The sequence below is a fragment of the Dendropsophus ebraccatus genome, chromosome 2, assembly GCF_027789765.1.
Source record: "Dendropsophus ebraccatus isolate aDenEbr1 chromosome 2, aDenEbr1.pat, whole genome shotgun sequence".
Classification (NCBI taxonomy): domain Eukaryota; kingdom Metazoa; phylum Chordata; class Amphibia; order Anura; family Hylidae; genus Dendropsophus; species Dendropsophus ebraccatus.
This window is the reverse complement of record NC_091455.1, coordinates 16021661-16255409: the sequence shown is the minus strand read 5'-3', so window position 1 is coordinate 16255409 and position 233749 is coordinate 16021661. Positions and strand designations below refer to the sequence as shown.

Here is a 233749-nt window from a genome sequence, read left to right as displayed (position 1 = left end):
ACTGCGCCTTTGTACTAGGGACATCAGCATTAAATATACTAACTGTGATAACTGTGCGTAAGATATAGAGCACCTTTGCAAAGTAAGGTTTTTCAAAAAGTTAAGTAAAAGTAGAAAAAAAAGCTAAAGCAACCCATTAGCCTTATTTAATTGCAAAGGTTATGGGCAGAAGAAATCCCTGCTTATAATAGACTTTTCTGATCACCTGGTAGATCTTATATGAAAAAGGTTTGACCATACCTACTGTGGTTTTGTATGTCCAAAAATAGCCTTGGTCCGTGGTCCTCAAATTCTAGTCTTGTTAGGTCTACCACTTGGCCATAGCCTATAGGGGGATTGAAGAACTGTTAAATTCCCCTATAGGCTAAAAAAATTGTATATGTGGCTGGTGGTAGTGTAAAAATAAAGAAAGAGATGATACTCACCTACTCTGATCTCTCCTGTTCCCCGGTACTCTTGGATACCTCCGTAATGACACATCGTCCCCACGGAAACCTACCTTCTTAGCCAATCACAAGCCATAGCAGTGCCCCGCCTCAGTCAGTGATTGGCTGATCAGGGCAGTTCCTGTAGTGATGGTCAGTAACCAGGAAGTAACCTAGAGAGTTGGCATCACAGCTGCAGGGGATCAGGGCAGGTGAGTATCACTTATTTTTTACTTTACCCCCATCGATGTATATTTTTTATATCCAGATTAGCTGTTTAACGACCAACAATAACTGTGACTCTTTGATAGCAATACACATATTTACAAAATATATATATATATTTACACAATTATTGTGCATTGTTACACCTCTACAGCATTTTTTAGAATGTCATAAAAGCAAAAAGAAATATATTGCTTTCACTCCATTCTGTTTTGGGTTATTCACATTTCACAGAATCTCACTGTAATAGAGAGGTGATGGCCCCCTTACAACCTGTTATCCGGTACTATGGGGAGACCAGTGGAACAACCAGATGGATCCACATTATGATCTACTGGTCCCTGATCTGAAGTCTACTGGTAAACTGCAATCCCGAGGAGATATCCTGCAGTCTGACGGTAACTATTACATATCAGGCACTTGTGAGGCATAATGGAGTCAACCAACCATGGACGGGAAATGGAAGCCAGTTCATTAGTGGAGTTAGTGTAGCGTGCGGGGAGAGGTGTTTTACATCCGGATAATTCTGATACTGTATGAACTTTGTAACACTGAGCTAAAGGGATGTTATATAAAACCTCTGGTGTAATGAAGTGGACTGTGTACGTGGAGACCAGAGGATGACAGATCAGCACAATAACATAAGGGCAAGATCCTGTGATCCCACCGTACAGCGGAATATATTATATTATATTCTCATTCATTTATAGGAGATGAAATTAAATTTGCTGATTATCTATCTATCTCCTATCTATCTCCTACCTATCTATCTATCTATCTATCTATCTATCTATCTATCTATCTCCTATCTATCTATCTATCTATCTATCTATCTATCTCCTATCTATCTATCTATCTATCTCCTATCTATCTATCTATCTATCTATCTATCTATCTATCTATGTATCTATCTATCTATCTATCTCCTATCTATCTATCTATCTCCTATCTATCTATCTCCTATCTATCTATCTATCTATCTATCTATCTCCTATCTATCTATCTATCTATCTATCTCCTATCTATCTATCTATCTATCTCCTATCTATCTATCTATCTATCTATCTATCTATCTATCTATCTACTTTCTTTCTATTATCTATCTATCTATCTATCTATCTCCTATCTATCTATCTATCTATCTATCTATCTATCTATCTCCTATCTATCTATCTATCTATCTATCTATCTATCTATCTATCTATCTATCTATCTCCTATCTATCTATCTATCTCCTATCTATCTATCTCCTATCTATCTATCTATCTATCTATCTCCTATCTATCTATCTATCTATCTATCTATCTATCTATCTATCTCCTATCTATCTATCTATCTATCTCCTATCTATCTATCTATCTATCTATCTATCTATCTCCTATCTATCTATCTATCTATCTATCTATCTATCTATCTATCTATCTATCTCCTATCTATCTATCTATCTATCTCCTATCTATCTATCTATCTATCTATCTATCTATCTACTTTCTTTCTATTATCTATCTATCTATCTATCATCTATCTATCTACTTTCTTTCTATTATCTATCTATCTATCTATCTATCTATCTATCTATCTATCTATCTCCTATCTATCTATCTCCTATCTATCTATCTATCTATCTATCTATCTATCTATCTATCTATCTCCTATCTATCTATCTATCAATCTATCTATCTATCTATCTATCTATCTATCTCCTATCTATCTATCTATCTATCTATCTATCTATCTATCTATCATCTATCTATCTACTTTCTTTCTTTCTTTCTATTATCTATCTATCTATCTCCTATCTATCTATCTATCTATCTATCTATTATCTATCTATCTCTTCATCTATCTATCCATTTATTGTTCAGTTATTGAGTGTTGATCGATTTCACTTATTGGCTATGAGGTCATTAGATATAAAAAATAAATACTCACTGTGTCTATTTGGCTTTCGTTGTAGTTTTTCGCAGATGTAAGTGGCATTTTTCAGGTACCAGGAATAGAACTGTATACATTGCCTGGAGATTCAGTAAATAGGATTATAAGATTTCTGTATTGAGTAGCATTTTAGCATTTAGTAATATTCAGTTAAGATTATTGGGGGAAAAAACTTAAAAAATATTCCTCTGTTTGGATTAATAAAGTTAGGAATTTTTTTTATAATTGATAATAAATTTCTTTTTATGAGATTTATGTTGTTTTAGTTAACTTTTTCAGTGTTATGGTAATTAGTATATATATATATATATATATATATATATATATATATATATATATATTAGTAATCTACACTGTATACGGCTATGGCCTCTACCGTGGTTTCTGTTTAAAATAGAATCTATAGCACATTGTCGAATCCATCATATGGCGGATACCAATTAATCCCAGTGACCCCACTGACCTATGGTTTCTGCTGTTTTGCCAGAAAAATAGGGATGCACTTACTTTTCTGTTACAGTGACTGACAATTCTACATGCACATAACCCTAGAGATCCATAAGGATGACATGTCAAACGAGGGGCCAACCAATTACACTGGTGACATGACACTGCAGTGTCCCATTGGGATCCCTGCAAGACTTGTTGGTTGGGTGTTGTCCTGTTGGTCTTATTTTCTTTGTGTTTTATACTGATGTGTCCTATGTGTTGCCTTTTCATGTTTTATACTGCACTCATCTGGGAATGCGACGTTGCAGCTAGAAGAGCTGCAGGACACTTTGTTTTTCATTCGCAGGACCCTATGATCCAGCTCCCATGTAAAACCCAGTTCTGGTAATTATTTTATTCTGGTCCCCAATGGAGCTAAATAGTGAGAAAGAGAGGAAGGAAGAAGATACACATCCTGTAGGGAGAAGTAGTACAAGAGCCCTATAGCTTGACTCTCTCTAGGACCTTACAGGGCTTCAAACCAGGCCTAGGACCTTATGGGGCTTCAAATCAGGCCTAGGACTAAGTGGCTGCAGGACATCAGATGCCTGCATCCTGCAGTTGGGAATTTTAGATCCAGTTGTGAGTAGAGACTTTTAGAACTTATGTTTTAGAACTTATTTCTTATGCAGATTGTGACATGGGAAATATCATTAGTTTTTTTTTCTTTTCATTTTAATATTTTTTTATATATATATATTTGATTGATTATTTCTTTCAAAGAAACTCTCTCAGTCTATCTCAGGGTAGCATAAACTAGTGACAGAGAAGCTGAACAGAATGATGTATCACTTACATTGTTCTCTGCAGCTGAACCAGAGATATCCTCCTGAATAACATGGACAATTAGTAGTCCTCTCCATAATGTGCATGAGCTCATTAGTCCTGGATATTCATGAGAAGCAGAAAACTCTGCCCACTCTGCCCACATTGGTAGTTATCTATCCATGCTGTGTATAGTCAGTTACCTGTCAATCAGCAGCTGGAGGGCAGGGGAAGGGGTGTGGCAAGAATCCTATTCTCCTGCATATTAGGAGAACGGCTGAACAGAATGATGTCAGTAATACACCGATCTGTTCAGCATTTCTGTCACTAGTTTATACTGCCCTCATTTAAGGCACCATACACCTAGTGACAGATTCCTTTTAAATTACATGGGGAAGAAAATGGCATTGTGGCAGACTCAAGACTGTATTGCCCCAGCTAGGTAGTCGAATAAGTAGCCTAACTGGCTAAATAGGGGAGTATTGTCCATATAGAACCCTCGGACCCAGACACAGCAGTATAGCAGAATGTAAGACGCAGCTTCTATACCTCTGCTTCTTGTATCTTGAATACAGTTCCTGATTAGTACACAGACAATGCTGGTAAAATCTACAGAGTTCCATGATGCAAGAGGATACTTTAGGAACCACAGATGTAATGGATGGAAGAGTCACCTCTAGTTTTGTTTGCCGACATCCTAAAAAAGACACAGCTCACCAATAGGGGGCGGATTAATAAAACAAGGATATGCATTCGCTCACATTCAGTCTCTATCGTCTATCATAGCACATGTCCCCCAAAAGGAGAGATCATTTCTTATTTATGTTCCTTGTGGCGCCAACATAGTCCACAGTGCTGTACAAAAATCGTCACTATTTGCTTAAAGCTAACCTAATGATATGTCTATGGGGTGTGGGAGGAAGGTGGAGATCCCAGAGGAGAACACATAGGGGAGATTTATGAAAGGGTGTAAATATACACCTGGTGTAAACTGCCCAAAGCAACCAATCACAGCTCCTCTTATATTTTACCAGAGCTGGAAGCTGAGCTGTGATTGGTTGCTGTGGGCACTATACACCAGGTGTATATTTACACCCTCTCATAAATCTCCCCCATACACTTCAGTTAGATGCCGTTCTTAGTTGGGTTTGAGCCCAAAAAACAAACAATGCAAAAACATTAAACTGTCATATAAATAGACTGAAATGTGTGGTAGAGATCACTGATGCTTGGGGTGCAGGATAGTGACACTTGGGGTACAGGATAGTGATACTTGGGGTACAGGATAGTGACACTTGGGGTACAGGATAGTGACACTTGGGGTGCAGGATAGTGACACTTGGGGTACAGGATAGTGACACTTGGGGTGCAGGATAGTAATACTTGGGGTACAGGATAGTGACACTTGGGGTGCAGGATAGTGATACTTGGGGTACAGGATAGTGACACTTGGGGTACAGGATAGTGACACTTGGGGTGCAGGATAGTGACACTTGGGGTGCAGGATAGTGACACATGCGGTACAGGATAGTGACACATGCGGTACAGGATAGTGACACTTGGGGTGCAGCATAGTGACACTTGGGGTGCAGGATAGTGACACATGCGGTACAGGATAGTGACACATGCGGTACAGGATAGTGACACATGCGGTACAGGATAGTGACACTTGGGGTGCAGCATAGTTACATGCTGACACGGGGTACAGGATAATAACACGCTGATACTTTGGGTACAGGATAGTGACACTTGGGGTGCAGGATAGTGACACTTGGGGTACAGGATAATGACACTTGGGGTACAGGATAGTGACACTTGGGGTGCAGCATAGTTACATGCTGACACTGGGGTACAGGATAATAACACGCTGATACTTTGGGTACAGGATAGTGACACTTGGGGTGCAGGATAGTGACACTTGGGGTACAGGATAGTGACACTTGGGTGCAGGATAGTGACACTTGGGGTGCAGGATAGTTACATGTTGATACTTTGGGTGCAGGATAGTGACACTTGGGGTACAGGATAATTACATGCTGACACTTGGGGTGCAGGATAGTGACACTTGGGGTACAGGATAATGACAGGCTGACACTTGGGGTACAGGATAATAACACGCTAATACTTGGGGTACAGGATAGTGACACTTGGGGTACAGGATAATGACACTAACACTTGAGGTATAGGATAAGACCACGCTGACACTTGGGGTACAGGATAGTGACACTTGGGGTACAAGATAATGACACTTGGGGTACAGGATAGTGATACTTGGGGTACAGGATAAGGACACTTGGGGTAGAGGATAATGACACTTGTGGTACAGGATAGTGACACGCTTACACTTGGGGTACAGGGTAGTGACATTTGGGGAGCAGGATAATGACACTTAGGGTAGAGGATAGTAACACTTGGGGTACAGGATAGTAACACTTGGGGTACAGGATAGTAACACTTGGGGTACAGGATAGTGACACTTGGGGTACAGGATAATGACACGCTTACACTTGGGGTACAGGGTAGTGACACTTGGGGAGCAGGATAATGACACTTGGGGTAGAGGATAGTAACACTTGGGGTACAGGATAGTAACACTTGGGGTACAGGATAATGACACTTGGGGTACAGGATAGTAACACTTGGGGTACAGGATAGTAACACTTGGGGTACAGGATAGTAACACTTGGGGTACAGGATAATGACACTTGGGGTACAGGATAGTGACACTTGGGGTACAGGATAGTAACACTTGGGGTGCAGGGTAATGACACTTGGGGTACAGGATAGTGACACTTGGGGTACAGGATAGTGACACTTGGGGTACAGGATAATGACACTGTGTTGTAGTATTTTACAAAGCGTTACATAGTTGCCAGAATTACAATAAACACATTTCCTCTTCTTTTCCTTGGATTCTGTGTGTAAAAATCCCATAAAAATAACCCTAAAAGGTAAACAATAATAAATCTCTGCCCTATCACTATGTCCTTTGTCTGGTCGGCCTTCCTGAGCCTCCGTGTCATGTGATACGGGGGGCCGTAAGGATCTCGGTGGGCTTAATTATAACGTGTTGAAATCCATCTTAAATGTTTGATTTTGACAACTTAATATCGACTGACAATCCTATGGTGGAATTATACATCGGGCCGCTCCGCTGACAGACCACGCTTTGTCTCTTTTTCTGCTTCGAGTAAAAATAAAAGTCGTCTTTGTGAGGCTGAACACGGGCGAGATGCTGCAAAAAAAAAAAGAAAAAAAAAAAAAAGAAACCCTCCCCACCCCCAATCATTTGTTCTACGAGCTTAAAGGGAAATTACATATATTAGAATTCCCTATCTCTAGAATATCGGAATGTCTGTAACATTTCCCCTCCGCACCCAAGACCATCGGCAGGTATTTGTAAGACGGGATATGAAAGGTCACCGATAGCAGTATCACATTGCCGGGACGCCTCCGCAAAGAGCAGTCAAAGGCCAGGTCCTAGCAATCAGCCCATTACTGCGCAGGAAAGGACACGCTTCCTCTTATCTTCTGTAAGCGCCAGACGTTTAGTCGGATCACAAAAAAACACGACGCAAACACATCATTGTGGAAATCGTTTTTTGCTTCTTTACGTTTATTGTGGTAAGTATTCAATTTCTGTAAGTCTTGTATCAGGATACAGCGCCTGCTACTGGTGAAGTGTGGTATTACATAAAGATACAGGGGGCTACCTGGACATGAGATGAGATGCAACACCACACACAACCTATGAGACCGCCACAGTATTTCCCATCTAATAAGGTGTAAAAGCTGCTGGTTGATAGAGATGCGAAATTATGGAAGTGTGTTAGCCATAAGTCTTTCTTAAAGCAATACTCCGGGGAAAAAAAGATTGTTTTGAAGGGAGCTGGTGTCAGAAATGTATACAGATTGTAAATTAATTCTATAAAAAAAAAAAAAAAAACGAAAGTATTCCAGTACTTATCAGCTGCTGTATGTCCTGCAGGAAGCGGTGTATTCTTTCCAGTCTAACACCTCTGTCCATGTCTGGAACTGTCCAGAGCAGGAGAGGTTTTCTATGGGGATTTGCTGCTGCTCTGAACAGTTCCTGACATGGACAGAGGTGGCAGCAAGGAGCACTGTGTCAGACTGGAAAGGATACATCGCTTCCTGCAGGACATACAGCAGCTGATAAGTACGTAAGACTGGAAATTTTTAATAGACGTAAATTACACATCTGCATAACTTCCTGCTACCAGAAAGTTAAAAAAAAAAAAAAGAAAAAAAAAAAATCTTCAGAGATCCCCTTTAATTTTCAGCTTTACCTTTATGAAAATGCTATTAGCAAACATATAAAGATACAGTAGGCAGAGGTGTAAGTTTAACTTACTTGACTTAGTGTAAGCAATGAGAGATATTCTGGGACTTTCGACAGTCGGCCTAATTTGCGGAATAAGAACTTCTGTGGGGGGAAGAAAAGAAGAAGACAGGAATTATTTTAATAACAGTTGGGAGATATATATATACTGGGGTGTGTAATATGATATATATATAGTATTAAAGGGGTTGTCCGGCGCTAAAAAATTATTCACAGAATAACACACATTACAAAGTTATACAACTTTGTAATGTATGTTATGTCTGTGAATGGCCCCCTTCCCCGTGTCCCACCACCCCCACCCGTGTACCCGGAAGTGTGGTGCGCTATACTCACTTGTCACGTGCCGACCACGGTCTCCGATCCTCAGCAGTGACGTCTTCTTCGGGAGGCCGGCCGATCTTCCCGAGTGCCGGCCGCCCTCTGCAGCGTCATCCGAAGCTCAGCCGCGATTGGCTGAGCATAACTGTGCTCAGCCAATCGCGGCTGAGCGGCTGATGACGTGGGCGCGTGGACGACACGATATGCGGTGAGTATAATGCACCACACTTCCGGGCCTAGCGTGGGTGGGGGGAAACACGGGGAAGGGGGCCATTCACAGACATAACATACATTACAAAGTTGTATAACTTTGTAATGTGTGTTATTCTGTGAATAATTTTTTAGCGCCGGACAACCCCTTTAAAGACCCCAGTATCAGACCCCCAGCATATTATAGATCCCAGTATCAGGACCCCGGCATATTATAGATCCCAGTATCAGGCCCCCAGTATATTACACACCCCAGTATCAGGCTCCCAGCATATTATAGATCACAGTATCAGGCACCCAGCCCATTCAGACCCCAGTATCAGGCCCCCGGTGTATTACAGACCCCAGTATCAGAACCCCAGCATATTATAGACCCCAGTATCAGGCCTCCAGCATATTACAGACCCCAGTATCAGGCCCCCAGCATATTACACACCCCAGTATCAGGTCCCCAGCATATTACACACCCCAGTATCAGGCCTCCAGCATATTACACACCCCAGTGTCAGGCCCCCCTCCCCCCAGCATATTAAAGACCCCAGTATCAGGCCCCCAGCGTATTACAGACCTCAGTATCAGGCCCCCAGCATATTACACACCCCAGTATCAGGCCCCCAGCATATTACACACCCCAGTATCAGGCCCCTAGCATATTACACACCCCAGTATCAGGCCTCCAGAATATTACAGACCCCAGTATGAGGCTCCAGCATATTACAGACCCCATTGTCAAGCCAAAGCCTATTACACACCCCAGTATAAGGCCCCCAGCATATTACAGACCCCAGTATCAGACCCCCAGCATATTACACACCCCAGTATCAGGCCCACAGCATATTACAGATATTAGGAAGAGCCCGGCACTCACCAAGTAAATTATGCTTCTTTATTGTAGTGTAGCAAACATATGGTACAAGGACGCGTTTCGGCCAAGCATGGCCTTCATCAGCTTAGGGGTGTACCCCTAGGGGTGGTACACCCCTAAGCTGATGAAGGCCATGCTTGGCCGAAACGCATCCTTGTACCATATGTTTGCTACACTACAATAAAGAAGCATAATTTACTTGGTGAGTGTCGGGCTCTTCCTAATATCTGAACATTGTGCTCACCTCGAGCACCACCGCTACGGAAGTGCCGTCTTCTACATATTTCCACAGCATATTACAGACCCCAGTATCAGGCCCCCAGCATATTACAGACCCCAGTATCAGGCCCCCAGCATATTACACACCCCAGTATCAGGCCCCCAGCATATTGCAGACCCCAATATCAGGCTCCTAGCATATAACGGACCCCAGTATCAGAACCCCAGCATATTACACATCCCAGAATAAGACCCTCAGCACAGTACTGACCCCAGTATCAGGCCCCCAGCACTTTAAAGATCCCACTATCAGGCCATCAGCACATTACAGACCCCAGTGTCAGAACCCCAGAATACCACAGATCCCAGTATTAGAGTCCCAGCATATTACAGACCCTAGTACCAGACCCTCAGCATATTATAGAACCCAGTAGCGGGCCCCCAGCACATTACAAATCCCAGTATCAGAACCCCAGCACATAACAGACTCCAGTATCAGGCCCTCAGCATATTATAGACCCCAGTATAAGACCGCTAGCATATTATACACCACAGTATTAGCCCCGGCATATTACTCACCCCACTATCAGCACCTTCCTAACTTCTATACAAACTCCCCATCTGTATTGATCCACAGACTGCCATGTATCAGGTCCCATGTATTTTGTACTCCCATGAAGTATTTTAGCTCAATTTGTGTCCTCAAATAGTACTGAGGCTCCCTCTGTGCCCTCACATAATAATAGGCCCCCCTCCATTGTGTATTAGCCCTCTGTGTGTCACCATACAGAAGACAGCCCCCCTCTGTGCCACCATACAGAAGACAGACCCCCTCTGTGCCACCATACAGAAGACAGACCCCCTCTGTGCACTGTGGTGCCCACAGTGGTACGTGGTCGACTGGTCACTTGCTAGGTGGTAACGTGTGACTGCTGTGGTGGTTGGTCGAGATATAGCTCAGCCAGATGGTGAAATGTTGTGACGCACACAGGTATGGAGGCAAACCTGCTTTTATTTTGGAGTGGCGAGCTATACTCTTTTTCTTGGGGTCGGTGACCTGCTGGGCTAGGAGGGGGTCCCTTGGGTATCACGGGGGTCCGGAGTGGCGTTGTGATCCACCTGGCCTATCGGTACTGCCACCCATAGAAAGGGGAGATGACCCAAATACTTTGTACAATAGCGGACAGCAGACTGTAGACTTGACAAGGCAGGAGCTGTACTGAGGACCCTTAGAGTAGTAGAGCTGAGAGTAGTTCAGAGGAGTTTGTGCTGAGAGTCCAGAATAGTGGAGAAGAGTCTGCACTGCAGGTTCACAGTAGTAGAGAGAAGTGTGTCGTGAGAGTCCCAGCCCAGGGTGTGCTCTGCCGGAACTTTTAGAAGAAGAAGTAGAATACTGAAGACTTGAAAGTAGACATTAACTTGTGCCCGTGTTTCGCCCTTTGTCGTTATAACACCTTTTGCCCACCAGTGTCGGGTGACCCATCCTAGAGTTGAGCGGAGGGGCCAAAATGTTGGTAACACCCACGTTGCGAGATAGAAGAAGCAGGCTTCTATCAACTTTGCTCTATCCGGATCAGTTCCTTGTGTTATCAGGATACTGTCCTGCGCTTTTAGACTTGTTCTCGGCATGGGTTGGGGTTTCTCTGACTTATCCTCTCCCTTGATAACACTTTATAGTGTGTGGAAGTGCTGCTTTCAAGAAACTGGTGTCTGAGTCTCCCATGTGCATCTGCTCTACACAGGAACCTGACTAAGACTGAGACTAGTTCTGAAGTTAGGACCTGGCTAAGCCAGGGCCCAGTTGGACCACAGCAGGGACCAACTTGTTTTGCGTCCTCTCTGCTTAATGACCAGACTAAGACTACCGACTAAGTGTGGGTGTATACTTCCTCTCCCCATGTGACAACTTCCTACAGGTGGTGTAATATCCCCTGTGAGTGGTAAAGAAGAAAGCAAGGAAAGAAAGGAGTTCAAAGATAGGTAGAGAGAAGAGAATGTCCTTATTGGTGTACAGATCACAATAAACAATAACCCTTTGGTTACCTGCAGCTGTGCAAAACATAAGTATAGTTACATACAATAGTGACATCTTGTGGCAAAACTTAGGTACTACTTCATTACCACAGTTACTTTAAGTACAGACGTTTGCGAGGGGTGTAATATACTGGTAACACTCATGGTGGGACACCACACCACCACACAGAAGGCAGCCCCAGTCTGTGTTCCAATATAGTTCTTAGGTCTTTATCCCCCTCTCCCCCTAGTCCAGTGATCGGCTAAGCGGCCTTTCAGCTCAGACAGGCCACACTTAAGCTGCAACTGCGGCACAGAGGAGGTAGCAGAGGACAGGAGAAGACCGGGAACGTGGACAGAGGCAGAACACTGCATGCAGCCACAGGAGAGAGGGGACGGGAGCCAATGGTGATCTCTGGTGATGAATATGATGGAACAAACGCCTGAAACAACATGGCAGCAAATGGTGGGCATTAAACAAGGACTTCTAATACATGCATGGACTCCATGGTGTCGCTGTTTGTCCTTTATTTAGCCTTCTATCTCATGTATGGCTCAGTTTTTAGTTGTAGATAATAAGTTTTTGGATAACCTGTGAGCCCGACTGTCACATGGCTGTACGCTCATGATAGTTCACACCTCGGCAGGGAAAGGTAATTCATATACCGATCACACATCTGCTGGTGTGAAGAAAAAAAGAAAAGCGTCATGGACAGAAGAGTTCAAAGCTGCTAGACTGTAGGAACGATAGTAAAGGCCAATGTGTCAGAATTGTTGTGAGAAAGCTGTATCTCACAGGGATGCTGGGAGTGTGCAGTGTCCCACTGTGTGTATATCCAGCCACATCATGGTTGTCGGGCCAGTAACTCCCATATTGCGTTTATTATGTTTGCACTTTGCGGTCTGTCTCCCATTTGCATAGTGGGTATATTTATTACTTTGTATACTGCTGCCACCTAGTGGCCATTTTGTATCATGGTCAGAGCAAGTGATAATATCCACCAGTTAAAGGGAATGTGTCATCAGACAATGACTTATTGTTTAAATAATGTTTTTATGTTAAACATTTATAAAGACAAATAGAGAGAGCAGTCGCCACTGCATTCATTCCCTCCAGGGATACCACGGCCACAGCGGCACACAGCGGTGCTCAGTCTATATATCAGCTTCATCTATCAATAGAAAATGAAAAATATGAGACGACACTTCCCAAATCTTTGTGCTCCTTAAGTTTTAGCGGAAGACATATTCGCTCTCTATATTATAAAATAATCCTGAGATCTTGAAGTTTTCATTCTCACCACTAGGGGCTTAAACTAAGCTGAGACTTCCTTTTGTGTCTGTGGTGAGAAGAGGAAGCTGCTGTAAAGTGATCTGTACAGCATTGCAGCGTCATGTGACACCAGTAGATAGAGGAGACGATAGCAGCTCCCTGTGGAATCACCTCTTTACAGGTCACAGAGCGCGCTCAGTAATGTTTCACATTCATCTCAAGGGGACAGAGTCTGTCTATTGTCGTCTATGTCCATGAGGCTTGCTGTAAGGCATGCCACCAAATGCTGTTAAAAATAGCTTAGGCAAGATGGCCGCCCCCATAACAATGTACAAAAAGTGAAATAAAAAATAGAAAATAGAAACAGATTGGAATAAAAAAAACAATTTCTAGTGTCTGACTCAGTAAAAGAAAACCTACAGTATGTGATACATTCCCTTTAGATGTCAGGAAAAATATATCTTAATTTCTTATTAGGAAATTCACATAGGTTTCCGCACCCGTAGGGTTCTATTGGGCACAAACACCCTGCAGGACTTTTCCAGCATGGATGCCCCATAGAATCGTATAGAGGATAACCAGAATCCAGCACAGCTCCAGATGTGAATCCAGAAACTGCCCAGAATTCAGGATGCACTTCCCTGCCCCTGGGCAAATGTCACTGGGTGCTGACGCTCGCCCTTTACCTGTAAGCAATGTGGCACTATATTTGACAGGGCCAGAAACCACTGGCTCCCAGCCCTGTCAATTACTCTTTTGGCCAGAGGCAACAATATGCCTCTCCACTGGGGATTTGCTGCTGCTCTGGACAGTTCCTGACATGGACAGAGGTGGCAGCAGAGAAAACTGGGTCAGAATGGAAAGAATACACCACTTCCTGCAGGACGTACAGCAGCTAAGTACTGGAAAATTTGAGTTTTTTTTAATTAGAAGTACTTTACAAATCTGTATAACTTTTCAACACCAGTTGATTCATAAACATTTTGTTTGCCTGGATTACCCCTTTAATGTAGTAGAACGGATCATTTTTTTTGGTGCAACCATTTAGCATGCATAGGGGGACATTTATTAAGGCTGGAATACTCATACTCGCCAGTCTTAGATAAAGCCCCGCCCCTTTCCCCCCATACAGATTTACTAACAGGTGCCAGCCGGCCAGCCCTGTGCCTGGTGCAGGCATTGAACAAAAATCTACATCTGAGCTGGAGCAAGTGTAGATTTTTGCCTGGTTTACGCCGGTTTAAACCTTGATAAATTCGGAGGTCATGTCTCCTCCCCGCTGTGCCGCACCCAACTGCCCACCCATCAGGTGACTGGGGGCTACGGCAAAAGTGTGCCAGGGAGAAGAGCACAATCTGGGAGGAGAGCTGACTTGGTGTTTGAGAAGCTGGACCCATCACTATCAGCCAATCTGTAAAGGTGGATGACTTAGGGCCCTATTCCACCGGACGATTATCGTTCGCATTATCGTTAACGATTAACGATCTCAAACGACCGCTATTGCGAAAGACCTGAAAACGTTCACTTATTTCCATGGAACGATAATCGTTACTTATGATCGTATTTGCGTTTTTTCTTCGCTATTGCGTTCGTATCTACTGCAAACAATGTCTTATTGAATGCGAACGATTTGCGAACGTTTTGCGAACGAGTAACAATAAAAATAGGTCCAGATCTTATAAAGCCATCAACGATTTCTCGTTCGGTCGTTAATCGTTAACTGCATTGCAACCGAACGATTATCGTTTAGATTCAAACAATTTAACGATAATCTGAACGATAATCGTCCGGTGGAATAGGGCCCATAGTAATAATCACACACAATACTTACGCATGAGTGGAAGAGTCACTGGACGAATCGGATGTTTCTTCCCGTTGGTTATTTGTGTCGGCTTTCTTGTAGTGACAACTTTGTGTTTATCAGAGAAATCACTATCTGCCCGCAGGGGCGTCATCTCCACAGAGATTCCTCGATGTGATGGAGAAGTCATCCAAGTGGACCCCACTGTATGCCTGGCATCAATACTCCCAGTAGGCACATCCATTGATGATGCTCTTCTTGAAGGACCTGTTTGGGTCTGAGGGTCCTGTCCACTAGGCACAGTCATCCTTGTGGTGGCCGACATGTTCTCATGTTGTAGGCCACTGCCCGTCCATAAAGGCATCATGGTGAATGGTCTTTGCAACATTTCTAAGGCAGCAATGGTTGTCCACCCCGGCACCTTCAACGAAGACCCATTTTGAGCTTTGTGACTCAAGAACAAGACACTGTGATCCTTTAAAGTGTTGTGAGGACGCAAAGAAAGTTTGTCTGAAGGTTGCGGATCTGCTTTGTGCGCTATGGTGTCTACCGAGGAAGGCGATTTGGTGGGGGAAATTTTATCCTCTTTCGAAGCAACTCCGGGGATGACTGGTGGGAGCTTGGTGGGGGGGACAGTCTGAAATCTCAAAAGTTCTTCAGTGGTAAAAACTGAGTAGTTTTGTTTTCCCAACAAAGTTTCTGATTCTTCCAAAGGTTTTTTCCTTGTCGACCCAAGGTCAAAAGGTCCTTGACTGGTATGATGGCCGGTGACTGTTCGGACACCAGGAAGTCCTTCATCTATGGAGGAACTTGTAGAGGCTGGAAGATGGAAAGTACATGTTAGTTACATCCAGGACTAAAATACAGACCATTATAATCCATTGTGCCTGTTGCATCAGCTGGCAAACCCTTCTTTGCCCTATTACCCCATTAACCCTTAAAAGACCCGGTCAATTATTATTTTTGCTCTTTCGTTTTTAACTCCTCATGCTTAAAAGGCCATAGCACTTGCCTTTATTCACCTAGAGACCAACATGGGCCCTTATTTTTTGCGACACTAAATGTACTTTGAAATGAAAGGCTTAATTTTTGCATAAAGTATGCTGCGAAAGCATGTGTGGTGAAATTGAAAATAAAATGGAATTTTTTTTCGTTTGGGGGTGTTTTGTGTTTACGTCGTTTGTCCTATGGTAAAACTGACTTGTTATATATGTTCCCCAAGTCAGTACGATTACAATGATATGTAACTTGTGTAACTTTTATTTTATTTGATGGCTTTTAAAAAATTACAACTTAAAAAAAAAAAAGTTCCTTAAAATTGCTATATGACCAGGCTTATAACGCTTTTATCCTTTGGTCTATGGGGGTTTGTGAGGTGTCATTTTTTGCGCCATGATGTGTACTTTTTATCGGTACCTTGTTTGTTTATATGTGACTTTATGATCGCATTTATTACAATTTTTCTGGATTTGATGCAACCAAAAATGCTTAATATTGCACTTTGGAATTTTTTTGTGCTTACGACGTTTACCATGCGACATCAAGAATGTGATAATTTAATGGCTCGGGCGATTACGCATGCGGTGATACAAAATGTGTATTTTTTTTAATTTATTAATCTTTATTTATAAAATTAGAAAAGGGGGGTGATTCAAACTTTGATTAGGGGAGGGGATTTTTTTTTTTTACACATACTAGAAGTCCTCCTGGGGTTAGGGTTATTCCCCCTGGGGTTAGGGTTATTCCCTGGGGGACTTCTAGTATAACTTCACTGATCTTTCATTAAGATCTTTGCTGTATAGATATATAGATATAGTACAGATATACTGCATAGATCCATGAGATCAGTGTTCTATTGCTCTCGGCTGCTGCAGCCAAGAACAATAGATTGCCAAGCCAGGATCAGCTCCATTACGGCGTAGACCCCCGGCTGGACAAGATGGAGGAATCACTCCACCGCTATCTCCCCACTAGACCACCAGGTATATGTTAAAGCAGCCATTTAAATGCAGCTGTCAGCTTTAACAGCTGTATTTAAATGGCTAATTAGCGGGCATGGCAGATAGCAGCCAGGATCGTGGCGTTTCAGAGCAAGGTCACCGTGTGGTCCCCCTCTGAACTCCCTTAGCGGCACCAGGACGTACATTTACGTCCTGGGTCGTTTAGGGGTTAAAGAAAAGAACCCCCTTCTTTTCTTTAACCCCTAGACGACCCAGGACGTAATTGTCCCCATTCAAATCAACTGTTGTCAGAAAGTTATACAAATTGTAAATTGCATCTATTTAAAAATCTCCAGTCTTCCAGTACTTGTCAGCTGCTGTATGTCCTGCAGGAAGTGGTGTATTCTTTCCAGTCTGACACAGTGCTCTCTGCTGCCACCTCTGTCCATGTCAGGAAATGTTTAGAGCAGGAGGGGATTTCTATCAATTTTTTCCTCCCACCAGAATACCCTTTTAACTGTGCCCCACTCTTATCATGAACACCATATCAGTTTTCTGGTCTGAAATGATGATGGATATTTTCCATAGAGAAAAAAGTACTTTGCTGATGTAAGCACCTCCCTGATATGGAAAGCCCCACCCTTAATATACATGAGCCCCACCCACCATGGAATTAAGCTGCTATGAACTCCATCGCGGTAGAGAATATGCCGGCCCCTATCTTCATCACCCAACCAGCTTGTTTATTACAACCGTGATTTGACCAAATGATTGTTATTCCCATCTCAACTAATTTACTTGTAGGGTTTGTCAAGTGGATCTGCAAAAGTATTTAATTTGACTAGTCCTACAAGAATAACTATATTAGTCGAGATGACAAAACCCCTTTAACTACAAAATTCAGAGTAAGAACTAAAAAAAAAGTGTTCCCGTGTATGTCTGCAACGAATGGAATCAAGTAAACAATCAGAAACTTTCTGAAATGCATGCATTCGGGGTGCACTTACTTTTTGCCGTCCATAGTTCTACTGGAACATTCTTAATAATTTCTGTATTTTCAGCAGATGTGATCAAGTTTGGCAGAATGGATTCTAAATCTGATGTAAAAACAGAAAACAAAAATTGAAGAGGTAGTCCGGCTATTTTTTTATTTTATTTTATTTTATTTATTTATTTTCAAATCAAATGGTACCTGCAAGTTATATAGATTTGTAAATTACTTCCATTTAAAAATCTCCAGTCTTTTAGTATTTATCAGCTGCTGTATGTCCTGCAGGAAGTGGTGTATTCTTTCCAGTCTGACACAGTGCTCTCTGCTGCCATCTCTGTCCATGTCAGGAACTGTCTAGGGCAGCAGCAAATCCTCATAGAAAACCTCTCCTGCTCTGGACAGTTCCTGACTAGAGTTGATCGAACCTCGGAAAATCCTAAGTTCAATCGGACTCAAACATAACCAAACCTTCCGCATTAGATTGCTGATGTCTTCACGGTCCATGCGGAAGTAGGAGAGTGCCCAGGGGGGGGACCTATTACCTTGGCTTAGTCCCGGAATTCCAGGCGGTCCCCGGGATGTCTCCAGCATCGGGGAGGCATTAGGAATCAAATGCGGAAGGTTCAACAAGGTTCAAGTTCTATAGAACCTAAGATTTTCCGCTGTTCAATCATTTCTACTTGTAAAACCATGAGTTTCAGAGTAAATCATAGTTGCCGTACTCTGTTTTATGCGTCTTGTGGTTCCGGCAGCATGAAACAGCTGTCCCTTTAAGAGTTGAGCGGTAGTTTGGTATACAAGTCTAATTATAATGGGAGTCAATACAATAGATATATAGCTGGTTTGGCAGCACTCTTACTCTTGGTCGGCGACAGGTAAGAGTTAATCGGCATCTGAAAATTAGCAGGAACCGTAATTCTCTGTTTTCTGCTGCATTGATGCAATGAAGTGATTGACAAATAGAAGGAAACAAAGACGAGGAACTTATTGAGATGAACGACCAATTACGGGCAGAGAATCAGCGAGGTCCGCCGTGTTTATCACAGCGCCATTTAATTATAAGGATTTATGAGATTGATATGTTTCACGTTTATTTGCCGCTTCCCCCCCCCCTCCCCCTCCCGGATATAATCACATTCATTATTTATTCACGCTACGTATGACTTACCCAGCGCAGAGGAAATATTCGGGGGGAAGGTAAGATTTACGACCGGAGGCTTCCGTGTCAAATCCCACAAGTCTGATAAATTTCTCCCTAATAAAAATGTAAAAAAAAAAATTTTGATAAAGGATCTTAAAAAAAACAAAACTATTTGGGGTTCTGGGTTCTTGTTTCTCTAATGACATTTCATTTACCTGTTCTGCCTGTCATCACACAGAAATATATGCAGTCTGATTCATTGCTTTGGCTTACTGAAAGAAAAAGACATTCCTTAGTCATCGGGAGAAACGACCTTGACTCTGCCATCGCCTAGGTCAGATTTCCAAACTCAATTACGTTTCCTAAAAATAATAAATAAGTTCCACGCATGAAAAAGTTTTACTACAAAATACACAAGCGAGAGCAGCCTTACTGATAGCGCTATGTTATAGAGCCGGGAGAGCTGAGCGGATTGATATATGGGTTTATAGGAAAAGATTCAGTATGACTTGGCATTTATTGATTTCTATATCTGTTCATTCTTGGCTTAAGAGCCAAGTGGGAGGAGTCATCAATGATTGACAGCTTGGGTACACATGTCCATACTAAGTAACTCCGCCTTTCAGGCTCATAAACCAAGTATAGGCAGGGATTAAAATCTATATGTGACAAGTTTAGACACAAGTAGTGATGAGCGAGTACTAAATTGCTCAGGTGCTCATTACTCGAGACAAATATCTCCTGATACTCGAGTGCTCTTTTCGAGTAACAAACCCCATTGAAGTCAATGGGAGACTCGAGCATTTTTGCAGGGGACCCAAGTTCGGTAGAGGGAACGTCGTGTGAAAACCTGTCAACCTCAGAAAATGATGGAAACACCAAGGAAATGGACAGAAAACAGCAGGGGCAGCATGTATGCATGCCTCTGAGGCTGCCTAATGGCACCATTATGCCTAATTCTGGGCAACAGCCTGGTTAAAACAGAGGTAGGCATATGGACCACCCAAAAACTCAGCCTGACACAGCATGGCATTGAGAACACAGGGAACCATTAAAACAGAGGTAGCTTATCATGAACCAGCCAAAAATTTCAGCCTGACACAGCATGGCGGTGAGAACAGAGCGAACAAGGTAGAAGCGGTAGCCAGTCAGCCTTCCAAAAATTATAACAGACCAAGCATGGCAGTGAGCACACAGAGAACCATTAAAAGTGAGTGAGGAAGCAAGTGAGCCTCCCCAAAATTAGGCCAGACACTGCATGGCATTAAGCCCACATAGAAACAATAAAAGTGAGTGACTAAGCAAGTGAGCCCACCCAAAAATTGGAGTGAGTCCAGGGGCTGGGATATTTAGTGGAAAAGAACCCGGGTGCTGACAGCTAACTGGCTAGGTCAGCTGTCAGTCACCATCAAGGGTACACCTGATGCCTCTCGACCGGGGGTTGTGAGGCCCCAGGCACAGCTAGACCAAAAAAATAAAAAATAAAACAGCTGGCTGGTTGGCGGGGGCGCGATCAGCAGACCCCTGGCAACCAGTCCCGCTCCTTGGCAGACGTAATGTGACTTTAGAGCATGGCAGTGAGGACACACAAAACAATAAAGTCTTCTTAAGAGGCCCCGGAATTTGAACGAATACACTTTCAATCCTTTAAAGAATCTCTAAGACAGCGTTTCCCAACCGGGGTGCCGCGGCACACTGGTGTGCCGGGAGAACCCGCCAGGGGTGCCGCGGGATCCTGGTGGGAAATAAGCGCTGTCTCTTTAACATCCCGAGAAGCTGCGGCCGCACAGCTTCTCGGGATGCACTGATCACTTTCATGTTCCGCCCGCACTATGAGCGGGCGGAACATTAAAGTAAGCAGAATATAGGAGCAGGAAGTGTCGGCATCCTGCTCCTATATTCACTCCCATAGGCCGCCGGCACTTCATGCCAGCAGCCTATGGGGGCATTATTAGTATATGGGGGCACCTCTGGGGGCATTATTAGCTCATGGGGGCACCTCTGGGGGCATTATTAGTATATGGGGGCACCTCTGGGGGCATTATTAGTATATGGAGCCCACCCCTGGGACATTATTAGTATATGGGGGCACCTCTGGGGGCATTATTAGTTCATGGGGGCACCTCTGGGGGCATTATTAGTTCATGGGGGCATTATTAGTTCATGGGGGAACCTCTAGGGGCATTATTAGTTCATGGGGGAACTCTGGGGGAATTATTAGTTCATGGGGGGACAGCAGGGTATCCTACATACAGGGGGCATCCCACATTCCTACTCGCTTAACTGCACATAACACCAAACAGCGCAGTTACTATGGGAGCCGACAGGAGGGAGAAAGGGAAGGAAGTTGCTAGAAATGTGCGGAGCCTAAATTGTTTGTCTCGCAGGTTCTGAAGATATGAAAAGTAGCTGGAAGAAATCATCATGGAGGTCTGGGCCGGATGGAGAGGAAAAGGGAAAGTGACTCCTCAGATCAAAGAAGACGTCACCTGTGAGTCACTGTATGACATTTTTTTTATTTTGTAGAACATTATTTAGTAGGGATGCCTGAGGTAATTTTTTTTTCCAAGGGGTGCCCCAAGGTGGAAAAGGTTGGGAAGCACTGCTCTAAGAGACGGCAAGTGCGGTAGCCTGTGTATTAAAAAGACCTGGTCAATCCTGCCTTCAAAAAGGCTACTGCAACATCCAAGGAAGGAAAGAAGCTACTGGTAAAAGGCCTGGCCAATCCTGCCTTCAAAACGGCTAAAAGATCCAAGGAAGGTAGAAGATGCTGTTCAGCAGTTTGAGCACCGCCTGTTGGTGCTTACCCACGGCAGTGCTGCTGCGCCTAAATCTAGCCGGCTAGATTTAGCCTCACACCCTCATGCAGTTGTGCATGATAGGCATCTCTTTGGAGGTAGGGACGAAGAATAACAATACAGTCTTCTTAAGAGGCCCCGAGCTAAAAAATGAAAGGACATCCGGAAGTTGACATCCACAAATTGTCTGGTACAAAATGGACAACACAAGGATGCTAAATTAGGATCCACCATTATCACTGTCTGTTCCTTTGAACAGTGGCGTGTATCTTGGAGATACAATAGATGACCAGACAGCCCTGCAAAATTGCACTTGAATTGAAGTCGATATGATTTTAAAATTTAAATTGAAGGTTAGAAAAAAAAAAACATAAAGTGGCAATTACTGGCCTTTCGATGAGGCAGGCATGAAACCTCACAAAAATTAGGCCTGACACAGAGTAAGAATAAAAAAATAATAAAATAAAACTGCTGGCTGGTTGGCGGTGGCGCGATCGGCGGGCAACCAGTCCCGCTCCTCCGCAGACGTAGTGTGACGTCAGAGCATGGCAGTGAGGACACAGAGAACCATAAAAAGTGAGTGAGGAAGCAATTGAGCCTCCCAATAATTAGGCCAGACACTGCATGGTGGAATAAGACTTGGCTGTTGGCTGAGAATTGAAGGAAGAGGGGGAAGAGGAGGAGGAGGAAAGGAGATAACCAGAATCTTCATGTTGAGCTGCTTTCCCCGGGTGGACAGCCAACAAGGAGGCAAGGGCAGGCACACCAGTAGTCAACATGGATGCCAGTTAAGGCCCAGCAACAAAACTTTTCAAAAGTTCGGTTTGGCAGATTTGCCCAACTTTAATGTAAAGTTTAAGTTTGTTCGAAACAAACCTTAAACGAACCGCACAAAAACAGCTAAACGATTGCAGGCTCTTAATGGTTTGAGTGCTGTTAGAAAAATGTGTTCATCTATGCTTACATGTCCTGTCCAAAAATGGATGCCTTTGTGTGCATCCGTTTTTGTGTACGTATACTCAAAACATTTTTTACATTTTATACATTTTTTTAACGGACACAGAAATGAGGTTGACTACGTTTTTGTGTATGCTAAAAAATAACAGATACAGGTTTTTTCAGCCGTTTTTCATCCGTTTTTTGCAAAAAATGGATTGCAAAAACGTAGTGTCAACCCAACCTTATTCTTATAATACCTGGCGGCGAGAGTGGCAGACTGACCTGAAACAATGGACGTGGATTTAAAGAGTTCTTTTAGAGAGCTGGTGTAATTTCCAATGATATCTAGTAGCAGAAGAGTGTAATCTAGAAGTAAATGAAGACATAGTAGAGATGTTAAAGTTGAATAAAAAAAAATATATATTGTCAAGTTTCAGAAGAATTTCAATGTACGATGACTTTGCGCTTTACAAGGTTTCATTTCTTGTACTAATATTCTCAGTTTCTCATGTCCAAAGACACCATTGAACATTGACCCACTGGCCGCGCATCTTCTAGACTTTCCCTGATCTTATGGTTCAAAAACTTACAAAAATATCCTCCGGAAAGTGATTGAAAGCTCACCTGCCAAGTCATTGGTCCTGTTGTTCAGACAGTAGCAATACCTCATGGGGAACTTGTGGTAGTCGACATATTTTAGGTTGGAAACTGCAAATAAGGGAAGAAGGTACATGAACCATTTGTTAAAGACGTCTCCTTTTGGTTCAGGTTTGGAAACTAATCGTTCGGTGAAACATACTATTGTAAATAAGGATCGAAACCTTATGGAAGGCGAACGAGCTGTAGGACGTCACGCTCAGGAAGGAGAAGAACTTTTTGGTACCTGTAAAACAGATATTGGTCATGAATTATATTATAGAAGTCATCATACAATGATATCTTTGGTGGTCAGATCAGAAACCCTATGTGATCTTAGATTACACTGCAGCAAGAGATACCCTGCTATTTACATAGCTGTCCAAAACCTTATGGAAGGTCAGAGGTTAGAGGGAACTCTTGATTTACCTTTGAGAAGCAGTACCGGTAATCTTCAGCAGAAAGACTTGCTCACAGTTTACAGGCCTGGATTTCCCATGTTTTCTGCTTCTCTGCTGCACATAGCACATGGTAAACCCCGCCCCCCACTTCCTGCAATTTGTCTTGCTATAGCTGTTACTGGAGACAGATTTTCCCTGACAACAGGCATTGAACAGCAGATTAAAACCTAGTAGCCAAGACTCTTTTCCTGTGCAAAGGCGTCAGTTGATTTTATATATATATATATATATATATATATATAGTGATTTACAAATAAGAAATGAATCACATAGGTTCTAACATTTTTTAACAACAGTGACCATTTACTTCATGTAGTATAAATAGTATATAGTCCCCCTGTAATACCCTCGCTCATAGAGGTGAGCACAACTGGAGCATGCTCGAGTCCTATTGTTCAGCATTTGATTACCGGTGGGTGAAGAAGTTGGATGCAGCCCTAGGGAGTCCTGGAAAACATGGCTGCGCTCCTGTCTACTCACTCAGTTTCCGGGCTCACTATTTTCTCTATCAGTCAGTGATGGTTTCCTCCATGTGCAATGTTATATCGCTGAGCAGACATGCTGCAGATTACATCCTCTCAGTGGGTGACGGAGCGTTTGACAGAAGTGACTACTGTAATGTAGGTTTATCTGTCCTCGGGTCTCATCCAGATTAAGCTCCTCAATGATATCTTCATTTCTGCAGTAAATACGACGAGCTCGGAAGCTACACGTCCTGGTGAATACTCAGGAGATATCCTGGGAGGCATCAGAGACCGCGCTAACCAATCCTCTGTTACTTATAGGAAAATGCTGGCTGTATATAAATCTGTCGGCACTCAGATTAAGGCCAGGTTCACACTGCGTTTTTGCAGTCTGTTTTTTCATTCTTTTTTTTATGCAAAAAAACGGATAAAAAATGGATGTATTTGTGTGCATCCGATTTGATCTGTTTTTCGATTGACTTCATTATAAAAATTAAAAAATTATCAAAATGCTTTGGATGCCGTTTGGTCAGTTTTTTTATGCTTTTTTTTTTTTTTAAATGGAATTTAATAGAAAAAGATCAAAACAGATGCACACAAATAAATGCGTTTTTTTTAATCCGTTTTTTCTTCTTTTTTTTTTAAAAACAGAGTGCAAAAAACACAGCAGTGTGAACCTAGCCTAAGGTTTTTACAGAATTTCCCATGTATTGCAATATAAAGCAATGTCAGATCAAAGGGAAATCTTTTTTCCAGATCAGCAGAGAGATCTTCTGCTAATGCGGAAGGTCAGCTCTCCATGGATACAGAGACACAATCAGATGTTTTCGTGGAGACCCAACCTTCCAGATTAGCGGAGGATATCTTGGCTAATCCAGAAGGACTGATAGGTACACTTAAAACCATATTGGGGGGGGGGGGGGGGAGCAGGGAAAGTATACTTACCGAAGTGGTCTTCTAGCTGTCTTCACTATTGCAGATCAGCAGCCAATCAGCAGCTGAGGCAAGACTGCAGATGCTGATTGGCTGAGCAGCAATAGTGAAGACAGATGGAAGACTGGAATGGTAAGTATAATTTCCCCGCTCCCCTCCCTACCAACAGAGCACAGTCCCTGGGGGCAAGACCTTCACTTTCAGATTAACCAGGTACTTACAGCTCAGCCAGGCAGGGGGGCACCAGGTTAAATAGTGGAGTCTCTTATTGATTTCAATGGGACTCGTTACTCAAATCAAGCACTCGAGTAAAGAACGTTTTAGTATTTTGGTGCTCTCTCATCTCTAGTTGCTATTGTTTTTTGTTTTGTTTTTTAATCTGTAGTGTCCCACTACGTGTTTTTGTTCTTCTTCTTATACCTTGGTAAAAGTGTATCTCTCTAGTGTCACAGGTTAGGACACGAGGCCGCTGTTCCTTACTCCAACCACTAGATGTCCCTCTCACACAGCACAGCTATGGCTAACACTAGGTTCAGCTACACACACCTTTCCCTCTCTAGTAACAACTTCCTTTAGGGTGCCTTCACACCTACCGGATCCGCAGCGGATCTCACTTCTGCGGATTCACAGCGAGATCAGCTGCGGATCCAGTATTATTCACCCCTATGATAGCACATACTTGCAGCGGGATTGACATCCTGCTGTGAGTATGTGCTTTAACTTCCTGGTGCCCGCATCCCCGCCGCCCGCATCCCCGGCATCCTCCATCCCCCGCATCCTGCAGCCTGTCACCGAGAGCATACGTTACCTGCTCGGCGGCGCGGCTGCAGTGAGGCTCCCGGCTCTGGTCCCGCTCAGCCGATCAGTGCACCGCAGCGGCGGGGCTGATGGGACGGGGATGTGGGCGGCGGGGCTGCGGGCACCAGGGAGTTAAAGCGCATACTCACAGCAGGATGTCAATCCCACTGCGAGTATGTGCTATCATAGGGGTGAATGATACTGGATCCGCAGCTGATCTAGCTGCGAATCTGCAGAAGTGAGATCCGCTGCGGATCCGGTAGGTGTGAAGGCACGCTGAGTCAGTTAGTTAGCATCTGGCTACAGGTCAGGCAGGACATGTATATAGTAGCTACCCAGCCTTCATGAGTTGCTAGACAAGACTCTTAGGGAAACAGGAGAAAAGGGTGTCTTCATCCTCCCTACGCCGAGGATTATTACTGCTAAAACAGGACAGTCATCCACCATAGAGAAAAGGGAAAGATAACGCATGACTGGACCTGCAGTAGAGCACAGTGCCAGAAAGCCGCTCTCTACTGAGCGATGCTCAGCTTTGTAGGAAGGAAACTACAAGCCAGCTCCACCCAGAGCAGAGACCTGGGACTTGTACTACCCTAATAGGACGGAAACCCCACACTGTGGGGCAGAAGGCGGTTAGGTGAGATAACTGGGACATATGTGAACACTCTCAAGATACTTCACCACATCGTGGCAGAGTACTTAGTACACTAGGCAAGGACCCTCCTATCCAGTTCCTGACACCTGTTACAGTTTCTTCTATCAACTCACCTATCTATCTATTGGAGTATTAGAGTATTAGTACTGATTATTTTTGCTCTAAGTTCCTGGTCACTGTTTGTCACTATTTTTGACCTTTCCTAAGTAAAGCTGTTTGAAAGCTGTTTAAAGTGGCACTCTGTCTTCCCTACCACCCCACTTGTACCTTAGTTTTAACCAAGGTCCGGTTGCCGTGTGTCCGGGGGTGGGTGTTACCACTCCTGGCCACCGTGACAAGTAGCCTTCAAAACACCAGAACCCACCAGCCGGCCCAACATCACTTCCAGGAACCCAGGCCACGGCATATCAACTATTAAAGGTACCCATGCCTATGCAGTAGCGGGTGGCTAAATCTCTCAATGATCTCCTCAGCTGAGTGTAAGCAGCTGTCAGACTCCTTTGGCAGAGGCTTACCTCTTAGAGAACTAAAGGGTTGGACATTAAATCCAACGTGTCCACTCCTTCTGTCCCCCGACATCGCCTGAGAGAGACAGGAAGCCCCCATACACATTAGACAGTTGGCCGATCCCATCAAAATTAGCAGGTTAAGCTGACTTTATGGGACCCTTAAAGAAGGGAACTAGATATTCTCCTTCCTGGTTCCGACTGTTACATCATGTGGTCCCCCATCTGCTCAGCCAATAACTGGCCACAATGCTGTCCTGACTCAGTCAGTGATTGGCTGAGCGGGTTGTCACTGCAGAGGAAGCAAGCGTAGAACAGGATGATGTCAGAGTTCGATAGCAGCCTTATTGGCTAATTCCCAATAGAATCAGGTTACACTGTATCCAAAATGTTTTAAGGTGGCACTCCCTCATCCCATGACATTCACAGTGACTTGGGTAGGATTCCACTTACTTCTGAGAGCCATGCTGAGCATTCCATTCACTAAATCGGTGAAATTAAATTGAGAAAGATCAACAGAGGCCGCAGGGATTTCTAAGGAAAAAAGTAAATAATAAAAAATAATTTAGAGGGTGTTTCCAGATTTAAGCGCCATTGTCGATTAATAATTAATAAACATTGGGAGAATTTATAAAACTTTATAGAATTTATAAGACAACTGGTGTAGGCCCGGTTCACCTAATGGGTGGGCAAGGGGGAGGGCAGCACCTGATTTATCCTGAATTATGCCTGGCAGCAGGCTTACCTCATGACAGAAATCTATGGCTGCTCCAAGATTTCTGTGCCTGCCATGTGGCAGCAAAATGTCAGCTGGATGTACTAATAGTCGTACTCCTCTTAGTAAATCCAGCATGGAGGGAGGATTTTTGTAAGACCTGCGTATAGGTACACTGATCCTGATAAATTCCCCCCATATGTATCTTCTACTGATTCTGATTAACACTCAGAGCTGCATTCACAATTCTGCTAGTTGTTACAGTCATGAAGCCTGTTGTCAAACAATCAGAAGGGGCTCATCAGATGGCCGTACACTGCAGATCACTTGTTCAGTTATTTGGGTAATGGGGGATATTGATCAATCCTTGTTCAGTAGGAGCTGTTACCATAACAACCAATCAGGTTTCCATGTTCAGAGGCCTTTTTAAAAATGAAAGCTTGAATCTGATTGGTTGCTACGGGCAACTGTTCCTCGGCACAAGGTTTGATCAATCTCCCCCCTTTATATATATAGGGGATTTTATTTTGGGGCCTTTTCAATTTGAAGGGAACCCATCACCTTCTAGTAGCAGGTCATAGAGCTGTAGGAACTGAGTAGACTGTCTCTATACACAGTCATACAGGGTAGGACCGCCCACTGGACTCCTAAAGCCAGAATGAGCAGAGGTTTAGACTAAAAAATTGGCAGGTTCTACAATCGTCCCCCCTCCCCAAAAACTATAAATCAACCCGCTCAGCTCCCCCTGCTCTATAACATGGTGCTGGCGGGTAGGACTGCATTTTTAATATGACAAGGTCCCTTTAAGAACACTGAATAATTCCAGTTATGTTTCCAAGGGGTGGATCTAGTTTTATGTAAACACCCTCTAAGAGAAGGCTGAGCTAATAGTGGTGGGTTCCCACATTACACCTAAAGGTGCCCATACACCTTATAATAAAGATGTCCGCCTTAAGCTCCTCACTCTCCACCAACAGATGATGTCATGATGTCGGTGTACTGAAGGGTCCAGTGTGTTTGCATTTTTCTGGCCAACCCTATTGTCCTGGGAGGGACAAGCTGGCTCCAGAGAAGTCTGGCTGCGGCTTACCCCTCTCCTCTCCATACAGAACACATACACAGTTTCCCATGCTGCACGTTCATGTGTATGAAGGGGTCAAGAGGGATAATTGTCAACAAAAAAACAAACAAACCTTATTATGGCCCAAAAATGTTATTGGAAACTGTAATACTGCATTTCCCCTGTGGGGGCACTGCAGGGAAATAAAGGACCTGCTCCTGCTGATTAATGGTCATCTTAGCAGCAGGACAACCTATGGTTTTCTTATCGGGAGACCCATAACATGGACTTAGGGGGTAAAAATAGGGTAAAATGGGTTAAAGAAAAGAGGGAGGACCATAAATATATGAAGTTAAGGAAAGACGTCACCTGTTGTGTCCAGGATAGCTAATCTCTGCTTCTCTTCTGTTAGGCTTGGGCCTAAAAGACATAAACAGCATCATAACAAAAGCTTAAAGGGGTACTCCAGCCAAAAGCTTTTCCCCAGTAATTGAAACACATTACAAAGTTATATAACACTGTAATATGCTTAAATCACCTATCTGCACCCCCCCCCTCAACCCCTCACCAGGAAGTGAAGTAAACTCATTCTTACCTAATGACTGTTGACCCCAGGAAGCCATTTTGTGACAATGACATCATCAAGAGGGAGGCGGGTCTAAGCCCTGTTAAACCAGCCTCCCTTTGTCAGATGACACAGGTTGCTCAGCTCTGATTGGCTGAACAAGATGGAAGCTATCTAACAGTTTTACAGAGGCAGTCGGAACGGAGGGCGCGGACTCAGAGTCCGCGCAATTCACCATCCGTTCCGCCAAAAGATACGCAGAAAACCAGTCCTCAGCTGGCGTAGGTTTTCAGCGGTGCGCAGTCCGCCTCTACATAAATCCCCGTAGCGCTGGAGATGCGGGGACATTTTTAAGTCCGGCGATATTTGTCATTTACTTCTATTTAAAAAAAATCTCCAGTCTTCCAGTACTTATCAGCTGCTGTATGTCCTGCAGGAAGTGGTGTATTCTTCCCAGTCTGACACAGTGCTCTCTGCTGCCACCTTTGTCCATGTCAGGAACTGTCCAGAGCAGCAGCAAATCCCCATAGAAAACCTCTCCTGCTCTGGACAGTTCCTGACATGGACAGAGGTGGCAACAGAGAGCACTGTGTCAGACTGGAAAGAATACACTCTTTCCTGCAGGACATACAGCAGCTGATAAGTAGGGAAAGACTTGAGATTTAATAGATGGAAATTGCAAATCACTGGCACTTTCTGGCAATAGTTGATTTGGAAAAAACTTTTTTTTTTTTCCACCAAGGCACCCCTTGAAAGAAAAAACATTTGGTAAAAAAGGTGGTAGATAGTGCCCTCATCCTCTGGAGCCTGGACGGCCTCTCTGTTTAAAGCAGGAACTTTTTATATATCACAAAATAATGTAAAAACAAATGTCATAAAATACTATTCTTGAGACATAACATTTACTCACCAATATAGTGAAAAAGCAGAAAAACCATCACAGGGAAAACCATAGAAATATGCTCCGGCCATGGCATATTGGATCATGGGTTACTCGCCGGTCACTGTGGATAAAATGATCAGCAAACATGTAGCTTATCCCAAATAGGCTAAAATTTAGTGGCGTCTGACGCTTCCAGTCTTCATGGCATTGTTATATATAACTCTTAAAGGGGCACTCCAGCAAAAAAAAATAATCTCTAAAATCAGCTGGTGTCAGAAAGTTATAAAGATTTGTGATTTACTTCTATTAAGAAATCTCCAGTCTTCCAGTACTTATCAGCTGCTGTATGTCCTGCAGGAAGTGGTGTATTCTCTCCAGTCTGACACAGTGCTCTCTGCTGCCACCTCTGTCCATGTCAGGGACTGTCCAGAGCAGCAGAAAATCCCCATAGAAAACATCTCCTGCTCTGGACAGTTCCTGAGATGGACAGAGGTGGCAGCAGAGAGCACTGTGTCAGACTGGAAAGAATACACCACTTCCTGGAGGACATACAGCAGCTGATAAGTACTGAAAGACTCAAGATTTTTTAATAGAAGTAAAATACAAATCTCTATAACTTTCTGGCACCAGTTGGGGGGGGGGGGGGCAGGACCACCAGAGACAGAGGCCTTAATTCCACCTAAAATGGGCACTGTCACTTAAAAAAAAACTAAAAACTTTTGACATGTTGGGCAGGGGTCTGGGTAGTCAGACTATAACTGCTGCTATAACGGCTGTGCCAGGATCAGCACCCGCTAAACACATGCCCCGTGCCAAGATGGACACCTCACATTTATCAGATCATCTCAATCATGCAAATTCTATTATTTATATCCCTTACCCCTCACAGGAGCCGCATAACTAGAACTAACTAGAACTAGAACTATGAAGCCAAAGCCAGGAAAACTCTATAAACAGGAAAAGATTCTGATTTTTCCACTTTTCAAATTAATTCCTGGCTTTGGCTTCAAGAATCTGTCAGATAATCTGTCTGTGTAAACGCACCATTAGTCCTGCCCCTGAGGGTGGGTGTGAATTTATCCAACTGTTGTAACCATGGATCAAAAAAGAGTGCCACTCCGAACCAGGGAAGTCAGAGTAAAAGCCTCACATTCCCTCCTGCCCCAGTCTGCTAGGCCAACAGAGAAACTGGCATTTACCCCTCCATTACACCAGACCACCAGGGAAACTGACATTTACCCCTCCATTACACCAGACCACCGGGGAAACTGACATTTACCCCTCCATTACACCAGACCACCAGGGAAACTGACATTTACCCCTCCATTACACCAGACCACCAGGGAAACCGACATTTACCCCTCCATTACACCAGACCACCAGGGAAACTGACATTTACCCCTCCATTACACCAGACCACCAGGGAAACTGACATTTACCCCTCCATTACACCAGACCACAAGGAAACCGGCATTTACCCCTCCATTACACCAGACCACCAGGGAAACTGACATTTACCCCTCCATTACACCAGACCACCAGGGAAACTGACATTTACCCCTCCATTACACCAGACCAACAGGGAAACTGACATTTACCCCTCCATTACACCAGACCACCAGGGAAACTGACATTTACCCCTCCATTACACCAGACCACCAGGGAAACTGATATTTACCCCTCCATTACACCAGACCACCAGGGAAACCGACATTTACCCCTCCATTACACCAGACCACAAGGAAACCGGCATTTACCCCTCCATTACACCAGACCACAAGGGAAACTGACATTTACCCCTCCATTACACCAGACCACAAGGAAACCGGCATTTACCCCTCCATTACACCAGACCACCAGGGAAACCAACATTTACCCCTCCATTACACCAGACCACCAGGGAAACTGACATTTACCCCTCCATTACACCAGACCACAAAGGAAAGCAACATTTTCCCCTCCACCACCAGGGAAGCTGAGTTTAAAACTCTTATCCCTCCATTAAACTAGTGCACCAGGGGACCAAGAATTAACCCTTCCACTATCCCAGGGGAACAGGATGCAACGATTAACCCATTACACAAGATCACCAGAAAATAGAAGACATTAACCTGCCCACTATCCTAGCCAACCAAGAAAGCAAACATTAACCCTTTCATCGCCATAGAACACAAAGGGAGTTTTAACACTTTCATAATCTTAGGACACAAGGAAATCAGACAATACACCCACCATCCCAATAAAGTAACCATTAACCCTTCTACTATCCTAGACCACCAGGGACAGAGGCGTCCATCCCCTCACTACTCCAAGCATTGCCCTGTCCACTGCTCTACAGCACCAGGGAAACAGCCATTAACCCCTTACTACCCTAGACCACCAGGGAAAGTCTGAAATGAGCTTAATTTTGTTTCTCAATTTGTGTTGTATCGTTTGTTTGATTTATCTATAGCTACACAAACTTATTGTTAGAGTAAAAGAATACTACTACTATATACTACTACTACTACTACTACTACTACTACTACTACTACTACTACTATATCACATTTACTAGATAGATAGATAGATCGATAGATAGATAGGAGATAGATAGATAGATAGATAGATAGATAGATAGGAGATAGATAGATAGGAGATAGATAGATAGATAGATAGATAGGAGATAGATAGATAGGAGATAGATAGATAGGAGATAGATAGATAGATAGATAGATAGATAGATAGATAGATAGATAGATAGAAGATAGATAGATAGATAGATAGGAGATAGATAGGAGATAGATAGATAGATAGATAGATAGATAGATAGATAGATAGATAGGAGATAGATAGGAGATAGATAGATAGGAGATAGATAGATAGATAGATAGATAGATAGATAGATAGGAGATAGATAGGAGATAGATAGATAGATAGATAGATAGATAGATAGATAGATAGATAGGAGATAGATAGATAGATAGATAGATAGATAGATAGATAGATAGATAGATAGATAGGAGATAGATAGGAGATAGATAGATAGATAGATAGATAGATAGATAGATAGATAGATAGGAGATAGATAGGAGATAGATAGATAGATAGATAGATAGATAGGAGATAGATAGGAGATAGATAGATAGATAGATAGATAGGAGATAGATAGATAGATAGATAGATAGATAGATAGATAGATAGATAGATAGATAGATAGATAGATAGGAGATAGATAGATATATAGATAGGAGATAGATAGATAGACTTTATAATAGTTATAGGTGACAATGATAGAATTAGTAGAAGTAGTGAGGGAGCCTTTGGATGATTTGTATAAATTACCTTTTTCTATACATGAAGGATAAAAATAAAACGTTTTTCAATCATTTTTGTTGCCGGTTATAGACAGGTTTAGCAGTGAGATGGACATAGACTCTGATCCTCCTGATAGAGGCAGCTGATGGGGGTGGTTGTCTCCACCAGTGAGGCGTCTCTTACCTGTTCTCCCAGCAGGACTCTGCGCACTATAGAGAGCGGCCAGACAATCTCTAATGGGACGGCGGATAATTGGGCGACACTGAGACCGGCCGATAACCTTCATTTAAATCCTGTGAAAATCCTATTAGGGTCCCCAGGAGAACAAGGGAAAGTGTAACCAGATAAGATTCACACAAAGTGTCCAAGGTGTGTGGTGAACATAATCCCCTGCGCGGGATGAGTGCAGCAGCGCAGGTGAGGGGGCGCAACGCTTCACATCTGATACCCACCTAATGCTTAAAGGGAACCGGCTACATCACTGCACTCGCTGCCTACAGACTACAACACTGCCAGCTTCATTTGGTGGATTTATACTTCTCTTTTTTATCATAGAGATTTGTTTCCCCTTTTTTCAATTTTATAAATAAAATATTAACCATTTCACAAATAGTTGGGATCCCCGACCATCCCCTATGATGATCTATGAGTCTCTGGTACAAATAACCGGGATCATCCTGCTGCCTTGTCTTCTATTAGTTGCTGAGCATGAATAAATGAACAATCTGATTGCTCTGGATCAGCTGATCTTGCTGCTCAGCTCAGGCCTGAATTGGAGCCGGGGTTTGTGAGTGGCTAGGCACCCTTTGAAGTGTTCATATTGGGCTAGACAACAAATTTAATTGTGGTGCCGCCTTACGGTGGTCGACCGGTCACTTGGTAGGTGGTAACGTGTGTCGCCACTGCTGTGGTGGTTGGTTGTGATGTAGCTCAGCCAGATAGTACAATGTCGTGACGCCAATGCCAGATGGGCACACAGGTATAGAGGCACACCTTTTAGTTTAGAATGGCAAGCTATATCCTTTCCCCTGTGCTCGGTGACCTGCCGGGGTATTTGGGGGTCTCTTGGGTACTTATCATGGTGGTCCGGAGTGGAGTTGTGATCCACCTGGAGTATCGGTACCACCACCCACAGAAAGGGGAGATGACCCAAGAATGTGGTATTTACTGTGTTGGTGCATGAGCAATAACCACTGAGTGCCATTAGCATGAATAGATCCTCTTTACTATAGAAATACTGTGTACAATAGCTGATAGCAGACTGTAGACTTGAGAAGACAGGAGCTGTACTGAGGACCTTTACAGTAGTAGAGCTGAGAGGAGTTGAGAGGAGTTTGTACTAAGAGTCCAGAATAGTTGAGAGGAGTTTGTACTGCAGGTTCAGAATAGTAGAGAGGAGTGTGTCATGAGAGTTCCAACCCAGGGTAGAAATGTGCTGTACCGGAACTTTTGATGAAGAAGTAGAATTCTGAAGACTTGAAAGTAGACGTTTACTTGTGCTCGTGTTTTGACCTTTGTCGTTATACCAACTATTGCCCACCAGTGTCAGGTGACCCGTCCTATGAGGGTGACACAAGCCCCAGACCTTGTTACCTGAGTTGAGCGAAGTGGCCAAAGTTTTCTAGTTACACCCGCGTTGCAAAAGTATGTAGGCTTCTAGCAACTTTGCTCTATCTCGATCAACCAGACTAAGACTACTCCTAAATGTGGGTGTATACTTCCTCTCCCCATATGACAACTTCCTACAGGTGATGTAATAACATACAATAGTGCCACCTTGTGACAAAACTTATGTATTCCTTCATTACCACAGTTACTTGAAGTACAGACTTTTGCGAGGGGTGTAACATACTGGTAACACTCATAGTGGGACACCACACAGTTAATGCTAAAATATTCTATAATCCCCACCGCACTGCAAGAGTCAGGGAGATTTAAAGTGTTCCTGTCATTTAGAAACATTCTGACACTGTATAGCATCCCTGTGGCCTACTACAAGGAATAGTCCGCTATAGTTCTACTGCATCTACTTCTAAAGATTGTGTTCACAGTTGTATGCAGCACCAATGGGCTTGGGCAAGAGAAGGTGCATTGTTTTTAATTTATCTCTGTCAAAATTATCCACTCCTTTGACAGAATAAGAAGGATCCTTTAGGACTCAGTAGGGTCCCCATAGAACAAGGAAGGGAAGCTTAGATGGCCGCCATACTTTTAGCCACCCCTTTCCAATGTCTTATGTTGCATCTTCTAACTTCGGGCTATAAGAACATCATGTGAGGTTGGTACTTCTGTTCAGCAAAGGCTTAAAAGGGGTATTTTTAGTTAAAGTAACTTATTTGACCACTTGAACTCCCCGCCATCTCGAGAACAGGACTCCCACTCCTTTACTTTGAACTGAGCAGCTCCAGCACCTGTATGATTGTCTATAGAGGTGGTGGAGCTGCTCAGTGACAGCGTACATGCGCAAGTCAGGGCCCTGTTTTCAAGATCCCAGCCAGTCCCAGAGGTTAGAAAGGTTACTTTAACTCAAATATTGCTTGAAAAGTCCTTTGAAAAATCTAAGACCTTCAGGTGACTGGTGGCGAATATGGTCTTGGCTCAGAGTCTGATCCATTTTGATGACTTGTTTTGTTGGATCCTAAGACAAAGCTAGACCAAATGTCCGCTCTAAAGTTTGACCCATGTTACTGTCTCCCTATGGAGCCTACATGTCTAGTGTAAATGGGCATGATGGAAATGGGACATGGCTCCATGATTGGGTGCCAACCAGCATCTTTGCCTTGACCAAGGTATTTAGCAAAGCTATAAGTGAGAGGGCATGACCATACACCTTGTCCATGTAACTCTTTATTTTATTTTACTATATGGTGCATGTATTTAATACAGACAGCTCTGCTATGCTCCATCTGTCTATTGTTTTAGGTATTGGTATCAATAATTGCTCCTCCTGTCAGCAGAACATTTAGCGGAGATAACCTGATCTCTGGGAATTCACCTCTGAAGTTCACAATGATAACCTGTGTTCCAGTTCCTTCCTCTTTGTGGTGGTAACTTTTAGGAACGTGGGACTGGCGCCCCCAGCAAAGCCTCCAGAGCCCACCTCCATGAGATTGTGAAACGTTACGTCAGTTTTTGCCAACTTTGACTATGGAAACCAAACTTTTGTGGAGAACATAAAAGTATCTGGACAAAGCGATAACAATGTGGCTAACTTCTGAAGGTATCGGGCATGAAATCCAAGAGGAGACATATCTGACCACATTGTGGAGTCTAAAAATGTGATCAACAATTCATCCAGCAAATAAAGACAACCCAACGTTCTTCGAGAAGTCATGGGCCTCACACCTCTTGGGCAATCTATCCATGTTATTTGGTTAATACCAAAGTCTTAACCAACATTCATCCTACATCTATAGTCACCACTAATCTTCTCTATTCGGAAGGACAGTTGAGAGCCATTGTTTTCGGTGAAGGAAATCTCCTGATGAATCTGCAGATCTTCAGCACAATGTGTCTCTTGTAAAAATGAGGAAGCAAAGTGCACATCAAGGAGCCAAAACTCGGAGTATGATCAGTGAAGCCTGGAGACTGCTGACCCAATGAACGTGTTGACCCTTCAGGGGGCATTTCACGGCACCTGCATAGTCAATGAATATTTGGATGAGGCAGGTGCACAAAATGCTAAATTGTGAAGTTTCTCGAATGGCACCAAAGAAGATTAATGCAAATTCCAAGAAATATAGAGATGGATCCATTTACTGCAGCTTAAAAGATCATGTTAACATGACAGTAGTCTCTTTAAATTATCTTAACTATAAGGTTTAGCTGGAGATTTCCACAAGATGTTACTGTGATAGATACTAAGTATTAAAAATGGATTCCATTTTGGGCTACATTGGGCTTCACCCTTGGACCTTTTATGAATGTATGTATTATAGGGTGTTGGCCATGACACATACTGCTACAGTTGACTTTATTAGTGTCACTACTAGAAATTAGCACAACTGGAGCACTCTCGAGTCTGGTCATTCAGCATTTAACTACCAGTGGCTGAAGAAGTTGGATGTAGCCCAGAGCGCTCTGGGCACGAGATTGGGCCGAAGCTTCACCTTCCAACATGACAATGACCTCCACAGGAGAAGCTTAGGGACAACTCTCTGAATATCTTAAATTGCCCAGTTGAAGACCCAATGCATCTCTGGAGAGACCTAACAATGGCGTCCATCCAACCTGACAGAAGGGAGAAGATCTACGGAGAAGAATGAAGACAGAGATTCCGACAATCACGATGTCGACAGTAGTTAAATTATTCTAGAAAATAAGTTAGGGCTTATTCCCACATTACGTGAAACACGGACAGCAGGGACGGAGAAGCCCTGTAGTTGAGTCTTTCCCGCTCTCTTTGCGGCCTCGATGATACTGATACATCATGCTGAACGGGAAAAGACTCCACTGCAGGGCTTCCCTGTACGTGCTGTCCATGCTTTACAGAAAGTGGGAATAAGACCTTGGGGTGTGGTCACACTGAGGAATAGGTGAGGAATTTCATGCAGAATCTACGCCTAATTTTACGTGTATTCCGCTTGAAATTCCACCCGTACAACATGTACAGAGCAATGTCCTATTGTGTTCAATGGGATTTCCACTCTGTTGTTCACACGGTGGATTTTACTTATGGAGTGTCCCGCCACAGATCATCTTCTAGCCAAAAGAATTGACATGTCAATTCCGCTAGAGAAATCCCATATTAGTCACCGGGGCATTGAATTTCCGCTTTCCACTCGAATTCTGCTCCTATTCCCCCAGAGCTGAAGAAGAGGAAATTTCAAGCAGAAAACTTTCCTCTTCAATTCCTCAGTGTGAACATACCCTTAGAGGTGACAACAGGCAATTTAGAAGAACACGGTTAGAGCGTGGCCATGGTCGTGGTAATGATCTCATGTCGGACTTTCCAATCCAATAAACCAAAAAAACTGAAGCCACAATGTAATAATCAGTGGTGCGGTTTTATTGACTGAACATTAAAAAAATCAGATAAGAATTACCCATTGCATAATATATATTGAAATAAACATATTCATCATTTTTTCATTCTTTTTTTTTTTTTTTCACTTTTTTTCAAATGTCGGACAGTGTCAGAATAGAAATTACACGTACAGTTTAAAAAGTACAATAATCCATAGTTGTAAATAGCACTAAAGGTCACTTGTAGAAAATTGTGTGTTCCCTTATCAACCGAAATTCAGAAAAGCAGATCAGTAACATGAAGTTTATGTAGAGCGAGCAAGGCACAAATACGAGTATTAACCTTATGCCCCCGGTGGAGAGAAAAAAAAAATTCAACAGCATTAAAATCCCGCTAGCTTTTAGGTAAAATTAAAAAAAAAAAAAAAAAAAACTAGTGAACACTAACAGTCTGATTGTAGACCTGACCGACTGGAGGACGTTGGCAGTAAGTGAAAGTCTATTGTTTTCTACAGATTGTAAGATCCATATAACAGGAGAGGGAAGAGGATCGGCTATGTCCTTGCCCAAGGGGGCAGTGTGTAACCAATGGGCCATTAGGACAAGAGGTCAGTATAGTGAGCCAGGTACCTGCCGAGACCGAATTACAAAGCAATGCATTATGTTTACTTCCCCTAAAAAGTAGTTTACATGTTAATTTACTACAATACATCACATTACTTAATTACAGTAATGATTTTCAATCACATCTTGCATTATAATTCAGAGCTGCACTCACTATTATGCATTACATTACTTATCCTGTACTGATCCTGAGTTACATCCTGTATTATACTACAGAGCTGCACTCACTATTCTGCTGGTGGGGTCACTGTGTACATGTTACGTTACTTATGTGCATCTCTGGAGTATAATACAGGATGTAACTGAGGATTAGTAATGTAATGTATATACACAGTGACCCCACCTGCAGGATAGTGATTGCAGCTCTGGAGTATATTACAGAATGTAACTCAGGATCAGTAATGTAATGTATGTACACAGTGACCCCACCAGCAGAATAGTGAGTGCAGCTCTGAAGTATAATACAGGATGTAACTCAGGATCAGTACAGGATAAGTAATGTAATGTATGTACACAGTGACCTCACCAGCACAATAGTGAGTGCAGCTCTGGAGTATAATACAGGATGTAACTCAGGATCAGTAATGTAATGTATGTACACAGTGACCCCACCAGCAGAATAGTGAGTGCAGCTCTGGAGTATAATACAAGATGTAACTCAGGATCAATAATATAATTTACTTTCTGCCACAGTAAAGAGATGGGGTACATGTAATATCTCCCTAATTCTAATGTAGATCCCAAGTCAGGAAATAATCGCTACAGTTATGTCCACACAAAAGTTTATTATTGATTATGGTTCTTTGTATATTTCTGGAATTTTTTAGCCATGGTGAATGCTCGTTCAGGCTGTGGAGGATATACGCTGACATTGTGGCAGTTTCCTAGTATCAGCACAGAGAATCTATGAGCTGCTGTGACCTTTCCCCATATCAAGTAAATGCCCTGAGGTTATCTGGAATTTATCTCGAGTCTCATTTCAAAATCAAAGACATCGCCGAGAAGAAAACCAGCCGCACGGTGACGATGAAGCTGCAGTTAGACGACCTTTGGTTAATGACCTTGAAAAACATGTTTGACCTTCAGCACGCAAAACAACATTCTGAATAAGTTACAAAATAGACAAAATATCAACATAAAACACAAAGTATACTAAACAGTAATAAAGTGTTAAAGGGGGAGGGGGTGGGAGTGTATTTTACTAGATAATAATTCCAATCAGGGTCTGTTCATTTAGGAAAACGTAATGGTAAAAAAAACTTTTTAAAAAAAGGTTGAACATTTTAAATGAATAACAGACGTTTAAAGGGACATCAAGTGAATGAACAGAGAAATACAGATTGTAGCTATAGATGTATAAGAGATTGGATGCTGACACCAGTCTCATAACATCAGCCCCATGATGAATGATGGTGGAGGATGACGAGGTAACGGCTAGAGAAGATGTATCCCAATCATGTATGGATGATCTGGATAGGCTGCCTGATCAGCATATGTCTGTTATATATAGCTGGTGCCACCTGCTATATCAGCATTATTAGGATATCCAATACCAGGTGTGTCTGTGTCTGCACAACTCACCTTTTGAAGGTGTTCAGGTTATGATGTCTAGAAACCAAAACAACAAGCTTTACCAACAATGAGCGAAGAAGAAACTAAAAGCTATTTATGATTAGTGCTGTATCTGCTATGAGGTGAGATGAGTATCTCGCCTCAGACAGCACGTTTCAGAGTCCCTAGCGTTGGCATGTTCAATGGAGTGGCCCTAAGGCTACTGTCTACACATCATCTCTCCTGTTATCTGCACTTGGCTCTATTTCCGGACTGGGAATGCAATAATTACTAGGTACAGTATCACTACTATATAGAAGTATACAGTACACTTTGCTAGTAATGTTATATTATGAAGTTTTTCTGCGTGTAAACCTTTGATTTTAAAATAGGAAGCTGGCATGCGCTATTTCTCCTGTTGACTGCAGTTTGCTACATTCAAGGATTGGGAATGCAGTAATTACTTGGTAATAGTATGACTATCATATAGAAGTATACAGTATGCTTTGCTGGTACTGTTATACTACGCAGTTTTAAAGGTGTTTAGGTTATAATGTCTGGAAACCAAAAGGACAAGCTTTACCAACAATGAGCGAAGAAGAAACTAAAAGCTATTTAGGATTAGTGCTGTATCTGCTATGAGGTGAGATGAGTATCTCGCCTCAGGCAGCAGATTGCTGAGTCCCTAGGGATGGCCTGTTCAGTGGAGTGGCCCTAATCCTACTGTCTACCCATCATCTCTCCTATTAACTGCACTTGGCTTTATTCCAGGACTGGGAATGCAGTAATTACTTGGTAATGGTATCACTATCATATAGAAGTATACAGTACACTTTGCTGGTACTGTTATACTAAGTAGTTTTTCTGCATGCAAACCTTTGTTTGCAAATAAGAATCTATGCATTTCATTTCACCTCCTGCAGTAAAATAGCTACGGTTGGCCCATTCATCACTCATGGGCTCGGACAATAATGCTGCTGTTTTTGGAATCAAACTGTTTTTTATGAAGGGCTTATACAGGATTATAAACAAATGGCTTCTTTCTTTCTAAAACAGCACCCCACCTGTTCAATGGTTGTGAAAGGTACTGCAGTTCTGAAATGAATAAAACTGAACTGCAATACCACACTCAACCTGTGGAGTTGGTTATGTATGATGTTGCTTGTTTTCCTTACAGGTACCCAGCTATCAAATAGAATTTGGCAGGCAATGACTTCTGGGAACAAATTATGCAAATTAGGCCTCCTCCAGAAGGAAGAAAATGGTATCTCTAGTGCCACCTATAGATAGCTTTTTATAGCTAACCCATTGAAGAGCCTAAAATATGACTATGGATTTCCGCCAAAACATGGTGGGTCTCTAGATTGGCCTTTAGATGTGGGTAATGTATCTGCCCTATATGTGTATATGGGATATTCTATATATGTACAATAAGCATGCTGTGTGTTCTGTATATGTATTTGTACTATATAGTATATGTTTGTGTTCTGTATATATTAGGCATGGGTTCTGTATACTGTGTGCACCATATGCCTAGGTGTAGTATAGACAGTATGTAAAGTATGTTTAATATGAACTGTATGTGTGCTATGTCTATACTGTACTGTATATGTATGCATACATGTGTGTGTGTATAGGAACTATATGCCTATATATCCCCTTTATATATACACAGGATATACACTATGTGTACTATATATACCCTTTATGTGTACTATAAGGTTGTGGGTCTAATATCACAATACACAGATTGCTGTAAGGCTAAGGGGCCTTATTTCTGTTGCACACACTGTAATGGGCCATAGGGAATACATTACATATGTTTCCTATGAGATGTATGGATTGGAGACAATTTTATCCATAAAATTTCAATTCGTATCTTTTTATTGTATAGAGACTATGGCATGCAACAAAACACAATGTAATGGAGCACAATGGGGGCAATGTCATATAAAGGCCTCTTATTCCCTGCACACGTCTAAAAATTCTGAATATAAGGGGCTCTTCCAGGCTTTAATATTATATCCTATATAGGTTAGAATAAGATTGGTAGAGGGCCCACCCAGTTCCACCCAGTGCTGGGTCCTGTTCATTATTCCCCCAGACACAGCGCCATAGCTAAGGTTGTGGCTATATTTGGTACTGCAACTTATTCCCACTGTAGTATGGATGGATGGATGAATGGATGGATGGATGGCACGGTGGCTACTTTGAAAATATGATTTCACACATGGAATTCCCAACTCCTTCTACAGGGAGGGGGAGGCTGAGCTGCTATTGTCTTCTCTATCTACTGCTGTCACCTTACTGTGCAGATCACTTTCCAGCAGCCGCCTCCTTATCATCACAGACAGAACAGGAACTCTCGGCTTAGTCTTGGGACTGGCGGTGGTAAAGTTTTAAGATTATTTTATAATATAGATAACAAAATTTGGAAAAAAAAATAAAAGTCATCCAAAGTTTTTATAACATAACATATAACAAAAAAACTATTGTTGAACACTTTAATAGACCCCTTTACCCCATAAAACAAAAGCAACATTGACTTAAATATCACAAATTGCAAGATTCTCATCATATATGAGCATGTTACCCTTTAGGATGCTTAGGAGTCTTTAATGGGGGCAAAAGACCTAGACCACCAATGGTTCAAGTGAACTCTGTCTATAGTGGCCTATAGACAGCTACCTAAGTAAATGCTGCCATCCTTAGTCACTACTGGGACCTGAGGTTTTCAGATGTTTCACAAGTTGCAGCATGGCGCTGTTACTGGTGAGGTAGGATGGAACGTCAGCTATTCCAGGAGTCAATATAAAGATGCTGATTCACCTTGCCAAGATCCAGTATAAGGCTATGTTCACACTACGTAAGTTTCCGGCCATAGCACGCTCCGTGAATAAGCGGCCGGAGATTTACGTAGTTTGCGTACAATGTAAAGTATACGATCTACCGCTGCACAGTTCACACTACGTAAGAACTTATGCCCGGATCGTATGCGGCGCCGTAAAAAATGAACCAGACCATTGTTTCGGGAGAGAAATGCTGTAACTTACGCCCGTAGTGTAACATGCGGTCCCGTACGGAGTGGTGATTTCTTCATTTTTACACTTTGATTTGCCGATCCAAAAGGTTCTGTGGGGTGTCCGGGGCTAGCCGAAAGACTGCTGTCAGATCGCTACGTACGCTGCTCGGGAAGCGTACGTAGATTACGGGCGTAAGTTCGCGGACCGTACGTAGCCGGCCGCAACTTGCGTAAATCCCGGCCGGAGTTTTACACGTATATGTATATGTTTTCGCGGCCGGACATAAACGTAGTGTGAACATAGCCTAAATTAGGGAGACTTTAATGCAATGCTCTATAAGACAAATATGCAAAATAGCTCTTACCCGGAGGCAAAAAGACTGTTTCTCCAGTGCTTTTCCTGATAATGTCCGATTGATTATCAACAAAATGAAATTCGGCTGAGTGTGTTTGTTTTCTATTTTAATTTTTTTTTTAAATTGCAGTTTTTGCACTTGCCACTAGAGGCTAATAAGTCTATAGCTTTTCTGTGTAGACTATGACAGAATGAGTCATCTCATCAACATTAGAGATCAGTGAGTTAATAAAGGATCTTATTATAATGTTGTAGTCTTAGATTAGGCAGGATAGTAATATTACATACTAAACACAGAAATGGAGCTCTGTACGCAACTCTCCAGTCACATCCTGGTCTCTGTGGGAGGGGCTTAGCTTCATCACTTCCTGCAATCATTTAAGACATTTCTTGTGTCAATTAACCACCATTCATTGCAGCTGCCATAAAGCATACACACCGTGCTGTACTGTCTCTACAGGACATACAGAAAGAATGGATCCAAAATGGCTGCCACCTGGAAAGTTTTTAAAAGTAGAAAATAAATTGGGAAACCTTAAAAAAATATTTCACTACAGATTCAGATCTAATAAATGATGCTAAAATGACATATATGAGACATTCCCTTTAATGGTAACTCTCCAAAGCAGTGATGTCTACACAGAGGTGACTCTTAAAGGGAAAGAACATTAATATATAGGGTAACCCCCTTTAGGTGGCACTAGAGAGACAGTTATTTCTGTCCTTCAGTAGAGCTGTATTGCATGCTATATTGGGTACAATACATTAAAAAACATAGTATCACATGATTTCATATAATTAAATTTTCTAAATTGCAGTACCAGTTACAACCTGCAGATGGTGCTTTATTTGTTATTTATGGGGTTTGTTATCATCAGTTCAAGTATTCAACACGACCTATACTTTTAAAAATGGTATAGCCCATCATACCAAGTCACCAGAACACAATGATGCATATGGATGTAACAAGAAGCCAGTCGATGGCATCTTCCAAATATATATATATATATATATATATATATATATATATATTTGCCTTGCTGTAGTTCATGGTTCTGCCAGTAGATGGCACTGCAAAAATTCTATGCACAAAGTTTCTAGGCATCAGCTGTTATAGTGATCTGGCGCCCCCTGTCCCTATGCTGAAACAATGACATCCGATCGACCATTCAGATAACATACAAAATGAAGAGTCCCCCTTTAACACGACTTTTGTAAACTTCAGACCTCAATGAAAATATTTTTCTTTTTTTTTTTTTCAGAATATAAATTATAAATTTCCTAAATTGGCATATTATACATCATTTTAAAATAAATGTCAATGGGTTTTAATATTCCATTATAAGTTAAATAAAATAAATATATATCTATGTGTGGTTTAGTGCTTCTTTTTTTTTCTTTCTTTTTTTGGTATATTGGAATGGTGATGAAAAATCTATAAAGTAGTAAAGGAGTACTCTTACTGCTATTGGCCTATACATAGCGCCCCCTAGCTGAAGTGAAGCTCTGCCACTAATCTGAACAAACCACTAAAGGACACGCCCTTATTTTTGAATAACCACGCCTCTTTTGGTGCACAAGGCCAAGGGTCGGGAGAGGTCCAAAGAAGGTGGGGTGGTTAGAAGATATGGCTTACACAATATTTCCTGTGGTTGTTTCCAGTGATATACTGACTCGTTTTTCAGCTTTGTCCATCGTACACACTGCTGTAGATATTCTTTTATTCTGCACTTTTTTTTGTTTGTTTCTTACATCTTTTAGGCAAATAATTGATTTATTGCTCATAAAAAATTCCAAGTAACAGAAATTGTCAGGACTAAAAAAAAAATCTAGAGTACTACAGGTGAGAAAACTTCAAAAACACTCTGTTTTTAAGGACTCCCTAAGGCGGCATCTAACTTCTGCAGCCACAGGTAATCAAGTGCTGCACACTCAGGTTCAGATGAACCCGAGTGTTTTCAAAGTTCCCTCAACTCCTGGAGCTGTTACTCCAGTTTTTTTGCTATTTTGTAGCCTAAGCTGAAGGTAGAGGGACTGAAATAACACTCTGCTGCAGGATCAGACTACACATGCGTTTGTAGTCTGTTACCATGGAGACACAAGGCCTGCACAGAAGCTGCACACAAAAATAAAATTCAAAATTTTTATTGTCTTTGTTCAAAAATGTACAGCTTTTTTTATACCAGTTTTCTAGTGTAAAGGTTGATAAATTTCCATCCCCCACTTATGGATCTAAAATAAAATTAAATTCCATTTTTAGGCTATGTTCACACACTGTAAAAATAATAGACGTCTTTATATGGATAACAGCCATTACTTGTGGTTAAATGTTGGTCGTCCAATAAAAAAAGGGCCGTCATTTTGATGGTGTGTGAACACAGCCTTAAAACCTGTCTAGTTCTTAATTTAGTTTAACTTAGACTAGACTAAGTCTAAGACTAAGTCTAAGAGCCCTATTACATGGGACGATTATCGGGAAATTGTTATATTGTTCGACTTTAAACAATAATCCTCCTGTGTAACTGCAGGCAATGGTCTTAAAATGATTTAAGTGTCGTTGATCATTGACCCTAAAATCATCGTTAGTCGTTCGTTAACTATTCACTGTAATTCCGCATTTGGTTATCGTTTGTTTTCCTGGGATCAGTGGCGATACCAAATATGTTTATTTTTTGATTTTTATTCATGAAAAGGGGGTGATTTAAACTTTTATTAGGGGAGGTTTTTTTAAATTAATGAAAAAACTTAATTTTTTTTTTAAACAGTAAGTAGAAGCCGTCTGGGGGACTTCTATATACACAGTATTGATCTCCCATTGAGATCAATGCTGCGTATATGATAGAGCACTGATCCAATAGATCGGTACTCTGTTGGTCTGTTCTGCTGAAGACCAGATCAGTAGAATACCAAGCCAGGATCAGCATCATTCTGACGCTGAGGCCCAGACGGGTAAGTTAAACGGTTCGCCCCTCTGCGATCGCATCGCAGGGGGCCATCTGCCTACTAGACACCAGGGATGGGGGATAGCTGTTTAGATGCAGCTGTCAGCCATGACAGCTGCGCCTAAACGGCCTATTAGCGGGTGCGGCGTTCTTGGGCTGTTAATAACACCCGGGATTGCAGCGGTTCATGGCGGGGTTGCCGCGCGGCCCAGCTCTGAACTCTGCTACCCGACCGAGGACGCACAGTTGCGTCCTTGGTTATGAAGGGGTTAAAGTGAATTGAACTTGATTGTAATACCACACAGAACCTGAGGACAGGGAAGGGCGCTGTTTTTACAAGAAAGAGGCTGCGCTTTTTTCTAATCCTGGATAACCCAGGCTAATAAATATGGGGAATATTCGGCACAGAATTTCTGCTCCATGTGTCCCTACCCTAAAACCATCTCTATCGATAGGAAATCTTCCAATAGAAAAATCCCCCCAAAAATCCAAAAGATCACCAAATTGCTTGCTTGATCTCCATATTGAAGGAGACATCAGGAAAAAAAAAATCATACAGCAGTGTGTTCGATCAAGGTTGCAAGAGGGCGCATGAAGCCAATAAGTTAAAGATGACTATTACAAGTATTACAAACGAAAAGGTAAAATAGCTATAATTCGAGTTAGAAGGAACACTGCAGCTCAATGAAAAGAAAAAAGAATCTCATATTAGTGAAGGAAAATGGACGTTCACATCTTAGTTTCCTTCTGCATAGATCCCCCCATGGGTTAGGTATGTGCCATATCATTACAAAATATAAAATAGAATTTTTTTTTTGTTTTTTTTTACACTTATATCATGTAAACACATGCAATTCATGCTGGAATCTAAATGCTGTTTCATTTTCGTGAAGAGCAACTCAATAAAAGTGATAGAGCTCATGTGGGATGATGCCATGACTACAAAGTTAAACATGCATCATATTTAGCCGTTGGTGGTATTTACCGCTTTTCAGCTATTCAACTTTGGAAAGTGTATAGTGACTTCTACAAAGATTTAGTACATTGTACGAAAAAAAAGGTCATTTCCCCCCCATGGGGAATCCCGGATTCAAACAGGTTTGGAAGGTGTCCATGCCGAATCTGAAATAGCATCTCCCGTTGACGACAAGGTCATTGGGCCGCTGGGTGTGAATGGGTCCGTGTCTGTATCCGTCTCCCCTTCCGCTAAGTAACGTTTCTCTCTCATCCACGTTGAGCCATTGGGGCCAAAATTAAAGTCTTCTTTTTCTTGAGAAATACTGAAACCGCTCGGAGATCTCTGAAGTTCATCGTGGTTGACGGAGAGGAGAGATAGGGGCGTGTCGCTATCTCTTGTAAAACTTCTTCTGTGTATCGGGGAGGCTCTTTCGCCATACGGACTTGAGATCTCTCTTTTGTGTCGAAAGTCGACCCGGGTATCTATCAAAGTGTGAATGGGCAAATCTGTTGGCCTTTCTGTATAGTTGGGTGAGGAGGTCATGCTCCTCCTAGAACAGTTTTCACCATTAAAAGGCATGGGTGCGGTAAATTCCACAGGGTAGTTCTCGAAGAACCCATACTGATTCACGTTATTAAAAGAAACTTGGTGCATGTCGTAGGGATTTCCATGAGTGCAGGACTCCGTATAGTTATAAACCACCCTACCGACTTCAGAATACCTGCTCTCTTCTCCTTCCTCTTCCACTTGGGACTCTCTAAGTGGATAGTACTCCGTTACCTGGACCTGAAGTTGGTCCATATGCTGCATATGCATATCAACCAAAAAGTCTAATTTCTTTTCCATATCTTGGACCTGGAAAAAAAATGAATTATAAGCCAGACAGGGTCATCAAATAAGGAAGTAGGGTTAGATAAAGTTCTATAAAAAAAATATGGAAGTTTGCTCTAATAATGATCCTACAGGATAAGATTGTGCCCGACACGTCAAAAATTACCATTACATTACTTATTCTATTAGAAGCAAAGCTTCTGTTTTATGTTACATGGTTGCCCCATTTATCTATTCACATTGTTACTGGAAATAGGCAAAAACTCATCAGTAGAGGAGGGACAAAATTTGTTTTGGGTCCAATTCACTTCAATTTATCGATTCAGATTTTATTATGTGGTTACAAGAGCAGGGACCCCAGTTGAAGACGAGAGTCCCTGCTCCTGTACCATACACATGTACTAGGCAAGGTGCCCTTAATAGACCTAAAAAGTTTTGGGTTCTAGCAAATCAAAATTTTTTGGGGAGGAAATTCTGGGAGTCAGTTATGTGTGAAAAATTTTCCTTACATCAGGGCTGTAATCATAAAACTATGCCGGACACCGAAGCCACTAGTGGAAGAAGATGCATGGTGCACCTTGCCCCTCTGCCATTTTGTCTCGCACCCCCTCCTGATAGTCTGTCAGCTCATGCATGCGAGCAGGGACCTCACTCCTCATGTATGGATAATTATATGTAGATCTCTATAATGTCTATTTTTGTCTATGTATGTACCCCAGAATTGTAAAGTGCTGCGGAATCTGTTGGCGCTATATAAATAAAAATTATTATTAATTATTATTATGGAGCCCAAGTATAAGCACATGTGTCTCTGCACAGACCAGGCAGAGAAGCTTGCTAAAACCTACCACAACTACACAACATGTATTTGAGTAATATAAAAAAAAAAATCTAAAAGTTTCGGAATACCATACCTGTCTCTCTACTTTGACAAATTTTCCCATCATACTTTGGTCTTCAAAATCTGAAGGTTTGGACCCATAGGGTTCATGTCTAGGGAGAAAAAAATAAGGTAGAAAGAGTAGAGTACACGTAGTGATGTTTTTTTTCCCCGTACACATCTGGTTGACCGAGCCCGTTGGGATTCATTTGCCTGACCCTATTGACCTAAGAGTCTGACAGCGGCTACCCCTCTTCTCTCTCTATTCTTCATGGCTGAACATTGAAGCCTATTGAGGGGTCCCTAGTTAACCAACTTTCAGCCAACATCTATTAAAGGAGTATATTCATTTTCCATTACCCTGGGGCCATTTTCCCAATTTTGTTCTTTTGCCAACAATGTAGATCCCCGGAGAGGATAATTCGGTACCAGGACTAACAAGCTGATTGAAAATGGAATGCAGTCAACCAGACCCTCTGAATTCTGTGTCCTAAAAGGGATCTGATAGGTGGTGATGTCATCCTATAGGAAGTCAGTTGACCAATGCAGGACACACCACTTCCTCTGACACTGTTAATCACATGACCCATTTATAGTGTTGGATGCAGCTGAGCTGGAATGGAATAGATGGCACTGTAGGAACAGTGATGGTGAATGGGCATTATATGGGCAAATAAAATCTGGAATTAATCTTCAAAGCAACTTTGAATATTTGGTTAACAGGTTTGCATAAACAAAAAACAACAACAACAACAACAAAACCACAGCTTTTACCTAGGAGACTGTTGGGATGGAAACCCATATCCACCAAGACCACCTGTTCCTTTCTGAGACTTCTTATGTTTGGGTGTAGAAAGGGGACCTGGAGCAAAGATCATGTCTACTCTGAGAACGAAGAGAAACAATCTGTATCAAGCCTCCGCACCTTTATGCACATTTTGACAAATTTTACTAAAACATCTAAGTATAAAAAAAAAATATCCATAGACTTTTCATGTACAAAATGGAAAAGCTACAATGTAGAGGAATGTAATAAAAGTATAAAATATACAATAAGAAAGCAAATACCTGGACTGGAGGTATTTAATCCTGGCGAGCATATCCAAATGGCCGGCAGAATATTGCTCTATAACGTCCTTCACATCATAAGGCCTTAACGTCTCCTTAAATTTTTTTTTACGTAAAAGGAATTGTAGTATTCTGCACGGGAGACAAAGTGACATGTAAGTTTTGTCATAATGGCTTATCAGGACCACATGATTCCCCCCCACACACACACACACATACACACTCCCCTAACAACAGTATTATAGTAGTTATATTCTTGTATATAGGAGCAGTATAATAGTAGTTATATTCTTGTATATAGGAGGCAGTATTATTGTAGTTATATTCTTGTATATAGGAACAGTATAATAGTAGTTATATTCCTGTATATAGGAGCAGTATTATAGTAGTTATATTCCTGTATATAGGAGCAGTATTATAGTAGTTATGCACAAGCCAAAAAGACAGAAATGGCTGCACATGGCTGCAATGGTCCTGTGGCATGGGGGTTGCAGGGCCGTTCCATGGCCTCCCTTCCCTGACTGTGCATGCCTGCGGGGGTGGTGGTCGCTGACTGGCACAGTGTGGACTTAGTGTAGGGACCCATGTGTATCAGATACCGGCACGCGGTACATGGGGCAGTGTGGCTTGATCAATTTACATACAGAATTCTGATGTTTTTTATGCAGCCGAGAGGTACTAGTATCAGCCATAGGTGTGAGGTGCAGCACTCTTTTTCTTCCCTGAACCGTATTATAGTAGTTATATTCCTGTATATAGGAGCAGTATTATAGTAGTTATATTCCTGTATATAGGAGCAGTATTATAGTAGTTATATTCTTGTATATAGGAGCAGTATTATAGTAGTTATATTCCTGTATATAGGAGCAGTATTATAGTAGTTATATTCTTGTATATAGGAGCAGTATTATAGTAGTTATATTCTTGTATATAGGGGCAGTATTATATTAGTTACATTCTTGTATATAGGGGGCAGTATTATAATAGTTATATTCTTGTATATAGGAGCAGTATTATAGTAGTTATATTCTTGTATATAGGAGCAGTATTATAGTAGTTATATTCTCTCCAGTTCGTGTTTCACAGTTCTCCCTCTCTGAACAGCTCGCACTCCTTCATAAGACCCACATGACCAAAATTAGCAGGATATGCCTGTGCTCACATGTCTGGACCTTATGTCTTCCCCATTCTGTGAGAGCAGCAATGGTAAGTGTAATACCATATCCATACTTGTGTCGTTTGGGGGCAGCCTTCCCCGCCGGTGGTGCTGGCTGGGTTTTGGTGGGGCTTTTTGGGTCTGGTCCTGTGACATTGGGGTTGCAGGGCCGTTCCATGGCCTCCCTTCCCTGCATGTGCACGCTTTGCGGGGTTGGCGGTCGCTGACCGACACGGTGTGGAGTTAGCGTAGGGACCCGTGTGGACCAGAGGACCTGCGCAGTGGTACACGGGGCAATATGGCTTGATCAATTCATATACAGACACTCTGGTGTTGATTTTTAATATAGGCCTAGCGGCATTAGTATCAGCCATAGATGGGATGTGCAGCCGTTCCATTCTCTCCAGTTCGTATTATAGTAGTTATATTCCTGTATATAGGAGCAGTATTATAGTAGTTATATTCTTGTATATAGGGAGCAGCATTATAGTAGTTATATTCTTGTATATAGGAGCAGTATTATAGTAGTTATATTCCTGTATATAGGAGCAGTATTATAGTAGTTATATTATTGTATATAGGAGCATTATTATAGTAGCTATATTATTGTATATAGGAGCAGTATTATAGTAGTTATATTATTGTATAAAGTAGGTATCATTAGGACAGTACATTAATAGATGGTTTTCGAGCTCTGTTCACACATAAATCTATCACACCTTGATTGGATGATAAGGAAAATAAAAATTGTAAGTGGTTTCCATGAAGCAGATTTATAGTCTTTATTATACACTCAGCGTGGACCTCCTGCTGCTCAACAAACTGCATATTCATACAAGATAATAGAAGGGATTACTCTGGAATACCTAGAAGCATGGATAGCCACTTTTATCGTGGGGATTAAATCTTCTACCATGAACTCATTACTATAACCGGCATCAGCCATGGGGTCTCCAGCTGTTCCAGCATCTAGAGAGCAGATAAGAGAATTATCAAGTAGAATGTATGGAAGGAAGAGATGAGCCTCACTACATGGGGAATTGTCTTTCGGAGGCTGAATATGTTTTCACATTTTTATTCTGTAATCATTCTCAAGCAGTCAGCACATTTCTCTCTACAGACTTCACAATATATTACTATCATCTATGTATGGAGCCTGTATGAAATGGCCTGTCTATTACAGCCCACAGCCCTTTTACAATTGGAGTTTCCTCTTGGATATTAGACCCCGTGACCCCGGAGCGCAGCATAAAATCAGGTCAGGATATCAGGAATTGTTCTGTTGAGAAAAACCTGCTGCTCCATAGCAAGGCTGGGATATAACAGCAGGTGACCAGTCCCAAAGACATAGGGGAAGAGCAAGAGTCCAGGGGACAAAAGAGCAAAAATATTGTCACTTAATATCCTGGTCAGATGGATCCAGATCTCTGTGGAGAAACATGGCCGGTCAGATGGATCAAGATCTCTGTGGAGAAACATGGCCGGTCAGATGGATCAAGATCTCTGTGGAGAAACATGGCCGGTCAGATGGATCCAGATCTCTGTGGGGAAGCATGGCCGGTCAGATGGATCCAGATCTCTGTGGAGAAACATGGCCGGTCAGATGGATCCAGGTCTCTGTGGAGAAACATGGTCGGTCAGATGGATCCAGATCTCTGTGGAGAAACATGGTCGGTCAGATGGATCCAGATCTCTGTACAGAAACATGGCCGGTCAGATGGATCCAGATCTCTATGGAGAAACATGGCCGGTCAGATGGATCCAGATCTCTGTGGAGAAACATGGCAGGTCAGATGGATCCAGATCTCTGTGGAGAAACATGGCCGGTCAGATGGATCCAGATCTCTGTGGAGAAACATGGCCGGTCAGATGGATCCAGATCTCTGTGGAGAAACATGGACGGTAAGATGGGTCCAGATCTCTGTGGAGAAACATGGCCGGTCAGATGGATCCAGATCTCTGTGGGGAAACATGGCCGGTCAGATGGATCCAGATCTCTGTGGGGAAACATGGCCGGTCAGATGGATCCAGATCTCTGTGGGGAAACATGGCCGGTCAGATGGATGCAGATCTCTGTGGAGAAACATGGCTGGTCAGATGGATCCAGATCTCTGTGGAAAACCTGGTCAGTCAGATGGATCCAGATCTCTGTGGGGAAACATGGCCGGTCAGATGGATCCAGATCTCTGTGGACAAACATGGCCGGTCAGATGGATCCAGATCTCTGTGAAGAAACATGGTCGGTAAGATTGATCCATGAAACATGGCTGGTCAGATGGATCCAGATCTCTGTGGAGAAACATGGCTGGTCAGATGGATCCAGATCTCTATTGAGAAACATGGACAGTCAGGTGGATCCAGATCTCTGTATACAATTTCATCCTTCCATGGCAGCTGTTCCCTCTATGAGAGAAGGCAACGGTCGGCAGGGCGAATTCATCATGCACAAAGGTCATATATTTATGGATGAACTCCAGGAACATGACAGTGATTTGAGTTCTCAGATCTTAATCCTACAGTCATCTTCGGATGAGGTAGAATGGGCTGTTCAAATGTGCAGGGACTGTAATAAGGGACTCTGTCCACATGGGGCAATATTCCTGTAGAACAATCTTATGACCTGGTGGGATCTATACCAGGATAAACTGCACGAGTTCTAAAAGGACAAAGAGGATCCAATGCCATATTAGATGCAGGGCCCTGGTAGAGAGGACATTCAGTGTATGTATAAATGTGCAGTGGAAATGTATCAGTTACAATGCACAATTGCTACTTGTTAGAGTGGTTCCTTAAACTAGGATTTTACCTTCTGAGCTTTGCCAAAAAGCATAGGCCTTCATCCTCAGGGCCGTACGGAACCGTTCCTTATTACTCAGGGCAATGTTTTTTGGCTCTTTCGAGGGACTATCTTCCACACCTTCAATGTTCAATGGGGAAAATGTTTTGGCTTTTGGGCTGTTCCCGCGTGGGTTGGATAGCCGCACCCGATCTAACAGACTCCACCTTTGACTGAAAACAATTAAAATATGTATATTAGACAAAAAAAAAATAAAAACGAGGAAAGGGAAAAATTTAAACTTCCCCTCACTGCAATACATCAGTGCCCAAAGCTTAAAGACTATGAAGAGAGTCAATACCATTTCCTTTTTTATGGCATCATTTCCCCAAAGATTTCTCCTTCTCATTTAGTATCTTTCCTGCCTATTTTATTTCAAAGTGATCTCCCACTAGCCACCACGAGTTGATACAATAGGCAAATGCTTTCAGTTTTCAGCAGGTCACGTGTAAGCTTTACTGTATAGACTAGGACAGAATGAGCAGAGCCATCTCAATATAATATTAATATGGCAGAATTTTTTTTTTAATACCACAAGACTGCATAAGACAGGCTAATAATAATAATAACACTACTACAATACATATAGGGCTCTCCTGTTAGTCCCGTCCTGTTAGTCTCTGTGCATAAGTCACTTTTCTGCTTGTTACCTTCCATTTCACCTGCCATAAAAAATCCATACCCTGCTGGACTGGACCAGAGGTGTCAAACTCATGGCCCTTCAGTTATCGTAAAACTAGAATTCCCATCATGCTTGGACAGCCAAAGCTAAGCTATACAGAAAGGAAAAGTGTGTCTCCAATATGGCTGCCACTAAAAAAGAATAAAAGTAAAGCAGTAAAAAATAATTTATTAACATCAACTAAAGAAATGGTTCAACTGTTTTCTTTTTGATGTTTTCCCTAATCAACAAAAATAAAAATAAGTAAAAAGAAAATAAAAATTATAATAAATATAACAACCCTATGTACAATTTTTCGAAGTGACCTGTGCGCCTTCTACCCAGTCATTTCTAAGTTGTTCCTTGAGGTAAATTCTCTGTCCCCCGACCCCTCATTTACAGTTGTTTTGTGTGATAATGGTTCGGCGGCGGCGCACGATAATAACACTCTGCGCGCGGCTATTCACATGAAGTAAACAGTTCTATTATTGACGGTGTAATCGCCGCTTTTTATCCATTTAATAATCCATTCTGCAGAAATTAAGCGATATTTTCATTTCCTTCAATTTAATTACACGCCGCATCTCAAAGAAATTCTGCACAAAAATAAAAGCAACAAAAGAAGAAAAAACGGCATGTGCAACTGCTTATTCTACATTATTATATACAAGGCAGGAGCTACTGCAGACCACAGTGCCACCACAGATCTGTATATATATATATATATATATATATATATATATATATATATACTGCTATAGGGACAAATCTCCTCTCGTGCTGCGTTCTGGAAAGCACTGCCCCAGACCATCAGACTTGTGATATATCACATGATCACAGACCATGAGAATCGATGTCATGGACAGCCCCATCGGCTGCCTAACAGATATTCCTAATTTAAAGGGAATCTGTCAGCACCTATGGAGGGGGAGTGGCGATGGCTTCGTCCCGCACTTAGTGTCGCACTTTGGCCCGCCTCACCTCTACCTCCTCCCAGCTTGTATTGAATATTCATGGCGCCCGTTCCCCGGCCTCCTGGCGACGGCATCTGTAGCTTCCTGGTTCAGTGTAGTGTGCGCACGTTCCTGGCGTGATTCGTGCATGCGCTGTAGTGCGTCGGAGCGGCACTGAGCGAAGCCATTGAGGGCACAGGCTTTGGCTCTCAGTGCACCTGCGCCGCTCTGACACACTATGGCGCATGCACGAACCACACCACGGGAGCGTGCGCGCACTACACTGAACCAGGAAGCTACAGATGCAGTCACTAGGAGGCCGGGGGATGGGCGCCAAGAATATTCAATATAAGCTAGGAGGAGGTAGTGGTGAGGCGGGCCAAAGTGCGGCACGAAGTGGGCACGAAGCCAACCCCACTCCTCCTCCATAGGTGCTGACAGATTCCCTTTAACCATGTCATCAGGAAGGTCAGCCACAGCACACAAGTCCTCTGTCCTGTCACACAATTGGCAATCGCAATCCTGAGCAGCCCTGTGCATTGCTCTACCACACTCCTTTGTGTGGTTTAAATATGCTGCTGGAATGAAGGACTCACTTCTGACAATCTGGGCGGCCCACCGGGAATCTGCCTGGGCGGCAGATTGTCAGTGCAGGCTTGCAGGCACCTAGAGTCTTCAAGAACCATAAACGTAGAAAAATTATGTGAACAGACCCTGTACCAGAGTCGATCTAGTTGTATAATCCCTTTTTTGCATTGGGGTGCTACTGTAGAAGCAATAGACTACAATACTCTTGTAATACAACATGCAATGGAAAAGGCCCTAGAGTGAAACTAGATGTACAGCCTGAGCCCAAAGCGCAGTCTATAGATGCCATTTTACATATGTAGTACAGCCACATGAACTGGCCATAAGAACAATATAGCAGAGACTCCTGGTCTTCTGAATTATTGGAAGTTCTAGCAGTGTACACACGCATGTGTAGTACTTCAGGTATTCGGTCAGTGCTAAGACACATGCACTGGTCAGAAGATTGTTACCAGGTACATGCAAACTAGAGACAAGATACATCATGTGACCAAGCACCCATCAAGTAACGTCATGCATGGTTATTGCTTTGCCTCAATATACAGACCCCAGATTTATAAATACTCACCTCTCCCCATTCTTCATTGTCTATGCTGAGCACCCCATAGTAAAAAAAAAAAAAAAAAAAAGGAGTGCAGAAAGAGAGGGGGAGGTGTTAGGAAAAATATTCTTACTTACATTTTAATTTATTTGTCTTTATTGTTTATTTAAATTTTTTTTTCTATTTTTCTGCATCTGGAGGAACTTAGGATCACATGATGTGTGTTATCCCAGCATTTCTCTGTGTGCAACTTACAAATAATAACTCTAGATAGTTAGGAGCTTCATGATGATCATGATGCCGTCATAGATTAGACCTCCCCTTTCTGCAAACCACACACAAGACCAGCCCCTAATACAAATACTCGCCTCCCCCCATTTCCCATTGTCTGCCTCAGAGTAAAGAGCAATGCAGGAACAGGGAGAAGTGAGTATAATGTAGACTGAGCACCCAGGAGATTTGCATGCTTTTCTAGGGGTTCATAAAATCTTGAAATGTAGTCAGTGGGATCTCTCAGTAATGCAGTCTGTTAGCATAGAAGTAGGAAGTTTAAAGAAGTCCGGCGAAAATTTTTATTAAAGTATTGTATTGCCCGCAAAAAGTTATACAAATCAACAATATAGAATTATTACAGAATATGCTTATAAAGTGCTTTTTTCCCTGCACTTACTACTGCATCAAGGCTTCACTTCCTGGATAACATGGTGATGTCACTTCCTGGATAACATGGTGATGTCACTTCCTGGATAAAATGGTAATGTCACTTCCTGGATAAAGTGGTGATGTCACTTCCTGGATAACATGGTGATGTCACTTCCTGGATAACATGGTGATGTCCCTTCCTGGATAACATAGTGATGTCACTTCCTGGATAACATGGTGATGTCACGACCCGACTCCCAGAGCTGTGCGGGCTGTGGCTGCTGGAGAGTATGATGGAAGGGGGATGCTCAATGTCCCTCCAGTGCTCTGTGTCCCTCAGTGTCCCCCTGCCATCATCCTCTCCAGTAGCCACAGCCCGCACAGCTCTAGGAGTCGGGTCATGACATCACCATGTTATCCAGGAAGTGACATCACCATGTTATCCAGGAAGTGACATCATGTTATCCAGGAAGAGACATCACCATGTTATCCAGGAAGTGACATCACCATGTTATCCAGGAAGTGACATCATGTTATCCAGGAAGTGACATCACCATGTTATCCAAGAAGTGACATCACCATTTTCATCCAGGAAGTGACATCACTATTTTTATTCAGGAAGTGACATCACCATTTTATCCACGAAGTGACATCACTATTTTATCCAGAAAGTGACATCACCATGTTATCCAGGAAGTGACATCACCAGGTCAGGGACATCACCATGTTATCCAGGAAGTGACATCACCATTTTATCTAGGAAGTGACGTCACCATGTTATCCAGGAAGTGACGTCACCATGTTATCCAGGAAGTGACATCACCATTTTATCCAGGAAGTGACGTCACCATGTTATCCAGGAAGAAGTGACGTCACCATGTTATCCAGGAAGTGACATCACCATGTTATCCAGGAAGTGACATCACCATTTTATCCAGGAAGTGACGTCACCATGTTATCCAGGAAGTGACATCACCATGTTATCCAGGAAGTAAAGCCTTGATTGCGCAGTAAGTGCAGGGAAAAAAAACACTTTATATGCATTTCCCGTAATAAGTCTATATTGGGGATTTGTATAACTTTTGGGGAGCAATACAATCTATATCATAAAAATAAAAGTCTGTCTGTCTGTCTGTCCCATATAGACTTCCAAACGCCTGAACCGTTTGACCCCAAATTTGGCACACAGATACATTGGGTGCCTGGGAAGGTTTTAGTGAAGGTCCTGTCCCCGCCAGATGTACAGGAGAGGAGGGGGAGGGGGAAGATCGGCGCCCCATAGAGATGAATTGGAAAATCTCCACACTGCACACAGGAGATATAATTAGCTGCAGCTGCCCAGAGAAAACGGCAGATGGGAGCCTTAGCAACCAATAGGATTACTGCTTTCATTTTCACAGGGAGTTGTGGTTGCTAGGGAGGCTGCCTCACAACATCCACAGAAATAAGTGGTAGACCCCCTACTCCATCTATACAGTACATGTATACAGGACCTCCTACTCCATCTATACAGTACATGTATACAGGACCTCCTACTCCATCTATACAGTATATGTATACAGGACCCCCTACTCCATCTATACAGTACATGTATACAGGACCTACTACTCCATCTATACAGTACATGTATACAGGACATCCTACTCCATCTATACAGTACATGTATAAAGGACTCCCTACTCCATATATACAGTACATGTATACAGGACCTCCTACTCCATCTATACAGGTATACAGGGCCCCCTACTCCATCTATACAGTACATATATACAGGAGCCCCTACTCCATCTATACAGGTATACAGGAAAGTATTACCAGCTGCTGCTGCCCTAAGCACTAAACCTGAAGATGCCCCATCCTCACTCACCAATTAGCATCAGGACTGGTAGGTAATAGCTCCACACGTCACATTTAACACCGCCACACCAGACCTGACCAATACCGCCATACTGTTACTGGATAACAACTCCATACCAGTCCTGACCAATACCGCCATACTGTGAATGGATAACACTGCCACACCAGACCTGACCAATACTGCCATACTGTGACTGGATAACACCGCCATACCAGACCTGACCAATACCGCCATACTATGACTGGATAACAACTCCATACCAGACCTGACCAATACCGCCATACTGTGAATGGATAACACTGTCATACCATACCAAATAAGACCGCCACACCAGACCTGACCAATACCGCCACATTGTGACTGTGACCAGACCTTACCAATACCGCCATACTGTGAATGGATGACACTGCCATACCACACCTGACCAATACAGCCACACTGTGACTGGATAACACTGCTATACCAGACCTGACCAATACCGCCATACTGTGCTGGATAACAGTGCCATACCAGACCTGACTAATACCGCCATACTGTGACTGGATAACACCACCACACCAGACCTGACCAATACCGCCATACTGTGACTGGATAACACCTCCATACCAGACCTGACCAATACCGACACACTGTGACTGGATAACACCGCCATACCAGACCTGACCAATACCGCCATACAGTGACTGGATAACACCCCTATACCAGACTTTACCAATACCGCCATACTGTGACTGTATGAATCTGCCATACCAGACCTTACCAATACCGCCATACTGTGACTGGATAAATCTGCCATACCAGACCTGACCAATACTGCCATACTGTGACTGGATAACAACGCTATACCAGACCTGACCAATACCACCATACTGTGACTGGATAACACTGCCATACCAGACCTAACCAATACCACCATACTGTGACTGGATAACACTGCTAGAGCACCTCTACCAACTCTGTACTACAGGTATACAGAACCCCAAACTATACACTACAGGTATACAGGACCCCCGAGTTATATACTTCAGGTATACAAGACCTCCACCAACTCTATACTACAGGTATACAGCACCTCCACCAACTCTATACTACAGGTATACAGGACCCTCTATACACACTGACACTTTATACCAGGGCAGTGCCGGGTACATTTTCTAGTACTTTAATAAAAATATTTGCCGTACTTCTCCTTTAAGCCTCGACCCCAACAACGGTTAGAATACATTCACACAAATAGGATCTGCTTCAGACTTGATTCTGTGTTTGATCATTTAGTTACACTGATCTCTTCTGCATCGTATCCTGTACGTGTGAATGAAAACTTAATCCCTGTTCAAACCTTATGACCGATAATATGCTTTATGGCATTTAGTGGATAATTCGCTTATTGACTTCAATTATGAAAAACAAAAACACTTGTATCACACAGAATAGTTTACAGGTTTACCTTCTAGTCTAGTATGCTGTTAAACTGTTAAAAAAAAAAAAAACTTTACAGACACAGATTTTTGCCCAAAGGACAACAACACTGACAAAGTCCAGTGGCCACTGTAGATGTATAGGATGCATACAGGAAGGTCTGCAATCTCCGATGCAGGCAATACTCACAGCACCCCATAGCGGTATCCAAAACAGCATTTTCTTCCTATAAATCTTTGTACTGTACGCGCTATACAATACATTCGCTGTTTTGGACACCACTACTGGATGCTGTTGGACTTTCCCTAATGATGAAATGACTCTTTTGCCATATGTCAGGATAAATGGGGTCCTATGGACATGTCTGGTCTATAGGTGCACACTGTAAAAGTGCTTCCCATTCTGCCCTATGAAAAAAAAAGGACTCTCAGATGCTACTTTTGGGTAGTGTAACTCCTGGTGGTCATTTAAACAAATTTTATTTAGGCTGTTCTGACTTGTTAAGTTGTTAAGAGATGATAATTGGTTCTTTGAGGGCACACACCATCCAGACACAGGCGGCTCCTACGTTATATCCCCTGTCTCTGTCCGGACCATATCCAGGCACTCAGCTGTGGGACATTTGGTGTCATGGCCTGGATAGGGAATAACTTCTCAAGATGGGTATAAAATGAATCTCCACCTTTTATCTGCAACATTTTGCATTAATTTATTTCCTGATTAAGAGCTCCAAATTCCCTGCATAAACATAGAGGTAAATTACACATTCCTGGCTGCCAGGAGTCACCACTAGGTGGAGCTGAGGAGCTTAGTGCTCAAAGGGTGGCACTAGGAAGCCAGAAACACGGTATTACTATTGAGTTAACTTTATAAACAGTATGCAGAATGCTCATCAGCTCCCCCTAGTGGTGGCTGCAGATAGACAGAATGTTTTTATATAACTCTGAGTCTCTGCAGGAAGTTCTGGGGGAAAATGAGCTCCAGCAGCTGTCAAGGTAATATGGCAAATGACATGAGAATACATGAAAAAAATGAGTGACGTACCTCGGTATAAGGCTGGGTGTCCAGATGATGATGTGATAGGAACTATATGCTACACGTAAGAACTAATAACTACACTATATCTACAGCCACAGAGTGGAAATACACCAGAAAACATGAACACAATCTACATATATATCTACATGCTCTGTTATAAGGGGTCCACTGACTTTAGAAGATGTGTTTGTTATAGGAGAGCTCCTAATATACCTTATGTGTACACAGCACCCATTATAGTCACAGTATTAAAGGGGTATTCCAGCTTTAGCAAATCGAGATTGTTCTTTATAGAATTTTCCAATATACTTTGTGTCAACTCAGGGTCTTGTATGTTCTTTATTTGCATAGAGCCAGGAACTCCATTGAGTGACGCAGCAATACTGAGTCTCAGCACAGGGGGGCGCTAGTGTAACATGAAATATATTAGTATGTGGCTTATTTTTTATTTTATTTTTTTGCAAACACATTTTCTGAAATCTTCGGACTGCTTTAACGAGTACTTCTCCCAAAAATGAATAGTCAGCAGTTGCAGATGTAGCAGAGCTCAGTTTGCTTCTGAAATTCTCTTTTGTGCGCCTTTATTTCTATGGGGATGTAATATAAAATATGGAAAATATGTACACAGACAAACTCAGCTCTGCTACCTCTGCATGATCATTTCTTCTATTCAGCCTTTATTTTCCAGCATTTTACATTGATGGACTACTCTAAGGGGCTTCTTAGGGGGGTTTCACTGATTGTAAGGGCGCCGCTACTCCGTCACTGCAGTACCTGACCCAGTGATGTCCTCACATGTGTGGCTGGTACTGCAGAACTCAGGCCATCAATATAAAATTCTGAAAAACCCTTTTAATTAGATCTATTTCTAAGCACTTATTAAAGGGGTACTCCGGTAAATAATGTTGTTTTTTTCAATCAACTGGTGTTAAAAAGTTATACAGATTTGTAATTTACTTCTATTGTAAAATCTCCAGTATTCCAGTACTTACCAGCTGCTGTATGTCCTGCAGGAAGTGGTGTATTCTCTCCAGTCTGACACAGAGAGCACTGTCAGACTGGAAATAATACACCACTTCCTGCAGGATATAAAGTAGCTTATAAGTATGGGAGAACTAGCACCAGTTGATTTGAAAAGAATTTTTTTTTACTGTAGTACCCCTTTAAATTATACAATATATTATATTTTATATATTATATTTGTTCCTTTCTCTCTGGAATACTTTCCTTCAGTTTGGTCCTGTGATCTCATGGCGACCCCCCTGGAAATTACATGTGTTTCTGTGCTCTAGTGTCACCCTCTCAGCCAGCAGCAGAACCTCCTGTATGATGAAACTGCATGGACTGTTCCAAACAAGCTCTTCACAGGGGGGTAGACAGTTACTGATGATGATTATACAACTCTTGTCATGGATCTGATGACAGTTCAGCCTCCCCGACTTTTTTAAGGGTGTCTATATATATATTTACACTGTCCTTACAGCAGGCAGATGGTGATGCATCATGGAGTTGATTGAGAGTCAGAATGATGGCTGATCAGAGGTCATGTGACCTAGATGCGGTAATACAATGTATGGATGCAGCAGAGCTGGGATGAAACAGATGGCACTGCAGGAATAGTGATGGTAAGTGACTCTCTGGCAGCTCTCTAGATATATCTATAGGTCTATAGGAAATGACTGAATAGAATTGTCCAGGACTGTGGTTTTTAGGGAGAAGAGCTCTTTAAATGCCCCAAGCTGAACGATGAGACCCCCCTGCCCCAACCATACCACAGACAGCAGCACGATGCAAGCATGCAACAGATGCAGATGTGCAACGATGAGCGTTCTGATACCTAAGTTTTCGTTTGATGCTTGATCCAAAGTATGAGTCCCTAATAACAATGACATTACTGTGAATTGAAGGAGACATTATTAGGATGTGACTGGTGAGCAGACATGCACTGGCAGTATGACATGGAAATGACACGAGTAGCATTGTCACTTTAAGGAAAAGTCCACTTAAAGTGGTCGGCAATGGTCTTTAAGGAAAAAGCACTGATCTTGTCTATGGTCTATGCGTGGTATTTCAAATCAAATTTCAATCAAAGTTTTTACCTGCAATACCACACGCAGCCTGCGAACAAGGGTGGCGCTGTTTCTTTAGGAAAGCAACCATGTTGTGTTTTGTTTTTACAATAAGTGGAGATTCTTGAGACTTACCTATAGTATCCAAAGGTGGGCAGACCGTATAAGATTTTATTGCGTTCTATAGTCCAATAGTGAGATCTGCGAGCATGTGGTTGTTAATGCCCCTCCCCATGGTCCTATACAGGTGGAGTCATAAAGTTTTCCCTTCATATAGCAGGGGTAGAGAGGGGTTCCCTACCGCTGCCATATGAAGTGAAAACTTTCCAATGATGATGATTTCTAAGTCCCAGATGGGCTGGTGTTCAAGCCCAATGGCGGGAACTTATAAAGCCCCTTTAAGAAATGTGAGATAGACCCTGCTCAGTGGTAAGGAACTCATTTATGAAACTCTTTATGAAACTGGCTCAGTTGCCCCTAGCAACCAATCAGATTCCACCTTTCATTTTCCAAAGAGTCTGTGAGGAATGAAAGGTGGAATCTGATTGGTTGCTAGGGGCAACTGAGCCAGTTTCACTTTACAGCATGTTGGATAAACCTCCCCCATAGTGTATGACTGACATACAGTCATATATATGAAGAATGACATTCATCACCATGCTGTACAGATTAAACTGTGTTCAGGTGTGGACAACATAACTTTCCTATTGTTCCATAGCTACAGCGCCACCTATCTCTGACTTTTAATAAACGTAAAGTGCCCACTGTTAGCTTTTCAGCAGAACGTTCCCCCAGAGCAAACTGAGTTGGGGAAGTTTAATTTTATTGCATTATAGGAACAAAATTCCTTACATGCTGCAATTCACCTCATAACCACCGGAGGGCGACCTAGAGAAACATATAGCAGACACATCTCCCGATAGAGTTTTGTGAAATCAGAATAGCTATTTAACATCATTTATCTTAGGAAATGTCAAGCCAAGAGGAAAGGAAGAATCCTGGGTGGATGTAGATGTTGATGTGTATGGTGATCTGTATTTATTATGGACTTAAAGGAGAAGTCCGGCGAAAATTTTTGTTAAAGTATTGTATTGCCCCCCAAAAGTTATACAGATCACCAATATACATTTATTATGGGAAATGCTTATAAAGTGCTTTTTTCCCTGCACTTACTACTGCATCAAGGCCTCACTTCCTGGATAACATGGTGATGTTTCTTCCTGCATAACACGGTGATGTCACTTCCTGGATAACATGGTGATGTCACTTCCTGGATAACATGGTGATGTCACTTCCTGGATAACATGGTGATGTCACTTCCTGGATAACATGGTGATGTCACTTCCTGGATAACATGGTAATGTCACTTCCTGGATAACATGGTGATGTCACTTCCTGGATAACATGGTGATGTCACTTCCTGGATAACATGGTGATGTCACTTCCTGGATAACATGGTGATGTCACTTCCTGGATAACATGGTGAGGTCACTTCCTGGATAACATGGTAATGTCACTTCCTGGATAACATGGTGATGTCACTTCCTGGATAAAATGGTGATATCACGACCCGACTCCCAGAGCTGTGCGGGCTGTGGCTGCTGGAGAGGATGATGGCAGAGGGACACTGAGGGACACAGGGCAGTGGGGGGACACTGAGGGACACAGGGCAGTGGGGGGACACTGAGCATCCCTCTGCCATCATCCTCTCCAGCAGCCACAGCCCGCAAAACTCTGGGAGTCGGGTTGTGACATCACCATGTTATCCAGGAAGTGATATCACCATGTTATCCAGAAAGTGATGTCACCGTGCTATCCGGTAAGTGACATCACCATGTTATCCGGGAAGTGACATCACCATGTTATCCAGGAAGTGACATCACCATGTTATCCAGGAAGTGACATCACCATGTTATCCAGAAAGTGATATCACCATGTTATCCAGGAAAGTGACATCACCGTGCTATCCGGTAAGTGACATCACCATGTTATCCGGGAAGTGACATCACAATGTTATCCGGTAAGTGACATCACTATGTTATCCAGGAAGTGACATCACCATGTTATCCAGGAAGTGACATCACAATGTTATCCAGGAAGTGACATCACCATGTTATCCAGAAAGTGATATCACCATGTTATCCAGGAAGTGACATCACCGTGCTATCCGGTAAGTGACATCACCGTGTTATCATGGAAGTGACATCACTATGTTATCCGGGAAGTGACATCACCGTGTTATCCAGAAAGTGACATCACCATGTTATCCAGGAAGTGACATCCCCATATTATCCAGGAAGTGACATCACCATGTTATCCAGGAAGTGACATCACCATGTTATCCAGGAAGTGACATCCCCATATTATCCAGGAAGTGACATCACCATGTTATCCAGGAAGTGACATCACCATGTTATCCGGGAAGTGAAGCCTTGATGCAGTAGTAAGTGCAGGGAAAAAAGCACTTTATAAGCATTTCCCGTAATAAGTGTATATTGGGGATTTGTACAACTTTTAGGGGGCAATACACTACTTTCATAAAAATTTTCACTGGACTTCTCCTTTAAAAATGACCCTGATTAGACAGTAACCTAGGGAAAGGCCATGGGAATCTCTTACTAGTTGAGGCCGCCCTATATAAGGATAGAAGTAATGCAGTGTTATTTCCTCCTGGTAGAATGAACCAGAACTCAGTCACTGACTACGGACTATGAATTGTCATGGAAATCTCTTCCTAGCAGAAACAGCGAGGACTCAATTAGACGGCAGAATGACTTTTCCCAGTGCTTTTACTTAGACTCCGGAGTAAATGTCAGGACGTATCTCCTTAATTATATTTCAATCACTAATCAATTCGATAGCGATCAGACCTATCACAGCGGATAAGACCTGACCTACAGAGACTAACCTCATCCTGCAAAATCTGCCACCGCCGCGTTAAGTAGGGCGCAATTTCATAATTAAGATAAAACTGTAGAAGTAATTATCTGTTTTATATCAGAATGAATAAATAAAATCATCATTATAATAATAGGAGCTCTGCAAAACCAGATGAAAAGCTGCAGAAGGCTGAGCCTGACCTGCAGTACCACAGTGACACCTAGTGGTCGTCAGCTATATGACAGCAGCAAGGTCAAATCCAGCAGTGGTGCAGGAAACTGTGCCCCTACCCAGTGCACAACCACAGCAGTAAGGACTACAGGTTAATAGATAGATAGATAGATAGATAGATAGATAGATAGATAGATAGATAGATAGATAGATAGGAATTGGATGCAAGTGACACTACAAGTCCAAGAGAAGCGGGTGCCAGCAGACTTGGTTCCGACCATGAACCTCAATAAGTAGAAAGGACGATGATCCGCAGCACACCAGTCGAGTGAAAAAGCTTAGTGTTTTATTTTGAAAATTTCAAACACAGCAACACAGCATAGCACTATAGTTCTATGCTGTGTTGCTGTGTTTGAAATTTTCAAAATAAAACACTAAGCTTTTTCACTCGACTGGTGTGCTGCGGATCATCGTCCTTTCTAGATAGATAGATAGATAGATAGGAGATAGATAGGAGATAGATAGATAATAGATAGGAGATAGATAGATAGATAGATAGATAGGAGATAGATAGGAAATAAATAGACAGATAGATAGATAGATAGATAGATAGAAGATAGATAGATAGATAGATAGATAGATAGATAGATAGATAGATAGATAGATAGATAGATAGGAGATAGATAGATAGGAGATAGATAGGAGATAGATAGATAGATAGATAGATAGATAGATAGGAGATAGATAGGAAATAAATAGACAGATAGATAGATAGATAGACAGACAGACAGACAGACAGATAGATAGGAGATAGATAGATAGATAGATAGATAGGAGATAGATAGATAATAGATAGGAGATAGATAGATAGGAGATAGATAGGAAATAAATAGACAGATAGATAGACAGACAGACAGACAGACAGACAGATAGATAGATAGATAGATAGATAGATAGATAGATAGGAGATAGATAGATAGGAGATAGATAGATAGATAGACAGCTGTTACACATACCTAGCAGCGCCATCCATTGGTTCTTTCCTTTAAAGGAAATTGGCAAGCAAGAGAAAGGAAGAAAGAAACACAGTAAGCGCGGAGCAGCTCAGGTGTGGATGTTGGATTATCAGTGTTATTTCCCCTAGGAGTTCCTCCATGTTTTCATGGGTTTTACAGTCGCTGTAGTTGGGGGTCACACACCTGTTATAGATAGCACAGAGGTGTGTGCATTTGTAGCTGCCATGTGGATGTGCTCATATACAGTATAATACCATCTATTTATGTTATTATTCACTGTGTGTGATTGTGCAAGGAGGTAGCTCTTGTCCCTTTCCTCACCTCTACCCTTCTGCCCTTTCTTATTTCTTTATCCTTTCTTCCTTCCCTTCCTTCCTTCCTTCCCTTCCTCCTTTCTTTCCTCCCTCCCTTCCCTCCTTCCTTCCTTACCTTCCTTCCCTTCCTTCCTTCCCTTCTTTCCTTCCTCCCTTCCCTTCCTTCCCTCTCCCTCCCTTTCTTCCTTCCCTTCTTTCTTCCCTCCCTCCCCCTCCCTCCCTTCCTCCCCCCCTTCCCTTCCTCCCCCCCTTCCCTTCCTTCCCTCTCCCTCCCTTTCTTCCTTCCCTTCTTTCTTCCCTCCCTCCCCCTCCCTCCCTTCCTCCCCCCCTTCCCTTCCTCCCCCCCTTCCCTTCCTTCCTTCCCTTCCTTCCTTCCCTTGCTTCCTTCCCTTCCTTCCCTCCCTCCCTTCCTTCCCTCCCTCCTTCCTTTCCTACCTCCTTCCTTCCTTTCCTCCTTCCCTTCCTTCCTTCCTTCCTTCCTTCCTTTCCTCCCTCCCTTCCTTCCTTTCCTTCCTTCCTCCCTTCCCTTCCCTTCCTTCCCTCCCTCCCTCCCTCCTTCCTTCCTTACCTTCCTTCCTTCCTTCCCTTCCTTCCTTCCCTTCCTTCCTTCCTTCCTTCCTTCCTTCCTTCCTTCCTTCCTTCCTTCCCTTCCTTCCTTCCCTTCCTTCCTTCCTTCCCTTCCTTCCTTCCTTCCCTCCTTTCCTTCCTCCCTTCCCTTCCTTCCTTCCCTTCTTTCTTTCTTTCCTCCCTCTCCCTCCCTTCCTTCCTTCCCTTCTTTCTTCCCTCCCTCCCCCTCCCTCCCTCCGTCCCCCTCCCTCCCTCCGTCCCCCTCCCTCCCTTCCTCCCCCCCTTCCCTTCCTTCCTTCCCTTCCTTCCTTCCCTTCCCTCCCTCCCTTCTTTTCTTCCCTCCCTTCCTTCCTTCCTTTCTTCCCTACCTCCTTCCTTCCTTTCCTCCTTCCCTTCCTTCCTTTCCTCCCTCCCTCCTTCCTTCCTTCCTTCCCTTTCTTCCTTCTTCCCTCCCTCTCCCTCCCTTCCTTCCCTTCTTTCTTCCCTCCCTCCCCCTCCCTCCCTTCCTCCCCTTCCCTTCCTTCCTTCCCTTGCTTCCTTCACTCCCTCCCTTCTTTTCTTCCCTCCCTCCTTCCCTACCTCCTTCCTTCCTTTCCTCCTTCCCTTCCTTCCTTCCTTCCTTCCTTCCTTCCTTCCCTCCCTCCCTCCCTCCTTCCTTCCTTCCTTTCCTTCCCTTCTTTCTTCCTTCCCTCCCTCCCTCCCTCCTTCCCTCCCTTCCTTCCTTCCTCCCTCCTTCCCTTCCTTCCCTCCCTCCCTCCCTTCCTTCCTTCCCTGCCTTCCTTCCTTCCTTCCACCTTTTTGCTTTCTTCCTTCCTCCTCTTCTTCTTTCTTCCATTTCTTCTCTTCTTTGCCATCCCACATTCTCTCTCTCTCCTTCCTTCCTCTCTCCTTCCTTTTTTAGTCTCTTTCCTCACCTCTCCGCTTCTTCCTCCTTCCTGATTCCCTGTATTTGCTCTTCCTTTCCTCCTTTCTCTCCCCCTTTTCTTCCCTCCCTTTGTTACTTCCTTCCCTTTCCCCATTTCTTCCTTCTTTCCTTCCTTAGGCTATGTTCACACAACATAAGTTCCATGGGAATCACGGCCATTGTTACAACAGCCGTGATTCCCGCAGAATTTAGGTAGTGCTGCTTTCTGAGGGAATTCCGGTTGGAGCGTATACACATAGTATACACTCCAGCCGGGATCCCCAGCGACACCGTAGAAAACTGACATGTCCGTGAATAGCGGCCGCAAAAAGCCCTGTCAGTGCACACAGTGGAGCGAGCACCTGTGGCCGCACGCTCCATAGTGTGCGGTGGGAAGTTCTGATGCAGGCGTACATGGATGCGCCTGCATCAGGACTCTGCGGCATAAAAGATGATCTTTTCAGAGACCGTCCGTCTCTTACATAGTGTGAACATAGCCTTAAGAGTTATTCACATGGTTTTTAACAATCTACCTTCCATTGATTTCACCGAGGTTTTTCTGTCATGTGAACAGAGCCCTGAGCCCAGCAGCAGATGATAAAGCAATCTGTATGTGGGGTTCCATGGCTGACGCATTGTGGGCCGGCGCAGGCATCAGACTAGACACCTCCATTGTGGCATCTCTTTATTCTTCTGTACTTACCTAAAATACGGAAACTGGACCACAGTCTCGTAGTACTTCCAGGTGGCGGTCAGATCGATTCTGCTCAGGTTAGTGGCATAAAATCTCCAAGCAGACTACAGAAAAAGAGAGAAACAAAGCCGGAAGTGACCACATCGTAATCCTGCAAAACATAGCGAGCTAGCGAGGGGGGAGGGACACCGACCTAGCGAGGGGGGAGGGACACCGACCTAGCGAGGGAGGAGGGACACCGACCTAGCGAGGGGGGAGGGACTCCGACCTAGCGAGGGGGGAGGGACACCGACCTAGCGAGGGGGGAGGGACACCGACCTGGGGAGGGACACCGACCTAGCGAGGGGGGAGGGACACCGACCTAGCGAGGGGGGAGGGACACCGGCCTAGCGAGGGGGGAGGGACACCGGCCTAGCGAGGGGGGAGGGACACCGACCTGGGGAGGGACACCGACCTAGCGAGGGGGGAGGGACACCGACCTAGTAAGGGGGGAGGGACACCGACCTAGCAAGGGGGAGGGACACCGACCTAGCAAGGGGGAGGGACACCGACCTAGAGAGGGGGGAGGGACACCGACCTAGCGAGGGGGGAGGGACACCGACCTAGCGAGGGGGGAGGGACACCGACCTAAAGAGGGGGAGAGACACCGACCTAGAGAGGGGGAGAGACACCGACCTAGAGAGGGGGAGAGACACCGACCTAGAGAGGGGGAGAGACACCGACCTAGAGAGGGGGAGAGACACCGACCTAGAGAGGGGGAGAGACACCGACCTAGAGAGGGGGAGAGACACCGACCTAGCGAGGGGGGAGGGACACCGACCTAGTGAGGGGGAGGGACACCGACCTAGCAAGGGGGAGGGACACCGACCTAGAGAGGGGGAGGGACACCGACCTAGCAAGGGGGAGGGACACCGACCTAGAGAGGGGGAGGGACACCGACCTAGAGAGGGGGAGGGACACCGACCTAGAGAGGGGGAGGGACACCGACCTAGCGAGGGGGGAGGGACACCGACCTAGAGAGGGGGAGGGACACCGACCTAGAGAGGGGGAGGGACACCGACCTAGCGAGGGGGGAGGGACACCGACCTAGCGAGGGGGGAGGGACACCGACCTAGCGAGGGGGGAGGGACACCGACCTTATGGAGGGGATCACTGGGCAGGGTTACTTACTAGGGGCCCCTAGGTAATAATGGGCAAAATAGAGACCTACTGGGGACACCTACTAACTGGCAAACGGACACTATCTATCTACTTAAAGGACACCTGTCACCCCCCGTGCCGGGGTGACAGGCTCCCGACCCCCTGTTAGATCCCCCTATACTCACGTGATCCCGCTGGGTCCCGCTTCCTGAGCCGGTCGGGTCACGGAGATTTCAGCGCCCGAAGCCCGGCGCGCGCTGACAGCAGAGTCAGATGCTCATAGAGAATGAATGGGGAGTCCTATGGGCATCGGACTCATCTCTCAGCGTGCGCGCCTGGCTTCGGGCGCTGAAATCTCCGTGACCCGACCGGCTCAGGAAGCGGGACCCGGCGGGATCACGTGAGTATAGGGGGATCTAACAGGGGGTCGGGAGCCTGTCACCCCGGCATGGGGGGTGACAGGTCCTCTTTAAAGGGAACACATCCTCAGAAAATGAAGTATTGTACAAATTATGTTTTTATGTTAAACTGATTTTTTAAGAATTTTGGGGCTAAATCTAAGCTGAGACTTCCTGTTGTGTCTGTGGTGATAAGAGAAGGCTGCTGTAAAGTGATCCGTACAGCATTGCAACGTCATGTGACACCTGTAAAGGAGTTAATAGCAGCTCTCTGTGGAATGACCTCCTCACAGGTCACAGAGCGCGCTCAGTAACATTTCACATTCATCTCAAGGGGACAGAGTCTATTGTTGTCTATGTCCATAAGTCTTTCCATAAAGCATATCACTAAATGCTGATAACATAAACCAAGGCAATATGGCCGCCCCCATAACAATGTGCAAAAAAATCTAATTAAAAAAATTACATACATATCATCATACATATAGGTATCACACACCATACATATAAGTATAACACATCGTCATACATATAGGTATCACACATCATCATACATATAGGTATCACACACCATACATATAGGTATCACACATCATCATACATATAGGTATCACACATCATACATATAGGTTTCACACATCATCGCACATATAGGTATCACACATCATCATTAATAAAGGTATCACACATCATCATACATATAGGTATCACACATCATACATAGGTATCACACATCATACATATAGGTATCACACATCATCATACATATAGGTATCATACATCATAATACATATAGGTATCACACATGATCATACATACAGGTATCCAGGGGTGGATTAACTTTACCATAGGCCCCGGGCTGTTCACCAAGCCTGGGCCCCCCCCACCGCACTGTAGCTATGGCAGCACTAGCGTGGTGTTCATAGTACAGGACAGATAATGTCATGATGTCCTGATTTGTGCAAAATTGCCATAAAAAACTGTGATTTTTTGCAAATCATGGCGGAAGTGTAGACAGGAGACAGTACACCACTGAAAGTATAAGTACTTTTGGGTGGTCATGGGCCCCCCAGGAGCTCAGGGCCCCGGGCTGCCGCCCAAAACGCCCCTGTTATAATCCACTACTGCAGGTATCACATGATCATTAATACAGGTATCACACATCATACATATATGTATCATCATACATATAGGTATCACACATCACACATATGGGTATCACACATCATCATACATATAAGTATCACACATCATACATATAGGTATCATACATCATCATACATATAGGTATCACACATCATACATATGGGTATCACACATCATATACATAGGTATCATACATCATCATACATATAGGTATCACACATGATCATACATATGGGTATCACACATCATCATACATATAGGTATCACACATCATATATATGTATCACACATCAAACATATAGGTATCACACATCATATATATAGGTATCATACATAATCATACATATAGGTATCACACATCATCAAACATATAGGTATCACACATCATATATATAGGTATCAAACATGATCATACATAAAGGTATCACACATCATCATACAAATAGGTATCACACATAATCATACATATAGCTATCACACATTTTCATACATATAGGTATCACACATCATACATATAGGTATCACACATCATCATACATATAGGTATCACACATTATACATATAGGTATCACACATCATACATATAGGTATCATACATCATCATACATATAAGTATCACACATCATACATATAAGTATCACACACCATACATATAGGTATCACACATCATCATACATATAGGTATCACACATGATCATACATATGGGTATCACACACCATACACATAGGTATCACACACCATACATATAGGTATCATACATCATCATACATATAGGTATCACACATCATCATACATATAGGTATCACACACCATACATATAGGTATCACACATCATCATACATATAGGTATCACACATCATCATACATATAGGTATCACACACCATACATATAGGTATCACACATCATCATCACTGTGTTACCTGGATGAGCTCTGCTGCTGGTTTTCTTCTCTTCTCAAAATGTTTCTGGCGATGTTGTTCCTGAACTTTCAGAGCGAGACCCGATCCGAGGATACCCTGAAACACAGAGAGGAGCACCCCGTAAGCTCCACCCCAATATCCGCTGTCATGTGACATCACAAGAGCCGCTGTACAGTCCTCCCTTTTATTTATTTAGTTTTTTCTGTATTCTGTACCTGATTAGAGGGGGAAGGGAGGAGGAGGCAGACATCTTGTCTGAGCTGCTTTTAACAGCATTTAGGGATATGCCTTATGGCAGCCACTTATATATTGGTAACACTTTGTCTGTGATAATAAGGAGGAGACTGCTGGATGTCTATAGGCCAGCTTATTATTATTAGATGAGCACCATTCATTGTGTAGTGGTGGAGCCGGGTTACTGCAGCTCTGCTGCCGCTGATGTAATTCATATTCTGCTGCACTCACTTGTAAGATCTGTAGCAATGGTGGAAGGAACAACAACTCCCAGCATACCCTTACCATTATTCACGTCATACTAGGAACTATAATCTTTGCATGGTAAAAAAAATTCTACAGCACAATAAAGAGGTTGTCCAGGATTACAAAAATAGCCCCATTCTTGCAACAACAGCGCCATCCCTGTCCTCAGGTTGTGTGTGGTATTACAACTCTCTGCCATTTACTTCAAAGGAACTGAGCTGCAATATCACACCCAAACTGAGGACAAGAGTGGCGCTGTTTCTAAAAGAAAGCTACTTTTTTTTTTTTCTTTTTTAATCCTGGATAACCTGTTTAATTTTACTTAGTAAATGTTATAATTGATTACGAGAGTAGAAATACATTTCTGTGTTGTACAACACGATGGCATCTGGCAGACAGTATATCATGAAAATGGTGGAAGAAGAGCGACAAACATATCCCGCCCTGAGGCCTCCATCACACCTCAGCTTACCTGGGCAAGTGCCGGGGCCCACAGCATCCCTAGGGGCCCAGTCCCACCAGGGCTGCCTTCTTTCCTCATTGAGACTTGTTGGAGGTATGGAACATTCACCCCCCTGCCCAGCCAGCCAGCGTCTCCTCCTCAGCCTGATCTGCACTCCCTGCACCTTTCTGCCCTGGCCCAGACCTGATTAGAGGAGGCCAGAGCAGCAGCTCAGCTCCCGGGCCAGGAGATGTTGAGTGTACTAAGGGGAGTGGGGCAGTGTTTTGTGGGGTGTTTAGAGACCATGTGACTCTCCAATTGCTGCAAAACTCCAATCATGCACTGCTAGCAGGACATGATGAGAGTTGTGGTTTGACAACAACTGAAGAGTCACTTGTTGGGAAACAGTGACTTGTGGGACAGTTTATTAGTGCAGTCTTCTCCAGTTACTGAAAAACTACAACTCCCACGCCCGATCGCCGGGGATTTATGGGGACGATGGCACAATTTATCTAGGGGAGCAGAGACACAATTTATTGGAGAAGGGGCAGTGGCACAGATTATTGGGGGGCAGGGGGAGTTTATTGGGGGACAGTGGCACAGATTATTGGGGGCAGTGAGAGTTTATTGTGGGGAGGGGGGGAGCAGTGGCACAGATTATTGGGGGGAGCAGTGGCACAGATTATTGTGGGGAGGGGGAGCAGTGGCACAGATTATTGGGGGGAGCAGTGGCACAGATTATTGTGGGGAGGGGGAGCAGTGGCACAGATTATTGGGGGAGCAGTGGCACAGATTATTGGGGGAGCAGTGGCACAGATTATTGGGGGAGGGGGAGCAGTGGCACAGATTATTGGGGGGAGCAGTGGCACAGAATATTGGGGGGAGGGGGAGCAGTGGCACAGATTATTGGGGGAGCAGTGGCACAGATTATTGGGGGGAGGGGGAGCAGTGGCACAGATTATTGGGGGGAGGGGGAGCAGTGGAACGGAATATTGTGGGGAGGGGGAGCAGTGGCACAGATTATTGGGGGGAGGGGGAGCAGTGGCACAGATTATTGGGGGGCAGTGAGAGTTTATTGTGGGGAGGGGGAGCAGTGGCACAGATTATTGGGGGGCAGTGAGAGTTTATTGTGGGGAGGGGGAGCAGTGGCACAGATTATTGGGGGGCAGTGAGAGTTTATTGTGGGGAGTCTGACATAGTGCTCTCTGCTGCCACCTCTGTCCATGTCAGGAACTGTCCAGAGCAGCAGAAAATCCCCATAGAAAACCTCTCCTGCTCTGGACACTTCCTGATATGAACAGAGGTGGCAGCAGAGAGCACTGTGTCAGACTGGAGAGAATACACCACTTCCTGCAGGACATACAGCAGCTGATATGTACTGGAAGTACAGAGATTTTTAAATAGAAGTACAGTGCGAGCAGTTCGAGAACCGAGCCATAGGGAACAATGTAAATCTGATTAATTGGTTCTTACACTCCATGAGTCAGGTGCAGAGTGTCCGACCCACAGAGCGTAAAAACGCTCCACGCTCAGTGAGAGGCAGGAGCGGGCGGCTATTTAAACTTGCCGCTGTTCTCCTGCTCCTCTCAGCTGCGGGGGACACCCTGTAAAGAAGTGGGGGTTCCCCTCATTATGATGGGATTCCCTTCTTTAAAGAAGCTGGCCGCACTGCTCCCTGCACTGACCTGTCTCCACATCCCCCCGCCGGCCCGCAGCACTTCCTATACGCTTTCACACTTCTATAGCTGACAGTTATCCCCCTGATTTTGTTCGGATACCGAGCAAAACATCAGGGGGAAATTTAGGTATTACTGTAAATTACAAATCTCTATAACTTTCTGAAACCAGCTGATTTGAAAGAAAACATTTTTTGGATGGAGTACCCCTTTAAAGTGACCAAAACCAGGACTTCTCCTTAACCATAGAGATTTCCTGCCACCATACCAGACAACAGAGCTCAGACATATATGAGACAGCTCCCTCTAGTGGGACCCAACAGTTATGACGACTCACAGCAGGAAGCGCAAAAAACGAGACACCGATCAAGGAGAAGGTGGCTGCGATCAGCCGGCCCTCCCAGGTCTTTGGGGTCTTGTCTCCATAGCCAATAGTCGCAAGTGTGATCTATAGGGAGAGATTCATGATTAATAGCAGACTGTGATCCCAGAAGGTGCTGCCCCCCTGATGGCCTATACTCACCAGTCCCCACCAGAGGGCGTCAGCGTACGTCTCAAAGTCTTCGATCTTCTCCCCCTTTGCATTCAGCTCATGGTCATCTTTTTCCACCAAGTAGACAAGGAATGATGAGAGGATTAGTGTCAGGAAGCCGATATACCAGGCAGTGATGAGCTCCTGGATGGGAAAGGGGAAAGGAACAAGGGGAAAGGTATTTTCTGGGACACTGATAGTAATGGCTTCCGCTTCAGCTGATGGAGAGAGATGGAGCGCTGCATCCCTTTCATTGGTTACTAGGTGCAGCGCCATACATTTGGTAGTGGCTATACCGGGTATTGCAGGAGCTGCAGTACCAGAGACAACCACTACAGCGCTGTCCCTTGTAAATTTATGGGAGTGCCAGACAGTCCCCATCATACTGACAGCTTATCCTATGAATAGGCCTTTTGATGTTAGACAAATGACAGCTACACATTGATAAATCCCCCAGAATGGCTGCCTTGTACCAGGGATGGGACTCTGTGGAGGGGTTAACTACACAAAGATGAACAAAGACAGGACAAAGATAGCTAAGGAAAGCACAAAGAGAATCAAGAGTGAATGGGATATGCCTGACCTGGTGTAACCTGCTGTAATATTAATCCTGACCAGCAGATGGCAGCGAGTAACTGTATAATGGCTATAATACTAAATACTTATCAAGGACATATCAAGTGTTACACAAGGATAGAGAGATAGATAGATAGATAGATAGATAGATAGATAGATAGATAGATAGATAGATAGATGGATAGATAGATAGATAGATAGATAGATAGATAGATAGATAGATAGATAGATAGGAGATAGATAGATAGATAGATAGATAGGAGATAGATAGATAGATAGATAGATAGATAGATAGATAGATAGATAGGAGATAGATAGATAGATAGATAGATAGATAGATAGATAGATAGATAGGAGATAGATAGATAGATAGATAGATAGATAGATAGGAGATAGATAGATAGATAGATAGATAGATAGATAGATAGATAGATAGGAGATAGATAGATAGATAGATAGATAGATAGATAGATAGATAGATCATAGATAGATAGATAGATAGATAGATAGATAGATAGATAGATAGGAGATAGATAGGAGATAGATAGATAGGAGATAGGAGATAGATAGATAGATAGATAGATAGATAGATCATAGATAGATAGATAGATAGATAGATAATAGATAGATAGATAGACAGACAGGAGATAGATAGATAGATAGATAGATAGATAGATAGGAGATAGATAGATAGATAGATAGATAGATAGATAGATAGGAGATAGATAGATAGATAGATAGATAGATAGATAGATAGATAGATAGGAGATATATAGATAGGAGATAGATAGATAGATAGATCATAGATAGATAGATAGATAGATAGATAGATAGATAGGAGATAGATAGATAGATAGATAGATAGATAGATAGATAGATAGGAGATAGATAGATAGATAGATAGATAGATAGATAGATCATAGATAGATAGATAGATAGATAGATAGATAGATAGATAGATAGATAGGAGATAGATAGATAGATAGATAGATAGATAATAGATAGATAGATAGATAGACAGACAGACAGGAGATAGATAGATAGATAGATAGATAGATAGATAGATAGATAGATAGATAGGAGATAGATAGATAGATAGATAGATAGATAGATAGATAGGAGATAGATAGATAGATAGATAGATAGATAGATAGATAGATAGGAGATAGATAGATAGATAGATAGATAGATAGATAGGAGATAGATAGATAGATAGATAGATAGATAGATAGATAGATAGGAGATAGATAGATAGATAGATAGATAGATAGGAGATAGATAGATAGATAGGAGATAGATAGATAGATAGATAGATAGATAGGAGATAGATAGATAGATAGATAGATAGATAGATAGATAGATAGATAGATAGATAGATAGATAGCAATTTCAGGCAATATGTACAATACATCTGTTCTCAGCACTGACCTTACTGTGAGAACAGATGGCAGACCCCAGGAGCTTCCATGTCCCTCCTCTTCTGTCCATCCGCAGCATCCGCAGAATCTGAAGGAAACGCAAGCTCCGAAGAGACGTGGCCAACACATTTCCCTGATTTTTCCCAACAGCGACCACAGGAATAGAAGCGACCAGGACAAAGATATCTAAGAACATGACAAAGTATACGAAATAAATGGGGTTTATATGACTTGTTACCAAGTGTACTACTAATTGTGACCAGCAGATGGCAGTGAGTAACCATCATTTATATGGCTTGTTACCTAGTGTAATACTAATCCTGACCAGCAGATGGCAGCGAGTAATCATCTCATAAAAAAACAGAACTTGTTTGCGTTATTGTCACTGAGTTTTGTATGCGGTGATGTCTCCCATTAAAGTCTATGGGGCTTAAGTGTAGACCAGCTATTAGTTGGTCTATTTGTACCGCCTGCAGTCTGGCATAACCCAAGCCCCCATATAATGCAGAATGCTGCGTCCTTATTCTATCAGCTCGGCTATTTCTCAGGTGCGGCACTCACCCAGCATACAGAGAGGTTTCCTTGCAAACTTCAGCCTTCCCCTCCAGCCCTTGTAGCGACAGCAGCAACCGGCGGCCCAAATCCTTAAGGCGAATTCTGCTCCGAAGATGACGAGGGCGAATCGTTCCTAGAAGAAGAACGAGACACATTGTTACATTAGGTTCCCCAACATACATCCCTGTCCTATTGTATTTGGTGCCCTTCCCCCTCCTATAGACCTGTATAGGAGCCATTGGCTTGTATGGATGTTACTGCCCCCGTATTCCCCCCGTTAGTAGTTATTACAGAGGAGTCCGTGCTAAGATTTATTGTCGTAACGGACAGTGTCACCAGTAATTCCTCATAGCTGCCACTAGCGGGCTTACAGGATAAACAGTATCCATTCACATTAATGAGAACTGAATAAACTGGATAGCTCCACCTAGTGGTGGCTACAGGCAGGTAGAATATTATCATGTAACATATAACCCTCTGTCTGTATGTATGGAACACTCAGCCCAACCTGTTCATATGCGGTATTCTGTTCACACCCCTATAAGCAGCACCGGTTCAGTAATCCAATGTATTCTGATGAAACTATTAGATATGGGGTACCCTGCTGATGCTGCTTATGGGGACGCTCTGCTGACACTATTATATAAAGGGTGCTCAGTTTGTACTGTTTATAGGGGCACTCTACTGACACTATTACATAGGGGGCACAGTTGGTACTATGTATAGGGGCACTCTACTGACATTACTACATGGGGGCACAGTTGGTACTATGTATAGGAGCACTCTACTGACATTATTACATGGGGGCACAGCTGGTACTATGTATAGGAGCACTCTACTGACACTATTACATAGGGGGCACAGTTGGTACTATGTATAGGGGCACTCTACTGACACTATTACATAGGGGGCACAGCTGGTACTATGTATAGGAGCACTCTACTGACACTATTACATAGGGGGCGTAGTTGGTACTATGTATAGGGGCACTCTACTGACACTATTACATAGGGGGCACAGCTGGTACTATGTATAGGGGCACTCTACTGACACTATTACATAGGGGGCACAGTTGGTAATATGTATAGGAGCACTCTACTGACATTATTACATGGGGGCACAGCTGGTACTATGTATAGGAGCACTCTACTGACACTATTACATAGGGGGCACAGTTTGTACTATGTATAGGGGCACTCTACTGACACTATTACATAGGGGGCACAGCTGGTACTATGTATAGGAGCACTCTACTGACATTATTACATGGGGGCACAGCTGGTACTATGTTTAGGGGCACTCTACTGACATTATTACATGGGGGAACAGCTGGCACTGTGTATAGGAGCACTCTACTGACACTATTACATAGGGGGCACAGTTGGTACTATGTATAGGATCACACTACTGACACTTACATAGGGGGCACAGTTGGTACTATGTATAGGAGCACTCTACTGACATTATTACATGGGGGCACAGCTGGTACTATGTATAGGGGCACTCTACGGACATTATTACATGGGGGGACAGCTGGTACTATGTATAGGGGCACTCTACTGACATTATTACATGGGGCACAGTTGGTACTATGTATAGGGGGCACTCTACTGACATTATTACATGGAGGGCACAGCTTGTACCGTTTATGGGGACACTCTACTTACACTATAACATGTGGGGTATAGCTCGTACTATTTATAGTGGCACTCTACTGACACTATAACATAGGTGGCACAGCTGGTACTGTTTAGAGGGGCACTCTACTGACACTATTACATGGAGGGTACAGCTGGTAATGTTTATAGGGGCACTCTACTGATTCTATTACATGAGGGTACAGCTCATACTGTTTATAGGGGCACTCTACTGACAGGGCACAGCTGGTACTGTTTATAGGGGCACTCTACTGATTCTATTACATGAGGGTACAGCTCATACTGTTTATAGGGGCACTCTACTGACAGGGCACAGCTGGTACTGTTTTTAGGGGCACTCTTCTGACACTATAACATGTGGGGTATAGATCGTACTATTTATATGGCACTCTACTGACACTATAGCATAGGTGGCACTGTTCATACTGTTTATAGGGTCACTCTACTGACAGGGCACAGCTGGTACTGTTTATAGGAGGCATTCTTCTTATTCTATTACATGTGTAATACCGCACATACTGTTTATAGGGGCACTCTACTAATACTATTACAGGGGTCATCCAACTTTCCTAACTTTCTTTCTTATTCAGGGGTAACAGAAGCTGGTCCAGGCATTTAGTAGTACAAAGGGTACACACAGCAGTACCCAATTATCACCACTAGATGGCAGCATAACACCTGCTATGACACTACAGGTCCCTGTGTGTCTGGAGGATGACAGCCCACATGTTGAGTGGCCCATCCCCTGATGAATCTCCTTATAGTGAAGCAGCTGGACATAAATAAGAGTCTGGTGACAGGTTCCCTTTATCTGGTGCTGCGCTCGGCATCCATAATGCCTGGATATTGCAGGAGGTGCCCTGGTTATTCCAGCTCTGCACATACAATATTTATAGGAACAGGCCTAATGCATCAGGCATTGTGGGTAATCCAGCCGTGATGGCGGGTGCTGTATACTCAACAGGGGGGAAGATGAGATTAGCAACACGAGCAGGTGGAGCGTGCGGCGGCGGCGGCGGCTTTCACTTAGGTTGTTGCTGGGTGTGTTCAGGCCTCAGGGGGATTGCTACAATTTCTGGAATATAATGGTCTATTGTTTCATTATATATATATATATATATATATATATATATATATATATATATATATCCCAGGCACAGGTGCCAGGACCCAGCAAACAGCAGCTTATATCTCAGCTACCTATGTAAATTAGAGTGTACCATTTGTTTACAAAGATTTTCTAAACACCTGCCTGCTTTTGTTAGATTAACCCTTCAGAGTGGTGACAGGTGATGTCGGCGTCCTCGCTGATGCACTGGGGATCATTTACCGCACACTATTATACATAGCGTATGGGGGGGGGGGAAGAGATTACTGATGCAGTGGGGATCATTTACCGCACACTATTATACATAGCGTATGGGGGGAAAAGAGATTACTGATGCACTGGGGATCATTTACCGCACACTATTATACATAGCGTATGGGGGGGGGGAAGAGATTACTGATGCACTGGGGATCATTTACCGCACACTATTATACATAGCGTATGGGGGGGGGAAAGAGATTACTGATGCACTGGGGATCATTTACCGCACACTATTATACATAGCGTATGGGGGGGGGAAAGAGATTACTGATGCACTGGGGATCATTTACCGCACACTATTATACATAGCGTATGGGGGGGAAAGAGATTACTGATGCACTGGGGATGATATACCGCACACTATTATACATAGCGTATGGGGGGGAAAGAGATTACTTATGCACTAGGGATCATTTGCCGCACACTATTATACATAGCGTATGGGGGGGGGAGATTACTGATACACTGGGGATAATTTACCACACACTATTATACATAGCGTATGGGGGGAGAGATTACTGATGCACTAGGGATCATTTGCCGCACACTATTATACACAGCGTATGGGGGGGAGGAGATTACTGATGCACTAGGGATCATTTGCCGCACACTATTATACATAGCGTATGGGGGGGGGAGATTACTGATGCACTAGGGATCATTTGCCGCACACTATTATACACAGCGTATGGGGGGGAGGAGATTACTTATGCACTAGGGATCATTTGCCGCACGCTATTATACATAGCGTATGGGGGGAGAGATTACTGATGCACTAGGGATCATTTGCCGCACGCTATTATACATAGCTTATGGGGGGAAGGGATTACTGATGCACTGGGGATAATTTACCACACACTATTATACATAACGTATGGGGGGGAGGAGATTACTGATACACTGGGGATAATTTACCGCACACTATTATACATAGCGTATGGGGGGGAGGAGATTACTGATGCACTGGGGATAATTTACCACACACTATTATACATAGCGTATGGGGGGGGAGGAGATTACTGATGCACTGGGGATCATTTACCGCACACTATTATACATAGCGTATGGGGGGGAAGGGATTACTGATGCACTGGGGATCATTTATTCCAAGACAGAATTCCCCTAACACTTACTATAAGGAGGAGCCAGTCTCCCGAAATATCTTCATATTCCTTAAACGTTGTAAGAATCGCTAACACCAGACATCCCAGGACAATAAGGAACCTGAAATACAACAAAATATCACATTTATAAGAAAGAAAGAAAGAAAGAAAGAAAGAAAGAAAGAAAGAAAGAAAGAAAGAAAGAAAGAAAGTAGGAGAAAGCCGCACTTCCAAATACAGATGGCGGGTGCTGTACTGAGTAAGTCCATAGGCTCGGGATCCCAACGAATACAAAAGGAAAATCTGCAGCACACCAGCTTCAGGTGAAAAAAGAGTGGTATTTATTGCATGTAGCAAAAAACAAAAAGAGATGCAACGTTAGAAAGAAAGAAAGAAAGATGATAGATAGATAGATAGATAGATAGATAGATAGATAGATAGATAGATAGATAGATAGGAAATAGATAGATAGATAGATAGATAGATAGATAGATAGATAGATAGGAGATGGATAGAAGATAGATAGATAGATAGATAGATAGATAGATAGATAGATAGATAGATAGGAGATAGATAGATAGATAGATAGATAGATAGATAGATAGAGAATAGATAGATAGATAGATAGATAGATAGATAGATAGGAGATAGATAGGAGATAGATAGATAGATAGATAGATAGATAGATAGATAGATAATAGATAGATAGATAGATAATAGATAGATAGATAATAGATAGATAGATAATAGATAGATAGATAGATAGATAGATAATAGATAGATAGATAGATGGATAGATAGATAGATAGATAGATAGATAGATAGATAGATAGATAGATAATAGATAGATAGATAGATAGATAGATAGATAGATAGATAGATAGATAGATAATGAAAGAGGAGAAATACAAAAGGGAGAAGTTATTCATTTTACTAAAAGTTTTCCGGCAGGTTCCGGTTCATTAGTTCAGCCACTTTTGGAGTTAATGCCGCCTGGCGGTGAATCAGCGCTCACTCACGACAATGTGTCACTCCGCAGTCTTTTGGGATTCCTGTCAAGGTCTGTTAGTTATTTCTCCAATTAAGCCAGTAGTGCATAAGAGAACATGGAGACAATCACCTCCTCCTATTCAACTGCTAAATCACAGGGGTGAAAAGGAAATTACAATTTTACCCCTACACAAAATGTTATCGAAGTGTAAAAGACATGATGTGATGCAGAACTGTACACAATAATATAACCGTAAGACCTGTATGCGAGAGGCAGAAATTACTATACTTACTATTATCACTGGGTACATCACTATAGTTTTTCACATTAACAGACTGGTGCCGGCACAGGGATGCTGATGGCGCAGTCTTTTTTCTGAAACACCACCTGGTTCCCTACACTATATTCTTGTATATAGGAGCAGTATTATAGTAGTTATATTCTTGTATATAGGAGCAGTATTATAGTAGTTATATTCCTGTATATAGGAGCAGTATTATAGTAGTTATATTCTTGTATATAGAAGCAATATTATAGTAGTTATATTCCTGTATATAGGGGGCAGTATTATAGTAGTTATATTCTTGTATACGGGAGGCAGTATTATAGTTGTTATACTCTTGTGGGGAGAGTGACTGAGCATACATATCCATCTGCACTCAGCTCAGTAGGTGGAGATGTACATTGCTACAGTATGTATTTTGAGCAACAGATGGTGGCTGATCAGAAGTCACATGATCCGGATACAATAAGGAAATGTATAGATGGAGCAGAGTTGGGATGAAACTGATTACACTGCCGGAATAGTGATAGTGAATTCGCAATATGGGGGGAGGCATCCAAAAGTACCTCTTCGGAATAAACTTTTTATATAGTTATAAATATTCACTTCTTATGTGCAGGAGAGAAGAGTGCAGGAGACATATATAGATCAGATTCTAAAGAACAGTGAGCCGGTGACGTAATAAAGGACGATTTTACGGTAATGCAGGCCGGGACGGCACAGCTGAGGACTTGCGATATCTGTCTTGATGAGTTTAGATGTTTATGTAGAAGTTATCCATTATTCGGCTGTGACACAGTAAAACTTATCAGTGCTTTGCAGGTTGTGCGCCCACCCACTCACTATTACACTGATGATAAAGCCGCTCGGCTGCACAGGTCGGGTTTACATAGCAGCAACACAAACTTTCCGGAAGTTTGAAACTTTGGATTGAATGGTTCAACAGTACAACTCTTCACAAAAAAAAGTAAATGATGGGTTATATATAGCAGATTCTAAGGCTCTTGGATTCGAACCACAGTCAAAGCCAATATCCAAGTGGACTAAGAGAGGTTGGCCACAGGTAATAGGCTGTATCCCTGTTTTCCAGGAGGTACTTGGGCTGTCTCCATCTTCCCCACGGACCGGGAAGGCATCGGGAATAAAATGCTGAAGGTTCGAGAAGGTTTGAGTTCGATCAAACCTAACATTTCCCGATATTCGATCATCTCTATTTATCGGCTGTGGCTCACATTCTAATTTCCCGATCTGTGCCAAACACTGAGATCACTTTTTATAGGAATCCATTTGGTATGTGTGTTTGGAGTCTGAGAGGAGAACACAGGCATCATGGATATATCTCTAGACTCAAACCCAAGACCGCAGTGCTGCAACTGGACCTTAAGTGGAACTGATGTGAGGTGCAGAGTGTAGATGACACTAGACACTAAGATAGAGTCCCACTTTAAACATTATTCAACTTTACTGGAATTAATATTCAGTGTAACACAAAATAATAGTACTTAAGTACTAAGTGCGAGTACAAGTGGTAGCTTTTGGTTATCTCACCGCCTTCTGCCTCTCAGTGTCAGGTTCCTGTCCTAAATGGTAGTACAAGTCCCAGGTCTCTTTCTCTGGGGGTAGCTAGCTAGTAGTTTCCTTCCTACTCAGCTGAGCAAAGTTCAGTAGAGAGTGGCTATCTTGCATTGTGCTCTACTGGGGACCAGTCTGACATTTCTCTCCTTCTTTAGGGGGTGACTGTCCTGAGAAAGGGATCCATGGCTTAAGGCAAGGAGGGTTGCTCCCTTATCTCCGGCTACCCTGGGGATAGATCTTGTAACGCATAACTGAGTGTGTATCTAGCTCTGGAAACAGGTGTTCTCTCCTCTCTGTCTGTAACTAGACTTTCTGCATCATGTCTGGCCTAAAGCAAGGCTCCAGCTGACTAACCACAGGAAGAAAGTGTAGAAGAGAATGAGAGTGTAGCTAAACCTTCCATGCTGACTGCAGCTGTGCCCTGGGGGAGTGGGACACCTAGTGGTTGGACTAGGGCATGGCAGTTAACTGCACTAACAAAAGAAAACAAGAAAAGTCGTAGTGGGACACTACAGGTGCACATTTTTGGAATAACTGGTAAACTTTTTTGGAGAGTTATCTGCCTTGGCTTATATTCCCAGTCATGCCCTATAACATCTTAACGGAAGGGAAAGCTACGTCCAAAAGGTGGCATCAGAGAGTTTCTTTCCTTATACTTCTTCCCAGAATTCCCAGTGGTGCATTAATAACCTACATACGTCTATGACACTCTCCTCAAGGAGAAACATTATTCCTTTGGACAGGTCCCAACATTCCGCTGTAAGAACATCCTATGATAGTCACATGGCGGTGTGATGTTGTGGGCGTGGTTTCCAGCCTCAAAATTGTGACCTTTCGTCATCATATAAGGACTTATCCAGCATTAGAAAAACATGGCCACCTTCTCCCAACATGACTCAGGTTTCACAACTCAGTTCCATTGAAGTGACTGGAGCTTATTTCAAACCGCACCTGAACTAGAGACAAGAGTCGTGTTTTCTCTGGAGAAAAGTGGCCATGTTTTTCTAACACTGGATAACCCCATTCAAAAGGTGTTATCCAGGAAAAATTGATAATTAGCGATTCTTCCGGGGACATGACAGTGATGTATACTTACTTGTGCCTCTCCAGCAGTTCCTGGGATGCCTGCTCCACGCATTGTCAGTGTTTCAGCAACGTTCACTGATGTTCTGCTTCCACCAGAAATGGCCACTCAGCTTAGATTCTATACTGTGTATTCAGCGGATGTTGATAAAACGCTGAAATCAGCAGAGAGCAGGTGGCCTGGGACCAGGCAGCTGCAGCAGAGGGGGACAGGTAAGTATACACCACTGCCATATTCCCCTCAGTCCCAATAGGATACCTTTAAGAGGACTATGAATTCTGCTGTGTACCAGAAAATGGGAAAGTCATCTATCCATCTAGTTTAGTCTTCATCCAAGGCTGGATCATAAAGAGTCCACACATGGCACATGTCCCCCAAGGTGGGACACCAACACCATTTAGGATGTCCACCACTATCCACATTTCATGTTCACCTGGTTCTGGGGTCCTCACTGGGACCCCAAAGAGAAGTCGGGACAGGACCTGAAACTGGAAATTGTTTAATAGTCTTGACTGACATCATCTTATAGGAAGGGAACGTGTACGATTATTGCTATAAAAGTCAGTACAACATTATTTAGCCAAAAACAATAGTATTCTGCACAAAACGATAACAAAAGTGGCTGAATCCTGACCAATCTCTTTCCTGGGTAGGTTTCGTTCACTAAATTATCGAATTTCTCAAAAAAAAAAAAACGTTCTGACTTCCGAACTTCTTCTTGTGCATTATTTGTCAGATCAATTGAGCCAATATCCGTACACTGTGTGCAGAGAGCTGCCATCTTGGGACTGGCTTTATATAGCGCATTGCGGTTTATATATTTATTTTTATTACGTAGATGACATTCAACCGAGGATTGTAAGACAGAGATGCGCTCAGAGCAACAACCAATGTGTCCTTTCTAGAAGGTCATCATATTCTGATGCTGCAGGAGATATAAACTTCAATTCCGTCAAGTTATGCAACCATAGGTCATACGTACAGACACGTGATATTTGTATGTTTCTACAAATAACAGTGTAGGAGAAACAATTACAGGCACTCACCACCAAAACTCTTCCTTTATAGCAAAAGTCGCTGTCAATCGTGGACCTAAGCTGGCCGACCTATCCATGTCATGGTGGTAGGACATCAGGAACACTTCAATAGCTATCTATACATTGGCTATCTGTACTATCATTTTAGGATGCGCTATATTGATGACATTTTTTTTTAAATGTGACAAATTGAATATCAAGGTTTACAATCTAAACAAAAATGAAAATAATCTTAGCTTTACATTTTCTTTACGTTTCTGTTTTGGAAATTACACTCTGTGTTGACCAAGAGACAGAGGTAACGGGAAACCAATGTTGGGCTATAGTATAATGCATGCAGGCCACCACCCACCATATATCATCAAGAATCTGCCAAATGGAGGACAAACCAGAGTAAGGAGATTGTTCTCTTGGAATCATGTTCTGCATTAGAAATGCAAAATAACTGATTATAGATTGCACCAGTCTTGTATACGGAGAGAGTCCTACAAAATAAATCAGTCACGTGATCTAAAACCAGATTTAAAGTGGACTCATTACCACTCCTGACCTGTCTGTTTTGGCAAATACATGCAACGCCAATAAAATAACAATTCTGGATCACCTACTCACCTACGGTACAGACAGAGGTCAGGAAGAAAGCATAATCCAGGGAAAAAGCATTGGTCTGGATACACGGAAAATCAGCAGGATCACAGAAATGCACCTTCGCTTAGAATTCACAAATGCAACAATGCTCAGGCAGGGAAGAGCAGATGGAGCCAGTTTAAATAGGTGCAGGTGGCTCTGGATTGGCAGAAGCCACCAGCAGGTAGAGACAAGCTGCCTCTATAAATCCAGAGCATGTGGCCAGAGATGTTATTGCAACAGAGAAAAGGGGGGGGATGTCGGAAGACACGAGAGTGAGGAGGCCCAGGATCAGCATGAAGCACAGCAGAGGAGCAGACAGGAGCGGGACCGGGACAGCGCAACCAAGGGTAAGTAATAAGATGGCCGCAGTCACAATACTATGTGACTCAGCTAATGATATTTGGATCTGTAGCAAGTTTTGCCAGTTTATAAAAGAAATACTTATCCTATCAAGAGTCATATGAACTGTGGAGTTTATGGAATATGAATCCAAGTATACACAGATGTGTCCAGCTTCACCTTTCTCTTAGATAAGTTAAGGAAAGACGACAACAGAGGCGTCACTTGTAGGGTACACCACTCAGAAACTGAAAGACCATATTACAGCACATGCATCAGATACATTAGAAGCCATTCAGGAGCATCCACGTGTTTTAAAAATGTCCACAATTCTTAATGTTATAGCTATGGAAAGGGTTAACAAACCAGGAAAAGGTGGCGAAAGAAGGAGATTGTTTTTTCCCTTATGCAAACTACTTCACTAAATGGGCATTTCTAGTCATTTATCATCATTTTCATTGTGCTCCCAGGTCGTCTGTCATGCACATGTTAATTATACAACACCCATGGCAGAGGACTCGGTGATCCCTACAGTCAGGTGTTGGCAGCATTAATTAGCTATGAATATGCAAATTTGTTCTTGTCCAGAAGGATGAAAGCTGGCTCTCTAGTGCTCCCTATTGGAAGTAGATAGAGAGACAGCTCTCTTCCCTCTGGAAAGGTGCTAATTTGCATATATTTTTCCCAGGGATCATTGCCTGGCCCAATCTTACTGTGCCAGATGGTCATTATGACAAGAAGAAACACTACCCCCTGAGATCTTTGCTATGCATATCTTTAACTTGCAGTAGCCCATAGCAACCAATCAGATTCCAGCTTTCATTTTTAAAGAGGCTTCTGAAGACTGAAAGGTGGAATCTGATTGGTCGTTATAGAGAACTGCTCCTCTGAAAAAGTTTGATAAATCTCCCCCATTGTTTATAAAGGGTACAACCTTCCTGGGTGGCGGCGCATACATACTTGCCATCACTACCGCCTGTGCTGCTTACAGATGGTTGGCATACCTAGACTGGTGGGTGACCATAATGCAACCATGAAAATAGAGGACTGGAAGATGAACTTAGGGGCCTATTCCACATAGAGTTAATTGGCCCGATTCGGCAGATTATCGCTCCGTGGAATAGAGACAACGATCAGTCGATGATCATGTCATCGGCTTATTGTCAGGACTGTATCTTTGCGGAGCATTATGCGCCCCTCGGCTCATGCTGTGCGGCCGAGAAGGCGCTGATTTTCTTGCCATTCTGTTTCTGTGTTTTGTTTTGTAGTGTGTGAACACTGGTTTTGCTCACCTTGAGAGACACACCCGACTTCACCTGCTGAGTTCTGTCTGGCCATGTCTGGGTTAATCTGTGTTTTGGTTCTGCTGTGACTGACAGGTCTTCCTGCCAGTGATCTGGTTTGTTCTCAGGTGTCTGTGCTTGGAGATCAGGGGGATGGTCCAATGATGTTCTGGATCAGAACCCTGGCCTCCTATATAACTTCCTCAGTCTGGGATATCATTGCTGGTTATTGACTTAGTCTCTGCCTGCTTGAGTTCTGCTATTATCTGTCTTTTCTCTGACCCTTCTGCCTTGTGTTCTGACCATCCTTGCTAGCCGCCTGCCCCGACCATATTGCTTGTTTTTTGACTCTGCTTATTGGATTGTGATTTTGTACTTTTGCTGCCCAATTGTTGTGACCCGGACTGTCGACTATTCTTCATTGTGTTTTGTCTGTCTGTCTTGTCTTTGTGTCCCACCTAGCCAGTGCAGGGACTGCCGCCCAGTTGCTCGCCGCCATCTTAGGGCGGATTGTGGCAAGTAGGTAGAGGACAGTGGGCGGGGCTGAGCGTAGGGCTCACTGTCTTGTCTTGTCCTGCTGTCCGGTTCCTAACAGAATAACCAGCCTTACTTTTTTTTTTTTTTTCTCTTCTCTCTCTCACCTTGCTATGGACCCCATGAAAGCTCTGGTTGAGCAAATGCAAAGTCTCAACCAGCTTGTTCTGGACCTTACGCAACGGGTGCAGCAGGTAGAGTCTTTCCTGGGCCAAAATGCCATGCTATCTGCTGCTGTTCCCCCAGAACCTCCTGTGCAGCTTCCTGATAGGTTCAAGGGCGAGAGAAGGGCCTTTCGGATCTTCAGAGAGGGATGTAAGTTGTTTTTCAGACTTTGTCCCCGGTCCGCTGGGGATCAGAGCCAGAGAGTGGGCATTATTATGTCACTCTTACAAGGACCTCCGCAGGAGTGGGCCTTTTCTTTGCCTCCAGATGCCACTGAGTTATCTTCTGTGGATCAGTTTTTCTCTGCATTGGAGTTACTCTATGATGACCCTGACAGGGCAGCAGCAGCTGAGAGGCAGTTGACAGTTTTGAGACAGGGCAAGCGACCGGTGGAGGAGTATTGTGCTGAGTTCCGCCAGTGGTGCGTTCCATCCGGATGGAATGATCCTGCGCTTAGGTGCAAGTTTAAGCAGGGGTTATCTGATGGCATTAAGGATGCCTGGACAGGACACCCAGATCCCTCCACCCTTAAGCAGGCCATGAATTTAGCTATTCGCATAGACCGTAGGCTCCGTGACAGACATAGGGAGAGAGTAGGCTCTGACCCTTCTAAGACCTCTGTTCCCTGCTCTGTCAAAAACTCTGTTGCTATCCCTGATATTCATGAGGACGAGCCCATGCAGCTGGGACAATTGGACGCCAGGACCAGGCGAGAACACCGGAGACACAACGGTCTATGTTACTACTGCGGTGACAGCGGCCATTACATCAGTTTCTGCCACAAGCGTCCCAAGCGGCAAGAAAACCTGCACCCAGATCATCAGCGTTCAGGTGACTCCCAGGAAAGTCACTTGGGCGCACAGGTACCCTCCGGCGAAATAAATGTTTCTAGTTCTGCTGTACCTTATTTGCCTGTATCTGATGTAAATTTATCATGTTCTTCTGCTCGTCCTGTCAGTAAGCCTGTTCTCCATGCCATGGACTCGTCTTCTGATGAATGGGAGTCAGATGGCAATTTTCTAAGTGAGGTTGAGTCCTGTGAGGGTCCTGAGGCCCCTCATAAAAGGGGGGGTACTGTCAGGACTGTATCTTTGCGGAGCATTATGCGCCCCTCGGCTCATGCTGTGCGGCCGAGAAGGCGCTGATTTTCTTGCCATTCTGTTTCTGTGTTTTGTTTTGTAGTGTGTGAACACTGGTTTTGCTCACCTTGAGAGACACACCCGACTTCACCTGCTGAGTTCTGTCTGGCCATGTCTGGGTTAATCTGTGTTTTGGTTCTGCTGTGACTGACAGGTCTTCCTGCCAGTGATCTGGTTTGTTCTCAGGTGTCTGTGCTTGGAGATCAGGGGGATGGTCCAATGATGTTCTGGATCAGAACCCTGGCCTCCTATATAACTTCCTCAGTCTGGGATATCATTGCTGGTTATTGACTTAGTCTCTGCCTGCTTGAGTTCTGCTATTATCTGTCTTTTCTCTGACCCTTCTGCCTTGTGTTCTGACCATCCTTGCTAGCCGCCTGCCCCGACCATATTGCTTGTTTTTTGACTCTGCTTATTGGATTGTGATTTTGTACTTTTGCTGCCCAATTGTTGTGACCCGGACTGTCGACTATTCTTCATTGTGTTTTGTCTGTCTGTCTTGTCTTTGTGTCCCACCTAGCCAGTGCAGGGACTGCCGCCCAGTTGCTCGCCGCCATCTTAGGGCGGATTGTGGCAAGTAGGTAGAGGACAGTGGGCGGGGCTGAGCGTAGGGCTCACTGTCTTGTCTTGTCCTGCTGTCCGGTTCCTAACACTTATCGTTTATTTAGGTTCAAACCTTAAATCATCGGGCACCGACCGCGCATCACTGCGTGGAATAGCGATGCGCGGACGGCGACCAACGATTTTACCCGCACCATACATTACCTAAGCATGTTGCAGGTCTTCTCCTGAGCTCCTTTTTCCTCCCGGCCCCGCGTGCAGAAGCGACAGTGCTGCCTGTCTTAGCTGACAGACCGCTCAGCCAATCACTGGCCTGGACCGCCGTGGCCAGTGATTGGCTGAGCGGTCTGTCAGATCGGCACTCTTTTACATTATTGTTCGGGCCCCATCATCCCGTGGAATAGGACCCTTACTCCCATCCTCTACCTCTTGTGTTGCTCTTCGCCCCTCCCTCTCCTGCTGGTTCCTAACTCGGACTTCTCTGGCTTTGTCTTATCTCTCTGAGAACAAAAGCATCAGGAAGTTGAAATTCAACATGCCCAATGGTTCTCAGAAAGTTAGGAGGCCCCCATACGTATTAGACTATCAGTCAGCCCTGCAGAAATAGCGGGTTTGGACAACCTATTTATAAAGTAGTTTGACGTCTATTGGACTGATGAAAATGATCTAGTACTGTGGACTAAACAAACAAAAAAAACATTACCTTAGTGTAAGAATGTTCTGGGAGGATAGTCCCAGGGGCAAATATGAGGCCCCGAACTGCCTATATAAAGTCATCTTCCCCAGCAGCCTAAGAGAGCAGCCAATAGGGAAGAAGAGCCGGAGCCAACTGGGGCCACATGGGCATTTCACTCCCACCAAGACCACTCAAAGTCCATATATACATAAACACTAAAAGCTCATAAGGTATATACGAGTCATAGAGTGTGGGGGGGGAAACTATAGAAAGGACCACAGACTCCTACATTTCACCGGGTGATATATCAGGATCACTCCGGCAGCATTACAGAACAATTATCCGCCATATCACAATCAATTATTTTAGAGGAACATAAAACTCGCAGTGGGTTTTGTAATGTCATCATTATATTACCAAATATGATACATAATTTATTTGACGGCGGATGGCGGTGTTTATAACCGAGATTAGAAACTGGCAAATAACACTACAAGTGTTCTCAGGGGTCAATAGTCGATGTAGAAAAAAAGGACACAAAGAACAAAAGAGATTTAAAAAAAAACACAAAAAAAAACTATCTGGCTATGAACGTGAGATCTACGTAGCGGCAAGAATAGAAGTTTGTAGAAGAATGTTACGTTTTTACTACTGCTATGTTGTCTGATAAAATGTCAGACACCAAGCTGGAAACCCAGCTGGTTTGTTGACTAATCAATCAGAGAGTATGTGCTTCATTTGATGTCTACAGCTATTAAGCTGACCTATGTGTCTCCATTGTGTAACACAACAAACCTTGTGTAGTCTGATCAAGCCTTTATGTGGTACTCCATTCCCTTTTCCCTCTTTGGTTATCCAAAAAACACATAGGCCCAGACTACACAGGGAGTGTGTGTAGTCTGTTACCATGGAGACACACAAATTTCTAGAAAAGCTGCAAACACAATAGTATGATATTTTACTAAAAGGAGTTGTTTCACCTAGTTAAGTTGGTAAAATCTGACTTGTACCACATAGGTGTCTAGTATCTTACATTCTTGTACAGCTGTTCTCCTCCATGGGTCTGCTAATTTTCTGATTTCCTCTCTATAATGTGGTGTTGCAATGCACACACTTTCCCACAAGCCCCCTTGCTTATGTGTGCAGTGCAGACTAAAGGCCCTATTCCACCAACAGATCTGACGACAGATTATCTGCCAAAGATTTGAAGCCAAACCCAGGAACAGACCATAAACAGAGAACAGGTCATAAAGGAAAGACTGGATTCTCCTCTTTTCAAATCCACTCCTGAGTTTGGCTTCTAATCTTTGGCAGATAATCTGTCATCAGATCTGTTGGTGGAATAGGGCCTTTAGGGCCCTATTACATGGGATGATTACTGTGCGGAAAATCGTCCTGTGTAACTGCAGGCGACGATCAAAAAATCGTTCGTGTGTCTTTGATCATTGATTGTTGACCCTAAAATTATCGTTAATCGTTCACTGTAATCCCACATTTGTTCACTATACGTGTAATTCCACATCGTTCCTTCTTTTGCTTGGATCAAATGGAGTAAACACTGGTAGTTACTAACGACTATTGTTTTGTGTATAATAGTGAATGATTTTAGGTTACTGATAATCTAGTTTGCAATCGTTTATCGTTAAAACGGTTATTTATTAAAAATTTATGTGCGACTACAGTTGAGGAGTTTTTGGCATATCATGACATATGAGAATAAGCTTGTTTGACGGCAAAGTAACATAGAAACATAGAAGATTGTTGGCAGAATAAGGCAGCTTGCTCCATCTAGTCGGCCCTTTTAGTATTCCCCTTCTTATTATCTTAGGATAGATATACATCCAGGCAGGTTACATTCAGTTATTGTGGATTTACCTACCACATCTGCTGGAAGTTTGTTCCAAGCATCTACTACTCTTTCAGTAAAGTAATATTTTCTCCCGTTGCTTCTGATCTTTCTGTTTGGCTGATTGCACAGGACAATAATCTCCTCATGTAATAGGGCTCTAAACCAGTACTTCCAGATTGCAGCTAAACTGAGCATGTGTGACCACCATAGTGGGTCGTAACCAAGGGCAACAGGATATCAACAATGAAGTCCCCTAGGGGGTTGGTTAACCAATAGCTCCCATTTTCAGGAATACTTATACATTTCAAACCGGTTTTGTATTACATAAGGCATCACTTTAGATCTGCGTAGCTTCATAGGAAACATAGAAGGTTGTCGGCAGAAAAAGACCATCTAGTTCGAAGTCTAATATTTTTCTTTAAACCCCTTTAAGAAAATTAGCATACTCTCTCAAATTTGAAGATGCCTTTGATCAGCAAATAAATCAGTTGCCATAGTTACCAAAGACTCGTGACGGTGAAGTATCTGCCACACCCCAAGCCAAGAAAGTTCTAAGATGAGAAGTTGATATCTATACAACATGAATGACTTCTGTTTCTATGACTCTTTGACACCATAAAACTTTATTGAGAGTCATTGAGGGAGATTGATCAAACATGGTGTAAAGTGAAACTGGCCCAGTTGCCCTTAGCAACCAATCAGATTCCACCTTTCATTCCTCACAGACTCTTTGGAAAATGAAAAGTGGAATCTGATTGGTTGCTAGGGGCAACTGCGCCAGTTTCACTTTACTCCATGTTTGATAAATCTCCCCCATTATCTCCAAATGGAGAAGACTTGGAAGAGTGGTGAATGCTCCCAGGAGCGGCCTATATTACTCCTAGGGCACGGAGACAACTCATCCGGAAAGTCCCAAGACATCTCACAGGAACATCCAAAGTGCTGACAAATCCCTCTAGCAGGGCTGATCACAGATCACAGTGCTCTCTGCTGCCACCTCTGTCCATGTCAGGAACTGTCCAGAGCAGTAACAAATCCCCATAGAAAATATCACCTGCTCCTGACATGGACAGAGGTGGCAGCAGAGAGCACTGTGTCAGACTGGAGAGAATACACCACTTCCTGCAAGACATACAGCAGCTGATAAGTACTGGAAGTTGATCTAGAAAAACAACAACTGGGTCAGGAATGGTCATTTCTTCTAAAAGGGGTCACCAGAGAGCAGGCTAATTTGCATATTGTATACCAGTGAGGCATTGCATGGCCATAAGATTGCGCACGCTAGTTTGGCGTTTAGCTGCAAATGAAAACAATCCAAAATAGAAAAAAAATGTAGTGCTTCTTGCCAGGCATAAGACGGGCCCTTCTCGTTGTTTACCATCCAAGTCTAAGGCGGCAGATGACCCAGCGCTCTCTCGCCCCCGTCTGTCTGGTTGTATCGCGCTCACATATGGCTGAGTGCACTGATGTGATGGAAGTAATTTCTCCACCCAGGGAATCACCCTAAATTATTTACTCCACCTCGCCTCTCCAGCCTCTACATGTGCTTCCTGCTTATGGGCTAAATATAGAGCCGCCCAGGGGAGTACCCCATAACATATAGGTAGGAATCCAGAAATATCCAGAAGGAACCAACGGCCAGAGGTCATTCTCTAAGTCTGGATAGAAAGTGGGAGGGATTACGTTTGTAGTCTAAATGTTCAATTAAATTGCATTTAAAAAAAAATTTACGTAATCACTAAAATATTTATGAAGAGCATCTATAATAGAGTACACCGCGCACCAGAGCACCACCTGACATAGTACAAGTACAGGGAAGATAGCCTGCTGGATAGAGACTGAAGGAGACACAGATAGATAGATAGATAGATAGATAGATAGATAGATAGATAGATAGATAGATAGATAATTCATATGGAGTGTCCAGCAGGGGGTGCAGTATATGTAGAAGTCTATGTAGTGTATTGTATATGGGGTTGTATGTAATGTAGTGTTACAGTGAGTTACCGTACACTGTCACAGGGACACTTGCATATCTCTCTCACCCTCCCTGTGCTGCCGATGACCAGGCTCACACCGGGAGAGAGGGAGATGGATGGCACCGAGGAGGGAGGGAGAGAGGTGCCCATGCATCTAACCAGGGCCGTATTTACCACTAGGCACACGTGGTCCGGTGCCTAACGCACCTTGCAGGAGTGCAGCACCAGGGAGCAGGGGAAAATAAACAACTTTTTTTCTTTTTTGTTTAGTCATGCACCTCCCGTTCAGACTTGCCAGTAAATCTGGTGTCTTTTCAATGGGGGGTGGGGGGTATGCTGAAATTGGTCAGGTCTGGTATGGCGGTGTTATCCAGTCACACTATGCAGTATGGTTCAGGTCTGGTATGGCAGTGTTATCCAGTCACAGTATGGAGTATGGTTCAGGTCTGGTATAGCGGTGTTATCCAGTCACAGTATGGCGGTATTGGTCAGGTCTGGTATGGCAGTGTTATCCAGTCACAGTATGGTGGTATTGGTCAGGTCTGGTATGGAGGTGTTATCCAGTCACAGTATGGAGTATGGTTCAGGTCTGGTATAGCGGTGTTATCCAGTCACAGTATGGAGTATGGTTCAGGTCTGGTAAAGCGGTGTTATCCAGTCACGCTATGCAGTATGGTTCAGGTCTGGTATGACTTTGTGATGCCTGGAGCTATTACCTACCAATCTACCAATGAAAAATGAGATTCAGACAATGTTTCTACATGTAGAGAAATGCATGTGGCCGAAACCACGCTCCCCAAGAGGGGGCGTCTTCAGGTTTAGTGCCTCGGGCAGCAGAAGCTGTTAATATGGACTAGCATCTAACTACCTCCCCTACTACTCCTCCCATCATCTGCACATCCTATGAGCGCTCCTGACCCTCATAGTATGAGCAGATGATGGGGGAGCAGTATCAGGGCCTGATCCCCATCAAGAACCACCACCACCCCATTCCACACACACCCCTGGCCGCCGCCGCACAGCCCCAGCACCTCTCATCATCCGCCTCTTCCCCCCAAGACAAACTAACTGGAGGCTGGGGAGCTTCTGGGGTGACATCAGGGACCAGTCAGCAGGACTGCCGAATGCCGTGCACCCCCCCCCCCCCCCCCCCCCCCCCCCCCACAGCTCCCTGGCTTCCTGTTAGCTTGTCGTGGGGGCCGAGTCAGATGGGGATCGGCCCTGGTACTACTCCCCCATCATCTGCTCATACTATGAGCGTTCTTGAGCACGGGTCAGTAGTGCCCATAGTATGAGCACATGATGGGAGTAGTAGTACAGTGTGTATCTGTCCCACACACCGAGCAGGCACCCCTCTCTCTCTCCCTGCTCTGTGTCATCCATCTCCCTCTCTCCTGGTGTGAGCCTGGTCATCAGCAGCACAGGGAGGCTGAGAGGAATATGCAAGTGTCCCTGTGATAGTGTACTGTAACTCACTGTAACACTACATTACATACAGTTCCATAGAGTTTTACATATAGTGCGCCTCCTGCTGGACATCTATCTGAATTACACCTGATTTGTGACGTCACAGTTTTTTAGAGAATCTGAAGCCTACCTGATCTTCTAAATTAAGGCAAATAGCACTTCATGTGCATTTCCCATAATTAATGTACATTAGGAATTTGTCTAACTTTCCATAAGTAATAACATATTAAAAATACATTTTGGCCAGAGTTGCAGCAAGAGCAGCATTCAACGTTCTGCTGGCTGCAATGGAGCCTAGGAGCCTCTGTAATAATATAGAACTAGCAGTAAGGCTGAAAAGCCAGAACATATAATACTCTGGAGCAGCTATTCGTTCATGAGTTTGTTATAACCACTACATCCCCCACAATCCAATGCAAGACTTCTCTACTGACCAAACAGATAGCAATCATGGGTTCTGAGCCGTTCCCGAGCCCATAAAGCTCTCTTGTTTCTCTCATGTCAACCTTTGACTTTCGACCACAGTTACTTCTGTCTGCAGACATTCTGCCTGTCTTTGTATAATGAGATGTGATCAAGGCATTGTGTTAATATTGGATACTGATGAATACTTATATATACTGGTATAGACCCAAACTAGTCAGCTAGTGATATGATTAGTCAGTGACTGCAGCTTTAGCTGTGACTAGAGGATAGAGCCCAATGATGTTTATAAGTGGAGGTGAATGCTGCCATCTATGTTCTCCCTTGTGACCCCCCTGGGCACAGTACACACATAGCATCCCCCATATACACAGGGGCTTCTTCAGGTTTTTATGAAAAGCTTTCCTCTGGGTTTTATGGCCACATGAAAGGTTTTCACTCTAACAAAATGGATTATTTGGCAGCAATGCCTCCAAGTGCGATCAATAATCCATTAGCAGTTCATAAAGTATCTGACTTATCAGTGTATCAATTCATCATCGTCATTCAACGGATGAAAGGGAAAATGTATGAAGGGGCCGCCGAACCAGAAACTTCCCCGATCCAAAACACTGACGAAAGAACGAAACATGGAGGAAAAGAAACACGTAGGGTGGAAACAGTCATCAAGCTTGTTGACCGCCACACTCCTGACAGTGTCCATGGGATTGAGTATAGATGTAGAATTAATCAGTATATAATGTGAGTCACTGTGTACAATACTTATCCTGTATTAGGCTATGTTTACACTACGTAAAACTACGGCTGTAGTTTTGCGGGGTGAGATAGCTTTATTTTTAATGGGATCCCGGCCGGAGCGAACACACATCATATGCGCTCCGGCCGGGATCCCGTGTGGCGCCGGAAAAAACTGACATGTCAGTTTTCAGAAAGACATGTCAGTTCACACAGTGAAGCAAGCGGCTCCGGGCGCTCCTTCACTGTGTACTATGGGAAGCTCTGAGGCGGGCGCGCGCTGATGCGCCCGCATCAGAGCTCTGCGGCCGGAAATATTATCCGGATGGTACTTAAGTACTTGCTGAGATGATCCGGCCAGAGACCGGCCCGTTCCGTGACCCGGCCGGGTCACGGAACGGCCGGTCTCTAACATAGTGTGAACATAGCCTTAAGCTGGGTTCACACACAGTATATTTCAGGCAGTATTTGGTCCTCATGGCAACCAAAACCAGGAGTGGATTGAAAACACAGAAAGCCTCTGTTCACACAATGTTGAAATTGAGTGGATGGCCGCCATATAACGGTAAATAACTGCCAAATAACAGCAAATATTTGCCATTAAATGACGGCCATCCACTTAATTACAACATTATGTGAACATAGCATTTCTGTGTTTTCAATCCACTCCTGGTTTTGGTTGTCATGAGGACCAAATACTGCCTGAAATATACTGTGTTAACCCAGCCTAATACTCCAGAGCTGCACTCACTATTCTGCTGGTGGGGTCACTGTGTACATACATTACTGATCCTGAGTTACATCCTGTATTTCTTTTATTAAATTTTAAACATAACAATTAATACAGAAATAACACCCCATATACCATATCTGACCAGAACTAAACAGTAAACAGAAAAATGACAAAAACAGAATGAAACCATAACATAAAGCACCGGTCCATCCCCACACTCATTCTTCCACATAAACAACCCGTATACCTATATACAATATGTACACAATATAAACTATTTAGCTAAACATATTAATAAACTATATACACTACTATATACAAACCTATATATACACTACTATATACTATACACCTATAAACACACCTATATACACTACTATATACACACCTATATACAATACACCACTATATACTATACACCTATATAAATAACAAAATGTGAACCCCCTGGCCCAGTTGCATTGTGCACAACCTAATACCACAGACACAATTCTATACAAACCAACACCAACTAAACAAGACATCATTACACAAATAAACAAGACACAATACAAAATAATAACCTACAACTAAACTATACATATAATATTTTATATATATAAAATTATATATATATAAAATTTTTTTTTTTTTTTTTTTTGGCCCTGAGCTGGTCCCGCATCCCATGCCCCCAGTACATGATCACGGACGTCCATGAACCAGCCCAGGATTTTATATATATATATAAAAGTCCCAACAAAGTCCCACAGAAGCCCCCTCCCCCCTTTTACCCACCACCCAACCTATCACTAAACCCCAAGCCCAGGTGCAAACACAACACATATAATATATACAGTATATACAATTTATACAAACATACAAAGACAATCACAATACACAAACTTTTGAAAAAAACAAAAACAAAAAAAAAACAATGGGTGCCGCCATCATGGGTGTTTGAGTTAGACGGCTTTCTTTTTCCCACTATCCTTTGTAACCTGCCCGCCACCTTCCTCATCTGATGATGGTTTACCTCTCTTTAGTGAAACAGATGTATCCATGTCCCCTTTATTTACATTTTCCTCGTCCCCCGACTCTGGGCAGATCCTCCCCCCAAAGGAAATACGTTCCCCAGGGAGAGAGGATTCGACGTCCCCTGAAGGCCCTTCCGTCATCACACCAACCGTAACCTCACCCTGTGCCTCCTGCACCTCTGAGGAGGAAATATCTTGGAGGGTTTGGAACCGGTTTGAGAGACCAATCAGAGGGAGGATGGTTGTACCTTCCTTTGGCATCTGGGGGGTGGGAGAAGATCTTACATCTCCCCTTTTCTTATTCTTTTTAGTACCCCGCTTGTGCTCCACCCATCTCCCACTATCCTCATCCGCGCTCTCACCATGGGAGGACAGTGCGGAGATGGCCCCTTCTTCTTTCCGAATCCTCCAGATCTCCTCATCCAAATCACTGTCCCTCAGAGCCTCAGCAGTAAGATTGGCCTCGGGGATGAGATCAGAGCTCACCACAGTTGCCCGAGGCTCCTGAGACTCCCCCATCTCCCTCTCCCCTTGGCGCTTATCCCGACGCCTCAGTTGGGCTGGCGTCTTTTGCTTACTTTTCTTCCCTGGCTCTTTTACTCCTTCACCTCCGCCAGCTGCCCCCCAGTAGATTCCTCCTCACGACCTTTCTCCCCCGGGGTAACAACTGCGTTGGCAAAGGAACGAGGGCAGCGACTGAATGGGTGACCTAAGTCACCACACAGGTGACACCTAACCTCCGCACAGGATGCAGCGAGATGGCCTATTTCCCCACACAATGAGCACTTCATCACTGTGCACCTAGCACTGAAATGTGTGGGGTCACCGCACCTGTGACAGAGCTTAGGCTAACCCTGGTAGAAGACCTGGATTCGATCCCTTCCTAGGCAGGTGGCAGATGGTATATGGGTAACGGTGTTTCCTGAATACCTAAGTTTGACCATAAAGGTCCAAGCCCCTGACCAGATGCCATATTCGTCCCTGTTCTTTTTTGGGACTTCCACCACCTCTCCATACCGGCCAAGCCACGTCATGATGTCAATACAAGAGAGTGATTCGTTACGGGTTAAAACGGTCACTCTCTTGACGTTATTTTGGCGAGACACCGCCTGAATGGCAAAGTCTCGCCAGCCGGGCTCATCCTTTACCAGCTCGTAGCTCGACCAAAAAAGCTCAAGCCCCTCCGGCCGAACAAAGCTGATATCGAATTCAGGGGTACCAAAGGGATGTATCAAGGCAAAGATGTCGGCTGCCTTGAAGCTCATCCTCAGCAGGAGCTCAACAACTTTAGATCTTGGGGGACATGTATCACTGCCTCTCCACCTCAGACGGACCACATTCCTTCGGACACCGCCCGGCCCGGCTGTTGGGAGAGACCACACAGTTTCCCTACCCCTTTCCTCTCGGAAGGCTGCAAGGCCATGCTTTTCTATCAAGAAAGACAGATCAACCTCCCTACCCTCTACATTGATTGTTCTCTCCCCTCTCTTTAAGGCCTGCAGGACACGTCGATGCAAGTCACCATCCCCAGGGCCCGAGGACGAGGAAAGCACCCCACTTCCCCCAGCGGCAACATTTGCATAGCTGCGTACCGCCGCTGCAGCCGCTGGGGGTGCAACTGGACCAGGCCCTATGCTCCCACCATTAACCTGTGCCCCTTCACCACCCTCCTCCACATAATCCATACCCACACCAATACCACATGTCACACTGCCCCGACCACCCTCCAAAGCCCCAGACAGATTCCTCCCCACATTCACTCCTCCCTTCCCCCCAACATTAATTCCCCCATTCACACTGGGTGGACCGGTGTGTTCTGGGACAGAAACAGATTTTTACCATCAGCGTCATTGGGTACCAGGACCGGAGCCACCTCCACAGGACAGGCCACCGGTCCCTTAAGAAAGGACCGAACAGCCTGCCTGGACTGTTTAGAGGCAGCCCCTGCCCTATTTCTGCTGGTACCCTCTGCCTCATCAGTACTAGAGTCCTCAGCACGATCTGGTCCAGCAGCACCAATACAAAACAAAGGCTTAAGTCCAGTCTTTCTTTTGGGAGGGGAAGGCATCTTAGCTCCGGCAGCATCCTGACGACAACACAAAGGAACAGTAGTGCCAGCGCCAAGAGCCACCGGAGCTCCCGCAACTGACACCGGCACACAGCCGCTCCCCCCTCCCGTCAGGGAGCGAGCTGATGCACCAGTGCCTTTAACGTTACTGCCCACCGCTGGGCCACCTCTCCTACCACTGCCCGCCGCTGGGCCAATATCACTGTCCGACCTTACGGCCGGTTCCTCACCTGCTCCACCTCTGCTACTGCAAACAGAGATGGAGCTTACCGCCATACTAGACTCCATACTCTCCCCATTCTCCTGCACTGAGTCCACAACAGAACTCAGGCTGGGCTGAGATATGGGGTTCACACAGTGAGCTGACCCTGAGGCCAGTCCGGGGGGCACAGGGAGGGGGGAATATACAAATGTTACCTGCTCCTGAAGCTTGGTGGTCTTTACCTTAGTCTTTCTCCCAGGCGCCTCCTCTGGTAACTCCTCTCCGAATACGAAGTCCTGGAGGCGCCCTGGTGACTCCAGGAGCTGGATCTGGGCCATCAGCGCCCCTCCCTGGTAACTGGTGTTGCTTTCATCCCCCGAACAGCGGCTAGATGACAATGCCGCTTGCCCTGCAGGGAGCCCACTGTATGGGGTCTGTTGTTGCAGACCCCCGGGTGGATTCGGCTCAACATCACGTACCTCCGCAGCTTCTCCTTCCTCCTCCACCCGGCTCTCTGGCTGGAGCCCTCTCAGCCCTCTCTGCTTTTCTCTCTCCATTTCAGCAAATCTGTCGTCATTCTGTAGCTTCTCTTTAAATGGCCCACTGTTCTCCAGAATAAAATTTCTTTTTTTCATCAGCTTTTTGATGTCGGCTTTCAGATGCTTCATTTTCACTGATAACTCAGCCTTTTGCTGCTTAGCAGCAGTGTCCATCAATGCTTTTACAGCACATACCTCCTCCTGGAGCTTGTACAGCTGGTTCCTGGTGTCCTCATACCCATGGAGGCTCGCAGCAATCCGGAGGCCATAGGTCTGCCCCGTCTCTTGGGACCGCGGCACCCCCCAATCTTCCTCCACACCTCCATGGGCAGACAGCCTTGCTCCAGGAGGAGTGTCACTGCTCACACTTTCATGGTTTGGTTCCACAGCCGCTGTAGTGCTGCTGGTGCTTGCAGTTCCACAGCTGGTTGTAGCCTTGCGGCTACCCTTTGTCACCTCTGGTTCAGGGGCGACTGGAGAAGCATCGCTGCACCTCCTAGCAGACCGCCTCAGCCCTTGGACCTCTGATGGTATTCCCTCTGCCGTTGGTCGCTGGATTCCTCTGCCCCCCACGGACCTGGTTCGGGGAGCAGGAGTTGGGGCTCTCCTTGGCTCGCTCATGCCTGAAAACCTGCTCCCTCCCTGGGGAGGAGAGAGCAGGCCCAGGGGCAGATCTGGCTTGCCTGGAGCCCAGGAGCAGCAGACTCGCACAGCCTCACACAGCAGGACCACACCCAAAACTAATTGGATCACCACTCCCATACCTCCCAACTGTCCCGTTTTCGGCGGGACAGTCCCGATTTCGGGGTCATGTCCCGCCGTCCCGGAACGGGCCCCAAGTGTCCCGCTTCCCAAAACACAGCTGGCCCTTTAACTACGAGTGCTCCTGGTGAGCGCTGGCAGATGCGGAGCGGTGATTGGCTGGCTCCTGTGACCGGAAGCTGCATTCTGCCTCCGGCCACAAGAGTGCGGGAGATACGATCTCCCTCTGATGAGTCTGTTCCCGGCCTCAGGAGTGTAGCAGCCGGCTGGGGAACTACTCCCTGCTCCCGCCCACCAGAAGACCGCGAAGGAGGGAGAAGAGGAGCAGCTGCTGCTGCGCGGCCCGGTATAAGGGGATTGGAGGGGGGGGGGGGGGGGGGGGGGGGTAATGAGGCCGAGCAGGAGGCAGTTTACAAGGAAGCGATTAAGTTACCTTTGGAGTCAGCACATCCCCCACCTTCCGTGCTGAGCACCCAGAGCACTGTACGGACTCAGCAGAGAAGGGGGGAGGGGAGGATGGGAGTGACTTAACCCCTTCCCTGCTGTGCAGGTTAGCTGTCTGCTATCATGTCTGTCAGCCAGCTGCTGACGCTACCAGGCACTGCCAGGAGGGAAGGAGTTAAGTGTGATGAATGAGGCTTCTCTGCCTGACCAGCCTGGACCGCAGACAGTGACCTGGAGGGACTGTGGATGAAGTGCTCATTATCTGTGTATTGTCTGATGTCCCCTAAAGTCACTATAAGGAAAGCCCCTTCTCTAGGGGGAGTAATCAGATGACTTCTAATACTACTACTCCCAGCAGGCTGCTGCATTAGGCTGAGGAGGCAGAGCCACAACTTAACTCTACATAGTAGCTAAAACTCATCCTGGCAGTCCAGAGGGTACAGAGAGATGATAGAGAATCCCTCCTGATAATAGAGAATCCCTCCTGATAATAGAGAATCCCTCCTGATAATAGAGAATCCCTCCTGATAATAGAGAATCCCTCCTGATAATAGAGAATCCCTCCTGATAATAGAGAATCCCTCCTGATAATAGAGAATCCCTCCTGATAATAGAGAATCCCTCCTGATAATAGAGAATATCTCCTGATAATAGAGAATCCCTCCTGATAATAGAGAATCCCTCCTGATAATAGAGAATCCCTCCTGATAATAGAGAATCCCTCCTGATAATAGAGAATCCCTCCTGATAATAGAGAATCCCTCCTGATAATAGAGAATCCCTCCTGATAATAGAGAATCCCTCCTGATAATAGAGAATATCTCCTGATAATAGAGAATCCCTCCTGATAATAGAGAATCCCTCCTGATAATAGAGAATCCCTCCTGATAATAGAGAATCCCTCCTGATAATAGAGAATCCCTCCTGATAATAGAGAATCCCTCCTGATAATAGAGAATATCTCCTGATAATAGAGAATCCCTCCTGATAATAGAGAATCCCTCCTGATAATAGAGAATCCCTCCTGATAATAGAGAATCCCTCCTGATAATAGAGAATCCCTCCTGATAATAGAGAATCCCTCCTGATTATAGAGAATCCCTCCTGATAATAGAGAATCCCTCTTGATAATAGAGAATCCCTCCTGATAATAGAGAATCCCTCCTGATAATAGAGAATCCCTCCTGATAGAGAATCACTCCTGATTATAGAGAATCCCTCCTGATAATAGAGAATCCCTCCTGATAATAGAGAATCCCTCCTGATTATAGAGAATCCCTCCTGATAATAGAGAATCCCTCCTGATAGAGAATCACTCCTGATTATAGAGAATCCCTCCTGATTATAGAGAATCCCTCCTGATAATAGAGAATCCCTCCTGATAATAGAGAATCCCTCCTGATAATAGAGAATCCCTCCTGATTATAGAGAATCCCTCCTGATAATAGAGAATCCCTCCTGATAGAGAATCCCTCCTGATAGAGAATCACTCCTGATAATAGAGAATCCCTCCTGATAATAGAGAATCCCTCCTGATAATAGAGAATCCCTCCTAATAGAGAATCACTCCTGATAATAGAGAATCCCTTCTGATAATAGAGAATCCCTCCTGATAATAGAGAATCCCTCCTGATAATAGAGAATCCCTCCTGATAATAGAGAATCCCTCCTGATAATAGAGAATCCCTCCTGATAATAGAGAATCCCTCCTGATAATAGAGAATCCCTCCTGATAATAGAGAATCACTCCTAAAAGAGAGGATATCACCTTTAATACTGTTTCCCCACAATTGTGGTCCATTTATGTAGTTTAATCCATGTCCCTATGTGGTCACCAATAGATGTACAATGTTGCCATGATTGCTCAGCTACTGGTGACCACATATATGTCCATACGCTGTACAAACAACGGCCGTTCCATGTGAACAACTGTTGTTTAACACTAACTATGGTCAGAAGTAATGAACGTGTTCAATAACTCCAGCTGTAGGTTGTGTTAAACAACGGCCATTCAAGCTGAACGGTTGTTGTTTGTACAGAATATGAACATAGCCTTAAAGTGTAACGATCATCTTTCGCTGGTGGCAGGATACGCTGTCAAAATGCTGCCACCATGCTACAGTACCTGTGAAGGTCCAACAATACCATCAATTGCACTGTATGCAACGACACTGCCGGAAGTATTCCATCTCCGCTGCGCGCATGTACAGGATATCCTGCCACCAGAGAAAGACCATCAGTACACTTTAAGTTTCACAAAGATTTGAAAAATAGGCCTTGGTACTTATGGCCAAAAGTGGGGAGTTAGAGAAGCACTACAGGAATTTTTTTTTCTTGCTTATATAATGCAACTTGGCAATTACTAGAGGTACTTTAGTTATCATGCTATGCAGTTAGTCTACAGTAGCGGCATTAAAGTGACTGTAGCACCAGGCCCAGGCTGAAGCACTGGAGGCGGCCGACCCACCCTTAGTGGGGGGAAACCCCCGCCCCTCTGATACGGTTCCATTGATTCTAATGCAGTCACGTCATGGAGGGGCTGGAGTTTCTTCCCACTAGGGTACTATTACACCAACAGATCTGATGACAGATTATCTGCCAAAGATTTGAAGCCAAAGCCAGAAACAGACTATAAACAGTGATCAGGTCATAAAGGAAAGACTGGATTTCTCCTCTTTTCAAATCCACTCCTGGGTTTGGCTTCAAATCTTTGGCAGATAATCTGTCATCAGATCTGTTGGTGTAATAGTACCCTAAGGGTAGGTCGGCCCGCCTCCAATGCTTCAGCCTGGGCCTTGTGGTACAGTCACTGTAAGTTATTGCATGGTGGCATTATTTAGTCATATATGTTGGTGATATTTAGATCTTTTGCTAATAGCGATAATTGGCGTGTTCAAATGGGCCTTCACAACGGGCGTATTGAGACCTAGTGCAGCCCAAGCTGTAAATACAGCCCTGGTGATCAGCAGTGTATTATATACTTATCTTCCTCCTGAGTGAGTATATATCTCTCCATGCTATGTAGGCAGCAGTGTATTATATACTTATTATCCTCCTGTATGAGTGTGTATATATCTCTCCATTCAGTGTAGGTATACAGCAGTGTATTATATACTTATTATCCTCCTGTATGAGTGTGTATATATCTCTCCATTCTGTGTAGGTATACAGCAGTGTATTATATACTTATTATCCTCCTGTATGAGTGTGTATATATCTCTCCATTCTGTGTAGGTATACAGCAGTGTATTATATACTTATTATCCTCCTGTATGAGGGTGTATATATTTCTCCATCCTGTGTAGGTATACAGCAGTGTATTATATACTTATTATCCTCCTGTATGAGTGTGTATATATCTCTCCATTCTGTGTAGGTATACAGCAGTGTATTATATACTTATCTTCCTCCTGAGTGTGTATATATCTCTCCATTCAGTGTAGGGATGTAATCCACAATATGTTATATTCTAAGTTTTATCACTTATCACCAGCTACAGTCTTCAGAAATTAAAAATATTTTTTTTGCTGAGGAAATGAGCCAAAGCCAAGAGTTAGCTCAGAAGGAAAAGAGATATAAGTTAAAGTGCTATACTTACCATCCTGGTCAAACCATTTTTTTCTGTGCCAATGTGGCACTACAGTGGAAGACGTGATATGGGAGGGTAGGGGCGTGTCTTGGGGTTAGGGGTGTGTCTTGGGGATAGGGCGTGTCTTTGGGTGGGGTTAGGGGCGTGTCCATGTCCCTCTTTCCTCTCAGCCAAAGTTGGGAGGTATGCCACTCCAGAGCTGCACTCAGTATTCTGCTGGTGAGGTCACTGTGTACATACATGACATTACTGATCCTGAGTTACAACCTGTATTATACTCCGGAGCTGCACTCACTATTATGCTGGTGGGGTCACTGTGTACCTACATTACATTACTTATCTGCAAAATACACTTACACCAGGACTGAGAGGTAGAATAAGGTGACCCAGAGGTTTTGGAGGGGGGGGGGGGGCAGTGATGTAATGGCACCCGGGACGTTGCATCACTGACACCAAGGAATTATCTTCTCTCCTCTTGGCGGGAAAAACAATAACAAAGCAGCTCACACCTCATAAAAGTGGAGCTGAGTTTGTCAGATATAGCAGGGCTGAGTTGCTCATATGCATCAGATGGATTTGTCAGGTATAGCACCACTGAGTTTGTCTGCGTGTGGAAGGAATACGTTTTTCAGATCTGGCAGGGTTTGTTTGATGTAGCAGAGCAGAGTTTGTGATTTAGAATCTTAAAGGGGTTGTTCACCCAAAAAGTTTTCTTTTAAATCAACTGCTGCCAGAAAGTGCCGAAGATTTGTAATTTACTTCTATTTAAAAAAAAATTCAAGTCGTCCGGTACTTCTCAGCTGCTGTATGTCCTGCAGGAAGTGGGTGTATTCTTTCCAGTCTGACACAGTGCTCTCTGCTGCCACCTCTGTCTATATCAGGAACTGTCCAGAGCAGGAGAGGTTTTCTATGGGGATTTGCTGCTGCTCGGGACAGTTCCTGACATGGACATCAGAGAGCACTGTGTCATACTGGAAGTAATACACCACTTCCTGCAGGACATACAGCAGCTGGTAAGTACTGGAAGACTGGAGATTTTTCAATAGGTGTAAATTAGAAATCTAGATAACTTTCTGGCATCAGTTGATTTGAAAGGAAAAAAATTTAACACAAATAACGCTCTAAACTAAGAGAGCACAGCCATGCACAAGCATTATGACACCAATTAAACTCTATAGGTGATACCCTGTAAGTCAACCCCATTGTGGAGCCTTGAAGCCTGATCCTGCCCATAAGACCCCCTACGCCAGTATCCTATAGTGCAGGGGGAGGGAACCTTGGATCTCCAGCTGTTGCAAAACTAAGCTTTGGCTGTCCAGGCATGCTGGGAGTTGTAGTTTTGCAACAGCTGGAGAGCCAAGGTTCCCTACCCCTGCTATAGCCGCATCCCCCAGTCCTGCAGAGTATGAGGGTCATACTTCGCCGTCTTTGGGTTGCGATCGCCTTTGACTGTTAATCTTAAAGTGGTTGGAAGGCGTCGCTATCCCTGGAGCCTATATTATCCCAAGCTCACGCCTTCCTGCTTCCTTGACACGAGTTTCCATGATGTCACAGCCACGCTCTCCCCTCTCTTGTTTTCTTCTCTGTTTTTAGGCTCTTATGACTTTTTACAGAATTTCCCACGTCGATTGCACTCGGGAGAAATATGCGAGGAAGGCGAAACAGATGGGAAAGGGTTCAAGATCAACAACGTCCCGCAAGGAATCTTCTACTATAGAACAGCAGATACAGGAGCTGACGTGTCTTAAAGGGATAGTTCACCAAAAAAATCTTTTTAATCAACTGGTGCCAGAAAGTGCCAGAGATATACTATAAAAAAAATCTGAAGTCTTCCAGTACTTATCAGCTGCTGTATGTCCTGCAGGAAGTGGTGTATTCTTTCCAGTCTGACACAGTGCTCTCTGCTGCCATCTCTGTCCATGTCAGGAACTGTCCAGAGCAGGAGGGGTTTTCTATGAGGATTTGCTTCTGCTCTGGACAGTTCCTGACACGGACAGAGGTGGCATCAGAGAGCACTGTGTCACACTGGAAAGAGTACATCACTTCCTGCAGGGCATACAGCAGCTGATTAGTACTGAAAGACTGGAGATTTTTGAATAGAAGTAATTTACAAGTGTATATAACTTACTGACACTAGTTGATTTTAAGGAAAATGTATATTGCTGGGGTATCTGTTTAAAGGGGGTTTTCAGTCGTTCTTCAGTCTATTTTGTCTGGAAAATCCCCTTAGAATAACACACAGGGCCGACCTGTATAATTATATATATATATATATATATATATATATTTATTTTATTTTTTTTACATTGTGATATGCTAGGTGACAAAGTCATCTCTGCTACATCTATGATTTCCAGCCCTGCTGCGTCTGATGACTACAGACAACCCCCTGTCCCGTCCCATTGTCAGCCTTATCTCCAGGCGGCGGCCGTGCTTTCCTCCCGTGTTATTTCACCATCTCGGCTAAAATACCTCAGAGCAGGCGACGTGCGCCAAAAGCTAAAAACGTAAATCTCTTAATCCCATGGTATCAAGTGAAATCCAGAGATATCCTGAGGCTGCGGGGTTATTCATCCCCATTGTGACTGGTGTGTAGGAATGACTATGATATAATGCATATAATGGACAATGAGATCGGAGCGATATATACAGATAATATATTCACTGCCTTCTCTTTCCTTTGTTACTTTGCTTCCAACCTGTGATTATATTGATGAGAAACTCCTATAAAAAGATCCGTCGAGATCCCATTATTTCCAGTCTCTGCTCTGATGTCTCATTGATTTGCAGCATTTTGCTTTACAGCACCTGGTGCACTCATTCATTGTGAAGTGACGCGGCTCGCATTGAACACCTCTATGTTATATCAACCAATTCAGACACGTAATAGGGCTAAGTACAGACAGTGATACAGGGTGGGGCTCTGCTGTCTCAGAAAGTCCCTATTGTGTTCAATATAATGGGGGAGATTTATCAAACATGGTGTAAAGTGAAACTGGCTCAGTTGGCCCTAGCAACCAATCAGATTCCACCTTTCATTTTCCAAAGAGTCTGTGAGGAATGAAAGGTGGAATCTGATTGGTTGCTAGGGGCAACTGAGCCAGTTTCACTTTACACCATGTTTGATAAATCTCCCCCAATGTGTATATATACTGATCAACACTTTAAGGGGTTATCCAGGGTTAGGGTGGTAATGCACAGGACGATTTTCCAACAATTAACGATAAACGATCTTAAACAACCACAATGACAAACGATCTTAATCGTTTACCCTATTACACAGGACGATGATCGTTACTTATGGTCGTTCTTGCACTCGTTCTTTCCTGGCTGATAGACTAGGGAACGAGCGAACGACACGTTATTACACCAAACGATGTTCAAACGATTAACGATAAAAATAGGTCCACATTCTATCAAACAATCAACGATTTCTCGTTGGTGTTTTAATCGCTGCCTGCTATTAAACGTAACAATTATCGTTCAAATCCGAGCGATCTAATGATTTTTTGAAAGATAATCGTTCCTTGTAATAAGGCCCTTAGACAAACACAGCTACTTTATTACAAAAACAGCGCCACCCCTGTCCTCAGGTTGTGTGTTTTATTGCAACTCAGCCCCATTCACTTCAATGGAGCTCAGCTGCAATACCACATACTAACTGAGGACAAGGGTGGTGCTGTTTCTTTCACAGTCATGGTTGTTTTTCTAATCCTGGAAACTTTAAGTTGCCAAAATCTGGATATTTAAGTACATTTCTCTGGGAAAGCCCCAAATCAGTCCTTTGGGGTGTGGTTTGTAATAAGCTCCGCCCCATTGCGGTCCAGTTCATTGGCAAGAACAGTATACGTATAGATCATATACTGCGCCATTCTCCTGCTAAATAATAACAGATCTGATAGGCAGACATATCCAAATGAGTTTTATGTGAACATGTCTGTATATTTGAAGGGGGACTCCAGAGAGTAAAAGAAAATAATAAGGTATATATTGCTAGAATAAAGTTATATTACTTATTATTTCTATATTATAACATATTGATTGGCGAAAGATCAATTGTCCAGCACCAGCACAGGGGGAGTTAAGCATCTGACAGTCGCCATTTATATTAATGGATTGTCTGTTATACAGGACAGGATGAGTCCTCCATTTGCAGCTGCTGTGGACAGTTCCAGACATGGACAGAGGGAGCAGCAGAGAGCACTGTTTCAGACTGGAAAGACTACACCACTTCCTGCAGGACAGACAGCAGCTGATAAGTACAGGAAGAATGGAGATTTAGAATAGAAGTAAATTACAAATCAATATAATTTTCTGAGGCGAGGCAACACCCCAAGGTTATTATTTGACTGGTATTTTAGGGGTTTAACTGTCAGAATCGGGGATCAAGGGACCTAAACTGGGCGGTCACCATATAAAGCATCAACCCCTTAGTGACATTATCCAGGATTAGAAGAAGAAAAAAAAGCTACTTTCTTGCAAGAAACAGCGCCACCACTGTCCTCAGGTTATGTGCAGTATTACAATTCCCCTCCATTCAATGGAACAGAACTGCAGAACCTCACACCAACCTAGGGACAGGAGTAACTAAGGCTGGACAACCCCTTTACGGCTTGTAAAAAGAGTAACAAATGTGTAATAGAAGCAATGTATGGGAGGCTATACAGTAAGTGAGGATATGTGTGCACCATAAAGGGAGGTTGTTAGCAGAACATCAGCTATTACCATATTATACAGAGGAGCACTAATGCATGGGCTAACAATCTGCATTTAACTGTAATCAGATCACAAGATGCAATAGTCACGTCAGAGATGACAGTCCCCGGGGCGCCGCACCATTTATATACATGGCTGATGTCAACAAATGGGAAATTCACAGATTCATTACTTTAACGATGAGTCTATAGGCTGTGTGCAAATGTGGATTGTCAGATATGTATCGAGTCAGCAGATTCTCTAACAAAGATGAAATAAATGGCAATGCTCTGGGTCTCAATTAACATAATACAAATGTGACCTTTCCTGTAATCATATTTCATTGTGGAATTAGCAGTAATGGTTTTATTATAATACACAGAAGACTAAAAGTATACTGTACTATAATACTGCCTTCTATACACAAGAATATAACTACTATAATACTGCTCCTATACACAAGACTATAACTACTATAATACTGCTCCTATATACAAGAATATAACTACTATAATACTGCTCCTATATACAAGAATATAACTACTATAATACTGCTCCTATATACAAGAATATAACTACTATAATACTGCTCCTATATACAGGAATATAACTACTATAATACTGCTCCTATATACAAGAATATAACTGCTATAATACTGCTCCTATATACAAGAATATAACTACTATAATACTGCTCCTATATACAAGAATATAACTACTATAATACTGCTCCCTATATACAGGAATATAACTACTATAATACTGCTCCTATATACAATAATATAACTACTATAATACTGGCCCCTATATACAAGAATATAACTACTATAATACTGCTCCTATATACAGGAATATAACTACTATAATACTGCTCCTATATACAAGAATATAACTACTATAATACTGCTCCTATATACAGGAATATAACTACTATAATACTGCTCCTATATACAAGAATATAACTGCTATAATACTGCTCCTATATACAAGAATATAACTACTATAATACTGCTCCTATATACAAGAATATAACTACTATAATACTGCTCCTATATACAGGAATATAACTACTATAATACTGCTCCTATATACAGGAATATAACTACTATAATACTGCCTCCTATATACAAGAATATAACTACTATAATACTGCTCCTATATACAAGAATATAACTACTATAATAATTGAAGTATTGCCACTTATCATCCTTCAAGGCCTGAACATACCGCCTGGCCATGTACTGCAGTATATTTCCCCATGTAGTCAGGCTTAGTCAGCCGGCACAGTATTCCGCAGGGCTCAGGAAAACATGTACAGTGCAAGTTGCTAGGATGTTTGCATTCTGCGCCCCTATGACCTGCTCGCCCACTCTCTATTCTGCAGAGACTCCCACACAGACGCTCTCGTAGGTGTAGGTAGAGATAAAACACGGGAGAAACGAGCTGTAATTTATTTAGCGATTAGATATGTGCGAAAGAAATAATCACAAGGTGTTACGATTACAATCCCACAGATGTGGCGGATCATCGCACACCGCCCAAAAAAACGCTCTACTGTGTGTAAGGCTACGGAGGCTTATTATTCCTAATAAAGTGGTACTCCAACTAGAATCTATGCATGAAGGGAAGGGTTACTCCTCAAGCCCTGTCCATATCCTTGGAGGTTTGTGGCCTGTTTGCTTCTTCCAGTACAGTATTCCCCTGCTCTGTATACTGTGTGCTGCCTACATTCTGCCGGAGCCCTTGATCTGATTGGATGGAGCTACCAGTACAGTGTGAGAGTTTGAATCCCCATCTGCATCATTCATTTATCATGATCATCTGGAATGAACACAAAGAACCAAAAACTACTTTTCCTTGCAGTACCACTCCTAACCACACGAAGTGCTGTTATATCTATGAGCAGCTCCAATCATTGTCATTCAGCCTTTCCAGCACCACCTAGTGGTAGAAAAATGCACTACACTTATTTGCATCTTTGACACGGTACATGCTGAAATATCTAAACGCACCTAAATATAACCATGCCGCTCGCTTTTTATGAGGTTGAATCATTACGGCTATATATAACCAAATATGTTTGACAGAAACGTTCGAGCTGTTCTCACCCAGGGATCAATCCTGCAAAGAGCGGACACATCACACCTTACGTGTTTATAGACATAATAAAGTTCAGCTTCCTATTCTCTCTTAGGCTGGGTTCACACTGCATTTTTGCTGACCATTTTTTTCACCAGTTTTTTTTTTTTTTTTTGTGCAAAAAACGGTTGTATTTGTGTGTATCTGTTTTGATTAGTTTTACCTTTGACTTCCATTATAAAAAAAAAAAAAAAAAAAAGGATTGAAACTTTTTTGTTGTTGTTGCAAATAATTATGATCAATGTTGCTTTTTGTGATTCTTATAACGGTTTTATTTTTTTCACCTACTGGGCTGTTTGGTGTCATTTTTTTGCGCCATGATCTCTAGTTTGTATTAGGATCATATCTGTGTAGATGGGATAGCAATGATCAGCATTACCGGCGCTCTATGACAAGATCACGATCAGATCTGATCACACGGTGGGGTTCCCAACGGTTAGGCTGGGTTCACACTGCGTTTTTTGCAATCCGTTTTTTTTTCATCCATTTTTTGAAAAAAACAGATGAAAAACGGATTGCAAAAACGGATGCATTTGTGTGCATCCGTTTTGATCTGTTTTTCCACTGACTTCCATCGGATCCGGGTTTTTTTGACGGACACAAAAACGTTGCTGACAATATTTTTTTTTTGTCTTAAAAAAAACGGATCCGTTAAACGTATGCTAAAAACGCAGTGTGAACCCAGCCTTAGGGCCCTATTCCACCGGACGATTATCGTTTGCATAATTGTTAACGATTAACGATCTCAAATGACCGCTATTGTGAAAGATCTTAAAACGTTCACTCATTTCCATAGAACGATAATCGTTACTTATGATCGTATTTGCTATCGTTTTTTCTTCGCTATTGCGTTCGTCACTACTGCGAACAACTGAACGTCTTTTTCAATGCGAACGATTTGCGAATGAGCAACGATAAAAATAGGCCCAGGTCTTATTAAGCAATCAACGATTTCTCATTCGGTCGTTAATCGTTAACTGCATTTCAACAGAACGATTATCGTTTAGATTCGAACGATTTAACGATAATCTGAATGATAATCGTCCAGTGGAATAGGGCCCTTATAGACAGGAGCTGCTTCCTGCATTTAACGGGTTAATGACAAACCGCAGCCCCATCGCTACGGTCTTTCATTAACAGAGTACGGGTCATGGGGTCACAGGTTTCAGTGCCGTATCCATATGGCAAGGGTCGCCGAGGGGTTAAAGGGGCACTCTGGCAAACTTTTTTTCCCCTTCAAAATCTAAGCCAATATGTCTGCTGAAGATGATCCACACTGTGCCTAAAAGGTAAATCACAACGGAACATGGCGTCTTCCCCTGATCCTGGTAACTGAGAGATTCCTATAGAAGAAAACCTATAACTATATATGAGCCATAGTTGTTATAGATTGTGCACTAGCGCCCCCAGTGGCACAGGGAGGCCCTGGGAATAATAGCGGATGAATAACAGCTTTCCACACTATTTATCAGCTAAATGTTGAGTTTTTGTTATTTCCGTCTGGAATGTGTATTACGGCACAGTGCAATGTGTTATTACACCCAGGATCTCATTCTGGAAGGTTTGCACTGTATGGCGGCACAACACGTGCACCCACCGAGCACTATAATCTGCTGGGCTATTAGTCACTATGTAATGGCATTGTGGAAGCGGCTCAGACACCACACGGATACTATTATCCCATATTACCAGGAAGGAGAAGCCATGTGTGATAAGAGACGGCGAGCACAGGCCCCTACCCACAATCCTCTGCTCCCCCCGTCTGGTGGAGCTCTCCCTGTTATCACTCATCGCTGCAAACAAGACGCACAAATTACATCAGTGACAATTCATTCCATGGGAATTAGCCAGAGAATTATTAAAGGGAAACTCTGCCTATGGCCGTGATGTATGGAAATAAGAGACTGCTGTGTGATTATGGGCTGATAGGGGATATCCTGGAGAGCGGACTTACTGTACTGATGCCAGAAAAGCATATAAATAGCCATAGGCCATAGGCTGTATCCATATTTTCCAGGATTTTTCTAAAGATATGACTGCTTTCTACCAGAAACACTGCCACTTTTATCATGAGTTTGTGTGCGGTATTGCAGCTAAATTCCAATGAACTGTGGTACCGCACACAAAGCAAAGAGTGGCGCTGTTTCTGGCAGAAAGCAGGCATGTTTTTGTTTTTCTAATCGAGCCTATCATTAATGGTGAGGACCTGGCTCGCTTCATAGCGCCACAGAACATAATGGCTGGTCACAGGTGCCCATGCCGTACCCATAGGGCAAGGGTCACTTAGAGGTTAAAAGGGTACTCACGAAAAATCTTTTTTTCTTTTAAATATACTGGTTTCAGAAAGTTATATAGATTTGTAATTTACTTTTATTTAAAAACTTCAAGCCTTGCAGTACTTATCAGCTGCTGTGTGTCCTGCAGGAAGTGGTGTATTCTCTCCAGTCTGACACAGCGCTCTCTGCTGCCTCCTCTGTCCATGTCAGGAACTGTCCAGAGTAGCAGCAAATCCCCATAGAAAACCTCCTGCTTAAGGCTATGTGCATACTGAGCAATTCTCAAGGAATTGTGGCTGAAAGATTTCTGCTTGAAATTCCTTGCGGATTGTGCTCTGGCAGAATAGGGGTTAAATTTTAAGCGGAATTCGAGTGGAATGCAAGCGGATTTTCAAGTCCCATTGACTTCTATAGGATTCCTCCAGCGGAATCTGCCCAAAGAATTGACATGTCAATTCTTTGGGCGGAAACGCGGATTCCGCACAGAATTCTGGACAGAAATTTACTCTGTGTGCACAGGCAGTCGGAAATCCCATTGTTCACTATAAAAAGGAGCAATGTTGCATTTACACGGGCGGAATTCTGCGAGAATTACACATTGTTATACAAGATTGGTTCTTTTTCTTGTTTTCTTTTTACTGATTACTATGTTCTATGCTGATGAACACTGTTTTAGATATATAGGCGGAGATTTATCAAACATGGTGTAAAGTGAGACTGGCTCAGTTGCCCCTAGCAACCAATCAGATTCCACCTTTCATTCCTCACAGACTCTTTGGAAAATGAAAGGTGGAATCTGATTGGTTGCTAGGGGCAACTGAGCCAGTTTCACTTTACACCATGTTTGATAAATCTCCGCCATCATAGATCTCCTTCTATTCTATATACAGAGTTTCTGACTTGTTTTGCATATGCTATAGCTTAAATATCTTTGATACAACTTGAATATGATGTGGTAATTCTGACATTTATTATATGAAACTTTAATAATAAGATTAAAACAGAAAACCTCTCCTGCTCTGGACAGTTCCTGACATGGACAGAGGTGGCAGCAGAGAGCACTGTGTCAGACTGGAAAGAATACGCCACTTCCTGCAGGACATACAGCAGCTGATAAGTATTGGAAGACTGGACATTTCTAAATAACAGTAAATTACAAATCTATTTAACTTTTTATTTGAAAGAAAAAAAAATCACTGGTTGTCTACCCCTACTTCCTTTGAATCCCTATTCCTCTTGGACTCTCCCCCTGAGCACTCTATCTCTGTGATATATGGCCTTCTCCAGCAGGATGGGGCGGACGACCCCCCTGGGTTCTGGTCTGCTTGGGAGAGGGACCTAGCAGCTACAATCTCCCCTGAAGATAGACAGAAAGCACATATTTTCACGCACAAACTGTCCACGGCCTGCTCCGCGCAGGAACGGAACTATAAGGTTCTATCCCGATGGTATCGGGTCCCGACGAAGGTGCACTCCATGTTCCCGTCAGTATCTGACCTCTGCTGGCGGTGTAACAGTGAAAGGGGCACCATGCTCCACATGTGGTGGGGGTGTGACAAGCTGACTCCGTTCTGATGCCAACCGGTTGATATCAGGGCAGACGGCACCCAGGACTCCCCAGGTGGCACTCCTCTCTATTCTCCCTGGCGCTATAGGCCGACAGAAAAAGAGTATCTTGTGTTCCTGTCTGTCTGCAGCTTGGACAGTCATCCCCCGCCATTGGCGCTCTACGCAGACCCCCACCAAGGCGGAGTGGCAGGCCGAAATGTCGCACCTCCACCGCATGGAGGAGCTGTCCGCTGAGGCTTTGGGGTCCAATAAGCGACACAAGATGGTTTGGATGCCTTGGTTACTCTTTCGAGATACTCCTGCCTTCCAGACATTGTTTGCTGAGGAGGTAACTCAATGAGCTTCTCAAATATACGATTGCCTTTCTTCCCCCCGCAGGGTATTGGTCAGGGCAAGCACTCCCTTCTCCCCCCCTTCTTTTTGTTTTTGTTTTGCCCCGTCCCCCGCCTGTCTGTTCTTACTTTTCCTCACTCACCTCCTCTAACCTCCACGTGATTATCTGTAGGGTCTGCAATGTTGCGCCTACCCCCAGGTATAATGCCTTACCCAAACACCGAGTGCCCCCATAGGTGCCCTCTTCATCTCACCTCCTGCTTGCAGCGGACTTCAGATTATTGTGTGTTACACGTTTTTTGGTCCTATATTTGTTGTGATGGACCCTCTTTGTATACTGTTTATATGTTTTCTTGCCTTCTTTTAAAACGAATAAAAATTGATTACGCATAAAAAAAAAATCACCGGCGTACCCCTTTAATGATGAAGTTTTATTACTAATTCAGGACATTTCTTTCCACATAACAAACCCGTCCAGTATCAGTTGCGGCCTACGCCATGCGATTAGTCTTCTCCTGATTACCGCCACTGCATCCTATTCATAATACACAGCTATTATTCAATAACCTACGTGGGATATTTTACTCATTTGCTGCTATTTAATTACAGACATTGTGCCGTAAAAAAGGGAGAAATTAGCGGCAATAACGTTTCATTATTTCAGCAGAATGAAATATTAATGAAAAAAAAAAAATCAGCTTGAAGGAAAACAGTAAACGTAGCGACGCCTCGTATGCGGGTTTAATAATTAAAGTGAGCAATTACGCCTCTGACTAATGCGCGGAGCCGGGCTCTTGTGTCAGAGATGGAAAGCTTATGGGTTTGTCTTCAGCACTCAGGAAGGTCCAGATGTAGCAGAGCTGGGTGTGGTATAGAACTCCTTGAGTCCTTAAAGGGGAACTTCAGTGGGAAAAAAAAAAAAATCTGGTGTCAGAAAGTTATATAGATATATAAATTATTGCTATTAAAAAAATTCCAGTCTTCCGGTACTTATCAGTTGCTGTATGTCCTGCAGGAAGTGGTGTATTCTTTCCAGTCTGACACAGTGCTCTCTGTTGCCACCCATGCCCATAGAAAACCTCTCCTGCTCTGGACAGTTCCTGACATGGACAGAGGTGGCAGCAGAGAGCACTGTGTCCAACTGGAGAAAAATACATCACTTCCTGAAGGACATTCAGCAGCTTATAAGTACTGGAAGACTGCAGATTTTAAAATAGATGTAAATTAGGAATTTATATAACTTTCTGACACCAGTTAATTTGAAAACTTTTTTTTTTTCCACTGGAGTACCCCTAAAACTCTTTAAGGACCCATGACGTACCTATCAGCTGGAGGGCCGAAGGTTTCCCATCACCTCAAAATTACCTTAGGGGATATTAGGTAAAGGGTTGCTGAACATGGCGTCCTCCCCTGACCCTAAGAGATTCCTATAGAAGAAAACCTATAACTATATATATGAGCCATAGTTGTTATAGATTGTGCACTAGCGCCCCCAGTGGCACAGGGAGGCCCTGGGAATAATAGCGGATGAATAACAGCTTTCCACACTATTTATCAGCTAAATGTTGAGTTTTTGTTATTTCCGTCTGGAATGTGTATTACGGCACAGTGCAATGTGTTATTACACCCAGGATCTCATTCTGGAAGGTTTGCACTGTATGGCGGCACAACACGTGCACCCACCGAGCACTATAATCTGCTGGGCTATTAGTCACTATGTAATGGCATTGTGGAAGCGGCTCAGACACAACACGGATACTATTATCCCATATTACCAGGAAGGAGAAGCCATGTGTGATAAGAGGCGGCGAGCACAGGCCCCTACCCACAATCCTCTGCTCCCCCCTGTCTGGTGGAGCTCTCCCTGTTATCACTCATCGCTGCAAACAAGACGCACAAATTACATCAGTGACAATTCATTCCATGGGAATTAGCCAGAGAATTATTAAAGGGAAACTCTGCCTATGGCCGTGATGTATAGAAATAAGAGACTGCTGTGTGATTATGGGCTGATAGGGGATATCCTGGATAGTGTGGAGCGAACCTGCCAGACTGTTCAGTTTCAGCCACATTCGTCCAAACCTGAATTCTCAGTATTTAACTAGCAATGGCTGAAGAAGTTGGATGCAGCCCTAGGGAGTCCTAAAAAAAAAAGCCTATGGCCTATATCCATGTTTTCCTGGCAGCTCTAGGGCTGCATCCAACTTCTTCAGCCATTGGTAGTTAAATACTGAGAATTCAGGTTTGGATGAATGTTGCTGAAACTGAACAGTCTGGCAAGTTCGCTCCACACTATCCAAGATTGGAAAAACATGGCTGCTCTGAATTCTTCTAAAAACAGCGCCAATTTGCTACTGCTCTGGACAGTTCCTGACATGGACAGAGGTGGCAGCGGAGAGCACTGTGTCAGACTGGAGAGAATACACCACTTCCTGTAGGACATACAGCAGCTGATAAGTACTGAAAGAATGAAAAGAATAAACCATTTCCTGTAGGACATGCAGCAGCTGATAAGTACTGGAAGACTGGAGATTTTTAAATAGATTTAAATTAGAAATCTATAAAACTTTCTGACACCAGTTGATGTGAAAACTATTTTTTCCACTGTTTTTCCCACCGGAGTTCCCCTTTGAAGACACCAGTCTCAATAAATTGTCCCCAGTGTAAGTTTGAGGCTTTTTATCTCCAGTTGATGTGGCTTCTGACCATCATTGGCCAACATTAAAAGGTCTTGTAAAAGATTTTCTAAGCCAGTAATAAAGGGGACCCCCTACTTCAGATGCTGAGTGATCTGTGCACTCATCGCTCATCCACAGCACATGGGAAGCCAAGAATTATTGAGTTATTACTACTCAAAACTTGTATCAGAGTCCATCAATTTATTTTTTTTACTCCCCCCCCCCCTTTTCTTTCCCTTTTGTTATGGGGAGTGTTTAGTTTTGCAGATGGTTTATATTTTTGGCATATACCTTGCCTCTGCTTGGTAGATTAGCTTTTGAATATTTGACCGTTAAAGGGAATCTTACACTAGGTTTATTCCACCTTAAATGAGGGCAGAATAAACTAGTGACAGAGAGATTGTAGTATTACTTACATCATTCTGTTCAGCCGTTCTCCTAATATGCAGGAGAATAGGATTCCTGCCACACCCCCTCTCCCCACCCTCCAGCTGCTGATACACAGCATGGATAGATAACAGCCAATCAGCAGCTGGTGGGCAGAGTTTTCTGCTTCTCATGAATATCCAGGACTACTGGGCTCATGCACATAATGGAGAGCACTGCTTTTTGTCCATGTTATTCAGGAGGATATCTCTGGATCAGCTGCACAGAACAATGTAAGTGATACATCATTCTGTTCAGCTTCTCTGTCCCTAGTATATGCTACCCTGAGATAGGACACCATAAATCTACTTTAATAAAACTATTTAAAAAATTTAAAATATTGTTTGGTTGTTATTTTTTTTTGTTTTTTTTTTCTTGCCTTTTTTTTTTTTTCTTTTAGATGTTATAGATGGAAAAACAAATTGCAGATTGACTTCAACTATACGGGCTCCCTATGGAGTAATTTCAGGACAAATGGTGTATCCGGTAAATCCCGGGGAAGCAGATGATGCTGCCGTCAGCATCCTGGAAGAGCTGTTTTATGGCAATCAGTTAAGCCTATAAATCAATACACAACACTCCCATGACTGGAACAATCTGCTTAGTCTTCAGTCCCCAAACTGCCGACATCCCCCCCACCGCTCCATCCAAAAATTCAGACAAAAATTTCCTCTCTTTTGCGTCTTCCTTCTCGTTGGAGAACAAGTAATTGTTTCCTTTGACCTTTCCTTGAGCTCTCCATCTAGAAACACCATTGGCAGGGGATGTTCTATTGACGGTATGAAAAATGGATTCCTTGTCCGTGAAACCCTTTAAGGTCCCACTGGGAACCATGTGTTAATGAATGGAGCGGGGATATTGTGAACATTTTGCTGCAGTGTTGGATATTGCACTGCGCATTTCACTAGACGATGACTTCATGTTATGACCTACAATTTAAAAATACATTTGTACTGGGATTTCACATGAAGTGTAGGAATTTTTCTTAAAGGGCCTCTCTATCTACATGTATACAATTCCCATTTACATGTTGCGTTGAGTATTAGGTGTGATTTATAGAATAAAGGGGTAGTTCACCACAAATTTTAGTTTTTTTAATCTCAAATCAATTGGATTTATTTGTAACTTACTTCTATTGAAAAATCTCTAGTCTTTCAGTACTTATCAGCTGCTGTATATCCTGCAGGAAGTGGTGTATTCTCTCCAGTCTGACACAGTGCCCTCTGCTGCCACCCCCTGCCCATGTCAGGAACTGTCCAGAGCGGCAGCAAGTCCACATAGAAGACCTCTCCTGCTCTCCAGGCTGGAAAGAATAACCACTTCCTACAGGACATACAGCAGCTGATAGGTACTGGATGGTGGTGAAACATTGTATTGTATGGTACGAATAATAAAAATAACAATAAAAACGTCCGTCATTTTGATGGTGTGTGATCATAGCCTAATGGTAATACAATTTACCATGATGCTTTGAGGCAAAACAATATCAATAGAAGGAACAAGAGAGCGTCACTTTTAATACCCAATGCAAAAAAATATTTTTTTCCCTAACTTTTTTAAAATGTAACATCTCTAAGTATAAAAAATGTACATAAAAATATATTAAAGGGGTACTCCAGCAAAAAAAAAAAAAAAATCAAACTGGTGCTATAAAGTGCCTGAAATTTGTAATTTACTTCTATTAAAAAAATCTTAACTCTTTCAGTACTTATCAGCTGCAGTATGTCCTGCAGTCTGCACACTGCTCTCTGCTGCCACCTCTGTCCATGTCAGGAACTGTCCAGAGCAGCCTGCAGGAAGTGGTGTATTCTCTCCAGTCTGGAGAGCAGGAGAGGTTTTTTTATGGGAATTTGCGGCTGCTCTGGACAGTTCCTGACATGGACAGAGGTGGCAGCAGAGAGCACTGTGTCAGACTGGAAAGAATACACAACTTCCCGCAGGACATACAGCAGCTGATAAGTACAGGAAGACTGGGGAGATTTTTTTTTTTATAAACGTAAAGAAATATCCTAATATTTACAGTTTATTTTAGATATTACAGCTAGTATTTCTGCATTACAAAAAAGGTTAAATTCCGTAAAAATGTATTTATTATTATTATTATTATTTTTGATATTATTTATTCTTTGAATTACCTAATTATAGAAGTATCTTTTTTTTTATTTATTGCATGCATGACTTTTTTGCTCAAAAAGTTTTTTCCTCCTTCACTATGGGAAAGTTTTTAGAAAGTTTTTTTTTTTTGTAGATGAAAAAATATTGTGATCATTCTATGTCAGCCGTACAGCGGTCTCCACTAATATTATAAAATCTCCTGATCATACAATTATTTTTTGGAGATCAGCAACCAATTTCCTCTTCTATAGAATAAGGGGAAATGATGATTAATTGCTGATTGCCGATTAATGTGATTTTTTTCCCTTGATTTTTTTTTATCAGAAAAGAAATCAGTGGCATAATTGTGAAAAATTCTCACAGCAAATCATATAATCACTGAATCAATCAAAAGATTTTAAAGCCGGTTGCAGTATGAATTTTCAGTTTTTTTTATGTTATTTAAATGAACTTGCTAATGTATAAATGGTATAAAATTCCCTTATAATATAATTATTACTGTTATATTATATTAAATTCCCTTATTATACTATTATTATTATATGTTAAATTTATTTATTATAATTATTATTATTATTGTTATTATTATTATTATTATTATTATTATTATTATTATTAATTATATTACCTTATTATACCATTATTATTATTATTATTATTATATTCCCTTATACCATTTTATGGCCTTTTTTTTTATCCAGGGAATAGAATTTCAGAATAGATTTTTTTTTTTTAACAGTTTCTTTTCTTTGTTATTGATGATTAGCAATAAACCGTGGCCTAAGGGAGTGTTCACACGTTCAGGTTTTTAATTTCAGTAATTGAATTTAAAGCCAAGATCAGGTCATACATGGTGGGCGCATAGAAAGGAAAGACTGAGACTCCTTTTCACATGAATTCTTGGCTTTGTGTTCTCTTATTGCAGGTAAAAACCTGAATATGTAAACACAAATTACTATATATAATGTGTATATAACTACAGTGCAGCCGTAATATGATAACCTGATGAAGTCAATAGAGTCACCAATATCTGACATTATCCTGACACCATTCACACTACGGAAGTTGCGTGGAATTTCGCACCACAGACCCCACTTAAAGTTCTGCCTGTCCTGTTGATTTAATAGGATGTCTCACTCGCACTCCGCCATCCTCCCAAAGAATGACATGTCAATTCTGCTAGATCCCTGCATTACAAAGAAGCTACAATGTTGCAGATAAAGCCTGCTAGAGACTAGTTTACATCAGCTGTCTCAGAAGGGAGGGGGGAAGAGAAGGAGGAGACAGAGAGAAAAGCTCACACACAGATTTTTGTGTCTTCAGCAGAAAGTAGCAGCTGTACTAGCAGATCACTGATAAATCAATTCAATGCAACAGCGCTGCATTGAATTGAATAAGCAAGCGAATGAAGGCTTATAGGAGGACTTCAAAAATGTAGGAAATTTTTTTTTTTTTTAATGTTTTTAAAAATATTTTCTTTTAAAAAAAAATAGCCCCATGCAGAAACCCAAAATGTGATGTCATCTATGCCCAAATGGTAGAATAAAAACTGCAGATTATAGTGCAAAAATGAGCCCCCATACATCTCCACAGAGAAAATAAGAACATTATTGAGGTCATAACATTTTTAGATTTTTAGTTTGTTAGTAACCCAGTTATACCCATCCCCAGGTCACAGGGCGTATGTTCCATATGACGGAAGGAATTGATGATATGATGGGCTCTTAGAGGGTCTCTATACAACACAATATAAGCCCGGGGCACTCTGCTCAGCACATCAATCCTTCGGATATATGACTTGTTTATATCCTGTGACCGCTCCAGCCGCGGTTTTATACCATACGACACGGAGATGCAGTATAGTGAGAACACACAGACCTGATACTGTATCCTTCTATGGGAATTCAGGGTAACAGGACTCTAATTTTATGGATCAATATTATTGATTATTCACATAATGAGAAATCATACATATAAGAGCGTCCATTCATCTTTATTAAAGGGGCAGCGCATTAGGATTTCCCATCACTGATGAAACAAGCAATTAGAATCTCGTCCTAATGATAATTAGAAAACAGAGAGCAACAATGTATCAGTGTATGTGAATGGAGATGCATTGAGATATAGTGTGCAGAATGAGAGGTCCGTAATAATGCTGCAGTTATAGGAGATGGGACAGATGGAAATCAGTGTGTGGTTGGCTGCGCAGCCATTGGCAAATGTCGCAACTCTGTGCTGATAACTGTGCCTATCACATTGGCTCCCATACTGCTAGAGCTGAAGAGACAGTGCCCTTATTACTGACAAGCAACAGGACAACAGAATGACCTACTGTGGTTTCCCACCATGGGTGTTGTATATGCACCCCAGTAAGTCGTTCACTCAGGTTGGAGTGGGAGATGAGTTATTCTATTTTCCCCACTAGGTGTCACCACTGTCTTTGCCCTGTATGCATAGCTGTATAGCCAAAGGGTTAATTGTTTATGTCATGTGATGTATGCTTACCAGTTACAGGTGCTATTTCTTTCTATCCTATCCTGTCCTTCTTCTCTCTCGCACACACTCAGCCCCACCACTCACAGGAGGGTTTATATATAGCCCCTTTAGGAGGAGTTTAAGTTTAAACTGGTGGAGGAAGTGGGTTCAGTCTCTAGTTAGTTTCTTGTGAGAGAGGACACAATGAAACCAATCCCTGCAGAAATAAAGACAGGAACCAGAAACAGATGCAGAGAGAGATTTTCTTTACACGAGCCACCACTACAGTTATTCAGTGCTAAGCCCTAAGTAGAGGAGAGAAGCTCCTTAGGATCACCCTAGCCCTCTCGAAAATGTGCAGGATAGACTCCTGAAACAAGAGGAGCTGACCCCAGTAGGACAAAGCTACCAAAGGTAAATGTCTACGTATCCTAATGCGCAGTGCAAGACAACCGGGTAACCTTGGAAGTCTTCAACACCCAGAAAACCGACGACTGGTAGCTTGTGCTACCCACCAAGGACAGGTGCTACGTAACTAGGGAGCTTAAGGTGGTCAGCCTTAGGCTATAGGTGAGTGCGAGTATCACTTATCTACCTCTATACAAACTTTAGTTCCGGCAGAGTTCCGGCAGCAACCAAGTTTATCAAGATTTGCACTGTATTTGTATCTGTATTCAGTGTACTGTTCGATGGCGAGTCTGTTCAGTAAATTGTTCTACTTTTATATGAAACGCACAGGACCTTGGGTTATTTTTCCCCTTCTCTGTGGGTGGCAGTACCAACATCCCTGGTGGGTCTACTACCACTCCAGGTTGCCGTGACAAGTGCCCAAGGGAAATGTAACAAGCCCGGAGGTTACCGACCATTCGGGGACAACTAACAAAACAGGTACCAACATTACACCTGTGCACTACTACAGTGCTGACGTCACGACAACCAACATCACGATAACTGGCCGAGTATCACACTACAACAGGACCCCCCATAACAGAATGACATATGACAGGGCCCATCAGAAGAGAATTACCTATACCACGACCCCCATAACAGAGTGACCTAATACAGGATCCCCATAACAGAATGACCTATAACAGGACCCCCATAACAGAATGACCTACGACATGACCCCCATAACATAATAATCTATGACAGGACCCCCATAACATAATAATCTATGACAGGACCCCCATAACAGAATGACCTATAATAGGACCCCAAAACAGAATGACATACGACAGGGCCCATCAGAAGAGAATGACCTATACCAGGACCCCCATAACAGAGTGACCTACTGCAGGACCCCCATAACAGAATGACCTACGACAGGACCCCCATAACATAATAATCTATGACAGGACCCCCATAACAGAATGACCTATAACAGAGCCCCCATAACAGAATGACCTAAGACAAGGCCCCTCAGAAAAAAATAACCTGTAACAGGACCCCCATAACAGAATGACCTACAACAGGACCCCCATAACAGAATGACCTACAAGGTCCCCATAACAGAATGACCTACAAGGTCCCCATAACAGAATGACCTACAACAAGGCCCCCATAACAGAATGACCTACAACAGGACCCCCATAACAGAATGACCTACAACAGGACCCCCATAACAGAATGACCTACAACAAGGCCCCCATAACAGAATGACCTATACCAGGACCCCATAACAGAATGACCTACAACAGGACCCCCATAACAGAATGACCTACAACAGGACCCCCATAACAGAATGACCTACAACAGGACCCCCATAACAGAATGACCTACAACAAGGCCCCCATAACAGAATGACCTATACCAGGACCCCATAACAGAATGACCTACAACAAGGCCCCCATAACAGAATGACCTACAACAGGACCCCCATAACAGAATGACCTACAACAGGACCCCCATAACAGAATGACCTACAACAAGGCCCCCATAACAGAATGACCTACAACAAGGTCCCCATAACAGAATGACCTACAACAAGGTCCCCATAACAGAATGACCTACAACAGGACCCCCATAACAGAATGACCTACAACAGGACCCCCATAACAGAATGACCTATACCAGGACCCCATAACAGAATGACCTACAACAAGGCCCCCATAACAGAATGACCTATAACAGGACACCTATAAGAGAGGAAGCACAGCCTGGCACATCCCACCTTCTCCTCCTCTGACCACATATTCCCTTCCACAATCATCACTCCATGTTTGATATCAGTATCTGGAGAGGAATAACGGACAGTGACGTTGATTCTCTCTCTTTCTCTGCTTCTTGATAAATCTTGTAATTGTGATCACTCCTGTAGAGGTGCCGTACCCTCCTGATGACCCTTCTATTAATATCTTATGACTTATTGATCCAGATTATACACAGCCGCCCTTAGGCCTCATTCACACATCTGTTTGTTCTGTCCATAAATCCGGATCCTGATTTACAGACAGAAAAAGGACCCAATGATGTCCATGTGGTCATCCACACGTTTACTGCTGACCACTGATCTGCACTTATACAGTCCAACCGAAGCTCCCATAGAAGTCAACGGGTATGTTTTTATTTTATATTTTGTCCCCTATATGAATGTTTAAAGAAATATACAGTGGTGCCTTGGATTACAAGCATAATTCGTTTCGGGGCGGCGCTTGTAATCCAAATCCACTCTTAAATTAAAGCAAATTTTCCCATAATAAATCACTGATATGCAGATAATTGGTTCCAATAATGATAATCATTTTTTATTCTGAATAACATGTAAAACCAATGAAACCAAGATTTAGAAACAGCTGGATATGTGATATATAAGTTACTGTACAGTATAGCAATCAGCATGTGGTGTATAATGTATAGTAACTGTATAACCCTGATAACACAACAGCTGGATATGTGATATATAAGTTACTGTACAGTATAGCAGCATGTGGTGTATAATGTATAGTAACTGTATAACCCTGATAACACAGCAGCTGGATATGTGATATATAAGTTACTGTACAGTATAGCAGCATGTGGTGTATAATGTATAGTAACTGTATAACCCTGATAACAGCAGCAGCTGGATATGTGATATATAAGTTACTGTACAGTATAGCAATCAGCATGTGGTATATAATGTATAGTAACTGTATAACCCTGATAACACTGCAGCTGGATATGTGATATATAAGTTACTGTACAGTATAGCAGCATGTGGTGTATAATGTATAGTAACTGTATAACCCTGATAACACAGCAGCTGGATATGTGATATATAAGTTACTGTACAGTATAGCAGCATGTGGTGTATAATGTATAGTAACTGTATAACCCTGATAACAGCAGCAGCTGGATATGTGATATATAAGTTACTGTACAGTATAGCAGCATGTGGTGTATAATGTATAGTAACTGTATAACCCTGATAACACAGCAGCTGGATATGTGATATATAAGTTACTGTACAGTATAGCAGCATGTGGTGTATAATGTATAGTAACTGTATAACCCTGATAACACAGCAGCAGTTTGTAAATACAGGATGGAGCTGCAGATCCCCATAATGCAGTAGCGTAGTACAACAGGCTAGAATAAAGAAGCAGGGCTGCTGTCAGAGGTCTGTGTGGTCACATGACAGCAATGTGGGAGAGTTGTGTGTTCAGCATGGACCAATCAGGAAGGGACAATCACAGAGCTGTGCAGGAGGACAGTGACAGAAACTTTTCTATATAGCAGTGTGTGTAGCTGAGTGTGAGTGCAGGCACATTATAGCAGCAGTGAGTATAGCTGAGTGTAAGTGCAGGCACATTATAGCATCAGTGTGTATAGCTGAGTGTAAGTGCAGGCACATTATAGCATCAGTGTGTATAGCTGAGTGTGAGTGCAGGCACATTATAGCAGGAATGGGGAGGATGGAAAACACAAGGGCTGACAGAGACTGCAGATAGCAGGCCAGCTTGAAATATATATATATATATATATATATATATATATATATATATATATATATAAAATAGATGGACCAAGCACCCTCTGGTGGCACGTGGGTAGATGCTAGAGTCTTCCATTGATTTCATTGGGGTTTGTTACTGGAGTAACAAGCACTCAAGCATTTTAGTGCTCGCTCAATACTAGTCATTATTCTTATTTAACAAATTATACCAAACAGAGATGAGTGAAGTTCGAGCATGCTTGGCTGAGCAAGCTGGATGCAGCCCTAGGGAGTCCGGGATACATGCTATGGTCTATGGCTGTATCCATGTTTTATGGGACTCCCTAGGGCTGCATCCACAGGTATTGAATTGCTGACTGATCGGACTCGCGCATGCTCCAGATGCGTTCATCTCTAATGTAAAAGCAAGCTTTGTAAAGACGGATGCAAAACGGATATATTTTATTAACATTGCTGTCTATAGGGGAAGTACATACATTCTGGAACTTCTTTTACTAAATATGTTGGCGTATACTGCCACTGTATGGCAAAACGCGAGATGTGAACATGGTCTTAGATGGTTTAACTTGTAATGTTCATATAGTACCTAATATTAAGCAACATCCATATACCATTGTGAGGCACACCACACAGCTGCTACGGGCCCCCCTGCAAAACATGGTCTCCCTCTATGGTAGCTATGGCCCACAGCACCACAGTGTCTCTTGTGGCCGGAGGCAGCATTGCACCTCCAGCCTGAAGAGGACCATCCTGCCGCAGCGCAGTCCCTCAGTTTTCTATTCTCCCAGCTCCCTGGCACGTCACTCGTGAATGGAACACCACGGGACCGCCGGGTCATGTGAGTATGGGGGGGGGGGGGGGGGCTACTCTACAGGATTCATGGAGCCCTGCACAGTTTATTGCTATGGCTCCTGTAGCTACTTCCCTGCATATAATACTACATAATATTCCACATTATACTTCAATGTAATCCACAAATAACCCCAACCTTCCCCTTAAATAATACTGGTTTGGGTTTCCTTTCTTGGGGTTTAAAATTGTCACCCCCTTGCCCGAATCTCACAGACTTATGGTGGTATTATACTGAACGATTATCGTTAGAAAAATCGTTAAATCGTTCCGATTTGAACGATAATCGTTTAGTGTAATAGCAGACAACAATTAAACGACCAACGAGAAATCGTCGGTTGTTTAATAGAATTTGGACCTATTTTTACCGTTGAGCGTTTGGAAATTGTTCGCATGTAACAAGACGTCGTTCGCAGTAGCGGCGAACGCAGTGGTGTCGACAGGACGAACCTAATAACGATCATCGTTCCGTGTAATTGGGTTAATGTTTCGTTTATCGTTAATCGTTGATCGTCAAAAAATCGCTTCGCGTAATAGTACCCTTACAATAGGGCGGTATACAAAGTGTCTACGGACTTGTAGGGATTCCTTAGGACATCTTAGAGAGAGTCTTCCCCTATCAGAGAGGAAACATGAGTATTTACAGAGAGTCGGCCACAGACAACATGGAGAGAAGCTGAATGTTCCGGAGAATTGCGAAATATTACTGAATCTATAACATCTTAAAGGAGACGGGTAGCAATGTAATATCAGGTATACAGCAATTACTAGAACTATGTCAGCGACGCCCCGGGGACCTGCAGAGGATTCTGGGAGTCTGCTGAGTGCTCAGACGTTAAGTGCTGACAATTATTAGGTAGGGATATATGTAATCTAAGACCATGACCCGGGTCAGATGTCGCCGCCTTAAGAGAAGCTGAATAAAAAAAAAAAAAACCTCCCTATTGATCACTTTGAATGAATAAACTAAAACTCATGTAGAAAACACAAGGGATACGTGGAGGTGAGATTACGGGGATCTCCTAAAGGGAATGTGGTGACAGTGAAAGCTTTCCCAGCATCCTCTGCAGGGGTATATAGGAGGATATACTATAGAGGAGCCGGAATGATGTCATCAATAGTATGGAATACTGTGACTGTGAGGGTCCTATAAGACATAGGGGGAGATGTATCAAACATGGTGTAAAGTGAAACTGGCTCAGTTGCCCCTAGCAACCAATCAGATTCCACCTTTTTATTTTTTAAAGAGTCTGTAAGGAATGAAAAGTGGAATCTGATTGGTTGCTAGGGGCGACTAAGACAATTCTACTTTACACCAGTGTGAGAAATCACCCCCATAGTGATTTTTATTGGTAAACGATTGCAAACAAGATTGATTATCGTTAAACTGAAATCGCTCGCCATATAGTACAGAACGATAGTCGTTAGTGACTACGATCCTTTTCTCCATCTGATCCCGGCAATTGTGGAATTACACTGAACAAATGAGGAATTACAGAGAACGATTAGCGATGATTTGGGTGTCGGCTCCAGACGAACGATGAGCGATTTCTCGTTGCTCGTTTGATCAATGCCTGCATTTACACAAAACGATTATCGTTTAAATTTGAACGATATATCACACGATCATCGTCTCCTATATTAGGGTGGTAAAGACATAGAGCGACTATCGTTCAAAAAACCCACTAGTGATCGTTGTTAGGTGTAAACGAGTGAACGACGAACACGAAATCGTTGTATACTCTCATTCATCATGATCTTTCAGCGTGTTGAAAAAAAATCGTTGGTCTTTCAATAATAATTCACTAATCTGTTCGTGTAATAAGAAATCTTTTTCGGTCCTACATGATCAACCATTTTTCTTTCGCACGAACGAGTAAAGCGACCGCAAAAATGATCTTTCAGTACGGCAATTGTTCCATGTAATAACGTGTAAATCGTTTGCTATAAAATCACTAGCTATCGTAGCGATTAACCGTTACTGCGAATCTGCACTCGGTGTTATAGGGGTTTAAGCCTGACTGGAGGCAACTTTTTTTTTTTTTTTTTGCATGAAATAGTAAAACCCAAATGTCCTTCTATGTAATAGCTTAGGGCCCTATTCCACAGTAACGATAATCGGCCGGATCGGCCCCATTTGGCCCGATTCGGCCGATTATCGTTCCGTGAAAAAGAGAAAACGATCAGCCGATGATCGTGTCATCGGCTGATCGTTCATTTAGGGCCAGACCTAAAATCATCGTTCCCCCACCACGCATCGCTACGGTTGAATAGCGGTGCGCAGCAGGCGCCCGACGATTTGACAAGCAGCAGCAGCAGCAGCATACATTACCTGTCCAGGCTTCTTCTCTGCGCTGTCTTCATCCCCGGGTTCTGCGCGCTCTATCTTCAGAATGGTCGCTCAGCTGATGGAGCGCTCAGCCAATCACAGGCCGGGACCACCGCAGCCTGTGATTGGCTGAGTGCGGCCTGTCAGCTGACAGGCCATTCTGAAGATAGAGCGCGCAGGACCCGGGGACGAAGACAGCGCGGAGGAGAAGCCTGGACAGGTAATGTATGATGCTGCAAGGGCTCAACGATCATCAGGCCGTGGAATAGGCTCAGTAAATGAGCGGCGATCTAGCAGATCGCTGCTCGTTTAAATCGTTGATCGGGCCCTCCTCGGCCCGTGGAATAGGACCCTTATGCAATTCCTACTTTTGTAAATCAATTAATTTAAAAAAAAAAAAGCCCTTAGGTCTTCTTAGCCAATAGGTGTCCCACTTCCCTGCAATCGGCTGTTCACTGCCTGTTGTTAGGGAAATTCTGTCTCTAGTAGCAGAGACAGACCAAATGATTCCACTCTGGAGTGCGGTGGTGCACATAGATAGGAGCATGCCCCGCAAGTAGAATATAGAAATTCTCTGTAGTAACCAGTATTAGAAGCTGCAATGAAGTATTATTGCATGTCCAAAGCAAGTAAACATAAAGACAGAATGCATTTTGACAAGTGCGGGGAGGGGGTACTCAGGGGGAAAAAAATATTTTTAGATCAATAGGTGTCAGAAAGTTATACAGATATTTAAATTACATCCATTACAAAAATCCCAAAGTCTTATATTATTTATCAGCTGCTGTATGTTGTGCAGGAAATGGTGTATGCTCTCCAGTCTGACACAGTGCTCTCTGCTGCCACCTCTGTCTATGTCACAAACTGTCCACAGTAGGAGAGGTTTTCTATGGGGATTTGCTGCTGCTCTGGACAGTACCTGACATGGACAGAGGTGGCAGCAGAGAGCACTGTGTCAGACTGGAAAGAATACACAACTTCCTGCAAAACATACAGCAGCTGATAAGTACTGGAAGACTGGAGATTTTTAAATGAAAGTAATTTACCAATCTATATCATTTTCTGACATCACTTGATCTAAATTTTTTTATTTCAATAGAGTACCCCATAATGAAACTAAACCATTAAGGTTTTAATAAAAGTTAAGATTACCATAGTCAGCACCATGCGGCATTCACCAGACTGCTTTGTAGTTGTTTCCACTCCTGCGAAGTCCAGTGCCGACTTGTTTTCCACGACTCAGCCTGATATATGTGCATGGGGATCTCCGGCTCATGTTCGGCTGATAGACCATGTAACCGCATTTCATGGATCTCCTGATCCTCAGTTCTTGCGCAGATGTCACTTATCTAGTTAGTTCAGAGCTGTTCAGCCAGGGTAAGACAATGTTAGGGCCGTATAATGGTGCGTTTACACAGGCAGATTTATCTGACAGATTTTTGAAGCCAAAGCCAGGAACAGACTATAAACAGGGAACGGGTCATAAAGGAAAGGCTGAGATTTCTCCTTTTTTCAAATCCATTCCTGGTTTTGGCTTCCAAAATCTGTCAGATAAATCTGCCTGTGTAAACGCACCATTACACGGAATGATTATCGTTTGAAAAATCGTTAGATTGTTTGGATTTAAACGATAATCGTTTTGTGTAATAGTAGACAACGATTAAACGACCAACGAGAAATCGTTGGTCGTTTGATAGAATTCGGACCTATTTTTATCATTTGATCGTTCACACATCGTTCGGTGTGATAAGAAGTCACAGCTGAAACGTACACAATAGCGACGACAAAACGTCTGCAAGAACGATCATAAGTAACGATCATCGTTCTGTGTAATTGGGCAAATTAAGGGTCGTTTGCCATAGCGGTTGTTTGAGATCGTTTATCGTTAGTCGTCAAAAAATCGTTTGGTGTAATAGTACCCCAACACACCATGCACATAGCAGTCCTCTCTGTGAGTCTCTGGAGTTACTAGAGTTATGGCTCTTCACTATGACCCATAGTATGATCAGTGTGCGTCTAGGCATATTGCATGGCTGCCAATAATATATCTGTTTGGTGTGGGTGAAACCATCGAACACTCTATCCAGGAGGGGGGTCCATGTGCTTCCTGCCTGAAAATGAATATTAATGTATGATGTAGAGCACATAGCTTCCTAATTGTTGTCCAGGCTTGATGGGAATTCTAGTTGCAACAATTGGGGTGTGGTCTCCATAGATTGTCATCCAACTACACCAATTCCTGCAGGGCATACAGCAGCTGATAAGTACTGGAAGACTGGAAATTTTTTGAATAGAGGTAAATTACAAATCTCTGGCACTTTATGGCACCAGTTGATTTGAAAGAGAAAATATTTGGGTGAACAACCCCTTTAATGCTCGTTGCATGACCCAGAACTGTACTGGTTGTTTACTATAATAAGTGCATTACCTCTAGAGCAGGGGTGGGGAACCTCCGGCCCGCGGGCCGCATGCGGCCCCTGAGACCTCCCGATACGGCCCGCGGCCCGCAGCTCCCCTGTGATGCTCGCCGCTCTGCTGGGGAAGAAGCCGGCATACACCGCATCCTCCGGTGTCTGTGACAGCTGCCGGACACCGGAGGATGCTGTCTGTGCCGGCTTCTTCCCCAGTAGAGCGGCGCGTGTCTTTAGTCTCTTGCGGGCCGCGCGCGATGACGTCATTTCATCGCGCGCCGCCTGCAGGAGAAGACCGGCACAGAGGACCTGGGAGAGAAGAGGACATAGGCAGCGTTGGAACGGAGGTAAGGTGAGTGGGATGTTTATTTTTTTATTTGGGGGTTAACTAGGATCCCAGGGACATGACTGTGGGGGGGGGGGGGGACAACTAGGCTACCAGGGACATGACTGATGGGGGGGACAACTAGGCTACCAGGGACATGACTGATGGGGGGGGGGGAAACTAGGCTACCAGGGACATGACTGTGGGGGGGGGGACAACTAGGCTACCAGGGACATGACTGTGGGGGGGGGGGGGGGGGACAACTAGGCTACCAGGGACATGACTGATGGGGGGGGAATAACTAGGCTACCAGGGACATGACTGATGGGGGGGGGAATAACTAGGCTACCAGGGACATGACTGATGGGGGGGGGGGAATAACTAGGCTACCAGGGACATGACTGATGGGGGGGGAATAACTAGGCTACCAGGGACATGCCTGATGGGGGGGGAATAACTAGGCTACCAGGGACATGACTGATGGGGGGGGGGGGGGAATAACTAGGCTACCAGGGACATGACTGATGGGGGGGGAATAACTAGGCTACCAGGGACATGCCTGATGGGGGGGGAATAACTAGGCTACCAGGGACATGACTGATGGGGGGGGGACAACTAGGCTACCAGGGACATGACTGATGGGGGGGGGAATAACTAGGCTACCAGAGACATGACTGATGGGGGGGGGAATAACTAGGCTACCAGAGACATGACTGATGGGGGGGGGGGGGAATAACTAGGCTACCAGGGACATGCCTGATGGGGGGGGAATAACTAGGCTACCAGAGACATGACTGATGGGGGGGGGAATAACTAGGCTACCAGGGACATAACTGATGGGGGGGGGGGGGACAACTAGGCTACCAGGGACATGCCTGATGGGGGTTAACTAGGCAACCAGGGACATGCCTGATGGGGGTTAACTAGGCAACCAGGGACATGCCTGATGGGGGGGGGGGGACAACTAGGCCACCAGGGACATGACTGATGGGGGGGGACAACTAGGCTACCAGGGACATGACTGATGGGGGGGGACAACTAGGCTACCAGGGACATGACTGATGGGGGGGGGGACAACTAGGCTACCAGGGACATGACTGATGGGGGGATAACTAGGCCACCAGGGACATGACTGATGGGGGAGACAACTAGGCTACCAGAGACATGACTGATGGGGGGGGAATAACTAGGCTACCAGGGACATGACTGATGGGGGGGGGGGGACAACTAGGCTACCAGGGACATGACTGATGGGGGGATAACTAGGCCACCAGGGACATGACTGATGGGGGAGACAACTAGGCTACCAGAGACATGACTGATGGGGGGGAATAACTAGGCTACCAGGGACATGACTGATGGGGGGGGGAATAACTAGGCTACCAGGGACATGACTGATGGGGGGGGACAACTAGGCTACCAGGGACATGACTGATGGGGGGGACAACTAGGCTACCAGAGACATGACTGATGGGGGGGGGATAACTAGGCTACCAGGGACATGACTGATGGGGGGGGAATAACTAGGCTACCAGGGACATGCCTGATGGGGGTTAACTAGGCTACCAGGGACATGACTTGGGGGTTAACTAGACTACAAGGGGCATCACTGGGGGTTAACTACAATAGCAGGGGCACTAGGAGAACAATACTATGCCTTGTCCTGGGTGCTGCAAACCCACGCTATTAACTGCCGCGCACGGTATGCGGCCCTCGAATGATTTTATTAATGTCCGACCGGCCCTCGACATGGAAAAGGTTCCCCACCCCTGCTCTAGAGCAATGAGTCCAGCCCAGGTTCACGGATAGGAAGAACAATTCCTAAGCCCGTCTCTCCAAGGGTCCCATAGCAGTGGGAGGAGAAGAAAGAGGAGAAACACTATTATCCCCAGGAGAGTCCTGAGAGGTAGGCCGGCAGAAGACATTGTATAATGGAAGAAGACAGGCTTAAATAATGACATAATAATACAGGACTCCATGCAGAGGCGCATTACTGTCAATGGTCCTGGACCCATCAATCCACACACACAGCGTGATGATATTCATGGAGATTGATGAGCATCAGCAAGAAGTATAGGAGGCGGCAAAAGAAAAAGTTTGTCCTTAGTAATTACTCATCTGATATAATAAGTATTAGTATCACAGACAGCAGATCAGGCATATGAGGAGTATACAATGCCCAACGTGACACCCATCATCTCACGGCCATTGTCTCAGCCATCACATGAAGTGCCGGAGCAAACAGCACAATCCACAGGTTCAGCGTTTCCAGGCAAACAGACTCTTTCTCTTGTCACCGGGTTTGATTAGATGTTATTAAAATCCACAAAACGCTCCTGATACTGAGCTCAGCGCCACTCACTCCCCGCCACAGCCCCCAGCATTATTGTGTATTCACTTGTCAGGGAAAAAAGGTGATAACTGCATTACAGAAGCCACTAGATTATACCGGGGGAATATAACAGTATATAATGCAAGGGTAAAATTAGGGGTCCCATCACTGACTTAACTCAGCTCTGCTATCTCATACTGATCGCAACAGAAGAAGGTATTACAACAACACTCCCTACGTAATCGGAAAAAATACATATAATACTGCCCTTATGTACAATAAAATAACTACTGTAAGGCCATGTTCACATGGCGTATGAGACTGGCCGCTCCGTGAACCGGAAAAGATCATCCCGGCCGGTACCGCAGTACCGGCCAGATGATCTTTATGGCCATAGAGTTCTGATACGGGCGCATCAGCGTGCGCCCGCATCAGAACTTCCCACTGCACAGTATGAAGCAAGCGGCCGGAGCCGCTAGCTTCATAGTGTGCACTGACATGGTTTTCTTGCACTGACATGTCAGTTCTTTGCGGGGCCGCAAGGGATTCCGGACGGAGTGTGTATGATGTGTATACACTCTGTCCAGGATCCCATAGAAGGCGAGGCAAGTCCTACAAAATACGGCCGTTGTTGCCGTACTCACCACAGATGAGTGACCGCCTCTTTTTGCTTCGCAACTCGATTTGGTTTATTTCATTGTTGGCAAGGAGCACCGCCACTAGCCCAGTCTCTCACACACTGTTCATGGTTGTCTCTGCTAGTCCTAACCGCACCATCGTATTGCTTTGTTGTAGTGCCGGCCACTTGTCTTTTTGCCTATAACTGCTATTATACTGCTCCTATATACAAGAATATAACACTATAATACTGCTCCTATATACAAGAATATAACTAATATAATACTGCTCCTATATACAGGAATATAACTACTATAATACTGCTACCTATATACAGGAATATAACTACTATAATACTGCCCCCTATATACAGGAATATAACTACTATAATACTGCTCCTATATACAGGAATATAACTACTATAATACTGCTCCCTATATACAGGAATATAACTACTATAATACTGCCCCTATATACAAGAATATAACTACTATAATACTGCTCCCTATATACAGGAATATAACTACTGTAATACTGCCCACTATATACAAGAATATAACTACTATAATACTGCCACTATTTACAGGAATATAACTACTATAATACTGCCCCCTATATACAAGAATATAACTACTATAATGCGGTTCAGGGAAGAAACAGAGTGCTGCACCTCACACCTATGGCTGATACTAGTGCCGCTAGGCTAAATAAAAAACACATCAGAATTTTGTGTATGAATTGATCAAGCCATACTGCCCCATGTACCTCGTGCCGGTATCTGATACACATGGGTCCCTACACTAAGTCCACACCGTGCCAGTCAGTGGCCACCAACCCCGCAGGCGTGCACAGTCAGGGAACGGGGGCCATGGGACGGCCCTGCGACCCCCATGCCACAGGACCAGACCCAAAAACACCACACCAGAACCCGGCCAGCACCGCCGGCGGAGAAGGTCGCCCCCAAACAGCACAAGTCTGGATAAGGTATTACACTCACCATAACTGCAGCAAACAGAATGGGAAAAAACAGGAGGGATTAAAACCATGTGCACTCAGGTGTCTCCTGCTAATTGCGGTCATGTGGGTCTCACCAGGAGGAGTGCAAAACACGGAGAAAAGAGAGAAACAAAATGCGGTTCAGGGAAGAAACAGAGTGCTGCACCTCACACCTATGGCTGATACTAGTGCCGCTAGGCTAAATAAAAAACACATCAGAATTTTGTGTATGAATTGATCAAGCCATACTGCCCCATGTACCTCGTGCCGGTATCTGATACACATGGGTCCCTACACTAAGTCCACACCGTGCCAGTCAGTGGCCACCAACCCCGCAGGCGTGCACAGCCAGGGAACGGGGGCCATGGGACGGCCCTGCGACCCCCATGCCACAGGACTAGACCCAAAAACACCACACCAGAACCCAGCCAGCACCGCCGGCGGAGAAGGTCGCCCCCAAACAGCACAAGTCTGGATAAGGTATTACACTCACCATAACTGCAGCAAACAGAATGGGAAAAAACAGGAGGGATTAAAACCATGTGCACTCAGGTGTCTCCTGCTAATTGCGGTCATGTGGGTCTCACCAGGAGGAGTGCAATACACGGAGAAAAGAGAGAAACAAAATGCGGTTCAGGGAAGAAACAGAGTGCTGCACATCACACCCATGGCTGATACTAGTGCCGCTTGGCTAAATAAAAAACACATCAGAATTTTGTGTATGAATTGATCAAGCCATACTGCCCCATGTACCTCGTGCCGGTATCTGATACACATGGGTCCCTACACTAAGTCCACACCGTGCCAGTCAGTGGCCACCAACCCCGCAGGCGTGCACAGCCAGGGAACGGGGGCCATGGGACGGCCCTGCGACCCCCATGCCACAGGACCAGACCCAAAAACACCACACCAGAACCCGGCCAGCACCGCCGGCGGAGAAGGTCGCCCCCAAACAGCACAAGTCTGGATAAGGTATTACACTCACCATAACTGCAGCAAACAGAATGGGAAAAAACAGGAGGGATTAAAACCATGTGCACTCAGGTGTCTCCTGCTAATTGCGGTCATGTGGGTCTCACCAGGAGGAGTGCAAAACACGGAGAAAAGAGAGAAACAAAATGCGGTTCAGGGAAGAAACAGAGTGCTGCACATCACACCCATGGCTGATACTAGTGCCGCTAGGCTAAATAAAAAACACATCAGAATTTTGTGTATGAATTGATAAGTGTAATTCCTTATCCAGACTTGTGCTGCTTGGGGGCGACCTTCTCCGCCGGCGGTGCTGGCCGGGTTCTGGTGTGGTGTTTTTGGGTCTGGTCCTGTGGCATGGGGGTCGCAGGGCCGTCCCATGGCCACCGTTCCCTGACTGTGCACGCCTGAGGGGTTGGTGGCCACTGACTGGCACGGTGTGAACTTAGTGTAGGGACCCATGTGTATCAGATACCGGCACAATGTACATGGGGCAGTATGGCTTGATCAATTCATACACAAAATTCTGATGTGTTTTTTATTTATCCTAGCGGCACTAGTATCAGCCATAGGTGTGAGGTGCAGCACTCTGTTTCTTCCCTGAACCGCATAACTACTATAATACTGCTCCCTATATACAAGAATATAACTACTATAATACTGCTCCTATATACAGGAATATAACTACTATAATACTGCTCCTATATACAGGAATATAACTACTATAATACCACCTCCTATATACAAGAATATAACTACTATAATACTGCCTCCTATATACAAGAATATAACTACTATAATACTGCTCCTATATACAGGAATATAACTACTATAATGGAGTAGAAAAATTGAGGCGGTCACTCACCACTTTAGATGCCGAAGGTACTTTATTCATCCAGACATGAACATAGCAGGGAAGGGGGAAGATGGAGGAGCGGGTGCAATCAGACAAACGTTTTCGCGGACTTCCGCTTCGTCAGGTCTCGTCAAGGCCAGACCTGACGAAGCGGAAGTCCGCGAAAACGTTTGTCTGATTGCACCCGCTCCTCCATCTTCCCCCTTCCCTGCTATGTTCATGTCTGGATGAATAAAGTACCTTCGGCATCTAAAGTGGTGAGTGACCGCCTCAATTTTTCTACTCCATTCTTGCTGGACTGTTTTTCTTTGGCATTGGGCACCTCCACTAGCCGTATATTTTATCCAGTCTAGAGCTTGCCTGTCTGTTACATCGCAGTCTGGTTGTGCAGGTAGTAGTGCCAGCCGCTCTGTCTCTACCACATAACTACTATAATACTGCTCCTATATACAGGAATATAACTACTATAATACTGCTCCCTATATACAAGAATATAACTACTATAATACTACTCCTATATACAGGAATATAACTACTATAATACTGCTCCTATATACAGGAATATAACTACTATAATACTGCCCCCTATATACAGGAATATAACTACTATAATACTGCTCCTATATACAAGAATGTAACTACTATAATACTGCTCCCTATATACAAGAATATAACTACTATAATACTGCTCCTATATACAGGAAAATAACTACTATAATACTGCTCCTATATACAGGAAAATAACTACTATAATACTGCTCCTATATACAGGAAAATAACTACTATAATACTGCTCCTATATACAGGAATATAACTACTATAATACCACCTCCTATATACAAGAATATAACTACTATAATACTGCCCCCCTATATACAATAATATAAGTAGTTATACAGTACATGCTGTTTCTGGTGTATTTATTATTGCTCCATCAGTAACAGTGCCTTGTTTCTTCTTCTTACCATTATGTGTCGGTATTGTGCACTGTTTTGCACTATATGTTGGATGTGACGCAGGGGGTGTATTTCGGTCATTCATAACACTACACACCATAATCATGAATTAAATTCCCTCATTGCCCTAATTGTAAGTGGCTCTTTATCTAGAAGGTTCCTGACTGTGCTCTTCTTCTTAGAGGGAAGTGTAATCACGCTCATGAAAGACGACAGACACACTTCTCTCCGCCATCAGTCTTAATTATGTAGCTGTGGTCTTAACCCCTTAAATTGATTTGTGCTCCTATTATCCGGGCAGCGGAGAGGACACTCGAGAAGCCGCTCACCTTCTGAAATTATTATTTTAATTAACTGGCAAATTAAAAATAAGAATCAAAGTTTACCACCGAGGTTGCGACCGGAGCGACAAATCAATGGATTTAGCCGTTGCGCTGACCATCTCGTAATTGAGATGCTCTCCAAGTTGAAGTATAAAGAAGTCGTCTCCTGGGTAGCAGTAGTAACATGGACCCAATAAAGCCACTTTAGCTGGCCATACAGATAGGATGGGGAGGACACAATGCCCCCTGCTGGTAAGATGATGTGGGGAGAACACACTGCCCCCTGCTGGTGTGATGATGTGGGGAGGACACACTGCCCCCTGCTGGTGTGATGATGTGGGAGGATACACTGCCCCCTGCTGGTGTGATGATGTGGGAGGATACACTGCCCCCTGCTGGTGTGATGATGTGGGGAGGACACAATGCCCCCTGCTGGTAAGATGATGTGGGGAGAACACACTGCCCCCTGCTGGTGTGATGATGTGGGGAGAACACACTGCCCCCTGCTGGTGTGATGATGTGGGGAGAACACACTGCCCCCTGCTGATGTGATGATGTGGGGAGGACACACTGCCCCCTGCTGGTGTGATGATGTGAGGACATCCTGCAGCCACATGTGTTGTCTCTTATGGCTTCCAGCTGCAGGATAATACTCCTCACACACACAAGGGTTACCAGGAATGTCTCCTCCTGACTGTAACACTGCCGTGTCTGCCCGGTCACCAGATTTATCACTGATCCCCCATTTATGGGACCGACTACAGTAACCTAGAAGTGTGCAGGATCCACAGGCCGAGCTGTAACATCTGTGGTGTATGTGCTACAGAAACCTGTATCCTCCATCCTATCCTCATCCTATATCCCCCATGTCCAACTGTATCTCATCCTATATCCCCCATGTCCAACTGTATCTCATCCTATATCCTCCACGTCCAACTGTATCTCATCCTATATCCTCCACGTCCAACTGTATCTCATCCTATATCCTCCATGTCTAACTGTATCTCATCCTATATCCTCCATGTCTAACTGTATCTCATCCTATATCCCCCATGTCCAACTGTATCTCATCCTATATCCCCCATGTCCAACTGTATCTCATCCTATATCCCCCATGTCCAACTGTATCTCATCCTATATCCCCCATGTCCAACTGTATTTCATCCTATATCCTCCACATCTAACTGTATCTCATCCTATATCCTCCACATCTAACTGTATCTCATCCTATATCCTCCACATCTAACTGTATCTCATCCTATATCCTCCACGTCCAACTGTATCTCATCCTATATCCTCCACATCTAACTGTATCTCATCCTATATCCTCCACATCTAACTGTATCTCATCCTATATCCTCCACATCTAACTGTATCTCATCCTATATCCTCCATGCCTCCTCTTGTATCCAAGCTACAGGAGTCCAACTGTATCTCCACCTCTATCCCCTCCAGAGTTGCCCGATAGGGTCATAGAACACAATTGTACAGTTTTCTCTCCAAAACAACTAATATTTTATTTACTGCCATATATCATCATGACATCATACATATATTATGACATCACACATATATCATCATGACACCACACCTACCATCATGACATCACACATACATAATGCCATCACACACATATATCATCATGACACCACACATACCATCATGACATCACACATACATAATGCCATCACACACATATATCATCATGACACCACACATACCATCATGACATCACACATATATCATCATGACATCACACATACCATCATGACATCACACATATATCATCATGACATCACACATACCATCATGACATCACACATATGATGGTACATATATACATCTACGCACTGGAGACATGTTCGGAACTGGCTGAGGTATATCGACGATATTTTTTTGATTTGGGATGGTACTGTTGAAGAATTACAGACATTTCTTGCAGAATTAAACACTGTACATGAGGACCTAGGGTTTACTATGGTCTGGTCACACGAACAGATTCAGTTTTTGGACACAAACATTAGCATCAGAAATGGGGGCTTAGAGTCAGACCTCTATGTTAAGCCTACAGATAAAAACAACATATTGCATTATCAGTCTAATCACCCTAAACGTATGGTGGATTCGCTTCCGTGGAGCCAACTATTACGGGTTCGTCGGATAGTGGCTAATGAGGAATTGGTTGACGGTAGGTTAGATGACATGTGTAAAAAATTTATTGAGCGTGGATATCCGGAACATTTGGTAGATACCCACTGTGAGAGAGCCAGACAGACTGACAGAAGCACGCTGTTTACACGGAAGCATAAGACAGAGTCCGTGCGTATTCCATTTGTCTCTACGTATGGACCATTGAGTTTGCGCATAGGTTCCATACTTAGAAGACATTGGAATATTTTGAATAAAGGATGCCCTAAAGTGGTAGAATTCAATTCCCCGCCTATCATGTCCTATAAGCGCACGCGTAACATCAGGGATAGATTGGTGAAATCGGATATAGGTGTCACAAAGGGCCCCATACAATCCACACTGAGAGCTGTGAAAAATGGTTGTTTCCCCTGCTTAAATTGCTCATGTTGTAATAGCCTCCTGAAGGGAGATAGTTTCTGTCATCCACATACGGCAGCGGAGTATAAAATAAGACAGAGATTTACATGTAGATCTAGCTATGTGGTCTACATTATAGTTTGTCCGTGTGGACTATACTATGTGGGGGAGACGACACAGGAGATTAGGTTACGGATACAACAACACAAAAGTACCATCAGAACACAGAAATTGGAGTTACCCATACCACGACATTTTGTGGATGCCAGACATCCAGTGAGTCAGTTGAGATTTCGGGTCATTGATCATGTTCCACCTCTAACGAGGGGGGGTAATAGGGAATTGAGACTTAAAAAACTGGAATTGAAATGGATATTTATGCTCGACACATTGAGTCCCAAGGGTCTCAATATGGAGTATAAAGTCCTACCAGGTATGTGAGAGTCCTCGTCTGTATTTTATTGATTTGGTTTTATGGAGTATGTGCTCTTTTGTATGTCCTCTTTTAAGATGTTTTTATTATGTTTTTTAGATCCTGTGGATTTGTGCACTCTACGGCTCTTATCGAGATAGTGATGGGTCAACGGCGATGGCTGAGGCTTGGTAGCAATACTTACATTATTTTTCTTACCCCTCTCTTTTTTGGACTTATGGAATTTTTTGACTTTTTTTTGATTTTTTTTGATTTATTCATCAGTGGGTGTACAGGACAGCTGCCGGTGGATACGGTCCATTTGTGTGTGTATAGTTGAGCGAGAGAGTCGGATGTGTTTTAAACATCCCACTAATATGGTGGATACCTGGACTACATGATGATTGAACAAGATGCAATATATTTTCATCTATAAGATACCCTGTTCACGCCTATGTGTTTTTTCCAGTATCCCATGGACAGATCTATACGATGTTGTGATAGTGGGACCTTATGGCTGCACAAGCGAATTGCTATCCGACGAGGCCAACCGACTAGATGTGGTGCTGACACGGTGTGTATACAGCTATACCTCTGATATGCTATTAGGGGAGATCCCTTGAACCGTGACGATTAATGAAGACCCGGAAGGGATTGATGTTCGGTTCGGGACCAATTCACGTCCTCTCCTGGTTTTATGGAGTAGTAGATGTGATATAGCAACACGATACCGTTTATATGGATGCCACCTGTATGTACAGCAGTGGACGTCGGATAATACAACACAAGTAACCCGTACACGTTTGATCTGCAAGAACTGTGTGGATACTGGCGATGGATACTTGTATGCTTTAAAGGAATCTCCTATACACATTGGACTATGCTATATCCCACAGATGAACTGGACTGTTATGACTATTTTTGTCAGAAGCTCTTGAACGTATTGCATATTTTTTCATTTATTCATTCCTGGACTTTACCGTATTATTTGTCCACAATTTTTATTAATAAGGTTTTCTTTTGCTTTTTCTATTTTTCTTTTTGTGTGGTATTGCTCCCGCCTCCCCCTTTTTGCCGTGAGTTAGCGTCCTGGTTGCCAGGGCGGCGGTCATGTGACCGCCGCCGTGTCAGCTGTGCGCTAGATGATTGGTTGGACCCTGCGCTTGCGCACTGGTGTCGGGAAGACGCCGACGCGGTGGCGCGAACGCCTCGCACCGAGCCGAGAGGACACAATATCTGGTAATGGACTACGATATTTTTTATATATGTTAGGGGACACCTGTTCCACTGTTTTGGTGTAAGTGAGGGTTAATAAAGATGTAAGGGGTGGATACCTTTGAATTGTACATACTATCATGATTGGTTGTTTATGATATATATACTCTGATGTAAACCATGTCATGTCAGCTTGAAAAAGACCGCATAGGTCGAAACGTCGCTGAATTGTTTGTACCATGAGGTAATAAATAGCACTTTTTTTGCACTTTAATTCCGCCTTGAAGCTGTTACTTTTTCAATTTATCACACATATATCATCATGACATCACACATACCATCATGACATCACACATAAATCATCACACATAAATAATCATGATTTACATAGTTTCATTACATTAAGCCAACTCCTTCAGTGTTTGATGGTTTATGGCAGTGAGGAGGGTGAGCGGGTGAGGGTGACATCCCGAGGGCGGCATTACCATATGACAGATACATGACATCACACAACCTTCAGAGTAACTCTGTATTGGGACGTCACATCCACTGCTCACATCAGTCACATCTCTCCTTATTACACTTGTTTTAAATCTTCACTTTGAAGAACCCCCCCCCCCCCCATCTCATAAAATATTCATCTCCTCTCTGTTCTTGCTGTTATCCTGACCTGCCAAGACATCAAAACAGAAGAAAGAAAGCAGCGGCGGTCCCCGCTCTGGTGCGATATATCTGTCCTTATATCTAGCTGTTCCCCTCCGCATTATACGGATTCGGGTCCAATATTCTGGGATAAATATTTTGTTTTAATATCGATTTGTATATAGAGGTCGCAGCACAATTTTCAGAGCTACAAACCCCCTGCATAGACATAGAGTTAAATAAAAACCAGCCGGCCACCACCACTAGGGGGAGCTCACTGCATACCCGCGGTCCCGGGTGCTGCTTGTAGCCCGGGGCCACAACTATTAGCGGGCATGGTCCGATCGCTGTGCCCGCTAATACAGTAATCAGATGCAGCTGTCAAAGATAACAGCTGCACTCCGATTACCGGACACAGCACTTTCCTGGTGGCTAGCGGGGTGGATCGCTCCTCCAGGACGTTGTCCCGGAGGAGCGATCCACACGTCTTTACCGGCCGGGTGTCAGCTCCAAAATGGCGCTGATCCCGGCTCGGCACTTGGATGCTTTCGGCTACCCTAACCCTAACCCCAGGGGGAAATAACCCTATAAGCCTGGGAATGGAGCGATTTTAAGGAACATATATTTGTTAACAATAGTTTGAATGTTTTACAGGCCATCAGATACAAGAAAAGTTATACATGTTATATATCGATGTAATCGTAACAACTTGAGGAACATGCATAACAAGTCAATTTTGCCCCAGGGCGAATGGCGTACAAACAAATACCCACAAATAAAAGAAATGCGTTTTTTTGTTCAATTTCACCACACTTTAAATTTTTTCCTGGTTTCACAGTGCACTTTATGCAAAAATTCAGCCTGTAATTGCAAAGTACAATTAGTGACGCAAAAAATAAGGGCTCATGTGGGTTTCTAGGTGGAAAAATGCAAGTGCTATGGCCTTTTAAACACAAGGAGGAAAAAACGAAAGCGCAAAAACGAAAAGTGGCTCCGTCATTAAGGGGTTAAAAACCAACGCCAGGATGTTGGTATATAATTTGATCAAACAATATTGCCCCATGTAAACCGTGCCAGTCTCCTGGTTCACATGAGTCCCTAGACTATCTCTACACTGTGTCGGTCAGCGACCACCAACCCCGCAAAGTGTGCACAAGCAGGGAAGAGAGGCCATAGAATGGCCCTGCAACCCCAATGTCACAGGACCGAACCTAAGGGGTCCCCTGAAAACCCAGCAGGCACCACTGGCGGAGAAGGCTGCCACCAAGTAACACAAGTGTGAATATGATCTTGCTACTCACCATTGCTCCTGCAGGTAGAATGGGAAGGATAGGAGGTACTTGCCATGTGTGCACAGGTGCTTCCTGCTAATTGGGGTCAGAAAAGGGAGAAAAGTAAAATACATGGTTGATGAGGCAATATGGTTTGATCAAATGATATACCAACATCCTGGCGTTGGTTTGTAAATGTAGCCGAAAGGCATTAGTGTGAGTCATAGGTGTGAGGTGCAGCAGCTCCTTTCTCTCCATGTCCATATTTTATGACCTGCTCTATATCTCTAAGATAAGAAGAAATGATTAAGCATTATAGTAATTATATACTGTATTTAATATATGTAACCCTTCATCCATATGTAGATAGATCTCAGTATTACTATGTGATGTCTGGTTTTTCTTCATCTTCTTAAATGTCACAGTTAAAATCGGTAAGTAATAAATGGATTCTTGAAAATGTCACAATGTAATGAATTCAACATAAACAATGAAAACAAAAGAAAATCCTGTCCCATTCAGTGATGTACAGTGTAACATACAGCTCTATATACACAACAAGGAAGGGTTTTTCCATTCCAGAAGTGGACATGACTGATAATAAATGAACTGAATGGATATTCATGGAGATGCTGTATAAAGCCTCATATGTAACACATCTCAGGCTGCTCGTACTGGACCTTCTACTTTTAAGAGTTCTTATAAATATGGATTTTCAATGTCAGATTGCCACTATCTAAGCTTTTCATGTATACCAGGGCTAGCTTAATTGAAAATGGGGCCACAATGATCTCATCCTGCCCCATAAAAAAATGTGGCCAATATTTGCCGTTTTAAATGTTATTCTTGATATTTTAGCCTATAAAGTACCGCCATATATAACAAAGACAAAACTATCATGTACATTCCACATAATACTTCCACATTGTGGCAAGACTAAGCCGTCAGATACATCCCACATAATACCGCCATATAGAACCGAGACAAAACTGCCAATCACATACCAAATAATACTGCCATACTAAAGTAAACTGTACACATGTAACATGAATACAGTCTTTCACACAGCTGCCACTGTGTAATTCTTTGTTCTCTGCTAGCACTAATATCTAGAGATGAGCAAACCCGGTTCGGGTTCGAGTCGATCTGAACCCGAATGTTCGGCATTTGATTAGCTGGGGCTGCTGAACTTGGATAAAGCTCTAAGGTTGTCTGGAAAACATGGATACAGCCAATGACTATATCCATAATTTCCACATAGCCTTAGGGCTTTATCCAACGTCAGCAGCCACCGCTAATCAAATACCGAACGTTCGGGTTCGGATGGACTCGAGCACGCTCCAGGTTCGCTCATCTCTACTAATCTCCCCCCTCCCCCTTCCCCTCTCCATAGGTTACACAGGGTTCGACTGACGTAAAAGAGTCAAGATTTCCTAATAATGAGCAGCGAATGAGAGAGGAGGGGCGGGGCGGGGGGGGGGGGGGGGGCCCTGGGAAAAGTCTTTTTGAATGCAGATAACGCCATATTTTGTAATAAACCCAATTACAAAGTTTATTAAAATCACCTGGACTATTGATTTCTGCAAAAAAACTAACAACAGTGACACTTTAAAGATCCCACATAATACTGCCATATAAGTTACATAAGTTTAATTCATAAGTCACATAAGTGTAATTCCCAAATAATAACACCATATACCACTAATACTGAACGTTTTTTGTCTGCTAGTGTTGCTCTTGTCCAAAGAATTTCTAAGTGGATGGATAGCCTGCAGTGTATACAATGTCTTACAGTATATACGCCTATAAAGAGGTAAGGAAGTACAGTGAAAGAGTATGAATAGCACCTGCAAGATTATTCCATCACTCTGGAATATTGTTATCACCTATAGAATAAGGCCCACTGGGTAGAGAACCTTTTGGAAGACAATATAAAACACAATGATAAAACTTTGCAGATGTAACTAATGTCAGGTACTCCGACATCAGATGTTGCAAATGCATACTGTGTATGTCGGCAATGTATCTGTCCAAGGTCCTGCTGTTGTGGAAGATCAACCAGGAAAACATCAAAAATCCATGTTTCTGTATTTTCCGTTTATACTTCCCAACTCAGCAGTTACTCTGTACTACAATTCCCAGAATGCACACCTTACTCTCTTTAAATGTATATATATCAGGGATATGCTTATGTGAGTTGTAAAAGCTAGTCAGAGGTGGTGACATCACTCAGGGGGTGGGGCTAGAGCTTAGAGACCAGCTTCCTGTGACATCAGAGGAGGATGCATTGTCTCAGGAGGGAGGGAGGAGCCAGGGAGCTGAAGACAATACACATTTTGTCATTCTTCAACCTTCAACTTTCTGTCAGGGTTGAATCACACAAAAGCCGCTTCAGCCAGTACTATTAGTGATAACTCTATATTAGTCAGTTATATGTTCTGGGGTATTAGTTTTATTTGTATACAATTCTCCGATACCAGAATACCCCTTTAAACAGGTTCTTTGATCTTATGGGAGACATATAAACATACAGATGATGCCTCCATAGAATGTTGTGTTTGCTAGCTTTGTAATTTCTGTGCAGCACAGTAGTTTTCATGCCGCCAGGGCTTGCTGTGCACAGAATGGCTAATATAAAGAACTACAGTTCCCATAATTCCTGCCCCTTTTTAAACAGATCAAACCCATTATAACCAAGGTGTAGACCAGTATTGGCTTGGACTGTGGGCATTATTAGTATGCAGAGGCAAAACAAGGCTACAAATGGTGGAGAATCTGTATCTTCTAGCATGCGAGCAGGAAGAGAGCAGATCCTAGAGAGTAGTATATGCTAGGTGTCACAAGGAGGAGGAAAGCAAAGGAGAGATCTGAAGAGATTAAGTTAGGATCAAAGCTGTCAGTGCTAAATATATCACGGAGGATCCAGACATGTAAACGTACAATGCCAGAAGAAGAGGAGGACTGTGCAATGTATACAAAGCAGACAAGATGGAACTGCAGAGAAGACCCTCAGCTTTGATCAAAGACACCTACCATATTTACATCCAGCAGGGAAAGCTCTGACTCCAGACTCCAGAGTGATGGGAGAACTGGACACTTTTTGGACCCCCCCCCCCCCCCCGACTGTAACAGCCGACATCTACAATGTGATTAAATATTAAAGTCCAATCAAAACCGAAGACCGTCCGCTATGCGGGTTTAATGGTTTGTGAACACTCAAGGTCCAATCCTTCTAAAACCTCCATTATGGAACTGTCGAAAAAATCACTTATGAGAGTGCCAGAGGGGGTTCTGTGAGGTCACACCGCTTTATATTTGTATATAGCATTGCAGGATATTCATGTCTCAGGCTGACAGACTTTCCAGTGTACAGAGGAGCCCTGAAGAAATGAACCGGTGTATATAAATACCTATATACAGGAGATGTATAACTTATACCAGCTGTACATATATACCTAAATACAGGAGATCCCCAGGTTATACCAGCTGTACTTATATACCTATATACAGGAGATCCCCAGGTTATACCAGCTGTACACATATAATTATATGCAGTATATACCCAGGTTATACCAGCTGTACATATATAATTATATACAGGAGATACCCAGGTTATACCAGCTGTATATATATAGTTATATACAGTATATACCCAGGTTATACCAGCTGTATATATATAATTATATTTAGGAGATCCCCAGGTTATACCAGCTGTACACATATAATTATATGCAGTATATACCCAGGTTATACCAGCTGTACATATATAATTATATACAGGAGATCCCCAGGTTATATCAGCTATACATATATAATTATATACAGTATATACCCAGGTTATACCAGCTGTATATATATAATTATATACAGGAGATGCCCAGGTTATACCAGCTGTATATATATAATTATATACAGGAGATGCCCAGGTTATACCAGCTGTACATATATAATTATCAGTAGCGGTCTTGGGCACCAAGCATCCCACGCAATTGCGTGGGGCCCCCGACGTCCAGGGGGGCCCCGCTCTGGTGCCCAAGACTGCTGCCCCGCTGCTGCTCATAAAAAGCGCACATAGTTACAGGCAGCAGCGGCACTGACAGGGTGAGAGCCATTGGCTCCCTCCCGGTCTGTGTTTTCCCTGCCGTCACAAGAGGCCGCTCTGTGTCCCTGGTGCCAGCGCTCGAGGCGTCACTGGAGCGCGAGTGCCATGACAACGGGAGAGCAGCCTCTTGTGACCGCAGGGAAAACACTTCCTGCAGCCACAAGAGTGAAGAGAAGACGCCCGGACCCAGGTGAGTATGTGTGTTTGTATTTTTTGTGTTATACACTATATGGATGGGGGTGCCCACAGTGGGGGTGTATATAAATGGGGGGGGGGGAAAAGCGCACAGGGAGGCTATATAAATGGAGGGGGGGAGCGCACAGGAGGTATATATATAAACGGGGGAAACGCACAGGGGGTCTGTATACTTATGGGAGAGCACAGGGGGTCTATATAGATGGGGGGAAGCACACAGGGGGTCTGTATGAATGGGGGGAGCACACGGGGGCTATATATAACAAGGGCAGCACACAGGGGTCTATATATAACTGGGGGAGCACACAGGGGGTCTATATAAACGGGGTGAGGGGAAGCGCACAGGGGTCTATCCCCAGGTTATACTAGCTGTACATATATAATTATATACAGGAGATACCCAGGTTATACCAGCTGTACATATATAATTATATACAGGAGATCCCCAGGTTATACTAGCTGTACATATATCATTATATACAGGAGATACCCAGGTTATACCAGCTATACATACATAATTATATACAGTATATACCCAGGTAATACCAGCTATACATGTATAATTATATACAGTATATACCCAGGTTATACCGGCTATACATGTATAATTATATACAGTATATACCCAGGATATACCAGCTATACATACATAATTATATACAGTATATACCCAGGTTATACCAGCCTTCTCCATATCATAATATACAGTACATGAGATGACACTATTGTTCTTGTTCTATTGTGCATTTGATTATTGATCTCTTAATCAATGATGCCTTTGTTGTACCAGCATAGTAGAAATCACTGTATACAGGGACACACAGTGGCAATTTCCGATCATTACAAATACCAATATCTGTCCTACATAAATGGCTGTAACCATGGCATTTACTAATAATCAATGTATCCCCTGTATATGCCATAGAGGCACTCGCCGAGACACTGCTGGGGCCACTATGTAGTGACCACAGACCTCACATACTGTGGGAATACTGACCCATGTGTCTCATAATGGACATTGTGCATCCCTACATTTACATTGTAGTAGATCAGAAATCAATATCTTCTGCTCACTGCCATAAATAATGAATGTGATCGGAGGGGCGGGTCCAGATTATAGTCTGAAAAGAGACCTAAGAGACCATATAAGATAGATAGATAGATAGATAGATAGATAGATAGATAGATAGATAGATAGATAGATAGGAGATAGATAGATAGATAGATAGATAGACAATATATAGGAGATAGATAATAGATAGATAGATAGATAGATAGATAGATAGATAGATAGATAGATAGATAGATAGATAGATAGATAGATAATAGATAGAAGGAGATAGATAAGAAATAGATAGATAGATAGATAGATAGATAGATAGATAGATAGATAGATAGATAGGAGATAGATAGATAGATAGATAGATAGATAAATAGATAGATAGGAGATAGATAGATAGATAGATAGATAGATACACAACGAAAGTCCCAGGCACTCCAGCATAGGTGAAAAAAGTAGTGGTTTATTGTAAAGAAAAAATTACAAGGATGCAACGTTTCAGCTCCCTCTCGGAGCCGTTCTCAAGCATCTCAAGCATGCTTGAGAACGGCTCCGAGAGGGAGCTGAAACGTTGCATCCTTGTAATTTTTTCTTTACAATAAACCACTACTTTTTTCACCTATGCTGGAGTGCCTGGGACTTTCGTTGTGTATTTGGGGATCCCTCCTGCCAAGGGACTTGCATCCTACAGCACCCGCTACAGTTTTTAAGAAGTGCGACTCTGACCTCTCCTCTACCTAGATAGATAGATAGATAGATAGGAGATAGATAGATAGATAGATAGATAGATAAGACAACTGGATATTAGAGAGTGCCATACTGATTAGGGTCACAGGAGATGTGACCAGTGCACAGTTAATAGGGAGTGTGTTCCTAACTACCTTATGGGCACAAAAAAAAACTACAACCATATGGTGGCTTTAAAGGAGAAGTTCGGCGAAAATTTTTATTAAAGTAATGTATTTGCACCCAAAAGTTATACAAATCCCCAATATACACTTATTACGGGAAATGCTTATAAAGTGCTTTTTTCCCTGCACTTACTACTGCATCAAGGCTTCACTTCCTGCATAACATGGTGATATCACTTCCTGGATAACATGGTGATGTTACTTCCTGGATAACATGGTGATATCACTTCCTGGATAACATGGTGATGTCACTTCCTGGATAATATGGTGATGTCACTTCCTGGATAACACGGTGATGTCACTTCCTGGATAACATGGTGATGTCACTTCCTGCATAACATGGTGATGTCACTTCCTGCATAACATGGTGATGTCACTTCCTGGTTAACATGGTGATGTCACTTCCTGGATAACATGGTGATGTCACTTCCTGGATAACATAGTAATTTCACTTCCTGGATAACATGGTGATGTCACTTCCTGGATAACATGGTGATGTCACGACCCGACTCCCAGAGCTGTGCGGGCCGTGGCTGCTGAAGAGGGTGATGGCAGGGGGACACTGAGGGACACAGGACACTGGAGGGACACTGAGCATCCCTCTGCCATCATCCTCTCCAGCAGCCACAGCCCGTACAGCTCTGGGAATCGGGTCATGACATCACCATGTTATCCAGGAAGTGACATCACCATATTATCCAGGAAGTGACATCACCATGTTATCCAGGAAGTGACATCACCATGTTATCCAGGAAGTGAAGCCTTGATACAGTAGTAAGTTCAGGGAAAAAAGCCCTTTATAAGCATTTCCCATAATAAGTGTATATTGGTGATTTGTATACTTTTTGGGGGGAATACAATACTTTAATAAAAAATTTCGGTGAACTTCTCCTTTAAGGAGGAACATTATGACTTTATGGTGACAGAAAGGATGGCACAGTACCGTACTGGTGCACAATGGGGGCAGTAACATGTAGGGAACAAGGGGCAGTGTTATCTTGTCCAGGTGCAGTGTCCCACTGCGTGCCTCCTGCTTATGGTTGGTTAGGTGTAATACCACTTGCTTTATTGACTTTTATGATGTGAATCTGCATTTATGAAAATGAGTTTGCTCTGTTGTGTATGTGAACTATATTGTCAGTGATGTTTACATTGCTCTTTCTTATTGTACCGTGTTGGTGATGAGAGGACGGATGGTAAGGAGGAGTCCAGCTTTGCTGCAGGCTACTCGAGATGTGTACGAGTCAGAGTACAAGGCAGGGCTTGGGATTGCAGAAAATCCTGAGTAGTATCCCACCCTGCCTGGAGTACTTGGACTTGGGAGGTCCATGAGGAGGTTAGGTGAGTCCCGGGTGGCAGCGGTGGGTGGCCTTTATTTCGGGGAGCCCCTTACATTAGACTAGTTGGGGTGTCTTATTTTAGGAGAATGTCTTATTTTGGGGGGAAATGGTAGCAGCTTCAAGCTGACCAAAGTCAGAGCTAGCCTGCAAGGGGAAGTAATACGAAAACCTATAGCTTTACAGGTACCTGCACAGGCTTCAGGCCAGGCCTTTGTGGCTTTTGCATCACATTTTTAAGATCTGCATCCTGTACACATTTTAAAGAAATCCACAGGGGTTGTGATCACAAGCAGTACTGCACTATAGTCACTTTATTTTTATTTTACATTTTATATGTTTAAATAAACATAACACATATGGCCAAACTGTACCCCATGCTGCCTTTGTGCTGATATTTGGTCTTTTCTCTATTTAAAAAAAATAGACCAAACACAGGAAGCCCCCATTTTTTTTGTGCGCTAACATAAGGAGAGATGCCTGTTCGTCATGCAAGTTGTAGATCAGCTAAAAGCAATTAAAGGAGCAAGGGCAGGGCAATAAAAATTCAGTTCGGGCAGAGGGTAGAGGAACATAATAAAGAAGGCATATTTACCGCTCCCCGTGGCCGCACGGCAACGCATCCCACTCCAGGGCACCTGTCGGCATTCTCCAGCCCCCAGCTCTTCTATGTCAAGACCCGGTTGATGGATGTCCCGCTCAGCCAGTCACTGACGCGGTCACCGATTGGCTGATGGGGCATCTATCAGCCAGGTCAGTCATTTTCCCCTAAGTCGTGACATCATAATAACTCGGGGGAAATGCCTTGGGGGTCCCGTATTTTCTAACACAGCGATTTGCAGGCACAGGGAGAGTTAAGTAGTTGTTGCTTATTATGTTCCCCCCTGCCGGCTGTCAAATTAAAAAAAAAAAAAAAAAAGCCGGACATTTCCTTTAATTTAGTCAAATTATATTATTACCTTTTGCTAATTCTTTTTTCAGCTCTGCAGCTTACCAGGAGACAATGCTCTTTTTTATGCAGCAATTCAGTCAGTATAATGTCACTGTGTAGTTGCAGAGGTTTTGGTGCTGTGTAACAGGAGAGCTGACCGTACAATGTGAGCCCCCTGAGGATTCTCTGCTACTTAATGTGGATGTGCAGCAGATAGGACTTACTCAGGAATGGCTGTCATACCAAGCCATGTCTGTGAGCGCACAAAGGACGGGGACTTCCTGTGTTTGGTGTCAGACCAAATCTCAGCACGGAGGAAGCATGGACTGCAGTGTGACAGGAAGAGAGACGCCTACTGGCCATATGTATAGCGTGATTTAAACATAGAAAACTATGGGGGTAAAAAAAATTTAAGAAAGTATATAGCAAAACTGCTTGCAATCATATGGATACGACAAGGCGGAGGGGAGGCGTGGCCTCCACCTGCACCTGATTTATCATGATTTACGCCTGCTCTCAGGTGTAAATCATGATACAAATGTGGAAGCAGGGGTAGATTTGTCTCACATTGTCTGCGCTGGGCACAAGGCCGGCCAGGTTCACTAAGAGGTGTGCGCCTCCTAGTTAATTCAGCTGGGGGAAAGGGGGCGGGGCTTTACTTAAGATCAGCGTACTCGTACAGTTTTCATGAATGTTTCCCTTTGTATACAGATGCGAAAAGGTGAACAGAACTGTGTCAATTGCTGCTCACCATACATTTTAACAGGTTGTTCAGTACAAACTAATTCATAGCTTACCACAGGATAGGCTATCAATAGATGAACGGCAAAGTGCCAACACCCAGGACCATCACTGATGGCTGTTCCGTGGTCACTCTACAAGGAGAACGGGATCGGAAGGAGTTGGCTCATTACTCCATGAAGTGGTGACACTGGGTTACTGCAGCTTTTGCTACTATTCACTACAGCTGAAGCTGCAGTAATGTGGTGGTACCACTACACTGAGTATGAGACAACTGCTTTTTGCTCTTTTATTACTGAACATCTGACCGGTGGGGGGGGGGGGGGGGGGGGGGGGCAGGGTGTCGACATCACAGCTAATCAACTTTTGATTGATTGAAAATCTATCAATAATTTTTTCCACCAAGTGAAGGCTTGGTAAAAGTACAGTGTCTGTGTCTCTGCTCATTAACATTTGTCTTGATCTCACCTGGCTGATCGATAGCACAACGTCATACGGTCCTCTACTGTAACTGCACTGTAATCACCTATACAGTCTGCAGAGCCTGTGCAAAGCTGGTATCTACCACTCTATGGTGACTGTATGAGAGTGTATGGTGACTGTATGGGACTGTATTATTCTATACCAGTATGGTAATATTATTACAATCATTATACAGTGGTAATATGTGGTCATGGTGTGGCAGCATTATTTGTCCATTGTTTGATAAAACCATTGGTAATATCAACTTCACTACACTGGGTGTTATTTAGAAAAAGTGTGGTGATAGGAGATAGATAGATCAAATGTCCAAGACTCTAAGTCGAAGGCTACACAATAACATCCACCGCCTACGACGTAACTCGATATCCACAGGTATGCCTCTTTACAGCATCATGCTTTACGGCACTCTGCATTGATGCTCCCTGCTGCCCCCCGGTAGATATATAGATATGAATGAGTCAGAATAAGATAGATGGATAGATAGGAGATAGATAATAGATAGATAGGAGATAGATAGATAGATAGATAGATAGGAGAGAGATAGATAGATAGGAGATAGATAGATAGATAGATAGATAGATAGAAGATAGATAATAGATAGATAGATAGATGATAGATAGATAGATAATAGATAGATAGATAGATGATAGATAATAGATAGATAGAGAGATAGATAGGAGATAGATAGGAGATAGATAGATAGATAGATAGATAGATGATAGATAATAGATAGATAGATAGATAGATAGATAGTAGATATTAGATAGATAGATAGATAGATAGATAGATAGATAGGAGATGATAGATAATTGATAGCTATATAATAGATAGATATATAGATGGATACACAGATACACAGACAGATACTTTTCTTCATATCATTACATGCTAATTATAACCTGATTAGAATCTCCGCACAACACCTTTTCCGGGTTGCCATGGTAACATGGAATGCTGCATGTACACTGTAGACACACAGCTGAGCAGGAGGCGGGGAGCGCACCATCGGGTCATCTCTTCCTCCGACTCGCTGAGAGGATGAACTCATTTTGCTATTTTGTAACAGAAACAATGCAGAGCACATATGTCATCCCAGACACACGGCGGCGTCTCCTCCATCACATGCCCTCATCCACCAGCATGAAGCCATAGACAGCCACGCCGCACACACTTATACTCCACATCCACTGTCCGAACCCGGCCTGCCCATAACAACAGGCCCGTCTACACACGAGCGCCTACCGTGCCCCTCTGCCCCATTGACACTGCTGCCATACAACTCAACGGGGGTCACATAATGGATGCACACGACCAGAACATAACATTAGTCTTCCTGAAATGTTTGGGCTGGGATCGTACGCGCATTTGCCCAGTTGGACCAGTCGCCATGTAGCCGTAGCCTATGGGAGACGATACTGTTGTTTATAACTCATGCGACAACCAATTGGAGAATTCAGTCATTGTCGATATAACATTATACCAGAAGCGTTCTGTATACATGTATATATAGGTGTACGGATACTCACACAAAGGCATGGTAGAGCAGTGCCCACCCTCTCGGCCTCTCCAGGGCATCGTAGATTAAAGTTTGCACCCTCCTGTACTTTGCGTTGTTCCTCTTGACCGGTCGGCTACAGGTCAGAGGTGTTTTAGCCAAAAGCCCAATTCCCTGTGGGTTCCGCTTCACGTCCTCCTTCCCGGCTCCCACCAGCAGCAAGGTCCCATCTTTATCCAGTCCGGTCCCCAGAGAGCTGGGTTCTAGGTCACCTTTCTTCTCCCCCTTGTCATCCCTAGGAGCACCCTCTGAGTGTCTGCTCTTTAGCCCCATCTTGACTGGTCCTGTAGGGTGAGCTGCTGCTGGTGGGGAGGCCAGGAAGCCCCAATGCCATGATCTGATGAGAAGCAAGGGTTACATCTCCAGCAGGTACACCGGAATGAGATCACAGATGATCCACCACCATCACCGCACCACTATGTGTCATCTAGAACCAGGAGACCATCATGGCACCAGCACAGACCAGCACTGACCAGCCTACTCTTCAGACAGGTCCCCGATCTCAAGTCAGGGAGTGGCCCATTGTACGTCTCCAGCAGCCACAAAAAATCACCTCCCAGACGCCGAATCTTTGGCACATTTTGGCATCTGCTCACATGATATGTGCCTTGAGGTTTGGGTCTCCCCCGAGCTGGCAGTCAGATGGTCAGAGCCTGCTGTGCAGGATAATCGTGGCGCTCCATCTCTTGTCTGCTGCCTCCTCCTGCTGCTGACGCTGCTCGCTTCCTGGTCCCTTCTTATGTTTCCAAGGAAGAGAATCCTGGATTTTCCTTGCGGAATCAGCAGAAGTGATGGCTTCCCTATAGGCAGTGCAAGAAAGCCAGAGAGTGGCTGGAGGGATCATGCATCCCACACTGGCTGTCACTCATTCATTGATGAATCGCTGAGGATTTTCCTCCTCTTCTGCTGCTGCTTGCTGAGCTCTATCTGATGGGGAGAGACTGTGAGAGCGGGGAGGAGGGGGGGCATAGGAGGGGCTCAGGGTGAGACTCATAATAACACAGAGCTGCCTCCGCTGACACACACGACATGGAATGACATCCTGACAATGAGAGGCAGCGTCCCCATACCCCTGGCCCCCTGACAACTGCAGGATCCCAACACACAAGGGTTAATGGAAAGACCCGCATTATGGATGGAATTTAAGATTTTTAACACCGTCCTGTTCGGATTGCTCAGATTAAAGGGATTGTGTCCTAGTAATGGCATCACTTTAAGGCCAGGTTCACACGTGAAGCTGCAGAACAATCTAAACCTGAGATTTTACCCATTGCAGTAAGTGAGATCTGCGGCTGTGACTGCAACGTGTGCAGGTTTCCAGGACGGTTCTATTTTTACGCTGTGTGAGTCCATGTCAGGAACTGTCCAGAGCAGCAGCAAATCCCTATAGAAAACCTCTGCTGCTCTGGACAGTTCCTGACATGGACAGAGGTGGCAGCAGAGAGCACTGTGTCAGACTGGAAAGAACACACCACTACATGCGGCCGGACATATACATAGTGTGAACATAGCCCAAGCTGGTATTGCAGCTCATCTCCATTGAAGTGGATATAACACCACATACATCCCGGGGACAGGTGTGGTGCTATTTTGAGAGGAAAGCTGCTGTTTTCTAATCACATATAAACCCTTTAAATTGTCACTGTCCCGGAAAAAACAAACAAAAAAAAAACTATTGATATGTGATAGAGATTCATCAAAACATTTTATCAGCTGGGGCCTGAGCGTTCAGGCCATGAACCATCAGAACCTCTCTACTGACGCTAATTATCATGCCACACACAACCTGAGGACAGGGGTGGTGCTGTTTTACAAGAAAGTAGCTGGGCTTTTTCTAATCCTAGATAACCCCTTTAAGGATGGATCATTAACCCCATCATGGGTCTAATCATCTGACCTATGGAGCCCGATGGATGCTGTTAGTCCAAATTCCTATATCCCTACAATTCACCATACTACCATATCCTCACATGAACCCGTCCCCAATACACACAGGACAAGGAAGGGTTAAGGAATATTCCAATGGGATCAATAAACCTTATGGCAGCATTGCTGACCGAATCTTTAACTCTTTCATTTCCTAAGTACCCGGCTCTGGGATCTGGTATGTGACAGGTGACGTCCAGTACAGCCATGACCATGTGTCAGCAGACGGGGTCCTCGCTCTCAGGATATCAGAGTTTCCCTAATAAAAGTCTGTGCCCACCACAAGACGGGAATCCCCTCCCCTTTACAGTACATGCATCACTACATACTGCTAGTCTTTACACTCTCTTGGGCAGGCTGGGCCAGGGGCGGATTAACTTTTCCATAGGCCCCAGGCTGTTCACCAAGCCCCCACCCCACTGTAACTATGGCAGCACTAGCCTGGCGTTCATAGTACAGAATAGATAATGTCATAATGTCCTGATTTGTGCAAAATTGCCAAACTGTGATTTTTTTGTCAAATCATGGCGGAAGTGTAGCCAGGAGACAATAGACCACTGAAAGTATAAGTCTTTTTGGGTGGTCATGGGCCCCGGGCTGCCGCCCAGAACTCCCCTATTATAATCCACTACTGGGCTGGGCGCTCTGCATCTGACCCACGGAGTGTAAGGACCAATTGAACACATTTACACTGTTCCCTATGGGAGCACATAGCTCGTTCCCAAACAGCCTTACAGAACCGATTGTGTTCAAGAACCGAGGTATCACTGCATAGGTTAATTGTAATTTGTAGTTACCTCTTATCACCACTACCAGAAGAGCTTACTTTCCATAGACAACAATGCAACAGCGCCCCCAGCTGTTGACGTAGATGAGTTCTAGAACAGTAAAGAAACATAACCATAAAATTTTTGGGCAGGTTTAGACACTCTGGGGGAGATTTATCAAACATGGTGTAAAGTGGAACTGCCTGAGATTCAACCAATCAGATTCCACCTTTCATTTTCCAAAGAGTCTGTGAGGAATGGAAGGTGGAATTTGATTGGTTGCTAGGGGCAACTGAGCCAGTATCACTTTACACCATGTTTGATAAATCTCCCTCTCTGTTTCTGTGGAGACACAACATCAAATGCATAAGTAATAGTATGACTTAACTTTAATATAAAAGCGCTGATATCGGCCACATTGGTGACGTAAAGTACCCCTCATGGGGGTAGGGATTGTTGTAGCCTTCCTGTCAATAATCTCATTAGGCAAAACAAAAGTCAGGCTGGTATAGCTGATAACAGGGAACAATAGATTGTATTGCTGTATCTGGGAAATGGACAATACACTTTTATGCTTTGAGATCTTGTAAAAAGGAAATTGTCTCTTTGCTGTACTAATGTTATCAGGAAAATCTCAAGGACCACAATATTGTGTGCAGCTAAAGATAATACATCAGCAATGGGAAAATACTGGACAGAAATATGCTAGGAACATCAATAACACTGCTCCTATATACAAGAATATAACTACTATAATACTGCTCCTATATACAGGAATATACCTACTATAATACTGCTCCTATATACAAGAATATAACTACTATAATACTGGTCCTATATACAAGAATATAACTACTATAATACTGCCCCCTATATACAAGAATATAACTACTATAATACTGCTCCTATATACAGGAATATAACTACTATAATACTGCTCCTATATACAAGAATATAACTACTATAATACTGCCCCTATATACAAGAATATAACTACTATAATACTGCCCCCTATATACAAGAATATAACTACTATAATACTGCTCCTATATACAGGAATATAACTACTATAATACTGCTCCTATATACAGGAATATAACTACTATAATACTGCTCCTATATACAGGAATATAACTACTATAATACTGCTCTTATATACAAGAATATAACTACTATAATACGAACTGGAGAGAATGGAACGGCTGCACATCCCATCTATGGCTGACACTAATGCCGCTTGGCCTATATTAAAAATCAACACCAGAGTGTCTGTATATGAATTGATCAAGCCATATTGCCCCGTGTACCAGCGCGCAGGTCCTCTGGTCCACACGGGTCCCTACGCTAACTCCACACCGTGTCGGTCAGCGACCGCCAACCCTGCAAAGCGTGCACATGAAGGGAAGGGAGGCCATGGAAGGGCCCTGCAACCCCAATGTCACAGGACCAGACCCAAAAAGCCCCACCAAAACCCAGCCAGCACCACCGGCGGGGAAGGCTGCCCCCAAACGACACAAGTATGGATATGGTATTACACTTACCATTGCTGCTCTCACAGAATGGGGAAGACATAAGGTCCAGACATGTGAGCACAGGCATATCCTGCTAATTTTGGTCATGTGGGTCTTATAAAGGAGTAGTTATATTCTTGTATATAGGAGGCAGTATTATAGCAGTTATATTCCTGTATATAGGGGGCAGTATTATAGTAGTTATATTCCTGTATATAGGAGCAGTATTATAGTAGTTATATTCTTGTATATAGGAGGCAGTATTAGAGCAGTTATATTCTTGTATATAGGAGCAGTATTATAGTAGTTATATTCTTGTATATAGGAGCAGTATTATAGTAGTTATATTCCTGTATATAGGAGCAGTATTATAGTAGTTATATTCTTGTATATAGGAGCAGTATTATAGTAGTTATATTCTTGTATATAGGGGAGCAGTATTATAGTAGTTATATTCTTGTATATAGGAGCAGTATTATAGTAGTTATATTCTTGTATATAGGAGCAGTATTATAGTAGTTATATTCTTGTATATAGGAGCAGTATTATAGTAGTTATAGTCTTGCATATAGGGGGCAGTATTATAGTAGTTATATTCTTGTATATAGGAGCAGTATTATAGTAGTTATATTCTTGTATATAAGAGCAGTATTATAGTAGTTATATTCTTGTATATAGGAGCAGTATTATAGTAGTTATATTCCTGTATATAGGAGCAGTATTATAGTAGTTATATTCTTGTATATAGGAGCAGTATTATAGTAGTTATATTCTTGTATATAGGGGGGCAGTATTATGGTAGTTATATTCTTGTATACAGGAGCAGTATTATAGTAGTTACACACGAACTGGAGAGAATGGAACGGCTGCACATCCCATCTATGGCTGATACTAATGCCGCTAGGCCTATAATAAAAATCAACACCAGAGTGTCTGTATATGAATTGATCAAGCCATATTGCCCCGTGTACCACCGCGCAGGTCCTCTGGTCCACACGGGTCCCTACGCTAACTCCACACCGTGTGGGTCAGCGACCGCCAACCCCGCAAAGCGTGCACGTGCAGGGAAGGGAGGCCATGGAACGGCCTTGCAACCCCAATGTCACAGAACCAGACCCAAAAAGCCCCACCAAAACCCAGCCAGCACCACCGGCGGGGAAGGCTGCCCCCAAACGACACAAGTATGGATATGGTATTACACTTACCATTGCTGCTCTCACAGAATGGGGAAGACATAAGGTCCAGACATGTGAGCACAGGCATATCCTGCTAATTTTGGTCATGTGGGTCTTATAAAGGAGTGCTAGCTGTTCAGAGAGGGAGAACTGTAAAACACGAACTGGAGAGAATGGAACGGCTGCACATCCCATCTATGGCTGATACTAATGCCGCTAGGCCTATATTAAAAATCAACACCAGAGTGTCTGTATATGAATTGATCAAGCCATATTGCCCCGTGTACCACCGCGCAGGTCCTCTGGTCCACAAGGGTCCCTACGCTAACTCCACACCGTGTCGGTCAGCGACCGCCAACCCCGCAAAGCGTGCACGTGCAGGGAAGGGAGGCCATGGAACGGCCCTGCAACCCCAATGTCACAGGACCAGACCCAAAAAGCCTGCTTGTGTCGTTTGGGGGCAGCCTTCCCCGCCGGTGGTGCTGGCTGGGTTTTGGTGGGGCTTTTTGGGTCTGGTCCTGTGACATTGGGGTTGCAGGGCCGTTCCATGGCCTCCCTTCCCTGCATGTGCACGCTTTGCGGGGTTGGCGGTCGCTGACCGACACGGTGTGGAGTTAGTGTAGGGACCCGTGTGGACCAGAGGACCTGCGCGGTGGTACACGGGGCAATATGGCTTGATCAATTCATATACAGACACTCTGGTGTTGATTTTTAATATAGGCCTAGCGGCATTAGTATCAGCCATAGATGGGATGTGCAGCGGTTCCACTCTCTCCAGTTCGTATTATAGTAGTTATATTCTTGTATATAGGAGCAGTATTATAGTAGTTATATTCCTGTATATAGGAGCAGTATTATAGTAGTTATACACGAACTGGAGAGAATGGAACGGCTGCACATCCCATCTATGGCTGATACTAATGCCGCCAGGCCTATATTAAAAATCAACACCAGAGTGTCTGTATATGAATTGATCAAGCCATATTGCCCCGTGTACCACTGCGCAGGTCCTCTGGTCCACACGGGTCCCTACGCTAACTCCACACCGTGTCGGTCAGCGACCGCCAACCCCGCAAAGCGTGCACGTGCAGGGAAGGGAGGCCATGGAATGGCCCTGCAACCCCAATGTCACAGGACCAGACCCAATTCACATACAGAATTCTGATGTTTTTTATGCAGCCGAGAGGTACTAGTATCAGCCATAGGTGTGAGGTGCAGCACTCTTTTTCTTCCCTGAACCGCATTTTGTTTCTCTCTTTTCTCCGTGTATTGCACTCCTCCTGGTGAGACCCACATGACCGCAATTAGCAGGAGACACCTGAGTGCTTTTGGTTTTAATCCCTCCTGTCTGTCCCATTCTATCTTTAATAGCTATGGTGAGTGCAATACCTTATCCAGACTTGTGCTGTTTGGGGGCAGCTTCCTCCGCCGGTGGTGCCGGCTGGGTTTTGGTGTGGCATTTTTGGGTCTGGTCCTGTGATATGGGGGTTGCAGGGCCGTTCCATGGCCTCCCTTCCCTGACTGTGCACGCCTGCGGGGGTGGTGGTCACTGACCGGCACAGTGTGGACTTAGTGTAGGGACCCATGTGTATCAGATACCTGCACGAGGTACATGGGGCAGTGTGGCTTGATCAATTCACATACAGAATTCTGATGTTTTTTATGTAGCCGAGAGGTACTAGTATCAGCCATAGGTGTGAGGTACAGCACTCTTTTTCCTTCCTGAACCATATCTACTATAATACTGCTACTATATACAAGAATATAACTACTATAATGCGGTTCACAGTGTTGCTGGCTGGGTTTTGGTGGGGCTTTTTGGGTCTGGTCCTGTGACATTGGGGTTGCAGGGCCATTCCATGGCCTCCCTTCCCTGCATGTGCACGCTTTGCGGGGTTGACGGTCGCTGACCGACACAGTGTGGAGTTAGCGTAGGGACCTGTTTGAACCAGGAGACCGGCACGTGGTACACGGGGCAATATGGTTTGATCAAATTATATACCAACATCCTGGCGTTGGTTTTTAAAAATTAGTATCAGCCATAGATGTGATGTGCAGCCGCTCATCTCTCTTCATGTCGCATTTTATATTTCTCCCTTTTCTGAGCAGCTGGCAGTCCCCTTCATAAGACCCACATGACCCAAACTGGCACGATACACCTGTGCTCATATGTCAGTACCTCATGTCTTTCCCATTCTGTCTGCAGCAGTTGTGGTGAGTGTAATACCATATTCATACTTGTGTTGTTTGGGGGCAGCCTTCTCCGCCGGTGGTGCCAGTTGGGTATTGGTGGGGCATTTTGGGTTTGGTCCTGTGATATTGGGGTTGCAGGGCCGTTCCATGGCCTCCCTTCCCTGCATGTGCACCCTTTGCGGAGTTGGCAGTCGCTGACCGACACGGTGTGGAGTTAGCTTAGGGATCGTGTGAACCAGGAGACCTGCACGTGGTAAACGGGGCAATATGGTTTGATCAATTTATATCCTGGCGTTGGTTTTTAAAAATAGCCTAGTTGCATTAGTATCAGCCATAGGTGGGATGTGCAGCCGCTCCTTTCTCTCCATGTCGCATAACTACTATAATACTGCCCCTATATACAAGAATATAACTACTATAATATTGCCACTATATACAAGAATATAACTACTATAATACTGCTCCTATATACAAGAATATAACTACTATAATACTGCTCCTATATACAGGAATATAACTACTATAATACTACCTCCTATATACAAGAATATAACTCCTATAATACTGCCCCTATATACAAGAATATTACTACTATAATACTACTCCTATATACAAGAATATAACTACTATAATACTGCTCCTATATACAGGAATATAACTACTATAATACTGCTCCCTATATACAGGAATATAACTACTATAATACTGCTCCTATATACAAGAATATAACTACTATAATACTGCTCCTGTATACAGGAATATAATTACTATAATACTGCTCCTATATACAAGAATATAACCACTATAATACTGCACCTGTATACAAGAATATAACCACTATAATACTGCTCCTATATACAAGAATATAACTACTATAACAAAACTATGTTTCAAGCCTACTCTGCGCTTCTTCCTGCTGGGAAGTCTACCTGGGCTGGATAGCGGCATATATAACAGGATACAAATAGCTTATATTTTAACACTGCATTCTATTCCCAGTGGTCACCAGCTGGGGTGAAGCACTGGTGGCGGGCTGGCCCATCCCCAATGGAGGGAAACCCCCGCCCCTCTATGACATGGCTCCATTGATTCTAATGGAGCTGCTTTCAAGAAACTGGTGTCTGAGTCTCCCATTTTCTTCTATCCACGATAAACGACTAGATTACACTAGACACGGACTGCAGTGGGGACCTGGCAAAGCCAGAGCCCAGCTAGACTACAGCAGGGACTGTCCTAACTTGCATCCTCTCTCCACCAAGACTTAGGTAAGACTCACTAAGTGTGGGCGTGTACTTCCTATTTCCATGTGACAACTTCCTACAGGAGGTGTAATGTCCCCTGTGAGTGTTGGAGAAAAAAGTGGAAAGAAAAAGGAGCATAGAGACAGGTGAAGAGTAAAGAGGGCTCTCATTGGTGCGCAGATTACTATAAACAATAACCCCTTACTTACTACAGCTGTGCAATATACAAGTACAGTTACATACAGTAGTGACATCTAGTGGCAAAACTTAGGTACTATATCATTACCACTCTTACTTGAGGTACAGGCTTTTGCGAGGGGTGTAAAATACTAATAACACCCGTGGTGGGACACCACAATTGCTGGCACCAAAACACCTAAGATAATAAGCATGGTACTATGTACACCTGGTGTCAGATGCAACATCATTAAACCTCACTTACTCTATTATTACCAGTCACATTATTATACCCCAATCAATAGGTGTCCTGTTCTGTGCAGATGTGAGGCCTCCATCTCCCTGAGTTATATTGCTGCAGGTGTCAGCAGGTGCAGAGGTGTCACATGTTATACATATCTCCTCTCGGCTGTGACTAGTAAGTAGACGGCTGAACCCCCCTGTGAATTAATCTACTCTGTAATGTAACACCGTCCTCTGCTGCTTTTTTCAGGCCCCGATACCGCTCTCTGAATGGTGCGGTGGGACTACATTAAGAGGTTGCGGTAGATTTTATAGCACGGAGTGCCTCCATTTCTTCAGGCAAAGTAAGACACGGGTGGATTGTACATTGTGCCGGCAGGGCCTGAAGCCAGGCATACATCTTAACAATCTGAGCACAACCCGCGTGACCAGGCACATAAATGCACAGCACGAGCTTGAGAGGATCATACAGCCAAAGGGTGGGTTCATACTGAGGAATTCTCGTGGATAAGATCCGCAGAATTCCGCTGTCTGTCCGCGCACATGGCCGGGCGCCTTTCCGCCGGCTCCATAGACACCATTCTATGGGCCGGTGTATTCCACTAGCCGCCGAAAGAAGTGACATGTCACATTTAAACATTGCTGGCCTTTAAAAATGCTCCCATTCCGGCTGGTGGAGACGGCCAGTTTCAAGGATGCGTGGGTGAGCCGCAGCGCCCACCAACAGCACATCACCACCGAGTGGGTTACTACGCGGGATGTGTCCTCCCACACCTGGACTAAAGCATCTTCCAACTCCTGGACAGTCTGTGCTGCAACGTGACCATGATGTCCCAGATGTGCTCAATCGGATTGAGGTCTGGGTAACGGGCAGCCAGTCCATAGCTGCAATACCTTCATCATGCAAGAACTGCTGACACACTCCAGCCACATGAGGTCTAGCATTGTTCTGCATTAGGAGGAACCCCGGGCCAACCACGCCAGCATATGGTCTCACAAGGGCTCTGAGGATCTCATCTCAGTACCTAATGGCAGTCAGGCTACCTATGGCGAGCACATGGAGGGCTGTGCGGCCCCCCCAAAGACATGCCACCCTACATCATTACTGACCCACTGTCAAAGAGGTCATGCTGAAGGACGTTGCAGGCAGCAATATGGCGTCTCGAGACTCTGTCACGTCTGTCCCATGTGCTCAGTGTGATCCTGCTCTCTTCTGTGAAGAGCACAGGACGCCAGTTGTGAATCTGCCAATCCTGGTGTTCTCTGGCAAATACCAAGCATCCTGCATGATGTTGAGCTGTGAGCACAATCAGCATAAAGTCGGTTTCTAACAGTTTGTGCAGACACATGCACATTTGTGGCCCACTAGAGGTCATTTTGCAGGTCTCTGGCAATGCTCCTCCTGTTCCTCCTTGCACAAAGGCGGAGGTAGCGGTCCTGCTGCTGGGTTGTTGCCCTCCTACGGCCACCTCCATGTCTCCTGGTAGCGCCTCCAGCCTTTGGACACTAAGCTGACAGACACAGTTTACCTTCTAGACACAGCTTGCGTTGATGTGCCATTGTGGATGAGCTGCACTACCTGAGCCACTTGTGTTGGTTGTAGATAGTTTCTTTAGACCTAAAATCATCATGTGCCGGGCATGCATCGCTACGTGTAATTCACACAGTGCCAGAAGCTGGCCGAAGCTAGCAGAAGGTTGCTTCTTTTTTAACGATGTCCGTGCAGCCCTTGCTGCCCAATTATCGGGCAGTGTATGGGCTCAGGATGGGCTCTAGGAGATTGGTGCTCGCTTACAGAAAGCCATCAGAGTCCTTTTACACGCACAGATTGTTTATCGAATGACATGTGATGATTTTTTCCTTTAAACAATTGCCATTTAGACGAGAAGATAAATCGCTATGAAAAGTCATTAATGCGATTGATCTACATTCTGTAAATCTTCGTTATTGCATTCGTATGTATATACTGTGACTGATGAGTGTTCACACTGACTTGAAAAGACTTGACAACAATCAACAAAGATTTTGAGGTCGGCTGAAAAGATGGGATTGTTGACATGTGAACGATTTTTCATTGGTAGTTTGACCACTGTCGTGTTTACACCTGAAGATTATCGATGAAATTCAAACTATTTACCAATTTTTTGCACCATAATCGGCCCATGTAAAAGGCCACTGAGGATCCAGGCCTGGGGCCGCAATGTGCACCTCTGCCCTGTGTGAAGGAAAGGTTAATGGCTCTGCTTGTTCCTCATCTGACCAGATGCTTAATGGTATTGCGGAGATTGTGTTATCATGTAATAAAACGTTTCTGGACCTTCTATAAACTCATTTTCATTTCATTAACCCAGTGAGTCATAAGGCTAACAGCATGAACAACGGCCATTACTCTGCTTCTAGGTCACACCGGGCCTGGCATATAAACAAGTGCAGCAACCTACAGTATCCGATGGATGAGTACATTGTGCATCCCGTCCTGGACAATGTCAGAAAGGGTCACCTTAACCATAGGGCAAAAAGACGTAAAGCACTGCCCCCCCTGGCAGCGTTACTTACAACTTTATATCCATTCCTAGGGCACAAAAAAGTTGAAAACTGCATTACCATTAAAGGGGTACTCCGGCAAGCATATTTTTTCATTCAAATTATCTGCTTCCCGAAAGTTATATAGATTTGTAATTTACTTCTATTTAAAAATCTCCAGTCTTCTACTACTTATCAGCTGCTGTATGTCCTGCAGGAAGTTGTATATTCTTTCCAGTCTGACACAGTGCTCTCTGCTGCCACCTCTGTCCATGTCAGGAACTGTCCAGAGCAGTAGCAAATCCCCATAGAAAACCTCTCCTGCTCTGGACAGTTCCTGACAGGGACAGAGGTGGCAGCAGAGAGCACTGTGTCAGACTGGAGAGAATACACCACTTCCTGCAGGAGATACAGCAGATGATAAGTACTGGAAGACTGGAGATTTAAAAATAGAAGTAAATTACAAATCTATATAACTGAAACCAGTTGATTTGAAAGAAAAAAATAAATTCACTAGAGTAGGAAGGAAAGGGGGTAATCCACTTTTAACTGTATCTAAGCACATCCTTGAGATACACATGCAATTAAAAGCTGTGAGCGCACATAGAGCCACTGCTCAATCACTTACTATTTTATTGATACAATTCTGGAGCAGAAGAGAACCCTGGGTCCCTCCCCATGCTGTCAGTCTCGGGCACCATGTGTTAGACACTGGTAGTATGTGTATGTACTGTAGCACAATCCTAAATGGATGAAAGGGCAGAGAGTAAGAGCAGGGTCTTCTATGTTGATGACCCCCTCTTTGGGGAGTGCCCCAGTACTGTGATAAAAGAACCATTTACGGAGGCCACTTATAGGCAGGCAGAAACGCTCACTTCCTGTGTAAAGGGGCCAGCGATCAGCTTGTTCGGCCACTAATCCCTTCATTTGTGTGGCCCATACAATCATCACTAGTCAGTTGTGCAGGTTCCCATGTGGATGGAATTATGGTCCAACTATGATGAAATCCGGTGATTGTCTAAGATTCAGCCTCTGCAGAATTTCAATGAAGCTACAAAGTTACAGATAAAGCCTGCCATGAACTTGTTTACATCAGCTGTCTCAGAAGGGGAGGGAGGAGGAGGGGGAGACAGGGAGAAAAGCTCACACACAGATTTTTGTGTCTTCAGCAGAAAGCAGCAGCTGAGAACTGGGGGAAGGAGACTGAATAGATAATAACAAGTATGGAAGGAATTGTTAGTCTCACCATGGCCAGCAACACATCAAAAGTTATGTTTGAGTGGAATACCCTATACATTAGGATTCCTATCACACAGAACATATTTACAAGTAGTAGGCTCTGCTTCCGGGAGGCCCATAAGCTTCTCCCCAACTATCCTTAGTATAGGCCATAAGTTAGGCACCACCCCAGCTGTGCTCTGGCAATGTCTGAGGTTGTACCTGAAAGTAAGAGGATTAGAGGAACAAGGAGAGGTGAGTTTTGGAGTTAGGATGGTGTCTATTTTTATTTTGCACCTTCCAAAAGATTATTAAACCATGTCCTTGCACCCTAAGGGCATGTACACATCCCCCCATTCCAGGTAGATTTGAACCATCATGTACAGCAGCAGTGTAACACTATGGACTCGTACATCAACCGATGGCTGCAGCAGTGTAACACTATGGACTTGTACATCAACCGATGGCTGCAGCAGTGTAACACTATGGACTCGTACATCAACCGATGGCTGCAGCAGTGTAACACTATGGACTTGTACATCAACCGATGGCTGCAGCAGTGTAATACTATAAAACTATGGACTCGTACATCAGCCGATGGCTGCAGCAGTGTAGTAGTGTAATACTATGGACTCGTACATCAACCGATGGCTGCAGCAGTGTAACACCATGGACTCGTGCATCAACCGATGGCTGCAGCAGTGTAACACCATGGACTCGTACATCAACCGATGGCTGCAGCAGTGTAATACTATAACACTATGGACTCGTACATCAGCCGATGGCTGCAGCAGTGTAATATATAACACTATGGACTCGTACATCAGCCGATGGCTGCAGCAGTGTAATAGTGTAATACTATGGACTTGTACATCAGCCGATGGCTGTAGCAGTGTAACACCATGGACTCGTGCATCAGCCGATGGCTGCAGCAGTGTAACACCATGGACTCGTACATCAACCGATGGCTGCAGCAGTGTAACACCATGGACTCGTACATCAACCGATGGCTGCAGCAGTGTAATACTATAACACTATGGACTCGTACATCAGCCGATGGCTGCAGCAGTGTAATACTATAACACTATGGACTCGTACATCAGCCGATGGCTGCAGCAGTGTAATACTATAACACCATGGACTCGTGCATCAGCCGATGGCTGCAGCAGTGTAACACCATGGACTCGTACATCAACCGATGGCTGCAGCAGTGTAATACTATAACACTATGGACTCGTACATCAGCCGATGGCTGCAGCAGTGTAATATATAACACTATGGACTCGTACATCAGCCGATGGCTGCAGCAGTGTAATAGTGTAATACTATGGACTTGTACATCAGCCGATTGCTGTAGCAGTGTAACACCATGGACTCGTGCATCAGCCGATGGCTGCAGCAGTGTAACACCATGGACTCGTACATCAGCCGATGGCTGCAGCAGTGTAATATATAACACTATGGACTCGTACATCAGCCGATGGCTGCAGCAGTGTAATACTATAATACTATGGACTCGTACATCAGCCGATGGCTGCAGCAGTGTAATACTATAATACTATGGACTTGTACATCAGCCGATTGCTGTAGCAGTGTAACACCATGGACTCGTGCATCAGCCGATGGCTGCAGCAGTGTAACACCATGGACTCGTACATCAGCCGATGGCTGCAGCAGTGTAATATATAACACTATGGACTCGTACATCAGCCGATGGCTGCAGCAGTGTAATACTATGGACTTGTACATCAGCCGATGGCTGTAGCAGTGTAACACCATGGACTCGTACATCAACCGATGGCTGCAGCAGTGTAACACCATGGACTCGTACATCAACCGATGGCTGCAGCAGTGTAACACCATGGACTCGTACATCAGCCGATGGTTGCAGCAGTGTAATATATAACACTATGGACTCGTACATCAGCCGATGGCTGTAGCAGTGTAACACCATGGACTCGTGCATCAGCCGATGGCTGCAGCAGTGTAATACTATGGACTTGTACATCAACCGATGGCTGCAGCAGTGTAACACTATAATACTATGGACTCGTACATCAACCGATGGCTGCAGTAGTGTAACACTATGGACTCGTTCATCAACCGATGGCTGCAGCAGTGTAATACTATAGACTTGTACATCAACTGATGGCTGCAGCAGTGTAACACTATGGACTCGTACATCAGCCGATGGCTGCAGCAGTGTAACACTATGGACTTGTACATCAGCCGATGGCTGCAGCAGTGTAATACTATAATACTATGGACTCGTACATCAGCCGATGGCTGCAGCAGTGTAATACTATAATACTATGGACTCGTACATCAGCCGATGGCTGCAGCAGTGTAATACTATGGACTTCTATGGAATACTATGGAAGAGTCTCTGATAGAAGGCTAAAAAATGACCACTTGGGGCATCAGGGAATGGTAAGCACTGGGGACTATGGGTGGGATACTGGTCCTTGCCTGATCTCGGTCTGCTCCCATCTTCCCCATAGGTTCCTTCTATTACGTAAACGTTACATTATGTAAAACATCCATTGTAGTGTGATAATGAGCGGAGACGCAGATAAATTCTATTTACAGACAGCAGACGCTTCCCGGTAACTCACAATTCATAGCGGATAACAAGTTGTAGATGGATTATCCAGCAGCGATTGGAAACAGCTGCAGATTGATAGAAATATCACGGCAGCTGCTTCTGAATAAGCCAATATACATATTCATCATCATCATCATCATCTTCCAGAGAGGATAGAAGGAGATATACTGCAAGAGACGCCATCTGCAGCCGTCCTAAGGGTCTGGGGGTCCCAGTGTATTCCTGCTCTCCTGATGGATTCTGGTAATATGTATCAGGATTACTAAGGGGATGGTTGGGCCATAGAAGTTATGTCTCAAGTAGATATGTAGTGATCTTCTGATCAGACACAGGGTCCTGCCATAAGAGGCATGGTGACATCATCTGTCAGTATATACTATACTTTATACCTTTTCTGAAAGGCCCCACAGGCTGCAACACTAACCAAACAACATCCTGAAGACCAAGGAGATCCCCAAACAACATCCTGAAGACCAAGGAGATCCCCAAACAACATCCTGAAGACCAAGGAGATCCCCAAACAACATCCTGAAGACCAAGGAGATCCCTAAACAATATCCTGAAGACCAAGGAGGTCCCCAAACAACACCCTGAAGACCAAGGAGGTCCCCAAACAACATCCTAAAGACCAAGGAGGTCCCTAAACAACATCCTGAAGACCAAGGAGATCCCCAAACAACATCCTGAAGACCAAGGAGGTCCCTAAACAACATCCTGAAGACCAAGGAGATCCCCAAACAACATCCTGAAGACCAAGGAGGTCCCCAAACAAGTCAGGGACAAAGGTGCTGAGAATTACAAGTCAGGGCTGGGTTATAAAAAAATTAAACAAAAATCCAAATCTCTTATGATCCCCCAGAGCAACATCAAATCCATTACCATCAAATGGAAAGAACATGGTACTACAACAACCTTGCCAACAGATGGCGCCCACCAGAAGTCTCAGACCGAGCAAGGACGGTAATAATCAGAGAGGCAGCACAGAGACCAATGGTGACCCTAAAGGAGACTGGAGGATCCGTATATACCACCACAATAACCCGTACACTCCATAGACTGGAGGATCTGTATATACCACCACAATAACCTGTATACTCCATAGACTGGAGGATCTGTATATACCACCACAATAACCTGTATACTCCATAGACTAGAGGATCTGTATATACCACCACAATAACCCGTACTCTCCATAGACTGGAGGATCTGTATATACCACCACAATAACCTGTACACTCCATAGACTGGAGGATCTGTATATACCACCACAATAACCCGTACACTCCATAGACTGGAGGATCTGTATATACCACCACAATAACCCATACACTCCATAGACTGGAGGATCTGTATATACCACCACAATAACCCGTACTCTCCATAGACTGGAGGATCTGTATATACCACCACAATAACCTGTACACTCCATAGACTGGAGGATCTGTATATACCACCACAATAACCCGTACACTCCATAGACTGGAGGATCTGTATATACCACCACAATAACCCGTACACTCCATAGACTGGAGGATCTGTATATACCACCACAATAACCTGTACACTCCATAGACTGGAGGATCTGTATATACCACCACAATAACCTGTATACTCCATAGACTAGAGGATCTGTATATACCACCACAATAACCTGTATACTCCATAGACTGGAGGATCTGTATATACCACCACAATAACCTGTACACACTATGATCTGGGCTTTATGGACGAGTGGACAGAAAAAAGCCTATCCTTACAACCAAAAAAAAAAAGAAGGTACGCTTTCAGGATGCCAGAAGGCATGTAGGAGACTCCCCAAATGTATGGAGGAAGGGGCTCTGGTCAGATGAGGCAAAAATTGAAGTCTACATCTGGCACAAAACCAACACATTTCATCACCCCAAGAACACTAACTCCCACATTGAAACATGGTGGGGCAGCATCAAGCTGGGGGGAGGGGTCTGAGCTTCGGGAGATGCATGGTCCTATATACAGGGATATTCTTCAGCAACACCTGTTTGGGTCTGGAACAAAGGTTTACCTTCCAAGGTTTCGAGTCGCTGTGATGTAGGTATACATGTGTACATCTTTAGCAGGTCAGTTGATGCATAGCAACTGGGCCATCATCTACTTGGTACTGTTAATACCACTGGTGACCAGTGTACAGTCATGGCCAAAAGTTTTGAGAATGACACATATATTATATTTTCACATGGTCTGTTGCCCTCTGGTTTTTATGTGTTTGTTGGATGTTTTTATCACATACAGAAATATAATTGCATCATATTATAAATAACAAAAGCTTATATTGACAGAATGAGTTAATGCAGCAAGTCTATAATATTTGCAGGGTTTCGCCTTCTTCTTCCGGACCTCTGCAATTCTCCCCGGCTGCTCTCAATCAACTTCTGGACCAAATCCTGACTGTTAGCCGTCCATTCTTGCACAATCAATGCTTGCATTTTGTCAGAATTTGTTGGGTTTTGTTTGTCCACCCGTCTCTTGATGATTGACCACAAGTTCTCAATGGGATTTAGATCTGGGGATTTTCCAGGCCATGGACCCAAAATCTCTATGTTTTGTTCCCTGAACCATTTAGTTATCACCTTTGCTTTATGGCAAGGTGCTCCATCATGCTGGAAAAGGCCTTTTTGATGGCCAAACTGCTCTTGGACGGTTGGGAGAAGTTGCTCTTGGAGAACATTCTGGTCCCATTCTTTATTCATGGCTGTGTTTGTTTTTATGCAAGACTGTGAGAGAGCCGATTCCCTTGGCTGAGAAGCAACCCCACACATGAATGGTTTCACGATGCTTTACAGTTGGCATGAGACAAGACTGGTGGTAGCGCTCACCTCTTCTTCTCCCAATAAGCTGTTTTCCAGATGTCCCAAACAATTGAAAAGGGGATTGATCAGAGAAAATGACTTTACCCCAGTCCTCAGCAGTACCTTTTGCAGAATATCAGTCTGTCCCTGATGTTTTTTTCTGGAGAGAAGTGGCTTCTTTGCTGCCCTCCTTGAGACTAGGCCTTGCTCCAAGAGTCTTCACCTCACAGTGCACAGTGCAGATGCACTCACACCTGCCTGCTGCCATTCCATGCCACTGCTGGTAGCCCGATCTCGCAGCTGAAAAATTTTTAAGAGACGGTCCTGGCGCTTGCTGGTCTTTCTTGGGCGCCCTGGAGCCTTTTTGGCAACAATGGAACCTCTCTCCTTGAAGTTCTTGATGATGCGATAGATTGTTGACTGAGGTGCGATCTTTCTAACTGCGATACTCTTCCCTGTTAGGCCATTTTTGTGCAGTGCAATGATGACTGCACGTGTTTCTTTAGAGATAACCATGATTAACAGAAGAGAAACAATGATGCCAAGCACCAGCCTCCTTTTAAAGTGTCCAGTGGTGTCATTCTTACTTAATCATGACAGATTGATCTCCAGCCCTGTCCTCATCAACACCCACACCTGTGTTAATAGAGCAATCACTGAAACAATGTTAGCTGGTCCTTTTAAGGCAGGACTGCAATGATGTTGAAATGTGTTTTGGGGGATAAAGTTCACTCTTTATAACATGCTGGAGTATATGCAAATTGCCATTTTAAAAACTGAAGCAGTAGACTTTGTAAAAATTAATATTTGTATCATTCTCAAAACTTTTGGCCATGACTGTAAACTATTCGTGATGCGTTGGAGATATACCATATATTCTCGCCCCATTGATTCAGTGGTTACACCAAGCACTGAGCTCCTTCAACTGCTGAGAAGCTACAAGATAAGGGAAGGGGAAATTTACACTGCAGTACTGTGGATATACAGAAGTAGGAAGAGCTGCCCGAATATTAATGGGGGGTATGATATTATAGAGAAGTCTTGATTTACCTTTCAGGAACAGCGTGGATCATCTTCAGCAGGCAGACTGATACACAGCTCAGCCTCTCTCGCTTCATTTCCTGTGTTCTGTCCTGACCTTGCTGTAACTAAAGACAGATTTCTTCTGACAACAGGCAGTAGACAGAGGATTATAGGGAAGTGACATGCCTAGTGGAAAAATTCTAGGTCTGTTTTTCCGGGGCAAGGAGTCATCAATGGTAATTGAACATCGCATCAAATCTGCAGTGGATACAGTAAGTGTGAATGTAATCTACAGCAACACAATGAGCAGATAAGGATTGTGGGAGTTTTATGCAAATAGCCAGAAAGGAGACCTGACTTCTCTCCAAGCACGAGAACAAGTCTTTTATTTAAGCTAAGTATAATTTGAATAATTAAAATTAATTATAGCGGCTCTTGCTGCATCGAATCCTCCAGACGTGTACGGAGTACGCAGCACCCATGCTGGTAATTATACAGGCAGAATTAGAATTGAGTTGTGTAAACACATTACAGGTGATTAAGAAGATCGTATAATACATTCAGTCCGCTTCTCAGGGTTTTTTTGTTACATTGACAGCATTTCCATATGTGATGAATGGGATGGAAAGGCCTGGCAGAGGATGCTGGGAAATGTAATACAACAGCAGAAACCAACAGTCCACAGCAGGTTAGCCATGGAGGCTGCAAATGTACAGGGAACGTACGCCAGTAAGAGAGCAACACTATGGACTGAACCATCAAGGTGACATTTACCAGGATTATCCCCAGGGGGGCTGCTTCTACTTCTACAGATATTAGGGTTACCATGTCAGTATGCAGTGCAGGACTGAGGATATATGACAAGACTTCACATAGGGTTTGTTTTGGAGATAGATAGGAGATAGATAGGAGATAGATAGGAGATAGATAGGAGATAGATAGGAGATAGATAGATAGAAGATAGATAGATAGATAGATAGGAGATGATAGAAGATAGATAGGAGATAGATAGGAGATGATAGAAGATAGATAGATAGATAGATAGATAGGAGATAGATAGATAAATAATAGATAGATATATAGATAGATAGATAGATAGATAGATAGATAGATAGATAGATAGATAGATAGATAGGAGATAGATAGATAGATAGATAGGAGATAGGAGATAGATAGATAGGTAGATAGATAGATAGATAGATAGGAGATAGATAGATAGATGATAGATAGATAGATAGATAGATAGATAGATAGATAGATAGATAGGAGATAGATAGATAGATAGATAGATAGATAGATAGGAGATAGATAGATAGATAGATAGATAGGAGATAGATAGATAGGAGATAGATAGATAGATAGATAGATAGATAGATAGATAGATAGATAGATAGGAGATAGATAGATAGATAGATAGATAGATAGATAGATAGGAGATAAGATAGATAGATAGATAGATAGATAGACAATTAGTCTCAGTTAATGATACTGAGGACAACTTGCTGGGTCTTGTTCTAGATCACAGGTTGCAGATATTCTGTCGATGAAAGTACAAATGGACAATAGAAAGTAACACTGACAAATAAACATAACAGGACGTTCTCTGATGGGCAGTAAAGGAACTGTAGCCATAGAAATGACCAGAATCCTTCTATACAGGCTATGGGCCAAACACCAGAGAGATGTATTCAGCCAAATCTTTATACAGTGTGTGTGAGTGTCCAATATTAATGCAGGCAGTACCACTATTACTTATATAAGAGGTGGGACCTCGGAATTATCTGGGAAGGGTCCGTCATCCTCGGTGACATCTCTGGGTTTGCAGTTGCTCAGTACCATGGGTCCCTGGGCTGCACCTCGCTTTTCCTGGACGATGTTCGTCACATCAGGAAATGAATGCGCCTTTGGATCCACTTCAAGTTTCTCAATTCTCCTTGAACTGCTGGAAATACAGAATATCAGTGAGAGGCGAGCACGTTACTGGAAGGAGTGAGGAAGGTGATGGACTGCGACTACAGAGGCTGATACAATATCATACAAAGGAGAATTATATTATACGATTATTATAGGAAAATATTTACATAGAGAGATGTGGTATGACATCAGGAGCTGCAGTATATAGATAGTGACATCAGGAGCTGCAGTATATAGATAGTGACATCAGGAGCTGTAGTATATAGATAGTGACATCAGGAGCTGTAGTATATAGTGACATCAGGAGCTGCAGTATATAGTGACATCAGGAGCTGTAGTATATAGATAGTGACATCAGGAGCTGTAGTATATAGTGACATCAGGAGCTGTAGTATATAGTGACATCAGGAGCTGTAGTATATAGATAGTGACATCAGGAGCTGTAGTATATAGTGACATCAGGAGCTGCAGTATATAGTGACATCAGGAGCTGTAGTATATAGATAGTGACATCAGGAGCTGTAGTATATAGTGACATCAGGAGCTGCAGTATATAGTGACATCAGGAGCTGCAGTATATAGATAGTGACATCAGGAGCTGTAGTATATAGAAAGTGACATTAGGGGCTGTAGTATATAGTGACATCAGGAGCTGTAGTATATAGATAGTGACATCAGGGGCTGTAGTATATAGATAGTGACATCAGGAGCTGCAGTATATAGATAGTGACATCAGGAGCTGTAGTATATAGAAAGTGACATCAGGAGCTGTAGTATATAGTGACATCAGGAGCTGTAGTATATAGTGACATCAGGAGCTGTAGTATATAGATAGTGACATCAGGAGCTGTAGTATATAGTGACATCAGGAGCTGTAGTATATAGATAGTGACATCAGGAGCTGTAGTATATAGTGACATCAGGAGCTGCAGTATATAGTGACATCAGGAGCTGTAGTATATAGATAGTGACATCAGGAGCTGTAGTATATAGTGACATCAGGAGCTGTAGTATATAGATAGTGACATCAGGAGCTGTAGTATATAGTGACATCAGGAGCTGCAGTATATAGTGACATCAGGAGCTGCAGTATATAGATAGTGACATCAGGAGCTGTAGTATATAGAAAGTGACATTAGGGGCTGTAGTATATAGTGACATCAGGAGCTGTAGTATATAGATAGTGACATCAGGGGCTGTAGTATATAGATAGTGACATCAGGAGCTGCAGTATATAGATAGTGACATCAGGAGCTGTAGTATATAGAAAGTGACATTAGGGGCTGTAGTATATAGTGACATCAGGAGCTGTAGTATATAGATAGTGACATCAGGGGCTGTAGTACATAGATAGTGACATCAGGAGCTGCAGTATATAGATAGTGACATCAGGAGCTGTAGTATATAGATAGTGACATTAGGGGCTGTAGTATATAGATAGTGACATCAGGAGCTGTAGTATATAGTGACATCAGGAGCTGCAGTATATAGATAGTGACATCAGGAGCTGTAGTATATAGAAAGTGACGTCAGGGGCTGTAGTATATAGATAGTGACATCAGGAGCTGTAGTATATAGATAGTGACATCAGGAGCTGTAGTATATAGTGACATCAGGAGCTGCAGTATATAGTGACATCAGGAGCTGTAGTATATAGATAGTGACATCAGGAGCTGTAGTATATAGTGACATCAGGAGCTGTAGTATATAGTGACATCAGGAGCTGTAGTATATAGTGACATCAGGAGCTGCAGTATATAGATAGTGACATCAGGAGCTGTAGTATATAGAAAGTGACATTAGGGGCTGTAGTATATAGTGACATCAGGAGCTGTAGTATATAGATAGTGACATCAGGGGCTGTAGTATATAGATAGTGACATCAGGAGCTGCAGTATATAGATAGTGACATCAGGAGCTGTAGTATATAGAAAGTGACATTAGGGGCTGTAGTATATAGTGACATCAGGAGCTGTAGTATATAGATAGTGACATCAGGGGCTGTAGTATATAGATAGTGACATCAGGAGCTGCAGTATATAGATAGTGACATCAGGAGCTGTAGTATATAGTGACATCAGGAGCTGTAGTATATAGATAGTGACATTAGGGGCTGTAGTATATAGATAGTGACATCAGGAGCTGTAGTATATAGTGACATCAGGAGCTGCAGTATATAGATAGTGACATCAGGAGCTGTAGTATATAGAAAGTGACGTCAGGGGCTGTAGTATATAGATAGTGACATCAGGAGCTGTAGTATATAGATAGTGACATCAGGGGCTGTAGTATATAGATAGTGACATCAGGAGCTTCCCCTCTTCTGGCCGTCTGCTATAGGGATATAGTGGAGCAGGATCCCCTCTTCTGGCCGTGTACTATAGGGATATAGTGGAGCAGGATCCCCTCTTCTGGCCGTGTGCTATAGGGATATAGTGGAGCAGGATCCCCTCTTCTGGCCGTGTACTATAGGGATATAGTGGAGCAGGATCCCCTCTTCTGGCCGTGTACTATAGGGATATAGTGGAGCAGGATCCCCTCTTCTGGCCGTGTGCTATAGGGATATAGTGGAGCAGGATCCCCTCTTCTGGCCGTGTACTATAGGGATATAGTGGAGCAGGATGCCCTCTTCTGGCCGTGTACTATAGGGATATAGTGGAGCAGGATCCCCTCTTCTGGCCGTGTACTATAGGGATATAGTGGAGCAGGATCCCCTCTTCTGGCCGTGTACTATGGAGATATAGTGGAGCAGGATCCCCTCTTCTGGTCGTGTGCTATAGGGATATAGTGGAGCAGGATCCCCTCTTCTGGTCGTGTGCTATAGGGATATAGTGGAGCAGGATCCCCTCTTCTGGCCGTGTACTATAGGGATATAGTGGAGCAGGATCCCCTCTTCTGGCCGTGTACTATGGAGATATAGTGGAGCAGGATCCCCTCTTCTGGCCGTGTGCTATAGGGATATAGTGGAGCAGGATCCCCTCTTCTGGCCGTGTACTATAGGGATATAGTGGAGCAGGATCCCCTCTTCTGGCCGTGTACTATGGAGATATAGTGGAGCAGGATCCCCTCTTCTGGCCGTGTGCTATAGGGATATAGTGGAGCAGGATCCCCACTTCTGGCCGTGTACTATAGGGATATAGTGGAGCAGGATCCCCTCTTCTGGCCGTGTACTATGGAGATATAGTGGAGCTTGATCTTCTCTTTGGGACAGCTGAAAATTAGAGATGGACGCTAAAGGAAGAAAACTTGTGGAGAAGGCCATATAGAAGTTATTCAATGGCCACAAATGGTGCCAACCTTAGGACTGGCTTAGGTGTCTAGTCCTAGGACTAGTCTTAGGGGTAGTGCGGAGCTAAACATTTATTCACTAAATAAAACACATTACAAAGTTATACAACTAATGCGGTGAGTATAATGCACCACACCTCTGGGGTGGGGGGAACACGGCGAAGGAGGCCATTCACTTACATAACACACATTACAAAGTTGTATAACTTTGTAATGTGTTTTATTTAGTGAATAAATGTTTAGCGCAGCACTACCCCTGTCTGAGCCCCTGCTGGCCAGTGAGGGAACTGCAGTGTGAATTCCCATTCTGTTGCCTGGCTCCCTCCATCCATGCGTATCTCTGTGCAGCCTGCGCTGCCTTATGCTGCGTCAGTCTATAAAGCAGCTAATCAGACATAAATATGTGTTATTCATACCCTATTTTTCTGGTATTAGATCCTGTATGAATGGGAACATTTCCCCACTGCTGCAGGTGCTCCTGGGGCTCATTCTGAAACCTGATTCCTTTGTTACTGGTAATGCCGCGGTAATTATCCCTACAGGACGGCGGCATACACAAAATCTCCAGTTTATTTGCACGACTGCTGCTGCTCGCCGGGATCATGACTCTGCATAATCACCTTCTTACTCATTCATTTCACAATTAAAATGAGGATATTGGCAGAGCAGCCAGCCGCTCAGCGAGGGGACGATCAGGCCTCGGAAATGCCAGACCGGCCTCCTTATAGAGCCATGGAAGGACGGACAGCTGGGGAATGTTATACGCACTTGTTATACGGAAATTGTAAAGTGGCCTAGAGCAGGGGTAGGGAACCTTGGCTCACTGGGTGTTGCAACACTACAACTCCCATCATCATAGCAGCAAGCACAAAACCTTAAGCATCGAACGTGCAGGGGATAATCTATACCATACATTACTATAGATGTCATGAGCAGAAAAAAACTTAAGTCTTCTGATACTTAGCAGCTGCTGTATGCCCTGCAGGAAGTGGTGTATTCACTCCAGTCTGACACAGTGCTCTCTGCTGCCACCTCTGTCCATATCAGGAACTGTCCAGAGCAGCAGCAAATCCCCATAAAAAACCTCTCCTGCTCTGGACAGTTCCTGACATGGACAGAGGTGGCAGCAGAGAGCATTGTGTCAGACTGGAGAGAATACACCACTTCCTGCAGGACATACAGCAGCTGAAGGCTGGAAGGCTTGAGATTTTTTTTAAATAGAAGTAATTTTAAAAATATATATAACTTTTTGGCATCAGTTGATTTAAAAACATTTTTTTTTTCTCTCTGGAGTACCCCTTTAAGTGCACAGCATTGTGGGTGATATATGCTGCCTAAAACTTTGTTTGCAAGCTCATGGTCGGTATTTACTGGGAAAAGTGTTATAGATGGATGAGCTGTGGCGACAAAAAAGAAAGCGTGATCGATATTCTTGGGATTCCTAACACATCACTTATCCGCTGCGTAATTTTTCTTAATTGCAAATCTACTCGGACGCCTAAAGATACAACTGGAGGAAGAATCGGCCGTAAATAGTGGTAAAGCACATTATCAGGTTTATTATAGGAATCAATGTGGAGGACGCTGGTTACACTCATTACACTGGTCTCTGGGCTGTGCCAGCATTTCAGGGTCAATAATAAACTCAGCTTCGCTCTGATTACAGCTGTAGAAAAACTACAACCCCCATCATGTCCTGATGGTGATAGGAACTACAGCTCTGGAGTATAATACAGGATGTATTTCAGGATCAGTAATGTAATGTATGTACACAGTGACCCCACCAGCAGAATAGTGAGTGCTGCTCTGGGGTATAATACAGGATGTAACTCAGGATCAGTAATGTAATGTGTGTACATAGTGACCCCACCAGCAGAATAGTGAGTGCAGCTCTGGAGTATAATACAGGATGTAGCTCAGGATCAGTAATGTAATGTATATACACAGTGACCTCACCAGCAGAATAGTGAGTGCAGCTCTGGAGTATGATATAGGATGTAACTCAGGATCAGTACAGGATCAGTAATGTATGTACACAGTGACCCCCACCAGCAGAATAGTGAGTGCAGCTCTGGAGTATAATACAGGATGTAACTAAGGATCAGTACAGAATCAGTAATAATGTAATGTATACAGTAAGATCCATTCTATAATTCATCTGTTATATTCTCTCTGTTATCAGTCGTTGCAGAAAAGGATATAACTTAAGATTTGTAACTACTAAAGGCCCTATTCCACGGAACGAATATCGCCCGTATTTGAACGATTTTGGCCGCTACGGACGATAATCGTCCCGTGAAATAGAATGCAGCGATCAGCCGACATCGTTCATGTCGGCTGATCGTTGCAGTCGCTTGTTTTTCAACATGTTGAAAAACAAGTGTCTAATACAGCAACAATCTTCTGCTGTCGCTCCGTTGAATAGGAGCATCGGCAGCAGACGCTGCTGCATGCTATGGCCTGCCCGGACGATCAGCGATCACCCGGGCAGCCCCCCCCCACCGCGCTGAATAGCGGTGGCAGCGAGCGGGGAACGAGGAGCAAACGATCGCTGAGAGCGCTCGTTTGCTCCTCTAGACTGCCTGTGGAATAGGGCCATTACACTGGGAATTTCTTGACTTTGGTGGTATGTACTACTTACTTTTTAAGCATTAAAGGTAGACACAGTGGCCCAGATTTACCCAAGGGTAAAAAATATACGCTGGGTGTAACCTGCCCACAGCAACCAATCACAGCTCCTATTTCATTTTATCAGAGCTGAAAGCTGAGCTGTGATTGGTTGCTGTGGGCAGGTTACACCCAGGGTATATTTTACACCCTTTGATAAATCTCCCCCACTATGCCGGATGTCGGTACAGACCTCCTCCCTGACAGTATTTAAGATATATATATATATATATATATATATATAACGCTTGGCCTGTGTCTTTATCTTATTGTTCCCCATTCGTTTGTATGGAACAGCGCCTAATGTGGATGTAATAGATAAATGGCAGGACGGTCTGCTCATCCTCAGGACTGCTTTATGTGCAGAGGAGACACAGACTTAGGAGTTTGCTGTAAAGTTTATTCAATTAGCTCCACTTTTGCTTGCTAAGCCCTGTACTTCCCTAAGGGATTTCATGGTAATGCTGGGATTGAATATGGTGCAGGGATAACTCCAATCACTTCTAATGCTGGATTTCCATATGAATGTTTTATAACTCCTATATGGATGGAAATGGTGAGCAAAGGAAATCCATTACTCCATTAACCCTTTAGAAGGTTACCCACTTGTAGACCCCATGAACGTCATGTTAAGATTCTGCACTAACTAGTTTCTTTGTAGAACTAAGAGCTTAAAGGGGTATTCCAGCTTAAGGCTATGTTCACACAACGTATATTTTGAACTAATCTCGTCCGAAATTAAGTTCATCCGGGCGGTACTGCAGTACTGGCCAGGATGAACTTCACTGACACAACGGTGTCATACAGCTTGTGAAGCCAGCCTAAAACTAACTTGTCCCTGATCCACAGGATACGAGACAAGTAAGAGATCATGGGGGGAGTCCGACCGCCGTACCCCTCAGTTATCTCCACATCGGCTCGCGGCTCCTTTGTTTGAATAGATCCGCGAGTTCGGCACGTGACCTGCGGCTCTAATCATTCCTATTAAGAGAGACAAATACAGCACTCAGCTCTTTCTGGCTGATAAATGGAGCTGTGGGTCACGTGCCTAACCTGCAGCTCTATTTAAAGGGGTAGTCCACCAAAAAAATTTTTCCTTCAAATCAACTGGTGCCATAAAGTGCCAGAGATTTGTAATTCACTTCTATTAAAAAAACTTAAGTCTTCCAGTACTTATCAGCTGCTGTGTGTCCAGCTGGAAGTGGTGTTTTCTTTCCTGTCTGACCCAGTGCTCTCTGTTGCCTCCTCTGTCCATGTCAGGAACTGTCCAAAGCAGGAGCAAATCCCCATAGAAAACCTCTCCTGCTCTCCAGACTGGAAATAATACAACTTCCTGTTGGGCATACAGCAGCTGATAAGTACTGGAAGGCTTGAGATTTTTTAATAGAAGTAAATTACAAATCTCTGGCACTTCATGGTAGCAGTTGATTTGAAAGAAATTTTTTTTGGGTGGACTACCCCTTTAAAACAAAGAAGCCACGGCCTATATGGGAACCACTGAGGGGTACGGGGGTATGACCAGCTGTAATGTCTTACTTGACCCCTATCCTGTTTTAAGTTGGAATACCCATTCAAGGGTCCTTTACCCAGCCCGATAAAGGGGCCGTGCAAGGACGCAAGTGAGCGATGATCAGTGAGATCTGCACTCCTTTGCAGTTCATTTAGAAGGCAAAAACAATTGCACAGCCTGGCCGCACAAACAATCACTGTATTGTTCGTGCAGCCATTTAAATGTATTGCTGTCAGCCGCACATGCACTGTTTACACAGGGAGATGTGCTGCCAATAATGATAAATTTTAAAACCACACAAAAGATGCAATGAGCTGATGACCAGACACTTTCCCGATCCTCGGCTGATCGCTGACACTTTTACATGCTGGAAAAAAAAGAGTGTTTCTAGCAACACACCCTTCCGATAGAGCTCCGAATGCCCTGTTCTGATGAAATTCATTAAAGGGGTACTCCGGAGAAAAAATACATTCGCTAATACATTGCTTTTATATAGTTATATTACTTGGTAAAATAACTGACAGCAGGAGGGGGCGACACAGCTTCCTCTGCTGCCATCAAGGTTTCTGTCAGGAACTGCAGGGCTGTCTAAGCCTTGCAGTTTATGACCCCCTACTCAGATCTAGCGCTGCCACACAGCGTTTTAGATAGCAGGGTCTCATTCCCCCATGTACTGTATATTCTTATATACAGTATCCAGATGGGGGAAGCCACCCGACAGGATCGCTGTGTGCGACAGCCTCTGTACAGTGAGCAGTGATTTCAATCACTAAGCTACAATCACTAACAAAGCGGTGATGGCAATCATTGCTCGCTGTACAGAGGCTGCCGCACATCACCATCGTGTCAGGCAGCCTGCCCTTGGGTACTGTATATAGGAATATACAGTACACGGGGGAAAAGGGACCTTGCTCTGTATATTGCTGTGCGGAAGCTTTAGCAGAGCAGAGGATCAGGAACTGCAGGGCTGTCTAAAACATAAACGTCTGTTGCAGCAAAGGGGCCCATGTTGCCCCTTACTGCTGACAGTCAACAGAAAAGCATATGTAAATAAAAAAAACCACATTTGTTTTATTAAAGTATTACAAAGTAATATAACTTTATTAAGGCAACATATTAGCAAAAACTTTTTTTCCTCCGGAGTACTCCTTTAATATATCTGTACGCAATCAACTCCTCAGCTCCCCCTGTGGTGATTGTAAGAAACAAGAATTTTATCATTTGATGGGAAGGTGTAAGCAGGGGTGGGGAACCTTCGGCCCTCCAGCTGTTGCAAAACTACAATTCCACCATGCCTGGACAGCCGAAGCTTTAGCTATCTAAACACGATGGGATTTGTCTGACGTACGATATAAGAATATCAGCACTCAAAGCATTATACTAACTAAATTCCTGATTTAATAAGCGCCAATAGAAGCGTAAAAACAAAGATACAGTAAATAATATACTACTATAATACCATGGGGCCCTTGTGGTCTATAATACAAGAAGACAATCACATATGAGGTCAATATTTCTATAACCAGAGCCAGTTTTTGTTTCCAATCAGCAAAGTGCTCATAAAGTCCTCGCGTATAGAAGATACTAGAATATAAAGGCCAGGATACAGGATGGGATGAGGCCACTGCTGGATGGTTAGATGGCTAGAGAGCCTCATCCCGTTCTGTATCCTGGACTTTATATTCTAGTATCTTCTATACATGAGGACAAATACTGGCTCTGGTTATAGAACTATTGACCTCATATGTGATTGTCTTCCAGTATTATAGACCACAAGAGCCTACAGTATTATAGTAGTATATTATTTACTGTATATCTTTTGGGAATGAAGATCTCTCTCTACGTTACCTGTTCTGCACATTAGTCGAGTTCTGGCTTTTCAGTGTAGATGAGATCGTCGTCTTCTGTATGGCTTCAGAGGCCTGGAAGACACAATGCAATGCAGGATTTAAAGGACATCTCCATTCAAACAAAAAACGTCCCTTGACCAAGTTCTCGAGTCTTTATAAGTATTAGCCACAGTCTCTCAACTTCTGAAAAGGAGAAGCTACATCCATATTACCTTCCAGCGCATATAGCTTCCTCTCTTAAAATGGTAGTTCACAAAAAAAGTTTTCTTTTAAATCATTTGGTGGCAGAAAGTGCAAGAGATTTGTAATTTACTTCTATTAAAAAATCTCCAGTTTTCCAGTACTTATCAGGTACTGTATGTCCTGCAGGAAGTGGTGTATTCTTTCCAGTCTGACACAGTGCTCTCTGCTGCCACCTCTGTCCATGTCAGGAACTGTCCAGAGCAGAAGTAAATCCCCATAGAAAACCTCGCCTGCTCTGGACAGTTCCTGACATGGACAGAGGTGGCAGCAGAGAGCATAGTGTCAGACTGGAAATAATACACCACTTCCTGCAGGACATACAGCAGCTGATAAGTACTGGAAGATTAGAAATGTTTTCAATAAAAAGTAAATTACGAATCTCTGGCACTTTCTGGCACCAGTTGATTTGAAGGGAAAAAAATTTGCTGAACCCATTTAATATTATTCGTGCAACCAAGTACCATGGGTCCCCCCATCCCATCGTCTTATTTTACTATGAAAAAGAATTCACATGTAACATGTCCAGCAGGGACAGAGCGCGCAGTACGGCAGCTTTCGGACACTGGGGGAGCTCACCAATGAACACTCGTACAGCACAGCAGAGACAGAGCCTACGGTACGGCGGCTTCCTGCCACCAGAGGGAGCTCACCAATTCACACTAGTATAGCACAGCAGGGACAGCGTACTGTATGGTGACTTCTGGCCACCGGGGGGAGCTCACAAGAGCACACTAGTACAGAACAGCAGGGACAGCGTACAGTATGGCGGCATGCGATGGGATAAGAGCAGACTGTGTGCCGGTAGGGGACAACAGGGATGGTGGATGCCTCTTGATGCCTAGCCTGCACATTTACAAGTGACGGCTGCAGAAGGGAAAATTGGGGTTGGCGGCAGGTGACGGTCTTCATGTCCTGCATACAGCTGCTCCACAACAGAAGGTGAAGGTAGGGAACAATGGCAGCAGGCTAAAAAGAATCCCAGCTGCATGCCTTGGTGTCCTTTTTGGCATCCATACTTCAAAACAAAAAAACCTTGCTAGGTCTTACTTTCAGGGGAGGCCTTATATTTAACAATTCAGCACAAACTCTACTAGGTCTTTTGGGGGAAACGGTATCAGGGATTAACCTTCACTGTGTGGTATATACAATGGATGTTAAACAGCCGCCATTACTTCCACACTTTGCCGGTTAGTTCTTTCCTCTCCGCTCCCATAATAAAGTTGTGTATCTCCTGGCGCGGTCTCGGTGCGGTTTACAGGATAATGTGTAATGTGGGATGTGAAATGCTGATGATGTTCCTCTGACTCCGGGATAATAGCTTGTGATGAATTATTGATGACTCGCAGTTCTTAGAGTGCGGATCAGATGATCACCACCCCGGGGGTCACATCCACTGGAGACTGTGAATTTGGGCTGATAGGAAGTTTCTATGTCAGGGAGTCGTGTAATTAGCAAATAAATGCGTCTGCGTCTACGGCTCTGTTCACACCTATACCTATCCGTGTCATGTGATAGCTATTCTCCCATCACTAGGGCGCAGTCGCTTGAATAAACATTTGATATGTCCTAGGGACATGTTAAAAGTTTTGATCATTGAGCTTCTTGGTGTTCAGACCCCCACCGATCGCTAGAACGAGAGGGGAGACACGTGAGCCAAGTGCAGAAATTTCTCTGAAATACAGAAGCTGATGGAACTAGACTGGCACTAGACAGGAAGAAAATCTCATATAAAGATACAGCAAGGTCCCATTTACTTCTGTGGGTGCATATTGGTCTTGGCCACTAGGTGTCTCACTTCCCTGTAACCTGAAGCCTGCTGTCTTTGTCAGGGAAAATCTGTCTGCAGTAACCACTAGATCAGGACAAATACCAATTTCCCTACTGCTGTCTTCAATACTGCAAAGTATTTCTCTCCCTTAAAGGGGTACTCCGGTGAAATATTTATTATTTCAAGTCAACTAATTTCAGAACGTTATATAGATTTATAATTAAATTCTATTTTAAAATCTCCAGTGTTCCAGTACTTATCAGCTGCTGCATGTCCTGCAGGAAGTGGTGTATTCTTTCCAGTCTGACACAGTGCTCTCTGCTGCCACCTCTGTCCATGTCAGGAACTGACCAGAACAGTAGCAAATCCCCATAGAAAACCTCTCCTGCTCTCCAGACTCGAAATAATACCACTTTCTGCAGGACATACAGCAGCTGATAAGTACTGGGAGACTAGAGATTTTCTAAATAGATTTAAAAGTTTTGTTTTCGCTGGAGTTCCCTTTTAAGCTTTTCAGCACCAACAGCTCAGTCCTTCATATAGCAGGGAGTAGCCTGTTCCGTGCATCCAGGCTGTAGAGCTCACAGAGCATTGTCTACACTGGCTATAGCTGAGAGCAGGACTAGCTATGTACAATGTATCAGTCTGGAGTCCAGGCTGTAGAGCTCACAGAGCATTGTCTCTACACTGGATACAGCTGAGAGCAGGACTAGCTATGTACAATGTATCAGTCTGGAGTCCGGGCTGTAGAGCTCACAGAGCATTGTCTATAGACAGGACTAGCTATGTACAATGTATCAGTCTGGAGTCCAGGCTGTAGAGCTCACAGAGCATTGTGTATACTGGATACAGCTGAGAGTAGGACTAGCTATGTACAATGTATCAGTCTGGGGTCCAGGCTGTAGAGCTCACAGAGCATTGTTTACACTGGATACAGCTGAGAGCAGGACTAGCTATGTACAATGTATCAGTCTGGAGTCCAGGCTGTAGAGCTCATAGAGCATTGTTTACACTGGATACAGCTGAGAGCAGGACTAGCTATGTACAATGTATCAGTCTGGGGTCCAGGCTGTAGAGATCACAGAGCATTGTCTACACTGGATACAGCTGAGCGCAGGACTAGCCATGTACAATGTATCAGGCTGTAGAGCTCACAGAGCATTGTCTACACTGGATACAGCTGAGAGCAGGACTAGCTATGTACAATGTATATGTCTGGGGTCCAGGCTGTAGAGCTCATAGAGCATTGTCTACACTGGATCCAGCTAAGAGCAGGACTAGCTATGTACAATGTATATGTCTGGGGTCCAGGCTGTAGAGCTCACAGAGCATTGTCTACACTGGATACAGCTGAGAGCAGGACTAGCTATGTACAATGTATCAGTCTGGAGTCCAGGCTGTAGAGCTCACAGAGCATTGTCTACAATGGATACAGCTGAGAGCAGGACTAGCTATGTACAATGTATCAGTCTGGAGTCCAGGCTGTAGAGCTCACAGAGCATTGTCTACATTGAATACAACTGTATCACTTCTCAGCTGAGAGCAGGAGCGGCTGAGGTTTACACCACACTCTCTAATGTCTGCTCTAGCTATATGTCAGGAGGCCTCCCACAGATGCCTTCCATAGGCTGCCATTGCAAGATACCAAAGCTGCGCTGTATACTTCTTTACAGCACACCTACTGTATGTATGGATTAGCAGTCTGCTTCATGATTACACACAGAAAAAAATAAAAATAAACTATATACTGTATGTACATTTACCAGCCCAAAGGGGCCTCTGCTGGTTAAATTGGAGCCTATGGATACATCTAATATATGTGCCCTGACCTTCCCAGTGTATACAGCAAATACTGCATATATAAAGCTCACACCAGTATACACATGGGGATATACAGCCGTAACCATGGATGATAATCTCCCTCATGACAGCTCGATGTAAAGTGAGAAACTGCAATAGGTTTTCTTTAGCTTTGCGTTATGCCGACCATCCAATAATCCAGAATATCTGATAATCTGACGCCCTCTGCTATCTATGCCATTGATTCCATCCATTTGGGAGGTCCCATTGGGAGTAAGCCTGATTGCCTGATCCCCGCACAGGATGGCCATCCCCAGCTAATACCTGAGGGGGTTATGGGGATTTAGCGCCTGGATGAGGCAGGAAAGGGGTTGACGTTTATGGCTTCTTAAGTGCAGCCGGACACTGATGAATCAGCAGCTGCTTAGCACCGACTACCATGACATGTGGAGGATTTAGTACTATGCTCACGGCTGATACGTCAAATCCTGCCCCTGAAGCGTGCAATCCACGTAACACCCCGATCAATACAATCACCAGAAAAATAAGCTTCATCCTCTGGGGAAGATGCTGCTACATTTATCACCTTCTCTTATGGCAGTCATAGGGCCGGGGCCGCCTATAAAATCACCATATGTAACATTGAAAATATTGATACCAGTCCCATAACCAATAGATCATAATGGGCTGAGGCTGAAGGGTCACGGTCACTATGACTCACTGGAAGGAGTTAGGCCTCCTCCATACGCCCATAAAATGGCGTCTGCATACTATCAGAGGACAGTATCGGACCCAGTGTGTCCCATAGCCTAGAAGAACAGGACAATGGTGTCTATAGTTCAGTGTGCTGGGACTGTATGTGGACTGCAGCTATAGGTCAATCAGCAGCACTAGAAGAAGTGTTAAAGGGGTTCTCCAGCGCTACAAAAACATGGCTACTTTCTTCCAGAGACAGCCCTACTCTTGTCTCCAGTTTGAGTGCAGCTTTTGCTGCTCAGTTCCATTGAAGTGAATGGAGCTTAAAGGGGTTATCCAGCGCTACAAAACATGGCCACTTTTCCCCCTACTGTTGTCTCCAGTTTAGGTGCAGTTTGCAATTAAGCTCTATTTACTTCAATGGAACTGAGTTTCAAAACCCCACCATATCTAGAGACAACAGTAGGGGAAAGTGGCCATGTTTTTGTAGCGCTGGATAACCCCTTTAAGGTGGTGACCATTCAGTTGACAGTTCTCATTTTCCTGTGCTCCCCATATACATGAAAGCTCGTCACGGCCAGATGTTTATGTATTCTTTATGGGGAGGGAAGGGGGTAAGCTGCAGCCGCTTATCGCCTCTAGAACAAAAAGGACCAGACAATGAAACCCCATTAATCCAGTCCATTCTCTCCACTGACATCATCTGTTGGTGGACCCGCCGGCAGTGACAGGTTTGGCCGACTTGTTATCTAACCCAGTAACAAATAGATGCATATGGTTGTGCCCCCACGTACAAACATATTGGAGTCAAGTCAAATCTTTTATTCACTCAATCTGGGGTCTCAGTATATCCCTACACCCCAACAGTTATATTTTCCTTTATATTGTGATGGAAGGGGAGGTACCATCTAGGGGACCTATTGCAAATAAAGGTATCCATCTAACTACTACTTTGGCTACACTGGCCACTAAATACATTACCTACTCTCCCTGAGCTAATAGAATCGCTTGAAGAGCCTATCCACTGGGAAATGCTGGATGCCAAACTCACCAAGGAGCTATCTACTAAGGGCTATATGGTAAAATGGAGAGATTTCCTTACTAACAAATTATCCACGGAAGAGACAGAATCTATTATGCATCACTTTAAACCCTCTACATGATATAGAAAAGCCGACGCAGCAAACACCTCGGGGAAACTCAGGCTTGGTTCCACCTCTTAACTGGATACAGATGGCGACTCAGATTGTTCCAATGTTCTTATATCCTTTTCCTTTATGGAACAGATATATACTTTATAGAATATTTATTACTATTTTATAATTACTAGAATTGCGTTTATTTTCTAGACCTAAGACCCGATTGACACATTTGTAGAGCTGTCCACAGCCGCAGCCCTATAGTACTATGGATGTACATAGATAGCGGTACTCATTTGGATAGACCAATTCATTTAAATAGGTGCCGCAAATACAGATTGTATAATGGCTTGCCCACTTTTTGCAGCATGGATTCCGTCCCCAACATAGATCTGTACCACCTACAGGTGTGTGTAAAGAGCCATAAAAATAAATGGCCCCTTATCCTAGCCGCAATTTCGGGGCAGTAAATGTGCACAGAGTAAGGCTATGTTTACACTACGTAAAAGTACGTCCGTTGTTGCCATCAGCAACGGGTGAACAATGCCTATTGTTCTATGGGATCCCGCCCGTAGCGTATACACATCGTATACGCTCCGGCCGGGATCCCATGCGGGGCCGCAAACAACTGACATGTCAGTTTTCTGCGGCCGCAATTGAATGCATTGCGGCCGTAGGAAGCCCTGTCAGTTTACACAGTGAAGCGAGCGGCTCACTGTGTGCTATGGGAAGCTCTGATGCGGGCGCGTGCTGATGTGCCCGCATCAGAGCTCTGCGGCCGGGAAGATCATCCGGCGGTTACTACAGTATCGGCCGGGATGATCCGGGCAGAGATCGGCCGTTCCGTGACCCGGCCGGGTCACGGAACGGCCGGTCTCTATACGTAGTGTGAACATAGCCTAAATGGACATGAGGAAGATACCTAGAGCTGTAACCAAGCTGCTAAATATTTGACATATCAGTATAAGGTACCGATTCTGAGTATGAAAATATTAACCATCCTCCATTATATAGAAAATATCTATAGGTGGTGTTAGAAAGACAACATCAAATATTGTGGAACTTCCCTCTAGTCAAATGACGGAACGGTGTATTATCCTGCAAACCTACCGTGTTTCACTAAAAATAACACTGTGTCTTATAGAAATTTTTGCTCCAAAAAAAATGCACTGGGTTTTATTTTCAGAAGATGTCTTATTTTTCCAAGAAGAATTCACATGTAACATGCACAGCAGGGACAAAAGGTACGGTATGGTGGCTACCGGCCACCAGGGGGAGCTCACCACAGCATTCATGTACAGCACAGTGTTCGGTATAGCGGCAGGCGACGGGATAACAGCAGAATGTGTGCCGCTCTAAATCTGGTGGTAGGGGACAACAGGGATGGCGGCAGGTGACGGGCCTCTTGATGCCTAGCCTGCACATTTATGGCCACGGAAGGGAACATAGAGGTTGGCAGTCTTCATGTCCTGCATGCAGCTGCTCTGAATTGACGGTGAAGGTAGGGCACAATGGTGGCGGGCTAAAAAGGATAACAGCAGCATGCCCCGGTGACCTGTGCGGCGGCCATGCTTCCACACAGAAACTTTGCTAGTTCTTACTTTTGGGGCAGGCCTTATATTTAGCAAGTCAGCAAAATCTCTACTAGGTCTTATTTTCAGGGGAAACAGGGTACATTCCTCTTCACTGTTGAGGCGGCCATTGCTCATCTTGAATAGAATAGGGTATGTGCAGGGTGTCAGCCTGGAATAGGTGGAAGATTTGGGCACTGATTCACTATTTTCTACATGATTAACATAATTTGTCTGAAACTAAATTCTTAAAAATTGTTGGCATGTACACACTGACAGTAGAGGGGGTGACATATTAGATCAGAGGGTTTGCAGGTACCTTTGGCATAGTTACCACTAAATGTCCCGTAGTTTGCGACCTCTTGGCAGAGCTGCTGTCCGGCTTCACTTCTTCAGGAAGAACAAGCTGAAAGGGCTGAAAGAAGAACAAAATGTAACATGGAATAACCATCCAGAATGTCATGTTATGTATAGATGGTGGAGGTCGCAGAGCTAAGACCCCCAAGAATAAAGGAGCCAGTGATCTGAAGAGAGGAGCTGCCAGCAAAGCTCAGCCATCCACACAGCTCTCTGCTCCTCTCTTATTAATATTATCAATATCAGCCTGTGGGGATCCTACTGTGGGGATCCAACTGTGGGCACCCCCCAACCCTCCCCCCTCCCAATCAGCCATTTGATGCCTCCCATTGAGGAGATCCAGCAGGGTGTTTAGGTATACAGGCAATGCACCATGGTATGAGCTGTCTCTCTAGTGCCACCTACAGGTAGTTATTGGTCATTGCACCTGTACTAGTTACTGGTAGCCACCAATCCATAAATGATGGAGGATGAGTGTGTGTCACAACATATGGAGCCAATTTCTGGAGGCTGACTGCACAGTCTGGATGATGGGAAGGATGAGAGGAGAGGAGTGAGCTGATCTGCTGGAGCTCCTATGAGGGTGTCAGTGAGGACAAAGTGGAATTTATGGACTCATTTATGGAGTCATAAAGTGAGGGGAAGTGGCTGGTTACAGACATTACATAATAGAACCAGTGAAGTTCCTCAGCAGAACAGAGTGTTTAAGGAAAAGGGTATTTACATTTTGTGTCATGATCTGATGGAGATCAGATGTGGATAGAGCACAGAAGCACAAACTATTTAAGGGTGCCTTCACACCTACCTTCTACACTTCTGCGGATTCGAAGCGAGAACCGCTGCGGATTCGGTATCAATTCACCCCTATGATAGCACATACTCGCAGCAGGATTGACATCCCGCTGTGAATATGTGCTTTAACTCCCTGGTGCCCGCAGCCCTGCCGTCGCATCCCCCATCCCCGGCGGCGGCACATCCCCCCCATCTTGGCCACATCCCCCCATTAGCTCCCGGCTCCGGTCCCGCTCAGCTGATCTGAGCGGGACCGGAGCCGGCAGCCTCACTGCAGCCGCGCCGCCGAGCAGGTACTGTATGCTCTCAGCAGCGGGATGCGGGCGACGGGCTGGGGGTGGGCTGATGGGGGGATGTGGCCGGGACGGGGGGGAAGTGCCGCCGCCGGGGATGGGGGATGCGACGGCAGGGCTGCGGGCACCAGGGAGTTAAAACACATATTCACAGCGGGATGTCAATCCTGCTGCAAATATGTGCTATCATAGGGGTGAATTGATACCGGATCCGCAGAAGTGAGATCTGCTGTGGATCCGGTAGGTGTGAAGGCACCCTAAGGAAGGTTCTGATATTGTAGGAGGCAGTGTAATAGAAGTCAACGATCAGCTGACGCTCCGCGGAATAGAAGCGGCGGAAGCAGACCACCACTATCCTCTATGGGCTGCCCCACCCAGGCAGCCCCCCCTCCCCCACAGCCCCCTGCAGCCCTTCCCGTCACAACCCCCCCCCCCCCCCCCCCCACGGCTCTTACCCGTGAACAGGAAGCAAACGAGCGCTGACAGCTGACAACTTTGCCAGTGTAATAGGTGCTTAAGGCTGCACTTACACGGATTTTCCAATGCAATCACTGAAGCCAAAGCCAGAAACAGACTATAAACAGAGAACAGGTCATAAAGGAAAGACTGAGATCTATCCTCTTCTCAAATCCATTCCTGGCTTTGTTTCACCAATTTACAAAAAAAAAAGATCTGTAGGTGTGAATACGCCATTAGACATGATGTTAGCGAGGATGGAGAGTTACCTGCTAAAAGGAGAAGGGTCTCCAGCAGCACAGAGGATTTCAGAGCATGAGTTGATGTCTTTCATACTGCACTATGTTACAGCGGTGTCTTGCCTGGGCACAAGTTTCTGCAACTTTTTCTGCCTGACCTCAGAAAACCTCGCCTTTTTGTCACTCAGGTTGATGTAATGAGGATGACGGTGATATCCCCCACGGGGGCCGCGGGTGATTGATTAAGTAAGCGGCGCAATATGGCAGATACCAAATAAATCTGTAACTCAATTCCCCAGTGAGCGGTAGGAGCAGAGACGAGACATTTATCTGAGCTTTCACGGCACATTTCCTATTTATTCCAACTAGGTTTATAGTGCCATGTTGTTTCTTACTGACGAGACCCAGCGGTGCACAGAAACAACTATTCCCATGGTGCACTGCAGGAAAATAAGTATGTGGAATAGCTCTCCAGTCTCTGTATGTAGCAGCTGTCTTCAGATGGGGGGGCCTCCAGCTCCGGTCAGGTTAGAATCAGACAGTCTTCTCTTGGGGAAGAGAAGAGCTGATTTGCAAACTTTTGTCCCTGATTACGAAATTGATCTTTGATTAAACCCGTCTGCACATGCTCAGTTGCTCTCTGCTACTATTTAATGGAGATACTGGGGTCTATGGTGTTCATCGGTTGCTATAGCTTTCCTAGGTCATGAATGCAGCAAAATAGTACATCACATTGAGGTCAGTCATGTACGTCACGTTTTTTTTTTTGCAGAAATCAAAAGGACAAGTGAGTTTAAGAAACCCTGTAATTGGTTTTATTAGGCTAAAAAGCCTTGTTCTGTACTAAAAAAGCTATCACTCCCCCCCCCCCTCCGCCCATTTCTTATCTGTACATTATCAGGCAAAGCCGTATTCATTACAGAGGAGGAAAGTGAAGACGGGTTTGCTGAGTCCATTATAACCTATAGAGGGGGGAGAGGCAGAGGGGGATGAGTGAGCAGGGAGAGGAGACAAGCAGCTGTACAGTTTGCAGGCGGTCTGGGCACATAAAACACTATTTTTCAGAGGCCAGAAAGGTCACTGCATATGTGTGCTGTGCAGGGCTGCCTTTTCTCCTCACCATGCTCACTCATCCCCCTTGCCCCCTTCCTTCTCCATAGAGCATAATGGACACAGAAAAGCTGTTTCTTAAGTGTGTGTGTGGGGGGGGGGGGGGGGGGTAGGAAAACAGCTTTTTGAGTAGAAAATAAAACTCTTTTGCTTAATAAAACCTTTTACAGAGTTTAGTAAAATAGCTTGAACTATTGATACTTATTGATTTCTGAAAAGTGACATTTAAATCACAGTTACGCTTTAAAAGGGAAGCTATCAAACTATTTAACCTGCTGATAGCTTCCTATTGCGCACAGCTGCTTAGAATGAGGGTATGTCTCTTACCTTAATCCTCAGCGCTGTTTATGTGCAGATTGGAGTTAAATCTCTAGGCTAGTAAGGCGGTTTGGTGCACTGGGGAAAGGCTACCACCCCCCCAAGTGTTCCGATCAGCCCTCTGCCCGCCCCTCCTAATGAATACCAGCAGAGCGAGAAGGATGGGGGGATGGGCCGCCCCCAGTGCACCAAACCATCTTATTAGCCTCATGATTTAATTACAAACTGCACAAAAGAAGCGCAGAGGATGAAAGTAACAAACTTACCTTCATCCTAAGCCCTGTGCGCTATAAGAAGTTATCAGAAGTTTAGATTCCTTTCCCTTTAACCCTCCAATGAACACTAAAATGGGAGCAGGGAGAAGCACATGGCTAAGTCCTTCTCTCCTGAGCCGGCTATGATCTCTGTCTCACTGTGCTAGACAAACCCCATTATAAGTCTATGAAGCTCATCTGTTGTAGAAAGATGGAAAACACAGCAAGATGGGGAGTGAAGCGCAAAACTGCATGCTTCTCCTAGCTTATTTTACATATCAGTGGGGGTGTGAACACTCAGACCTCAACCGGTTAAACTTTTCACTTGTCTGCAACATTTTAAAAGTATTTTCTAATGATATGGAAACTTTCTGTTTGAGGACACAGTATAGGGTCTTGTCACCCATCAGGTTTCAAGCAGGGAGGCTTATTGCTAGCCCAGGAGAAGCATATCTATAGTGTAGGGTCCATCCCCCTGAGGTCACTGTATCGTGGTGGTACACACTATTTGATCACATGGTATGCTAAGAGTCCTTAATTATTTTCTATAGCAGTATTGCAATATATAAATATCTATCGTCTGTATATATAAAGCTAAGGCCTTTGCAGAGATCTGCTGTACTTTTTTTGTTCGCTTCTGTATTTCAGCGATAGCCGCGTGCACCTGCGTAGTTTTAACAACTCTATTAAGTTTTGATGAATTATTTCTCTCTGTAATTACCTTGTTTTTAACCAGGACTCTTACATAGCCAGGCTGAACATCTACATCTACAAGAGAGGTGTCCATGTATCTATAAGAAAGCAGTCACATATTATAAGTAAGTACTGCCATATAAAAAGGCAAAAACCCACATGCACATGAACATATTTTCTGACAGGGTTCCCATCCTACTCTATGGCTCATTGCATTACTATATCTATGTATGGCTCTTAGAATTAGTTACATCAATGGATAAACATGTTATATAGTATGTTAAGATAATTGTACACACAGTAAACCTACCTGTAAATCCCCAGGTCCAAAATGAACTGATGGTACTCCTCATCATCAACCAAAGAGAAATCCAATCTGTATATTAGAGGGTCGAAAATCAGGAGAAAGGAAGATTATCTAATGACTAATTACATCTATATCGGATAGAAATAGTATCATCAATCAGATAAATATTATGAGGGGCAGAAGAACTACTATAATACTGCTTCCTATATACAAGAATATAACTACTATAATACTGCTCCTATATACAATAATATAACTACTATAATACTGCCTCCTATATACAAGAATATAACTACTATAATACTGCCTCCTATATACAGGAATATAACTACTATAATACTGCTCCTATATACAAGAATATAACTACTATAATACTGCCCCTATATACAGGGATATATCTACTATAATACTGCTCCTATATACAGGAATATAACTACTATAATACTGCTCCTATATACAAGAATATAACTACTATAATACTGCCCCTATATACAAGAATATACCAACTATAATACTGCTCCTATATACAGGGATATAACTACTATAATACTGCCTCCTATATACAGGAATATAACTACTATAATACTGCTCTTATATACAAGAATATAACTACTATAATACTGCCCCTATATACAAGAATATAACTACTATAATACTGCTCCTATATACAGGAATATAACTGCTATAATACTGCTCCTATATACAAGAATATAACTACTATAATACTGCCCCTATATACAAGAATATAACTACTATAATACTGCCTCCTATATACAGGAATATAACTACTATAATACTGCTCCTATATACAAGAATATAACTACTATAATACTGCCCCTATATACAGGGATATATCTACTATAATACTGCTCCTATATACAGGAATATAACTACTATAATACGAACTGGAGAGAGTGGAACCGCTGCACATCCCATCTATGGCTGATACTAATGCCGCTAGGCCTGTATTAAAAATCAACACCAGAGTGTCTGTATATGAATTGATCAAGCCATATTGCCCCGTGTACCACCGCGCAGGTCCTCTGGTCCACACGGGTCCCTACGCTAACTCCACACCGTGTATGCAGGGAAGGGAGGCCATGGAACGGCCCTGCAACCCCAATGTCACAGGACCAGACCCAAAAAGCCCCACCAAAACCCAGCCAGCACCACCGGCGGGGAAGGCTGCCCCCAAACGACACAAGTATGGATATGGTATTACACTTACCATTGCTGCTCTCACAGAATGGGGAAGACATAGGGTCCAGACATGTGAGCACAGACATATCCTGCTAATTATGGTCATGTGGGTCTTATAAAGGAGTGCTAGCTGTTCAGAGAGGGAGAACTGTGAAACACGAACTGGAGAGAGTGGAACGGCTGCACATCCCATCTATGGCTGATACTAATGCCGCTAGGCCTATATTAAAAATCAACACCAGAGTGTCTGTATATGAATTGATCAAGCCATATTGCCCCGTGAACCGCATAACTACTATAATACTGCCCCTATATACAAGAATATACCAACTATAATACTGCTCCTATATACAGGGATATAACTACTATAATACTGCCTCCTATATACAGGAATATAACTACTATAATGGTTCAGGGAAGAAAAAGAGTGCTGCACCTCACACCTATGGCTGATACTAGTACCTCTCGGCTGCATAAAAAACATCAGAATTCTGTATGTGAATTGATCAAGCCACACTGCCCCATGTACCTCGTGCAGGTATCTGATACACATGGGTCCCTACACTAAGTCCACACTGTGCCAGTCAGCGACCACCATCCCCGCAGGCGTGCACAATCAGGGAAGGGAGGCCATGGAACGGCCCTGCAACCCCCATGCCACAGGACCAGACCCAAAAATGCCACACCAAAACAGACACTCTGGTGTTGATTTTTAATACAGGCCTAGCGGCATTAGTATCAGCCATGGATGGGATGTGCAGCCGTTCCACTCTCTCCAGTTCGTGTTGCACAGTTCTCCCTCTCTGAACGGCTAGCACTCCTTTATAAGACCCACATGACCAAGGTTAGCGGGATATGTCTGTGCTCACATGTCTGGACCCTGTGTCTTCCCCATTCTGTGAGAGCAGTAATGGTAAGTGTAATACCATATCCATACTTGTGTCGTTTGGGGACAGCCTTCCCCGACGGTGGTGCTGGCTGGGTTTTGGTGGGGCTTTTTGGGTCTGGTCCTGTGACATTGGGGTTGCAGGGCCGTTCCATGGCCTCCCTTTCCTGCATGTGCACGCTTTGCGGGGTTGGCGGTCGCTGACCGACACTGTGTGGAGTTAGCGTAGGGACCCGTGTGGACCAGAGGACCTGCGCGGTGGTACACGGGGCAATATGGCTTGATCAATTCATATACAGACACTCTGGTGTTGATTTTTAATACAGGCCTAGCGGCATTAGTATCAGCCATGGATGGGATGTGCAGCCGTTCCACTCTCTCCAGTTCGTATAACTACTATAATACTGCTCCTATATACAAGAATATAACTACTATAATACTGCCCCTATATACAAGAATATAACTACTATAATACTGCTCCTATATACAAGAATATAACTACTATAATACTGCTCCTATATACAAGAATATAACTACTATAATACTGCCTCCTATATACAGGAATATAACTGCTATAATACTGCTCCTATATACAAGAATATAACTACTATAATACTGCTCCCTATATACAGGAATATAACTACTATAATACTGCTCCTATATACAGCAATATAACTACTATAATACTGCTCCTATATACAGGAATATAACTACTATAATACTGCTCCTATATACAAGATTATAACTACTATAATGCTGCTCCTATATACAAGAATATAACTACTATAATACTGCTCCTATATACAAGACTATAACTACTATAATACTGCTCCCATATACAATATACAAGAATATAACTACTATAATACTGCTCCTATATACAAGAATATAACTACTATAATACTGCCTCCTATATACAGGAATATAACTACTATAATACTGCTCCTATATACAGGAATATAACTACTATAATACTGCCCCCTAGATACAGGAATTTAACTACTATAATACTGCTCCTATATACAGGAATATAACTACTATAATACTGCTCCTATATACAGGAATATAACTACTATATACTGCTCCTATATACAGGAATATAACTACTATAATACTGCTCCTATATACAGGAATATAACTACTATAATACTGCTCCTATATACAAGAATATAACTACTATAATACTGCCCCTATATACAAGAATATACCAACTATAATACTGCTCCTATATACAGGGATATAACTACTATAATACTGCTCCTATATACAAGAATAGAATTGCTATAATACTTCCCCTATGTACAAGATAGTAGTACAATATTAACCATTGACTATAGGCAATAATGAGGAACTAGTTGGATAGTAATCACCATATATGAGATTAGGACAGGCAGTCCTATAAATAACCTCTACTAATTTGCGCTCTACGTTCTACATTCGCACTGCGTTGTAACATATCAATCTGCCAAATGTTCTTTTCTGTTTGCTGTGAGATGTAACTTCCCATGAAGCGGCAGGGACTCTCTTCTCTCACATCAGTGTTTACAGTGAATGATAATTCCTCGCTTGCCTGCTTCCAGGATGCGGCTATAATTAACGGGGAAACTCAGTGAGGCTGGAGCCGCTGCCGCCGCGCTATTTTGCAGATCTGTCAGATGTGTTTCTGTATGGAGGACTGTGGATGGGGCTCCGCGCACAACAGGCGGTTATTAAAGCCGCACACAAACTTCATTCACTTGGCGCTTTCGCTTTACCACTTACTTGGGTTCATTAACATTCAGAGCGCGTCCGTCCTCGGTGATCAGCCTCCGCCCTGGTTTTACTTTCTTTTTGTCTTCACTGGAGGAAAAAAAAAACAACACAGAACAGAGGGAAAAGAAAAATCATTTTCTGTAATTCTGTATCCCTATATAGACCCTATAATTCTGTATCCCTATACAGTATAGACCCTATAATTCTGTATCCCTATACAGTATAGACTCTATAATTCTGTATCCCTATACAGTATAGACCCTATAATTCTGTATCCCTATAAAGACACTATAATATAATTCTGTATCCCTATATAGACACTGTATTCTGTATCCCTATATAGACCCTATAATTCTGTATCCCTATATAGACACTATAATATAATTCTGTATCCCTATATAGACCCTATAATATAATTCTGTATCCCTATATAGACCCTGTATTCTGTATCCCTATATAGACCCTATAATATAATTTTGTATCCCTATATAGTCACTATAATATAATTCTGTGTCCCTATATAAACCCTATAATATAATTTTTTATCCCTATTATAATTCTGTATCCCTATATAGACCCTATAATATAATTCTGTATCCCTATATAGACACTATAATATAATTCTGTATCCCTATATAGACCATATAATATAATTCTGTATCCCTATATAGACCCTATAATATAATTCTGTATCCCTATATAGACACTATAATTCTGTATCCCTATATAGTCACTTTAATATTAGGCCATGTTCACACAACATATGTTTTGTATAAATCACAGCCGTTGTTGCAATTTGCAATTTGCATTGCGTCAATGGGGTGCCGCGCGCCCCTCTGCTCTCCACTTAAAGAACTGAGGCAGACGGGATTCTGCCACAGGGAGTTCCGCCACGGAATTCCCCCTGTTTTACTCTGTGTGAACATACCCTTAAACTGGGGGGGGGGGAACTTACCCCAACCTTATTCCTGCTGTCTCTTGCTGTGATGCACTTCCTGGTGTCTCCTTTGCACAAGGATCTTTCTCTCAGCCAATCAGTTGGAAGACAGGACACCACTGAAGCCACTGATTGGCTAAGGAAGGGTCTTGTGCGATACATGAACATGGAAGTGTAGATAAACAGGGGAACAGTGGGGGGTGCAGCAGGGGAATGAGGGGGTTGAGTATATATTTTTTTCTATTTAACTATGTCCTGAATACACTTAGTTGATTTGAAAGAAACATTTCTTTACTGGAGCATCCCTTTAAAGAGGTAAAGTATCGTGGATTATCTGGTGACCCTGGGGCCAATGATCTTGAAGTTGATGTTGGAAGCAGGAAAAATAGGCAAATGTAAGACCCCAAGGGCAAAATTACTCTAAGGGCCCGATGTACACAAGCATAACCTGCACCTGTGGGCAGCATTGCACTTGGCTCTGTATGAACCATGGTCAACGAGGAGGGGCCATGCTCTAAAACGTCCACTCTCTTCAAGGGGAGCTTCAGCGTGTAACCACACAGAAAAGAAGCCTCCCTGCCTCCTAGTAAAGTCAATGGGAGCTGGGCTTTCGGTACTAAGATTGTGTGGCTTTAGTATTCTTTCTGATGAACAAACCACGTTGTCATCAGGTGAAGTGAACAGGCCCTTACTCTCAGCTGTAAGGTGAAAACTGTTTTTTACTGTCTTCATGCTTCTTCAAGTTTTTTAATCTGGAACTAAGGCGCTAAGCTTAGAAAATGTCTAGTAGAAAACACAGACTCCGAGTTTGTGCACTAGAGGCAGGCACAGCAGCACAATCCTCTCTATACCCTCCCTACATCATCCCTATGATCAGTGCACAGAGTTGCCAGGAAGCTGAACAATTATTATTCAGCTTCCTGTTACAGCTAGAACAGCACTGGAGCCTAGAGAGGCCAGGAACCAGCACATTTGTCAAAAGTTCTTTTATATGTTGGGGTAGTCCCTGGAAGCAGGCTGAACATGGAGTGTTTCAGAATATCAGATATTAAACATTAAAGGGGTAGTGCGGCGGTAAACAATTATTCACAGAATAACACACATTACAAAGTTATTCAACTTTGTAATGTATGTTATGTCTGTGAATCGCCCCCTTCCCAGTGTTCCCCAACCCCCGCCCGTGTACCCGGAAGTGTGGTGCATTATACATACCTGATCCGTGTCGCGCCGTCCGCCATCTTATGCCAGGACGTCATCTTCGCACAGCTGGCCGAAGAGCTTCGACTGTCCCTAGTGCCGGCCGCCCTCTGCAGCGTCACCAGATGCTCAGCCGCGATTGGCTGAGCACAGTTAGGCTCAGCCAATCGCAGCTGAGCATCTGGTGACGCTGCAGAGGGCGGCCGACACCAGGGACAGTCAAAGCTCTTCGGCCGGCTGTCCGAAGATGACGTCCTGGCATAAGATGGCGGACGGCGCGACACGGATCAGGTATGTATAATGCACCACACTTCCGGGTACACGGGCGGAGGTTGGGGAACACGGGGAAGGGGGCGATTCACAGACATTGTAATGCGTGTTATTCTGTGAATAATTGTTTACCGCCGCACTACCCCTTTAAAGGGGTACTCCAGCCCGGGGGTATTTTTCAGAGGGGGTGGTTATGGACGCTGGAGGTCACTTACCTCCCCGGTTCCATCGCTGGTGCCTGGATCACGCCGCTTTGTACACCTGTCCCGCAGCCGCTTCCTGCGTGAGCGGCCGCACGAGATGTGGCGTCTCAAGGCAGCTCAGCCATTCAGCGGCCGTAGCGGAGTCCCACCATGTTATCCAGGAAGTGACATCACCATTGTCACTTCCTGGATAAAAATGGAGATGTCACTTCCTGGATAACATGGGGATGTCACTTCCTGGATAAAATGGTGATGTCACTTCCCGACTCCCAGAGCTGTGTGGGCTGTGGCTGCTGGAGAGGATGATGGCAGAGGCACACTTAGGGACACAGCAACCTGGAGGGACACTGAGCATCCCTCTGCCATCATCCTCCCCAGCAGCCACAGCCCGCACAGCTCTGGGAGTCGAGAAGTGACATCACCATGTTATCCAGGAAGTGACATCAACATGTTATCCAGGAAGTGATATCACCATGTTATCCAGGAAGTGACATCACCATGTTATCCTGGAAGTGACATCACCATATTATCCAGTAAGTGACATCACCATTTTTATCCAGGAAGTGACATCACCATGTTATCCAGGAAGTGACATCACCATGTTATCCAGGAAGTGACATCACCATGTTATCCAGGAAGTGACATCACCATGTTATCCAGGAAGTGAAGCCTTGATGCAGTAGTAAGTGCAGGGAAAAAAGCACTTTATAAGCATTTCCTGTAATAAGTGTATATTGGGGATTTATATAACTTTTGGGGGGCAATACAATACTTTCATAAAAATTTTCGCTGGACTTCTCCTTTAACTAGAATTTTACAATTTCTCAAATCCTGGACATTGAACCTTTCTAAAATTTCACACCGATTGTGAGGCCTTTCTGTAGCTCCCACCCTGTTACATCACCTCTCTGGTCCACTACACAGCGGACCCGTCTATATAATGTGATATCAGCTCTGCTGTCTCTCCTTGTGTCTCACTGGCCATAGCTAGCCTACGCTGTCCCTTGTATATAATGTATATCCCCTGGTTAGAGGTACAGGCAGAGGATGGTAATAAGTATCCAGCTGACACAGCCCATATCTCTACCTCTTGCTCTCCTTAGATCTGCGTTTTTCCTCGATGTATCGGTGAGTTTCTAATCTACTTTCTGGCGTATAATGTGACGGCTCCTGCCAGAACGCATCGTCCTCTTGTTTTTCATCCCCTTCCTTTGGGTTCACTTCAGGACAGTTCTCTTTGTTTTCTGCAGATTTGGGTCTGAAAAATATCAAAAAAGTACAGATTATAAATAAGAATAAAAGTAGCCATGTATCTCCTGGATTGAGAAATCACATAATAAAACGCTGTACTGCAGATAGGTTGCCTGCTGCTATATAGCTATAGTAGTCCCTACTACAATGTGTGTATATATATATATATATATATATATATATATATATATATATATATATATATTTATATATACATACACACACACACACACACACACACACACACTCTCTTACATATTAGTATACAGCGCTGGGGTCTCACTGGTGGGAAGGCACTGTTATGGGGTCCTTCTGGGGGGCAGGAGCGGTTATGGGGTCCTTCTGGGGGGCAGGAGCTGTAATGGGGTCTCTCTGGGGGGCAGGAGCTGTAATGGGGTCTCTGTGGAGCACTGTTATGGGGTCTCTGTGAGGCAGGAGCTGTTATGGGGTCTTACTGGGGGGTAGGCACTGTTATGGGGTCTCTCTGAGGGGCAGGAGCTGTTATGGGGTCCCTCTGGGGGGCAGGAGCTGTTATGGGGTCCCTCTGGGGGGCAGGAGCTGTTATGGGTCTCTCTGGGGGGCAGGAGCTGTTATGGGGTCCCTCTGGGGGGCAGGAGCTGTTATGGGGTCTCTGGGAGGCAGGAGCTCTTATGGGGTCTCTCTGGGGGGCAGGAGCTGTTATGGGGTCCCTCTGGGGGGCAGGAGCTGTCATGGGGTCCCTCTGGGGGGCAGGAGCTGTCATGGGGTCCCTCTGGGGGGCAGGAGCTGTCATGGGGTCCCTCTGGGGGCAGGAGCTGTTATAGGGTCCCTCTGGGGGGCAGGAGCTGTTATGGGGTCCCTCTGGGGGGCAGGAGCTGTTATAGGGTTCCTCTGGAGGGGCAGGAGCTGTTATGGGGTCTCTTGGGGGGGGCAGGCACTGTTATGGGGTCTCTCTGGGGGGCAGGCATTGTTACTGGGTCTCTCTGGGGGCAGGAGCTGTTATAGGGTCTCTCTGGGTGAAAGGCACTGTTATGGGGTCTCTCTGGGGGGCAGGCGCTGATATGGGGTCTCTCTGGGGGGCAGGAGCTGTTATAGGGACCCCAGAGAGACCCCCATATCAGTGCCTGCCCCCCAGAGAGACCCCATAACAGTGCCTGCCCCCAGTAAGATCCCATAACAGCGCCTGCCCCACAGAGAGACCCTATAACAGTGCCTGCCCCCCAGAGACCCCATAACAGTGCCTGCCCCCCCCAGAGACCCCATAACAGTGCCTGCCCCCCAGAGACCCCATAACAGTGCCTGCCTCCCAGAGACCCCCATAACAGTGCCTGCCCCCCAGTAAGATCCCATAACAGCTCCTGCCCCACAGAGACCCCATAACAGTGCCCCACAGAGACCCCATAACAGTGCCTGCCCCCCAGAGACCCCATAACAGTGCCTGCCCCCCAGAGAACCCATAACAGTGCCTGCTCCCCAGTAAGATCCCATAACAGCTCCTGCCCCACAGAGACCCCATAACAATGCCTTCCCCCAGAGACCCCATAACAGTGCCTGCCCCCCAGAGACCCCATAACAGTGCCAGCCCCCCAGAGAACCCATAACAGTGCCTGCCCCTCAGAGACCCCATAACAGTGCCTGCCCCTCAGAGACCCCATAACAGTGCCTGCCCGCCAGAGACCCCATAACAGTACCTGCCCCCCAGAGAGACCCCATAACAGCTCCTGCCCCCTAGAGAGACCCCATAACAGGGTCAGCCCCCCAGAGACCCCATAACAATGCCTGCCCCCCAGGTAGACCCAGCTCCTGCCCCCCAGAGACCGATAAGAATGCTTGTTATTGGAGGACCCATTACCTGTCATCACACATTGGGCATCCAGTGAGGGAGGCTATGTCATAATGGTGCAGGATATATGGGGTATACATAAATCATTCTCTAATATCCAGATCACCTGTCTGCTGACTGCGTAACTGGTTCATCTCAATGCAACATGGAGACAGAAGAGTCGCCAAGTAGAAGATACTGAAGCAGACAGATGGGCCTGACTGCAGAAACGTCGCATCATTTATAGTTTCCCATGTGATACGACTTCTTCCCTCTGTGGGGAATTTCCTAAGAGCTGAAAAAGCGGCCAAGTAAATGTTCCCGTCCTGAGATCCAATCTGCTGTATTATAAGGTGATCAGACTTTGGGAGACTGGAATTGCAGCGGAGATGTGAGATGTCTCAAGCCGCAGAGCACAAACTTATTCATCCTTTCTTTTTGCACGATCTTCAGTCCTTTTAGTATATTGTGGTTTACAGGCCATGTCTATCCTCACAACCAATATTTTATCATTCCAATGCATCCAACTATGAAAAAAAACCTTCACTAATAATTCTTCTGTGTGGGTCTATGTGTCTCCATGGTAACAGACAACAAATGAACTCTGTGTAGTCTGATCCTGCAGTCAGAGTCTTTGGGGGGGATTTCTAAAGCTTGCGCCCCTAGCGTACGCCAGAAGGAAGACACAGATTCTTGTCTTCCCCAGGTGTATGCCAGCCGCAACCCCCGCTCGCCTAATGGGCAGGCGAGGGGAGGGGGTGCGGCTTGGCAGGGGTAGATTTGTTGCACCATGCACAGGGCAGTATGGATTTACTAAGAGGCATACAACTCTTAGTAAATCCGGCCAGGAAACAGGGGGTGGGGCTTTATTTATTACACCAGTCTTGATAACTGTCCCCTTTACTGTCTATCCCTCTAATTCATCGTAACCTGCCTTCCTAACATCAGCATTATATAAGGGATGAAAAAGATTCAGAGTGCAAGATCTTGCTATGTGCACCATATAAACCTTTCCCTCTTTTCAATCTCCATTTAAGAGAATCCCCCCTCCCCGCATAGATAGAGGAAACAAGACAGTAGCGGTTGAACGTACAATGTGTTACTGATGTCGGTATACCAGCGTCCATCGTAGCCAGGCTTCCTGCCTGGTACCTGCTGGCTGGCGCTCTGCTGTGCTGAGGATTTGCTCTGGGCCTCTTGTCGCTCTCTGGTTCTCTTCAGCTGATAAGCTGCCTCTTGTTCTCTGATCTGTTGCTGCACTTGCTGGTAATCCTGCAGAGCCTGGATCCGCTCAGAGCGCTCGATCTCCTTCCCGTCCAGCCACTTGCAGACAAAACAAAGTCAGAATCTCAGCTCCCATAGGAGGAGAAAGGAGAAAATAATTATCGCAGCAGACGTCTTACCGTAACAATAATAACAGGGGCACAACTACCAAACCTCAAACTATGCTGAACTGGGAGCAACATAACTCAGGAGGAGCAAAATATACAAGCTCTATGACAAGTCAGAAGTTTTTTATAACAGGTAGAATGTCATCACTGTTTACTGTATAAGAATACAACTACTATAATGATGCCCCTATATACAAGAATACAACTACTATAATACTGCCCCCTATATACAAGAATATAACTACTAGAATACGGCAGGTATATACAAGAATATAACTACTACAATACGGCCCCCTATATACAAGAATATAACTACTATAATACTGCTCCTATATACAGGAATATAACTACTATAATCCAGTAGGGAGACAAAAGAAGCTTGCACTCACCAACAAATCGCTGCGGTATCAGTCCGTTTTATTTCGTCTTGATAGACATGAGTGGGGAGGGGAAGTGAAGGCAGGGGCGTCCGATGGCTACAGCCGTTTCACGTGACTTATCACGCCTCTTCTGGCCTGTGTGTCACAGGCCAGAAGAGGCGTGATAAGTCACGTGAAACGGCTGTAGCCATCGGACGCCCCTGCCTTCACTTCCCCTCCCCACTCATGTCTATCAAGACGAAATAAAACGGACTGATACCGCAGCGATTTGTTGGTGAGTGCAAGCTTCTTTTGTCTCCCTACTGGATTTACTGTTCTGCTATAGCTTTGCACCCCTATGCTGCACACCGTTAGCCCGGCATCCTCACTTTACATATCCTAGCTCGTGGGTACGCATGACTTGACTTTAGACTTTGGTGCTAATTCAGACTCTCTCTCCTATATAACTACTATAATACTGCCCCCTATATACAGGAATATAACTACTATAATACTGCCCCTATATACAAGAATATAACTACTATAATACTGCTCCTATACACAAGAATATAACTGCTATAATGATAAGGATAAGGGATATATAGATACATTTCTGTATTAGGGAAAGGGAAGACAGACAGCAGAGATTTGTGACTATTCAGTATTATTGCAGTAAATTGTCGCTCGATGCAGACTCGTTCTCATTCTGAGTGAGGAGGAAGCTGTTTTTCTCCCGCAGATGTCTGTGTGTGTGTGTATATATATAATGTTCATAATGGCGATCATAAGACTCAGGAGATAGCAGTGATATACACTCAGCTCTCCAGTTATCATAGGAGCGGGGATTACAGCAAATATTCTCACATATCAGAAGGAAGCATCTTTTATGAGAAGCAATTTCCATGTAAATCAGTGGCAGTAAGAGAAGGAAATGCTGATTTCTGGACTGTAATGTAATATACACCACTGGCATCCACTAAATAGCACCGCTACATAGCAACAGGCATTCCCAGGTGACTATAGGTTACATTTATATGGTAATACAGTGCAGCGCTACGTTTAGGACCCTCATCTCGTAATGCAAAGTGCAGCTCTTGCTCCTCCATAAGGCAGACTGTTCACTGAATCCAATGAGCACCATGTAATGCTAGGATAGGGAACCTGCGGCGCCCCCGACTACAACTCCCATCATGCCTGGACAGATAAACCTTTAGCTGTCTATGCATGATGGGAATTGTAGTTAATCCACAGTTGGGGCGGAGGGCTGGGAGTTCTCCATCCCCAATGTAATGCTTTGTTTCAGGAAGCAGCCATATACAGCCTGAGGAATATGAGCCTGATCAGTCTGAATGCCTATAGTGGTCCTGGGCTTATCCGGTCCCTTGTAATTTAGTAGCTTAAAAGCTGTCATGCTGCAGAGTCCATGCTCCCTGTGGCTATAACCCCCATCATCCCCTCTCACTGGGACGGTACCTTCAGCTGCAGCAGAGTAGCCACAACGTATTTCCTGTAGCCGTCATACTGTGCGCAGGGGTTCCCAACCAAGTAAAGTTCTCGAAGGTGAATGTTGTGTTTAAGGCTCTGGATGCTTGACAGCTCCCCCACAAAGTTCACCGTCAGATCCAACTTCTGTAGAGACTCACAGCCTGAGGGGCAGAAATACAGGTTACACAGAGCAATGGGAAGTAACCGCAAATGTGTAGGATGGTGACAGTACTCCTACAGCGTTAAGAGGTGGATGAACACCCCTAGAGGTGCTTGGTCAACGTCTTAAAGTTGAAGGAGTACTGTGAGGTGCTGTTCGCTCCTACTTTACGGGAGGGGGGTTATTGATTTACATTCTTGCTGTTTTCTCTAGCGACTCACCTATTCCACAATGCGATTACTTGGCCCATTACTGCACAATGTCAGCTGATTGCTGGTTTACAAAAGGAACCATAATCCTGATGGCGATAGTGACGGATTGCTGGCTGCTCCTTGTAATAGGAGACAGCAGACTGCCAACATGGGCCGTATCACACACACACACACGGGGGGGGGGGGGGGGAGAGTGGATGGGGAGCAGCTCCCCGTAACGATCATTAGATTGTCCGGATGGCCCATAAGATATAGCGGCGGCAGGATTTTGGTTCCTGCTGTAAACCAGCAATTAGGCAACATCATGCATGTCAGCTGTACCACTCTGTCCACTCTGCTGATATTCAATAGAAGGGACAGATCAGCTGGGGGTTGACCTGAGCACTAGGGGTGGTAGTCCCACCCAGCCAACTCTGCTTACATTCATTAGTAGGGATGGCCCAGCTGTGGGTGGATCGGAGCACTAGGGGTGTTAGTCCCGGGCCGGCCCACTCTGCTGGCATTCATTCTTAGGGTACAAACAAACACAGCAGATACGCAGCAGATATGCAGCAGATTTGATACTGTGTTCAGTTATTTAGATCTAATCTGCTGCGTATCTGCTGCGTATCGCAGCAGTAAATCGCAGCGTATATGCTGTGTGTGTTTGTACCCTAAGGGTATAAACCCACACACCGTATAAGCAGCGTATTTACTGCTGCGATACGCAGCAAACACGCAGCAAATACGCAGCAAAAACGCAGCAGATTATATCTAAATAACTGAACACAGCATCAAATCTGTACCAACAAATCTGCTGCGTATTTGCTGCGTATTTGTTGCGTATCTGCTGTGTATACGGTGTGTGGGTTTATACCCTAAAGCTGGGTTCACACTATGTATATTTGAGGCTGTATTTGTGAGGCTGTATAGCAACCAAAACCAGGAGTGGATTGAAAACACAGAAAGGCTCTGTTCACATAATGTTGTAATTGAGTGGATGGCCATCATTTAATGGCAAATTTTTGCTGTTATTTTAAAACAACGGCTGTTATATTGAAATAATGGCCGTTATTTACTGTTATATGGCGGCCATCCACTCAATTTCAACATTGTGTGAACAGTTCCTTTCTGTGTTTTCAATCCACTCCTGGTTTTGGTTGCTATGAGGACCTGACATGAGGACCAAATACAGCCTCAAATATACATAGTGTGAACCCAGCCTTAAGCTGGGTTCACACTACGTATATTTCAGGCTGTATTTGGTCCTCAAGTCAGGTCCTCATAGCAACCAAAACCAGGAGTGGATTGAAAACACAGAAAGGCTCTGTTCACACAATGTTGAAATTGAGTGGATGGCCGTCATATAACGGTAAATAACTGCCATTATTTCAATATAACAGCCGTTGTTTTAAAATAACAGCAAAAATTTGCCATTAAATGACAGCCATCCACTCAATTACAACATTATGTGAACAGATCCTTTCTGTGTTTTCAATCCACTCCTGGTTTTGGTTGCTATACAGCCTCACAAATACAGCCTCAAATATACTGTGTGTGAACCCAGCCTTAGGCTGCGTTCACACTACGTATATTTCAGTCAGTATATTTAAGTCAGTATTGCAACCAAAACCAGGAGTGGATTAAAAACACAGAAAGGCTCTGTTCACACAATGTTGAAATTGAGTGGATGGCCGCCATATAACAGTAAATAACTGCCATTATTTCAATATAACAGTCGTTGTTCTAAAATAACAGCAAATATTTGCCATTATATGTGTGAACAGATTATTTCTGTGTTTTTAATCCACTCCTGGTTTTGGTTGCAATACTGACTGAAATATACTGACTGAAATGTACATATACTGACTGAAATATACGTTGTGTGAACGCAGCCTAAAGGTGTAAAACAGCCTTGAAAAAAAGTATGATGGTAGCCTAATTCTATGTCCAAGGGGATCAGGAGGTCTGCAACGAATAAAGGTGGACGGTCACTTTAACCCTCGGTGGTCATGCATTTACCTTCCAGATTTTCAATCTTTTCAATGTTGTTCAAAGCTAAATTCAGATATTCCAGTTTCTTCAGTCGGCCGACATTTTCTACAATGCAAAAACAAGTGTTAGATGTGTGTAGAGCTCACAGTCCAACCCCAGGGAGCTGCCTCCATTATATGTTCTGCTAAAGACCTGGTACTGCCATGTGATGGTGCCAGGTAAGGCTGGGCTCATACTATGTGTCAGAGATCTCTTCGAGGGGCTCTCTATTATGTTATTTTGCAAGAAGTGATGTAATAAAATAACAGTAACTTCAGTAACCTCTTGCCGAATAAACGGACCCCACAGAGGAACCTGACAGACCCTGCTGAGGTTAAAGCAACTCTGTACCCACAATCTATTCCCCCCCCCCCCCCCCCCCCAAACCACTTGTACCTTCGGATAGCTGCTTTTAATCCAAGATCTGTCCTGGGGTCCGTTCGGCAGGTGATGCAGTTATTATCCTCAAAATCAGCTTTTAAATTTGCAGCCCTGTGCCCAACGGGAGTATCTGTGCCCTAATTTTGCACCACCCCCTCCGTCCCTCCTCCTCATCATTAGGAATGCTCCAGGCAGATTGCCTCCTATTCCCCACCTGTGTCAGCCCGACACATGGGCTGGATCGTTAAGGACCTGTGCAATGTTCAGCATGGAGAAAATGTTTCAGTAGCATTCCTAATGATGAAGAGGGCGGGGAGGAGGGACGGAGGGGGGGTGCAAAGTTAGGGCACAGATACTCCCGTTGGGCAGGGGGCTGCAAGTTTAAAATTAGTTTTTTAGGACAATAACTGCATCTCCTGCCGAACAGACCCCAGGACAGATCTTGGATTAAAAGCAGCTACATGAAGGTACAAGTGATTTGGAGGGGTCAGATTGTGGGTACAGAGTCGTTTTAATGGGAATTATCAGGATCTGCTGGTGACTCTTGTAGAACGGACTTTCCGACTCTGTTTAGTAGTTTAGGTGATATCACCTGAGAAGAAACTGGTCATATTGGAAATGCTCAAATGATAGTCGCCCGAAAGATCTTGCGTCATTGGACGAGTGCACAGACGTCTATATAAATGCAGGAAGCAATGGAGGTGGATCTGATGACTATAGATCAGTGAATACTCATACAGTCATGTGCATGGGGTCTTAGACGCCTCAGTCAATAGTCACCACTGCACAGAGAATGGGGGTCCCATGCAACTCCCAGCAAGCCCTGGAGACCATTGCTATAGAAAAACTGCATAAAAATTGATATAAGATTTTTTTAAAAAACCAATACAATCATGAGTGCTGTGGAACTACAAGTCCTGGCATGCCCCTGCTATAAATACTTTGCTAGAACTTGTAGTCCAAGGCATCGGTATAGATATGCGTAGGTGGTGTCCCAATGATAGCTCTTATGGTCCATGACATGGTGTCTGTGATCATGTATGGCCACCTGTGTGTGTATGGGATCTGTAGTCCGCCTCGTGCTCCACACCCACCTATCCTGGGGATGAGGTTATTCTGCAGATAGAGGATCTTCAGCTCTCGGCACCACTTATCCAGGTGTTCGATCCGCTCCAGATCTTGCTGGTGAAGGGAAATTTCTTCCAAGGAAAAGATCTCACAGTTGTTGTGTTCGGCCCGTCGTCTGATCAGGTCTTCTGTGACTGTGAAATCAGAACATGGCGCTGTATGAGGGAGCAGAGAAGGCATGCAACACTATGGCGGTGGTCAGTGACTAGCCTCAGCCCCCCAGTGCACTTTCTTTAGCACGACACAGGTCACATGACCCAGAGGGATTTTATTGTATTTATTTCCCCCCAACTGTCTGACACAGTGCTCTCTGCTGCCACCTGTGTCCATGTCAGGAACTGTCCAGAGCAGGAGAGGTTTTCTAGGGGGATTTGCTGCTGCTCTGGACAGTTCCTGACATGGACGGAGGTGGCAGCAGAGAGCACTGTGTCAGACTGGAAAGAATACACAACTTCCTGCAGGACATACAGCAGCTGATAAGTACTGGAAGACTGGAGATTTTTTTTTCTTATACCATACAGAGTACAAAGGTGTGCCTGGTCCCACACAGCGCCAATTACAATGCTGGTAGTATATGGATTTATATGGATTGTAGTGTTGCATGATGCACCGAAATATCTATACTACTATCGATAGTTGTAGTTGTGCAGCAGCAGCCTCGCAACACAACAACTCCCAGCATATCTCCTTGTCCACTACAACTCCCAGCATACCTCCTTGAGCACTACAACTCCCAGCATACCTACTTGTTCACAAGGAGGTATGCTGAAGGTTGTAGTGCACAAGAAGGTATGCAGGGAGTTGTAACACACAAGGAAATATGTTGGGAGTTGTAGTTGTGCAGCAGCAGCCTCCCGACACAACAACTCCCAGAAAACCTCTTTGTGCACTACAACTCCCACCATACCTTCTTGTGCACTACAACCCCCAGAATATCTATTTGTGCACAAGAAGGTATGGTGGGAGTTGTAGTGCACAAAGAGGTATGCTGGGAGTTGTAGTGCACAAGAAGGTATGCTGGGAGTTGCAGTTGTGCAGCAGCAGCCTCCTGACACCACAACAACTCCCATGATACCTCTTTGTGCACTACAACTCCCAGCATATCTTCTTGTGCACAAAGATGTATGCTGGGAGATGTTGTGTTGGGAGGCTGCTGCTGCACAACTGTACCTCCCAGCATACCTTCTTGTGCACTACAACTCCCAGCATACATCTTTGTGGACAAGGAGGTATGCTGGGAGTTGTAGTGCACAAGAAGGTATGCTGGGAGGTACAGAGGAATTAAAAAGTGTAAAAAAAAAAAAAAAAGTGTTTTTTGAAAATTACATAGTACATAGTTAATAAGGTTGAAAGAAGACAAGAGTCCATCAGGTTCAACCTAGGGAAACCCGACTGTGCTAATCCAGGGAAGGCAAAAACCCCTATGAGGCAGATGACAATTAAAAAAATTCAGAATAAAAGTTCTAATAATCCCCGCTTTTCCCTTCTATTCAAGTCAAAAAATAAACATTTGGCATCATTGCATGCAGAATTGTCCAAACCATAAAAAGTAACAAAAAAAGTGATCAAAAAGTCACATAAATAAAAATGTGGTGCATGGGGGCATCATACCCACAGTCTGGGTGAGGGGGTGGATGTCATTATGTTTGTATTTTAAGCGCTTTTTTTTTTCAAAAGTATCTAAATGGTATCGAGTATCGGAAAAAAAAAAAAAAAAGATGGTATCGGTATCGAACTCAAAATTCTCGTATCGTGACATCCCTACCAGTGACCAAGTAATGTGGGTCAAGAGACCCGAGTACACTCCAGTCAAGTATTGGATTGGGGTGCTATGTATGTTTTGTGGCGTTTTTATTCCTTTTTTGCTGGTTATAATAAATTGATATTTTAATTTGTGATACCCCTCTGTGATATTCATGTTCATACATGGCAAAAAAGCGGCTGTTGGCTGACATGGCCGTGTGAAACACCAGCCACTGTTTGAGACGTTCACCCGGCCAATCACTTCATTTGAATTGGAATGAGGGCACATTCGGATGTGTCCACGCTCCAGTTAGCCACAGAGAACAATGTAAAGTACGTCTGGGAGCTGCACTTTACATTGTGTACACAGGCTATGTTGTGTGGCCGCTATTCAGTGAACACAATAGACATGTCAATTATTTTGTGGGGCTGCAGAGAACAACGGCCATAGTGTATACAGTGTGTATAAACTATGGCCGTGATTCCATGCAATTTAATGCAATGCCACAATGGCATTAAACAACTGGCGTTTTTGCAATTTGCAACAACGGCCACTGTTTAATGAAAAAATCCTCTGTGTGAACGTGGCCTCAGAGAAGGGAGCAGAGTAATGATGGGGTTAAGTAACTGTCATTTCCTCCCCCTCCATAGGATACACTATTTTATAGCTTCCATGTAAATATATGCTGGGGGGTGGGGGTGGTGAGATGCCTGACAGTGGCATCTACCATCCAGAACATAGGAGCCATCTACCAGATACATTGGGAGCTCATTCATGATGGAGCCGTCAGGTTAGGACAACACTCAGCATGTACCATAAAGCAGAATGTCATCTGCATCCAACCTGAAAAGGGGGTGTATTCCTGATAAATTATTACTCTAAATAAAGCCGCTCTATAGACCCCGTGCTGCCCCTCCAGTGCAGGTACATATAGGGGGAGAATTATCAAACATGGTGTAAAGTGAAACTGGCTCAGTCGCCCCTAGCAACCAATCAGATTCCACCTTTCATTTTCCAAAGAGTCTGTGAGGAATGAAAGGTGGAATCTGATTGGTTGCTAGGGGCAGCTGGGCATACACCATGTTTGATAAATCTCCCCCATAGTGTTCATCTCTATGTGCTCTGGCCACACCCACTGCTTGTGATGTCATCATGTCACGTATGAGGATGATGTCACAATAGAACCTGGTTGTGGCAATAAAACCAAGCTGCACCCTGACAGCACAGTTAGTCCAGGCTAACTTTTCTTGGAGTTGGAGTGTAGGAGAGTCTATAGATGACGAGAAAGAGAAACCGATTTCGCCAGAATGTGGCCCAGCCACCAAACCCTGCCCCACCCCCAAACCCTGCCCCATCCCACCCTGCCCCACCCCCAAACCCTGCCCCATCCTACCCTGCCCCACCACCAAACCCTGTACCACCCCCACCCCCTGCCCTATCCCACCCCGCCCCATCAGCAAGACCAGCTCGCATCCTGAAGAGGGCATATAAAAGGATCTGCGAGCCCATGGAGGTTGGAGGACGGCAATTCCCTGACGATGTGGAGATGGTGGATGTGTCCATCAAGAGGAGAAAGATTTCCACAACCCACCTGCCGCCGGTGGAGGATATGGAGGTGGACTGAAGGCTGCAGGTGGAGGATCTGCCTACATACAACATCTATTGGGACTCATCTAGAGGTAAGAGCCTGACAGTGGCAACCCTCTAGTCTCTGACTGTTCTACAACTGTGCAAAGACAAAATGTTTATTTTCTCACTCATTTATTTCTCTGATTTCTTTGCAGTTTCCCAATAACCTCTATAACATCTGAGGCTCCTGAAGACTCATCCAGAGAGGAGACCATCTATAACATATGAGGCTCCTGAAGACTCATCCAGAGAGGAGACCATCTATAACATCTGAGGCTCCTGAAGACTCCAACAGAGAGGAGACCATCTATAACATATGAGGCTCCTGAAGACTCCAACAGAGAGGAGACCATCTATAACGTCTGAGGCTCCTGAAGACTCAGCCAGAGAGGAGACCATCTATAACATCTGAGGCTCCTAAAGACTCAGCCAGAGAGGAGACCATCTATAACATCTGAGGCTCCTGAAGACTCATCCAGAGAGGAGACCATCTATAAAATATGAGGCTCCTGAAGACTCAGCCAGAGAGGAGACCATCTATAACATCTGAGGCTCCTAAAGACTCCAACAGAGAGGAGACCATCTATAACATCTGAGGCTCCTGAGGACTCATCCAGAGAGGAGACCATCTATAACATCTGAGGCTCCTGAAGACTCAGCCAGAGAGGAGACCATCTATAACATCTGAGGCTCCTGAAGACTCAGCCAGAGAGGAGACCATCTATAACATCTGAGGCTCCTGAAGACTCCAACAGAGAGGAGACCATCTATAAACACAGGTGTCAAACTCAGGCCCTCCAGCTGTTGCAAAACTACAATTCCCATCATGCCTGGACAGCCAAAGGCGCACAAGCTCTCCCATTCAAACAGACAAAGGGCAGGATTCTGTGCCGATTCCGTAGTGTGAACGAGTCCTAACAGCTGAGACTCTCATGAAGACTCATCCAGAGAGCAGACCTTCAGTAGCCGACCACTCATCCTCACAAAACTTTTAAAATTTACTGAATTATTAATAAATATATATTTTTATACCAAGTTTTCATCTTTTAATCTTTTATGTTTCTCTCACATAACACGGGGTCTTATATTGTTTTTTTCTGTAAAAAAAAAAAAAAAAAAAAAGGCTTGGGCTATGGGGGTAGGTGTTATTGTCCACACAGTATGCCCCTACACTGTAGCCCCACTCTACACAGTGGTTAGCCGCAATACGGTTTGTAGCACTGCTGTAGGTATGCTGGGAGTTGTTGTGTTGGGAGGCTGCTGCAACTCCCAGCATATTTCCTTGTGCACTACAAATCCCAGCATACCTTTTTGTGTTCAAGGAGGTATGCTTGGAGTTGTAGTGCACAAGAGGGTTTGATGGGAGTTGCAGTTGTGCAGCAACTCCTTGTGCACTACAACTCCCAGCATACCTCCTTGTGCACTACAACTCCCAGCATACCTCCTTGTGCACAACAACTCCCAGCATACCTCCTTGTGCCCAACAACTCCCAGAGTTGTTGTACACAAGGGGGTATGCTGGGAGTTGTAGTGCACAAGCAGGTATGCTGGGAGTTGTTGTGCACAAGGAGGTATGCATAATTGTCCGAACTATAAAACGTAACAAAAAAAGGGATCGAAAAGTCACATAAATAAAAACATGGTACATGGGGGCATCATATCTGTGGCCTGGGGGGGGGCATTATATTTGTATTTTAAGCGCTTTTTTCATACTTTATTAAGTATCGAAATGGTATTGAGTATCGAAATAAAAAATATGGTATCGGTATTGAACTCAAAATTCTGGTGACATCCTTAATGGATTGTCTATGTAACTTATGAGTGTGGATACTAAAATGTCAATTGAAATCTAATAATAATATATATGTGCTGTCCGGGGTCTCTGATGGTGTTGGTGGAGTAAGGCATCAGTGCCACGTAGAGATGAGCGAACCTGGAGCATGCTCGAGTCCATCCGAACCCGAACTTTCGGCATTTGATTAGCAGTGGCTGCTGAAGTTATATAAAGCCCTAAGACTATGTGGAAATTATGGATATAGTCATTGGCTGTATCCATGTTTTCCAGACAACCTTAGAGCTTTATCCAAGTTCAGCAGCCCCAGCTAATCAAATGCCGAACGTTCGGGTTCGGATGGACTCGAACCCGAACCCAGTTCGCTCATCTCTAGTGGCATGTTCTCCTTTGTGTCTGTGTAATTTGCTCTCTCACACTCTTGGGTTTTTGTCCTATGTTTCTATAGCTGTTAGGCTGCATTCACACGTTCCTAGATATGAGCGAACCTGGAGCATGCTCAAGTCCATCCGAACCCGAACGTTCGGTATTTGATTAGCGGGGGCTGCTGAACTTGGATAAAGCTCTAAGGTTGTCTGGATAACATGGATACAGCCAATGACTATATCCATGATTTCCACATAGCCTTAGGGCTTTATCCAAGTTCAGCAGCCACCGCTAATCAAATGCCGAAAGTTCGGGTTCGGATGGACTTGAGCATGCTCCAGGTTCGCTCATCTCTACACGTTAACACGGACGTGGAATGCCTGTAACGGACACTCCCCCGCCTGGGCAGCATCTGTGATTAGATGCTGAGAGCGGGGGAACTGTACAGATATGCGCCGCGCTGTAATGACAGAGCCGCGTGGCTGATTCATTACAGGGCGGTGCAAATTCATACAGTTCCGCCGCTCTCAGCATCTTATCACAGATGGGGGGGGGGGGGGGGGGGGGGAGTCTGTTACAGGCATTCCACGTCCGTGTTCCATGCGGAACACGGAACGTGTGAATGCAGCCTAAGTCTAGCCTTACCCACTGCTTTTAGGCACAGGTGTGATAATATATTTTTTCATGTAAAGGACCTATAGACTATATTTGCCCATATTTAATTTTTTTACTTATAACTAGAGATGAGCGAACCGGGTTTGGGTTCGAGTCCATCCGAACCCGAACGTTCGCCATTTGATTAGTGGGGGCTGCTGAACTTGGATAAAGCTCTAAGGTTGTCTGGAAAACATGGATACAGCCAATGACTATATCCATGATTTCCACATAGCCTTAGGGCTTTATCCAAGATCAGCAGCCACCGCTAATCAAATGCCGAAAGTTCGGGTTCGGATCGACTCGAGCATGCTCAAGGTTCGCTCATAACCCATTGTGTGTGTGTGTGTGTATGTGTGTGTGTATATATATATATATATATATATATATATATATATATATATATATATATATATATATATATATATAATGCATTTACACACACACACACACACACACATATATTGTTTTTTTTATTTTACATGACACTTTAAAGAGGACCTGTCACCCCCGTGGCGGGGTGACAGGCTCCCGACCCCCCGTTAGAGCCCCCTATACTCACCTGATCCCGCTTCTGGATCCGGTCGGGTGACGGAGATCTCAGCCGCTGCAGCCCGGCGCGCGCGCTGAGAGATGAGTACAACACTCATAGAGAATGACAGGAGAGTCCAGCGCTCCGTCATTCTCTATGAGCGTTGGACTCATCTCTCAGTGCGCGCGCGCCGGGCTGCAGGGGCTGAGATCTCCGTCACCCGACCGGAGCCGGCGGGATTAGGTGAGTATAGGGGGCTCTAACGGGGGGTCGGGAGCCTGGTTCCCTTTAAGTATTATGTCCCAGTGATGTATATTGTATTTTATAAAAAAAAATAATGTATTTTTAAAAAAAACAAAGGTGCGCCTCTCAGTCACGTCACCACAATAATAAAGTCTAATCACGCCCAGAGGGTGCTCCGAAACGCCCAGGGGACAGTGACAACTTGCTGGTGGCTCACCGGCCAGATGACTCTTAAAGGGACGGTACATAAGTCACTCTTAAAGGGACGGTACATAAGTCACTCTTAAAGGGACAGCACAAAGTTGTTCTTAAAGGGACAGCACTAAAGTTGCTCTTCAAAGGGTGTTACCTAAGTCGCTTTTTTAAGGGACAGTACATAAGCTGGTCTTCAAGGGACAGTATATAGGTCGCTCTTAACCTCTTAAGGACATATGACGTACCGGTACGTCATATGTCGCCAGGAGTTGTACAGAGCGGGGCCGCGCGGCGACCCCGCTCTAAACCGCCGCGATCCCGGGTGCCGTGTGTAGCCCCGGACCGCGGCTATTAGGTAATCATGGTAATCGGAGGCAGCTGTCAAAGTTGACAGCTGCCTCCGAGTACCGGCTGCAGCACTTCCATGGTGTCTAGTGGAGGAGATCACTCCTCCGGGACGTTGTCGGCCGGGGTCCGCTCCAAGATGGTGCCGACCCCGGCTCGCCACTCGTTTGTTTTCGGCTACAGCAGCCGAAAGCAAACAAGTGCCGATCTCATTGATCTTTGCTGTATAACTATACAGCAAAGATCTCAATGAGAAATCAAAGCGTATATACTAGAAGTCCCCCAGGGGGAATAACCCTAACCCCAGGGGGAATAACCCTAACCCCAGGGGGGCTTCTAGTATAAGTGTAAAAAAAAAAAAAAAAGTATTGTTATTAGTAAAAAGCCCCCTCCTCTAATAAAAGTCAGAATCACCCTCCTTTTCCCAGGTTTTGAATAAAAGTAAATAAATTAATAAACATATTTAGTATCACCGCACACGTAATCGCCCGAACTATTAAGTAATCACATTACTGATCTCGTACGGTAAACGGCGTCAGCGCCAAAAAATCCCAAAGTGCAAAACTGCGCATTTTTGGTCGCATCAAATCCAGAAAAAATGTAATAAAAAGCGATCAAAAAGTCGCATATGCGCAATCAAGGTACCGATAGAAAGTAAACATCATGGCGCAAAAAATGACACTTCACACAGCCCCATAGACCAAAGGATAAAAGCGCTATAAGCCTGGGAATGGAGCGATTTTAAGGAACATATATTTGTTAACAATGGTTTGAATTTTTTACAGGCCATCCGATACAATATAAGTTATACATGTTATATATCGTTTTAATCGTAACGACTTGAGGAACATGCACAACAAGTCAGTTTTACCCCAGGGCGAATGGCGTAAAAACACATTCCCCCCAAATAAATGAAATCGCTTTTTTTTTTTTATTTATTTTTCTGGATTCACAGTGTACTTTATGCAAAAATTCAGCCTGTCATTGCGAAGTACAATTAGTGACGCAAAAAATAAGGGGTCATGTGGGTTTCTAGGTGGAAAAATGCAACTGCTATGGCCTTTTAAACACAAGGAGGAAAAACCGAAAACGCAAGAACGAAAATTGGCCCCGTCCTTAAAGGGTTAAAGGGACAGTACCAAAGTTGCTCTTAAAAGGAAGGGGAATTAAGGGTTAAGGTTTTTCTTAAAGGGAAGTCACTGTTAAAGGGGCGCTCTTTTCAAGCACTATGTATTTCATATATAGAGCCACAGTATGATAGTACACGTAGTGTGCGGTAGTTTCTCTCTATACTGGACACTACTTTGTGTAGTAGTTCAGTATATAGGTCACGCCCTGTGTATACAGCACGGTATATACAGACGTCTATATAATGGCAGGAAGCAATGGATGTGATGACTATAGATGGGTGACCACTGGTACAGTCATATGCCTGGGGTCAGAGGAGGAAGGGGGTCCCATAGGTCATCACATGACCCCCAGATACATAACTACAACTCCCAGCAAGCCCTGGTGGGAGAGACACAAACTGGAGACCATTGCTATAGAAAAAAACTGCAAAAATAATTGATAAAAGATACAAAAAACTAGATGCAATCATGTGAGCTGTGTAACTACAAGTCCCAGCATGACCCTGCTATGAATGGTTTGCTGGAACTTGTGTGTGTAGCTATACAGAGAGGAGAAGCGGCCGATACTCACTGAACACCATGGCTGCGGCTGCACGCGATTCCTCTCCGGTGTGTACGGGAAGCGACAACTGAAAGAAGCGGCTTCTGTAGCCATGACAACGAGGGGAGGACGGCGGGAGAGACGGGTCAAAAAGCCTCCGCGTGATAGGCGACCACCGCTAGAGGGCGCTGTAAACACACGGTGCTGCTGTCAGTACACTGCAATGCTTAGTGAGAAGAACGGAGTTGTACAGACCTGTTCTCACTAGGCTGCAGTCTGGGGGTCCTGCTCCCTCCCCTGCGCTGTGCGGAGGTCTCACCGGCTCTCACATCACCTCATGGTATTCAGTCTCCTGTCCGTGCAGTGGGGGAGGGGGAGGGGGAGGGGCGGGAGCGTGGTGAGAAGAAGGAGGAGGAGAGAGGAGCTGCAGGTGCTGGGATGATGGAAGGAGGAGATCCCTCATGAAATGTGTGTGTGTATCCCAGTGCATGCTGGGAGTTGTAGTGTGTTGTCAGTACATGCTGGGAGTTGTAGTGTTATCACAGGTTAGCTGTCAGCCTGTGCCAACACTACAAATCCCAGCATGTACTGAAAACCTATGACAACACTAAAAGTCCCAGCATGTACTGACAGCTAACCTGTGACAACACTACAACTCCCAACATGTACTGACAGCTAACCTGTGACAACACTACAAATCCCAGCATGTACTGACAGCTAACCTGTGACAACACTACAAATCCCAGCATGTACTGAAAACCTGTGACAACACTACAACTCTTAGCATGCACTGCCAGTGCATGCTGGGAGTTGTAGTGTGTTGTCAGTACATGCTGGGATTTGTAGTGTTGTCACAGGTAGTCAGTACATGTTGGGAGTTGTAGTGTTGTCGCAGGTTAGCTGTCAGTACATGCTGGGAGTTGTAGTGTTGTCGCAGGTTAGCTGTCAGCCTGTGACAACACTACAACTCCCAGCATGTACTGACACAACACTCATCTATACCTGTACTACTACACCCCTTATCCACTCTACCTCCACTACTACACCCCTTATCTATACCTCCACTACTACACCCCTTATCTATACCTCCACTACTACACCCCTTATCAACTATACCTCCACTACTACACCCCTTATCAACTATACCTCCACTACTACACCCCTTATCAACTATACCTCCACTACTACACCCCTTATCAACTATACCTCCACTACTACACCCCTTATCAACTATACCTCCACTACTACACCCTACCTAGATGGATGCACAAAGAAGATCTCCTATACTATATGGGGGCACATATTTGGCAAACCTATTTATATGGGGTGCTTTGGGGGCTTGTCTACTACATGGGGGCACAGAGGGGGCTTGTCTACTATATGGGGGCACAGAGGGGGCTTGTCTACTATATGGGGGCACAGAGGGGGCTTGTCTACTATATGGGGGCACAGAGGGGGCTTGTCTACTATATGGGGGCACAGAGGGGGCTTGTCTACTGTATGGGGGCACAGAGGGGGCTTGTCTACTATATGGGGGCACAGAGGGGGCTTGT

General features: G+C 44.0%; 3 protein-coding genes across 7 annotated transcripts in view; all 3 read right to left on the bottom strand.

Moving 5' to 3' along the window:
* The window catches only part of HHLA1 (HHLA1 neighbor of OC90), a 30724-nt gene extending 1163 nt beyond the window's left edge, over positions 1-29561 (bottom strand). Inside the window, exons 1-13 of the mRNA XM_069959620.1 lie at positions 29534-29561; positions 29308-29358; positions 27617-27697; positions 23510-23593; positions 23335-23418; positions 22993-23076; positions 19189-19245; positions 19001-19087; positions 17849-17938; positions 14932-15720; positions 8212-8283; positions 4389-4536; positions 2583-2665 (exon numbers count right to left, since the gene is read on the bottom strand). Of these exons, the coding sequence (XP_069815721.1) occupies positions 2583-2665; positions 4389-4536; positions 8212-8283; positions 14932-15720; positions 17849-17938; positions 19001-19087; positions 19189-19245; positions 22993-23076; positions 23335-23418; positions 23510-23593; positions 27617-27697; positions 29308-29358; positions 29534-29561 (1738 nt within the window). The remainder of the gene's footprint in view (positions 1-2582; positions 2666-4388; positions 4537-8211; positions 8284-14931; positions 15721-17848; positions 17939-19000; positions 19088-19188; positions 19246-22992; positions 23077-23334; positions 23419-23509; positions 23594-27616; positions 27698-29307; positions 29359-29533) is intronic.
* Positions 29562-46172: 16611 nt separating this feature from the next.
* On the bottom strand, positions 46173-164451 carry KCNQ3 (potassium voltage-gated channel subfamily Q member 3). 3 transcript variants are annotated; one of them, XM_069959824.1, is made up of 16 exons: positions 163679-164451; positions 84632-84722; positions 80478-80604; positions 79927-80102; positions 77914-78066; positions 77728-77838; positions 74793-74888; positions 71196-71290; positions 68708-68734; positions 64409-64465; positions 54842-55044; positions 52902-53004; positions 50880-51011; positions 50586-50696; positions 49846-49924; positions 46173-48955 (listed from the first exon to the last, which is right to left on the bottom strand). In XM_069959824.1, exons 1-16 carry the CDS (start codon positions 163978-163980, stop codon positions 48233-48235), a joined length of 2586 nt encoding a protein of 861 aa, XP_069815925.1. In that variant the 5' UTR covers positions 163981-164451; the 3' UTR covers positions 46173-48232. The 3 variants fall into 3 exon arrangements, with proteins under 3 accessions (XP_069815925.1, XP_069815923.1, XP_069815924.1); XM_069959822.1 differs by lacking the exons at positions 64409-64465; positions 68708-68734; XM_069959823.1 differs by lacking the exons at positions 64409-64465; positions 68708-68734; positions 163679-164451 and adding an exon at positions 84830-84890.
* A 20370-nt stretch (positions 164452-184821) lies between these two features.
* Positions 184822-232536, bottom strand: DNAAF11 (dynein axonemal assembly factor 11). 3 transcript variants are annotated; one of them, XM_069959819.1, is made up of 13 exons: positions 232452-232536; positions 232227-232384; positions 222992-223159; positions 221505-221582; positions 219120-219292; positions 216990-217219; positions 213932-214102; positions 210247-210324; positions 206403-206468; positions 206121-206190; positions 201900-201995; positions 194362-194435; positions 184822-185076 (listed from the first exon to the last, which is right to left on the bottom strand). In XM_069959819.1, exons 2-13 carry the CDS (start codon positions 232234-232236, stop codon positions 184887-184889), a joined length of 1404 nt encoding a protein of 467 aa, XP_069815920.1. In that variant the 5' UTR covers positions 232237-232384; positions 232452-232536; the 3' UTR covers positions 184822-184886. The 3 variants fall into 3 exon arrangements, with proteins under 3 accessions (XP_069815920.1, XP_069815922.1, XP_069815921.1); XM_069959821.1 differs by lacking the exon at positions 232452-232536 and having other exon boundaries at positions 201915-201995; positions 232227-232429; XM_069959820.1 differs by lacking the exon at positions 232452-232536 and having other exon boundaries at positions 184822-185073; positions 232227-232428.
* Positions 232537-233749: the final 1213 nt, after the last annotated feature.

What these genes read in the sequence shown, in the direction of transcription:
- KCNQ3 (XM_069959824.1), bottom strand. Translation starts at nt 163,980, where the DNA reads ATGGGGCTAAAGAGCAGACACTCAGAGGGTGCTCCTAGGGATGACAAG. An exon ending in CTGCTCTACCATGCCTTTGT is followed by an intron (nt 84,723 to 163,678) that starts GTGAGTATCCGT and finishes GTTGTATTTCAG; the next exon opens with GTTCCTTATTGTCCTGGGAT. An exon ending in GAAACCTCTCTGTATGCTGG is followed by an intron (nt 80,103 to 80,477) that starts GTGAGTGCCGCA and finishes TCATGTTCTTAG; the next exon opens with ATATCTTTGTCCTGGTCGCT.
- DNAAF11 (XM_069959819.1), bottom strand. An exon ending in TAACCTCATCCCCAGGATAG is followed by an intron (nt 221,583 to 222,991) that starts GTGGGTGTGGAG and finishes TTTGCATTGTAG; the next exon opens with AAAATGTCGGCCGACTGAAG. An exon ending in TAGTGGTAACTATGCCAAAG is followed by an intron (nt 194,436 to 201,899) that starts GTACCTGCAAAC and finishes TGTGTCTTCCAG; the next exon opens with GCCTCTGAAGCCATACAGAA.